Below are 288,358 nucleotides of genomic sequence, written 5' to 3'. Positions count from 1 at the left end.
CTCTCACTCTCTCTCTCTCTACCCCTACCCCACTTGTGTGTCGTCTCTTTCTCAAAAATAAATAAATAAACTTAAAAAAAATTTTCCTTCATCCTTGTTTATACACCTAACGCTATAGAATAACCTTAAATATTTTTTTTAAACAAGGCTTTAATCCATCTGGGGGTTACCTTAAGACAGGAACCCAATGTTATTTTCTTCCAGATGGGCTGACAGTTGTACCAGCACCACTTACTACACAATCTACCCATTACCCATTGAATTGTAATACTATCTTTATTACACTTGCACATATTTCTGGATCCCCTATTTTGTTCCACTAATCTACGTATGCCAATACCATAGTTACTTATTTTTTAATGTATCTCTGAATACTTTTAAGTTTATTTATTTTGAAAGCACAAGCGCACACCCACACACAGGCAAGTGGCAGGGGGCAGAGAAAAAGAGGGAGAGAGAGAGAATCCTAAGCAGTCTCTACACCACCAATGCTGAGCTCAATGTGGGGCTCAAACTCACGAGCTGCAAGATCATGACCTGAACCAAAGTCGGATTCGTAATCAACTGAGCCACCCAGGTGCCCCGCCAATACCATATTTAATTTGAATACAAAAAATGTAGAATATTTTGATAACTGTAAGACATTCCTCTTTCACTATTCCTTTTCAGTTTCCTTGGTTATTCTCTGAATATACTGGAAACATGATAGTTTTACCTAGTTTTCCAATATCAATACTAATTACTTAATTTTACTGTTGTAATGCATTTACTAGAATCTCTAAGACCATCTTGAATATAAAGTGGGGGCATCTGGGTGGCTCAGGTTAGCATCTGACTTTGGCTCATGTCATGATCTCACAGTCCATGGATTTGAGCCTCACATCTGGCTCTCTGCTGTCAGCACAAAGCCTGCTTCAGATTCTCCGTCTCCCCCCCCGCCTTCCCCCACTCATGCTTTCTCAAAAATAAACATTATATATATATATATATATATACACACACATATACATACACACACACATATACACACACACACACGTGACTGTGAGGGTCCCTAGGTGGCTCAGCCGGTTAAGGATCTGACTTTGGCTCAGGTTATGATCTCCCACTTCTTGGGTTCGAGCCCCACATCGGGCTCTGTGCTGACAGCTCAGAGCCTGGAGCCCGTTTCAGATCCTGTGTCTCCCTCTCTCTCTGCCCCTCCCCACTCATTCATTCTTTCTCTCTCTCTCAAAAATAAACAAACATTTGGGGTGCCTGGGTGGCTCAGTCGATTAAGCATCCGACTTCGGCTCAGGTCATGATCTCAAGACTCAAGGGGCACCTGGGTGGCTCGGTCGGTTAAGTGTCCGACTTCGGCTCAGGTCATGATCTCACGGTCCGTGAGTTCGAGCCCCACATCATGTTCGAGCCAGCACATCAGGCTCTGTGCTGACAGCTCAGAGCCTGGAGCCTGTTTCAGATTCTGTGTCTCCCTCTCTCTCTGCCCCTACCCTGTTCATGCTCTGTCTCTCTCTGTCTCAAAAATAAATAAACATTAAAAAAAATTAAAAAAAAAAAAAAAAAAAAAAGAAGAAGACTCATGAGTTCGAGCCCTGCAATGGGCTCTGTGCTAACAGCTGGAAGCCTGGAGCTTGTTTCAGATTCTGTCTCCCTCTCTCTGTGCCCCTCCCCCACTCACACTCTGTGTCTCTCTCTCTCTCTCTCTCCTTCAAAAATAAACACTAAAAAAAATTTTTTTAAGAAAAGAAATAAACATTAAAAAATTTAAAAAATAGGGGCACCTGGGGGGCTCAGTCAATTAAGGGTCCGACTTCAGCTCAGGTCATGATCTCACGGTTAGTGGGTTTAAGCCCCACATCAGGCTCTGTGCTGACAGCTTAAAGCTGGGAGCCTGGAGCCTGTTTCAGATTCTGTGTCTCTCTCTCTGGCCCTCCTCTGCTCGTGTTCTGTCTCTCTCAAAAATAAATAAATGTTAAAAAAGGTAAAATAAAATAAAATAAAAATAAAGAAATAAAAGTGATTGTGAGCATCCATGTCTGGGTCCTTATTGTGATGGTTTTGCTATTCAGGACATTTGCTATAATTTCCTCCTATTCTTAATTTACTTTTGATTTTTTTTAAGTAAACTATAGGTCCAACATGGGGCTTGAACTCACAACCCTGAGATCGAGTGACATGCTCTACTGACTAAGCCAGCAAGGCACACCTAATTAGAAATGGTCTTAATGAACTTTATTAAATGTCTTCTCAGCAGCTACTGGTGGTTTAATATATTCCTTACTTCATCCGATTACATAATCTATTAACAGATTTGATATGAATAACCCTTGCATTGGTGTAATATACCCTATGGGTCAAAATGTACTATTAGCCTGTTGCTTCATATCTAGATTCTACTGTGTATTTCTATTTAGAGATTTTGCAAGTGAAATTGACCTTTTTGGGTAACATTTTTATCAGGGATAAAAGTTATGCGTGCTTCACAGAATGCATTTAGTAGCTTTGCATCTTCTAGACCACAGAAAATGTTCCATTATTATCATTATTATATATTATTTATAACTTAAATGAAACTCAGTTGTGAAACTATCTGCTATGCTGCCTCTTTGAAGGACATATCTTTTTTTTTTTTTATTCCTTTTTAATGTTTCTTGAGAGAGACAGAGAGAATATGAGTGGGGAGGTGCAGAGAAAGAGACACACACAGAATCTGAAGCAGGCTCTAGGCTCTGAGCTGTCAGCACTGAGCCTGATGTGGGGCCCGAACTCATAAACCTCGATACTATGACCAGAGCTAAAGTCAGGCACTTAACCTACTGAGCCACCCAGGGACTCAGGACGTATCTTCAATCATCTTTCAATTCCTTAGTGAGAATGGGTCAATTCAAGTTTTTCACTTCTTGGGTCAATTTTACTAATTTATATTTTGCTATTAAATTATGCACACCCAGGGCGCCTGGGTGGCGCAGTCGGTTAAGCGTCTGACTTCAGCCAGGTCACGATCTCGCGGTTAGTGAGTTCGAGCCCCGCGTCAGGCTCTGGGCTGATGGCTCAGAGCCTGGAGCCTGTTTCCGATTCTGTGTCTCCCTCTCTCTCTGCCCCTCCCCCATTCATGCTCTGTCTCTCTCTGTCTCAAAAATAAATAAACGTTGGAAAAAAAAAAATTATGCACACCCTCTCAATTTTCAACTTTGGCATTATAGCATGGATGTGATATTCTCAAGAAAATTTGCATAACGTTTCATTAATCTCTCCTATATCCAGATATCTATGATGTTTCCTTTCTCATTCCTAATCTTGACTGTTTTTACTTGAATTCTTTTTTCCTTCTATAGCAGGTTTATCTAGTTCATTGGTCTTGGCAAAAAGACAGCTTTGCAATTTATCCTTTACACTATTTTTTGTTCTGCTGCTTCCAATTCCATTAAAGTTTTATCTTTAATTTCCACGTCCTACTTGGTTTTGGTTTTATTTTCTTAATCCCTAAATGTAAGTACTAAATTCTCTTATTTTTTTACTTAATAAAAGTATTTAATTTGATTACATTTTCCTCTAATGTTTACCAATTAAATGGAAATGTTCTCATGGCTTTCTAGACAGTCTTAATCTCACTTTGATTTTAAAATGTTTTAAGTCCACCATTAGAAGAATGGATATACAAATGGCACATTCACAACTAAATACAACACAATAGTTTAACTGCATGACATGGATGGATAATTTACCAACAGAGAAAGCTCTAAAGGACATAAGCTGGATTGGGAAAAAAGGAAGCTACAGAATGATACATACTGTATAAAACCACTGAGGTAAAAATTTTAAACCAGCATTACAGCACATTATATCTGGATACAGATACATCCTATAAAATTACAAGAGTTATTACAGGTCGTGCACTCTGAATGTTGCCTAAGAACAAAGAAATGGGGACCGGGGAATAAATTCTCTGCTTTAGTATCTGGTATTAATTTTCTGGTATATAAACAATTTAATGAGAATTAATAAATATAAACAAAAGCTAACAATTTGAACCAAGGCTATTTAGTATTCCTTAACAATTAAACACAACACTATCAAAATAGAAGGCCCTTAATATTCTAGTTACCTAGTTTTACTCAATTAATTCAGTATGGTGAAAAAAAAATCACTCTTTTATTCCTTCTTTTGATAAAGATTTACTGAGAGTAGGCTATTTAGATATAAGGGAGTAAGAAAACAGGGGTTCTAAGCTACTTCAATTTCTTCTCCAGCATATACGAAAAGAAAGAAGGCATGCATGCTTTCATTCTGGCCTGACAGTTTGTCCAGGGAAGACAGGTACTAGGCATTAGAAAAGACAGACAACATAAAGGCAGTAAAAATGAATGTATATGAAAATGCTATTTGTTCAGTATATAGATGTATATCCGACAGAAGTCTGAGACTCCTCTAGAAGCATGTGCTTCACAAGATGGGAATCACTATGGAGCACAAGAAAATTCAAGCTCTGCATGGAAATTAAGGCTTTCCATAATTTGACCTCAATTTGTCCTTATCCTTACAATCTTTTATCTGGCAGCCCTTTCCTCTGTCTAGCCTAGCTACAGTATTTGAAATTTTCTCAGCCTTATAATGATAGTAATAACCCCAACTAAAAAATGTTTCTGGTTGAATTCACACACTATGACGCACAGCTCAATTGCCTATCTATAGATTCAAAACTGCTTCTGAAGATGATACTTTTAAGTGGTGGGATGGGAGAAGGGAAATACCATGGCAGTAAAATCAAGTTTCATGCCCAAACTTCTGGCCTTGCCATCCAAATAAGACCAGATATTCAAATTTTAGGAAAAGCACAGGGACCTGTGTTATTAATATATGTTACACATCAAGACATAGTTGGTGACCCAATGAGAACCTTTTAATATTGGGAAACTGCCTGCATTCCACTGTCTAGTCTAACCTGAAAGGTAAATATAAAGAGTCATATTCAAGCAACCATGAGAAAAGAAATAGGAAAACTGGTAAATAACAGTAATAGAGAAGATCAATACGAATCCAGAAGGTCTCCACTAGCAGGTGGCAGAACTGTTCGTACTTTTAACAAAAATCTGGAGGAAGATACAGAAGGCAGGCTAGTGAAATATAGTTATATAATTATTTTTAAAAAGATTTTTTTTGGGGGGGGGATGCCCAGCTCAGTCAGTAGACTCTTGATCTCAGGGTAAGTTCGAACCCCATGCTGGGCACAGAGTTTACTCAAAAAATAAAAATAGGGACACCTAGGTGGCTCAGCTGGTTGAGCATCTGACTCTTGATTTTAGCTCAGGTCATGATCTCAAGGTTCATGAGTTTGAGGCCTGCAAAAGGCTCTGTGCTGACAGCAGGGAGCCTGCTTGGGATTCTTTCTCTCCCCCTCTCTCTGTCCCCCCACCCCACTCTCTCTCCCCCCTCTCTCTCAAAAATAAACATAATAAATAAATAAACAAATAAATAAATAAATAAATAAGTAGGGCACCTGAGTGGCTCAGTAGGTCGAGTGCCCAACTCTTAGTTTTGGCTCAGGTCATGATCTCAGGGTTGTGGGATCGAGCTCCCCATCAAGCTCCGTGTGAACATGGAGCCTGCTTGGGATTCTCTCTCTCCTCCTGCCCCTCTCCCTCACGTGCGCACACACTCTGTCTCTCTCTCTCTCTCTCTCTCTCTCTCTCTCTCTCTCTCCCTAAAATAAATGAAAGAAGTATTTTAAGTTTATTTGAGAGAGAGGGCACGTAAATGCCAAAGACAGTGGGGGAGGGGCAGAGGAAGAAACAATCCCAAGCAGGCTCCATGCTGTCAGCACAGAGCCCAACATGGGGCTCAATCAAACCCACAAACCATGAGACCATGACCTCAGCTGAAATCAAGAGGTAGACACTGAACTGAGTCACCCAGGTGCCCACAAAAAGATTTTTTAAAGACATAAATAAAATTAAAACATAAAACCTAAAAACCGAATAAAATCGTTATCTTTTTTACATGTTTTTTTATAGATGATGGAGATTAAAAAGTACACTTATGATGAGCACTGAGTAATGTACAGAATTGTTGAATCACTATACTGAACACCTGAAACTAATTACCATTTTATGTTAACTATACTGGAAATAAAATTTATTATGATGAGGGGAACCTGGGTGGCTCAGTTGGTTGAGCATCCAACTCCTGATATTGGCTCAGGCTGTTATCTCGTGATTGTGAGGTCAAGCCCCACATAGGACTCTGCACTGAGCATGGAGCCTGCTTGGGATATTCTCAATCTCTCTCTCTCTGCCTCTCCCCTGTTCACACTGTCTGTCTCACAGTAAACATTTAAAAAGATAAAGTATGTTATGACGAGCACTGGATGTTATACATAAGTTATGAATCACTGAATTCTACTCCTGAAACCAATATTACACTATACATTAACTAGAATTTAAATCAAAATCTGAAACAAAAACAATTTTTAACTTAAAAATAAACTGAAAAAATAGTTTTTAAATAAAAAATAAACTTCAGAAAAATGAGCTAAAATTAAAGATGTTAATACAATATTCTAAAGGAGGGTTCAAAGAATCTACTATCTAAAGTGATGGTAAATGTATATATATATGTATACATACACACATATATGCTAATACATATATATATATGTATACTTAACACAGGGTGAGATAATAAGCACTCAATAAGTAAATATTAACCACTATGCAAGCAATTCAAACCATGGACATTTAGAGAGAAAGCAAAGGTTGGAGGACTTTATATATGTGTTCCAATTATTTGGACATAATGATCAAAGTATGAGGGATCCTTTTTTTTTTTTTTTTATGTTTTTTATTTTTGAGACAGAGAGAGACAGAGCATGAACGGGTGAGGGTCAGAGAGAGAGGGAGACACAGAATCTGAAACAGGCTCCAGGCTCTGTGCTGGCAGCACAGAGCCCGATGCAGGGCTCGAACTCACGGACTGTGAGATCATGACCTGAGCCGAAGTCGGACTCCCAACCGACTGAGCCACCCAGGCGCCCCGGATCCTTTCTTTTTTATATAACCAGAGAAAAGTGAGAAACAGCAAACCCAATCAATGGTGAAGATTTTCAGTGATTAGAGCTACGCAAAAATGGAGGGTCCAATCTTGGGAAATAGGATGTTGCCCATCATTGTTACACAGAGGCTGGATGACCACCTGTCAGAGGTATTCCAAAGGACAGTACTTTGCACTAAAAAGTCAATTATAAGATACTCTAATTTAGAAAAATTAATTTGCCTGTCAGAAGTTTCAATTTAGACTACTGTTTCACCACAACTAATCTGACTAGTCCAAGTGGCACTATTTTAAATATTAGGCTTTAGAATTATTTAATAGCAAAAATGCAGTATTGTAATAAGCTTATGGCTAATTTTTCCATATTTACCATAGAAGAAAACTGCTATACAATAAAAGCAAGCAGAAAAAAACTGTTTTGATAAGTGGAAGTATTAATGAAAAGAGTGCAAAAACAAAAAGAAAAGTTTACTTCATTCTAAATCAATCTACAGCTAAGTGTTCATGGAGACTTTTTAACCTATGAAATCTGCTGATGACCACTTTAAAGAAATTTCTTGTTTCTTGTCCTTTAAAACAATATTCTAGCTGGGGCACCTGGGTGGCTCGGTCGGTTAAGCGTCCGACTTCAGCCCGGGTCATGATCTCACGGTCCGGTCCGTGAGTTCGAGCCCCGCATCGGGCTCTGTGCTGACAGCTCAGAGCCTGGAGCCTGTTTCAGATTCTGTGTCTCCCTCTCTCTCTGCCCCTCCCCTGTTCATGCTCTGTCTCTATCTGTCTCAAAAATAAATAAATGTTAAAAAAAATTTTAAAAAAAACAATATTCTAGCAAACACAAACTCCTTCAAATCTTCACACAGGTCTCACAGTTCTATAACTCCTTCCCTATTCATTAAGATTCAAACCATAACACAGAAAAAGAAATGTAACGCTAATTTTCTAGTTTCCATCTTTCTAAAAACATGTGCCTTTGACCCTTAACAGTCTAATCAATGGCAGAGCCTTATTAAATCTATTGAGAGAACTGTATAAGCTGCTGATTTCTCTACCTGCAATGTATCTGTTCTAGAATCTATTCTTAACATTGACACAATAAATCATCCAAAAGCATCACTCTGATCTGATAACTCTCACTCTAAATAAAGTGAAATTTGTAATTATTAGCATTTACTACAAAGAAAAAAAAAATCTGTCCAATAATGGCAAAGTACAGTCAACTGTCACTTTATCTAGTTGAAATACCTGTAACAAACACTAGGGAAAGAAGGGAAAGGAGGGGGAGAGAAGAGAGAGAGAGGAAGGAAGAGAGAGGGAAAACAAGAAAGAATGAATATGACAGAGTTCTGAGAGAGGTTCAAACCAGCTGAGGTAATTTTCACCCTAAGTCACTTCTGAGCAAGATGGAGAGGTGATTAAGTAACAGTATGTTGGCATTATGGGATAATCATTAAAATCACTTATGAAGACACCTTAGAAACATGAAAAAACAAATGCAACCACCATATTCAAATGAAAACCACTCTAAGAATTAATTTTGTCTTTTTTGTTTGTTTACCAGAATATTGGTAATTATAAAAAAGAATCAAGGGGCGCCTGGCTGGCTTAGTCGCTACAGCATGAAGCTCTTGATCTCAGGGTTGTAAGTTCGAGTCCCACATTGGGTGTATAGATTATTTAAAAAAATAATAAAATGTTTAAAAGTAAATAAATTTTAAAAGAATCACAATTTATTCATCAAAATTTATTCCTCTACTAAAAATATCAGAAATTCTTCAAGATTTTATAGTTAAAACTGTAGTGAATGGTCTTATTTTATATCACACTCAGTCCCATATTTTCATATTACCATATTTCAGGAATGTGCTAGGCCCTGGTAATACAGAGATCTAAGTAACAAAGACTTATGATCAAGATGGGCCAAACAATGTAAGTGTAGTCAGGGTGGCCGCACTGCTCAAATCCCCAAAGTACTTTCCCTTTTGAATGGTCATACACTCTCTATTAATGCTCTTCAACACCCTGAAATTTTTATTCTCCTAAAGTAACTAAATGTGAGTATCAGTGACCTTCCGGCAACCCTCCTCAATCACAAGTTAACTTTCTTTTTTTTTTTTTTTTAATTTTTTTTTTCAACGTTTTTTATTTATTTTTGGGACAGAGAGAGACAGAGCATGAACGGGGGAGGGGCAGAGAGAGAGGGAGACACAGAATCGGAAACAGGCTCCAGGCTCTGAGCCATCAGCCCAGAGCCCGACGCGGGGCTCGAACTCACAGACCGCGAGATCGTGACCTGGCTGAAGTCGGACGCTTAACCGACTGCGCCACCCAGGCGCCCCACAAGTTAACTTTCAAATGTCAGAGCCATCTTGGATTCCCTCCTGTACACATCCTGTATTCTATCAATTACTAGATTCTCTGTGCTTTTTCACCAATTTTCCTCAATTCACATTTCTTCTTCTAGGTTTCCACACAAATTGAGGCTTTTATTGCACAACTGAATTATTTAATGAAAACACATATTAACAGAGTTAAGATCTCGTCCCCTATCCCTTCAGCTCATCTCAATATTCACTTGCAGTCTGGTAAGGACATTATCCGAGCACACACTCACAACTTCCCACCTCCACCACTCCTCTGCTTCTAAATTCTCCAGCACCTCAGGAGCTTGCCTAACCTTAGCCAAGGCAACTAACTGTGCGCAAGGCATTTCAAAGACAATCTCAATCAGTGAGGTCCAGTAGGAGAAGAACTCTTCAACTCCCCTTCATTTGGCAAGACAATTCTGAGGCAGTTCTACAAAAATCTCCATAGGATTAACCTCCCCAGTTGCCCATTAGTTGGCTTTTTTTTCCCTTCCCTCTTTTTTTTTTTTTTTTTTTTTTTTTTTGGTGCAAAAAGGTGATTTTATTAAATCATGGGGGCAGGACCCATGGGCAGGAAGAGCTGCCCCCTTCCTTGACTCTTTGCCCACTCTCTCACTGCAACTTCTGGCGTCTCACCTGCATACGTGTCTTTTGTTTTTTTTCATTTAAGTAAGTTATACTGCTCAACATGGGGTTTGAACTCATGACCCCAAGATCAAGAGTCACATGCTCTACTGACTAAGCCAGCCAAGCACCCCTGAACCCATGTTCTTTTCTCAAGGCCTACTTTCAAGATAGCACATCAGAGAAACTTACGAGGGCCACAGAAATAATGCTCTGGACATCATAACCTAAAGCTGCCCAAGCAGTCTCCTGGTCTCAACCTACTCCCAATTACAGCTCATTCTGCATTCATGTGCTAACACATACCTCTTCTGATCAAACACCTTTAATGAAGTCTTTCATAATTTGTCTTTTTCACCTTCTATTACTAACTTATATAAAACATAATAATTTACTATCTGCCGAATTATTCTACTAATCCTTTCTTAAATATAACTTGTACCTTTCCAGGAACCCAATTATCTTTTTTTTTTTTTAATTTTTTAATGTTTACTTATTTTTGAGAGAGAGAAAGAGCACAAGTGGGGGAAGGGCAATGAGAGAGGGAGACACGGAATCGGAAGCTGACTCCAGACACTGAGCTGTCAGCACAGAGCCCGACACATGGTCCAACTTTCAAGGTGTGAGATCATGACCTGAGCCAAAGTCACCCAACTGAGCCACCCAGGCACAACTATCTTTTCATTTTAGAAATGTCCTATGGTATTCCCGTAACGAAAACCTTTCAAAGCTCACCCATCTCAAGTACCATCTCTACCAAGACTCAATCACAAGTAATATCTCCCTCACCTAAATTCCTGATTATAATACTCATATGGTACTTACAGCTGGGGGGGGGGGGGGGGGGGAGCACGGCTACTTGACAGCAGGCTTGACCGTAATTACGTTCTTTGAAGGCAGAAACCATGTTTCATTCTTTTTCTTTTCCAAAGGGCTTTCCCTTGTAAACTAAACAGATAACTTACTTAGCCTTCTAAGATAAATTTATTTCGATACATGAATAATTTTTAAAATATTAGTTCTTGGGGAGCCTGGCTGGCTCAGTGAGTAGAGCAAGCAACTCTTGATCTCAGAGTAATGAGTTCAACTCCCACGTAGGGTGTACAGCTTAAAGAAAGATAATAATAATAAAATATCAGTTTTATTTATATACTATACTGTACAAAATTCATGCTCCTTTTTATAGATGATTAAACCATTCTACTTATCTTGTACTCTTTGGAGCTATCTTACTTATTAAAACGCTCTTGTAATCACATGCAGACTTGAAAAAAAAGGTTTAAAAACTACACTAAATAAGGAAGTGTTACTGGGGCGCCTGGCTGAGGAAGGCTCAGTCGGAGGATTTTGCGGTTCTTTTTTAAATTTATTTTTTTAAGTTTATTTATTTTTGACAGAGACAGAGTGCGAGCATGAGCTGGGGAGGTGCAGAGAGAGAGGGAGACACAGAATCCGAAGCAGGCTCCAGGCTCCGAGCTGCCAGCACAGAGCCTGATGCAAGTCCCGAACTCACGAACTGTGAGATCATGACCTGGGCCGAAGTTGGATGCTTAACCAACTGAGCCACCCAGGGGTCCCAAGTGTATGTGACTCTTGATCTCAGGGTTCTGAGTTCAAGCCCCACACTAGATGTAGAGATTACTTAAGTAAATAAAACTTAAAACAAAAAAAAAGAGCTGTTACTTATTCTTTTCTTTTTAAAAAATGTCTACATTTCATGTCTCACCAAAAATCGTTCATTATTTATGTACTTCATTTTCTTGCAACGAGTCCACAATCTGTCATATATTATAATTCACAGTGCTCTAATATCCAACTGAATTCCAATTTTTATCAGTTATTTCAGCAAGATTTTTTCAGGCTTTAAGGAAATTCTGATCCTTACACAATTTCGAAATGCTTCTGTCATGGGAAAAGACTTTACTTCTTGGCATTCCTAACTTAGAAAACCGGCATGAGATTCAAATAAGATTGCACATGTGAAAAGGTCACTGAAAATTCTAGCAGCAATACATAAAAATTAAGAATTATCTCCTTAACTCAGAATTTCAAATATTTAAAATAAACTATTTACTACAATCTAACTGCCCTGTTATTTGGTTATTGGTAGTTTATAAAAAGCTCATTTAGACAAAAAAGTGAAAGTCGGCAATAAACCAGATCAAAAATAAGATGCAATCTTATGTAGACTACCCCTCTCGCATACAGCAGTTCAAATATTTTATTCTTGTAATATTTTTGTATAGTTTTTTTTAATCCTACCAAAGTAAGTGAAATAACATAAACCTACCAGCATAATGTAACTATTACTATTACCTTCTCTTAAAATTAGCTTTGTCTTCAGTAAGATTCCTACTCTTTCTCCTTACTTATATTAATAGCCTGAATTCATTATTTGTATTAGGTTCAAGTAATAGCTTATTATCTGCTTTGGTCAGACCTTCCCAAACGATAAAATCGTCTCATCTAGAAATGGAACGAAGAAGGCCTCATTATTTTTTAAACAGGTTTTTCTTAAAGGAAAAATAATCTAATTAAGCTAACAAATTATATAATTCTATACAACTATTAAGAAGTCTAGAGATCCTTGTAAAATTCATTCTCAGTTTAGAGCCTATGGATGCTCCTGCTAGGATTCTACCCTCTGATCCAATTTTCCAGGCCTAATACTAATTATATGAGAATGTAAATCCTAATAAAAATATTAAGTTGAGGGCAAAACACCTAGGAGATTTTCAAACAACAATTCAACTTGCACCCTGTAAACATTCAAATAAAGAACATTTTGTACTTGGTAAATATGTACGACTAAAAAGATCTGGGAAGCCACACACTATGGAAATTCGACACAAACAAAAGCTGTAGATGGACAGACTGTACGGGATAACCTCTGAAACAATATGGATCAAACACTGGTCGAAGAAACATTCCAGGGAGAATGACACCTAAGATTTTCCCGTTAATAACAACGAATAACGGGGCTTTGGGGCTGCACAAACAGGTCCGATCACCTCAACTGCGCTGCAAAACGAAACCGGGACCTAGGAGCCAGCGAGCGGCGGGGCTTTCAGTAGTCTGCACCCACCGGGAGGGCCTGGCAAGCAGGAATGGAGATACCAAGGAAAGGAGCGGGGCCCCTTTCAGGGACTCGCTACACCCCTCTTATCTCCCGCTTCCCAGGGGAGCGCCCCCTGGGGACCCTTCCTCAAATTTACGACTGACTCGCGTCCTCCGCCGACCCCTATCGGGGCGGCCACCAGATCATTCCTGAAACGCAGAACACTGAGAGAGACTGAGGCCTTCTTCTCGTCCATGCGACCACCACATCCCTAGACCAAGAAAAAGAGGCCACTGCAGCGGCCGCAGCCCCAGCGCGCGGGAGCGAGAACCAAGACCGGCCCCTGGCTGCAGGCGAGGCGCCCTTCGGCCCCGCGCCCCTCCCAGGAGCGCCGCGCTCACCTCCACGGCCTTCCCCGCGGGCCCCGCCAGCACGGCCAATGGTGGCCTGCGGCCGCACCTCCGCAAAATCCTCTCTCACTACCCGGGATTCAGGGAGGTGAGGCGTCGCGTCGGGAAGGTAGGAAAACGGCTCTGCAGCGCTGCCCGCAGGGTCCCCGCCTCCCGCACCAGCCACTTCCCGCAGCAGCCGCAGCTCCTTCCGGTGTCTCCGCGGACGCCGCAGGCGTCTGGGGCTCCGCGGTTGGGCGGGAAGGGGCGGAGCTGCAAAGATACCCCGCCCCGCCCCCAGGGCGTGGCCGCGGCGGTAGGGACCAGGTGCGGAGACCCAGGCCTGCCCTCAGGATCAGGGCTTACTTAGTAGTTTGGGTACTGGAACTGAGTACAAATCAGAGCAGTTTTAGGCTTTGGGCTCTTGTTTTTACACGTGTTCTCCCGCTCTTCTGCATTCACGCTATACGGCCTTTAGCAGGTCTTGTCTCAATGCATTAGAGAATTTGCATTAAGCCTGGCTGCTGAAGGGCCTCAGGTTTCCAACCTTAGGCAAAGAAACATTAGACAACTTTTTTTTTTTTTTTTTTTTTTTTTTTTGAGGGCGAGAGACAGAGCGTGAGCAGGGGAGGGGCAGAGAAAGAAGGAGACACACAGAATCTGAGACAGGCTCCAGGCTCTGAACTGTCAGCACAGAGCCAGAGGTGGGACTCGAATTGGTGAACTGTGAGATCTTGACCTGAGCCCAAATCAGACGCTTAACTGAGCCACCCAGGGGCCCCTTTACAACTTGATTCAACACTGTTTTCTCCTTCTTTCAACTTCTTAGGACTTAGATTCTCTGAAAGTAATTGTCTTTACTTTTCTACATCTGCAAAGGAGAAATTCATCTCTCCTGTTTTCCCCTAAGGCCAAAATCAAAATCATTTATTGAAACCTTAGTATCTGCTTAGTGCCTAGAGTACCGGAAGAGAACTGCTTTCTAATTTATTTAGCTTAAACGTGATCAATTGATTGCTACACAAACAATAAAAGCAGTTAAATTAATGGAAATTATTGTTAAAATTGCCAGTTTCATATACCCAATTACCTCTAACTTTGTGGTCTCCAAAATAGAAGCACATAGCCAAGTGCTATGCAAGATGCTCAATCTCCATCAGAATCAAGTAGAAGATATGGGAGCTTCTACTTCTGTTTTTATGATAAAAGTGGAAAAAATGAACCTTTGCTAGCTATGTAGAGATTGACACAAAGACCTCACTATGAATGGTCACCTACCCTGGATTCATGGAGAGAGAACGGAGTTTTCACAATTTGGAGGGTGCCCATGGCGCTACCACTCCTCCCTTTTTTTTCAGCATATTTCAAAATATTGCAGTTTACATGCTATAGGATATCAGCAATGTGGTTAATTTTTATTTTTAAAAATCAAATACCTAAATGTTTTAAATATGACTCCTTTGTTAAGAACTAAGAGTGATGGGACACCTGGGTGGCTCAGTCTGTTAAGCATATGAAAGAGGCTCTCATCAATATGCAATATTTTTTAATGTGTACATTTTACATTTAATCAAAGTAAAAATGGTGGGGGAGAAGAAGTGAAGGGGAAAAAGAAAAAAAGAAATAGAGTTAGGAAGAGGGAGAAGGAAGATAATTGAAATGGTCATATCAAAACATACACCTTCTCATATGACTAGGCATTTTTCCAAAGAAGACATCCAAATGGTGTACAGACACATGAAAAGATGCCGAACATCACTCATCATCAGGGAAATACAAATCAAAACCAAGATCAGAGGGGCGCCTGGGTGGCTCAGTGAGTTGAGTGTCCAACTTCAGCTCAGGTCATGATCTCACAGTTTGTGAGTTCAAGCCCCGCGTCGGGCTCTGTGCTGACTGCTTAGAGCCTGGAGCCTGTTTCAGATTCTGTGTCTCCCTCTCTCTCTGACCCTCCCCCGTTCATGCTCTGTCTCTCCCTATCTCAAAAATAAATAAACATTAAAAAAATTTTTTTTAATAAAAATAAATAAATAAATAAATAAATAAAACAGTAAAAATTAAAAAAAAAAAACCATGATGAGGTATCATCTCACACCTGTCAGAATGGCTAAAATTAATAGCACAAGAAACAACAGGTGTTGGTGAGGATACAGAGAAAGGGGAATGCTCTTGCAATGTTGGTGGGAATGTAAAGTGGTGCAACTACTCTGGAAAACAGCATGGAGGTTCCTCAAAAAGTTAAAAAAGGGACTGCCTAGATGGCTCAGTCAGTTAAGCATCCAACTCTTGACTTCCATGCAGGTCATGATCTCACAGTTTGTGAGACTGAGCCCTGCATCAGCATGGAGCTCCTGCTAGCAGCATGGAGCCTGCTTGGGATTCTCTCTCTCTGTCTGTCTCTCTTTTCTCTCTTCCTCTCTCTCTGCCCCTCTTCTCTCTCGCTCTCTGTCTCAGAACAAATAAACTTTAAAAAAAAGAAGAAGAAAAAAATCAATAGATGTTCAACTGACTCCATGGGGGAGAGAACCTAAGAAGGTTCCTCTGTACAGATCCTCTTCATTCTTACCTAGATTACTTTGATGGCTGCGTGTCTTTCTGACTCTAGTCTCTCCTCTAATTTAATGTTATTATTCTGAACATAACTCTTTCTAAAACATAAATCCCATCTTGTAACTCTTTAATGAGTCCTTGTTGCCCCAAAAGTGTTTTATTTTGTTTTGTTTTGTCTTGTTTTGTTTCTCATCAAGGGCCTAGGATGAGATAAGCAAGGTACCTAAAGAGCAATATCTAAGGACCTTGCACTTGCCTAAAACAGAGCACCTGTGTACCTTAGGCACTTTGCTTGCCTCATCCTAGCCCCTGGTGGCATTAGTTCCACCCAGATTTTCTCCTCTTATCTCATCTTTTGTTACACCCTATCAAACACATGCAATCCTCAAGCTCTTTGAATTTACATTTCATTCTCCTTTTTTTAAAAAAAAATTTTTTTTAACGTTTATTTTTGAGACAGGGAGAGACAGAGCATGAACAAGGGAGGGTCAGAGAGAGGAAGAAACAGAATCTGAAGCAGGCTCCAGGCTCTGAGCTGTCAGCACAGAGCCCGACGTGGGGCTAGAACTCACAGACCGCGAGATCATGACCTGAGCCGAAGTCGGCCGCCTAACCGACTGAGCCACTCAGGCGCCCCTACATTTCATTCTCCTAAAGGGCAAAACATTTGCTCTTCGCCTTTTTAAAAAATTTTTTTAACATTTATTCATTTTTGAGAGTGAGAGAGACAGAGCATGAGCAGGGGAGGGGCAGAGAGAGAGGGAGACAGAATCTGAAGCAGGCTCCAGGCTCTGAGCTGTCGGCACAGGGCCTGACGCAGGGCTCAGGCATCACAGACTATGAGATCATGACCTGAGCTGAGGTCACTTAACCGACTGAGCCACCCAGGTGCCCCTGCTCCTTGCCTTTTTTATTTAGTGCTGCTTTCCTTAACCCTAAGCATAGAATGACTTTTTGCCTTTTACTCTTTCTCTTAAAAGTGAACTTCACATCCTTCAAGGGTCACCTCCTGGGAGAAGCAAACTTCAACTTCTTAAGGCCATTTGGACCCTTTCTTTTATGGAATATTCTTTAGTGATATTAAACTTCTAGTTATAAATTATACACTGTGGTGTCATTATTATACACCACAGTGATTTATTCACTTTTCCATCTCCTGAACCAAACTGTGAGCAGGGATTTTTCTTATTTTTCCAGCATTCAGCACAGTGCATGCCACAATGTATAAGAATGGACAAATCAATAAACCTGCTATGGAAGAAGATGAGTGAATATGAAATTATGAAAGAAACATAAAATATATTTTCCAACTATATAAAATATATTTCTAAATTATACTTTACAAAATGTTTCTCATTTAAATATATAGAAAACAGATGCAACTCTTTTAATTTTATTAATTTTAAAAATAGTATGGTTTTTAGACTTTTGAAATGTTATAATTTCCAAATATACAAAATAGGAACTCTTGTTTCCATGTGTTTTAATTTTAATTCTATTGTTCTTGTTCTTTTTTTTTTTAATGTTTTATTTATTTTTGAGAGAGAGTGTGAGCAGGGGAGGGGCGGAGAGAGAAAGGGACAGAGGATCAGAAGCAGGCTCTGTGCTGACAATAGAGATCCTGATGCCAGGCTCAAACTGATGAACTGTGAGATTACGACCTGACCCTTAGTCAGATGCTCAACTGACTGAGCCACTCAGGTGCCTTTGTGTCAAATAACATTTATTTATTTATTTATTTATTTATTTATTTATTTATTTTAATTTCTATTTTAGAGATAGAATGCAAAAGTTGGGGAGAGGAGCAGACGAAGAGAGGGAGAGAATCTTAAGCAGGCTCCACACTCAACAGGGAGCCTGGTGCAGGGCTCAGTCCCACAACCATGGGACCATGACCTGAACGGAAATCAAGAATCAAATGCTCAACCAAGTGAGCCACCAATGCACCCCAAAGTAACTTCTTTTTAAGTTTATTTATTTATTTTGAGACAGAAAGAGTGAGTGCATATAAGTGGGGAAAGGGGAGAGAGAAAGAGGGAGAGAGAGAATCCCAAGCAGGCTCCAAACCATAAGATCATGAGCTGAAGTTGGACACTTGACAGACTGAGCCACTGGGGAACCCCTTGTGTACAAGTTTTTATGTGAATGTATCTTCTACTTTCTCTTGTGTATTATATAGGAATTCTGGGTCATATGGTATCACTACACTTATAATTTTGAGGAACTGAATCTGTAATATTTGGATGTATATGGACTAAATGTTCTAAATTAGCATCTAGAACCATAGTCTGAGTTCTAAATGCCTTGATCAGCTTAGTTGAGACTTGTGGAGGAGCCTGCCAAACACTCCTGGGTGGATAATGAGAACAAGGATATAATGGCCATTATATACCCTTTGGCATTTTATGGATTTAAAAGGAGGCCCTGAGTTATTTCTGGGAACTCTGCCAGATTTTAGCAGTTAATGAAAAAAGTAATTGGATATATGAATTACCTAAAAGAATTAATCTATTTAGGTGATGTGATTGTTTTTAACTAAAATGCTAGACTTTGGTCAGGCTTAATATTTTCACTTGATAAGTGCTGTTTCTACCAATAATTTATGAAGTTCATTGGCCATTTACTGTGTCAGTTAGAGTGAGCAGTGAGCCTAAATATCCTAAATGAAATACCAGATATATGCAGTCAGTGCGTTCAATCTGACTTGGGTGCCTTCTGCATGTGGCTCACTCCTAAATTCTGGCTTTTTTCTTATAGCCCTTTTGTGAGTTCCACAATGACTGCCTCCCTTGCTGGGAACCTCTCACTGTATTTTTCTTTTTTTTTTTTTTAAATTTTTTTTTTTCAACGTTTATTTATTTTTGGGACAGAGAGAGACAGAGCATGAACGGGGCAGGGGCAGAGAGAGAGGGAGACACAGAATCGGAAACAGGCTCCAGGCTCTGAGCCATCAACCCAGAGCCTGACGCGGGGCTCGAACTCACAAACCGCGAGATCGTGACCTGGCTGAAGTCGGACGCTTAACCGACTGCGCCACCCAGGCGCCCCTCACTGTATTTTTCTAATATGGAGGGGAAAAAAACCTGTGGCTAACCATTTGGATAGTCCACTTAGTTCCTGGTTCAAAGATAACAACTATTAAGGTAATTCAAGCCTGGCTACCTTCTGTGGCATTCATTTGGCCCATAGGATAATTTTTCTTGCAGAATTGCAAGTACAGGCCACTGCCACTGCAGCCCTCTGTATTTGCTCTGCCATCAAAGGCCTCTTGGGATAGTCTATTGTCTTTAGACTTTTCAGGTGACATATGCTACAGGACATGGAAGTCAAATTCTCTGAGTTTCTTAAAATTCCTTCACTTGTCTTGAGGTGGGAGTAGGATGGGTTATTTCCTCCCCACTCGGGAAGAGGGGGAGGAAATTGCACAGCACTCCAGAAAACTCTCTCGTAGGCATTTTCATTTTTCCGTCTTCTTTGATCAATTCTGCCATATCATTCCCTGGAGGTATGTGAGTACTGAGGATTGCTAAATCAGCCTCACATTCTCCTAACATGCCTTGTGGAGTTGGTCTAGCATCCTTTTTAAGAATACTTAGGGCACTAGGCATCTGTTTCTCTTAACTTTGGAGCTTATGCCAAAGAATGTAGAAAAGTCCCACGGAATATGCCATACATCTTAGAAATTTGTGCCAGGATTGTTCTAAGTTCTTAACTACTTTTTGTTATCTTTGATCCCTTTGACAGAGCCCCTCTTCTCAAAGTAATGTTTTTACGTGCATAAACAAAATATATAGGATAACAAAGGAAACCGATTATATGGAGATAAAGTTTTATCCTCAGAGCCCATGGAGTTACAAGTAACCCAAGTTAAAAACTTATATAAGAATCTTAGTGCTTTACAAATACTATTACATTTATCTCCCAACACCCCAATGAGGAAACTGAGGCATAATGAGGTTAAGTTTTTGGCCTAAGATCACATACCTAGTAAGTGGCAGACAAAGGATTCGAACTCAGGCAGTCTGAAACTACAGTATTGTTTTGATACTATGCATATAGGATCTCCCACATTCATTAATGGTTGATTAATGATTCCCCTCACTTTGGGTGAGGGACAGACCTTTAGAATTAACCAAGACCCATTTTTCCCCTGGGCTAAGATAGCTTGTGACATCATATGCAAATATGAGTCTCTGCCTGCCTGATGCTGCATCCATGTGAAATACTCTGTCCTATGGTTTTAAGCCATTATTAAACAAACTACTTGCGTTTTGTTTTTGTTTTTTGCTTCTAGCTAACAGCATCCTAACTGATATACCTACTAATGACTAACATTGCATGTTAACCTTAAAAATAAAAGTCAATTATTTTATCAGCAAACACGGTTTTATTTAGGAATAACAGAGAATTGCAATTTGGGACAAGCAAGCTATGGCAAACCATAGGCAAGTCTGACAAACACAGGAGAAAAACATTATTTTATGGAGAAGGAGAAAGTTGGGAGGGGTTGTTTTGAACAAAAGTCCTTTGGAGAAAAGCAAGGATTCGGGGTGATGATGGCTTCTCACTGGCTGAATTGTAGGGGTAGTAGTGGATTTCTTGTAGGAGATACAGTGTATTCTTTCCTTATTGGGGCTTGTGATTGATGATTCTTTCTCTAATTGACATCGAGTGGTACATTTTCCCCTTCCACTCTCCTTGTAGCACCTCATGTCCACTTTAGTGAGGTTTCCCTTCATGAATTTTAGCAAATAATCTGCCAACCCAGGAGAAGGGGGGCTTGGAGCAATTTACACTGATTTAGGAAAATAAAGAAAATATGCATTTCTTATTCCCTTGTTAAAGAGTAAAATCCATAACCAGTATGTACAAATATCTCTTTCATAATGTCTATTGTGGAATTCAAAGAGATAATGTCGTCAGTAAAGTTGCTTTAAGTGGTACTTATCATTACTACTGCTGTTCCCATTATGTTGAATGTAAGTTGTGGGATGTAGGGAGGAGGCAGCAGAAAGGAGACTGGGAGAATAAACAAAAAACCTTACACATTCCAGGTTCTTCAAATGTCAATACCTCCATTTACTTAAAAAGTGCAAAATATTTTCACCAAGAACTCTGTGCACTTTCGGTTATTATTCATCTAGTGATGTCACACATCAGTATTGTCATTTCCTAGTTTCCATTTGACTAAATAGGAATTTTGAAAACTAATAGAAATGATTATTCATTCCTGTTCCTTAGGTTGGAATAGTAACAACTGCTGTCATGTTTTAGCTATCCTTACAAAATTACTTGGGCATTTCACCACAAATATGATCAGTAATTGGAATTTTTAAATCTGCAGTTCTGATGGAATGTTTTGACTCAAGACTGCAAATAGAAACAGCATCTTTTTTTATTGTCATTCTCCACGCTCCCCACCTCCTTGTTTTCTCTGTATTAGAACCTAAGAGCAGTGAATACCCTGCCTGACAACTCATTGGTGGCCATATTTACATATTTTAAGTCAGTGGAAACGTGGAGAGTAATTGAAATCAGTAACTTCATCGATACAGGATTGGAATGCCTCTTAACATTCATTAGTTTAGGTGCTGCGGATCTAGAGTAGAAGTTCTTAATTCGGGATCCATGGATTGGTTTCGGGCATCTGAATTTGTATAGACTGTACATATGTTTTTCTTTTAATAATGTATGAGCGTCTGTAAGAGTCTATGTGCATTCTTCTGGGGTAAAATCCCCACAGGGCACCAGATTCACTGAATAGACCTAGATCCCTCAAAAGGTTACAAACTACGATACCAGTTGACAACATTGCAACAATGCAGTTCTTAGGCAGTCTTTAGAACTCATTTGCCAAGGCAGGAGCCTCTACCCTACACAAAAATGGCGAGAGCGGCTTCACACGTAGCCCCTCACGCTGAAAGGCTACAAGGCCCCCGCCACATTCTCTCCACCTTCCCACTTCTGACCCCGGAAGGACTCCGCCCCCGCGGCCAGGCGGCTCTTCAGTGCTGGGCTGCGGCTGGGAAGCAGGCGAGAGCCCGCAGCACCTGACCTGTAGCACCAGGTACAAGGGTGGAGGGGGAGGGCGTAGGGGCGGGTGGGGTCGTGTAGCCCGCGGGGGCCGAGGCAAGCAGGGTGGGGCGTGGTGGGGCGCGGGTAGGAGCCCCGGCCTTGGCCCTCGGGAATCTCAGGGCGGGTGAAGGAACAGAAAGCCAGAGAAGTCCGCACGCCGGAGGGAGGCCCGCAAGGGGAGCGCTGAATCAGGGTGGGCTCCCGACTACTGCTCAGAGCCCAACCGAGGGTCTGGGCGGGCGAGCCGAGCGAGAGTCCACTTTTCTGGTCCCTTGGTTAAAAAAAAAAAAAAAAAAAAAAAAAAAAGAAGACCGCTGAGGATAGTGCTTGTGGAGGTCGGGGGTGAGGGTCCTGGTGGAGGTAGGGCCGCTAGCGTGGTCCAAGTTTTTGCGTGAATGCCAGTGGTTTGAGCAGGGAGTGGTTTTTGAATGAGAAAGATTACTCTTTCTTTGCTGGTGCTTTCAGAGAATAATAGAGCATAGGGAGGATTGTGGCCTCAGGGCCCTTTTGTAAACAAAGTTGTTCCACATTTATATTGTGGAAGGAGGACTCCAAAAGATCTTGCTCTTGCACAGACCTTTATTATTATTGTTATTTTATCCTTATTGCAACTAAATATTTACTCAGTTCGGGTGCATGAGTTTACGTTTCACGTCAGTTTGGGGAGGGGTATTTGGACTTTCATTATTGCTGAAATTATAAAGCAAGCTGTAGAATAGAATTTTAGGGTGTTTAAGAAACAAACTATCACACATTTTTAGCTCTCCAACGGTTACATAATTACATAATATAGTGGTTTTGGTGATGTTTTAGAGGCTTCTACAAATTTGAATAATAATTAAACTGCCTTCGTGTTTATTTTAATTAGTATTTATGGAAGAAACTGAAATGATTAGTTTTTTAAAAGTTATTCAGTTATTAATTATTAAGTTTTCAATCACTCTGTACTGTCAGGGCAGAGCTCAACTCAAGAACTTGAACTCATGAACTCAAGATCATGACCTGAGCAGAAATCAAGAGCCAGAGGCTTAACCGACCGAGCAACCCAGGCACCCCTTTAGTGTAGTGTTTTTGAAAAGTAATACATATAGGTATTTAAAAAAAATCAAATATTAGAGAAGACTTATAATGAAAAGGAATGATTCCCTGCACAACCTTATACCCCTAATCTCATTCTCCAGAGGACCATTTTTCTCAGGTTTAATTTCCTTTGTATTTCTCAGCAATATGTTTCTATCACAGTTTGTTGCTTGGAATAAGTGTACTTCAATCAGAATTATACTGAGTCTAGGGGTGCCTGGGTGGCTCAGTGGGTTAAGCATCGACTTCGGCTCAGATCGTGATCAGATCATGATCTCTTGGTCTGTGAGTTCAGGCCCGGCGGTTGGGCTCTCTGCTGACAACTCAGAGCCTGGAGCCTGCCTCTGATTCAGAACATTAAAAAAATAATTAATTAATTAAAAAAAAATTAGAAAGAATTATACTGGGTCTAAACATTGTAATTAGAGTATGTGTGAAGGGGGATTAAGTTTACACTCTGTGAGTGTCGCTAGTAGGGAATAAATAAGGTGTCAGTAGCAGTAACCTACCTTTAGTATTACTGTTTTTCTTGAAAGGATACTACTACTTAATGGTTTTGATGCTTGTCTGAAAAAAAAAAGATATTAACAGTAAAGGGTAGTCTGCATATTAACAGAAAGTGGTCTGGAGTCTGCAAAAAGCACAGAGATATATGCAGAAATAAGGGACTGAAAGTATAGCCAATAAGCTTTTTTTTTCCCCTTCTTTTTTCTTTTTTGAACGGGGAGCGTGCTGGGAAGCAGGGGAGTGGCAGAGGGAGAGGGAGAGAAAGAATCTGAAGCAGGCTCCGTGCCCAGTGAGGAGTCCCATGCGGGGCTCGATATCACGACCATGAGATCATGACCTGAGCTGAAATTGAGTTGGACTGAGCCGCCCAGGAGCCCCTAGCCAATAAGCTTTTGTTGGAAGATTTTTGATTTTTATTTTCTCTTTAGTAATGTTTATATAGCCCTACTCAAGGAAAAGAAATATTAAATTTGGTAGACGTAAATTCTGGTTACTGGAAAAGCCTACCCTCTTGTGTACCAGAGACTGTTGTCAGGCTTTTAATTGGCCTAGATAAAATATTCCTTAGGTTCCATTAATTTTGTGTTTACCAGGCAAACTTTTTAACGTATGAATTTAGGTCCTACTTTTTTTTTTTCAACGTTTTTTATTTATTTTTGGGACAGAGCGAGACAGAGCATGAACGGGGGAGGGGCAGAGAGAGAGGGAGACACAGAATCGGAAACAGGCTCCGGGCTGAGCCATCAGCCCAGAGCCTGACGCGGGGCTCGAACTCACGGACCGCGAGATCGTGACCTGGCTGAAGTCGGACGCTTAACCGACTGCGCCACCCAGGCGGCCCAGTACATTTTTTTTTTAATGGTATTAAAATTTATTTTGAAAGAGAGAGCGTAAGCAGGGGAGGGACAGAGAGAGAGGGAGAGAGAAAATACGAAGCAACCTCCTCATGTCAGCACAGAGCAGAGCTCTGTGCAGGGCTTGTACTCACAAACTGTGAGCTCATGACCTGAGTTGACATCAAGAGTTGGGCACTTAACTGACTGAGCCACGCAGGAGCCCCTAGCTCCTACAGTGTTTTATCTCAGAGGGTATGTCTTGATGACATATATAAGTATTTTTTTGACTAGTGTATTTCCTTATTATAAATGAATAAACATGTAAGCTGATTTATATATCAGTACTATGTGAATTTGTTTATTGTGTTTCCAACTGGGTACGCAGATAAAATTGAGTTTCTGGCTTTGAAAAGCATAGACGCAGACCCTGAACCATCATGTCTGTGAAAGTTCTGCTACCCTTAAGGGCCTTTATGAGAGATAGCTGCTTTCTCTGTAGACCTCTGACTTCTCTTATCTGACTTCTCTTTGGTTTCAATAGAAATAGGCATTAAAACAATATTAAAATTTCATAGCATGCATGTAGCATTTCTTTGAACATCTTTAAAATGGAATAGTAGGAGAATAAGTGCCTGAGTTCTGAAGTTCAGTTCAGTGAACTGAGGTTACTTTCTAGCCCCAGGAGTCATGGTTCCAATCAGGTTCCTTTCAGTACCTGTACCTCCTGTTATTTGAAGGAAATAAGTGGGAAGAAATAGGTTTTAAATTTTATTTAAAAGCTGAAATATTGGGGTGCCTAGGTGGCTCAGTTGGTTTAGTATCTGATGTTGGCCTCAGAGGGCCGTGGACCTGGGATGGCGAAGGAACTGAGAAAAAGAGACAACAGTATAGCGAGGCACAGGGGACCCAGAGCCAACAACCCTAGGTACCGAGGTTTATTGTACATCTTCTTATATACGTTTTCAGGAAAAACAGATCAGCAATGATTAACAACAGAAAGCTTAGCAAAGCATGTCAATGGTGTACATCTGATTCAGCTATCGTACATGTATGTTGTGTACGAGAGCAGCCTTGCAGATACATATGTTCCGGTAAGAATCTTTACGATAGAGGCAAAGACAAAGGGAGTGAATGCACTGTGCTATATACAGCTGGCTTCCTTTAAGCAAAACATCCCTATCTGCATACTAAAGAACAGACCACATTTTCCAAGGGCAATTCACTCAAGTCCTTTCAGGTTATTTTTAACCTTACATCTCACGTTTTCTCAGAGATCTTGGAGCCTGAATGAATATGCGCCTATGGTAATTGTGGTGTTCCGTTTCCCACGATGAGGGTCATGATGAGGGTCATGATCTCACGGTTCCTGAGTGAGCCCCACATCGGTCTCTATGCTGACCGATGTGTAGCCTGCTTGGAATTCTCTCTCTCTCTCTCTCTCTCTCTCCCCCTCGCCCTCGCCCTCGCTCTCGCTCTCGCTCTTGTTCTGTCTCTTTTCCCTCTCCCCCTAGAAATAAATAAATAAACTGAAATTTTTTTAAAAAGCTGAAATATTTAAGCAGAAAAGAGAGAATCTAGGACCTGTAATTTTCTAAGGAAAATGCGCTACTTGAACTCATAGTTCAAATCTAACACATTTTCTTTTTTGGATGCTTTGAGGATTAGTAAACTTTTAGCTCGAGTAAATTTGGCTCATAATTTTCTTCAGGGAAGTATATCATGAATAATTAACTGCAAAAAGAAAACACTGATAGAGTTAAATTTTCAATTTGTATCTTTCATTTAATGGCTAATATGTTTTTATGTTTCATTTAATGAAGGTTGTAAGAGGAGTCATGTCAGAAGAAACAGTAAGCGAATCACAGTTTTCCTTGAAGACTGCAGTACTAAGAGTGTTTGATCTTCCTCTGTCTTGGTATTATTCTCTCTCCCAGGTAAACAAACAAAAAACATGAAGTCGAATAAGTTTATTGCTCAGACCATAGTATTTTGTTTATAGTATTTAAATTTCAATTGAAGTTTTAAATGGTTCAGTCAAAATGTTTATTAAGGTAGTTTAGGATGCCTGGGTGGCTCAGTCAGTTACGTGTCCTACTCTTGGTTTCTACTCAAGTCGTGATCTCATAGTTCATGAGTTTGAGCCCCACACCAGACTCTGTGCTGGCAGCAAAAAGCCTGGTTGGCATTCTCTCTTTCTCTCCATTTTCCTTTCTCTCTGCCCTTCCCCATTGGTATATGTGTACGCGCACGTGTTCTATTTCTCGAAATAAAAACAAAAAATAAAAACCAAAAACTTTAAAATGTTTATTAATGTGGTTTAAAACTTAACTTGGTTTTTATTTCATGGCTTTTTGTTACCATATTCATAACTTAAAAAAATTTTTTTTAATGTTTTTTTTTTTTGAGAGAGAGAGACAGAGCATGAGTGGGGGAGGAGCAGAGAGAGGGAGACACAGAACCTAAAGCAGGCTCCAGGCTCTGAGCTGTCAGCACAGAGCCTGATGTGGGGCTCGAACCCACGAACCACAAGACCATGACCTGAGCCAAAGTCGGCTGCTTAACCGACTGAGCTCCCCAGGCTCCTCTCATATTCATAACTTTTAAAAGGAGATTGTAGGGGCGCCTGGGTGGCTCAGGTCATGATCTCACAGTTCATGGGTTTGAGCCCCCCATCGGGCTCTGTGTTGATAGCTCAGAGCCTGGAGCCTGCTTCAGATTCTGTGTCTCCCTCTCTCTCTGTCCCTCCCCTGCTTGTGCTCTGTCTCTCTTGGTCTCTCAAAAGTAAATAAACATTAAAAAAAAATTTTAAAAAGATTTCATTGCTTGAAAAAAAAAAAATAGTACTGAGGTGCCTGGCCAGCTCACTTGGAAGAGCAAGTGACTCTTGATCTTGGGGTTGTGAGTTTCAAGTCCCATGCTGGGTGTAGAGATACATACATACATAAACAAACAAACTTAAAAATAAATAGTCCTCCTTAAGTGAATTTACGTAGTCCATTAAAGCTATTTTCAGTGATGGAGTGCCTGGGTTACTCAGTTGAGTGTCCCAACTCTTGATTTCAGGTCATGATCCCAGGGTTGTGGGATCGAGCCCCACGTTGGGCTGTGTTAAGTGTAGGGCCTGCTTGGGAGTCTCTCTTTCTCCCTCAGCCCCTCTACCCTCTCATACTCTCTCTCTGTGTGTCTCTCTCTCAAATCAAAATAAAGTAAAAAAAATATTTTCAGTGAATTATGTTATTGAAGTGGATCTGTTCTCATCACAGCCCTTTAATTTTGTTTTATAGGGGTAAAATATACATAACATAAAATTTACCTTTTTAACCATTATAAAATGTATAGTTCAGTAGCGTTAGGTATATTATTGTGCAACCAATCTTTGGAACTTCTTGCAAATCTGAAACTGTACAGCCACTAAATAGCAACTTTCCATTCCCCCTCTGTTTCTAATTTGACTACTCTAAGTACCTCATAAATGGAATTATATAATGTTTGTCTTTGGGGGAATGGTTTATTTTACTTAGCATGATGTCCTCAAGATTCATCCATTTTGTAGCACGTCAGAATTTCTTTCTTTTCCCAGGTTGAATAACACTTGATTTTATGTATACACTGCATTTTATTTATCTGTTCATCCATCACAGGTCATTTGGGTTACTTCTATCTTTTGGCTATTGTGAATAATGGTGTTATGAACATCACTGTATGAATATCTACTCAAGTCCCTGCCTTCAGTTCTTTTGGATATATACCTAGAAGTGAAATTTCTGGATCACATGGTAATTCTATTTTTAATTTGTTGAGGAACTGGCATATTGTTTTCCATAGTGGCTCTGCCAGTTTTCATTCTACCAGCAGTGCACAAGGGTTCCCATTTCTCTACATTCTCAAAATAACACTTGTTATTTTCTGTTTTTGTTTTTGTTTTTTTTTGTTTTTTTTGTTTTTTAAATATAATTTATTGTCAAATTGGCTAACATATAGTGTGTAAAGTGTGCTCTTGGTTTTTGGGGTAGATTCCTGTGGTTCATCGCTTACACACAACACCTAGTGCTCATCCCAACAAGTGCCCTCCTCAATGTCCATTACCCATTTTCTCCTCTCCCCCAACCTCATCCACCCTCAGTTTGTTCTCTGTATTTAAGAGTCTCTTATGGTTTGCCTCCCTGCCTCTCTGTTTGTAACTATTTTTACCCCTTCCCTTCCCCCATGGTCTTCTGATAAGTTTCTCAAGATCCACATAGGAGTAAAACATGATATCTGTCCTTCTCTGACTGACTTATTTCACTCAGCATATCTTCCAGTTCCATCCATGTTGCTGCAAATGGCATGATTTCATTCTTTCTCATTGCCAAGTAGTGTTCCATTGTATATGTAAACCACATCTTTATCTGTTCATCAGTTGATGGACATTTAGACTCTTTCCATAATTTGACTATTGTTGAAAGTGCTGCTATAAACATTGGGGTACATGTGCCCCTATATATCAGCACTCCTGTATCCCTTGGGTAAATTCCTAGTAGTGCTATTACTGGGTCATAGGGTAGTTCTATTTTTAATTTTTTGAGGAATATCCACACTGTTTTCCAGAGTGGCTGCACCAATTTGCATTCCCACCAACAGTGCAAGAGGGTTCCTGTTTCTCCACATCCTCGCCAGCATCTATAGTTTCCTGATTTGTTCATTTTAGCTACTCTGACCAGTGTGAGGCGGTATCTCAGTTTGGTTTTGATTTGTATTTCCCTGATGATGAGTGTCATTGAGCATCTTTTCATATGTCTGTTGGCCATCTGGATGTCTTCTTTGAAAAAGTGTCTATTCATGTCTTCTGCCTATTTCTTCACTGGATTATCTGTTTTTCAGGTGTTGAGTTTGGTAAGTTCTTTATAGATTTTGGATACTAACCCTTTATCTGATATGTCATTTGGAAACATCTTTCTCTGTTTTTTTTTTTTTTGTTTTTTTTTTTAATAGTAGCTACCTAAAGCTGTCTGAGTTGGTATATCATTGTGGTTTTGATTTGCATTTTCCTAATGATTAAGGAATCCCATTTCCATGGGAACAGTCCCTTTATTTTTAATATTTGATTCTAATGCAATATGTACTTCATTTAACTGAAGAAAAAGGTATGTGTGGAAAGTAGCATTTAGTTCACTAAAGCTATAATGTATTTCATTAAATCCAAGATGATCATTTTTTACATTTCAGTGTTTGCAAAACTTGCTTACATGTTAAAGTGAGTGGTATCTCAGATGGGAGGAGTATAGTGTAATTTTACATTTATATATAGGGAAGGATGTGGCACAGATGTATGAGAAGTAGCAATTATACCTAGTGTTCACTGTGTTTAAGATATTATTTGTGTCCTTTATACATAAAATGTCTGTAATCCTCAAAGTAACCCTGGAATTTAGATATCATCTCCATTTTACAGATCTGGAGGTTTTAAGGGCTTAATTAACTTGTCCAAAAGGAGTATATAATAATGTGAGATTTTAACTTGTATCTCCTTCATCCCCAAATCCATTTTCTCTCTTTTCCTTTCTCTCTCTCTCTCTCTCTCTCTCTTTTAGATTATTCATTTTTTTGAGAGAGAGAGAGAGCAGAGGAGGGGCAGAGAAAGAGGGGGACAGAGGATCCGAAGCAGGCTCTCTGCTGACAGCAGAGAGCCCCATGTGGGGCTCAAACTCACAAACCATGAGATCATGACCTGAGCTGAAGTTGGACACTTAACCAACTGAGCCACCCAGGTGCCCTATCTCTCTTTTCCTGTCTTTACTTTTTCAGGAGTATATGCTTAAAAGAAAATTTGACAAATATGGAAAAGAATTAAAGAGAAAATAAAAATTACCAACAGTTCCTCTGTAAAAGCTTATTTGCTATACTTTTTCTTTTTTGTTTCTTTTTAATGTTTATTTATTTTTGAGAGGGGGGGAGGGGAAGAGAGAGAGGGAGACACAGACTCCAAAGCAGGCTCCAGACTCTGAGCTGTCAGCACAGAGCCTGACTTGGGTCTTGAACCCACAAACCGCAAGATCATGATCGAGCTGAAGCAGGAGACTTAACTGACTGAGCCACCCAGGCACCCATCTCTCTTTTCTTTTCTTTCCTTTTTTAGGACTATGTGCTTGAAAGATAATTTGACAAATATGGAAAAGAATAAAAGAGAAAAAAAATTACCAACAGTTCCTCTGTAAAAGCTTATTTGCTATACTTTTTCTAGGTCTTTTATTTTTGCATATATATCTCTGCCCTCCATGCCCCACTTCCCACCCCCACTGCCCTGTTCCCCTCCACCATTTGAGATTATAAAGTTTCATATTTTGAGCATTTTCTGTCCTTAGAAATGCTTTATGAATATAGATGTACTATAGTTTATTGAATATTTCTTTTTTTATGTTTTTGGTTTGTTTCGACAGTTATGAAACTTTGTCCCATTTTTAGATTTCATTAAGGTGAATTCCTAGAGGTGAAAATATTGAGTCTAAATGTTTGGTATTTTTTATTTGTTTTTGTTATGCCATTTGGATAACATAAAAAGATTTCCAAAGGTGACTGTGTGATTCAGTTGGTTAAGTTCCAACTCTTGATTTTGGGTCAGGTCATGATCTCATAATCATGAGTACAAGCCCTGTGTTGGGCTCTGCACTGACAGCTCAGAGCCTGCTTGGGATTTTCTCTCTCTCTCTCTCTCTCTCTCTCTCTCACTCACTCACTCTCTCTCCCCCCCTCTCTCCCCCTCTCTCTGCCCCTAACCCCCCACCCAAAACTCATAAACATGCTTAAAAAAAATAAAATAAAAAGACTTCCAGATGGTCATAGCTGCATCCACTGTATGTAAAGCAATATGCTAGACATTTTATATTAGGTGCATTTACAAACTCATTTAATCCTTAAAGTGATATAAAATAATAATATTCTTTAAAAAGTATTATTTGAGTAGCTAATACATTTATATGGTTCACAAATCAAAACCACACACACACATATACATATACATATATGTGTATACACACACACACACACACACAGGTGTTTTACTCTATCTCAGTTCCCATCCACTCCCTATAGGTAACCATTTAGATTACTTGAATATCTTTCAGGGTTTCCTTATTCACATATCAGCAAAAAGCAGTTATATAACTCCCCTTCTTATAAAAGGGAGCATACTACCTATGTTCCCGTTTTTTTATACTTAAAAAATTTCCTGGAGATCTCCCCATATTAATATATGTAGATCTTCTTTTTCTTTTTCTTTGTTTTTTTATTCGTACAGCTACATAATATTTCTTTAAAATTTTTTTTAATGTTTATATTTGAGAGAGAGAGAAAGTGCATGAGTGGGGGTGGGGCAGAGGGAGACAGAGACAGAATCTGAAGCAGGCTTCAGGCTCTGGGCTGTCAGCACAGAGCCCAACAAAGGGCTCAAACTCACAAGCCTTGAGATCATGACCTGAGCTGAAGTTGGATGCTTAGCTGACTGAGTCACCCAAGTGCCCCTTTTCTTTTCTCTCTCTCTCTTTTTTTTATGTTTATTTATTTTTGAGAGAGAGAGCACGCACGTGTGCACTAGTTGGGGGTGGGGGGAAGACAGAGAGAGAGACAGAGAGAAGCACAGAATCCAAAGGAGGCTCCAGGCTCTGAGCTATCAGTGGAGAGCCCAATTCGGTACTCGAACCCATGAACTGTGAGATCATGACTTGATCTGAAGTTGGACGCTTAATCAGCTGAACCACCCAGGCACCCCTACATAATATTTCTATATGTGAACATTTGCGTTGTTTCTGATCTTGTACTGTTATAAACAATGCTATTATAGTGAGTTAGTTTGATATATCTCAATTCATACAACATAGCCATAGAATACAGGTATAGGCATAGGATGAATTTTTTAGACTTTGGATATCTGGGCCAAAGAGCAAGTTTATTTGAATTTTGGTAGATACTGCTAAATTGCCCTCTGTAGGAATAATATTATTTTTGTACTCCCCAAATTTTGGAGTTCTTGCCAATCTGAAAGTTGAGAATGGTATTTTATCATGGTTTTCATTTATTTTATTATTATTTGTTTTATTTTAGAGAGAGTATACGTGCAAGTGGGGGAGAAGGGCAGAGAGAGAGAGAGAGAGAGAGAGAGAGAGAGAGAGAGAATGAGAATCTTAAGCAGGCTCTACACTCAGCGCAGAGCCTGGCACAGGGCTTAATCCCACAACCCTGGGATTATGACCTGAGCCAAAATCAAGAGTTGGGTGCTCAATCGACTGAGCCACCCAGGCATCCCTCATCATGGTTTTAATTTTATCTCTCTCTTATATGTTAAGCTGGGAATATTTTCATAGATTTAAGAGTAATTTGTATTAAGTATGAACATTTTGAAGGCTTTCATTTGTCATTCTTAAATTGCTTTTCAGATTGGCTATAGCAATCCAGTCTTAATCAATCTTAATCTTAATCATTTGATAATATATGTTTTTTCACAGCCTAGAAATCAAAATATTAATTTTTAAAGAGTTCATTAGCATTTTGTATTTGTTTTTTAAGAATTACTTTTGGGGGCGCCTGGGTGGCTCAGTCGGTTAAGCGTCCGACTTCGGCTCAGGTCATGATCTCACAGTCCGTGAGTTTGAGCCCCGCATCGGGCTCTGTGCTGACAGCTCAGAGCCTGGAGCCTGTTTCAGATTCTGTGTCTCCCTCTCTCTGACCCTCCCCTGTTCATGCTCTGTCTGTCCCTGTCTCAAAAATAAATAAAAAGTTAAAAAAACATTTTTTTAAAAAAGAATTACTTTTGTATCCTTTGCATGTATTGATTTTGCTATACCACTACTTTCCAATCCTAAGAATAATTTTCTGAGGCCATGTGTATTGTTCAACTTGTCCCATGGAATATTTTAAAAAATAATATGAAGAGTCATTGCAGGTAAACTGAAGTATACGTTCTATACTCTTAGTCATGGTATTTAGTATTCAAAACGCATTCCATGCTATCAGTGCTCTAAGGCAGGTCAGTAAACTACAGCCTCTGAGTCAAATCAAGACTACCACCTGGTTTTGCAAGTAAAGTTTTATTGGGACACAGTCATACTCATTTGTTAGTGTATTATCTGTGGCTGCTTCTGACCTACACTTAACAGAGTTAAGTGGTTGCAGTAGAAACCATACGTTCCACAAGCCTAAAGTATTTACTACTTGGCCTATACGAAAAAAAGTTTGTTGACTCCTACACTAAGAGAAGTTACAGGTTGAACAGCATCAAAGGGCTAAGAAAGGGCCAAGGAAAAGCTCAGAGTTCTTTTTTTTTTTAATTTTTTTGTTTAATGTTTATTTATTATTGAGAGACAGAGAGACACAGAGCATGAGCAGGGGAGGGACCGAGAGATGGAGAGACCCAGAATCCAAAGCAGGCTCCAGGCTCCGAGCTGTCAGCACAGAGCCCGATGCAGGGCTCGAACTCACAAACTGCAAGATCATGACCTGAGCCGAAGTTGGACGCTCAATCAACTGAGCCACCCAGGCGACCCAAGCTCAGAGTTCTTTTTCTTTTTCTAAGTTTATTTATTTATTTTGAGAGGGAGAGAGAGAGAGGGAGAGAGAGAGAATCCCAAGCAGGCTCTGCACTGTCAGCCCAGAGCCTGACACGAGGTTTGATCCCACGAACCATGAGATCATGACCTGAGCTGAGATCAAGGGTTGGAGGCTTAACTGACTGAGCCACGCAGGCACCCCAAAGCTCAGAGTTCTTGTTTGGACAATTCTATAACTTTAGAATTATGTTGATTTTGGGGCGCCTGGGTGGCTCAGCCGGTTAAGCGTCCGACTTCAGCTCAGGTCACGATCTCGCGGTCCGTGGGTTCGAGCCCCGCATCGGGCTCTGGGCTGATGGCTCGGAGCCTGGGGCCTGCTTCCGATTCTGTGTCTCCCTCTCTCTCTGCCCCTCCCCCGTTCATGCTCTGTCTCTCTCTGTCTCAAAAATAAAAATAAAAGGTTAAAAAAAAATTAAAAAAAAATTATGTTGATTTTTTTAAAAATATTTTTTCAACGTTTTTTTATTTTTGAGAGGGAGAGAGAGTGCGTGAGCATGAGCAGGGGAGGGGCAGAGAGAGAGGGGGACAGAGGATCTGAAGTGAGCTCTGCGCTAACAGCAGAGAGCCCAATGTCAGCTTGAACTTGAATCCAAGCCATGAAATCATGACCTGAGTTAAAGGTGGAACTGCAACTGACTGAGCCACCCAGGTACCCCGGATTGATTTTTTTATGAAAAAAGACATGTAAGATTTTTTTGTTCATTAGTTCAGCCTCCAAAGATTGAGAAGCCATGTTGGATGCAGTTCAGTTATATAATTAATTGCATAGTGAGATACGTCATTGGTGTGACTGTAGTTTCTTTTTTTTAAAATTTTTTTAATGTTTTTTTTTACCCTTGAGAGACAGGGTGAGGGAGGGGGAGAGGCAGAGAAAGGAGACACAGAATCTGAAGCAGGCTCCAGGCTGTCAGCACAGAGCCTGACGTGGGGCTCGAACTCACAAACCGTGGCATCATGACCTGAGCTGAAGTTAGATGCTTAACCGACTGAGCCACCTAGGCACCCCTGTAGTATTTTTAATATATGATGTATAACATGAATGGATTTAAACACTTTCTACAATGCATCTTGATTCATGTTTCACCACTGTAGAGTTGTGTAACCTTTGGCAGGTTGCTTAACCTCTTTGAAGCCAATTTACCATGTCTGACATACAATAAAAATGAGTGAGCACCCCAATAAATGTTGACTCCTATTTCCCTGTGTCATTTATTTAAGGAATAATACATTTTCCAAGTATTTGTTTTTTAATTTAATGAATACATACTCTAGGGGCACCTGCCTGGCTCAGTTGATAGAGCATGCAACTCTTGATCTCGGGGTTGTGAGTTCGAGCCCCACGATATAGAGATTGCTTAGGGATAAAATCTTTAAAAAATAATGAATGCATACTTTAAACAAAATACTTAAGTCTCTTCTGCATCTGTGGTTTTCTTAAGGATTACTTTGGTATATCACTGTGTATCATGTTAAACAAGCAGATTGTGTTTTTCATCGGGAAACCACAACATGAAGTGGTAAGTAGTTTAGTTGGTTCTCCAACTTCAGAGTGTTAAGTGAGAAAGACAAAGTACTTAAAATAAAAATCTTTCTAAATGCAGTGTGACATCCTGAGTTAGTCCTGAAATAGAAAATTAGTGGAAAAACTGGTGAAATCAGAATAAAGTCTATATAATTTAGTTAGTAATATTGTAGTAGGGGTGCCTGGGTGACTCAGTTGGTTAAGCAGCCAACTCTTGGTTTCAGCTCAGGTCATGATCTCACAGTTTGTGGGTTCGAGCCCCATGTTGGGCTCTGCACTGACAGCATTGAGCCTGCTTGGGTTTCTCTCTCTTGTTCTCTCTCTCTTTGCCCTCTGTTCCCACTCGTGCTCTCTCTCTCTCTCAAAAATAATATGTAAGCATTAAAATATTAAAAAAATAATATTGTACTAATGTTAATTTTTTAGTTTTGACAAGAGTACTGTGTTAATATAAGCTGTTAATATCAGGAAAATCTTAAGTGATGTGTATATAGGAAATCTACAATCTTTGCAACTTTTTTGTCAATGTAAAATTATTTCAAACTAAGATGTTAAAAATTTTTAAATTAAATTAACATTAAATAATTTCTCACATTTTTGAATGCCTGCTATGTGTCAGATACTACTTTATGTAGGTTATCTCTATTCACAAAAACCCTATGAGGAGGATGTTATTCCTGTTTGTTCAGAGTTTACAGTTTGAATGCAGTGTGTTCTAGTTATCAGAGAGATTCATTCGAAGTATATTTGTTAAGCCTCTACTGTGTTTCAGTCCAGATATAAAGTGGTGAGCAAGATCTAGATACAGGCCCAGCCCTAATTGAGTTGAGAACCTCAGTAAAATTTGTAGAAATGACCCCCCCACCCAACCCAAAAGGTGTTGTAAGTACTGTGTTTGAAGAATAGATCAACTTAGTTCTGGGAAGAAGTTTATGCTGAGTAAAGGGAAATAAAGTTATTGGAGCCAGAGACTTGTGTATGACTAATTATTCCTTGTCTTCCAGAATACATTAGATGGCAGGGGAAACTTGACAAGAGCATTTAACAATGGCATCAGGTTATGGAATGGGGAGGATTGTGAAATCTGAGCATAAGGAGTAGTGTTCTTTTCCTTTGTATTCTCAGTGTCTAGGCCATAAGTGGATGTTCAATTCATGTTGAATGAATAGGATGTGTCTAGTTTTCATTTGTCTGGAGGTCACGAAATGGACTGTATCACCACAAAAGGTTCCTCTGAGCTTTAAGATTCTGGATGCTGTATTTCCAGTGTTCTAAGCAATGATATGAAAGTAATTGACCTTCCGCTGGGGAAAAAAAGTAACAAAACAAGAAATGATAGGCAGGAGTGATACTGGAGACTTTCAGACCTTGTGTAGGTTACTTAGGATAAACATCTTTCTCTGGGGAATTTGTTGCTTTTTTGTCATGGAAAAGGTTTCTTTTTTCATGAGATTAGGACTGTAAACTTCAGTGGTTTTTTAATATAAAAATAATATATAAACAGAACTTAGATCTTAACAGAAGTGAATTGATTTTTATTGTATTTGAATTTATATTAGTAAAACACATTATATGCCTGATGGAGTAGCTTTAATTTTGTGTGTGTGTGTTTGTTTGTTTGTTTGTTTATGTACTTCATGCCTAGTGAGGAACCCAATGTGGGGCTTGAACTCATGATGCTGAGATCAAGACACTTAACCGACTGAGCCACACAAGGACCCCTTAATTTTGTACTTTTATCTCTTAATAGAATAGTTCTCTAACTTCAGTGCCCTTGGATATACTAGAGCTGACAGTTTAAGCAGACATGATCACTTAGCTGTGACTGGACCTGTATTGATAGATTATTTTCTTTAATGGAGGTCTTAATTGTGTTATCTTACATTTATTCCTGCAGTAAATAATCTTTACATTTGATCTAAGGTTAATATTTTTTTGGTAATGAGGTCATGGCAATTTATACAATATATTGGAAATTAAGGTATTCTTAATAATAGAGTTCTTTTTATATTTAATATAAAATAAAAATATTAGAATTTTTCTTTAAGATTTAATTTTTGAGTAATCTCTACACCCAACATGGGGCTTGAACTCGCAACCCTGAGATCGAGAGTTGCCCGCTCCACCAACTGAGTCATCCAGGTATCCCAGTAATAGTGCTGTTTTTAGAATTTATTTTATCATTGGATCTTTAGTATCCTAATTCAAGGAATTGCTGCTTTTTTCCAAATCTCATTTAATTGCTATGAACACTGAAGATATGTTTCCAGAGCGAAAAACAGAAACAGAAAGAAATAAAAATTTGCTGATACCTGTAGTAGAGACATTGCTTAAGAGAATAATTCTTTTTTTAAAAATGTTTATTTATTTTTGAGAAAGAGAGAGGGCAAGTGAGGCTCTGTGCTGTCAGTGCAGAGCTTGACATATGGCTAGAACTCACAAAGTGTGAGATCATGACCTGAGCCAAAGTTGGATGCTTAACCAACTAACCCACCCAGGCACCCCAATTCTTTTTTTTTCTTAAATGTTTATTTATTTTTGAGAGAGAGGAGAGAGAGGGAGCACGCGCAAGTGAGTGCAAGCAGGAAGGGGCAGAGAGAGAGAGAGGGAGACAAAGAATCTGAAGCAGGCTCCAGGCTCTGAGCTGTCGGCACAGAGCCCAAACTCACAAACCATGAGATCATGACCTGAGCCGAAGTTGGATGCTTAACCAACTGAGCCACCCAGGTGCCCCAATTCTTAAAGATCATTAAGGGAAAATATTTGAGGCAATACTGGAATGTTCTACTTTTTCTGGATAGTGTTGAAGGAATTTAAATGGACTTGAAAGAAAAGTAGAGTAAGAATAGTTTTAAGAATAGTTTTAATTTCTTTGTTGGACCACAGTCTTTTTTTTTTTTTTTTAAATATGCCTTTATTATTTTTTTTTTAATTTTTTTTTTCAACGTTTATTTAATTTTGGGACAGAGAGAGGCAGAGCATGAACGGGGGAGGGGCAGAGAGAGGGAGACACAGAATCGGAAACTGGCTCCAGGCTCTGAGCCATCAGCCCAGAGCCTGACGCGGGGCTCCAACTCCCAGACCGCGAGATCGTGACCTGGCTGAAGTCGGACGCTTAACCGACTGCGCCACCCAGGCGCCCCTGGACCACAGTCTTTGAGGCCAAATGATAATGGTAAATGGAAGTAAATAATTTCTAGTATTCCAGAAAATACTGGAATACTCTCTCCGATGCTCTCTCTCACAAAAACGAAAAAAAGTTTACAATTTAAGTTTTGACGTACATTTGTATGTACTTGTGCAATTCTTGATTCTTGCCACAATCAGATCAATGAATATATCCATAAGCTCCAAAAATTTATTTCCTTTTGTAATCTCTCCCTTCGCATCTCCTTGTCCCACTCCCCTCCCTCCCTTCCCCCCAGGCAACCATTGATCTGCTTTTTGTCACTCGAGATTAATTTGAATTTTCTGTTTTATATAAAATGGAATTATATAATATGTACTTTCTTTTGTCTGTTTTTTTTCAAGTAGTCTGATTATATTGAAATATATATGTGTTGTATGTATCAGCACAGTTTGTTTACCTGTTCATCTTTTGGTGGACATGTAGGTTGTTTCCTGTTTTGTGTTTTAATTGTAAGTAAAGTTGCTAAGAACATCCCAGTACAAGTCTTTGTATGACATATGCTTTCATTTTTCTTGGGTAAGTACTTAGGAGTGGAATGACTGAATCACAAGATAGGGATGTATTTAATTTTTAAAGAAAATGCCAGACTTCTTCCAAAGTGGCTATATCATTGGTATGGCCAGTCTTTTAATTTTAGCCATTCTAATATAGGTATGTAGTAGAATCTTGTGGTTTTATTTTTTTTTAAATTTTTTTATGTTTATTTATTTTGAGAGTGAGAGAGACACAAAGCACAAGTGAGGGAGGCGCAGAGAGAGAGGAAGACACAGAATCTAAAGCAGGCTCCAGGCTCTGAGCTGTCAGCACAGAGCCCGATGTAAGGCTTGAACTTGTGAAACACGAGATCATGACCTGAGCCTAAGTTGGATGCTCAACTGACTAAGCCACCCAGGAACCTTTCTTGTGGTTTTAATTTGATTTTCCCTGGTGACCAGTAATGTTGAACATGCTTTCATATGCTAATTTACCATCCATAAGTCTTCTTTGTTGATGTGTCTGTTCAGAGCTTTTGCCCATTTTTTAATTGGGTTTTTTGTTTTCATATTCAGTTTTGAGAATTCTGTATATACCTTGGGTATAATTCCTTTTCAGATATATGATTTACAACTATTTTCTCCTAGTCTGTAGATTGCCTATTCTACTTCTAAACAGTGCCTTTTATTTAACTTTTATTCTTATCTATTTATTTCATTATTTTTTATTTTTAGAGAGAGTGTGAGTGAGGGGAGGGACAGAGAGAGAGAGAGAGTGAGAGGGAGAGAGACAGAGAAGGAGAGAGAGACAAAAATCCCAAGCAGGGTGCACATTCAGCGCAGAGCCCCATGTGGGTCTTGATTCCACGACCCTGGGATCATGATGTGAGCCAAAATCAAGAGTCTGATGCTTAACCAACTGAGCCACCCACCCAAGTGCCTTTATTTATTTATTTATTTATTTATTTATTTATTTATTTATAAGAGAGAGAGGGAGAGAGAGAATCTCAAGCAGGCTCCATGCTCAGTGTAGGGGGGCCCCATAAGGGGCTCAATCTCCAGACTGCAAGATCAAGACCTGAGCCAAAATCAAGAGTTGAATGCTTATCTGACTGAGCCACCCAGACATCCTCTTTTTAAATTATTATTTTATTTTTTTAAATAGTGTCTTAAAAATGTTTTTTTAATGTTTATTTTTGAAAGAGGGACAGAACACAAGCTGGGGAGGGGCAGAGAGAATGAGACACAGAATCTGAAGCAGGCTCCAGGCTGTGAGCTGTGAGCACAGAGCCCAACGTGGGGCTTGAACCCACGAACTGTGAGATCATGACCTGAACCAAAGTCCGATGCTTTAACTGACTGAGCCCCCCAAGTACCCCTTTAAACAGTGCCTTTTAAAGAGCAGAAGTTTTTGATTCTGAAATCCGTTTGTCAACTTTTTTTTTTTAAAAAATAAATCAGGCTCTTTGTGTCATCTCTAAGAAATATTTGCCCAGTGGAAGTTCACAAAGATATTCTCCTATGCTTTCTTCTAGAACTGCATAGTTTTAGAGTTTATGTTCTTATAGTTTTAAGTTTATGATCTGTGCATGAATTATTGTATATAGTGTGGAGTTATACAGCATATAATCTTTTGGAATTAGCTTTTTTCATTTTACATAATACATTTGCAATCCATTCACATTGTTGTGTATCTGAATATTATGTCCTTTTTTATTGCTGAGTATTCCATTATATGGATGTAACGTGTATCCATTTATCTGTTGAAGGACACCCAAGTGGTTTCTGGGTTTGGGTGATTTCAAGATTACATAGATTTTCTGTTTTCTTCTAAAAATTCTTCCTTGAATGTCCTTTTTACTTTCAACAAAAATAGATTAACTATTTCTGCAGGTTTATTTCTGAACTGTATTCTGTTGCACTGATCTATATGTTTATACCAATACCACACTCTCTTAATTATTGTAGCTTTACAGTTAAGTCTTGAAATTGGCTAGAGTATGTTCTCCAACTTTGTTCTTTTTCAGTTATTTTGGTTATCCTACTTCCTTTGCCTTTCTTTAATTTTTTAAAAAATAATAAGCTGCCAATATCTACAAAAATTTTTGCTGGGATTTTTATTATTTTCTGTAGATCAAATTGGAGAGAATGACATTTTACAGTCCATGAACATGATGTATCTCCTTTTATCTTTGTTGATTTCTTTGATTAGTGTTTTGTTGTTAATTAACTGAATTTTTTAAAATTTTCTCTATTTTTTCTTTTACTTGGTGCTGTTACAAGTAGTATTGCTTTTTTTTTTTTTTTTAATGTTTATTTTTGAGAGAGAGAAAGGGCATGCATGCGAGCTGAGGAAGGGCAGAGAGAGAGAGAGGGAGACAGAGGATCCAAAGCAGGCTCCACACTGTCGACAGAGAGCACAATGTGGGGCCTGAACTCACTAACGGTGAGATCATAGCTAGAGCCAAAGTCGGATGCTTAACTGACTAGGCCACCCAGGTTCCCCAGTAGTATTGCTTTTTAATGTCAAATTCCATTTGCTTATTGCTTTCATTGACTTTGTAGCCTATTTACCTACCAGTTCTAGGGGATTTGCGGGGAGATTCTTTGGGATTTTCCATGTGGACAATCAAGTTGTCTGCAAATAGAGACAGTTTTACTTTTTATTTTCCAATGTGTATTTCTTTTATTCTTTCTTGACTTTTGGCACTGGCTGTTACTTCTAATATGATGTTGGTTCTGTTGGCTTCAGGCATTCCTTGGCTGTGGCAGCATAACTGTAATCTCTGTCTTCTTCTTTGCATAGCCTTCGCCTTTTTGTCTCTGTGTGTCCTTTAATCCCTTATAAAGACACTCATTGGACATATGGTCCACCTTAATCCAATGCAATGTCATCTTGATTCTTACCTTAATTACATCGACAAAGATTTTTTTAAATAAGATCATATTCTTTTTTTCTTTTTCTGTCTGTCTTTTTTTTTTTTTTTAATGTAGGCTCCATGCCCAGTGTGGAGCCCAATACCAGGCTTGAACTCACAACCCTGAGATCAAGACCTGAGCTGAGATCAGGAATCAGATTCTTAACCAATTGAGCCACGTGGGTGCCCCATATATGATCATATTCTGATCTTCAAGGTGAACATGAATTTTGAGGGACGCTATTTAATGCACACACCTTCTAATCCTAATTTGCTGAGAGTTTTTATTTATTTATTTATTTTCTTTGAGAAGACAAAGAAAAACTTTATCTCAAGATTTCATCATATAGTTGGAGAGAAATAGGATATGGCTTATCATTAAGTAGTTTTAGATATACTATACCTAATCATATTTTTCAAATCTAGTAGAAGCTGAAATGTAAGTGTTACGTAGACAAAAATTCTTGCTACATTTGAAGATTATAATATAAGTAGGTCTGAGACAGAACCCCTAGCTAAAGTAGTTCCTGCCTGATTCTGGCCAAGTCCCCCCTCTTTCTCTTAAATTGCTTATTCTCCTTCCCAGTAATTGGTAAGGCAGACCAGCTTCTCCTCACTCCCTCCACCAGACTCCAGATGGCTTACAAAGGCCAATCAAACCTGCTCAAACACATAGCCTTTAAGATTTGGCTTCTTTGACTCTGTCTTTGGCACACACACATGCACACTCACACATACACCATCTTGCTTTCCCTGAAAGCTTTTCTTCAGATAAAATAATCCCAACTCCTTATTTCCCCAACCCTTTAATCATTGTGTTTCTGTTCTCTGAACTCCTTCCAATTTCCCTATATATTGTATAATGTGGAAACCAAAACCACACACCGTTTTCTAATAGGGTCTATGAGTTGCCAAATTTAGGGGGGCTCACTTACTTCTTCAATCAGAAATCAAAGCCAAGTCCAACAGGTTCTTAACAACTGGACATTGGAACAGGTGTGACACCCTCATTCAATAAAGCAACACCTTCTGAGTAGATAATTATTCAGTGTGGAAAGGAAATCTACTTGCTTTCATTGAAAGGGATTTTTAGAATATTCATGCATTTGTATAAAACTTGCTGAGAGTTTTTAAGAAATCATGAGTGGATAGTGAATATTTTCAAATGTTCTTTTTAAAAATTTTTTTTTAATTTTTAAGTTTGTTTATTTTGAGAGAGACAGAGTAAGCGGGGGAGGGGCAGAGGGAGAGGGAAAGAGAATCCCAAGCAGGTTCTGTGCTCCAATGTGCTCCTGAGATCATGACCTGAGCCAAAACCAAAAGTTAGGTGCTTAACTGACTGAGCCAGCAAGGGGGCCCTCAAATGTTCTTTTTGAATCTATTGAGATTATATTATGGCTTTTCTTCTTGGTTTGTTATTATGGTAAATTACATTGATTTTTGAATGTTGAACCAGATTTGCATTCCTAGGATTTACACTCCTTGGTCATATATAGTGTTCATTTTTTGTTTAAAGTTTGTTTATTTATTTTCAGAGGGGAAGGAGGGGCAGAGAAAGAGAATTCCAAGCAGTGCTGTCAGCATGGAGCCTGATGCGGGGCATGATCCCACAAACCTTGAGATCATGACCTGAGTGGAAACCAAGAGTCAGATGCTTAACTGACTGAGCCACCCAGACTCTCCTGTAGTATTTATTTCCTGTAGTATCTCCTGTATATGTTGCTGGATTCAATGTGTTACTATTTTGTGAAGGACTTTAAAAAAAAAATCTATCTACATTATAGATATTTGTCTATAATTTTTTGTAACGTCTTTGGTTTTGATATTAATAGTAATGCTAGCTTCACATATGATTGGGAAGTAGTCCCTCATTGAATGGAATTAATATTTCTTTTTTAAATATTTGGTAGAATTTGCCCTAATAGTTTTGTTAAAAGGTTTTATTTAACTACAAATTCAATTTCTTTAGTACATATGTAACTATTCATTCTATTTCTTCCAGAGTGAATTTATGGGCATAGAGTTGTTCATAGTAATACTTTTCATATCCGTGAGGTCTTTAGTGACAATGCCTCTCTCATTTCTGATTTTAGTAATATGTGTCTTTTCATCTTTTCTCTCTTTCTTACTCTTTCTTTTTTGTTTTGGTCAGACTGGCTTCAGGTTTGTCAGTTTTACTGAATCTTTATTATTATTATTTATTTTTTTTGCCAAAAGCCAGGAGTGAATCTATTGATTTCTTTTTAATAAGCTTTTGATTTTATTGATTTAGTTTTCTATTTCATTGATTTCTGTTTAGTCTTTATTACTTCCTGTCTTCTACTTGCTTTGGATTGGATTTGTTCATCTGTTTTCTAGTTTCTTAAAGTAAAAACTCAGATTATGGATTTTACACCTTCTTTAATATAAGTGTTTAATGGTATGTATTTCCTTTGAAAGTTAAAGCTGCATCCTACAGTTTATGTCTTTTGTTCTTTTGAGGGAATAGAGAAGGGCATTGATGCAGTTCATGGCCCTCCACAGAAACTCCTGTTTCCCTCCTTCGGTTCTGCACCATTGGGGAGACTTAGGAGTCTTGCAGTCTTTTCTGTGAGTAGTGCCTGGTGGGATTCGTGAAGATAAAACCTGCAAAAAGTATCGATTATTCCCATATTTACAACATCCCCCGTGCTCCTGGGGGTGCTTTACCCTTTCTCACCAATGCTACTGTCTCCACCAATTTACCAGCCAGCCATACTAGCTGAACTCTTCTTACTGATGTCCTGCTGTGTTTTATCTCTGCATGCCAGTGCTTATGCCCTATCTCTCCCTGCAGATACCTGTGTCTCCTTAATTTTGGGGCCAAGTGATTGCCCTCTGTCCTCAGCATTGTGATGGTTTCAAGAAAAATTGAGAACTTGCCATTTGTCTGGCTTGTTTTTGTTGTTCATTTGAAAGTGACACTCTTGGGGCGCCTGGATGGCTCAGTCGGTTAAGCAGCCGACTTCGGCTCAGGTCGTGATCTCGCAGTCCGTGAGTTTGAGCCCTGCGTCGGGCTCTGTGCTGACAGCTCAGAGCCTGGAGCCTGTTTCAGATTCTGTGTCTCCCTCTCTCTCTGACCCTCCCCCGTTCATGCTCTGTCTCTCTCTGTCTCAAAAATAAATAAACGTTAAAAAAATTAAAAAAAGAAAGTGACACTCTTTCCAGCCCTCTACACCCCAAGATTATGGCTTTATTTTATAGTTCTCCTGTATTTTAGGTGATTGTGTCTGTCCCCCAAGACAAAGTTAGTTACCTCTTATGTGAAGGTGATGTGAATACTTAGTGTATACTTATGTTACTGTATTTATCACACTATATTGTAATTACTTATGAATATATTTGTCTCTACTATAACATACTGCTTGAAGGAGGCAAGATCTGTGTCTTCTATGCCTAGTGCTTCCTGATCAATGAAAGGCATTTGATAGTTGCTTGTTGAATAGAATTACGATAAGATTTTAATTCTAATTTTCATAGCACAGTGTGGTACTTTGTAAAATGCTGAGTAAATATTTGTTGAATAATTCATGCATAAAAGGGCTTATTCAGATTCTATTTAGAAATTAAGTTAATTCATGTTTGCTCAAATTTCCAGATAGTTAAAAAAAATTGGTATGTTTTAAAACTCGGAACTGGGGTGCCTGGGTGGCTCAGTCGGTTAAGCAACCAGCTTCAGCTCAGGTCATGATCTCACAGTTCATGGTTTCAAGCCCTGCATAGGGCTCTGTGCTGACAGCTCAGAGCCTGGAGCCTGCTTTGGATTCTGTGTCTCCATTTCTCTCTCTCTCTCTCTCTGCCCCTCCTCTACTCATGCTCTATTTCTCTCTCTCTCAAAAATAAATAAATGTTAAAAGTAAATACATAAGTAAATCTCTGAATTAATCATTCCTGTAATTTAAAATCTTGCTATGATTCAGTTAGTTGCATGAATTAATCATTAGTTGTTCAACAGGTTTTAATGGGGTTGAATTATTTTGTGCTCCTTTTGATGTTTGTGGTAATACTGTTTATTTACCTAAGACTTTCAGAAATTAATATATTAGTACGTTTTGTTTGTTTTTAAACAAAATGTCATTCAAAGAGTGACAGCTTTCATTTGAGCTGTCATTCAAAGAGTGAAATAATATTCTTCTCATAGTAGTTAGAACTAGGTTATCTTAAGAATAAGTTTGCCTCTTACATCTTTATTTAAAGTGAACAAATATAAGAAGTTTTTTTTCAATCTAACTACATCTTTTCCAGATAAGATTTTCACCAGTAGCAAAAAAGCTGTTTGTGGTAACTGCAGTGAGTGCCGTATCTGTAATTTTTCTGGCCCGTCACTTTAAAAGAAGACGTGGAAAGAAGAAAGGAAAAATATTACCATGGGAACCAGAGCACCTCATACTTGAATACACTAAAAGAGCAGCATCAGACAAAGGTATGTGGAGATAGCTGAACTGAGTCTACAAAGAAAGTTTATATTTAAATCATAGAAAGATTTATATATTAATCATAACTGGAGTGCACTGATTTCTGTGCTGTAGCCTCCAAAATGTCTTTCCTTAATATTTAACTCCCAGATAATACAGATTAATTTTAGAAAAAATAGAACATACAGAGAAGCAAACAAAAAATTAAAATCACTTGATATTCTGCTACCCAGAAGTAATGACTTATAATACTTTGGCATATATCTATCCATTTCTATTTGCATTTAAGTCTATTGAGATACACAATTTTATATTATGTACAAGTAGATGATGTATGTATTTTAAATAAAATTATGATTACACCTTTTGTAGCCTGCTTTTAAAATATTTAACAATATATAAAATTGTTTTTCTAGGTCAATAAATATATTTCTATTGTTTTAATATGTACTTAGTGTTAAATTTGTAAACATATCCACTAATTTATTTAACCAATTCCCTGTTAGTCCCTTTGGAATGTTTTTCTTGCTTTGAATATACTTATCTGATTATTTTCTTTATTTTTTATTTTTTTTTTATTTTATTTTATTTTATTTTTTCAACGTTTATTTATTTTGGGGACCGAGAGAGACAGAGCATGAACGGGGGAGGGGCAGAGAGAGAGGGAGACACAGAATCGGAAATAGGCTCCAGGCTCTGAGCCATCAGCCCAGAGCCTGACGCGGGGCTCGAACTCACGGACCGCGAGATCATGACCTGGCTGAAGTCGGACGCTTAACCGACTGCGCCACCCAGGCGCCCCTCTGATTATTTTCTTAGTGTATAAATAGAAGTAAAATTGCTGGCTTTTAAAAGACCTGTAGTTTTTGTTAGAGATATGGTACATATTGCCATGTTGTATCAATGACGATAACTTCTTGGGGCACCTGGATGGCTCAGTTGGTTAAGCGTCTGACTTCGGCTCAGATCATGATATCACGGTTTGTGAGTTTGAGCCCCACATTGGACTCTGTGCTGACAGCTCACAGCCTGGAGCCTCCTTCGGATTCTGTATCCTCTCTCTCTGCCCCTCACCTGCTCAAATTCTGTCTCTCTCTCTCTCTCTTGAAAATAAAACATTAAAAAAATTTTAAAAAACCCAATAACTTCTTGAGCATGCTGAATTTCTTATTTTTAAAACTTATAATTATTTTTAATTTATTATTTAGAGTATCATATGCTTTTGTGATTAATTTGTCCAGCAAATGATTAATGAATGACTATTTTGTGCCGAGTACAGTGAACATTACAGTAATGATGGCTCTCACTTAATGAGATCTTATTAGATCCCAGGCCTAGTGTTAAATGCTGTATATTCACTACATTGTTTAACTTTTATAACAATTCTATGAATTAGGACTATATCCTGTGTTATTGTTTCCATTTTAGACAAAAAGAAAATCGAGATAAGGAAAACTTAAGTGACCTGCTTAGGGTCATACACATCCCAGGAATTGAATTGAGTAGTGTCTTAACTGCTGCATTAAGATAGACTGAGATACAATGTCAGCCATAGTTTGATAGATAGATGGTTAGGGGATACAGAAAAAGAAAAAACTTAATTACAATGTAATGCAATATGGACATGGTACAGATGTAATTCAGGAAAGGAAGTGCTTATATTTTGTTAATTCATAACTTGAAGATTCATAGTTGCCAGTATTTTAAACTGATTATAATAGGTCATTCAAATATCATATCAAATACACTAATTAGACGAATAGTTTATTCTTCATTTAGGAAGCATATTTTAGCAGTATTAAAAACAATTGTAAAGAGAGGTAGATTTTAATAATGCTGTACACTTAATAATTTACACAGTTGAGGGAAATGAGTTTTAAAATTAGAAGCTTTCTGAAGGAATATAATGTAAACTTGGAAATTTTATCGGAAATTTGTCATTGGAGTTACTGATACTTCTAATATTATTGATATATTTGTTTGATAGGTTCAAGTTGTTCCAGTAGTAGACAAAATTTGACATTATCTTTAAGTTCTGCCAAAGACAAAGGATCTCAGTCTTGTAACTATGCTAATGGAGGACTTTTCAGTAAATACTCAGGTTCTGCACAGAGTTTAGCCTCCGTAAGTAAAGAAAAAAATTTATTATTTTATAGGTTTGTTTTTGTGTCTATTGTTATATATTGGTTTAAATGTTATATAATAACAGGGGCGCTTGGGTGGCTCAGTTGGTTAAGCATCCATCTCTTGACCTCAGCTCAAATCATGATCTCACAGTTCATAGGTTCAAGTTCTGCATCGGGCTCTGCACTGATAGTGTGGAGCCTGCTTGGGATTCTGTCTCCCTCCCTTTCTGCCCCTCCCCCACTTGCTCTCTTTCTCTCAAAATAAATAAAAAGAAAACTTAAAAAAAGAAAAAGAAATTTTTTTAAATGTCATATAATTATAGATAGCTCTTAGTATGGAAAGAACCTTAAATCATCTTATTGAGTCTATTTTCTTTAGGCAAGTAAAACTTCCCTTTTGGTAAATAACCAGCCAGTTTGGTTCCAGCTTTCTTTAAGCAAGTGATATGGGTACATGGGGTCCTGTAAGAATAGTGCTGATCTGGAAGTATTGCTTCAAACTAGATGTTTCTGAGGCGCCTGTGTGGCTCAGTAGGTTGAGCGTCCAACTCAATTTCCACTCAGGTCATGATCCCAGGGTCGTGAGATGGAACCCTAGGTTGAGATCTGTGCTGAGTGTGAAGCCTGCTTAAGATTCTCTCTCTCTGTCTGTCTGTCTCTCTCTCTCCCCTCCCTCCCTCCCCCCTCCCTCTCCCCCCTCTCCACCTCTCTCCCCCTCTCTCCCTTCCTCCTTCTGTCTCCCTCCCTCCCCCCACCTCTTTCCCCCACTTGCACTCTCTCTCTCTGTCTAAAATAGTAATTTAAAAAACACACAAAAAATCTAAACAAAAAAACTAGATGTTCTGCAAAAAAGCTGGAAGATACAGCCAGACTTTGTACTAGGTCACAAGATGATGAGCTTGCGTAGGTAAAAGTATGTGGCTTGCTGAAGCCAAGTGTGGAGTTCCTCACCTTGTTGTTTGAAGCATTAATATAGTATTGATTGACAAGTGAGGAATAAAGTTAGTATTTTTTTTTTGACTTATTATGGTTGAAAAATTTTCTTAAATAGGTAGGATATATACTTGCTACTAAATAAAGAAGAGGCAAAAAAATGTACAGTGATAAATATGCTCCCAATCCTCTTGGTTCCCGTCCTTAGAGACAAACAACATCGGTAATTTCTTACATATATATCTCTGGGAGTGTATGTCTGTACCATCATGTATTGTCATTATTTTAAATAGTTTATTAAACACCATATTCTGTACTTGGCTTCTCTGTTTTGTTGGAATATCTAGCTGCCCCATTCTTAAATATGTCAAATTTTTAAAAGATGTTTATTTATTTTTATTTTTGAGAGAAAGTGTGTGTGTGCACATGCTCAAGCAAAGGAGGGGCAAAGAGACAGAGGGAGAATCTCAAGCATGAGATGGAGCATGAGATCACGACCTGAGGCAAATCAAGAGTCAGATGCTTAATGGACTGAGCCACCCAGGTGCCCCTATATATTTTTAAGTAGGCTCCATGTCCAACTTGAGGCTTGAACTCACGACCCTGAGATTGAGAGTCCCGTGCTCTACCAACTGAACCAGCCAGGCACCCCAGGCTTAGACTTCTTAAAAAAAAAAGTTAGCATTTATTTTTGGGAGACAGAGACAGAATGTGAAGCAGGCTCCAGGCTCTGAGCTGGCAGCACAGAGCCGGACGCAGGGCTCAAACTTGGAAACCACGAGATCATGACCTGAGCTGAAGTCACACTTAACCGACTGAGCCACTCAGGCACCCTTAAAATGGACAGAACTTGGGGGCACCTGGGTCACTCAGTTGGTTGAGCATCAGACTTCAACTCAGGTCATGAACTCACGGTTTGCAGGTTTGAGTCCCACGTCAAGCTTGTGCTGGCAGCGTGGAGTCTGCTTTGGATTCTCTGGTCTCTCTCTCTCTCTGCCCCTTCCCCACTCCCACTTTCTCTCTCTCTTTCTCAAAAATAAATAAACATAAAAAAAAAACGCAACAGGAATGGAGGGGTGGTGGCTCAGTCATTGAGCATACGACTTGAGATTCTTTGTCTCTTCCCTTCTACTCCTCTCCCTCGCTTTCTCTTGCATGCGCGCGCATTCTCTCTCTCTCTCTCTCTCTCTCTCTCTCTCTCTCTCTCTGAAAATAAAAATAAAAAAAAGAAAAAGGACAGAATTGGAGGCAGAGACTTGGGAGTCATCTACATAAAGATGACTGAAATGATTGGCTCAGTGCACCTTGCTAAGGAAGGGAAGATGATAGAGGCTTTTCAATTTTAGTTATTGTTTACCATAATCAGCACTGTTAATAATTTTTAAAGCGGAAATAAGCTAGTTACCTCAAACCAGAGTAGGTGTGGATAAAATTTATAAGCAAATATTTAATAAAACAGTAAACTGTAAAAGTAGCTGCTTGATTTCTAATGGAAATAACTGATTTTTGTTGGAAATATTCTTCTATTCGTGTATTTTTGAGCAAACAAAGGCTTAAAATACTTACGGTCGTATGACTCCTAACTTTGAATATAATCAGATTTATTTGTTCAGGTGGGGATTACATGGGTTGTTTTACCTGGAATAGGATTTATATAAATAGTTTATAAATATAAAAGATGGCAAAATACTGTCACAAAAGAGATTTTGAAGTCACTGCTGTCGATTTTAATTTTAGGTCCAGAGCGTCAATTCTTGTCATAGCTGTGCTTGCGGCAATTCTAACTCCTGGGACAAAGCAGATGAAGATGATGTTAAACTTGTTAATATTCCTGTGACCACTCCTGAGAACTTATACTTGATGGGTAGGAATAACATAATAATGTTTTAAGATGTTATGCTTACATTTAATGTGAAACTAAATAATGATGAATTGTTCTAAGGGAAGCAATGTAATTTTTAAATATTCTTGTATCTGTTGAATATGGTGTATATAATATAACCTATTTCTGGAGGATGCTCTAACGGATTTCCACAAACTTGGTGTTTTAAGCAGCAGAAATGCATTCTTTCAGAGTGCTGGAGGCCAAAAGTCTGAAATCATTATCACTGGGCTGAAATCAAGGTATCATTAGAGCTATGCTTCCAACAACAATTCCAGTTTAGGAGAGTATCTGTTCCTTGCCCTTCCCAGCTTCTGATGGCTTCTGGCTTGTGGCCGTGTGATTCCAGTCTCTACCTCCCATCATCACCTCCTCTGTGTATATCAAATCTCCCTCTGCCTCTTACAAGGACAGTTGTGATTGGTTTTAGGCCCCACCAAATCCAGGTTATCTCCCCATGTTAAATTTCTTAATTAATTAATTTTAAGATTCCTTGATTCAGTCACATCTGCGAAGACCCCTTTTCTTTGTAAGGTAACGTTCTAGAGACTAGGACCTGATACTTTTGGGTGGCTATTATTCAGTCTGTTTCACTCATCTAACCTGATCTCTTGGTTCTTATCTAATGAGTCTATCAGAGTCCACTTTATTTAATCTGTTTTTTATCTAGGTATCATTTGTATTAAAAAAAATTTTTTTTTAATGTTTATTTTTGAGAGACAGAGCATGAGCATGGGAAGGGCAGAGAGAGTGAGACACAGAATCTGAAACAGGCTCCAGGCCCTGAGCTGTCAGTACAGAGCCTGATGCAGGGCTCGAACTCAGGAACAGCAAGATCATGACCTAAGCCAAAGTCAGATGCTTGATCAACTGAGCCATTCAGGTGCCCTGTATTCTTATATCCAGGAATGATTTTATAACAAAAAAAGGACTGTGTTTCACATCTTAGTATTCCTCTTGGCTTGACCAAGGAGCATGTCTAGAGAGTATCACTGGAGCCCAGAAAAAGAAAAAAGAATTGAATTAGATTGAAATACTTTTTCAAATGCTTTTCTGTGTTTGCTACTTTATTTCAGGCTGTATTTCTTTTGATGGAAGTGCATACTAATTACAAAAACAAAACAAAAAAACTTTGATATAGCCCTGGCCAATGAACAGTAAAGGAGATAATGATTTGTAGAAGGACTGTGTACCTCTGAATATATTCCCACATTCTAGAAGAGTTAGACTGTATCATCTCCTGCAGTATCACCATAGTTATTCCTGCCTATGGGGAAAGATGTAAGAGTAGTTCTTTTGCCATCTTTTCCAAAGGTCTCTTGAGAATTAAGCTATGCTTTTGGATTACTTTAAGTCTAATAAACCTACACTAACAGCTTCCGTTGGATTATTGGGAGTTAGAGTTGTAAGGAAATGGAGCAAAACCAGAGAAGCTGCAGGGAGTCTCAGTATCTTAGAATTAAGATTGGTAGAAGCCCTCTGGGTCATCTAATCACCCACCTATTATTTGAATTCCCTTTACAAGATTGATGACATTAAAAGAATGTATCAGTGAAATATGTTTGAATTCCTGTTACAAAACTGAAGATATGTGGTGGTTTGGGCTCTGTGCCACAACGAGGTGAGACACAATTCTTCCTGGGAGGCAGCTTTTATCTTTGGACTATTCTGTGATTACATCACCCTTCCTTAATGTTTACCCAAAATAATCAGATGGCTGGAGAGTAGATGGAGTGAGAAAAGGTTGAAGGAACTAGAATTGTAAAGCTTGGAGAAAGGAGAGTAGATGGTGATGTAATTAATTGTCTTTTAAGTGTATAGGTTTTTTAGAAAGAAGATCTACACAACATTGGTTCTTTGCTATGGAAAATTACATTACATAAGAAGGAAAGGCGTGAGTTGTATTTAAATAACACTTTTTTTGTTTAGGGTTGTAGGTTCTTCAGAGAACTTGAATGATTTTAGAGGAGAGGTATTCCTTAACTACTATATATGGAAAACATCTTGAGAATGACTTGCCCAGATTAAGCAGCTTTGTTTTATTTGTTTGTTTGTTTATTTATTTTTGATTTTTATTTTAAGTAGGCTCCATCCCCAATGTGGGGCTTGAACTCACATCCCTGAGATCAAGAGTTGCATGCTCTACTGACTGAGTCATCTAGGTGCCCCCAGATTAAGCAGCTTTTAAAGATCTTTTTCTTTTATATGTCTAGAAAAATTGAAGTTTTGAAATATTTTGGTTTTGTTTGAAGTACATAATTATTTTGGTAAGACTTTTTTTACTTGGAGAAAAAGAAGCGCATACCTTTTTTCCCACAAAAGCTGTGTGTAGCTGAGGGGATATGAATTTCTACTTAGACTGTAACCCTTGTTTGGTTCTTGCAGTGGTCTTGTAGATTTTTAACTGACTCAGCAATTACTGTATTTATCCAAATCGACACAGCAAAACTTTATTCTAGACTTAGTATGCTATTTCTTCTTAGTTTTATTCTCTCTTTCTGACAACCTCTTATAAACCTGATAGCTTAACAACTACTGTCTTCTATTTACCTACTTTTTAATTTAGGTGGATTTTTTGAAGGATAGTTGTGTGAATGTAAAAATTAGTCATTGTTGGACTTTTGGTGAACGCATGATACTATTCTAGAAAAATCCCAAGCACTGTATATATTTGAGTTACTTTAAATAAAAGAAAACATATTGGTCATTTCTCTCTGAATTTTGGTTGGCTAGCACCATAGGCCTAGAATATATTGAGAAATTAAAATTCTGCTATGAAGGGGCTCCTGTGTGGCTCAGTCGATTAAGTGTCCAACTCTTGATCTCAGCTCAGGTCTTGATCTCAGAGTCATGAACTTGAGCCTTGCATTGGATTCCATGCTCAGCGTGAAGCCTACTTAAAAATAAAATAATTATATAAAATCAATTATATAAAATCAATTATATAAAATAAAATAGAATAAAATAAAATAAAATTCTGCTATGAAATCAGGTGAGCATAAGATTATTCTTTAGTGCCAAAATTACAGTCAGACTATGCCATTGTTGATAACCATATGAAAAAGATTTCAGCCCCAAATGATTTTATTTTGGCATTGATTTTTTTTGTTTACAATCATTCTGTTCTTAATTCATAGGTATGGAATTGTTTGAAGAGGCGCTACGTCGATGGGAGCAGGCTCTCACCTTTCGAAATAGACAGGCTGAAGATGAAGCCTGTAGTTCCATTAAATTGGGTGCAGGAGATGCCATTGCTGAAGAAAGTGTAGATGTAAGGGTGATTCTCCTGAGAGTGGCCTTTATAATATTGGAAGAATTGAACAATGTTTAATGTTGATTCATTTTACTTGCTTTTTGTGGCATTTGAATTTTTTTTTATGTTTTTTTATTTTTGAGACAGAGAAACTGAGCATGAGTGGGGGAGGGGCAGAGAGAGAGGGAGACACAGAATCTGAAACAGGCTCTAGGCTCTGAGCTGTCAGCACAGAGCCCAATGTGGGGCTCGAACCCATGAACCGCGAGTTCATGACCTGAGCTGAAGTTGGGCGCTTAACTAACTGAGCCACCCAGGTGCCTCTTTTTTTTTTTTAATTTTTTTTTTTCAACGTTTATTTATTTTTGGGACAGAGAGAGACAGAGCATGAACGGGGGAGGGGCAGAGAGAGAGGGAGACACAGAATCGGAAACAGGCTCCAGGCTCTGAGCCATCAGCCCAGAGCCTGACGCGGGGCTCGAACTCACGGACCGCGAGATCGTGACCTGAGCTGAAGTCAGACGCTCAACCGACTGCGCCACCCAGGCGCCCCTCAGGTGCCTCTTTTTTGTGGCGTTTAATACAATGGGTTTGTTTTCTCCCTTGGGACTAAGAGTGTATGTGTGGAGGGGTATGTCTTGTTCGGCTTTTTCTGTTCAGTTAGTTATTAAATCCCAAATTTGCAATTCATAATCAAGTTCCCTGATTTTCTAAGAATATATAGAATTACTGTGACTTCTAAAGGGATTTTTTAAAGCCTCGTTTTAATTAAGTGCCATTATATTCATAAAGGTTGCACAGAATTAGAGCTGGACTGATATTTACCAATCATGTCAGCTAGTGAGTCTCAAATTTCAGCATGCATTAGAGTCATCTGAAAGGCTTATTAAAACAGACTTGAGTTTCTAATTCAGTGGCTGGGGTGGGGCCTGAGAATTTGCATTTCTAACAACTTCCTACATGATACTGATACTGCTGGTCAGAGATCTTACTTTGAGAACCCCTGGTCAAATCCCATTCCTTAAGTTTATAGGTAGAGAAGCTGAATCCCTGAGAACTGGGGTGACTTGGCCAAAGGCACAGCCAGAATCCAGTGCTGTCACCACCCAATGGACCTTCCTCATATCCCACGCTTTCTCTGTCTTTCATTTAAGAGTGGAAGGTATTGAGAATCTTAACATTAGAATCTAATATTTGCTGTGTGTACTTTTCTTTTCCTTGTAGGATATTATTAGTACTGAATTTATCCATAAACTTGAAGCTCTCCTGCAAAGAGCATATCGTCTCCAAGAGGAGTTCGAAGCTACCCTGGGGGCATCTGATTCTAATTCCCTTGTTAATGATATCGGTAAGATGGACATTTTATATGGTTTTTTAGGAAACGTGTGAATTTCATTTTTAATATTCTTAGAATCATTGGGGCACCTCAGTGGCTCAGTCGGTTGAGCGTCCGACTTCGGCCTGGGTCATGATCTCGCGGTCCATGGGTTTGGGCCCCGTGTCGGGCTCTGTGCTGACAGCTCAGAGCCCGGAGCCTGTTTCAGATCCTGTGTCTCCCTCTCTCTCTGACCCTCCCCTGTTCATGCTCCGTCTCTCTCTGTCTCAAAAATAAATAAACATTAAAATAAAATTAAAAAAAAAATTCTTAGAATCATTTAAGTGTATTAATATGATATGGTTACATATTTTTTGGAAAATAGTCAACAGAAAATGTTCTATCATATTTCCTGGTTTTTCTTTCAGTTTTATTTTTCTAGTGAACTTAATGCCCATAAGATATAATTTCGAGTGTGTAGGTAGGATTGTGACTTTATTTTAAAATTACATTTTTTTTTTTAATGTTTATTTATTTTGAGAGAGAGAGCATGTGCTTGTGCATGCAAGCAGGGAAGGGGCAGTGAGGGACAGAGAGAATCCCAAGCAGGCTCCACGCTCAGCACAAAGCCCCACACGGAGCTCAATCCCACAAACCGTGATATCATGAGCAGAGCTGAAACCAAGAGTTGGATGCTAAACCAACACTCAGGCATCTGAGTGCCCCTAAAATTACATTCTAAGTGAAAGAATCCCAGTTCAAGTGTTGGAGAGAGGAAGAAAATAAACAGAAATATAAAAATGGGACAGAGACATGGCTCGAAAGCGTGCATGTAGCTCATGGCATACATTTAAAATATTTTAAGTAATTCTATTTATTGGACTCCATTTAAAAATCTTTTTTTAATGTTTATTTTTGAGGGGGGGGGGGGGACAGAGAGAGAGAGGGAGACACAGAATCCGAATGAAGCAGGCTGCAGACTCTGAGCTGTCAGCATAGAGCCTGACGCAGGACTCAAACTCAAGAACCGTGAAATCATGACCTGAGCTGAAGTCAGACGTTTAACTGACTGAGCCACCCACATGCCCCATCTTGGACCCCATTTTATTTATTTATTTATTTAAAAAAATTTTTTTTTCAACATTTATTTATTTTTGGGACAGAGAGAGACAGAGCATGAACGGGGGAGGGGCAGAGAGAGAGGGAGACACAGAATCGGAAACAGGCTCCAGGCTCCGAGCCATCAGCCCAGAGCCTGACGCGGGGCTCGAACTCACGGACCGCGAGATCGTGACCTGGCTGAAGTCGGCCGCTTAACCGACTGCGCCACCCAGGCGCCTTGGACCCCATTTTAATTGCAAGCGAGATTTTGATATCAGCAGTTGGGGCATGCATTAATATATGCAATTACCCTTGTTTCCTATTTTATTTTATTTATTATTTTTTAAAATTTATTTTTTAATGTGTATTTTTGAGAGAGAGAGAGAGAGCTTATTTTTGAGAGATTCTGTGTCTCCGAAGCAGGCTCCAGGCTCTGAGCTATCAGCCCGATCTGGAGCTTGAACTCATGAACTTTGAGATCATGACCTGAGCCAAAGTCGGACGCTCAACTGACTGAGCCACCCAGGCGCCCCTCCTTGTTTCCTATTTTAAAGAGAAAAAAACTTGGAAAGACTTTTTGAGTGAAATCTTCAAAGGAAAGAATAATTAAAATTTCTTCCTTAAATTCTGTAAATGCTCCAAAGAATGAAGTAAGACAAGATTATGTTGCGTCTCTTTTTGGCAAAAATAATTTTTTTTTTTTAATTTGAGGAGAATTGTTATATTCTTATAAGGAATAAAAATAGTTAAGGAGTGGGGTGCCTGGGTGGCTCAGTTGGTTAAGCGTCCAACTTCAGCTCAGGTCATGATCTCGCAGTTCATGAGTTTGAGTCCTGTGTCAGGTTTTGTGCTGACAGTTCAGAGGCTGCAGCCTGCTTCCAATTCTGTGTCTCCCTCTCTCTCTGCCCCTCCCCCACTTGCGCTCTGTCTCTTTTTCTCTCTCTCAAAAATAAGTAAACATTAAAAAAAAATTTTTTAATAAAAAAATAGTTAAGAAGTGTTAAGTTTTTCCACATTTTTTTCTGAACATAATATACTAAAAGTGGCTGCATTTTGAAATACTTAGGTATCTATGTATTTTGAATTTAGGTAAAAGATTTTATTTGTATTAGAATTAAGAATTACTGTTCAGGGGTACCTGGCTGGCTCAGTTGGAGGAGTGTGTGACTCTTGATCTTGAGGTCATGAGTTCGAGCTCCTTGTTAGGTGTAGAGATTACTAAAAAAAAAACAAAAAAACTTAAAAAGAATTGCTCTGTATATGTCAAAATGTTATATGAGGCCTCTTTGTATTAATTTTGTTCTTTGCTCTTTCATTCTATATTGTCACTAAAATTATTCATTAGACTTGAGTATTTTTTAACAGTTGCTCTGCTCTTATCATGGGCATAATGTTTTGACGTGTGGAAGTTACAGGCCAGGAAAAAGTAGACAGTATTCATGTCAACAAATAGAATTTGCCAAAGCCTTCTTTTTATATTTGTTTCTTTCTATACAGTTCCTTTTGTAACTTACTAAAATGACATTGTAGAAAAAACAGAGAGAAGGAATTTTAAAAGAATTCAAGTGTAACAGCGGGAGTGGAACAACTGGAAAAGATCGGAGGGTGGTTATGTGGCAAGGATGACCATAGAGAAAAAGGAGTAGGAAAAAATTATAAGGAGAGGAGAGGAAAAGAAAAGGGCCCCAAGGCTTAATGTCTTATTCTGGGAATGGAGGCTTTATCCTCACTGTTCTAATTATCTACCTGCATTTTCCTAGCTCATGGTAAGGATCATGTAGGTGTGTAGTTCTTGCACTTGTTACAATTTAATGTGCATCTCAGATTTGGCATGCCTAAAGTTTCTTTTTCTACTGACCATGGTGGTTGGCAAAGTCCATCTCTGATTTCCTAGTTTATCAGGTTATAAAGATTTCTTAGCACTGGCCCAGAAGGTCTGCTTTGGATACACATTACTTCTAGATAAGAAGTTCCCTAGGCAAATCGCTTAATTTCTGGGACCTAACTTTAAGTTGTTTCTGAGTAAATTGTTATTAATTTGGAACCCTAAATGAGTAGGATTTCTAGAGGAGACCCATAATTAAATCATACAATTTTTTTTTTAATTTTTTTAACATTTATTTATTTTTGAGACAGAGAGAGACAGAGCATGAACGGGGGAGGGTCAGAGAGAGAGGGAGACACAGAATCCGAAACAGGCTCCAGGCTCTGACCGGTCAGCACAGAACCGGATGCAGGGCTTGAACTCACGGACCGCGAGATCATGACCTGAGCTGAAGTTGGACGCTTAACCGACTGAGCCACCCAGGCGCCCCTAAATCATAAAATTTGATTAGCTTATGTTTGGAATAAGAAGTTCCCATCCTGGGCTGTCACAGGCTTCTAAGCTGACTGGCTTTGCCTGCAGCCATGCAGTGCTTTGGCCTGTTATTGCACTGGAGATTCCAGTTGACATGATGCTGTATTATTATCTTCCTTCTTGGCAGTTTTTTAGATATTGTTCTATTATTGCTAATTTCTGTTTTTGAACTTCTGGATGAAAGAGCTCAATCTTTGGTCAAGATTCTGGTAGGGGAGTAGCTCTGTTATATCTGTTCATTGATATTAATCAAAATTGCTTAGAAGTCAGTTAGCTCTCCTCATTTTCTAAATCCAAATTCATTTTGCACATTTAATTTATATTGGGAGGCAACTTACAGCTAGTAGTCATAAATAAAGAGGTTAATAGATGCCTTCAGAGGTTCAGTAGTGAATTTAAACCAAGTATTGATCTAGCGTCAGTGAATACTTCACTGTTCTGGAATTTGCTTTGTCTTATTTGATGAAATTAAAATTTTTTTCTCTTAAGAATTTGATAGATTTTCAAGGTTGGAAGATTTCTCAGTCGTCATCTAATTTATCTCCTTTCCCCTTTGTCCCCTGTACTTTATAACTAACACACACCATCGCTTGCAGGTTACCATGTGCCAAGCCCTTTGCTGAGCACTTACATAAGAGAAGCACTACACTGAGTGAAAGTTATCTTACTTAATCGTCACAAAAACTTTCATAAGATAAATATAGTTATCATCCTCATTTTTCAGATGGGGAAAGAGAGGGAAGGAGATACTGAGTAACTTCCCTAGAGTTGCATGGGAAAGCCAAGATTTGGAGCCAGGCAGGCTAACTTTAGAATTCATGTTCTGAACCACCATGCGAGATTGCCTCACCAATTTATAAGACAGATACCTTCCTTGAATAGGATGGTTGACTGTGAACTCTGTGAGCAGAGCGTGCCTACTGGCAAAGTTCACTCTGGGAAATGTAATCTTGGAGCAGGGAGCCTGGAACCCCACAGCTGCCAAAGTAAGGAAGCATTTCTTGTGATATTTTACTGTGGATCTTCCTTTCCTTAAAACATTTTTCCTTCTTCCAAATCTGTGTGGGGATCTGATGTTAACTCTTGTGTCTTTCTTTACTCCTCTCTCAGGCGCTTTTAGGCACTCTAGACAGATTCCACTCATTTTGTAGAAGGAAGTTATCAAGGTTTAATTCAAGAACAAAAGAAGAGAGCTACCCTTCTTACCTGATGGAAATAGTGCCAGATGAATTTAAAGTTTTATTTATTTATTTTTGTTAGTGATCTCTACACCTAACGTGAGTCTTGAACTCACAACTCTGCGCTGAAGAGTTGCCTGGTCTTCCAACTGAGCCAGCCAGGCACCCCAGTACCAGCGGGATTTAGTGTAGTGCTTTAATGATTACTGTAATGGATTACCCTTTGGCCTGTATCTGCATAATAAATGAAAGCAGACTCCAGATTCACACTAACTGGATTCAAGTTGTGGCTTCACCATTGATTAGCTGTGTGATTATATAACTTGTCTAAATGTCAGCTCCCTTATCTGAAAAATGGGCATATAATACCTATTTTCAAAATAATTATGAGCATTAAATGAAATAATACAATAAAAGTGCTAGGTACAGGGTAACAGTGTTTATTGGCTCGGAATTTGGACCCTCTCTGGGACACTCAGCAAGGCTGTGGGGTTTTTGTTGTTGTTCTTATTCCACCTGCCCAATCCTGTATTTGCTAATTTCAAGGTAGTCATTAAAATTTCTTGTCCACCGATACCCTTTTCATGTTTTCCAGTGATGCTACAATTTTCCTCATTAAAAAAAAGTTTTTTTTTTAAGTCACTTTCAATGGGCCTTTGGGAAAAAGGAGAAGTAAATGCCTATGCTCTACATCTTGAAGTAGAAATTCTGGACATTAGGGGCTCCTAGGTGCCTCAGTTGGTTGACTGTCCAACTTTGGCTCAGGTCATAATCTCATGGTTCGTGAGTTCAAGCCCTATATCTGGCTTGCTGCTGTCAGCACAGAGCCCAGTTGAGATCCTCTCTCCCCTCCTCGCTCTCTGCCCCTCCTCCACTCATGCTCTCTATCAAAAACAAATAAACATTAAAAAATTCTGGACATTATAATCACAGAGCCCAAGGACTACATTAGCTTTTCTAACACTGCTAGTGTTGAACTTACAGTTACTAAAACTTTTAAGTTTTTCTTTGTTATTGTTAGATTTATTATTGGTAAACCGTATCTTCCCTCATTTGTTCCTGTGCAGTTGTTTTTCTGGATACAAGTTTTAGATGTTGTATTTATTATTCTTACTAAATTGTCACTTCTGAATCATCATTCTGAATTGTTAACATAGTTTATTTTTTTAAATTTAATTTACTTTTTAATTTATATCCAAGTTAGTTAGCATATAGTACAACAATGATTTCAGGAGTAGATTCTTTAATGCCCCTTACTCATTTAGCTCATCACCGCTCCTACAACCCCTCCAGTAACCCTCTGTTCTCCATATTTAAGAGTTTCTTATGTTCCCCTCCCTGTTTTTATATTATTTTTGCTTCCCTTATGTTCATCTGTTTTGTATCTTAAAGTTCCCATATGAATGAAGTCATATGATCTTTGTCTTTCTCTGACTAATTTCACTTAGTATAATACTCTCAAGTTCCATTCAAGTAGTTACAAATGGCAGGATTTCATTCTTTTTGATTGCCAAGTAATACTCCCTTTGTGTGTGTGTGTGTGTGTGTGTGTGTGTGTGTCCATCAGTGGACATTTGGGCTCTTTCCATACTTTGGCTATTGTTGATAGTGCTACTATAAATACTGGGATGCATGTGCCCCTTTGAAATAGCATACCTGTATCCCTTGGATAAATACTTAGTAGTGCAATTGCTGGGTCGTAGGGTAGTTCTATCTTTAATTTTTTGAGGAAGCTCCATACTCTTTTCCAAAGTGGCTGCATCAGTTTGCATTCCCACCAGCAGTGCAAAAGAGATCCTCTTTCTCTGCATCCTCACCAACATCTGTTGTTGCCTGAGTTGTTAATGTTAGCCATTCTGACAGGTGTGAGCTGATATCTCATTGTGGTTTTGAGTTGCATTTCCCTGATGATGAGTGATGTGGAGCATTTTTTTCATGTGTCGGTTGGCCATCTGGATGCCTTCTTTGGAGAAGTGTCTATTCCTGTCTTTTGCCCATTTCTTCACTGGGTTATTTGTTTTTTGGGTGTTGAGTTTGAGAAGTCTTTATAGGTTTTGGATACAAACCCTTTATCTGATATGTCGTTTGTAAATATCTTCCCCCATTCTGTCAGTTGCCTTTTAGTTTTGCTGATTGTTTCCTCCGCTGTGCAGAAGCTTTTTATTTTGATGAAGTCCCAATAGTTCATTTTGCTTTTGTTCCCCTTGCCTCCGGAGACATGTTGAGTAAGAAGTTGCTGCGGCCAAGGTCAAAGAGGTTGTTGCCTGCTTTCTCCTCTAGGATTTTGATGGCTTCCTGTCTTATATTTAGGCCTTTCATCCATTTTGAGTTTATTTTTGTGTATGGTGTAAGAAAGTGGTCCAGGTTCATTCTTCTGCATGTCGCTGTCCAGTTTTCCCAGCACCACTTGCTGAAGAGACTGTCTTTATTCCATTGGATATTCTTTCCTGCTTTGTCAAGGATTAGTTGGCCATACGTTTGTGGGTCCATTCCTAGGTTCTCCATTCTGTTCCATTGATCTGAGTGTCTGTTTTCGTGCCTTCATAGTTTAGATTTTGATTTGGTATCCCTTTCAGCTGTCAGTCTCTAGTGTTGTCAGTTTGGTCTAGTTGGTCACTGGTGCTCTTGTTGAAAGCATTAACAAAAAATATTTCAAGGAAAGCTTAGAACACTCAAAACACTTCTGACACCAGATGCGTTGTTTTCAATATCAAGCAATTCTCCAATTCTCTGTAGATACCAACTAGATGTCCTAATTAGTGTCTAATTCAGTTCTGACACTAACTTCCCAGTTTACACAGACCCCACAGATGAAGGGCTCTGCCTCACAAGACTGCCTTCCGCTCACATGCCAGTCACAATTTCACGTTTCCCATATCTCTGGAATCAGGAGTTCCCACAATTCCCTCCTTAAGCTTGACAGTTTGTTAGAACAGCTCACAGAACTTAGGGAGACACTTTACTATCATCAGTTTATTATAAAGGGTATAACTCAGGAACAATCAAATGAAAGAGATACATAGGGCAAGATATGAGGAATAGGCATAGAGCTTTTTTGCCCTCTCCAGGTGCACAAGCCTCCACACCTCGATGTGTTCACTAACTTGGCAGCTCTCTGGACCCCAGTTTAGTCTCCATTTTGTAGGCACAGTTGATTAGATCATCAGCCATTGGTGACTAATGTGATCCTCACCTCTTCTCCCCTCAGGGATCTGGTTTGGAGCTGAAAGTTCCGATCTTTTACTTATATGGTTGGTTCCCTTGCAACCATCCCCCACCTCCAAGAGTCATTCATTAGCATAAATTCTGGTATGGTTGAAAGGAACTTATTATGGATAACAAAGACACTTCTCTCACCTCCATCACTTGGGAAATCCTAAGAGTTTTCGGAGCTCTATGCCTGGAATTTGGACTACATATATACTATTTTGTCAATATCATATCTTAAAGTGGACAAAGACAGAGTCAGAGATCTGGGACAGATACTTCCAAGTTGTCTTAGGTCACTTAAGACACTTGGTAGTTCAACCAGCTATAGGTTCAACTGATTCTTCATTCTCATTTTTTTCATGTTGATCACTAAAAGATTATAGAATACTTTGTTATATATCATGCCAAAATGAATGTGTACTTATATACTTAACCGGTAGTTTAGGAAAATGTAAAAAAAACTTTTTTAAAAGAGGCTGATATCAATTCATATTTTTTGAGAAATATTGCAGATACTGAGCTATTTTGTAGGTGAATATTTGCTATCAAGTATTTATGATTGTTTTTTTTTTAATTTTTTTTTTAACGTTTATTTATTTATTTTTAACGTTTATTTATTGTTTATGAACGGGGGAGGGTCAGAGAGAGGGAGACACAGAATCTGAAACAGGCTCCGGGCTCTGAGCTGTCAGCACAGGGGCCAGACGCGGGGCTCAAACTCACGGACCGCGAGATCGTGACCTGAGCCGAAGTCGGCCGCTCAACCGACTGAGCCACCCAGGCGCCCCGATTGGTTTTATACTCACCTGCAAATCATCTTCATTTTAGAAGTCACACATGTCAGGTTTTTATTAACTATAGTAGAACCTCAGCAAAACTTATTTCACTAATTTGGAGTTCAAAACATAAACAGGGACTCTGCTTAATTTTACATAGGTACTATCTATAGTAGTCTGCCAGGTTAATGTTGTGGACAAGATTATGAGGAGGACGGTTTAAATCCTCCTCAGCATGATTCTTTCAGTATGTTTAAAATAGTCTTAGCATTTTTCCTTTAGGTAATTTTGTGTTTATTGAAAGTAGATTAAATCTGTTCTCTTTTTTAAAAATAGCAGATCCAAAAACCTTTCGAGTTGTTGGTATTATGAGTTATTTGGTTACTTTACATAGGTGAGGTTGGTAACAGTTTAATAAATGTATAGTATGATTCTTTAAAAAAAATTTTTTTTTGACATTTATTTATTTTTGAGAGAGAGATGGAGACACAGCATAAGTTGGGGAGGGGCGGAGAGAAAGGGAGACAGAATCTGAAGCAGGCTCCAGGCTCTGAGCTGTCAGCATGGAACCTAATGCGGGGCTTGAACCCACAAACCGGGAGATCCTGACCTGAGTTGAAGTTGGACGCTTAACCACCTGAGCCTTCCAGGCACCCCATGTAGAGTATGATTCTAATACTGGATTATGGTAATGGCTGTACGAGTCTATAACTCATTTACTAAAACTCATTGAATTGTACATTTAAAAGGAGGAAATTTTATGGTATGTAAATTATACTTCAGTAAAGCTGTTAAGAATACAGTATGGTTCTTGTTAAGCTAATTTTAAGTAAGTTTTCATGAGTTGATTTAGCAAAATATCACTTTATATTAAAAATTTCAAATAATGCAAATCCCAAAAACTTAAAAAAAATTAATCATGAATCACTTAGTTACAAAGCTGTGGGCCTGGTGAATTTTAAACTGTTTGCTCTAGGTGGTGCCACCTCAGCTGGTAACTAGAAATATTGAGTGTCATTTGTACATGTTCTGTGAACCATCCCATGAACCACACTATGAAAACTTCTGCAAGTGGTTTTAGTAATTCTGATGTTATTTTTACTGCTATTGTTAAATTTAGTCGTTTTTATATTTTGTAATATTGTCACCCAAGTGTTTATTAAATTTTAGAAATACTGAAACTGATGGTATTCTTGCTGTTAATTTAGTACTGAGCATGCTGGAAATTTGGCACTAATGCTGAAAAAAAATAAAAGAGCAGAATTAATAGCAAAAGCACTTTTTAAAAAAAAATTAAAAACTTCTGACAACCTGGTCTGACATCACAACCACTAATGTACTTCTAAGCCAAGCTGTCATTTGTGTTATAATAGGAAATACTTTTGATATTTGGGAGGAAATAGTGATGCAAAAATTCTTCTTACAAATACTGCAAATGTTTTAAAAGCATTTTTTTTCTTTAAAGTTTATTTGAGAGAGAGAGAGAGAGCGCGAGCATGAGTGAGGAAGGGGCAGAAAGAGAGGGAAAGAGAAAATCCCAGGCAGGCTCCACACTCAGTACAGAAACTGATGCAGGGCTCAATCCCGTGAGTGAGAATCATGACCTAAACCGAAATCAGGAGTTGGTTGCCACTGACTGAGTCACCCAGGCACCCTAAAAGCACTCTTAAAAACTGTTTTAATTGTAATCATTTACTGTGCTTTAAACCTATGCTTGAAAAAAGAAATACAGCACAGTAGTTGTCTACTTCAACCCCTTTTATATTTGGATTAGGAAAATAACTTTGGATTAGGCAAGGTTTTAAGGCATGAATTCCTTGCATAAAATGTAATCACTCCTTATTCTCTAATTCATCTTTTCCTGTGTTCTGTACTGGTATTTCCTTAACCATTCTGAATTAGTAAATCATTATTGGATGTACAGTTGACCTTGAACAACACAGCTTCACTTATACACAGATATTTTTCAATAAGTACAGCACTGTACTATAAATGTATATTATTTTCCTTATGATTTTTTAAATAACATTTTCTTTTCTCTAGCTTTATTGTAAAAATGCAGTATATAATACATATGACATACAAAACGTGTGTTAATCAACTGTTCATATTATCTGTAAGGTTTCTGGTCCACAGTGTGTTATTAGTAGTTAAGTTTTGGGGGAGTCAAAAGTTATATGCAGATTTTTTTACTGTGTTGGGGGGTTAGCACCCCTAACCTTTACATTGTTTAAGGGTCAACTCTATTTCTATATGTGCTCTTACACATCAAAAGTGTATTTAGGGCTTAAGCAATAGTTATTTGTTCAGTTATTCCTACTATAAAATGAAGATTTGAGGGGAGCCTGGGTGGCTCAGTCAGTTAAGCGTCTGACTTTGGCTCAGGTCATGATCTCTCGGTTCATGAGTTCAAGCCCCACGTCAGGCTCTGTGCTGACAACTGGATCCTGGAGCCTGCTTCAGATTCTGTGTCTCCTCCTGTCTCTGCTCCTCTCATGCTCTGTCTCTGCCTCTTGATAATAAATAAACGTTAAAAAATAAAAAATAAAATGAAGATTTGAATTCTCTAATAATAAAAAAATGTAGGGGCGCCTGGGTGGCGCAGTCGGTTAAGCGTCCGACTTCAGCCAGGTCACGATCTCGCGGTCCGTGAGTTCGAGCCCCGCGTCGGGCTCTGGGCTGATGGCTCAGAGACTGGAGCCTGTTTCCGATTCTGTGTCTCCCTCTCTCTCTGCCCCTCCCCCGTTCATGCTCTGTCTCTCTCTGTCCCAAAAATAAATAAACGTTGAAAAAAAAAATTAAAAAAAAAATGTTTTCCTTCTTCCTTATTGAGGCTCTTCAGTCTCAATAAATGCAAGGTATTGAAATCACTAGAGGGCAGCATATTATATCTACATATTAAAAGCCAATGACTCATAAATGCCATTCTGTGCTGCTCCTCGCACTGGAAGTTAAATTTAGGTCACCACATTTTTTTCTGGCATGTTTTGTATACACCTGCTACTGTAACTCAGAGTAAGAGCATGAAGATGATGCACAGACCTGAAATAACATTAATGTAAATTTCCATTAGTATACAAGTTCTAGCCAACAGCATCTGTAAATGTTATGCTTATATACAATTTTTTTAGAGAATTGTGAAATTATAATTTAGTTATTGTAATTTTTGAAGGTTCAACCAAAAAACGCCAATATGATTTCAATTTTAGACAGTATAGTTTAATGGTTAAGAGCATAGTCTTCGGAGTTAAGCAGACGTGGGTTCAGATCCTGGCTCTAGCACTCTTACTAGCTAAGAAACGTAAGCAAGCCTTGACCTTTCTTAGACTCAGCTTCTTCATCTGTAAGATGAAGGTCTACATTAGGATCAACTTCATAGAATTGTGAAGATTAAGTGAGATCACATGTATCATTGTATTTATTTTTTCTTCCTTTTCAAGTCTTATTTAAATTCCAGCTAACATACAGTGTAATACTAGTTTCAGGTGTAGAATTTAGTGATTCATCACTTACATTGTAATACCCAGTGCTCATCACAACAAGTGCCCTCCTTAACCCATCACCCATTTAACGTCCCATTGTCCACCTCTCCTCCAGTAACCCTCAGTTTGTTCTCTATAGTTAAGAGTCTGTTTTCTGGTTTGCCTCTCTTAACATGTTAATGATAACATGTATTATCATTTTAGCATAGGCACATGGTAAATGCTTGTTATCTGTTCATGTTCTAGTTATAGTCTAGCATTTTTATGAGACCAAAGATTATATTAAAGTTGCATGGTTACAGGTAGATTGGTGTCACATGTTCCTAACTTGTTTTACAATGATATTGTTCAGTCATATTCTCCAGGCAACATTCATTGTTTTGGGGAATTAATTTGGTTTTTCTCATGTTATAGTGGTAACTTAAATTTGCATTTCCTGAAACAAGGTATTTATCATGTTTAAAATTATTTATTAAGAAAGTAAAGAAGATGATCTTTATAAATATACTTTGTCTCTGTGTTAGAAAAGAAAATGCCATCCTGAAGGACAAATACTTTGCAAAACTATTTATTCTAGATATAGCTAAGATTACTAGGTTTCTTTGATTCCTGATCTTGACGTATGGATAGGAGAAAAATAAAAAGTGGTAATGGATATTCTTTTTGCTAGCATATACAATTATTTAGCAAATTCTCTTGATTCTGACTCCATAACATAGCTCTCATTCATTCTCTTTTCTATGCACCCTCATTAAATTTTGCTTGGATTTGGGGGCACGTGGGTGGCTCAGTCAGTTAAACGTCCGACTTTGGCCCAGGTTATGATCTCACCATTCGTGGGTTAGAGCCCTGCATCGGGCTCTGTGCTGACTGCTCAGAGCCTGGAGCCTGCTTCAGGTTGAGTCTCCCTCTCTCTGCCCCTCCCTCACTCACATTCTCTCTCTCTCAAATAAATAAACATTAAAATAATTGTTTTGCTTGGATTTAAAAAAAAAATTTTTTTTTAACGTTTATTTATTTTTGAGACAGAGAGAGACAGAGCATGAACAGGGGAGGGGCAGAGAGAGAGGGAGACACAGAATCCGAAACAGGCTTCAGGCTCTGAGCTGTCATCACAGAGCCCAATACAGGGCTCAAACTCACGGACCACGAGACATGACCTGAGCCGAAGTCGGACGCTTAACCGACTGAGCCACCCAGGCGCCCCATGTTTTGCTTGGATTTAATATTCTCCTAATTGGGTTCCTTCCTCCAGTCTCTCTCCCCACTTTGGTACATATATACCTTGTTTCTAGTTATCTTCTTGGTGCAAAACTTCCATCTTGTCACTCGCAGGTTCTCAGCTTTCTGACCTGTTTATCTTACTTTCTCCCATATATTCTAGCCAAAGTGAACAAAGTCTCTTCCAGAACTGAAATTCTTCTCTAAGATTTTAGTTGTATAATCAACTCCAGGTTTTTAGTAAATTTTTGTTTTTCCTTTTGCATTCTTTTTCTGATACTGTTCCTTTGCATGGTTCAACATGCTCTGAAGCATTTTTTCTGCCTCTAGAACACAGCTTTGTTCAAAACTACTTCCTCTGCGTATTTTTCTCTGCTTTTCCAACCAGGGGAAACCCCTCATACCTTTCTCTGTTCCATGATAATAGCATATGTTGTTCTTAGTGGTACCATGTAAAGACTTATCAGTCTCTCTGATTTCTGAATAAATTGAGAACACAAAAAGAACCTGATGTTGATTATACAATAGTATTAACTTTATTTAGAACTTTTATTGCTAATGTCTGGATTGGATAATGTGGTGAGACTTCCTGCACTGTCCTCACTTCACCTCAGAAAATTGTCTGGAGGGTGCCTGGGTGGCTCAGTCGGTTGAGTGTCCAACTTCGGCTCAGGTCATGATCTCATGGTTCATGAGTTTGAGCTCTACATCAGTCTCTCTGCTGTCAGCATGGAGCCCGCTTTGGATCCTCTGTCCCCCTTTCACTTTGCCCCTCTCCGCTTGCACACTTTCTCTCAAAATTAAATAAAACCTTAAAAGAAACTCTCTGGAGAAGAGCTGTGAATGCAAAGAAAATGCCTAGCACACTTAGCCAGTTGCATAAGGATTTGCCTGCCTTATAATCCCTGCCAACTCTGTCCAGTTCAGGAGAGTGAGGTCCAGCACCAAAGTGATGGGTTTGCAGACCTACACCTTTCTCTAGAAGACTTGAGAAAGAACTAACATGACTGCACACCAAGAGCCATGCAGTGAACAAAGACTTTATCTCATTTTCTTCTGTTTAATAGCACTCAGGTTCTCAGCATTAGCTAGGTCACTCTTCCCATCAGAAAGAAATAAAGAGGTGAAAGGAGCAACGTAAAGTGTAAAACCAGTATAGCTTCTTCCTGGAGAATGGAGTGGGAGTCCCATATGAAATATGAAGTTGTGGGAGGTTTAATGGTTTTCTTTGTGGAATTGGTTACTTCTGACAGTAAATTATAATTATTTATGTATGTATCCAGTCTCTGATTTTAGACCATAACCTCCTTGTGGGCAGATGGAGTATTTAATTCTGTTCTTTTCAATGCTGATACTGTGGCTTCACTGTAGTATAGTCAGTGGTCTAAGGGTCTTAACAAAATATTCATCAGAATCCCTTCTGTAGCTTTTCAACAACATGGATTGGCCTAGGCCCAATAAATTGGCCTAAGCAAGGCCCATTCCTAGGCCTTCCTCCACATCTGCTGAATTTGAAACTTTGGGGTTAGGATTGTGAAATACATTCATATTTCATAGTTCAGTAGATGATTCTCATGTGCATTTCTGTTTAAGAGGTCTTCATTAATTAATTTTACCACATTTATCAATCTTTCCATTACAATTTGCACTTTTTGTGTATTGTTTAGAAGATACAAAGATAATTGTTTTGTATTTTCTTTGGCAAGTTTTAAAGTTTTGATTTAAAAAACATTTTAAATATACAGTGTTATATTAGTTTCAGGCATATAATATAGTGATTCAGCAATTCTGTACATGATTCATTGTTCATTATAAGTGTACTGTTAATCCCCTTCACCTATTTCACCTATTCTCCCTCCCCCCTTCCCTCTGGTAACCATTAGTTTGTTTTCTGTAGCTAAGAGTGTTTTTTGGTTTGTCTCTTTTCTTTGTATCTTTCTTAAATTCCACACATGAGTGAAATCGTATGTATTTGTCTGTCTGACTTATCTAGCATTATAGTCTCTAGATCCATCCATGTTGTTGCAAATAGCAAGATTTCATTTTTTATGGTTCACTAATATTCCATTGTATATAAACTACCTCTTTTTTTTTTTTTAATTTTTTTTTCAACGTTTATTTATTTTTTTTGGGACAGAGAGAGACAGAGCATGAACAGGGGAGGGGCAGAGAGAGAGGGAGACACAGAATCGGAAACAGGCTCCAGGCTCTGAGCCATCAGCCCAGAGCCCGACGCGGGGCTCGAACTCACAGACCGCGAGATCGTGACCTGGCTGAAGTCGGACGCTTAACCGACTGCGCCACCCAGGCGCCCCATAAACTACCCTTTATCGATTCCTCTATCAGTAGACAGTTGGGCTGCTTCCATAATTTGGCTATTGTAAATAATATTGCACTAAATATAGGGATGCATGTATCTTTTCGAATTAGTGTTTTCCTATTCTTTGGGTAAATACCTATTGGTGGAATTACTGGATCATATGGTAATTCTATTTTTAATTTTTTGAGGAACTCCCACACTGTTTTCCACAGTGGCCGCACCAGTTTGCATTTCCACCAACAGAGCACAAGGGATCCTTTTTCTCCACATCCTCGCCAACACGTGTCGCTTCTTCTGTTTTTTATTTTAGTCATTCTGACAGGTGAGAGGTGATATCTCAATTGTGGCTTTGATTTTCATTTCCCTGATGATGAATGATGTTGAGCATCTTTTCATGTGTCTGTTGTCCATCTGGCTGTCTTCTTTGGAGAAATGTTTGTTCACATCTTCTGCCCATCTTTAATTGGATTGTGTTTTTTGGTGTTGAGTTGTATAAGTTCCTTCTATATTATGGATACTAACCCTTTATCATATATGCTATTTGCAAATATCTTATACCACTCAATAGGTTGTTTCAGTTTTTTGGTTTTGTTCATTGTTTTTTTGTTTGTTTGTTTGTTTTGCTTTTTGCTGTGCACAAGTTTTTTATTTTGATGTAGTCCCAATAGTTTATTTTTGCTTTTGTTTCCCTTGCCTTATGAGGCATATCTAGAACAGTGTTGCTATGGCCAATGTCACAGAATTTATTGCCTGTGCTCTCTTCTAGGATTTTTATGGTTTCATGCTTCACATTTAAGTGCTCAATCCATTTGAGTTTATTTTTGTGAATGGTGTAAGAAGGTGGTCTGGTTTCATTCTTTTGCATATAGCTGTCCAGTTTTCTGAACACCATTTGTTAAAGAAACTGTCTTTTTCTCATTGGATATTTTTTCCTGCTTTGTCAAATATTAATTGGCCATATAATTGTGCATTTACTATTGGGTTTTCTCTTCTGTTTTTGTTGATCTATGTGTCTGTTTTTGTGCCAGCACCATACTCTTGATTAGGATAGCTTTGTAGCAAAGTTTGAAATTGGAGATTGTTACCTCCAGTTTTGTTCTTCTTTTTTCAAGATTGCTTTGGATATTTGGGGTCTTTTGTGGTTCCATACAAATTTTAGGATTGTTTGTTCTAGCCTGTGAAAAATGTTGGTATTTTGATAGGGATTGCATTAAATCTGTAGATTGCTTTGGGTAGTGTGGACATTGTTAACAATATTTGTTCTTCCAGTCTATGAGCATGGAATATCTGCATGTGTCTTTAGGTGTGAAATGAGTTTCTTGTAGGCAGCATCTAGATGGTCTTACTTTTTTATCTATTGTCATACTACATCTCTTGATTGGAGCATTTAGTCCATTTACATGCAAAGTAATTATTGATAGGTATGTACTTAACTGCCATTTTGTTACTTGTCTTATGGTTGTTTTTGCAGGTCTTCTCTGTTCCTTTCTCTCTTACTCTTTTCTCTCATGGTTTTCTGGTTTTATTTAGTGATACACTAGGATTCTTTTCTCTCTCTCTTTTTTTTTTTTACATGTATTTTACTGGCTTTTGATTTGTGGTTACTGTGTGCATGTGGTTACATGCATATAGCAGTCTGTATTAGGTTGATAATCACTTTTGTTTGAACACATTTTTTACTCCTGTCCCCCAACATTCTAGATATGTGGTGTCATACTTTACATCCTTTTATTTTGTGAATCTCTTGACTGATTTTTATAGATATACTTAATTTTACTGCTTTTGTGATTTCTACTTTTCTTACTCCTGCTCATGGTCTTTTCTTTCCACTCAAGAAGCCCCCTTTAACATTTCCTGTAGGTCTGGTTTAGTGGTCATGGATTCCCTTAATTTTTGTTTTTTCTGGGAAATTCTTTATCTCTCCTATTATGAATGATAGCCTTTCTGCATAGAGTATTCTTGGCTACAGATTTTTTCATTCATCATTTTGAATATAAAACATGGCAGTCCCTCCTGCAAAGTTTTTTTTTTTATTTTTTCTTTTTAATTTATATCCAAATTAGTTAGCATATAGTGAAACAATGATTTCAGGAGTAGATTCCTTAGTGCCCCTTACCCATTTAGCCCATCGGCCCACACATAACCCATCCAGTAACCCTCAGTTTGTTCTCCATATTTATGAGTCTCTTATGTTTTGTCCCCCTCCCTGTTTTTGTATTCTTTTTGCTTCCCTACCCTTATGTTCATCTGTTTTGTCTCTTAAAGTCCTCATATGAGTGAAGTCATGTTATTTGTCTTTCTCTGACTAATTTCACTTAGCATAATACCCTCCAGTTCCATCCACGTAGTTGCAAATGGCAAGATTTCATTCTTTTTGATTGCCGAGTAATACTCCATTGTGTATATATGTGTGTGTATATATATATACATATATATATATATATATATACCACATCTTCTTTATCCATTCATCCATCGATGGACATTTGGGCTCTTTCCATACTTTGGCTATTGTTTATAGTGCTGCTATAAACATTGGGGTGCATGTGTCCCTTCGAAATAGCACACTTGTATCCCTTGGATAAATACCTAGTAGTGCAATTGCTGGGTTGTAGAGTAGTTCTATTTTTAGTTTTTTTGAGAAACCTCTACACTGTTTTCAAGTGGCTGCACCAGTTTGCATTCCCACCAACGACGCAAAAGAGATCCTCTTCCCTTGCATCCTCGCCAACATCTGTTGTTGCCTGAGTTGTTAACGTTAGCCATTCTGACAGGTGTGGTTTTGATTTGTATTTCCCTGATGATGAGTGAGGTTGAGCATTTTTTTTCATGTGTCAGCCATCTGGATGTCTTCTTTGGAGTGTCTATTTCTGTCTTTTGCCCATTTCTTCACTGGGTTATTTGTTTTTTGGGTGTTGAGTTTGAGAAGTTCTTTATAGATTTTGGATACAAACCCTTTATCTGATATGTCGTTTGTAAATATCTTCTCCCATTCTGTCAGTTGCCTTTTAGTTTTGCTGATTGTTTCCTTTGCTGTGCAGAAGCTTTTTATTTTGATGAGGTCCCAATAGTTCATTTTTGCTTTTGTTTCCCTTGCCTCTGGAGACGTGTTGAGTAAGAAGTTGCTGCGGCCAGGGTCAAAGAGGTTGTTGCCTGCTTTCTCCTCAAGGATTTTGATGGCTTCCTGTCTTACATTTAGGTCTTTCATCCATTTTGAGCTTATTTTTGTATATGGTGTAAGAAAGTGGTCCAGGTTCATTCTTCTGCATGTCGCTGTCCAGTTTTCCCAGCACCACTTGCTGAAGAGACTGTCTTTATTCCATTGGATATTCTTTCCTGCTTTGTCAAAGATTGGTTGGCCATACATTTGTGGGTCCATTTCTGGGTTCTCTATTCTGTTCCATTGATCTGAGTGTCTGTTCTTGTGCCAGTACCATACTGTCTTGATGATTACAACTTTGTAGTATAGCTTGAAGTCCGGGATTGTGATGCCTCTTGCTTTCGTTTTCTTTTTCAAGATTGCTTTGGCTATTCGGGGTCTTTTCTGATTCCATACAAATTTTAGGATTATTTGTTCTAGCTCTGTGAAAAATGTTGGTGGTATTTTGATAGGGATTGCATTGAATATGTAGATTGCTTTGGATAGTATTGACTCCTCCTGCAAAGTTTTTGATGAATAATTAGCTGCTAGCTGTATGGAGTTGCTTTGTATAACTTTTATTTTCTCTTGCTACTTTATTTTTATTTATTTTAAATGTTTATTTATTTTTGAGAGAGAGAGAGAGAGAGAGAGAGAGAGAGAGAGAGAGAGAGCGAGCACGAGCAGGGGAGGAGCAGAGAAAGAGGGAGACACAGAATCCGAAACAGGCTCCAGGCTCCGAGCTGTCAGCACAGAGCCCGACGCGGGGCTCGAAGTCACAAACCGCGAGATCATGACCTGAGCTGAAGCCGGATGCTCAACCGACTGAGCCACCCAGGCGCCCCTATCTTGCTACTTTAAAAATTCTCTCTTTATCTCTACCTTTTGCCATTTTAATTACCATGTGTCTTGGTGTGGGCCTCTGCCTCTTGGATCTGGATGTCTGCTTCCTTCTCCAGATTCCAGAAGTTTTCAGCTATTATTTCTTCAGATAAATTTTCTCTCCCCTTTTTTGCTCTCTTCTCCTTCTGGGATCCCTATAATGCAGATATTATTACATTTGATGATGTCTCTTAGTTCCCTTAGTTTACTTTCATTTTTTATTGTTTTTTTTCTCTCTTTTGTTCAGTTTGATGGTTTTCCATTCTTCTATCTTCCAGGTTGCTGATCCATTCTTCTGCTTCCTGTAGTCTATTCTTTATTCCATGTAGTATATTTAAAAAAAATTTTTTTTATGTTTTTATTTTTGAGAGAGAAACAGAGTGCAAGTGGGGGAGGGGCAGAGAGACAGGGAGACAGAATCTGAAGCAGGCTCCAGGCTCTGAGCTGTCAGCGCAGAGCCTGATGCGGGGCTTGAACCCACGGACTGTGAGATCATGACCTGAGCCAAAGTTAGATGCGCAATCAACTGAGCTCCCCAGGGGCCCCCCATGTAGTATATTTTTAATTTCAGTTATTGAGTTCTTCATCTTTGGTTTTTTTTAATGTTTTCTTTTTCTTTGTTTAGGGTCTCAATGAGGTCCTCCACTCTTTCTCAAGTCCAATGAATATCTTTATGACCATTACTTTAAATTCTCTATCAAGTGTATTACTTATCTCTGTTTCATTTAACTCATTTGCTGTGACTTTGTCCTTTTCTTTCATTTGGGACATATTCCTCTGTCTCCTCATTTTGTCTAACTCTCTGTGTCTGTCTCTATGTGTTAAGAAAGTCAGCTTTGTTTTCTACTGTTAAAAGTAGTGGCCTCATGAAGATGCCCTGTAATGCCCTGCAGTGCAATGTCTCCTGTTCACCAGAGCCTGGTGCTTCAGTGGTGTCTCTTATGTGTGTTTCATGTACCCTGCTATTGTGCCTAGGCCACTTTTGCCTTCAGTCCAGTTGTCTGAAGTGACTCTCTTTACCTGTCATAGGCAGGGCTTGGTTCCTGTGTTGCTAGTGGGCCAGTCTGTGGCCACTTTGCGCTTGAGTTGGGTCAGACCAGGCTTTTGCCAGAGATGCAGTAGCACCAAATTGCAGGGTGCTTTCCCTGTGTTGTGTGCTGAAAAGCTTTTGTTGTTAGGTGGGACCTGCAGTCAGACCCTGTGTCTGTCCCCAGCTGGGATAGCAGTTAGACTGGTGTGTGTTGTTATCTTGTCCTCTTCCAAGGCAGGAGTGTGCTGGCCCCTTTCTGGGCTGCTTGCACACTGGCAGGCTTTTGGCACCACTTCGGATACACTCTGGCCAAGGGCCATTATAGGGGGTAGGTCCGCAGGAGAATGCAGGGGTGGGGATGGGGTGTTAGCAAGGTTTGTGCAGGTCTGCTTGGGAGGGAACCTGGAGGTGCAGAGAAAACTGTTTGGGCTAGCAGCACTGGAGGGGTGGATCTGCAGATGAGTGTTGGCCGGGTCACACTGTTAGCAAGCTAGGTAGAGCTTGTTCAGGCTGTTAGGCACAGCATCCTTGTATCTAGGCTGTGCGGCAGGGGAGGGAAATGATACCTGCCAACTCTTTATTCTTGGAGAAGTCTCCCAAAGATTCCTGCCTCTCCAGCACATGCCCTCAAATTAGTAAAAAACAAAACAAAACAAAACAAAACAAAACAAAAACCACCTGTACACCCCAGGTGTTTTTCACATTGCTGTGGCTTCCCCCCCCCCGCCCCCCCCCCCCCCCCACGTTGCTGCTTCTATGCTGTATCTCATCAGGACTATTTTTTGTGGACTCTGTAAGAGTGGAGACTCAGTTTCCTATGTTCCAGTTCCAGGTGTGGAGCCCCACTGATTGTAAGAACTCATGAAGTTAGGTCCCTCTGGTTTTCAAAGCCAAACGTGTTGGAGATTCATCTTTCCAGTGCCTGAGGTACCTGGGGTGGGGGTCTGCTCCTCTCCCCTATTTGCACCTGCTGTGTCCCTCCCACATACAATTTTTGGGTCCATTTGGCTCCTGACCATGTCTCTGCCCTACTCCTGTCTTTGGAGTGGCCTTTCTCTACATTTAGCTATGAAGAGTCTGTTCTGCTAGTGTGTGGTCATTTTCTGGGTTACTTACATTGATGTGGGTGTTATCTAGGTGTATTTGTGGGAGGAAGTGAGCCTAGGATCTATTCTACAGTCTTCTCCAGAAGTTCTCTGAAGCTTTGCTTTTTATATTTAGATGTTTAATCTGCTAGGAGCTGATTTTTTAAAAAAATATTTATTTTTGATAGAGGGAGAGAAAGAGAGAGCTAGAGCACATGACTGGGAGAGGGGCAGAGAGAGGGGAACAGAGGATCAGAAGAGGGCTCTGCTGGCAGCAGAGAGCCCAATGCAGGGCTTGAACTCACAAACCCTGAGATTATTACCAGAGCTGAAGTCAGAGGCTCAACTGACAGAGTCATCCAGGTACCCCAATTTAAATCTATGTTATTACTTTTTTTTTTTTTAACATTTGGATAACTAGTTGCCTCAGCACCATTTAATGAATAATATATCCTTTTCTCACTCTTCTTTTAAAATTTTATTTTTAATTTACATCCAAGTTAGTATATAGTGCAATAATGATTTCAGGAGTAGATTCCAGTGATTCATCCCCTATGTATAACACCCAGTGCTCATCCCAAGTGTCTTCCTTAATGCCCCTTACCTATTTAGCCCATCCCCCTACCCACAGCCCCTTCAGCAACCCTCAGTTTGTCTCTGTATTTGAGTCTCTTATGTTTTGTCCTCCTCCTTGTTTTTATATTCTTTTTGCTTCCTTTCCCTTATGTTCATCTCTTTTGTATCTTAAATTCCTCATATTAGTGAAGTCATATGATATTTGTCTTTCTCTGACTTATTTCGTTTAGCATAATACCTTCTAGTTCCATTCTCGTTGTTGCAAATGGCAAGATTTCATGCTTTTTGATTGCCGAGTAATTCTCCGTTTTATGTGTGTGTGTGTGTGTGTGTGTGTGTGTGTGTGTGTGTGTATACACACACACACATACACGTCATGTGTATATATATGTATATATATATACACATGTGTATATATATGTAGTGTGTATATATATATATATATATATATATATATGATGTGTATATATATATATATATACACACCACATCTTCTTTATCCATTCATCCGTTGGTGGACATTTGGGCTCTTTCCATACTTTGGCTGTTGTCAATAGAGCTGCTATAAACATTGGGGAGTGTGTGTCCCTTTGAAACAGCACACCTGTATCCCTTGGATAAATACTTAGTAGTGTAATTGCTGGGTAGGGTATTCTATTTTTAACTTTTTGAGGAACCTCCATACTGTTTTCCAGAGCTTTTTCTCACTGATTTGAAATGTCCCTCTCATGTGTGAGGTTGTCTTACATGTATGTCATTTGTGGACCCTGTTGCTAGTCTGTTTGTTCCTGCATTGGTTTCACGGTGTCTTCATTACTGTAGCTTTATATAGTTTTATTATGAGCCTTGACACCTGGCAGCATGAGTCCATTCACTGTGTTCTTTTTTAAGAATTGCCTTTGCTATTCTTAGCCCTTTGCTTTTCCATGTGAAGTTTAGGACACCTTGTAAGTTTCATGAAAACCTTAAGTTTCATGAAAACATCTCTTGGGATTTTGGTTATTGCCTTGCATTTATAGGTCAGCTTGTGGGAGAATTTAGTTTTCATAAGTTAATGTCTCCATCTAGAAACATGGTATGGTTTTTCATTTATTTAAGTCTTTTATGTCTTTCATAACTTTTTATATTTTCCTTCATAAAGGTCTTACATATTTTTATTCCTAGGGCCCTTACAGTTTAGTTGTCATTGTACATAGTACATTTTTAAAATTTACATTTTCTGATTTTTTATTGTCAATATCTAAAATGTTACCGAAAGGGGCACCTGGGTGGCTCAATCGGTTAAGCGTTCAACTTTGGCTCAGGTCATGATCTCACAGTTTGTGGGTTCAAGCCCCATGTCAGGTTCTGTGCTGACGGTTCAGAGCCTGGAGCCTCCTTCAGATTCTGTGTCTCCCTCTCTCTCTGCCCCTCTCCTGCTTGTGCTCTGTCTCTCTCAAAAATAATAATAAACATTAAAAAATAAATAAGATGTTACTGATAGCTTATATTTGAATATTCTCAGCAATTATTATTTCTGCCTCCAGTAACTTGTTATAGGTTCTTTTGGAATTTTTATCTAGAACATATACCTGTGGATGATAACATGTTTTTTATTTTTCTTTCTTTTCAACACTTATGCTTTCTTTTCTTTTCTTCTTCCTCTGCCCTCCTCCACCCGCCACCCCCCACATCTACTGCTTTAGGTAGATTCTTATGGTTCTTTTTACCTCTGAAGAGAGCTATGTAGAAAGGACTACAGGTTAGCTGTCCCACCACACAGAATCAAGGACTGTGTAGCAGTCTCTACCCTGTTGCTGTAGCCTTCTGATGAAGTACAGGAGTGTTGATGGCAGGGACTCATGAAGACCTGAAGGCAAATGATTGCTTAAAAATCAGCTTGGTACAGGGGCTGCCTGGGTGGCTCAGTTGGTTAAGCGTCCGACCTTTGGTTTCAGTTCAGGTTATGATCTCACAGTTTATGAGTTCAAGCCCCGTGTTGGGCTCTGCGCTGACAGCACGGAGCCTACTTGGGATTCTCTCTCCCTCTCTCTCTGCCCCTCTCCTGCTCTCTCTGTCTCAAAATAAATAAACTTAAATTAAAAAAAAAAAAAACTTGGTACTATTTATTTAACTTTACTTTTTGCCTTATATGTGATTAGATAGATAAGTAAGGGCTCAAGTCCCAGTCTTCAGGATGCCTGTGGTATGATTGTCCAGTTAAGACTTATTCTTATGAAGCAATTAGAAAGCAATATAGGTTAGTATATACCTCAAGACTGAGCTACTCTATAAGATTCAGAGTCTAAACTCCTTCCACAAAGCACGAGATCCTTCTTTTAACTTTCCTTCCCGCCTCCATTCTTTTCTGTACTTCCCAACTGAAGTGCCCTCAACCTGTTTAAGAGTCTAAGATAAGAAGTTGAAAGTAAACAGATCTGGTTTGGGACATGTGTTTATCTTTAGTTATCTGCTGTTGTTTTTTTTTGCTAAAATGTCTGAACATCTTTTAAATTCATTTGGAAACCCATATTTGTATCATGAATACAGGTAAGAAGATATATACAGTACTGCGTGACTGTATTATTTTTCCTTTTAAGGAAATAATTTTGTAAACTTTGAAGAGTGGCTATAAATGGATGATAGATTCACAAATATTTGTTGTATTTTTATTCAAAATACACATCTGTGCTACATACATAATCTTTGTACATATCAGATATTGTACAGTTAGAGTATATTTATCTTTCATATTAACAGAAATTTGTGTTATTATCTGAATTATTTTGGGAAAAATTAGACTTTGGTTGGTTCCAGCAACTAGTGAGAAGTTGGGAGAATATGGGATTAAAACCTAACACCTCGGAATGATTTATACTTTGGGAGATTTCTGTTATCATTTTATCATCATATCATGCAGGGTATGCATCATTACATGGTTTGGTAGTGTATTTCAGTAATGGTACATTCAAGATTAAGATTACTTTGGTTAGGCTATTGGGGCCGTACTAAATTGCTGAATTTAATACCAGTGTAAAAATAAATTGATTAACAACAAATGAAGCTTGCTTACAGTTTCTTGGGGACATGATTTAGTTGATGTGGTTTACAGAAATTAAGTTCAAGCTTGTTAATCTACACTTTATTTAGATTTCTCTTAAAATTAATTGGGCTTCATAGTTTGTTTGCTTACATTTTCTATAAAGAATAGTATGTATTTGCAATAGCTGTATTAGCAGGCAACTCTGAAGCCACAAGTTTGATAAATACTGTTTTTTTGGCTGAGCAGAGGACTTTGAGATTCTTTCATACTGATGTGTAGGAACAAATTTAGCCCTTAAAAACAAACCAAGAATTTTTATAGTTTTACAGTATTGCTTTGCATATTTCAGATACATGTTTAGTCCTCATTATAATCTATTTTTTGAACAGAATGAATTCATAAAATCTTAGGTCTCTAATATTTATTTAGCAAACATTTGATCGCCTAATATATGTCAGACATGTTATAAGGCATTGGAAAGACTAGGATGAAGGACATTTCATCCTTGTTTTTCGGCAACACAGAGACTAGTTTTGCAGCGAGGTAGGCATTAAAAATTACATAGCACAGGGGTGCCTGGGTGACCCACTCAGTTAAGCATCCAACTTCAGCTCAGGTAACGAATCTCTCGTTTCGTGGGTTCAAGCCCCGCATTGGACTCTTTGCTGGCGGCTCAGAGCCTGGAGCCTGCTTCAGATTCTGCACCCCTTCCCTGCCCCGCTCATGTTCTGTCTCTGTCTCTGTCTCTCAAAAATAAATAAACATTAAAAAAAATAATTAAAAAAATGAAAATTATATAGCACAGTGGAGTGAGTGGTATAATAATGTGTTTAGAAAGTGCTATAGAAACACCAAAGAAAAGCCTAAATTATTCCTCAAGGAAGGCTTCATATGCGTGACACTTGAAGAAAGGTGATCCATCAGGAAGATAATTGAGAAAGGGGCACTTCAGGCGGAGCAAACAACATGGATCAAGGTGTAGACTGGAGCCTGTTATGTCTCGGAAATACAACATGTAGGGGAGTGGTGAGAAGTGAATCAAGACAGGTGGGCAGGAGATAAATCGTGAAAGTTCTTGTTTTTGTACTTTTAGGCAAAAGGGAGCCACTGAGAATTATAAGAAGTCATAATCAAATTTATGTGTTTGGAGGAGATTGTGGAAGTGTTGAGTAGTAAAATTTAAATATTTTATCCGTCTTTCTGCTCTCTTATGCTGAGGATTTCATTGAGAGAGTGACATATCCTGTAAGGGAAAATTAGAGGTTTTTCCAGCTTAGTACTGTCTGCACAAATTCCCTGGCAGAGAATAAAGTGGGACCTCCTGACCACTAGAGAGATGTTATTCTTCTTTTTTGATAAGCAGCCAGATAGAACATTTAGCAATATTGAAAGAGCTTGGCAGCAAGAGGAAATACCTCAACCTATCATCTTGAGTCAAATGTCAGACAACACAGAATTGATGCTCTAAGACCTTGTCCTTTTCCTCTGCAGAATCACTGTGGTCAGAGGATAAACTCCCTGAGGGTTTATTTTTAGGGAGTGACATGAATTACACGCTTAATTTGTATAATCAGGCTTCTAAATATACAGAGTACAAATTGCAGAACATATAAGAAATTGGGCTTAGTAATTTCCTCCTATGTATTAAGGCTCACAATCTTAATTTCAAAGTGTTTAATAATACTACAAACTGGTATTATATATGTAAGTCAAAATCGGCTCAGAGATTAAAGCAGTGTAATGAAAATCTTTGGGTGCCAGAAACAAGAGAAATAACCTGCTACTTGCCTTTGCCTCTTTTGTATTCAAGTTACATCTTATCAGCTTGGATTTCTAAGTCTAACACTTCACTAACTGGAGACCTTTGTGTGATTTAGAAAAAGGCCCATGTAGCCCTTTGGAAAGGGCACTTTTGAGATAAGAAAAAGGTTCACCTTCCTCCTAGAAGATGCAGGCCCAGGATATGGGCTGACTTGTCCCACTGGTCAGTGGCCTTTGTGTGGTGTACAGAGTGACCAATTCTTGCTAGTGACCCTATTAAAGTCTCTCGAACTGCAGACCTAACCTTAATTACTTTTTGTTTCACTTTGGGTTATCCAGTCATTTCTTTCTTCTTAAAAAAAAAAAAAAAAAAGATAAAAAGTGCTGTTACTCCTTTCTCTTTCCTTCTATTACTTGTTTTGCATTGGCAGCTGTATTTCCCAGTTAGGAATCACTGTTGCTATATTGGGCAGACATGCCATATAAAACGTTTTGATAAATAGAGAAAGCCAGAGACAACTGTTACGGAAATATCTTTTGGGTAGATCAATGGTATCAGGCTGTTTTTGTACATGTATGTATTTCACATAGTTAAAACTGCGTAAATCATAACACATCAAGAACTGATCAGTTTTTTCTCTTGTTTCATTGTAACTCGTCACTATTAAGGTACATTGAGGGAAAAATCAAGAAAATATCTCTTAGTTCTTTTACTTTCTGAAATTATGATGGTTCAAATTTTTGTATTCGACTTTTTTCTGTCTCATACTATAGCATTTTAAAACAAACCAAAATAAAAAACTGTTTGCAGTATAGATGGGGCAGGTAGCTGCACCCTTCAGTAGCTCAGCTGGTAGAGCAGAGGACTGTAGACTCGATGGGGCAGGTAGTCATGTAAGATGGACAAAGAGCAGCAGGAGTCTTCTAGATTTCTTAATTATTGTAACAGATTATAGCAGACTGTTTGGAAAATAGCTTGTCAGCAGCAGGAACTTCTCCACTTTCCGTAAAACCACAGAAAAGACAAGGTTCCAAATCATATTTAGGTTGCTAAAAATCATCTGGAGAATAGCTGCTGACATAGAAGTCAGATGACATTAGACATTTGGCAGCCTTCCTCTTCTTACTGGTGTTACAAAATCCACAGTGGACTTTAAAAGAAGAGTGGCATCTTTGGAATCTCCACTAGGATCTGCTGAGGTTAAAATAGACGTGATGGCTTCTAAGCGACAGAAAATAGAATGTGTCTAAGGATGGCAAAAGTGAGACCTGTAGAAAACCCATTTGGATTGGTTTAGAGAAATAGATACAGGCCTGAAGTTCAAGTTCCAAGGTTGAAGTGTCTCTTTGTGTTTTCTCTTTGTTTTTGTTTTTTTAACTTTCAAGCAAACTCTGCTTTGAAAAAAAAATACGTGAATTATGAGATTGTGAAAGAAGGAGCAAGGCTTGAATCCAGTCAGATTTTTGGCCTAAAATGTATGACTGTTGTGTTAAAAGTAAACATCATACCTTTATTATCCTTCCAAAGAAGAACATAGTTTATGTCTATGCATGAATGTTTTAAAAAGTTCTGGGTGATTGAGATAGGTAAAGAGCAATGTCTTAAAAAGTTTTAGACTTGGGGCGCCAGGCTGGCTCAGTTAGTAGAGCATGCTATTCTTTTCTTTTTTTTAAGTTTATTTTTTGAGAGAGAGAGAGTGTGGGGTAGAGGCAGACAGAGAGGGAGAGAGAGAGAATCCCAAGCTGTTCTGCACTTGTCAACATGGAGCCTGAAGTGAGGCTCGAACTCATGAACCGTGAGATCATGATCTGATCCGAAATCAGGAGTCAAATGCTTAACTGAATGAGCCACCCAGACTCCCCTAGAGCATGCTACTCTTAATCTCAGGCTCATGAGTTCAAGTCCCACATTGGGCATAGAGCCTACTTTAAATTAAATTAAATTAAATTAAATTAAATTAAATTATAATAAAAGTTTTAGGTTTACTATTTAAAAAGGTTAAGAAAAGGGGCACCTGGCTGGCTCAGTAGGTAAAGCATGCAACTCTTTATTGCATTGTGAGTTTAAGCCCCATTTTGGGCATAGAGCCTATTAGAAAAATAAAAGAGAGGAAGAAAAAGAACTACTCTCTTGAGAGCCAGTGTGGTAACATTCAGCATTTTTTTTTTTTGGCATATATTTTTTATATTTAGTCCCCCAATTATATGGAAAGCGTTCTTTTTAAAAAAGTTTGTTTATTTGTTTGTTTAGAGAGTGCAGGAGAGGGGCAGAGAATGAGGGAGAGAGAATCCCAAGCAAGGTCAGCACTGTCAGCACATAGCCCTATGCGGGGCTCAAGCTCATGAACTGTGAAATCATGACTGAGTGCTGAAACCAAGAGCTGTACTCTTTTTTTTTTTTTTTTTTTTTTTTAGTGTGGTCATGGCATCTTTATTTTATTTTATTTTATTTTTTTTCTGAAATTTATTGACAAATTGGTTTCCATACAACACCCAGTGCTCATCCCAAAAGGTGCCCTCCTCAGTACCCATCACCCACCCTCTCCTCCCTCCCACCCCCAAAGAGCTGTACTCTTAATTGACTGAGCCACCCAGGTGCCCCTGGAAAGCATTCTTTTAGGCACATCTAAGGTTAAAGATTAGGCATTATGGGGCATAAGCTGCATATTTTAAGTTTATAAGAAAGTATCATAAATTTAATTAATTTAGAGCCACGTATTGGAAAAATAAGAATTTTAACAGGCCTCTGAAAACATGTAAAGGTAATGTAACAGGTAAAATGATCCAGATGAAATATATGAGAGGCCTTTTAAAAATAGGGATTTTCATGTCTTGGTTATGGTCACTTGGTGTAACAAGTTTTATTTAGTTTATATCAACAAATATTGAAGTGTTTACAGTGTGTTCAATGCTCTATTAAGAACTATAGGAACTACCAGGAAAAAAAATGAAAGGAAAAAAAAAGATGAGAAAGTCCATGAATGATTGTTACATTCAGGCAATAGTAATAGTTAAATAAAAATTCAGATAGTGTATCGAATTGTACATACTTTTTTTTTTTACATAATATTATGAATAGGTAACAATTGTTGAACACTTACTTTACATGTATTAACTCATTTAATCCTTACACAACTCTATGAGGTAGATTTTACTCCCATTTTTCAAGTGAGAACACTGAGGAATGGAGAAAATAAATCATTCAAGCAGTCTGGCTCCAGAGCCCACACTTTTGCTGTACTGCCTTATATAGAAGCAAAAAATTAGATAATTTTTGGAGGATACTTACAGGTGGTAGTACTTGAGTTGCATTGTAAAACCACATGTATTCTGGGTAGCATGGGGCAAGAGCACAGAAGGAAAAATTTGTGTGTTGGAGAAGATGCAGGAGGAACTAAAGGCTTGATAAAGAATATATGTGGCAATAGTAATAGCAGTGAAAAATTATTTAGCACTTACTATGTACAAAGAACTATGCCTCCATAAATCTCTCACTTAATCCTTACGACAATTCTGTGAAATCAATATTGTTATTCCTAGTTTACCTTAATAACAAGTAGCAAAGCTGGGATCAGAATTGGGATCCAGATGCTATGTTAACTGGCTGACTCGAAATCTCAAGCTTTTACCCATTGCATTACTATGGCAAGTGGGTGTATAGTGAATAGTACAGTATATAATATAGTGTAAGTATAATGGTTTAGTATAATATGTAGGAATGTATATATAGTATATGATAAAGTATACTATATGGCATAGACTATATGTTATATAATTCTAGTATGATAATATATAATATACAGTATAATATAACATGTAGTACAGCATAAAGTTGAGGAGTCTTTTATTAATTAATAGAAAAGAATATTAGATAGGTAGGGTGAACAGAGATTATGGAAGTCTTTGAAAACCAGACAAGGAGCTGTTGAAGATTTTGACTGGAGAATAGCTTTTTTGTTGTTGTTCTAGTTACAATAAAGCATTCTTATACATAATTAGGCTATACATACTTATACATACTTATACATAATTAGTCTAACAGTTACACATATTAAATGCAATAGTCTCTGAAAGCATTTAGCAGAATAGCTTGGGTACTACTTTTAGTCACTCAAAACATGTGAGTTGAGTCTGAATCCTGTAGAGCTTGTAAACTCTTTGCACTCTAGATAAGATATGAGAAAGGAATGCCCGAATAGTACTGTCCAATAGCAATATAATGTGACAAATGTAACTTTAAATTTTCTAGTAAATACATGAAAAAATAAAATGAAAGAGGTGAAATTAATTTTAGTAATATATTTTTCTTAAACCTAGTTTATATTAAAAAGATTTTATATATTTTGGTACCAAGTTTTCAAAATCCATTGTGTATTTTACACTTACAGCACATCTCAGTTCTGAGTAGCCACATTTCATGCGCTCAGTAGACACACATGGCTAATGGCTACTATGTTGGACACCACAGCTCCATAGTTTCATAGCGTGGAATCTGGTGTCAGATGACTTCTTTTGAATCCTGCCATTCCATTTCTTAACTGTGTGAGTATGGACCATTACTTAACATTTCTGTACCTCAGCTTCTTCATATGTATGATGAAAAAAAAGAAGAGTACCTACCTCAAAGGATTATTGTGAGAATTATGCGATAATGTATGTAAAGCATGTAACTTGGTTTCTGGCAAGTAGTAAGTGCGAATAAATGTATGTTGCTTTCATCATACTTTTATTGTCATTAAATAGTAAGCATCTCTTAGTTTCCATGTCTTCTTCCTGCAGATAGTTGATTATCCCCACCAAAACATTCCTACTTAAAATCCTAAACCAATGACTAAATAGCAAAGAAAGATGGGTAAACTAGGAGGAAAAAGGTCGTGAGTGGTATATGCATGGCATTAGAGTCTCCCACAACTACTGGTATTCCACTATGGGGTGCAGATAGATTGTTTTGATTTGCTAGTATACTTAACAGACTCATCAGATCTTTTGACTTTTTGAACTTAGCATCCCCTATCAGGGAATAAAATTCACGTTTAATAATTCACAGCTTAACTGCCAATGTTGAAATACTTCATTGTCTTTTCTGCTGTCAGCCATTTGGGGCCAACATACATAGATATATTGTTTCCTCTCCTTCTATGTAAACCCTTAGAGGAAAGTGTTCAAAACAAAACAGTGATTTATCTCACTCTCTTGTGTAACTATCATGTAGATCAAAAAATAAAACATTGCTGGGGTGTATGGTTGGCTCAGTTGGTGGAGCATATGACTCTTGATCTTGCTTGGGATTGTGAGTTTGAGCCTTATGTTGGGTATACAGATTACTTAAAAAAAAATAAAATCTTTGAAAAAATAAAAATAAAAAATAAAACATTGCCAACTCCCTAGAAGGTTCCTTGTACCTGGTCCTAATCAACACCCCTCTCCCCATTCCTAAAACTAACCATTGTCCTGATGCTCATGCTAATTACTTCCTGGCTTTTCTTATTTGCCCAACTAAGTGTAGTCCTGATCACTGTAGTTTAGTTTTGCTTGTTTTTGAATTTTATGTGAATGAAATCATACATATAATTCTTTACTCAACATGTGAGGTTTATCTTTATTCTTGCATATAACAGCAATTCATTCACTTTCATTGTTGTATACTTATTTCATTGTTTGAATATATCCCAGTTTGTGTATTCTATGGTAGGAGAACAACTGTGGTTTTTTTTTCCTAGTTTGGAGTTGTTGTAAGCAATGTTGTTATGAATATTCTTATGCATATAAGCATGCACTTCTGTAAAAAAACACCTAAGGGTAGAATTGCTTGTCACAGAAAATACAGTCTTGAACTTTCATTATACTATCAAATTCTCCAAAGTGGTTCTACTATTTGACATTTCTACCACGGGTATGTGAGTTTTCAATACTATACATCTTTAACAAAAAATTGCCATTTTTTCCAACTCATATCATTCTGGTAAGTGTGTAATGATTGTGTGTGTGTGTGTGTGTGTGTGTGTGTGTGTGTGTGTGTTTTCTGCTAAGAAAAATTTGGTAAGAAGTTTCTGAAAATACTGACTAAAATGAAACCTTTGGTTTTCAGTTTTCCATGCTGTCACAGTCTTTCAGTACTACAATCAAGAATTTATACTTTTTAGAAAGAGTATTTTATCTTTATTTTAAGTTTATTTTGAGAGAGGGAGAGAATGCAGAGAGAAAGGGAGAGAGAGAATCCCAAGCAGGCTCTGTACTAATAGCAGGGCTCAAACCCATGAACTGAACCGTGAGATCATGACCTGAGCTGAAATCAAGAGTCAGACACTCAGGTGAAAGAGTATTTTAAATTTTCATTTGATTCATGAAAGCAAGTAGTTTGAGATATTACTCAGTATTCTTTATTCATGCTTTTTATTGGCTTATCTAAAAAACAGATGTATTGTTTCTCTTCATAATTTAAGCTGCCATTCCAGGAAATATAACAATTACTGAATTGAGAGGTATGGTCTGTGATTTACGAAATTAGATTTAATGAATAAATCTTTCCAGTTCCTCTGAGCCATTTTTCTTTGTTAGATTTTTTTTTTTTTTTTTTTTTTTTTTTTTTTTTTGAGTAAAGTACTGGCTGGTTACTGTTGAGTGATGTAAAACAGACTTAACAGCCCATGGGTATGTCTGAAAGGTAAAGTGACATAAGATAAATGTCTGTTCGACTCTGAAAATAGCAAAAGTCATATGGAACCAAGATTTAACTTAATTGACTTATAATTTAACCCACTTTAAAAGTGGTTTGGCATAATGAAAACTGTACTGTGGTTTCTTTTTGCATAATTAATACTAACAATGGAAAAATAACAAGATAGATAAAGGTGTGAAAGTTGTAAATGCCAGTTCAGTTTTGTGTGTACAAATAAGTTTGTATTTGTGTGTGCAGTTTTTAAAATCACATATACACTAAAAAGAGAATAATGGGAATTTTTCTGGATAATTGAGTGTCCAAAAATACCAGTCTTATAGCTGTTTATAAGTGCAAAACCAATTATGTTGTTTTGTTCTCCAGTTCAATGAAAAAATTTAAATTTCCAAACGAATGTATTTGGAAAATAGAATAGTTTAACCTCTGATTGTGTTCCATTAGTCATTTAGTAGTGGAAGGATTTTAAGCTGTGAAGTTAGGCACTTTAAAATGATTGATGTAACCTTCATCTGAAAACAATTATAATTTAAACTTGGAATATAAATGGTTAAATTGTCAAATATGGGCCCACTAAATATAAAGGAGGGGAAAAATACGCTTTGTGTATGGTTATTCTTGATACCTAATAAGAATGAGCCTTGTACCAAGTATGGCTTGTTAGCTTTTCTGCGTGGTTTAGAGTTTGGAATATAAATTGGTTGCAATCCTTCTGAGTTGAAAATAAATTAATGGTTTCCCTTTAAAAAAAAACAAAACTACTCTTCCTGTATAGAATCACAAATGTTTGTGTTTTCTGGTACTTGAGGGTTTTAAACAGGACTTGGAAAATTTCTGGTAAAGGTAATGAATTTAGTTTGGGGAAAAAAGATGGAATAGAAATTTGGATGAATGAAAGCCAAAAAGAGATTCCTGCTTCCTTTTTTTTTTTTTTTTTTTTTTTAAGAGAGACAGAGAGAGTGCAGTTGGGGAAGGGGCAGAAGTAGAGGGAGAGGGGCACCTGGGTGGCTCAATTGGTTGGGTCTCCAACTCTTGATTTCAGCTCAGGTCATGGTCTGCCTGTTGGTGACCTTGAACCCCACATGGGGCTCCTCACTTACAGGGGGTGCAGAGCCTGCTTGGGATTCTCTCGCTCCCTCTCTCTGCCCCTCCCCCACTTGCACACACATGCACATGGCTGTACACTCTCTCTCACAAATAAACTTAAAAAAAAAAGGAGAGGGAGGGAAAGAATCCCAAGTAGTGTCTGGTGCCCTGCTCAGAGCCTGACACAAGGCTTCATCTTACTAACTATGAGATCATGACCTGAGCCGAAATCAAGAGTCAGATGCTTAACCACCTGAGCCACTCAGGCGCCCCTCTGGTTCTTTTTTAAAGAAGATAAAGTTTCTGACAAATTTAGCAGATAGAGACTCAATATGAAAAATCAGTGTATATTTTGTTCTTTGCTTTTTCATACTTGTGATAAATTTTAAAGCATATCAGTTGTTTGCTACAATATAGATACATCTGTAAGCAAGTACAGTATTTATTTGAAAATTACAGATTCCTGATGATAGTATGTGAAGGTATTGGTACCCACATTCAAATGCCCCATGTGTTAACAGGTAGACTGTCTTGGCATGGCCAGATTAACCATTCGCCAATGTATTTAAACTTTTTCAGCCCTTATAATCGAGACAGTTGTATTTGACCTTCAAGTAACCAGAGTAAACATCAGCCCTGATTGTTTTTGGCCTTTGACATAGGCCTTAAGGACTGAAGAATAAGTTCTTCATGAATTGTTTTAATTGATCAGTTTATCACAAGTAACTGAACAGACAACATTTCATGCTAATAATTCATTTAATTTGAATAAACTTACCAGTTCTCACAACTTGGTCAAGGCCATTTGCAACTAATTTGCTCTGTTTCAGCTATCTTTGGTATGTGCTGATTTTACAGCATGTCATAGATAATCCAGCTCTAGTTATTATTTACCAGTTTAAAATATTACATATTCAAAAGCTTTTTAAATCTGATAGTAAGTTTAATTAATTCCCTTTTAAAGTAAAAATGTCTGCTTTATAGCACTTTTTCCTCTGCTCAGCAGCATTTCAGAATCACTTAAACAGTGAATACACTTTGAGAATCTTATCAAATTATATACCATTGGTTTGTATTTATTTTCTTTTAGGTTTCAGCCTAAATAAAGATGGAAAGAAGGAAGGGAAGGAAGGGAGAGAGGAAGAAAGAGAAAGAAAAGACAGGCATAGTATAGAATGTCAATGAGAAGGAATATCAATTTCTTCACTTTTCTTCTTTTACTTTTAAGATAAAGATACAGATGTCACCATGAAGGGGAATGTGGATGAATTTGGCCTGCGAGACACCTTGAGCGTCGCATCAACTGATTCCTTTGCTTCAGTAGCAGAGGTAGGACTGAGAATTAATTCCTCATTTTTTGTCACCTAGAGAGTACAGTTTTGCCATGTGCTGAATATCAGTTGCCATTTATGTAGCATCTACTATGTGGTAGATACCAGCCTACAAAGATGAATCTAAAATGAACGTGAGTTTAGCAAGGGAGCTTATAGTCATTTTAGAGAGGTGAACATGTAAACACATATTTTAGAGGGGTGCTGTCGTATTCTGTGGATTATGGGTGAGTCATATAAGTATCTTCATAGAAAGTAATATAATCAGAATTTTTAAAAATGTTTAGATTCCTTAGCTTAGAAATCATACTTTTAGATAATTTTTTTCAAGAAGGTGATCAAAGATTTCTTTATAAAAATAATCACTATGTGATTTTAACAATAATGAAAAACTGGAACTATTCTAATGCCAAATTACAGTGCATACGTAATTTGAAATATTGTACTGCCAAAAACGTATTTCCATTTACTTTTTTTTATATATATAATTTATTGTCAAATTGGTTTCCATACAACACCCAGTCCTCATCCCAACAGGTGCCCTCCTCAATGCCCATCACCCCCTTTTCCCTCTCCCCCACCCCTCATCAACCCTCAGTTTGTTCTCAGTATTTAAGAGTCTCTTATGGTTTGCCTCCTTCCCTCTCTGTAACTTGTTTTTTCCCCCTTCCGCTCCCCTCCCTGGTCTTCTGTTAAGTTTCTCAGGATCCACATATGAGTGAAAATATATGGTATCTGTCTTTCTCTGCCTGACTTATTTCACTTAGCATAATACTCTCCAGTTCCATCCACGTTGCTACAAATGGCCAGATTTCATTCTTTCCTATTGCCAAATAGTATTCCATTGTATATATAAACCACATCTTCTTTAAAAAAAAATTTTTTTTTGATGTTTTATTTATTTTTGAGAGAGAGAGAGAGAGACAGAGCACGAGCGGGGAAGGAGCAGAGAGAGAGGGAGACACAGAATCTGAAACAGGCTTCAGGCTCTGAGCTGTCAGCACAGAGCCTGATGTGGGGCTCGAACTCACAAACCGTGAGATCATGACCTGAGCCGAAGCTGGACCCTCAACCGACTGAGCCACCCAGACACCCCATAAACCACATCTTCTTTATCCATTTGTCAGTTGATGGACATTTAGGCTCTTTCCATAATTTGGCTATTGTTGAAAGTGCTGCTATAAACATTGGGTTACAAACGCCCCCATGCATCAGCACTCCTGTATCCCTTGGGTAAATTCCTAGCAGTGCTATTGCTAGGTCACAGAATAGATCTATTTTTTAATTTTTTGAGGAAGCTCCACACTGTTTTCCAGAGAGGCTACACCAGTTTGCATTCCCACCAACAGTGCAAGAGTGTTCCCTGTTTCCATTTATTTTTAATGACATGGGAATGTATGTTAAATGAGAAGTGTGGTATATAAGGCTTTATATAGAGAGTATGATTGTAATTTAGTAATAAGAGAACAGAAAACATGTATGTAGTATATTGTATAAGTGTTTAGGCAGACAAAGAAGAGGTTAAATATAAATACACCAACGTGTAAACAATGGTGATCAGTGAATTATAAATTTATGGGCAGTTTGTTTTCTACTGAGATTTAAATTTTGTATCAAAAGAGAATGCTTGGGGCGCCTGGGTGGCGCAGTCGGTTAAGCGGCCGACTTCAGCCAGGTCACGATCTCGCGGTCCATGAGTTCAAGCCCCGCGTCAGGCTCTGGGCTGATGGCTCAGAGCCTGGAGCCTGTTTCCGATTCTGTGTCTCCCTCTCTCTCTGCCTCTCCCCCATTCATGCTCTGTCTCTCTCTGTCCCAAAAATAAATAAACGTTGAAAAAAAAATTAAAAAAAAAAAAAAAAAAAAAGAATGCTTGCAGGGGCGTCTGTGTGGCCCAGGTGGTTAAGCGACCAACACGTGGTTTCAGCTCAGGTCATGATCTCACGGTTCATGGGATCCAGCCCCACATCAGGCTCTAGGCTAGCAGCATGGAGCCTGCCTGAGATTCTCTCTCCTCTCTCTGCACCTGCCCCCTTCTCTCTCTCTCTCTCAAAATAAACATTAAAACAATTTCTTAAAAAAAAGAATACTTGCAGAGTGCACATCTTTTTATACTTTTTTTCTGCTTAAAGTAACTTTAAAAATCACATATGCCCAATTTTATCTTAGAATAATTTTATGTTTATGGTAGATTTTGGATATTAATGCTGTCTTTTTTCGTATAAATAGTATCACACATCTGTAATTCATGCTGTAGTGTGGAAAGCTGTAGATATTCTAATACTCTGTACCCTAAGCCTTGATTCTGCCTTTTTAATGTTTATTTGTTCTTGAGAGAGAGAGAGAGAGAGAGAGACAGAGCACGAGTGGGGGAGGGGCAGAGAGGGGGGGGGGACACAGAATCTGGAGCAGGCTGTTAGCACAGAGCCCGATGTGGGCCTGGACTGACGAACCACAAGATCATGACCTGAACTGAAGTGGGACGCTTAACGACTGAGCCATCCAGGTGCCCCTGATTCTGCCTTTTTTAAAGCTGTGGTGATCATGATCTTTATTCTTCTCAATATTTTTCTTTTATATATATTTTAGCTATTGCTTACAGTAGTATCTCCTGAATTATTTACATTTTAACTTATATTTTTATATTTATAAAATAAATATATTTATGTTTGCAATAAAAAGAATTTTGTAAAATTCTTTTCCAGCTTTATTGAAATATAATTGACATATAATGTATAAATTTAAGGTGTATAATGTGATGATTTGATACACATATATTGTGAAATAATTACCACAGTAAGATTAGTTAATATGTCCATCACCTCACAGGATTATGTGTGTGTGTGGGGGGGTGAGAATATTTAAGATTTACTCTCTTAGCAACTTTCCAGTATATAATATAGTATTGTTAACTGTAGTTGCCATGCTCTGCATTAGATTCTCGACTTTTTCATCTTCTCACTGGAAGTTTTTACCCTTTGACCAACATCTCCCCATTTCCCTCACCCCTCAGCCCCTGGCAACCACCAATATACTCTCTGTTTCTACGTGTTTAGCTTTTTCAGATTCCACATGTAAATGATAGAATGCAGTATTTGTCTTTCTCTGATTTATTTCACTTAACATAATGCCGTTAAGGTCCATCCATATTGTTGCAAATGGCAGGATTTCCTTCTCTACCATGGGTGAATAATATACTTTTGTGGCTCAAACCCATGAACCGTGAGATCATGAGCTGAAATTAAAAGTCGGACACCCAACTGGCTGAGCCACCCAGATGCCCTGGATCTTACATTTAACCATTCTGTCACTCTGTCTTTTGATTGGAGGGTTAAATCCATTTGCTTTCTTAGTAATTATTGATAGGTATGTACTTACTGTCATTTTGTTACTTGTTTTATGGTTGTTTTGTAGTTCTCTGTTCCTTTCTCTTTTCTCTCAAGGATTGCTGGTTTTATTTAGTGATATACTTGGATTCCATTCTCTTTATTTTTTGCATATGTATTACTGGTTTCTGATTTGTGGTTACCATTAGTTTTGTAATAACATGCATATAGCAGTCTATATTAAGTTGATGGTCATTAAAGTTTAACCCATTCTTTACTTCTCTCTCCCTCGCCCCCTGCAACATTTTAGGTAGATGGTGTCATGGTTTATATTCTTTTATTTTGTGAGTCCCTTGACTGATTTTTATAGATATATTTATTTGTACTGCTTTTGTGCTCCCTACTTTTCTTACTCCTGCATATGGTCTTTCCACTTAAAGAGCCCCCTTTAATATTTCTTGTAGGGCTGGTTTAGTAGTCATGAATTCCTTTTAACTTTTGTTTTTCTAGGAAACTCTTTATTTCTCCTTCTATTCTGAATGATAGCCTTGCTGGGTCGAGTATTCTTGGTTGCAGAGCTTTTTTTTTTTTTTTTTTCTTTCAGCGCTTTGAATATATCATGGTTCTCCCTCCAGCCTGCAAAGTTTCTGGCACAAAAAATCAGCCGATAGCCATTTGGGGTTTCCCTTGTATGTAACTATTTTATTTTCTCTTGCTGCTTTAAAAATTCTCTCTTTATCTCTACTTTTTGCCATTTTAATTACTATGTGTCTTGATGTGGGCCTCCTTAGGTTGATCTTGGGTTGGGGGCTCTCTGTGCCTCTTGGATCTGACTGCTTCCTTCCCCAGATTCCGGAATTTTCAGCTATTATTTCTTCAAATATATTTTCTGCCCTTTCCCCCCACCCCTTCTCCTTCTGGGATCCTTACAGTGTGAATGTTATTAAGCTTGATGGTGTTGGCTGAGTTCCTTTAGTCTGTTTTCATTTATTATTGTTATTTTTCCTCTCTCCTGTTCAGCTTGATGGCTTTCCATCATTCTGTCTTCCAGGTCACTGATTTGTTCTTCTGCTTCCTGTAATCCTGTATTTATTCCATCTAATGTTTTTTGGGGGAAGGGGAGAGAGAGAGAGACCATGTGCATGTGAGCGGAAGAGGGAGAGAGAATCTCAAACAGGCTCCTCACCCAGTGGGGAGCCCAGTGTGAGGCTTGATCTCATGACTGTGAGATCATGACCTGAGCTGAAATCAAGAATTGGACACCCAACTGACTGAGCCACTCAGGCCCCCCCATCTAGTATATTTTTAATTTCGATTATGGAGTTCTTCATCTCTGATTGATTCTTTTTTATGTTTTCTATTTGTTTTTTGAGGGTCTCAGTGAGGTCTTCCACTCTCTCTCAAGTCCAGTGAGTGTCTTTATGGCCATTACTTTAAATTCTTTATCAGGCATATTACTTATCTCTATTTTATTTAGCTCACTTACTGTGATTTTGTCCTGTTCTTTCATTTGGTACATATTCCTCTGTATCTTCATTTTGTCTAATTCTCTATGTCTAGTTTTATGTATAAGTCAGCTCTATCTCCTGAGTAGTGGGCCTATTTTGTATGGAACCACAAAAGACCCTGAATAGCCAAAGTAATATTGAAGAAGAAAACCAAAGAGGGAGGCATCACAATCCCAGACTCAGCCTCTACTACAAAGCAGACACGTATTGGCACAAAAACAGACACGTAGACCAATGGCATAGAATAGAGAATCCAGAATTGGACCCACAAATGTATGGCCAACTAATCTTTGACTAAGCAGGAAAGAACATCCAATGGAAAAAAGACAGTCTCTTTAGCAAATGGTGCTAGGAGAACTGGATAGCAACATGCTATGAATGAAACTAGGCCACCGTCTTACACCATACACAAAAATAAACTCAGAATGGATGAAAGACCTAAATGTGAGATAGGAAACTATCAAAACCCTAGAGGAGAAAGCAGGCAACAACCTCTTTGACCTCAGCCGCAGCAATTTCTTACTTGACACATCTCCAAAGACAAGGGAATTAAAAGCAAAAATGAACTATTAGTACCTCATCAAGATAAAAAGCTTCTGCACTGCAAAGGAAACAGTCAACAAAACTAAAAGGCAACGGATGGAATGGGAAAGTGACATTTGCAAATGACGTATCAGATAAAGGGCTAGTATCCAAAATCTATAAAGAATTTACCAAACTCCACACCTGAAAAACAAATAATCCAGTGAAGAAATGGGCAGAGGACATGAATAGACACTTTTCCAAAGAAGACATCCAGATGGCCAACAGACACATGAAACGATGCTCAACGTCACTCCTCATCAGGGAAATACAAATCAAAAGCACACTGATATACCACCTCACACTGGTCAGAGTGGCTAAAATGAACAAATCAGGAGACTATAGATGCTGACGAGGATGTGGAGAAATGGGAACCCTCTTGCACTGTTGGTGGGAATGCAGACTGGTGCAACCACTCGGAAAACAGTATGGAGGTGCTTCAAAAAATTAAAAATAGAACTACCCTGTGACCCAGCAATAGTACTACTAGGAATTTACCCAAGGGATACAGGAGTGCTGATTATAGGGGCACATGTACCCCAACATTTATAGCAGCGCTTTCAACAATAGCCAAATTATGGAAAAAACTTAAATGTCCATCAAATGATGAATGGATAAAGAAGACGTGGTTTATATATACAATGGAATACTACTTGGCAATGAGAAAGAATTAAATCATGCCATTTGCAGCAACTTGGGTGGAACTGGAAGATACTATGCTGAGTGAAATAAGTCAGTCAGAGAAGGACAGATACCATATTTTTCACTCATGTGGATCTTGAGAAACTTAACAGAAGACCATGTGGGAAGTGACAGGGGAAAAAAAATAGTTACAAACAGAGAGGGAAGGAGGCACACCACAAGAGACTCTTAAATACAGAGAACAAACTGAGGGTGGGTGGCAGGGGCAGGGGGAGAGGGGAAATGGGTGATGGGCATTGAGGAGGGCACTTGTCGGGATGAGCACTGGGTGTTGTATGTAAGCCAATTTGACAATAAATTATATTTAAAAAAAAAAGAAACTGAAAAACAACAACAACAACAACAACAACAAAGTAGTGGGCTTATGAAGAAGAGGTTCTGTAGTGCCCTGTAATGCAGTGTTCCCTGTTGACCAGAACCTGGTGCTTCAGGAGTGTCTCCTATGTGTATTGCTAGTGCTCTGCTGTTGCGGGTAAGCCTCTGTTGCCTTCAGTCCAGTTGTCTGATGTGGCTGTCTTTGCCTGTTATGGGCAGGGTTTGGTCCCTAAGTTGTTAGTGGGCCAGTCTGGGGCCTTGGGCTTGAGTTGGGTCAGACCAGGTGTTTGCCAGAGATACAGTAGCACTGAACTGCAGGGCACTTTCCCTGTGTTGTCCTCTGAGAAATTTTCACTATTGGGTAGGTCCTGTAGTCAGACCTGATGTCTGTCCCCATCCCATGCTGGAGCCACATTCAGACTGTTACATGTGCTTTTTTCCCCCCCTTCTCCTGGAGCTAGAGTCACTTTGGAGTGGTGCTGGCCCCTGTCAGGGCTGCTTGCAGACTGCCAGGCTCATGGCATCACTTTGGATGGACTCCATTCAAGTGCATATTGGAGGGGATAGGACCCAGGAGAACACAGGGTCAGAGTGGTGTGTTAGCAATGTTTGTGCAGGTCTGCTATGAGAAGAGACTTGGAGGAAGACCTTGTTGGAGAGGATGTGTCTGCAGGAGAATGCCAGGGCAGGGTACACTGTTAGCAAGTTGTTGTGGAATACTGGTGCTTCACTGGTTACTGCAGGTGTCCATGTGTCTAGGCTGGGTGGTGGGAAAGGGGAATTGTGCCTGCCAGCTCCTTTGTTTCTTGAGAATTCTCCCAAAGACTGCTGCCCCTCCAGCACATGCTCTGAGATTAGTAAACAAATCTCCCTCCCGGATACTCCAGGCATTTTTCAAAGTGCTGCTTCTATGCAGTATCTCAGTGGGCTGTTTATTGTGCTGTCTCTTTAAGGGTGAGGACTCAGTTTGCTGTTTCCTTCTGGCTCATATAGACCCAAGTTGCAGGTGTTAAGCTCTGCCAACAGTAAGAACTTGTGAAATGTGGACCAAAGCCACTGGTTGTTTTACTCTGAAGGTTTAGGTGGCTTGGGTGTTGGGTGTGAGGATCTTTTTCTCTCCCTTGTCCGTGTTGGTGGTATCCCTACATCTCATGAACAGTCCTGTGAGTCCATTTATCTCCTGACTGCTTCTCTACCCCTCCTACCCATTTTGATGTGGCCTTGTCTCTACATTTAGCTGCAGAGAGTTTGTTTTGCCAGTCTTCAGTCATTTTTTGGGTTATTTACACTGATGTGGGTATTATCTATTTGTATCCCTGGGATGAAGTAAACATAGGATCTTCTTACCCTGCCATGTTCCTCTTAATTTTTCTTTCTGATTGATTGCTGTGAGTGTACAGAAATGCAACTAATTTTTATATCTTGCCTTTGTATCCTGCAACTTTATCAAATTTGTTTATTAGTTCTGGGGCGCCTGGGTGGCTCAGTCCGTTGAGTGTCCAACTTTGGCTCAGGTCATGATCTCACAGCTCATGAGTTCGAGCCCCACGTCGGGCTCTGTGCTGACAGCTCGGAGCCTGGAGCCTGCTTCGGATTATGTGCCTCCCTCTCTCTCTGCCCCAACCCACTCGCATTCTGTCTTGGTCTCTCTCAAAAATAAATAAACATTAAAAAATTTTTTTCAATTAAAAAATTGTTTATTCTAACAGTTTTTGGTAATCTTTTAAGATTTTCTATTTTATTTAAGTTTTTTTTTAAACGTTTATTTTTTTTTAATTTTTTTTTAACATTTCATTTTTGAAAGGCAGAGAGACAGAGCACAAATGGGAGAGGGGCAGAGAGAGAGGGAGACACAGAAACAGAAGCAGGCTCCAGGCTCCGAGCTGTCAGCACAGAGCCCGACGCGGGGCTCGAACTCACGGACCACGAGATCATGACCTGAGTCAAAGTTGGCCGCCCAACCGACTGAGCCACCCAGGCGCCCCTTAAACATTTATTTTTGAGAGAGAGAGAGAGAGAGAGAGATTGAGAGCAAGCAGGGGAGGGGCAGAGAGAGGGGGGGACTCCATGCTGACAGCAGAGAGCCCAACGCAGGGCTCAAACTCACAAACCATGAGATCATGAGCTGAGCTGAAGTTGGACGCTTAACTGACTGGGGCACCCAGGTGCCCCTAAGATTTTCTATATATAGGATTATATCATGTGCATACAGAGACAGTTTTACTTTTTTCTTTCCAATTTGGATGCCTTTTCTTTCTTTTTCTTGCCTGATTGCTCTGGCTCAAACTTCAGTGCTATGTTAAATAGGAGTGGTGAGACTGGGCACCCTTGTCTTGGTCTTAGAGGAAAAGCTTTCAGTCTTTTACTGTTGTTTTTTTTTAAGACATTTTCTTTTTTCTTTTTAAGGTTATTTATTTTGAGAGAGAGAGAGAGAGAGAGAGAGACAGAGCAGAGCACATGAGGAGGGGAGGGGCACAGAAAGAGGAAGAGAGTGAGAAAGAGAGAATCCCAAGCAGGCTTCAGACTGCCAGCACAGAGCCCAACATGGGGCTCAAACCCACAAACTGTGAGATCATGACCTGAGCCGATGTCAAGAACTGGATGCTTAACTGACTGAGCCACCCAGGTGCCCCCAGTCTTTTACTATTGAGTATGATATTTACTATGGCTTGTCATATATGACTTTTATTGTGTTGAGGTATGTTTTTCCTGTACCAAATTTGTTGAGATTTTTTATCATAAAAGGATGTTCTTTTTTGTCAACTACTTTTTATCTTTCTGTTCTGTAGATGCTTATGTCCTAGATGATTTATAAGAATTGTTAGTCACTTTGCATTTTTCTGTTGTGAGGAATGATGTACCTAATTGCTCCAAAGTTTCTTCATAATATGCAACTTTAAAAAATATTATTTTGCCAAGTGTTCATTATACTTACTTAGTTGTTTAATTTACAAAGATTTGATAAAAAGAATCCTTATGGAGGGGCTTCTGGGTGACTCAGTCACTTAAGTGTCCAACTTTGGCTCAGGTCATGATCTCACGGTTCATGGGTTCGAGCCTTGTGTCAGGCTCTGTGCTGACAGCTCAGAGCCTAGAGCCTGCTTCAGATTCTGTGTCTCCTTCTCTCTCTGCCCCTCCCTGCTCATGCCCTGTCACTCACTCACTCACTCTCTCTCTCTCTCTCTCTCTCTCTCTGAAAAATAAATAAATATTTAAAAAAAAAAACCTTATGGAAAACAAAATACATGAATACCACAAGAAGGGCTCAACATTTGAGAAACATCCTAGGAATGTTTCTAGGGCATACATGTATGATCTTGGAATGTAAATGTTCCAAGATAAGTTCTTTTCTAAGAAATGCTTGTTAAATTATTTTTAATTGCATGTACTATATGCCAGATACTTAAATTAGGGAAAACCATTTTAATGAAGAAAGTTATTAAGAAAATCAGAACTCCTTGGGAAGTAGACAGTTTGTGAAGAATTGAAAGATTTATTCAGAATTACCAGGAAGATTTCTTGCCTATTTAGATTAAAGAAATCCTGGCATAGACTTTTCTCTAAGCTAGGTCAGTCATTTGTGAAAGTGATTAACAAGATTTTCCTATATAAGCTTTGCCAAACATTGGTTTGGAACTACAGCCTGTTTTCTCTGAAAAGTCCTTTTTTAATAATAGATTTACTGAGAATAACTCACATACTATAAAATTTTTTAAAGTGTACAGTTCAGTGGATTTTAGTATATTCACAGTTGTGCTACCAGTAACACTTTCTACTTCCAGAACATTTTTATCACCCCAAAAAGAAACCTCCACCTATTAGTAATCACTTCCTGTTCTCTCCTAACCCCCCACCCTTGGCAAGTACTAATCTACCTCTGTTCTGTGGATTTGCCTATTCTGGACATTTCATATAAATAAAATCATGCAATATGTGACCTTTTGTTTTTGATGTTCTTTCACTTGGCATAATGGTTTCAAGTTCTGAAAAGTTTTTTTAATGTTAGTATACCACTGCATTGAGTGCTCCTAGCTCTCCCATCTGTTAAAGAGATTGTCATTAATAGGTAGAAACTAATACTGCAAAGAGTAATTTTTAGCTGTGGATTCAGTTTTTCTTAGAATTAACACTCTGCAGCATGTGTTTGTATTTAATTTATAAATTATAGGGTGCTCTTTAAGGGGAAAATTTTATTTCTTATAATCCAGATACTTCTACTCATATGCTAAATGGAAGCTTGGAAAGTTTTTTAATACCCACCTCTCTGACTTGAGAGACTTATTGATAGCAGTCCAAAATAATGCACTAATTATACAAAATGATAAGGATAAATATTTAGAATAATCATAATCTGAAAAGGGAAAGCTGTATCTGCCATTTAAAATTTCTATTTTTTTTAAATAAAGTTTACTTATTTTGAGAGAGAGCTAGAGAGAGGAAAGAGCGGGGAAGGGGCAAAGAGCGGGAGAGAGAGAGAGAGAAAATCCCAAGCACGGAGCCCAACACGGGGCTCGAACCCACAAACCGTGAGAGAATGACCTGAGCTGAAACCAAGAGCCAGACTCGTAACGGACTGAGACACCTAAGCGCCCCTAAAATTTCTGTTTCTTGAATTATTTTCCTTTCTCTGGGGTCAATTTTGTCTGTCGTGGGCTTTCATTCTTGTGCTGATGATTTTCTTCTCAAATTTGAAAGCTTAATTGGTGACTGAATTGATGTTCTTAGATAGGTTGTGTAGGTTTACAGTGCTTTATAATGTTTGTCTCTCCTATGAACAGGAAGACTAACGAGACTTCTTTGAGGTGTGTTGATTGGCAAGCTTTTCTTTACCCAGACAGATCAGATCATTTTTAAAGGGAAATGTTATCTGGTTGAAAATTTGTTTTTCTATAAGCTGTCCTCCTATTCAGTGATGAAGGGGAGAGCAGGAATTACAATGATATGTGGGATTACTATACTTGTTAGTACACAGACTTTCATTTAACCTGCCGTTTTTAATCCCTTTTTAAATCCTGTCTCATACCTGCCTTGCTTCAAGCCTGGTGCTCTTTTGAGCCTCTGCTTAGCAAATGTCTCTCCCTTGATTATGTCTTCTCTTAAATGTATTCTGGACTATGGGTTCCTCGTCATTTTTCATCTGTCCACACACTTCCATTTGCTTTTCAGTTTTTGGAAATCTGTGTCTTTCTTTTTTGTTAGTATTGTTCCCACCATTATGTATATTAGTTATATGTTGCTGTGTAATAAATTACCTAAAACTTATTGTCTTAAAACAACAATAAGATTCAGGTGTGAAGTTGGGGCTGGGGCCAAAGCTGTGAAGACCCCCAGGCCTCAGGGGCAAGTCCTGGATAGCGGGACTCCACCCCAATTTGAGGTTTAATTCTGGGTATCCTTGATTTTTGGGGGATTAAGTTGGGCAGAGGGCATATGTCTTTGCCTTAGTCTAGTAATTAGAGCATTCTAAATCCTGGGGGCTCCATTCTTGGGCTCTAATGAAGGCTCAAGTATTTGGGAAATTATTTTTTCTTTCTTTCTTTCTTTCTTTCTTTCTTTCTTTCTTTCTTTCTAATTTTTTATATTAAAAAATTTTTAATGTTTATTTATTTTTGAGAGAAAGAGAGAGAGAATGCAAGCAGGGGAGGGACAGAGAGAGAGGGAGACACAGAAACAGAAGCAGGTTCCAGGCTTTGAGCTGTCAGCACAGAGCCAGATACAAGGCTCGAACTTATGAACCAGGAGATAATGATCTGAGCTGAAGTCAGACGTTTAACTGACTGAGCCACCCAGGTGCCCCCTTTTTTATATTAAAATTTTTTTTAATATTAAAAAATTTTTAATATTTAGAGAGAGAGAGAAACAGAGTGTAAACAGGGGAAGGGCAGAGAGAGAGGGAGACATAGCATCTGAAGCAGGCTCCAGGCTCCAAGCTGTCAGTACAGAGCCAGACATAGGATTCAAAGTCATGAACTGTGAGATCACAAACTGAGCTGAAGTTGGACGCTTAATCAACTGAGCCACCCAGGCACTCTGGGAGTTATTTTCTTTCTTTTTTGTTTTTTAATTTTTTTTTAATGTTTATTTTTGAGAGAGACAGAGACAGAAACAGACTGTGAACAGGGGAGGGACCCAGAGAGAGGGAGACACAGAATCTCTTGCAGGCTCCATACTCTGAGCTGTCAGCACAGAGCCCAATGCAGGGCTCAAACTCACAAACTGCGTGAGATCATGACCTGAGTCGAAGTCAGATGCTTAACCCACTGAGCCACCCAGGCGCCCTCTGGGAATTATTTTCTTAAAATTCAAGTTTTATGGGATGGTTTGTTAGAAGTCTTAGGCCTTAGGGTTAGTCCTGTGAGAATTGAGTCCTAAGGGCCAGTCCAGGGAACCCTTTGTTTTGGTATTTAATTCTGACCCTGCATATATTAGATAAGGAGTATCTTCTGGGCTTACCAGCCTACCAAAAGCAGCTGACCATCTCTCAAAATAAGAGAGTCCTGCTTGGAAAAATCAGCAAGGAGAAGAATACTACAAGAACATTGGTCTGGGCTTCAAGATGGCCAGGGAGGCCACTGAAGGCATCTACATTAACAAGAAATGCCCTTTATTGGTCAAAGGGAGAGATCCTATTTGGTATAGTGACCAAGATGAAGATGCAGGGGACTGTTGTCACCTGCCAAGACTACCTTCACTATGTCCAAAAGTACAACTGCATTGAGAAGTGCCTTAAGAATATGTCTGTGCCCCTGTCCTTCTGCTTTGGAGACATTGAGATCAGTGACACAGTCACAGTGGGCAAGTGTTGGCCCTTGAGCAAGACCATGTGCTGTGATGTGCTTGAAGTCAGCAAAGCCACAGACACCAAGAAGCAGTTCCAGAAGTTGTGAGACTAGACACCTGTCCACTCCCCCAAATGAAGTATTTTCCCATTCAAAAACAACAATAAACATTTACCATTTCATCAATTTGGAGGGCCAAAAATTTGGAAGTGGCTTATCTAGGTGGTCTGGCTTGAGGTCTTTTGTGAAGTTGTGATCAGGTATATTGGCTGGGGCTATAGTCATCTGAAGGTTTGACTGGAGCTAGAGAATCTGCTTCCAATATAGCTCACTTTCTGCATGTTGGTGCTACCTGTTGTTAGAAGTCCTAAGTTGCTTACTTAAGACTTCTCTACAGAACTGCTTAAGTGTCATCACATTTGGGACCTGACTTCCTCCAGAAGAAGTGACCCAAGAGAGAATGAGATGAAAGCAGTGATTGTTATGATCTAGCCTCAGAATTCACATTCACCATTTCTATAGTATGCTGTTAATTACACAGGTTGGCCCTATTCAGTGTGAAATGAGGTATGAGTACCAGAAAGAGAGAGTCATTGAGGGCTATTTTGGAGGGTGGTTATTGTGGGTGTATTTCCCTTTTAATTTCTCTTGTGAGATAAGGAGAAACAGCTTGCTTTTTTTAACTCTAAGTCCTATTTGTAATTTTAGGTCGTTGGTTTGAAAGGAAAATGTAAGCATATTAAAAAAATAGTCCATATTAAAATGGAACAGCCTATTTCATGACCCAGCTTATATAGTTTTAGGACTTTGGACATTTCTTTCATGGGTGTTCAGAGCCTTAAAAAATATTAAGGCTTTTAAAAATATTACTTCACATTCAGCAAAGTCATTGCTTGCTAAGGAAGACCCATCCAACACATGGAGAACAAAAGAGAAGTAATTTAGGATGTTGGAAATCTGCAGCTAATGAAGCATTGGTTGCTTCATTTGTGGGTTTTGTCTGTTTTGTCTGTTTTTATTGTTGCTGCTGTTATTGACTTATTTGATTTCTTATATGGTAATTTTTATAGTACTTGTGAACTATGGGAGATAACTAATGAGGCAGGATGGTACTTTGGTATAAATGAATATAATATTACTTTTCTTTTAAAAAATATTAAAATGAGTTTTTGAAATGTGCCCTTTGGGGGAAGAGTAATTTAGAAATAAAGGACATTTCAAATTTTGGCTAGCAGAAACAAAAACAAAAAAAAAACAAAAAACCCAAAACTCTTTTTCATGATAAATTGTACATTTCCACATGATAAATTGTACATTTCCATATGCTGGAATTAAACTGTGTTACTGACCTCTGCTTCAGAAATAACATTTCAGCTATAGTAAAATGTTAATCTTTTTCTGAAACTTAAAAAAAAAAAAAATTGAGGGAATTTTGTCAAATTCTCCCTATAAGATATATTGTAAAATGAGGATTTAGCCATCGTTTTAATCGTTTGCTTTTTGCTCTATGAAATTTAATATTGATACTGTAAATTAATGTCTCTGAGTTGTCATCATGTCTTAAGAAGGATTGATGATACCGTTAGTATCAAATCTTCACTATGATATATTTTCACAGCTGCAAGCTTATCTCAAGAGACTTCTTTAAACAATCACTTTAGCCAAAGCAACAAATAAGCAAGGTAGACCAATAAATCAAGACTTGACTCTGGAATCTGTCATTGTTGGATTTATTCATTTCTTATTAGTATAAATTATTTTATGTAAAAAGTTTAATTGGAATCCTATTTTCCTCCTTAGGATGTTTCTCTGTTGGTAGGTGAACATAGATCCTTATTTTGATAGTGGTACAAAACTTTATTTAATATCTAAAGAATTTCTAAGTTATTTTAAAACCTATTAGGTTTTTTTTTAACCTGAAGAACACATTGCCTTTAGCATAATATGTTTTCCTTAAAATATTACTTAAAGTAGAGAATATATAATATCAGATATTATTACTTCTGTTTATGTTTTTGTTTTGTTTTTTGCCTCTGGTCTAATAGACATATTTATACTATATTAAATATTGCTGATACTTATACTTCTTTCCCCTTGGCTTTTTGGATAAGGCTGATAAGAGTATAGTTTGATATTTAAGAGTATAAGCAAGCTTTGGAATTAATGCCTGGGTTTAAATTCTACCAGGGACTTGGGCAAGTTCCTGCTAACGTAAGTCTATCTCTGTTTCTTTATCTGTAAGATGTGGATAATAATAGTACCTAGCTTATGAGTTGTAAAGATTAAATGAGATTATCAACGCATTTAGCATAGCCCCAGGTGCATATGAAGTGCCAAAACTACAGTGTTGAGAAATACATCTAGAAAAATAGACTGAAAACCTCTGAAAATCTCCTCCACAAAAGCAATGAAAACACTGGCAAGAATTGTCAAAATCAAAATTTTAATAACTGAAAATTAATGAAAGACTTACAGAAATTCAAGGGGCATTTATTCAAGAAAAATGACTCCATAAGAACAGTGAACTTAAGGATTTTTAATTTGATCTATTCACATCCCCCTCTCCTCCATAGTCTTGAAAACTAGCAATCTCACAACTGTGGAAATTGCAGAAACCAGGGGCCTGGAAACCACTAAAAGAAACTTAATGGCTTTGGAGCTTCACCAAATTCTTACTGTTTGACCTGTGTGGCAGCTCTCTGCAAAGTTCCATTCTCAGGACTTTCTTTGATCTGACTTAGAGCTTGCTCTGTAGGAAAGTCCTATCCTATGGCCTTTGTCGAAAACATTCAGTGGCAATTGTTTAACATTAATATACCTGAGGTGGTGTGATACCAGTCAGGGCTAATAAGAGGCTGATCAAAAACTCAAAAGGAAAAATTGGGCAATGAGATTTTAACAGGGGGCTTTGAAAAGTTCCAACATATTCCTGGGAATCTAAAAGGCCACAGGCATGCACAGGACTATGCATATGTCCAGGAAAGACCTAGCAGTCCCTGACCCCTCACCTCTGGCTGACCTTCATGTTCTGTATAAGCAGGGAGTAAAATTTCAGGCAGAAAAAAGAGAAAAAAATGATTAATTGGAATTTATCAAAAGTAAAAACTCTTGTGCTTTAAAGGATACCAACAAGAAAGTGAAAAGAACAGCAGATTGGGAGAAATATTTATAAATCGTGTATCTTATAAAGACACATATCCAGAATATATAATGAATGGTTACAACTCAACCATAAACGGACAAAGGATTGAATAGACATTTCTCTAAAGAATATATACAGAAGCCAGTGAGGAGATGAAAGATGCTTGACACTGTTGGTCATTAGAGAAACTAATAACTACTTCACACCGACTAGAGTGGCTGTAAAAAATGGACAATAATAATTATTGGGGAGGGTGTGCAAAAGTCTAAATCATTGTGCATCGCTAGTGGGAGTGGAACATGATGTGGTCTCTTTGCAAAACAGTTTGGCAGTTCAAAAAAGTTAAATACAGAGTTACCATCTGACCCCTCCTCTCAGGTATATACTTAAGAGAATTGAAAACATTAAAAACTTTTACACATATGTTCAAATCAGCCTTATTCATGATAGCCAAAAGTGGAAACAACTTAAATGTCTATCATTTGAGGAATGGATTAAAAACAAAAGCAGCATACCTATACAATTCTGCCACAAAAAAGAATGACATACTGATACTGGCTACATCTTAGATGGACCATGAAAACATTATGCTAAGTGAAAGAAATCAAACTCAAAAGGCCAAATATTCTTTGACTTCACTTACATGAATTTTCCAAAGTAGGAAACTCCAGAGACGGCAAGTAGATTAGTTTCTAGGGGCTAGAGAGAAAGGGAAATGGGGAATGACTGATAATGGATACAAAGGTTCCTGTTGGGGTGGTAAAAATATTCTGGAACTAGAAAGTGGTGCTAATCGCATAACCCAGTGAATATACTAAAAAAACTACTGAATTGTACACTGAAAAGGATGAGTTTTTATAGTACGTGAACTATATCTCCATAAAGCTGTTATTAAAAAACAAAACGGAAAAAAAAAAGAGAGGGGGAGGGGCAGGGGCACCTGAGTGGCTCAGTCTGTTGATTGTCTGACTCTTGGTTTTGGCTCAGGTCATGATCTCACTTGTCTATGAGTTTGAGCCCCACATCGGGCTCTGCACTGACAGTTCGTAATCTGCTTGGGATTCAGTCTCTCCCTCTCTCTGCCCCTCCCTGGCTCTCTCTCACTCTCTCTCTCTCTCTCAGGGTAAATAAATAAACATTTAAAAACTACAAAACAACAGGGGCTCCTGGGTGGCTCAGTCAGTTAAGCATCCAACTTTGGCCTAGGTCATGAGTTCGAGCCCCAAATCGGGCTTTGTGCTGACAGCTCAGAGCCTGGAGCCTGCTTCAGATTCTGTGTGTCCCCCTCTCTCTGCCCTTCCCCTGCTTACACTCTGTCTCTGTCTTTCAAAAATAAATAAACGTTGAAAAAAAATTTTTTTTAACTCAAAACAACAAAATGGGCACCTGGCTGGCTCAGTTGGTAAAGCATGTGACTCTTAGGGGGTGCCTGGATGGCTCAGTTGGTTGAGCGTCTGACTTTGGCTCAGGTCATAATCTCACAGTTCGTGAGTTCAAGCTTCAAGTTGGGCTGTGTACTGACAGCTCAGAGCCTAGAGCCTGCTTTGGATTCTGTGTCTCCCTCTCTCTGTTCCTCCCCTGCTCACACTCTGTTTCTCTCTTTCTCAAAAATAAATAAACATTTAAAAAATTAAAAAAAAAAAGCATGTGACTCTTGATCTCGGAGTTGTTTGAACCCCACAATGGGTATAGAGATTACTTAAAAATTAAAAAAAAAAACACATTTTTTTTTTAAAGCAAACATCACCACCAAAACCCCTATAGCATGCCATTTAAATGGATCACTTAGTATTGAAAAATGAAAATCACTCCGAAGGCTTCTTGCTTAGCCGACTATTCTATAGTGTTTGCAGTTGTTATTTTTTAATGAATTGTTAGAAACCTGGAATTTCATTTGTAGAGCTGTTATGCGAGCCAGAGTTGCATGACTAATTTTCAGTTGTACAAAGGTTAGTCAGAGCTAGATATAAGAAAACATTCCTTAGAATTAGCCAAATTGAGATTTCAGTATTTTTGTAGAAAGTTTTACTTCAGTCACAATTGTGAGTTATAATACTTTAGAGCATTCTTTGGATGATAAAATCCTCCCCTCTTTTTTAATGCTTCATCTTCAGCTATTTGTATTGGTGAACTGTAAGATACTGCTTTTCTTTGTATCCTGTGGATTTAAGTTCTTCAGTTCAAAGCTTGTTACAAAATTGTACTCGTTTTTACAACTGAATTTTGAAATTCAGTTGTAAAATCTGTAAAATTCAGTTATAAATAAACATTTTTAAATTTTGTTAATGTTTATTTTTGAGAGAGAGAGAGAGAGAGAGAGACAGAGTGTGAGTGGGGGAGGGGCAGAGAGAGAGGGAGACACAGAATCTGAAGCAGGCTCCAGGCTCTGAGCTGTCAGCACAGAATGCGACGCGGGGCTCGAACCCACGAACTGTGAGATCATGACCTGAGCCGAAGTCGGATGCTTAACCAACTGAGCCACCCAGGCGCCCCCAGTTGTAAAACTTAGCTGTAAAATCTTATTGAATGATTTTTATGGTTTAATCAAGTTGAGTACATTTTGATGTTAGCAAGATCCTATTTCCTATCTTTTATAAAGTTTTTTTCCTTGTCTCAGGGTAATCGGTTGTAACCTGCTGTTTTCTTAGCTTGCAGAACACCGAGAAGCACGGCACACCTATAGTCTGGAGTCTCTTTGCCACTGCCCTTTTTATGAAGAAGCCATGCATTTAGTTGAAGAAGGGAAAATTTACTCGAGAGTGCTTAGGTACCATTTCAATTTTGCTTTTGTTTATGAAAAACATTAAGTTGCCGTTGCTATGTTTGTGTAATATTTATGAAAGATGTTTATAAGAATGGGAGGAAATGTTTTTTAGGCTCAAAAAAAATTTTTGCATGGCTTGTCAGTATTGAAAAGACATATGTTTCATATTAAAGTCTGGAGGTTAAGCCTTGAGTCCAAATTTGTAGTGGGCTTGATCTTGAATGCAGCTTAACAGTTGTCTTTCCTGTTTATTACATAGAACTGAAATGTTGGAGTGCCTAGGAGACAGTGATTTTCTTGCCAAACTTCACTGTATTCGACAGGCTTTTCAGGTATTTTTTTTTTTTTTTAAACATTAAGTGACTTCACCTAGCCAGTCATCCTCACCCTCATGCTATAGAGTCCAGCTGTATATAAACAGAACAGCTCTTTGCTCTTCGTTATCCTTATTTTTAATGGCAAATATAAAATCTAAATTTGTTTTTCCTGGCTGCTATTTCCTTTCATTTGTCTTCATTTATCTTTGTCCTCTGCCATGGTTCCCCAGGTCCACCACACTTTGTCAAACAGGGTATTTTGATACTGGAGATGTGTACAAATGGCTACGTAAAATAGAAATCCTTTCTTATTATCAATTAGTGTGTTTTCTAGATTGTTTTTTTATTTGAATCAGTTGTAAAATCATTGATTTCCTAAAATGAAATAAAATCATTTAAGAAAAAAAAGTATCTTTATTTTTCTATGTTTTGGGGACTATATAACATTTATTTTGGATTTTCTAATATCGAACAGAATTTAAATTCATATTTCCTTTTAATCTTTTTTGATTATAGGCTTCAAGAGCTCTTTTTATTTTAGTAAATTACAACATTCTCTGTGGTCTACCTGCAGAGATAGTGCCGCATCCAATGCATTGACTGTATCAGGGTTGTTTATGCATAGATGTGCTATAGAATCAAATGTCCATTCAGATTAATTATTGGTTCTTTTTTTCTTTGGGGTTGAATGTTTTTTCAGGTAATACTTTCGGAAACAGCCAACAGGATATTCCTTGCTGAGAGTGGAAGGAAAATTTTGTCAGCATTAATTGTGAAAGCACGAAAGGTAAACTTGTTTTGTTGGCAAGTTTTTTTATTGTTCTTGTTTCATTTGAACTGAAGATTACAGTACATTGAATTTTTAATCGAAGAAAAAGTTTTTGCAGATTGTTGCAAAGGTTCACATACTAAAAATAAAGTAATAAAAATAAATTACCAAAGAGCATGATTTCTTCTTGGGTTGATTTAGTTTCTGTGTATGAAGTCTACACTATTTTAATCAAGTTGTTGCTCATAAATTATTCCCAGTTTGCTGAAAGTCTATGAATGTCATGTTGAGAGTCATCATTAGATATACTACAACTACCACTATTATTATTTCTAATACTTTGTCTCTTCCCTCAAATCCTGGTCGGTAAAGTTCTAGGAAATAGAATAGGTCTCAGAAATCTGGGAATACAAATGGAGTTGCCTCTTATTCCTACTCATGGGACTAAATGAGGCAGAGCAATCACAAGAACTTCATGAAGACTGTAAGGAACCACTTCCCTTTATGCAAGCTGTGTCCACATGTTGAGAAAAAATCAAATAAAACAGGCCTTTCTTGAGCCACTTGGAACACTTGGTTTTCTGACCCAATTCTTTTTTTTTTAAATACTTTATTGTCAAGTTAGCTAACATGCAACATATACAGTGTGCTCTTGGCATCGGGAGTACATTCCCATGTTTCATCACTTACATACAACACCCAGTGCTCATCCCAACAAGTATCCTCCTCAATGCCCATCACCCATTTTCCCTGCCCCTCCTGCCTCCCCACCTCCCCACCCCCTTCCACTCTCAGTTTGTTCTCTGTATTTAAAAGTCTCTTATGGTAACTTTTTCTTTCTTTTCCTTCCCCCATGGTCTTCTGTTGAGTTTCTCAGCTTCCACATATGAGTGAAAACATATGATCTCTGTCTTTCTCTGACTGACATATTTCACTTAGCATAATACCCTCCAGTTCCATCCACATTGTTGCAAATGGCAAGATTTCATTCTTTTCTATTGCCAAGTAGTATTCCATTGTATCTATATACCACATCTTCTTTATCCATTCATCAGTTGATGGACATTTGGGTTCTTTCCATAATATGGCTATTGTTGATAGTGCTGCTATAAACATTGGGGCACATGTACCCCTATGAATCAGCACTCCTGTATCTTTTGGATAAATTAGTAGTAGTGCTATTGCTGGGTCATAGGTTAGTTCTATTTTTAATTTTTTGAGGAACCTCCACACTGTTTTCCAGAGTGGCTGCACCAGTTTGCATTCCCACCAATAATGCAAGAGTAACCCACTTCTTTTGAACCTCAATTACTTCATTTGTATAATAGAATTATATTTATGGTACACCATTCAGAGGGTTCTTATGATGATTAATTAAAAGATAAGTGGAGGGGCACCTGGGTGGCTCAGTCAGTTGAGTGTCCACCTTCAGCTCAGGTCATGATCTCACAATTCATGAGTTTGAGCTCCACATTGGGCTCTGTGCTGACAGCTCTGAGCCTGGGGCCTACTTCGGATTCTGTGTCTCCCTCTTTCTCTACCCCTCCTCCACTCACACTCGCGTACGCTCTCTCTCCCTCCCCAAAATAAATAAACATTAAAAAAAAATTTTTTTTTAAGTTAAGTGGAGGGGCGCCTGGGTGGCTCAGTCGCTTAAGCATCCTACTCTTGGTTTCGGCTCAGGTTATGATCTCACTGTTCATGAGTTCGAGCCCCGCGTTGGGCTCTGTGCTGACAGCTCAGAGCCTGGAGCCTGCTTTGGATTCTGTGTCTCCGTCTGTCTCTGCCCCTCCCCTGCTCATGCTCTCTCTCTGTCTGTCAAAAATAAAAAAAAAATTAAATAAATAAAAAGATAAGTGCAAAATAAATATAAGGTGATATTAACTACTTGCAATTCCCAATGTAAATCTTATGTTGCTTCCTTGGCGTTCCCATGACAGATTAAACCCAGTGATTTCAACTAGACTTTCCCCAAGAGGAGTAGAACCGCATCAAAAGCATCACATAGTATCTACTGTAACCAAGTTTTCGTTTCAAGAACTGACCTAAGTTGGCATACATATTTGATGAGTAAGCAGTTTGCTTATGACATGTTACTAATGTTCTTAGTCTTGGCTCCTGCCAAATGTTGGAACAAAAATATATTAAACCAAGTGAATATGTCATACCTTGAAAATATATTTTAATTCAGTTACTTAACAGAATAAAGATCTAACAAACATACTTGAAGAGTAACTCATTTACTTTGTAGGCTTGAGCCTTGTTATAAAATTAAGTTTAGGATTAAAATGTGTTTTCTTCTGCAGAATCCAAAGAAGTTTGAAGATGTTTTTGATGAGATGATCTATTTTTTAGAGCAGACTGATCACTGGGATAGTACTGAAATGGAACTTGCTGCTAGAGGAGTAAGTTTCAATTTTTTTATAATATTCATTCCCCTTAGTTATATACATATAATATTTACATTATCTGAGGCCACTGTTTCCTTGTCCTTGTTAAATGACAGTAAAACCAATTATGTGATAGCGGTTATGACAGTCATAAACAATAGCAACCACAGTCTTTATACTTTGGGGCAATAGTTGAAAATGATTGTTTTTTTAAGCTCATCATTCATTCGTTCCTTCCTTCTTCCTTCCTTCTTTCCTTCCTTTTTCTTTCCTTCCTTCCTTCCTTCCTTCCTTCCTTTTTTCCTTCCTTCCTTCATCAATGAGAAGGCCCTAGCAGAATGGTTATGGTGGCCTGTGCAAGGATGATTTTCAATGGGACAACAGACTGCTTAGAGAGGCCAGGATCAAACAAATAATTAAATATATTGAGAATAATGGGAGCCAGGTTTCTCACTGTCACAAAAGGAAAGTATAAAAAGCTCGGATTGGAGTTGGAGCTGTCCGTGTGGATTTTAGTTTACCAGATAGATAGACAGCCAGCCAGCCAGACAGACGGATGGGGAAATAAATACAAAGGTTTGCATATATATAAGCATACATATAGTTTCTAGTTCTGTTTACTGAGAGGATTTGGGAGCAGCAACACCTCAAAAGAAATTACTCCTAGCACATGGAGCTTGGCTTCTAAGTACTCTTCACTGAAAGGAAGGAGAACTCCTTAGAAAAATGTCTGATATCAGCACTGGGATAGATAGGTCAAGTACATGATGAACCTGGAACATTTTGTTGTAACAGAAGTTTAAAGAATGAGTTCGCAAGGGGCTGAAAGGCTTTCTAGGCAGAGAAACCCGTCGGTACACGGACAGAGAGACATAATCTTTCTTTTTGTGGTGTTTCCTCACTCGGTGAAGGAATTGGTATCCATGCAGTTGTGCGGGCCAGAACCTGGGACTCCTCCCTCACACCTCCCTGGTCCTTGTGTGCTCTGTCATATTTATGATTAAGTTTGGTCAGTTTTAACCCCTAAATATTTTTGCTTTCTTCAGCTTCTCTCTAATCTTGCCAGCGCCATTGTAGCCTGAGCAACTACTCTTTTCCCTGGACTACTTAAGAGTCTTTGCATTCCTGGATCCGCTTACTACCCCTCCCGCCCCCCATCACCTTTTCTCCTCTCCTCTCCATGTTGCTGCCAGTCTTTTAAAAATGCAGATCTGAGCGTCCATCTCCTCTCCACCACTGCCTCTCCAAAAGACTAAATAAACTTCGGATCATTCACATGGACCTAGCACTTCCTTCTTCTCTCCAGCCACTTGCCCCTGTGCTCTTTGCTATAGAGATTGCAGCACATTTTCGGTGATTTTTTTTGACTCCACACCACTGTGTTCCTTTTTACTTTAAATGCTTTGACGGTATTTCCTGTACCTGGGATGCCTTGCTCCCTAAAGAAAGCCCTCTCTGACATCTAGTCTAGATTAGCATCTCCATCATAAGCGCTCATAGTACCTTGTACTTTTTCCTTTACTGGGTTTATCACAGTTTATAATTGTGTATTTGTGGAATTATTAGTGGCTGTCTGTTTTCTCCACTAAATTCTAAGCATGTAATTCGGTTGCTGTAGAAGTTTGAGCACCTGGTACAGGTGTGTGGTACAACACAACATGCATGAGCAGATGAAGGAGCAAGAGGCTCACGATGTGCTGGGGAAGATGGGCAGACATCCCAGTAACTAAATAACAAAGTGAGCTGAGCATTGTGAATGCCATAATAAAAGCATGAACAAAGGACTCCTAGAATACAGTGAAGGAGAGGTTAATTTCACCTGATGGGATCTAGGAAGGAACAGCTGTTTTATGTGAATTATAATTTCTGGTGGTCAGTTGTTTTCATATTTGTGTCTCCTCTTCCTCTTTTTTGTCAGAGATATAATCTGATTCAACTAAAACCACCCTGCTGTTACAAAGCATGAAGCCCTGGCTCAGACTTTTTTTCAGTTCTGTGTAACAATAATTCGTGTTTTAACTCATAATTTAATGCAGGTGAAAAATCTAAATTTTTATGATGTTGTTCTGGATTTTATATTAATGGATTCCTTTGAAGATTTAGAAAACCCACCCACATCCATACAGAATGTAGTAAATAATCGCTGGCTAAACTCCTCCTTCAAAGAAACTGTAAGTGGTGGTTTTCCTTTTTCTCAACCATTTCAATTTGATGAAAAATGGTCAGAACCGGGAAGATTAATAGGATTTATTTATATATCTACCTATAGAATGACTAGTATGGAAACTGAGCTCATTCTTTGATATTGGGATCAGACGTGTATGATACACTGTATCTTCAGATGAAATTGCTCTTTGGCTCTTCTGTCAGTCCCTCTCTTGACCTGGAGGACCCAGTATTTCTTCAGATCTCGAAATAAACTCAGGCTTCAGACTCGTTCAGGCCTAACCAAAAATTGTAACTGAACTGTCTCTATGACCAAACTGAGATATAGCGGTTGTAAACAGACAGTATGTATTTCTTAGAGGAAAATCTGGAGATTCATGTTCTCAAATAATATCAAAAATTAGGGGAGAAAGGGGCGCCTGGCTGGCTCAGCCGGTAGAGCATGTGACTCTTGATATTGGGGTTGTGAGTTCAATCCCCACATTGGGTGTAGAAATAACTTAAAAATGAAAAATTTGTAAAAAGTTTTTAAAAATTAGGGGAGGAAAAGAAATAGGCATATGCAAAAATAAAACAAGTTTAAACTGTATTCTGTACTTTAAATGTTTTCAGTTTCTCTTGTTTTTTTGTATTCAAATCTCTATCTGACATTGTTTCTTTGTTGTGTTTTAAGTGTGTACCTGGAAGCAGGTGGAATAGATATTCAATGCAATGATGCAATTTGAATGCCTTTTAAGAAATGTCCCAGCTGCCTGTTTTACAATTATTTTGGAAATTCCTGCCACTATATTTTAAAGCATTTTTAATAAATCCACTTTTCCCTTAAAATGTGCTTTAACTATAAAAGGTACATGTTCTCCCATTTCTGTAACTGATTTGATAAGGTGACCTTGATCAAAGTTGGGCCATGCCAGATTTCTTTAAGATCCACTTGGGTGTTTTAGTCCCTATCATTAAGGTTGTTTTCTTATTTCTTTATTAGAATAAAACTTTTAGCTCCACCCACAGCTATTTCCAGCAGTACTATTCTTTTTTTTTTTTAATTTTTTTAAAATGTTTATTTCTTTTTGAGAGAGAGAGAGACAGAATGCTAGTGGGTTGGGGCAGAGAGAGAGGAAGGCACTGAATCTGAAGCAGGCTCCAGGCTCCGAGCTGTCAGCACAGAGCCTGATGCAGGGCTCGAACTTACAAGCTATGAGACCATGACCTGAGCCGAAGTCAGACGCTCAACCGACTGAGCCACCCAGGCGCCCCTCCAGCAGTACTATTCTTGAAGAAAAAAAAATTACTTTGTCTTCATTATTACACATAAAACAATTGTTGTATATGTGTATCTGTGTACACATATTTTCATTTTCATTCTTTTCCCATCGGAACAGAATTGAAGAACTCTGAGAGTCGAACTATGGTTACCAAGTTTCTGGTATCAGGGTTTAACCTTTTTCCTTCAGTGTCTTTGCATTTGATTTTAAAGTTTATAAAAACAAAATATCTTTTCATTATTATTTAGAAACAGTAGAAGGAACCTGGACTAGTTATCAAAACTAAAATGCTTTGAACATTTTAGACTTATAACCTATTAATTTCTAATAAAAATCACTCCTAATGCAAAGTTTATATAGTTATAAATTTAAGTCCTGCTTTTTCTCGTCTGCATTTATCTAGGCTGTGGCTTCAAGTTGTTGGTCAGTGCTGAAACAGAAAAGGCAACAGATGAAGGTAAATTTCATTGTGCCTTAGACCTCTTTGTTGAGTGATTTGGGGCTCCTGTCAGTCCTCAAGTGGGGCAGCAGCTCATAAGGACGGCCCCTCAAGCTGGGTGAATGGCTTGCTGGTACTGGGTCGGCCTCTCCTGTTTTGAAGTCCTTCTCCCTCTTGAGGCAGCCATGGGATTTCCACTATGTGGGAAAGAGTTTAGGGTTAGAAATGGCTCAGATAGAATTTTTTAAGTAGTTCTGGGGACCACGTATTTGAATAATTTTTGTTTAAAATGATTCCAGAGACCCTGTGTTTTGAACAAGCTTTCCAAATGATGATTATAAACTCAGATGTTTGAGAAACACTGGTTTGGGGCTAGGGAGCTGACTTGTAGACTTGGGCTTAATTCTCTCACCAGATATTATGACCTCGGGCAGTTCCTGACTATCTGCTGAGCTCCAGTTCTCCCTTTTGCAGGATGGAGTTGGTGCCTAGCCCATAGGGTTGCTGTAAAGGTGAAATGAGATAATATCAACCAGCTTCATTTAAACATAAAATAAAGAGCAAATACAAAAACGAATTTAATAAATGCTGGTTACCATAATAATCATGACAACAATAACATATCTAACTTTATTTCTTCTTAGCATAAATCTTGTGCCTTAGTCTAGTCTCCTGCCCATATCCGCAGATACCTATATATCTCACCTCCTGTGGAACTGTTTTCTGTTACTGGAATGCCATGCTCTATCCTCTGTGTTTAATACATCTTGCCTATTGTTGAGTTCAGCTCACATTATTACTTGTATTTCACCCCATGCTAATGTCCTACCTGTCTGAACTCCTAGTATAGTCTATGGGATTTAGAATTTTAATATATGCAGAACCTCTCAGACTGAATGATAACTTGAGTGCATCCCTCATAACTTTTTGGCCTTCACTGGTTAGCTCTGTGTGATTTAGGACAGGTTACTTAACTCCTCCAAAGTATCACTTTCTACATGATTAAAATGATGTTAGGGGCGCCTGGGTGGCTCAGTCGGTTGAGCGTCCAACTTCGGCTCAGGTCACGATCTCACGGTCCGTGAGTTCGAGCCCCGCATCAGGCTCTGGGCTGATGGCTCAGAGCCTGGAGCCTGCTTCCGATTCTGTGTCTCCCTCTCTCTCTGCCCCTCCCCCGTTCATGCTCTGTCTCTCTCTGTCCCAAAAATAAATAAACATTAAAAAAAAAATTAAAAAAAAAAATGATGTTAACACAACCTCCTTTTTCAGAAACTTTCTATTAGATTAAACAGAACCTCGCACATTATCTGGAATATAATGGGTACTCGTTAAATGGTGATTGCTGTTACAATATCTACATTCTTTAAATTGATGTTCAGAAGACATTTTGGAGCCTATAAAATAGAAAATAACCCCTCCAGGAAACAGAATCTTTTTTTTATTTTTTATTTTTAAAATTTTTTTTTTTCAACGTTTATTTATTTTTGGGACAGAGAGAGACAGAGCATGAGCGGGGGAGGGGCAGAGAGAGAGGGAGACACAGAATCGGAAACAGGCTCCAGGCTGTGAGCCGGCAGCCCAGAGCCCGATGCGGGGCTCGAACTCACGGACCGCGAGATCGTGACCTGGCTGAAGTCGGACGCTTAACCGACTGCGCCACCCAGGCGCCCCTCCAGGAAACAGAATCTTGAAGCACAGTTATCCCCAGTTGATGCTATGTGACAAATTCCCCAGGATTTCAGAAGGTTGTTAATAAACTTGGAGAGGTTCCTAAATTACAACTGTGTATGTTACTATCGCACAAGAAGAGGTCATTACACAATTAAATGCCTCGGTAATATCTGGTTCCTCAACCAAAAGTTAGGATTCTAATAAGCATATTTGTGTGCTTACTCATTTAAAAATCATTTTGGTCTTTTTCAGATAATCTAATTAAGTGGTTGAGTAGAACTGTTTAATAACTGAAACCCTGGTCATCTCATTCATCCTAAAAATTTCACTGCTGAGGAACACCGTGGCATTCTTGTTATTGCTTGGTTATAACACTCATATGATTGCTTTTTTATGAAGTATTTTTATGAGGTGAAAATGCCTTCAAGAAATAATGTTCCTCAGCACATTTGAAACCATTGGCTAGAATGGTTTCATAAAACATTTTGTGACTCTAAAAGTTACTTGTAAGCTTATTCACTTCCTTAGTAGACTTGGTCTGCCCTCAAAAAGAGCTGGTCATGTAATGGGTAGGAATTTAAGTTTCTCTACTAGAGATAGCTAATTCAAGAAGATGAAAATAATTTGATTCTCATTTACTTCCCAACAGATCCCAGATGGATTTTTTGCCCATTTTTATGCCATTTGCGAGCAAATCAGCCCTGTCCTAGCCTGGGGCTTTTTGGGTCCTAGAAATTCTCTGTATGATTTATGTTGCTTCTTTAAGGTATGTTCAGCCATTGAATCATTTTTTTCTAAATCAAAAAGCAGGTAAGTTTTGTTCTGTTTTGCTTTTGCTTTTGTAGAAAAAAAAGAATGTTAAAAAAAGGTAAAGTTATAAAAGTCACCTAAATTCAGTGTTTAAATGCCAGTGGAACATTATTATATAGATTTGGTGCTTTATCCTGGAGTAGATTCCGTAAGTCCATTCACCTTATCAATTCAATTCTGTCTATAATGGAGACGTGTGTGTATGGTGTTACCATGTTATAGTCAAGTTGCTGCAGACAGTTGTTCTTCATCTCTAGACCCTTTTGAAATTGATAAAAAGCAAATATCGGTCTTTATTGCACATGTAGGCAATTTAGAGGTAAGTTCTGTTCCAGGTTAACATGAATGATAGAACCCTAGTTGCGAGAAATAACACGAAAGTTTAAGGTTGTATCCCAATGCCAGCAGTTTGCCAGAACACAAGTTACAGTGTACTGCAGAATTCTATGCCTGGCACAGTGCCAAGAAAAGTCTTTTTTTTTTTTTTTTTTTTTTTTTTTTTACGTTTAGTTATTTATTTTGAGAGAGAATAAGAGAGAGAGAGAGAGAGAGAGAATGCAAGCAGGAGAGAGGCAGAGAGAGAATCCCAGGCAGGCTCTGCACTGTCAGCACAGAGCCCAGCATGGGGCTCGATCCCATGAACCATGAGGTCATGACCTGAGCCAAAATCAAGAGTCACACACTCAACTGACTGAGCCACTCAGGCACCCCAAGTCTCAACCATTTAATAGTCTTGAATCTAAGCTGAGTTTCAAGGAGCAAATAAAAGTAAACATAATCAAGTGAATTTGAAAGTTTTTGATGTTTGTAAGTTTGGGTGTTTCACTAGACTGATGATTTAAAGTTAAATTATTGGGACACCTGAGTGGCTCAGTCGGTTAAGCATCTGACTTTGGCTCAGGTCATGATTTCACGGTTCATGAGTTTGAGCCCTGTGTCAGGCTCTGTGTTGACAGCCCAGAGCCTGGAGCCTGCTTCGGATTCTGAGTCTCCCTCTCTCTCTGCCTCTCCCTAGCTTACACTCTGTCTCTCTCTCTCTCTCAAATATAAATAATAATAAAATGGTAAAAAAAAAAAAAAAAAAAAAAAAAAAAAACCACAAAACTGGGGCACCTGGGTGGCTCAGTTGGTTAAGCGTCCTACTTCAGCTCAGGTCATAATCTCGTGGTCCGTGAGTTCAAGCCCCGCATCGGGCTCTGTGCTGACCGCTCAGAGCCTGGAGCCTGTTTCGGATTCTGGGTCTCCCTCTCTCTCTGCCCCTCCCTGGCTTACACTCTGTCTCTCTCTCTCTCTCTCTCTCTCTCTCTCTCTCTCTCAAAAATAAATAATAAAACGGTAAAAAAAAAAAAAACTGTTACAGAAAAATAAAGAAAAATTTAAATTATTATGTTTTTGTGCTGTTAATGTAGCATTTATGTAAATGTTTAGGAAATACTTATTTTACTGTCATTCAAAACTGATCAATTTTTGACTAGTTTTCTTGAACTCCCAAATGTATGTGTTTCTTGGAAAAATTTGGACTGGGAATTAAGTTTGTCATTAATGAACAGTCTGACTGTGGGCAAATCATGCTCTGTCCTCCTTTTCTTCATCTCTAAGATTGCTAGAGATGATTGCTAACGATTTGTCCAGGTATAAAGTCAACCAAATTTATGAAACATGCCTTCTTAGTACTTCTTAACATTTGGTTTTTGTAGGATAGAAAGTAAGTATTTCTATTTTTTAGTTCTTTGGAACTACTTTAGTTCTTTGGAATTACTTTTTTTCTCCCATCATGGCATAACAGGCTGAGACTTAATACTTAGTAGTATACAACTTACCTAAATTGAGTTTCGGGAAAAAAAAGGATGAGATTTTACTATTTTCAACAGCATGGATGGACCTAGAGGGTATCATGCTAAGTGAAATATGTCAGCCAGAGAAAGACAGATGCCATATGGTTTCACTTATGTGTGGAAACCAAAAACAAAGCAAATGAACAAACAAAAAACCAAATAGAATCATAAATACAGAGTGGTACCTGGCTGGCTCAGTTGGTAGAGCATACAACTCTTGATCTTGGGATTGTGAGTTCCAGCCCTTCGTTGGGTGTAGATTACTTAAAAAAGAAAATCTTAAGTAAATAAATACAGGGAACCAACTGGGGGTTGCCAGAGGGGAAGGAATTGGGAGGCTGGGCGAAATAGGTGAAGGGGATTAAGAGGTAGAAACTTCCAGTTATAAAATAAATAAGTCACGGAGATGAAAAGTACAACATAGGGAATATAGTCAATAATATTGTAATAACATTGTATGGTGACAGGTGGTGACTACACTTACCTTGGTGAGCACTGAGTAATGTACAGACTTGTTGAATCATTGTGTTGTACACCTGAAATTAATATAACACTGTATGTCAACTATGCATCAATTTAAAAAAAAATGGGTTTCAGCGTAAGTATTAACTTACTGAAATGAAATATCTTTCGTGATCTTTCTATTTGAAATCTGAAATTTTTATTTTTCATCTATCTTAAGTTTTTTAGGTACAGAAAAATACATACTTGAAACTTAAAAGTGGGGCTCCTGGGTGGCTCAGTTGGCTAAGTGTCGACTCTTGGTTTCAGTTTAGGTCATGATCTCACGGTTTGTGAGTTCAAGCCCTGCATCAGGCTTCATGCTCTCAGTGTGGAGCCTGCTTGGGATTCTCTGTCTCCCCCCACTCCTCTCTCTCAAAAATAAATAATTTAATTAATTGAAAAAAGTAAGAGTTACAATTATGGGAAATAGTTTACTCTTCTATCTTAAAGTTCGTACCAGTGTTCAGAGGTAACAATGAAAACATCGGTTAATGGGAAAGAATTAACAATAGCCTCTTAAATTTATATAGTACTTTCAGGGTTTACAGGCATTTCCCATACATTATTTCTTTTTCATCATCATGTCGGCTCTGAGTGGTACAGAGAACAAGTAGTATTATCCCTTATTTTACAGAAAAAGAATGAGACCCAGGAAAGGTTTAAGCATTTGTACAAGGTCCCTTTTCCAGTGGATGTGGAACTAGCACTGGAGTCAGGTCTTCTGACTACTAATTCAACGCTTGTTACAATATTTGTAGCTATTTAGATTAATACACTTTTGGTCTGTTAAGTACCAACCTGTTTTGTGTTCATTTTCCAGAATCAAGTTCTTTTCTTTCTCAAAGACATTTTTGACTTCGAGAAGGTGCGCTATTCCAGTATAGAGACTTTGGCCGAAGACCTCATGCAGTTACTTATTCGCCGCACTGAACTCTTACTGGCCTATCTTGGGGCTGACGCACTGAGGCATACAAGTAGTTGTATAAGTAGTCATGGTCATGTTATGTCCAGTGGCCTGTTGGAAGCCAAAGTACAATAAGTACCATAAAAACCATACAACTTGAGTGTGCTATGAAATATTTAAGGTAACTATTGATTTTGTAACACACGTTATAAGGAATTGGGGGATATGGACTCAGGGAGAGAAAAGAAAATCTAGGAAAGAACGAGTGATCCTACTATATTTACACAGAAGTTCTGTCATTGAATCCCTGTGTACTGTACCCAAAATGATGTTTTCTAGTCTTTAGGTAATAATTTAAGTGTGGTGAAATGTTATATATTTTACAGAAAAACTGCTTGAATTGAAACCAGTACTTGGGAGTTAATTGATATGTCGTCTTGAAGCTGTCTGCAATGTCCAGTATCATTTTCAAAAGCTCTGTTTTTATGCTTTGCACCTTGAAAATATACACTTTAGCCAAGACCTTTGTGGCCCACATATGTAAGAATATATTACTCCTTGTGTCAACAAGTTTAACTTTGCCTGAAAATGTATTTTTCATTGTAAAGTTATTCATTGTTTAATCAAGTTTGGGCAGTAGTGGTGTTTAATATGTACTGCTTACATTATTGCTTGTGCATTCGCTTATGTTTGAATCAAAGAAATTGTCATGGCTATCTTATAAAACACTTAAATGAATTGACACTGAGAAGTTTACATTAGATTTACTGCAGTTTCCAAAATATATTATTGTTGGGCCTATAAGTTAGAATAGAGACTGAAGAAATTTCTTTTATCTTTTTATAGATTAGAGCATTTTCCTTTGAATGAATATTGATTAAAAAGATAACATTTATTAACTGTGAGAGGTAATTAAGATTTTTTGTGTCTGTAGTTTTGAGACTGTCTCCCAGTGAATATCTGAAGGTATTAATCTGGATACAGTAAAATAATTTCTCCTTTCTCCTTTCTCCTTCTACATAACGTAGCACACTGGGGGTTTGTCATATTATGCCCCTATTTTTAAAATATTCATACTTTGAATCTTAGTGAGGTCTTAAAGGTTTTTTTCCCCCTGAGTTGAACAAAATATTTTTTAATGGCATGGAAGTATATTTCATGTCCTTTATGATAAATAGATGAACAAATGGCTTGTTCATATGAGGGGTTCTTCAGGGTATATTAGATACATTCAGAGCTGTATTAATTTTGTGTCTAAATCATATACCACTTATTTAAAGTGGCTCACTCAGCAAATCAATGGATTGGGATTCATTGATTATGCTCCTGAGATGGGCTTTATTTATTTTAGGAGTGAGTTACCCAGAAAGATCTAAAGTATATTTTTTAAAAATGAATTTTTAGATTAAAGTGCCTAGTTTCTGATTAATAAGTAGAAAATGAAAAGTGAGGAGGAAAGCATAATCTTTTAAGGTTTTAAATTTACATATGTGCCATATTTATGTACTATTGGTTACGAAATATGAGTTTCAGAATCTTTATGCTGTTTTCATGTTACTGTGTTCCATAATATGTGGGTTAGAGCGTTAAACAGTATGAAATATTGCTCTGATATTCAGCTCCTGACCTTTCTTACATATATTCGTAATTTAACAACTGGCTATTCATAACTTTTATTATTGATGGAGGAATATCATTAGAAGTATCAAAACTAAAAATTCCATTATGTGTTGTTTTATTTTTTAATTCATCTCTTGTATTTTTAGTTTCTTGTTGAGGTACCCCTGGCCTCGAATGATTCACACGTGTATACACACACACACACACACACACACACACACACACACTCTCCCATCATTGTGTAGACAGGACAATTATTGCTTATATTAATCTTCCTGTTTGCGGGGGGAGAGGGAGGCTAAATGTTCTAAGCTGTGATTTTACAAACAAAGCTAGAAGTAAACTTAATTACTTTTTTAGTTGAGGAAGATATTATTTTAAACCTATTTTGAAGAATTGCACTATTTAATAATGCTGCTATTACATAAGATGACTCTGGGGAGTTTATTTCATCAGATAAGATGAATAGCTTTCCAGAAGGTGTTTTATCTTCTCTTTTACTTTTCACCTTAAAAAAAAAAAAGCCACCCATATTCAAGAGGTTGGTTTCTCAAAATCAGTGAGTTTGATTAGTTTCTTGTCAGTTGTGTAGCTACTATTTTAGCAAAATGCTTCTTTGTGGCCTTTGATGAAAGAGACAAGAGTGACCAAGTAGAACTTCAGGGTAGTAAGTATAGGAAAAACCTCTCTATTGTAAGGGAAGAAACTTGAACTTTTTAAAAGAAACATCTCTCAAAAACAGTTTCTGACCACAGAAGAGTGCTTAACACATATGTACCAGTTTCAGTTTGCCTTGATATTGGGGTAAACAGCTAAAACAATGTTGTAATAATAAAAAAGGATTAAACTAGTCTAGAGCCTCTTAGGAAGGAACCCTGTTTGACACTTAACATTGCCATCATGAGTCCTAGTAACATCCACTCCCCTGTGTATATGCTAAGGGCCTTGAAATCATCCGAGAAAATGGCTTTTTCTTCCTGTTTTCTGGAAGAAAAAAGATCAGTCAGTGTTCAGGTGATTTATATTTGCTAACTTTTTTTCTATTTTGGTTTCTCTATGTTTTTGTTCAACTAAAAGTCTAGTTAGTTCTTCTCGAAGGCTTATAATACATTTATTAAATATCAAACTGACATTACTTTTTTATTTAAAAGAAGCCAAGTTTTTCATCCTGTTACAGTCAGCTTCAAAAAACTTTCTCTCAGAAAAAAGTACTGTTTATTTGCATCCCTTTATTTTGATGCTATTGTTAAATTATCTGACTTTATAAAAAAATATTTACAAACTTTCTCTTGCCTTAAGATGTAACATGTTCACACCTGAAACTAATGCAACATTGTGTGTCAAGTATGTTTCAATTAAAAAAAAAAGAGGTCACGTTTTCTACTTAAATGATTACCTAAAGAGTGATTATTTGCATCACAAAAGAATTAGTTTATTATCCTTTTAAACATTGAAATAGGAATGCCAAAGTAACATTTAATATACTTCTCTGTGACCTTTCATAATCAGAAATTTTTAATTATGTTCATGACATAATTTGCTTTTATTTTAATATGAACACATATAGGAAATTATTTGGAGTATATCTTTCAAAGTAATTATAAGAATGAGGCTGAATTCAAATCTTTTGTTTTTTGCTTGGATTAATCATATTTAGAAATTTCTCTGGGACTCAAGAATTTATATAATCTATGATTAATGGAAATAGGGGCATTCTTTCTTTGTTCCTAATGATTGTATTGTGTTATTGTTTTGCTTAGTTTGAGAACAACCATGTATTATCTTTACTTGGCTGATATTAGTAAATGTGTCTATTTCCTAAATGTAACGACTGTACTTACTAATTTATGTAAAAGTGAAACACTACTGTAGCAGAAAAAAATTGTACCGGCTCTTTAGCCAAAATAAGCTCTGTAACATGGATGTATTTCTACTACTGCCAAATAAAAAAAACTGACGGTACATCTTACTGAGGTATCGACTATTTTATACAATGCTTATATACTTTGCAAGATCATACTTGTCTCATCAGACCCTGACATATAGGAACTTTCAGTCTCGGCAAGATCACGTTCACAGGCACAGGGAACACAGACACTGCAGAACTGTTGGAATCAAGTGCCAAAGTAGATGTTTTCTTTATGGACTGAGTGGGAGAAAAGACAGTTTTCTGATGAGTGAAGCCAAAGTACTTGAGTTGGGATTTGTTGTTGTTGTTGTTGTTGTTGTTGTTGTTGTTGTTTGAGAGAGCATGCATGCAATTGGGGGGAGGGGCAGAGAGAGAGAATCTTAACCAGGCTCAACGCCCAGCAAGAGTTCAATATGGGATCATGACTCAAGCAGAAATCAGGAGTTGGATGCTTAACTTACTGAGCCACCCAGGTGCCCCACAAGTACTTGTGTTTCAGTTAACAAAGTGTTTTGATTGGCAATCCTGTCAAACAATATAAATTTATCTGAATGATGTTTGTGCATCTGTCTCTATTCAGACATCCCATTTCCCACCACTTCCTCATCAGAGTTCAGATACAGTCAGTCAAGGAGGGGGTTGTTGCCTGGACACCGCTGGAAGCACCAGGCGGCAAAGAACGGTTTATCTGGACATAAACAGCACCTGCCATACAAGTGCGAGGTCACTCTCTTACCAGCGTGGAAATGGGGCTGGGATCTGGGGCAGCATCTCTGTCTCAGCTTCTGTTTTCTTTGTCATCCGGCACCCTCCTTGCCATCCTCAATCCCGCTGCCTGAATTTACGTTTTGTATTTTAAACATCACTGAATTTGGGGGCGTCTGGCTGGCTCAGTTTGAAGGGCACGCAATTCTTTTTTTTTTTTTTTTTTAAATTTTTTTTTTTCAACGTTTATTTATTTTTGGGACAGAGAGAGACAGAGCATGAACGGGGGAGGGGCAGAGAGAGAGGGAGACACAGAATCGGAAATAGTCTCCAGGCTCTGAGCCATCAGCCCAGAGCCTGACGCGGGGCTCGAACTCGTGGACCGCGAGATCGTGACCTGGCTGAAGTCGGACGCTTAACCGACTGCGCCACCCAGGCGCCCCGAAGGGCACGCAATTCTTGATCTCAGGGTCGTGAGTTCAAGCCCCACCCTGGGTGTAGAGATTACGTAAGTAAACAAAAATAAAAAATTTAAACATCTCTGAAATTTTAGGTTTGTTTAGAATACGTCTGTGCAAGCATGTCAGTGTCTTGTTACGTTATTTGTAGGGCTTTGCTGGAAGTCTTTATTAACTCATTTGGTTTACCCACTGTCTTCCCTACTGTTCTTATGCTACTTTTGACTTTTATTACAAAGTGTTTCTTTTTATACTCTGTATTCTGTAGTACTTTATCCTGCCACGTCTTCTCCTTTAATCTCTCCCTCTCCTCATGCTGCTATCTTTGATCAGGCTGCACAGCTTTCTTGTCTGCTGAGGTGGTGTTGTTTTTTACCCCTGCCTCTGAACAGTGAAAACCTTTAAGTAACCTTCATCATTTGGGCAGGGAAGGACTGAATTCCAATATAGAAGAAAAAAGCAAACCTTCTTTGACACCTTATTCTTTGCTTAAAAGCCATAGCAAAGTAACTGGTACATCAAATATCACCTCAACGTTTTGCTTTTAACTGTCTCTTATGTGTGTCACAAAAGCCTTTTCACAAAGTACATTTATATATAGGAGATTACAGAACTTTTATGATTTGCTATGTTTGAAGTAATACCATAATACTTGACTATAGAGGAGCACTTTGACATTTGCAAGCACTTGAAATATATGACTTCCAGAACTTTGTTGATTTTTTAAAAATTTATTTATTTAACAGCACTGTGAGAAAATAGGCCCACAGACTTTAAAAAGGACTGGATCCTTAATGTGGTTAGGAGATGGCTAATTTAAAAAAGTAGGGGAGTGCCTGGGTGACTCAGTTGAGCATCCAACTCTTGATTTCGGCTTAGGTCATGATCCCAAGGTCATGGGATCAAGCCCTGCGTTGAGCTCCACACTGAGTGTGGAGCCTGCTTAAAAGTCTTTCTTTCTCTCTCTCTCTCCCTATGTCTCTCTGTCTCTGTCTCTGTCTCTGTCTCTCTTTTAAAAAAAAGTAGGCTAGGGGCGCCTGGGTGGCGCAGTTGGTTAAGCGTCCGACTTCAGCCAGGTCACGATCTCGCGGTCCGTGAGTTCGAGCCCCGCATCAGGCTCTGGGCTGATGGCTCAGAGCCTGGAGCCTGTTTCCGATTCTGTGTCTCCCTCTCTCTCTGCCCCTCCCCCGTTCATGCTCTGTCTCTCTCTGTCCCAAAAATAAATAAACATTGAAAAAAAAATTTTTTTTAAAAAGTAGGCTAGAGGCACCTGGGTAGCTCGGTCGGTTAAGTGTATGACTTCGGCTCAGGTCATGATCTTGCAGTTTGTGGGTTCGAGCCCCGCATTGGGCTCTGTGCTGATAGCTCAGAGCCTGGAGCCTGCTTCTGATTCTGTGTCTCCCTCTCTCCCTGCCCCTCCCCAACTTGTGCTCTGTCTCTCTCCTTCAAAAATCCAAAAAAAAAAAAAAAGGTTAGGGGAGCCTGGGTGGCTCAGTTGGTGAAGCATCCGACTTTGGTTTCAGCTCAGGTCATGATCTCACAGTTTGTGAGTTCGAGCCCCACATGGGCCTCTGAGCTGACAGTGCAGAGCCTGTTTGGGAGTCTCTCTGCCCCTCCCCCACTCTGTCTCTCAAAATAAACTTAAAAAAAAAGGTAGTTTAAAGCAGGTGTGTTTGTTATCTACTGCTACGTAACAAATTATCTCAGAATTTAGCAACTTGAAACAATAAACATTATCTCACAGTTTCTGAGGGTTAGGAATCCAGGAATGGCTGTTTCTGGTGGTTCTGGCTTATCACGTCTCCTGAGATTGCAGCCATTTGAAGGTTTGAGCCGGACTGGAAGATTTGCCGTCAAGATTTGCTTTTTTACATGGCTGTTGTTAAGCGGTATTAGGTTCTTGCCATGTGGGCCTCTTGGCTGCATAAGTGTCTTTAAATTTTTTTTTTTTTTAACGTTTATTTATTTTTGAGACAGAGAGAGACGGAGCATGAACGGGGGAGGGGCAGAGAGAGAGGGAGACACAGAATCGGAAGCAGGCTCCAGGCTCTGAGCCATCAGCCCAGAGCCCGACTCGGGGCTCGAACTCACGAACCGCGAGATCGTGACCTGAGCTGAAGTCGGACGCTTAACCGACTGAGCCACCCAGGTGACCCTACATAAGTGTCTTTAAAACTATTGCTGGCATCTTCCAGAGTGAGCAATTCAAGCGGTATCAAGACAAAAGACACAGTATCTTTGATAATCTAGACTTGGAAGTGGCACATCATCACTTGTGCTGTGTTCTATTGATCACCCGGACCAACTGTGACAACCGTGACACAATACGGAAGGGCATTACACAAGGGTGTGAACATTAAAAGGCAGGATCATTTGGGGTCATCTTAGTGGCTGGATACCATCACAGGGAATCATAATACATTATATATAGTTAAGGCAGATACTTTAAATGAATGAATATATATTCTTTGGGCAATAATTTGATGTAGGGTCAAGGCCTTCACTACGAGTATGGATCTGTTTGGTATTCTGAGGTATCTTTGTTGTATAAACTATCCATGTAAATCATCATCTGGGATTTCCAGTTTCCCTTACTTTTGAAGGAGAAAAAATTTACATGGGAAGCAATGAATGCCAAATCCCCCTAGTTTTCTAATTTTGTAGCCACTTCTATACTTTGTCTTACCCCCACCTAGCTTGATGGTAATTTTTATAATCTATTTGCCTTTATCAAGTCTTCAAAGCTTTCATCCTAGCTTTTGTAAAAACATTACTTACTTTCACATTTATTGCTTTTTGTAATGTTTATGTCATTTCAATAACGTGCAACTGATATAATCAAGTTTGAGAATAAACCCAAGTGATTCATGATAGGTATATGAGGTATGTTTATTAAAAAATGGCAACTCCTAGATTTCAGTCTTTTTTTCTTTTTATTTATGTACTTATTTATTTTGCAAGAGAGAGAGAGAGAGAGAGAGACTGTGTGTGTGAGTGGGGAAGGGACAGAGAGAGAGAGAGAGAGAGAGAGAGAGAATCCCAAGCAGGCTCTGGGCCATTGGTGCAGAGCCCAATGAGGGGCTCGTCTCATGAACTGTGAGATCATGACCTGAGCCAGAATCCAGAGTTGGACACGTAACTGACTGAGCCACCCAGGAACCCCTCAAATAGTCTTAAGTTTAGCATGTCCAAAACTGAGCTCCTGACCACAGTGGCTTAAACCTCGTCTTGCCAGCACTTGACAACTGACAACTCCATTCTTCCAGTTCCTCAGGCCAAAAACTTTGTCCTCACACCTCATGTTGTATCTTGTGCCAAAATCTACTGGTTCTACATTTTTTAAAATGTACCGAGAAAAAAAAAAAGTGCCAAGCACTTCTGTCTTCACAGGTGTCACCATGGTCCCAACTCCTGTTACCTGTCATCTGGTTATTTTGGACACCTTGTAATTGGTCTCCCTGTCTCATCTAGTGTATTTGTAGCATATCAGCCAGAGTGAACATGTTAAAAATATGTCAGATCATGTCACTACTTTGTTCACAATCCACCATGGCCAGCCATCTTAAAGGCCAAAGTCCTTACAATGTTAGACAAAAGGCTCTGCTATGTCCTGTCCTCGTCTACTTCCTCTTTTCACCCTATGCCACTCAGCTTCATCCACACAAGCCTCCTTGCTCTTTCTAGAACATGTCAGGATCTTTCTTCTCTGGACCCCTTTTGTACAATGTTTGGGGCACCTGGATGGCTCAGTTGGTTGAACGACAAACTCTTGATTTTGGCTCAGGTCATGATCTCACGATTTGTGAGATCGAGCCCCGCAACGGGCTCTGTGCTGACAGAGCAGAGTTTTTTGGAGATTCTCTCTCTCTCCCCTGCCCCCCCCCCTTTCTCTGAAAATAAACAAATAAAATTAAAATTAAGAGGTGTAAGCTATTCATTCCTCAATTAGAGAAACATTCTAAATCGGTAATTGAAACAGCTATTTAAACTTAATCTAGACAGGTGGCCTAGATGGTCCAGCTCGCCCCCTTGCTCCCTTCAGTACCATTACCTCAACCTTCTTTAGTTCATGAAACTTTCCATGGTCATTCTGGCTGCAGGACCTTTGCACAAGCTGATCTCTCTGCATGACATCCTCTTTCCCCACTCCCCACTTACCTAACTTCAACATATGCGCCTGCTGTCCACTTAAATGCTGCTTTCTCAGAGAAGCCTTCCCTTCACTCCCAACCTGTGTCAGTGTTCCCTATTATGAACTCTCATTCCACCCCTTTCGTCCTGAAACTTTCCAACTTATAAGTATGCATTTATTTTTATGATTTAAAGAAGCGAGTACAAGCTCTCTTAACTGATAATCCACTTGCTGGGTTCACCTCATTAAACAAAGTGCTTCATTCTTCCTACAAAACTCTAATAGGGGGATGCCAGGGTGGCTCAGTTGGTTAAGCATCCAACTCTTGGTTTCAGCTTAGGTCATGATCTCATGGTTTGTGGGTTTGAGCCCTGAGTTGGGCTTTGTGCTAGCAGCACACAGCCTGCTTGGAATTCTCTGTCTCTCTCCTTCTTTGCCCCTTTCTCACTCGCTCTGTCTCGGTCTCTTTAAAAAAAAAAAAAGAAAACCCTCTAGTAGGTATCCAAGGCATGGGAGACCTTCTTCTCCCTTCACCAATTCATTATTCATTCTTTCATTCAACAAATATGCAGTTCTAGATACTGAGGATATAGCAGTTGACAAAATAAATAAACAGCCCTGCCATCATGATCAGACATTCTAGTGGAAGAGGGCAGACAATAAACATTGTACTTAGTGATATGCAATGTGTATAAAACCACAGCAGGAAAGGAGGGAATGCTGTGGATGGGGTGAGTGGATATTGTATTTTTATTTCATTTTTGTTGTTGTTGTTTTAGAGAGAGCACACACACGTGCGCGTGAGCAGGAGAGGGAAAGCCAGAGGGAGAGAGAATCTTAAGCAGGCTCTGTGCTGCATCAGCTTACGCCTTTTATTTTTTAACATTTATTGATTTTTTTGGGAGAGTGTGCACACATGCAAGCAGGAGAGGGGCAGAGATGGATGGGGAGGTGGGCGACCCAGGATTCAAAGCAGGCTCGAAGCTGACAGCAGAGAGCCAGATGTGAGGCTCGAACTCATGATCTAAGCCAAAGTCCACTGCATAACGGACTAAGCCACCCAGGCGCGCCCCCCCCCTCCCCCCAGCTTACACCTCTTAAAAGAATTTCCATCATGGTGCACCTGGGTGGCTCAGTCAGTTAAGTCACTTTCGGTTTTGGCTCAGGCATGATCTCACAGTTCATGAGTTTGAGCCTCACCTCCGGTTCTGCACTGACAGTGTGGAGCCTGCTTGGGATTCTCTCTCTCTCTCTGCCCCTTCCTTCCCCCACCCCCACACTGTAGCATGAACACTCTCTTTCTCAAAATAAATACATAAACTTAAAAAATAAATCTCCATCCTGAGTGTATGGTGATGGGGTGGAGAAGAAAAGCTACAGCTGGGAGTAGAAAGCCTTTTCAGTATCCCTGAAAATATAACCTGAGCACCACTGTCTGTCCAGAGCTGGAAGTTGGAAGTGTTTGTCCTTGCTGTATCTCTGTGGATGCTACTTCAATAAAGTTTTTATATTTTTCTTTTTTTTCGTTCTCTCTCTTTCTTCTTTTATTATTTATTTTGTGCATGCAGTGAAAAACTGAAGATCTCCCAAACCAGAAACCCCCCTTCGTGGGTTGTCTGATGGGTTTAACTGACAGGCTGGTTGAAAAGGCGTGTGGGTGCTAACATTCTCAGGTGCCTTTAGTTTAAAAAGACCAGAGATGATTTGCCTTTAACTAGGGAAAGGTGGTCGATTATATAAGTATTATTCGCTCTTAGTTGTGTGTGTGTGTTTTAAACCTCTTCTTCTCCCTCCCCCTTCTCCTTCCACTTTTCTCTATCACCACTCTCTTTGGAGTTCAAGACGAAAGCCAAGAAAAAGACAGCCACAGCCAGACGAAGTGGTCCCCGGACTGCTGCCCTATGGTCTCAGCAACAAAGGAAAAATTGGTCAAAAGTCATGCTTTCGTTGAAGACAAGGTGGTGGCTCGGCGTACGGGTTAGAAGCCAGGACTGCAAGAGCCATTGAGAGAAGCGAGCCCCAGGGCCAACAGGCTGTGGGTAGTGGGGAGCCGGCTCCAGCCTGTCTGTGAATCCCATTCCAACATCACTCCTTACCCACCGGGGAGGCCGCCTCCCGTGTCCGGTCCCTGCCGGGAGGTGGAGGCCAGAACCCCGGTGAGAGGCTCGGCGACCCAGACTCGGGCGACCGGCAGGTTCTGGCGGAAAGTTGGCAGCCGCCGCCCCTCTCCAGTCTCCCTCCTCGACACTCCACCCCCCTCCGGGCGCTACGGCGGAGGTGGGGGTTGGGGGAACTGGCCTGGTGTTCTGGAACAGCTGCAGCCGGCGCTGGGCCCGCCTGGAATGCGGGAACAGGCTGCGCACCAGGACTTTTATGGAAACTTGCTGCTGGAGGCGGCGGCGGCGGCCAGAGGGCTCCCAGCGGCCGGAGCGGCGGCGGCAGCGGCCGGAGCGCCCAGACCCCTGCCCGCACCCAGGCGCAGGACGCGCACAGCCCCTCCGCGCGCGAGGAGGACACTCGCTGCTCGTCGGCTCCGGGCTGGTGAGAGCAGTCGGGGAACGTGGGGCGGGGGCGGCGGACACGGAGGTGTCGGGTCCCCCGCGGGGGCGGGGGCTGCGGGAAGACGCGCCCCGCCGCCGGGCTGAGCCGCAGCCCCCTGAGCGCGCGGGGCTGCGGCCAGCTGTGGCTGCGCGCCCGGCCCGGCCCGAGGGAGCCGCGTCCTGCGGACTCGGCGGGGTGCCGGCCCGGGTCTGCGCCTCTGGCGGCGCGAGCCGGCCTTGGGCTCTGGCGGCGGTTTCCTCGGCCCGCTCCCCTGCTTTCAGCCCCGCCCGTGCCCTGTCGGCACGGAACTCGGGTGCTCGGGTGCCTTCCCTACTCCTGCAGGGAACGGCCCTCCGCGAGCGCAGTGGGTGCCAGTCCCCTCGCTCTCCCCTCGGGGTCCAAGCAGGCTCCAAGTTCAGTGGCGTCCCCCCCCCCCCCCCCCCACCACGTGCCCCCGGAGCGGTCTCCGTCGCCGCCAGCGATGCCTGCTGTTTTTAAGAGAAATCCTTTCTGGTGCGTCCCTGCGGAGGTTGGGGAGTAATATGTGATTTAACAGCCCATCAGCTACCCCCTCCCTCCAAAGTATTTTCTGGAGGCTATTTTGTCCGAGGTGGGATGTTGGGGTTGCGCAACTACAGTGGGAAGTTGGAGTGGAGTGCGTAATGTGGTCACCTCTGTAGACCTCCCTTGTCCTCTCTTTTTTGAAAACGCCACGCCGTTCCAACTGTTTGTAAACTGTGGAACGCTCTACAGTGCTAAGAATTTACTGGCATTTGTAAAGAAAATAACGAAGTTGAGAGGTTATGATTATCGCAGTGGCTTCGACACCTTCATTTTATATTTATTTGAGGACCATAACGCGAAACAAAGAGAGCTGGGGGGAGGGTGCGGTGGAGAGCGAGCGAGAACAAGGTAAAAATAGCATAAGGGTATGTCCTAACAAAATGTCTGTCCTTGGGAAAGAGGCAGGTAGAAAAAATGAAGTAAGCCATGAGAAATAGTTCCATGAGCAAAGCCATGGGAGCATCATTCATCAGCTAAATTTTGTTAATGAGTTTGTGTAACGGGCCCATTGGCCTGCGAGTCACAGCATAACTATGTGTTGGGTAGTACGATTAGTAAACCTGAGTATTTATGCCATCTTAGTCACACGTCATTAAGTGAACCACATTATTCCCACCGCCCCCCCCCCCCCCCCCCCGTACAGGTTGGATTACTGCCATAAGAAAACTCAAAATACACTAAGTCTTTGAAATTCTTCTGAGTTTTGAGGTGTGCCAAGGTGGAAAATGCATAATTAATCAAACTGAGGGACAGTTGTTTTTTTGAGATCTGTTTAGTATAAATGAACTTTGATTATTTAATACAACTAGTTATGATTCTTCCTCACAGCTGTTAGTCCTCTATTTTTGAAGATCTTTTATACTTTGGAATAATTTAAAGAAAAATGTGGGAAATTGTGTGTTTTATCTACAACAACTCCCTTAAGGAGCCCTAAGCAAAAACTGCAACAAAATTTTTTAAAATCCGGTTTCCCTCAAATTGGCAAAATTCGGTTTTAATGGAAGATTCACACTTCAAAATCCCTTTTCAGCTGGATGTAGTGAAGAGCCATTTTTCTTGTTCACCTTCAATGGAATCTGTGCTATTTTTGAAAATTTGATATGTAAGACTGATCATTGTCAAAATGTGTGTCATCTCGAGATGACTATATTTAGCATCAACAAAGGAATGCGTTATCTAGGCTTTTGAACAGTATTTTTCCCCTGAAATTACACTTGAAGTATTTAGGTTAGGGTTCCATTTGTGAACAGAATGAAAACTGAGTATGTATATTTGGAAGAGATTAATTGGGGATTTAGATTGCTTCCAACCCAAGTGACCTGAAATGACATACTTCTTCATTTAGGAAAAAAGGAAAAAACTTACCGTTATCTTCAAAACACCCTAAAGGCAAATAAAAGTATTGTTTAAATAAAAGCACATGCCTCTAAGAAGGAAAACAATGAAGTAAATGTAGAAAAGTATGTAGTAGGTGGGCAGAGGTCTAAACATTTTTATGGGAGAGAGGATGCAGTATATTTTAGTGTGTAAGGCATATACACACAAAATATCTTGGTAGCTGTTTTATAATTTAGAGGGAAAATGACCTACAGCATTCTTAACAATTTCACATAGTTTTGTTCTTAATCAATTTGTGGTCTGTATCACCTGTGTAGGTTTTTTCATGTTCTCTTCTGGTTTTATAATTGGAAAATTACATATTATTTATATACACTTGGAATTGTTATATTTTCTTTTTCTATTTAAGTATTCAGTGCATAGTTTGGCTGGACTTAACCATAGCGTAGACTTTCTACACTCTGTGATGAGTGGATTTTTACCCTGAAATCCAACTTATTTAACTTCTAGTAAAATTTGTGGGTTTTTTGTTCTAAACTTAATATAACCATATTTATGGTTAAAAATTATCAAGAATGGAGGGGCACCTGGGTGGCTCAGTATGTTAAGCTTCCGACTTCGGCTCAGGTCATGATCTCACCGTTGGTGGGTTCGAGCCCCACATCGGGCTTTGCTCTGACAGCACGGAGCCTGCTTTGGATTCTCTGTCTCCCCCTGTCTGTGCCCCTCTCCCACTCGTTCTCTGTCAAAAATAATGTAACGTTAAAAAATATCAGGAATGGAAAAGGGGACCTTCAAAATGTAACACATGTCTTGTTAGCATTTTGATGTATTTCCTTTTTCTATCAGTAGCGTTTTTTTTTTCTCCCTGCCCCTCCTTTTTTTTTTTTTTTTTTCTTCTTGTCATCTCCTCCCTTTTGCTGTCAGATTAGAAGACAGATTGGAGCTCCCTGGGCCGCGTTTTGAGGTTGGTGAAATTTGACTTCCACCTTCCTTTCTGTGCCTCTTTCTTGTCCTTTCCTCCCCTTTGACTGGGCCTCCGCCTTTCAGGCCAAACTAGGCCTCCCTTTGTCTCTCCATTTTCTTAGTGCTGCCTGTTCATTTAGATCAGGGGCCACAAATTGGCAGCCAGAAGCCACTTACAGCCACAAACAGGCTTAAAAAATAAAACCTGGATTTCCAGCCTCTCTTGAAAAATTGGAGGATGTTGGCAAAACTGGGTCCTTTCTGCACCAAAACAATACCCTGGGACAGGTAGTTGCTTCCCCCTCAGGGTACACAGGCTCCTTTTGACATTGTCTCCTCCATTCCCTGTTGTTTTACAACTAGTCCTCATTCACTTACATTAACTGTCAATTAACACTACGTAACATTGACTTCCACTACTTTTACATTGCCTGACCCTAGACGTCTGCTTGAGTATGCTTGAGTCTTCTGATCTAAGTATGAGGGCAAGTCTGAAGCTATGATATGATGGGAAGTCTGGACCTGGCATTAGGAATCCGGACTTTAAGTGTAGATATATTTTGGTTAGCAATCCTTCTCTTAAATAATGTGATCATAGGAATGAGAAGAACAGGTTAACATTCACTGACACTAATTGCTAGGATCAATTTGAGCTGGAAGGGGCAATGTATTGATAGCTAAAATGAGTAAAAAGATTTTAAGTGGTGGGATTTCAGAAAGCATAGGGTAGGTATTTCTGGGAACTCTTAAATAATCTTAATCCCTTCCCCTCCTGGAAATGTTTAGGAGAGTTTTTTGACCCCTAGAGATTGGCCATAAAGGGGAGTTAACTACTGTTCCTCTTCTGTCTTTCCATCCTCCCCTTCTTTGTAGGCAGGGCCTGGGGCTGCCCCTTCTCAGCGGTGTCCTTCATTTGAAAGGCCATTTCCACTTGCAGAGAAGGTGAGGAAGCCCATTCTCCTCCAGAGATTACCACATCCATGTGCTTTGGAAGCCAACTTCTGGTTTTTCAAGAGACCTAGTTTAATGTAAATACAGTCCATTTTACTTCGTTTTCTATTCATTCATGCATGCATTCTTACCAGCAGCCTTCTTTTGGGAGATGTTAATCATAAGTTTTATTTGGGTTGACTTTGGATTAGACAATTTTCCTGTTCTCTCTTTGTCATTCATTCACTCCTCCAAATATGAGTTGAGTTTGTACTGTGTGTCCTAGTTGTATGAGATGCTAAGGATAAAGAATAGAGTAGAGCAGGGGCACCAGGGTGGCTCAGTCGGTTGAATATCTGACTTTGGCTCAGGTCACGATCTCACGTTTGTGAGTTTAAGCCCTGTGTTGGGATCTGTGCTGACAGCTCAGAGACTGGAACCTGCTTCAGATTCTGTGTCTGTCTCTCTCTCTGCCCCTCCCCTGCTCATGCTCTGTCTGTCAAAAATAAATAAACATTAAAAAAAAAAAAAGAATAGAGCAGCATTCTTGCTTTTAAGGGTACTCCTAGCACAGTGATTGCCCTCTGAAAACTATCAAATACATTCATATGAGTGCAAAGTATTATACTTTATTAATACAGAAGAATGTCAAGGCAGGTTGAAAATAAGATTCTTTGTCACTAGTGAGGAATTGTTTATATTGGTAGGAAGAAAAAAATCTATTTCTAACAGATAAAATAGGATCTAATTTAACATTTTTGAATTGTGACAAGGCTTATCACAGGTTTTATAGTATTTTTAAAGTATAAAGTTATCATCTTTACTAAAGAAATGTAATAAAGTTGTATTTTGTAAATGTTTTTTGAGAGAGAGAGAGAGCACGTGAGGGTGCACAAGCGAGAGGAGAACAGAGAGAGGGAGACAGAGGATCCGAAGCAGACTCTATGGTCCCAACGAGGGGCTCAAACTCATGAACCATGAGATCATGACCTGAGCCTAAGTCAGATGCTTAACCGACTGAGCCACCCAGGTGCCCCAAGTTATATTGTATTTAAGTATATATTTCTGGTGAAGTGAAAAATGATAAAATTTAGGCTCACATTTTATGAAGCTCAAAACAATGTTGTTGTTTGTTCTAAAGACTGTAAAGGGATAGGTTTTAACATTAATTGTAGTATATAGTTAAGTGTTCTAAAACCTTCTTAAAATTTGAGACAAATAATTTACTTGAGTTTAATGAAATGCAGATTGAAAGCTGTCAGTCGTGACAATTCTGTTCCTTGAGAAAGAAGATAACACATTAACACAATGTAACCATTATTATAAATGATAGCTAAGATTTAAAATTCTTTTCTTTTCTTTTTTTTAAACTTTATTATTTTTTTTTAATTTTTTTTTTCAACGTTTTTATTTATTTCTGGGACAGAGAGAGACAGAGCATGAACAGGGGAGGGGCAGAGAGAGAGGGAGACACAGAATCGGAAACAGGTTCCAGGCTCCGAGCCATCAGCCCAGAGCCTGACGCGGGGCTCGAACTCACGGACCGTGAGATCGTGACCTGGCTGAAGTCGGACGCTTAGCCGACTGCGCCACCCAGGCGCCCCTTAAAATTCTTTTCTTAAGGAGTACCTGGGTGGCTCAGTTGGTTGAGCATCTGACTCTTGGTTTTGGCTCAGGTCATGATCTTGTGGTTCATGGGTTTGAGCCCTGGGTCAGCCTCCGCACTGACAGAGCAGAGCCTGCTTGGGATTCTCTCTCTCTTCCTCTCTCCCTGCCCCTCCCCTGCTTGTGCGCACGCGCTCTCTCTCTCTCTCTCTCTCTCTCTCTGAAAATAAATGAATAAACTTAAAATTATTTTCTTGATTCCTGCATTATTTGCTATGTTGAAATAATTGAATATCTAAAAAAGTCAAGGAAAATTAATTTAGAAAACATAGAGGTCAAGCATAGATCCAATGAAATTCTAGAATAGAAACATTAGCATGAATATTTTTAGATCTGATGTACTTAATATTATATTCTACTATGAGATTTACATATTGTCTCACAGCTTGAGCTTCATACCTTAATACTCAACCTGGAAATTATTTTATAACAGCTCCAAATTATACTCTATTCTTGAAACACATTTTATCAGGCTATTAAGTCATTTTCAAAAGTGTCTTAAAGCCTGTCTCACTAATTGCTGTACCTGTTGATACCAATATTAGTATTACCCATCCAGCATATTATGTATATAAATATATATGTGTATATATTTATATATATACACATATATTTCACATACTTTAAAATTAGATAAAAATGGAGAATGATAAAATAAGTAATGGAGTAACAGTCAAGAAACCTGCAGCTGAACATTTGCAACCTCAGATAAGTCACTGAGTCTCTGTGCCTCTTTTTCTGTATGATAAGTGAAGGGACTGGACTAAACGATCTTTCAATTAGCAATAATTGTGCTTCGGATAACCCTCATTGGCTACGATCCTGCCACTGCACAAAGCTGATCTTTAAAGTCTTTGTATAATGAGCTCTAAAAATCCTGATTCTTTTTTTTTTTTAATACTTATTTTTTTATTTTGAGAGAGAGAGCATGCACACAGGAGTGATTGCAGGGGGGAGAGGGGAGAGAGAGAGAGAGAGAAAGAGAGAAAGAGAGAATGAATATCCCAAGCAGGCTCCGTCCATGCTGTCAACAAGGGGCTCGATCACACTCACTGTGAGATCATGGCCTGAGCCAAAATCCAGATTCAGATGCTTAACCCACTGAGCCACCCAGGATTAAAATCCATGTCATTCTGACAGGTAGTAAAACCTATTTAAAACTGAGCTCATTTTCTGACTCCTTAAATGTATTTTCAGATTTAATCTCAATTAATGGTAACTCTGTCTACTCATTTGCTCAAACTAGAAACTTCAAGCTAATTCTTCACAGTATTCCTTGCCTCTCCTCTCCTCTCCCTCTCCAAATCTAAGTGGCCAAAGCTCTTGCAGTAGTGGCCCCACTACAAGGTAAGTTCCCTGGAAGCAGGGACTTTGTCTTTTGGTTCACTTTCATCTCTCACAGCCTAGGACAGTGCCTGGCATATAGTAGGAGCTTAATGAACACGTATTAAATAAGGGCATGAATGGGTCACTATGTCCTGTCAGTTCCACTGCTAAAATGTCTGTTCCAGTTTTTGATTTGTAATGCCACTGTCTTAATTCAGGTGTTCTCTTGCCGGGATCACTGTGTTTGTCCTCTTCCGTGTACCTCAATTTTCTGCATGGCTGTCAGAGTGCTTTTTCTTTCTAGACTATGTATCCAATTCACATTCTTGCTTTAAAACAATCCCTGTCTAGATCCTCATTGCCTATAGGATCAAGTCTAAACTTTCTTAATATGACATTTAGGAATGTTCCCAGTCTGTGCCCCGCCTGTTGTTCTAGTTTCACCATATATTTGCTGGGTAACTTATAGTTCCCCAAATTTGCAACAGGTCGTCAGGCAATTGGTGTTTTTGTTCTTGTTGCTTCTTTTGTCTGAATGTGTGAAATCCTATTTATCTTCTCCTATTTCTCTTTCAAGGTCTAAATCAAATGTCACTATCTCTGTGTAATGTTCCTTAGTCCCAAGCCCCTCCTTTATCCCACCATTGTCTTTTCCACAACTTTTCCATGTTTCTACAGCTCTGTGTATATACTGCTATTATAGCACTTAATATGTTGTGCATTAACTAGTTGCGGTCCCATCTATTTCTTCCAACAAAGCTATTTGATTTCAAAGGCTGTTTCATACAGCCTTTGCCAGGCATAGTGTCTAGTATCCCATTGCCAGGCATAATGTCTACTACAAAGTACGTTCTCCTTCTCACAAAAATACTGTATCATTAATACAGACCATATATGTCAAATTCGGAGAAAAATGCAACCTTTTTGATAAATCCTATCATAATATGCTATAGGCTATGGTAGTATTGTGATACTCTCTCTGAAACCTATGATGAATATTTAGCTGTCTTAATTTAACATGAATGATTAATATGCTAGACTGGCATCATTAAATCCCTTCATCATCCCAGCCTTCTTTATTATGACCAAGCTCTTGTTGATGAGCTACATGTTTAACCTTGTCCTTTAGTGTTTTCTCTCTACTCATTCTTGATAACAATTCATCTGGCTTGCCTGAGATCTTTAACACAACAGTGCAGCGAGGCTGAATCGTTGTGTTGCTGCTGCCCCCTTAAGGTGGCCAAAGACACTGCATTGCCTGAGCAAGCGGAAGAAAAGTCACTTAATAGATTAGATTAGGAAAAGACTGTGAGATTCCCCAAATCCTTTAGTATTCAGGTTACTGAGTATAGGAATTAAGTTATTAAAACAACTTCATTTAGCATTCTAAAACAGTGAGGGGGTACTCAGTCCAACTACTCCCTTTGTAGAAAGAACTAACGTGAGTTGATAGAACATTCTTTCCTGTAATTCAGCAAATCTCAGAATGTGGTTTTAGAATTCCTGGGAATATCCAATACCCTTTAGGGGCCCATAAAGTTCTTCCTTTTTCAATTATGCATCTGTATGAGGCCATATCTTTATTTTTATTTTTTGAGGCCATATCTTTAATACTTCAATCAAAACAACATGTCACAATAGTTCAAATGCAGAAGAAGGTATGAGAATGTACCTTTTATTAAGCCAGAATTAGAGGTGTGCAAAAAATGTAAAACAATGCCACTCTTACTATTTTTATTCTGAAAAATAGTTACTGTCATAAAATGTGTGTGTTGATATGTAATGGGTTTATTATTTGAAAGGACTCTCTTGGGAAGACTTTGAAGTAACCAGTCCAAAAAAATTGTAAGTTCTTATTTGATGACATTATTAATAAAATTAAGTTACATATATAAATAAAATGTAAGGATTTTTTTAATGTTTATTTTTGAGAGACAGAGCATGAGCAAGAGAGGGGCAGAACGAGAGGGAGACACAGAATCTGAAGCAGGCTCCCAGCTCTGAGCTGTCAGCACAGAGCCCAATATGGGGTTCTGACCTCAACACGAGATTGTGAACTGAGTGGACATCAGATGCTTACCCTCTTAACTGACTGAGCCACCCAGGTGCCCCAAATATAAGGATTTTTTTTTAAGCTACAGTACATCGCAGGAAAGACCTGGAGCCTCTACACTGAACAAAGGATGAGAGTAGAGGGTTTTAATTTTCAATATTTTAAATATCTATAGATAAAATCCATACAGAAGCTCTCTAAGGCTTCTCAATAATAGATCCAGACATTAGTCCTAAACTCAAAAAGTTCTAAAACCACTCCTCTAATTTATAGCCTGTCTTCTACTGGAGGCATTTTTCTTTAACATCAGAAAACTTATTTTTATATGCATTCCTACACTTTCAGATGTTATTTATTTATTTATTTATTTATTTATTTATTTATTTAACGTTTATTTATTTTTGAGACAGAGAGAGACAGAGCATGAATGGGGGAGGGTCAGAGAGAGAGAGAGAGGGAGACACAGAATCTGAAACAGGCTCCAGGCTCTGAGCTGTCAGCACAGAGCCGGAGGCGGGGCTCGAACTCACGGACCGCGAGATCGTGACCTGAGCCGAAGTCGACGCTTAACCGACTGAGCCACCCAGGCGCCCCTCAGATGTTATTTAAATGAATCATTTTCTAACTAAAATTGTTAGCCTTGTTATATCGGTAATTAGCTTTCATCCCATCTACACTGTGAGCTCCATAAAAAGATAGATTTTATTCATCTTTGTATATGTAGTGCCTTACACTGCATCTAGCACATTGCAGAAAGATGTTCAATAACTTTTTAAACAAAAAATATTTTAATGTTTATTTATTATTGAGAAAGAGACAGAGCATGAGCATAGGAGGGGCAGAGAGAGGGGGAGACACAGAATCCGAAGCAGGCTCCAGGGTCCAAGCTGTCAGCACAGAGCCCGGCACAGGGCTCGAACTCATAAACCATGAGATCATGACCTGAGCCGGGGCCAGAAGCTTAACCGACTGAGCCACGCAGGCACCCCAGAAAGATGTTCAATAATTCTTGAGCGAATGAATATTCATTTCAGCTAATTCCATCTTTTCCCATTTATTTGTAATTCTATCACACTCATAACCTCTAAATCTAGGAAATAACATGTGTAAACCACCTACTGTGTGGCCCCATAATAGGGATTCAGTTGTTAGTTTCGGCTCTTCTCCTTCATTCAGTGTAGAGACTCCAAGTCTTTCCTGCGATGTATTGTAGCTTTAAAAAAATCCTTACATTTTATTTGTATATGTAACTTAATTTTATTAATGATTTAATCAACTGAGAATGTACTGATTTTCTTTAAGTAGTTACTTTAAAGTCTTCCCGAGAGAGAATAAAAGGCAAGTGTTATTCTGGGCCTAATTCTGAGGGAACAGGAGGATGTACTCTGTGGTGCCTAGGATGTAGTGATTTCAGCTGAAGTAGGGTTTAAAACATCAGAAAAGTGTCATCACTTATGTGTCATGCTGCACTGGTGTAACAAATAAACAGATTTTGTATTGCTGAGGACAATGGAAAAAGCAGGTGATTTTTGAAGCTTTTTGATGGTTATATAAGAGTACATTAGTCTAATTTTGCAGATGTCTGCAATGTTTTATAATAAAAAGTTAAAGTAGATTAGACTGATATTTCTTAGATGTGTGTGTGTGTGGGGGGGGGGTGTTTAACAATATAAAAAATTTAAAAGTTTAAATGCCAGATACACCTAGAAACCTAAGCACATTTAGAGGTGTCAGAGACTGAAGGAGAGCAAACATTCATGCTTAGTTAGGGCTTAGCGGAGAAAATCACCATTTCTATTATGATTAGTTTGGGAAAGTACTTCATTGGTTAAAAAAAAAAAATGTGGCTTAAGAATTGTCTTGGAAGGGAGCGCCTGGGTGGCTCAGTCAGTTGAGTGTCAGACTCTTGATTTCTGCTTGGGTCATGATCCTGGGGTTGTGGGATTGAACCCTGTGTCGGGCTCCACGCTGAATGTGGAGCCTGCTTGGAATTCTCTCTCTCCCTCTGCCCCTCTCCCCTGCTCTCTTACTCTCAAAAAAAAAAAAAAATCTTGGAAGGGGGTGCCTGGCACCTGACTGTCGGGAGGAGCGTGTGACTCTTGATCTCAGGGTTGTGAGTTTGAGCCCCGCGTTGGGTATAGAAATTTTATCTTGGAGGTGGAAATAGGCTATTGACTAAATTTGTTAGGTGGGAGGTTGAAGGAATGGGAAAAGATAAGGGAAACCAGGTCTGAGGAAGCCTGAGGAAGCCTGCAGAAGACCTACAGACCCAGATGAGAATTTTAATTCTGATCTGTGATGCACTATGCAGGTAATGTTCTCAGAGCTGGAGTGACGGACCAGAGTTAAGGAGCACAGAGGGGCAGGGGATGCAGTAGTTGAGGAGGCAGCCTGGTGAGCCTGATGGAAACACAAAGAATGGCAAACTGTTACCCTATTATAAATCAAAGGAATCATGGCTAGAAGTTACTACAGAACATTTTAAACCTCATTTTACTAATAATGTATACTTAAAATCATTATTCTGATAATATGTATCAGTTAAGAACTTTAAAGAAACCACATTAAAAGAGCTTCCCTGTAGAAACTGAGGTAACTTTATGTACTCACCACACTTGAATTCTAGTACCTCTTGAAAAAATTTGATAATTCAAAAATGTTTATCAGGTTTCTGAGGAAGGGAAAACTGTTAAAGTGAGTACTTTGAATTTTGTAGGGTTTTTTTTATTTATCCATTTTGAAAGAGAGAGAGTAGGTGAGGGGCAGAGAGAGAGAGAATCCCAAGCAGGCCCTGTGTCACCAGCACAGAGCCCGACAGGGGGCTCAAACCCACCAACTGAGATCATGACCTGAGTTAAAGAGTTGAATGCCCAATTGATGGAACCACCCAGGCACCCCTCATTTTGTAGGCTTATTAAAATGACTGATACATGTGAATACTAAATATATGAATACTTTTAGCTACATAATTATATGTAGTTAAAGGAAGGCCTGGGGTCTCTGCTCTAAATAAAACTGCAAATTCCACATGAGTTTTTTAAAAATATTTTTTATTTTTGAAAGAGGGAGAGCGTGTATGCACACGAGAGGGGGAGGGGCAGACGGGGTAGGAGACAGAGGATTTGAAGTGGGCTTTGCGCTGTCAGCACAGAGCCCGATGCAGGGCTTGAACTCATGAATAGTGAGATCATGACTGGAGCTGAAGTCAAATGCTCAACTAACTGAGACACCCCAAATTCCACACAAGTTTATAGGCTAGTAGGGGAAATGTTGACTAATAGCATATAAAAAGCATGAAAGTGGGAGGCAGTAATCAATGAGTCTAAGATTGAGTGGATATTTGGAATATGACAGTATGTTCCCAAAAGATTAATTTGAAAATCTTCTGTAAATGTCCAAGAGCAGATTTTAAAATAAGTACAGACAGTTCATTAAGAAAATAAAAGTTGGGTCAAAGGGATGGGATGTTTTAGACTTCTCAGTTTTGATGATTACTACATGTATATTGAAAATCTTTCCATGATGCCTTTTGGAGTTTATTTTACATTATAATTTCTTATTTATAGGAATTGAGGTAGGCACTGGAAAGGAACCAATCCATGGTAATCTGGGAAAGGAGCATAAAGTCTATCAGATGTGCAGGTCAAAGTCTGGGTGGAATTAAGAGAAGTGCAAAAAGTAGTCTGAGAATAGAAGTCATTATCTTAGGCATCTGACTGGAAGGTTGGGGTATGGTGTATGCTTACTTTCAATTCTGTATCAGATGATTGATGTTAGAACCCCACCTGTGTTTGTAGATAGTAAAGCAGACTGGACCATTAAAAATCCTGTTCCAAGGCTTTTGTTGAGGGTTTTGGCCAAGAGACTATTAACAGCATGAAAATTGGGAGAACGTCTGTCTATTCAATGTTGTATTTCTCAATACTTAGCAGAGTGCCTGGCACGTAGCAGATGCTTAATAAGTATTTGTGTAATAAATAGTGTATTCTATTTATATTGTATTCCATTATTGTATAATGAAAATCATAATGATAGTGATGAGAACAGTAATCTTTAACTGTTTATAAAGTGCTTCACCTTGGACTTGGCAGGATTTACCTATCAGCAAACAATTATTATGTAGGTCTATGCTGGGCAAATGCCATGGGCTATGGATACAGTCGTGCATAAATTACAGTCTCTACTGTCAAAGAGCTCACATTCTAGTAGAAGAGGTATTCAAGAAAGTTCATTACCATACATTGTGGTAAATGATACAGTCAATGTAAGTATGGAGGTGATATGGAAACACACATAGGAGAAGCACGTAATCCAGTCTTGTGGAGTCGAGGAAAACTTCCTGGAGAAAAGTGACTAAGTACTAAAGGATGAGTAGGAGTTAGCTAAGAGGTAAGGGAATGGGCAGAACATTAAGCCAAGGGAGGTAGCTGTGCAAAGGCTTGAGGTGTGTCAATATTTCAGTGTGAGTGATAGGGTGGGAGGAAGGTGTGACAGAGATGAAGCTAATGAGGCAATTTAAAGGGCCAAAGTGTATCACTGAAGGAAAAGTTTAGAGTAAGAAGAAAAGGGCAAAGACTGAAACATGGGCAAACAACACCGAAGAGGTGGAGAGAGGCAGAGAAGTCCTCAGAGGAGACAGAAGGAATGGTTAGAGACACGAAAGAACAGGGAGAGAATGGTGTCATGGAGCTGAGTGAAAAGGATTTCAGAATGAAGGAGTGGCTGAGAATGTCAGGTGTAGTAGTGACATTCTGAAGGAGAGAACTGTACATTTTATGGGCAATATAATGAGAAATATAATGAGAAAATGAGAAAAGCATTATTCCTATTTTATATATATTATATATATCAACTTCAGTTTATATACAACTGTATATAATAATTATATAATATATAATAATTATATAATTAATAATTATATTTTATAGAATAATATATAACTTATATGTTATATATAACATCTATAATTATAACTTACATAAATATATAAAAACTTATAAATATAACTTATATAATTATATAATTTATATATAATATGTACATATTATATATATAGTTTTATATAAACTGAAATTGAGAGAAGTAAACTGGTTTGCCCAAGACCATACATCTAATAAACAACCCAAACAGAAACCCTAGTAGAAGTTTTCTGGTTCTAACTCCAGTCTTCCTCCATCATCACAGTCTTCTTAATGTGCTTAGAAAATCAACAATTAACTGAGAAGTTGTCATCAGAATATATTTATAATCCTGAATATTTTGCTACAAAATCCTTAAACAACAAAAGCTCTAGTAGAATATTTTGGAAGACTTCAAAATATATTTGTATTACCCTTTTATTAAATGTAAAAATACACAGGTTTGCAAATTTTTGTATGAGAGAGGGTTTATGAAAAATTATGACAAGATTGAATTTGTATATGTAACTTTAAAAACTGAAGTGTAGGGGCGCCTGGGTGGCGCAGTCGGTTAAGCGTCCGACTTCAGCCAGGTCACGATCTTGCGGTCCGTGAGTTCGAGCCCCGCGTCGGGCTCTGGGCTGATGGCTCAGAGCCTGGAGCCTGTTTCCGATTCTGTGTCTCCTTCTCTCTCTGCCCCTCCCCTGTTCATGCTCTGTCTCTCTCTGTCCCAAAAATAAATAAAAACGTTGAAAAAAAAAATTTTAAAAACTGAAGTGTAAATAACATACAGTGTTATTTTAGTTTCAGGTATACAACATACTGATTCAACAATTCTATTCATTACTCAGTGCTTGCCATGATAAGTGTAGTCACCATCTGTCACCATACAATGTTATACGGTATTATTTATTATATTCCCTATGCATTGCTTTTTGTCTCTGTGACTTAGTTATTTTATAACTGGGAGTTTGTACTTCTCAATTCCCTTTATGTATTTGGCCCATCCTTCCATCCGCCTTCCCTCTGGCAACCACTGGTTCTCTCCTTTTAAGAGTTTATTGGAGGGGCGCCTGGGTGTCTCGGTTGAGCATCCGACTTCGGCTCAGGTCATGACCTCACAGTTCCTGAGTTCGAGCCCCGCGTTGGGCTCTGTGCTGACAGCTCAGAGCCTGGAGCCTGCTTCGGATTCTGTGTCTTCCTCTTTCTCTGCCCCTAACCCACTCGCATTCTGTCTCTGTCTCTCTCAAAAATAAATAAACATTAAAAAAAAATAAAAGTTTATTGGATTTGTGTCCTTACTCTCTTGTTTTTTAGGTTCTACATATAAATGAAATCATAAGCTATTTGTCTTTCTCTGACTTATTTCACTTAGTATAATATCCTGTAAACTCATCCATGTTGTTGCGGATGGCAAGATGTCATTCTTTATGTTTGAGCAATATTGTGTGTGTGTGTGTGTGTGTGTGTGTGTGTGTGTATCTTCACATCTTGATCCATTCATCCATTGATGAATACTTAGGCTGCTTCCATATCTTGGCTATTGTAAATAATGATGCAATAAACATAGGGGTGCATATGTCATTTTGAATTAGTGTTTTTGTTTTCTTTGGATTAAATACCCAGTAGTGGAGTTACTAGTTCATATGGCAATTCTGTTTTTAACTTCTCTGAGGAACCTCCATACCATTTTTCCACAGTGGCTGCACCAATTTCCAATTCCACCAACAGTGTATTAGGGTTCTGTTTTCTCTACTTCCCTGTCAACACTTGTTTGTTTTTTTGTTTTTTTTTTGTCCTTTTAATACTTAGTCATTCTGACTGGTGTGAGGGTATATCTCACTGTGGTTTTGATTTGTATTTCCCTGATGATTAGTGATGTTGAACATCTTTTCATATGTCTGTTGACCCTCTGTACATCTTCTTTGAAAAAAAAGTCTATTTGGGTCTTCTGCCCATCTTTCAATTGGATTGTTTTTGTTTTGTTTGGTGTTGTAGAAATTCTTTATATATTTTGAATTTTTTTATTACGTTTCTTTATTTTTGAGAGGCAGAGAGAGACAGAGCATGACTGGGGGAGGGGCAGAGAGAGAGGGAGACACAGAATCCGAAGCAGGCTCCAGGCTCTGAACTGTCAGCACAGAGCCCAACGTGGGGCTCGAACTCACGGACTGTGAAATCAAGACCTGAGCCAAAGTCGGACACTTAACTGACTGAGCCACCCAGGTGCCCCGAGATAATTGGTTTTAATAAGACATTACAATCAATGACTGTGGAACAGAGTTCTTTCTTGTGAAGTCAATAAACCTAACATAGTCAAATTCATACCTTTAACTTTAGCACAGAAAGACAACTGAGTTAGCAATTGGAATGTAATATTGTTTCTACCAGGAATTAAAAAAATTCCTTTAAAAAATTATAAAGGAATCCAATAGATAATTTGCCTGCTTGATTTTGAATTTTTTCTCTGAATTTTTTTCATATCTCTATAAAACTAGAAATATGAGTCCTATTGGTTTGTAACCTACATCTTAAAAGACAATTCTATAAGACAAAAAGCTAACAAACTTAGTTTGCTACAACTTTTTTATCCTCAAAATGCAGAACAGAGCAAACTCAGCAAAAGATTGTCTGCTCATATTTTAATTTAAAAAGTTAAAGTTAGTACTATTCAAATTTTCACAGACTTTCAGAATGAGAGCTCAGAGTACTGAAATGACATTTAAAAAACGATTTTAACTGGTTTTACTCATATTAAATTTAAAAATTAAACTTATTTTATTCTGAATCTATAAATAAGTCAAGATATAATTTGAAGATTTAAAAAAAAAATTAGATGAAGAAGCTAGCTGAGTCATTTATTCTCCAGGACTACTCTTGACAGGGTAATTTTTCACTGTCACCAAACGACAGAATTTTCTTTCATTTTGCCACAAAAAAAGGCTCCTTCAAGTTCCCTCTGGCCAATTAATCCAGCTAAATTTATCAATTTATGTGAGATTGCTCAAAGTTTCCTCATACCCTTTGGTATTAATTACTCTTTTAGATTACACAAATAATATATTAATGTATGCTAATTGGCAGGGAAATGTACGTTTTTACTGAAGAGGATAAAAAGGATAGGGAGACCATGAGTGATGAAATCAATCAAAATTTTTGATACCTACTAATGTTAGGTATTGTTCTAGAGTTTTTTACATATGTTATCTAATCCTAACCAGGAAGCACAGAATTGAAATTTGGATTTAGATCTGATTATCAAATTGTTGTAATCAAAGTATGAGGTGATAAAGGCTTGTATTATGAGGACAATGGAAATAGTCAAGTAATATATAAGAACAAATTTGAAAGAAACAATCACAAATCTTGACAGTCTATCATAATTTAGGAGATCTAAAAGAAGAATGAACCAGAAATAACTCTAAGGTTTGAGAAGCTATGAGAATGAAGGATAAGTTCTCTTGGTTATACAAGAAGAAATATCTAATAGGTAACTCTAGATATGATAGAGTGACTTAGGTAAGAGATCAAGACTAGAACTACTGGTTAGTTTTATCTCAGGCACATAGAATTAGATTACTCACAAACCTTGGTAATGACAGATAGTCACGTACTGCCTGCTTTTATTAGGAAAGTACTGTTAATAATGTAATAAGCACCCACAGACCCACTGAACAACAAAAGTTAGGACCTTGTTAATAATTACATGGAATCACATCCCATCTACCTTCATCATATTGTCTTCTCCCAGAGACAAAACTTTAGTCCCCAAATGGCTTCACTGGAAAGTTCTTGCAAACATTTAAGGAAAAAATTATATAGGGGCACTTGGTGGCTTAGTTGGTTAAGTGTGTGACACTTAATTTCAGCTCAGGTCATGATCTCAGTTCATGAGATTGAGCCCCTCATTGGGCTCCGCACTGATAGCATGGAGCCTGCTTGGGATTCTCTCTCTCTCTCTTTCTCTCTCTCTCTCTCTCTTTCTCTTTCTTTCTCTGATACTCCCCCACTCACATTCTCTTTCTCTCAAACATAAATAAACATTAAAAAAAAAAGAAAAAATGATATCAGTTCTACATGAGATCTTACAGAAAATTAAGACAAAATAATTCCCAACTCATTCTATGAGAGCAGTATTATTATTAACAAAAGCAGATGTTACAAAAAAATAAAACTACACACCAATATTGTCCCATGAACATGGATGGAAAACTTCTTAACAAAATTTTACCAAATTGAATTTATCAGTATGTTAAAAGGATAATGCATCATGACCAAATGCAGTTTCTCCTAGGAATGTAAAGTTGATTTAACATTTGAAAATAAATTAACGTAGCTTACTATAACGAAAATGAAACATAAGATTATCTCAATAGATACAGAAAAGACATTTTATTAAATCCAACATCCATTCCTAAAATTACTCTAGCACAATAAGAATAGAAAGGAACTTAATCTCATACAGGGCATCTAAGAAAAATCTGTAGCTAAAATCATTTAATGGTGAAAGACTAAACATTTTTCCCCTAAGGTCAGGAACAAGGCAGATATGTCTGCTCTCCCTACTTCTATTTGACTTTGGTTCTATCCAGAACCTTCAGGCCAAAAAAAGAAATAAAAGACATACAGGTTATAAGGGAAAAAGTTGAAATGCGTTCATAGATGATATAGTCATCTATGTAGAAAATCAATTGGAATCTATAAAAACAACCCAATGGAACTAATAAGTTACTTTGGCCAGGTAGCAGGATAGAAGATGAGAATACAAAAATAAATTATATTTCTATATACCAGTAACAAATGATCATCAATTGAAATCTAAAAAATAACATCATTTACAATAGCATCAACAAATACAGAAGTATTTACAGATTTATATGTGAATACAAAGGACCTAGAATAGTCAAAACAAGTTTGAAAAGGAACAAAGTTGGGGTTACACTAATTTTTTCAAGGCTCATGATAAAGTACACTAATCAAGAATATGACACGGTGACTGGAGTTAAAAAAAATACTGTGGTATTGGCATCAGGAGAGAGAGACTGATGTAACAGAATGGAGGGTCCAGAAATAGACCCACCATAGTCAATTGATTTTTGACAAAAATGCAAAAGCATTTCATCAGAGAGATATGTCTTCTTTAATAAGTGGTCCTGGAAAAATTGTTTATCTGCAAAAAAGTGAACTTTTGCCATATACAAAAATCAACCCAAAATGGATAAAAGACCTAAATGCAAAACCTAAAACTATAAACCTCTTAGAAGTAAATATGGGATAAGTTCTTTGTGATTGTGGGTTAAGCCAGTACAACACCAAAAGCACACACTATAAAAGAAAAAGATGACAAAATAGATTTTATCAAAATGAAGTTTCTGCTCTTCAAAAGACATTGTTAGGAAAATGAAAAGACAAGCCAAAGACTGGGAGAATATCTTTTCAAATCATACATCTGATATAGGTCTTGTATCCAGAATATGTAAAGTACTTTCAAAAGTTAATGGAAAATAAATAACCCAGTAACAAAATGGGCAAAAGATTTGAACAGATACTTCTACCAAAGAATATTTGTAGGTAGAAAAGAAACATGAAAAGATGTTCAATAGCATTAATTATTAGGGAAATGTAAATTAAAACCATAACGTGATGTCACTACACACCTTTAGAATGTCTAAAAGTTAGAAGACCCATACCAAGTGCTGGTGAGGCTATAGAGAAAGTATAACTCTCATATACTGTTGGTGTGAAGACAAAATGGTACAATCACTTAGAAAACAGTTTGTCAGTTTCTTAAAAAGTTAAACATACATCTACCATAAGGTCTAGCCATTATACTTTATTTACTCAAAAAAGTATATGTTCATACAAAAGTTTACACATAAATATTCATAACAGCTTCATTGTAATAGTAACTGCAAACAGCCCAATGTCCAGCAACAAATGAATGGTGGTATATTCAACAAACTGTGGTATTCAACCAATTCAATAGATTGTGGTATATTCATACAATGGAATAATATTTAGTACTAAAAAGGAATGAACTATTGATGATCCAACTATTGATGGATGAATCTCAAAATACGCTGGATAAAGGGGCCTGATAAAATGGTACATACTGATTCCATTTATAGAAAATTGAATCTTTGGTGACCAAAAATATACCTGCCTGGGGATGTGGGTGGGAGAAGCAAGAAAAGGGGGGAGTTAAGGGATCTGAGAAAACTTTTGGGGGTAATGTTTATATTATCTTGGTTGTGGTGATGGTGTCACAGGTACATACATATGTGAACTTATCAAACTGTGCACTTTAAAAAAATTTTTCTTTTAAGTTTATTTTGAGAGAGACAGAGACAGCATGAGTGGGGGAAGGGCAGAGAGAGAGGGAGACAGAGAAGCCCAAGCTGGCTCTGTGCTGTCAGTGCAGAGTCTGATGTGGGGCTCAATCCCACAAACCATGAGATCATGGCCTGAGCCGAAACCAACTGACCCACCCAGGCACCCCCAAACTGTGCACTTTTTTTTTTTTTAACGCTTATTTATTTTTGAGACAGGGAGAGACAGCATGAACGGGGGAGGGTCAGAGAGAGAGGGAGACACAGAATCTGAAACAGGCTCCAGGCTCTGAGGTGTCAGCACAGAGCCGGACGCAGGGCTCGAACTCACAGACCGCAAGATCAGGACCTGAGCTGAAGTCAGCCGCTTAACCGACTGAGCCACCCAGGCGCCCCTGCTCTTTTTAAAAGCGTAGTTTTTTTGTATGTCAGTGATACCGTAGTAAAGCTATTAAAATTTTTTTAAAGCCAATAGATAAAATTCTAAAAGTTACTCAAATAGTTCATAAGTAGTCAGGGAAAGAGTAATAGAGGAAGAAAAAAAGGGGCGAACAAGAAACAAATAGTAAAATGGTAGTCTTGGGGCGCCTGGGTGGCTCAGTCGGTTGAGCGTCCGACTTCGCTCAGGTCACGATCTCACGGTCCGTGAGTTCGAGCCCCGCATCAGGCTATGTGCCGACAGCTCAGAGCCTGGAGCCTGCTTCGGATTCTGTGTCTCCCTCTCTCTGCCCCTCCCCTGCTCTCTCTCAAAAATAAACATTAAAAAAATTTTTTTTTAAATCAGAATTGATTTTTCAAAACAAGGTCCAATTATATGCTGTGTCCAAGAGATGCAGTGTACATATAAAATAATAAGTTGAAAGTAAATAGCTAGAAAATTATATACATCATACAGACTAAACTTAAGAAAGTTGGTGCAGCTATTTTAATATTAGATAAGTTCAAGACAATGAGATAAAAAGGAAATTTCGTACTGATGAGTCAATTCAAAAAGATGTTATAATCATAATGCATATGCACTTAAGAGGTTGAAATTACACGAAAAAAATGACATAATTAAAGGAAGAATCCTTTATTAGACAATCCCACATACCTGAAGACTGATAGAATAACTGGGCCACCAAAAGAAAAAGACACAGAAGATCTCAATAACACGATAAACCACCTTGACCTAGTTGATACTTACAGAGTAATACACCCAGTAACTGTCAAACACAAATTCTTTGCAAGTACACTTGATACATTCACCAAGCTATTCTGGGCCATAAATTTACAAGGATCTTTTAATACCATGCACCTTGTACCCTCTTTTACCCTGAATCTTGGGCAAAGGAGCTGAAGGTTACCACAATTTATTACTGGCCTGGATTGTGTCAGTATTTTTTGAGGAGCAATTAACATGCTGTTTCTGTTTACAAAAATACATAGAATATGAAAAATTAAGTCATTAAAAATTCTTATACAACACTAATGTATTTTTTCAGGTGCAAAAATATACAAAGCTCCATAATCACCCTGAGACCACATAGAGCAAACATGAATGATATTTCCCAAAAGGCTGAGGTAAGTCTCAAACCTTTAAAAAAAAAAAAAAAAAAAAAGGGTGGGGGAAAACAGGATTGACTGTAGAACTGCTTAAAGGGCAGTTGCTTTGTGGAAAGGTCATATCCAGACGTTCATAATGACATAGTGTCAAGATATAAAATGTAAGAGCTAAAATTCACAGGCCGGTCTTGGGCCCAGTATTTTCATTTGGATTCTAATCTTGGAAGCATAATTATTAAATCTGTAAATGATAGTGAAATGCAAGTGATGGCTAACATCTTGAATAGAATTTTAATACCTTGATAAATCTTAGAAGTTATTTTTTAGTATTAAAAAAAAAACACCCAGATTTGACATATACTCTTAGGAGAAAGCAATAAAATCACTCTCGGGTAAAGCTCTGTCCTAGCTACTTCTCCCAACAGCTGCAGTAAAATTTCTCTTAGTCTTTTTCTGGTTCTTGGCTGTAGTTTCTGAGAGTTGTAGTAAGAAGAGCTCAGTTGCTGACACCCCAACATTATGAAGTTTAAAAAACCTTAAATGGCCAATGGCACCATAAGAAAATAATAGAGGGGGTGGGTATGCCACAGATTAATAAGTAACTTGTCATTATTACTAGGATAATGGGTTTGGTGTTCTGAGGCACTGATGTTTTATTTACTGAAACGTCTTCCGGTGATCAGCTTAATTTTCAAAATGATGAAAATAATTTGCGCTCCTGGTTTTAGAGTGGAGGGAAATCTTTTCTCCAGTCTTTTACTAGACCCCTCCTTTTCCAGGGGAATCTCTTTTGCCATCCTAGAGCTCAGCCTACTTGGAGTGATACAGCCTTTTTACACATTTTTAATGTTGGTTTACAGAAGTTCTAGATGGACAGTACAGCAGTAGTAACAGCATACAAATCACTGCTTTGTACAAAGAACCTGGAGCACATGGGTACTAAAGGGCTGCCCTTCAGTTTTACTTCTATTTGATATGGAAACAAGCAAGAGCATTGACATATGAATGAGGCTATAAACTTTAAAGCCTGAACTTTTGCTTTATTTTCACCTTCACCTAATTTATTGAAACGAGTCCTGGTGTCTTTTAAGTAAGAGATGTAAAATCTGAATCTTTAATAATGGTGTGGGAAAATAAAGTACAGGTTGTTTTAAATTAGAATCCAGTATTCAGTTTTTATATTTTGCTAGCGTTCGCACCTACAAAGTGGAACTCCTTTATATTAATGAAGTTTTTACTCTGTTTTCTGTAATTTCATTTTTCATAATTAGACTTTAGAAAGTAATCAGATTCTGATTGTATAAATATTTCAAATTCATTTGTTTTCTGTTTCAGTATTTCTTATATTGCTTATGCTGATCTATCTTTACCTGATTTCTTCCTATCTTATTTTTTTTATAACTTTCTTCTCTTTATTTTCTTCTAACGAAGATTCTGCTTTCTTCATCTAAACCTGTCCCAAAAACCTATGTGCCAAAACTTGGCAAGGGTGATGTAAAGGATAAGTTTGAAGCCATGCAGAGAGCCAGGGAAGAAAGAAATCAAAGGAGATCTAGAGATGAAAAGCAAAGAAGAAAAGAACAATATATTAGAGAGAGAGAATGGAACAGGAGAAAGCAGGAGGTTATTTTATTTTATTTTATTCTTGTGCAAAATTCATTTTCATCTTTTTAATTTATGCTTTATTCACATTAACCATATTTTATATTAAATATAACTAAAACAATTTTCTGTATTTGTCAGTTAATTTCAAACTTTGCATATAATATAGTCTAAATTTTTGACATGCTCCTATTAATTTATTTAACCATTTAGATTAAAGAAATGCTTGCTTCTGATGATGAGGAAGAGGCATCTTCTAAAGTAGAAAAGGCTTATGTCCCAAAGCTAACAGGTAAGAAACTTGAGGGGTAAATTGCAAATGAAATTGCAAAAACAGAAATGTAGCAAATATCAAACATGTTTTGTATATTCTTAGGAACTGTTAAAGGTAGATTTGCTGAAATGGAGAAACAAAGACAAGAAGAACAAAGAAAGAGGACAGAGGAGGAACGAAGACGCAGAATTGAGCAGGATATGTTAGAGAAGAGGAAGATACAACGTGAATTAGCAAAAAGGGCTGAGCAGGTATACACTAAATATTAAATTGGTATTTCTTCAGAAACTAATGGTACAAAATAAAACAATCAGTACATTGCCTAATTAAAATATTTTAATATAACAAACTTATTAAATAGCAGCTAACTTGAAAACAAGATCTTAAACACAAATATTTAATATCAGATAAATATATCACATGCCTAGAAGGATTAAGGGCAGAATATACTTACCTTAAGGTTGAATGCTAGGATAACTTTTGTTATGCACCAACTTGTCATTTAGTCCATATTCCTTACACTATCCACATTTCTTGTTTTTCCTGACATGTTAGAGGACTTTACAAAGATATAAGGCAGTGTCACATAAACTATCTACAGTATGCTGGTCTTTCAGTAGCAATCAATAAATAGTTGTTGGTTACTATTACACACTAAGGCATAATTAGGATATCTTCCTACCCAAGAATTTGAAACAAATCACATTTTATTTAATAATGGTATTATTAGCTAGCTTATTAACTTTTTTTTTTTTTTTTTTTAAGTTGGGGATGGTAGTAGAAGAGGGGAGAAATGTGTGACAGCCATTTCTTTCATATAGCCATTACTGATGCCCATAGCCACAGGGGACAAATTAGAGGGGAGAAAAAAAAATTGTTACTATGATCTTATATAGTCTCTTAATGAATTTAGAATTCCCACATATTTTAGCTCAGAGCATGAGAACTTAGAGGCTAGTAAGTATTTTTAAAATACTCAAGAATATGATCTAATTTCCAGAAAAAGCTAATGTCTCGGGGCGCCTGGGTGGCGCAGTCGGTTAAGCGTCCAACTTCAGCCAGGTCATGATCTCGCGGTCCGTGGGTTCGAGCCCCGCGTCGGGCTCTGGGCTGATGGCTCAGAGCCTGGAGCCTGTTTCCGATTCTGTGTCTCCCTCTCTCTCTGCCCCTCCCCCGTTCATGCTCTGTCTCTCTCTGTCCCAAAAATAAATAAAACGTTGAAAAAAAAAAAAAAGAAAAAGAAAAAGCTAATGTCTCAAAGTGATTAATGATTATAATGACATAGAAACTTAATCAATAGTCATACTTTTATTAAGTAAAGAATTGATCAGCTCACAAAAATTAATGCACTGATACTTGTTTTACATTATAAATTATGCCTAGTCATAGACTTGATGACCGTTATATTGTTTATGAACTTAACCTAGTCTACATTATAAGATCAAAAGAGATGATCAGTGTATTGAGTTTAATGAGATGGCATTTATCTTAGAGTTGTTAATAATATTATATGAGTTAATAAATGCAAAGCACTTAGAACAGTGCCTGGTACACGTAAGTAGACTATAAATGTTTCACCTAAGTGTCATGAAACCATTTTAGCTCCTCTTTCTTCTCTCATCAATATGTTAACAAATATATTAACATAGTCTTCATAACTACAAAACTATTTTTATTGTGAAATTGGACTTGGCTCTTTTTTGTCTACTCTTTAAGTGCTTTAAATCTGTTTGCTATGCTCCTTCCAGTTTCCTACCTTTCTAAAAAGAAAAATGACAAAGAAGGCAAAGCATATGCCATGTTTGCATGTCAAAAAAATGTATTTACCCAGACTTTGCAAATAGACACTTCTGTGGCACAAATAACCACTTGTATAGTGGCAAATAATGACATAATGCCAGATGAATTATAGAAAAGAATTGGAATTTCCTATATTTTATTACTTTGTACATCTTTATCTAAAGAAAGGATGGTATGTACTTTACCTCCGACATCTCCAGTCATCAAAGATGAGAATTCATTTTGCAGTGTAAGTTCACCCAGGAATATAAATATAAGTGAGTATTATAGATTATGCATTGTCAAATATAAAATATGTCAGTATATGTAGTTATATTTACAATATAAATTATAAAATATGGTAATAAAATATGTAATTAAAATATATGGTGTTTGGCAGCAAGTACTGTACATGGGTTTAGTCTACTTATGTTAAGTCTTATCAACTTTTTCAAAAAAGCACTGATTACTCACTAGACTTTAAGACCCACTACAACCCCAAGAACTGAATATACAGTGGTTTCTCAAAGAAAAATGACGTGTATGTTGAAGGAGGTATGTTTGAATATGATGAAGACATGGGATACTCAGAGAGGGAGACAAAGTATCATGAAAAAGAACCACTTCTTTTAGTAACTCCAGAAACTACATGGCAGGGTGCCGTAGAATCCTGATTAATGAAAATTTTGATCCATTACATTATTTGAGAATACGTAGGTAGAGCAAAATAAACTATTAATAGTAATTTTATCTTTCAAATATGGAAAGTCCAATTTTAAAAATTAAGTACATTTTCTGCTCAAATCTAATAAAAGTGAATCTGTCTTTGAATATAAGAAGTATGACATAGGTAATCAAGAAAAAATTGTTTTTGTTTTTTAGTAGGCTCCACACTCAGTGTGGAGCCCAATACAGGGCTTGAACTAACAACTTTGAGATCAAAACCTGATCTGAGATCGAGTCAGATGCTTAACCAACTGAGCCTCCCAGGTGCCCCAAGAAAAGTCTTAATGTTGGGGCACCTGGCTGGCTCAGTTGGTGGAGCATGAGACTCTTGATCTTGAGGTTGTGAGTTCAAGGCCCACTTTGGGGGTAGAGTTTACTAAGGAAAAAAAGTCTTAATGTTAATTTGAAAAATCCACTTGTACAAGTCCATATTCAAGACTGCTTTAGAAGGGATTCTTGAGTCAGGAGAACTACCAGATTCTAGGATCTTATGATGAATTAAAAATGAGTATACTTTGTATACTGGATGTTAGAACCAAAGACCAGTAAAATTTGGGGGAGAATCTTAAATTTTTTTTTCTTTGTTTTGAGAGAGAGAGAGAGACGGAGAGCACATACACAGGGGAGGGGCAGATAAAGAGGGGCAGAGGATCTGAAGCAGGCCTTGTGCTGACAGCAGAGAGCCCTATGTGAGGCTTGAACTCATGACCTGAGCCGAAGTCAGATGCTTAACTGACTGAGCCACCCAGGTACCCCTTAATTTAGTATAATCTGGTTATCTTTGAGGATATCCTGATGGGCAAGGTTAACATCTATCAATTTAGAAAAAGAGAAATTGTTGATAGGGGACTGTGATGTTGAAAATAAAGGGAGTGGTGCCTGGGTGGCTCAGGCGGTTAAGTGTCTGACTCTTGGTTTTTGGCTCAGGTTATGATCTCACGGTTCATGAGTTTGAGCCCTGCATCCAGCTCTGTGCTGATGGTGCAGAGCCTACTTGGGATCCTCTCTCTCTGCCCCTCTTCTACTTGTGCTCTCTCGCGTGCACGCTCTCACTCTCAAAAAAATAAATAAAACTTAAAAAAAGGAAAAGAAGGGAGAAAAGGAAGTTGCTTTGGGAAGGAGCAAAAGGAGTTTCCTTTTCATAATCAAAAGAAATAGTTGGGAAGCAGCTCTTCAATGGTAGCTTCTGACAGCAAACACTATAACAAAACTGCATATCTCAGTTCTCTGTGAATGTACTGACACCATGGCCACTTAGACAAATTCATCTTTTCCTTTGCTGAAACCCAATGGAAAAAAAATCCTGTCTCCTGTTAAAGTTTTGGTAATGGCTTAAAATGAGCAAAGAAGAAAGCATACAAAAACAAAACAAAGAAAAGCCACTCCAAATATAATTTATTATTTTACCATAAGCTAATAAAAATCTGAGAACGTTCTAGTAAAAGAAATTTGGGGTTAAGGAATTTAGAATTTGGGGCACCTTGGGTGGCTCGGTTGGTTAAGGGTCTGACTATTGATTTCGGCTCAGGTCATGATCTAATGTTTTGTGGGTTCCAGCCCCGTGTTGGGCTCTGTGCTGATGGTGTGGAGCCTGCTTGGGATTCTCTCTCTCCCTCTCTCAAAATAAATAAGCTTAAAAAAAATTAGAATTTACCTTCCCTGTACTCTCAATGTCTGGTTTCTTACCATATCTCTTAGAACTTTTTATTGAGAGACAAATGTGATTTGTGAAGGAATTGTTAGCCTTCCTTTGAAGGGAAATAGTTTTTTAAGTTTGTTTATTTTTAAGTAATCTCTACACCCAGTGTGGGGCTCAAACTCATGACCCTGAGATCGAGTCACATGCTCTTCCAACAGAGCCAGCCAGGCACCCCTGAAGGGAAAGAAATTTGTAATTATTTTATGTATATATATATAAACATATTTATAAATATATATAAGTATATATATTATTATTATTATAAGTTTTTCTTTTTTTTTAAAAAATTTTTTTTTTTTTTTTTCAACGTTTATTTATTTTTGGGACAGAGAGAGACAGAGCATGAACGGGGGAGGGGCAGAGAGAGAGGGAGACACAGAATCGGAAACAGGCTCCAGGCTCTGAGCCATCAGCCCAGAGCCCGACGCGGGGCTCGAACTCCCAGACCGCGAGATCGTGACCTGGCTGAAGTCGGACGCTTAACCGACTGCGCCACCCAGGCGCCCCTATAAGTTTTTCTTAGACGGGTGCCTGGGTGACTCAGTCGGTTGAGCTTCCGACTGTGGCTCAGGTCATGATCTCATGGTTCGTGGGTTAGAGCTCCGCATTGGGCTCTGTGCTGACAGCTCAGAACCTGGAGTCTGCTTTGGATTCTGTGTCTCCCTCTCGCTCTGCCCCTCCCCTACTTGTGCTCTGTCTCTGTCTCTCTCAAAAATAAATAAACATTAAAAACAATTTTTTTAATAAAATAAATTTTTTTTCTTAGCTAATGTTTTTAAAAAGCAGGATTTTTTTCATCATTCAATAACTTTCACCATTTACACAGTAAGTCCCAAAGCATAGTAAGTCACAGTAAGTAAGTCTGCAAAACAAATTATTCCAAGCAAAACTTAATACCAATATTAAAATATAAAATAGATATGTTATTATATAAAATAGATATTTATATAAAATAATTTATATAAAATATAAAAATATAAAATATATTTATATAAAATATTTTATTTATATAAAATAATTTATATAAAATATTTATATGAAATAGATAAATTATTTCTTTGGAATTTATTTTTCAAAAAATTTGGTATCTTAATAAAATGTATTAATTCTCCTGTGACAGAGAATATAGAAAAGGGAAATGGAATGATGAATAGGGTCTTAGCCAGAATTCTCTTAGACTGTATAAGGAACAAACTACTTCCAGACTCTTTCACTGATGTTAAAAATAATAAATGTTAAATAATGTTAAATGTTAAAAAATGTTAAATAATGTTACAAATTAATTTAACATTAAAAAATGTTAAAATAATAAAACCTGAATGTTTACTTTCTAACTTCTCTCATTTTACCATTCCTTATGTTTCCTTTTCCTGACATCTCAAACATTGCATTATTTAAATCACCTGTCTTTTCATTTCTCAATGTTACATACATTAGCCTGCTCCTCAAGCTAACCTAATGGTGTTTCTTACGAGTAAAGCCAAATTGAGAACCCCTTCTATTGAATGAGGGCCTTTCCTTCCTAGATGTGGTCAAAATATAAACAATAATATCTACCAGAATTCTCCCTTCTAAACTAGCCATGTGAAAGCTGCTGTACTGCACTGTATTATTGTATCAGTTATATTCTGCCATGTATTTATATTGTAAAATATAGTCATAATTATTTGATTACCAATGATAGCTTTGGCTAGGGCAGAGACATAGAATGAAGAAATGTTTCTGTATCTCAGTTTAAGTTACTAATTTAATTAATAATTGCTGCTTGTAAGCTTACAGACAGGTCATAACAGTTTGGTCCATTCACATTATAGAATTACAAAGGTAGGCTTTATCTTAATTTTTCTTAATATACAATTCCCCATATATTGATTTTGATGTCAAAATATAAAAATGAATATAAGGTTTAATCTCCACATAAAAGGACTAATTTGCAGCAAAATAAAAATATTTTTAAAATTATGCATTTGAAAATTTACTATAAGTCACAACTAAATTACTTTTCTTTTTTTTTTTTTTTTTTAATTTTTTTTCAACGTTTTTTATTTATTTTTGGGACAGAGAGAGACAGAGCATGAACGGGGGAGGGGCAGAGAGAGAGGGAGACACAGAATCGGAAACAAGCTCCAGGCTCCGAGCCATCAGCCCAGAGCCTGACGCGGGGCTCGAACTCACGGACCGCGAGATCATGACCTGGCTGAAGTCGGACGCTTAACCGACTGCGCCACCCAGGCGCCCCCTAAATTACTTTTCAATTGTATGTTTAAAAACAAAAAGCAGAAATTCAATGTAATGTAATGATATGAAATTCTCATTCAATAGATTGAGGACATAAACAATACGGGAACTGAATCAGCATCAGAGGTAAATGGACATTTCCTTTAATGAAACATTCACCTAAAATTATCTGACTCACAAATAGTCTTTTAAAAAATTAAAAGCATTTCTATTCTTATTTCTATAGCAACAACAAAAGGACAAACATATTTTACAAAGCAAGATCATACTTTTTCACTTTCTCAAATATTATAGCTTAGTGTCTTTAAAAGTATGTTTTTGCTTTCATGGTTAGAGACACAACTCTCAGCTTGAAATACTCCGCCAAGACTTTGTATTTCTTGAACTGTTAATAATAGTTGAGACTGTTGAAAGGTAACATTTTCAAAAAGCAGGGTTTTTTTTCATCATTTGTCTTCTTTCCTCAGAGTTCCTGATAGTTTTTATTATCACATACTAGTAGAAAGTACAGTATATAGCACCATGAAGTAATGTTCCACAACCACAGAAATTTTAGTTAATCCCTTTTTATCTAACAGAGAAAGTTAAACATCAGTCAATTTGATGGTGTGCCAAAAACTACAGCCACATAAAGTCGAAGCAGTTCTGTTTTAGCAGCATGTGTTGCATATTATAATTCACTTTATTTTTGAAAAAAGTTCAGAGAGATGTAACAATAGATTATGTAATGGAACTAATTAAAATGAATTTGAAAAACAACAAATTTAAAAATATTTTACTAAGACCAAATGCCAGTGAGTTTTGTCTATAAGTATTTTATACTTATTTTGTCTATAAGTATTTTGTCTGTGTTTTATAAAAACAATATAATATTGTTTTCCCTCACAAAATATAAGTATTTTAAAACTTGCATGGGAAAAAATCATATGGAAAGACTTTCTGTGTGTGTTTAAACTGACTCTATCCACCATCAAATTGATGTAGAGTATACTCACATGCACATTACCTTTTGTGGAACTAGTGCATGGACAGTTAAATTCAGATAATGTCATGCAGTTTTATCCAAACAGCTGTATTAACATCACCTTCTAGGAAAGAAGATGCTCCTTGAACCTTCTCATCCATGGATTTCAAAGATTAACTCAATGTGCAGAGAAAGAGCTATTGAATAGAAATCTGTAAAAAAAAAAAAAAAGTATATATATATATATAGATATAGATATAGATACATATATAAATTTTTGTTCTTCATAACATTGATGGCCATGTAACAAAATTCACCAATAATGGAGGTAAATCCTGTGAAACCTAAATTTTGGTTAGGAAAAAACATGCTAATTATCTATTTTATAAATTAGGAAGGAGATGATTCACTACTTGTAACAGTGGTACCTGTCAGATCACACAAAACTTCTGGAAAGATAAGAAAGAATTTCGAGGATCTAGAAAAAGAACGAGAAGAAAAAGAAAGGGTCAAGTATGAAGAAGATAAAAGAATAAGATATGAAGAACAACGGCGATCTCTCAAGGAAGCAAAGTGTCTTTCCTTGGTCATGGTAATTTATTTATTTATTTATTTATTTATTTATTATTTATTTATTTATTTATTATTTATTTATTGGAACAAATCAAAGCAGCTAAGTTGGTTAGCACCATTTCCTTTTATAATTAACAGTTGTGTTTTCACAATGTTTCTTAGGATGATGAACTAGAAAGTGAGGCAAGAAAAGACTCCATTTCTCCTGGAAAATTGAAGCTAACTTTTGAAGAATTGGAAAGACAAAGACAAGAAAACCGAAGGAAGCAAGCTGAAGAGGAAGCACGACAACGTTTAGAAGAAGAGAAGCGTGCTTTTGAAGAAGCAAGGCGGCAAATGGTAAAACATATATGTAACACACACACACACACACACACACACACACACACACACACACATTTTTCAAGATTTTTTTTTCATATTTAAAACATTTTTTTTTCAATATATGAAGTGTATTGTCAAATTAGTTTCCATACAACACCCAGTGCTCATCCCAAAAGGTGCCCTCCTCCATACCCATCACCCACCCTCCCCTCCCTCCCACCCCCCATCAACCCTCAGTTTGTTCTCAGTTTTTAACAGTCTCTTATGCTTTGGCTCTCTCCCACTCTAACCTCTTTTTTTTTTTTTTCCTTCCCGTCCCCCATGGGTTCCTGTTAAGTTTCTCAGGATCCACATAAGAGTGAACACATATGGTATCTTTCTCCGTATGGCTTATTTCACTTAGCATCACACTCTCCAGTTCCATCCACGTTGCTACAAAAGGCCATATTTCATTCTTTCTAATTGCCACGTAGTACTCCATTGCGTATATAAACCACAATTTCTTTACCCATTCATCAGTTGATGGACATTTAGACTCTTTCCATAATTTGGCTATTGTTGAGAGTGCTGCTATAAACATTGGGGTACAAGTGCCCCTATGCATCAGTACTCCTGTATCCCTTGGGTAAATTCCTAGCAGTGCTATTGCTGGGTCATAGGGTAGGTCTATTTTTAATTTTTTGAGGAACCTCCACACTGAAGATTTTATTTTTAAGTAACCTCTACTTGAACCCACAACCCTGAGATCAAGAGTAGCATGCTCTACCAACTGAGCCAGCCAGGTACCCCTATAACATATTTTTTTACATATAATGACATTATATATATGTATAATGATTATAACATATAAATTATGTATAATAGTTATATAATAAATTTGAGGAAATTCCAGATAAAGATGTACCTTGAACCTCAGTAAGTACATACATATACACATTTTCTGTTTAACTCCTGGGAGAGTTAATATTTAACACAACTTTTAAATGACCCCTTAACTTTTTTCACACTCCACTTATCTATTTAAAAATTTGACTTTCTGGGGCGCCTGGGTGGCGCAGTCGGTTAAGCGTCCGACTTCAGCCAGGTCACGATCTCGCGGTCCGTGAGTTCGAGCCCTGCGTTGGGCTCTGGGCTGATGGCTCGGAGCCTGGAGCCTGTTTCCGATTCTGTGTCTCCCTCTCTCTCTGCCCCTCCCCCGTTCATGCTCTGTCTCTCTCTGTCCCAAAAAATAAATAAATGTTGAAAAAAAAAATTAAAAAAAAATTTGACTTTCTTGGGAACTTTTATTTAACTTGAGTACATCTTTGCCTGGAATTTCCTCAAATTTGAATATTTTATCATAAAAGACAATATAAAGGAAGGGAATTTTTGGTCAAATATATTAAGGGTAAGGAAATGTGTGTGAGGTGGCTGATTCTGTCCCTTTTGAGGTCATTCATTCCTGTCTTTGATGAATCTCAGTTCTTACTAGTGAGTTGTTTCTTGGTTAGGTAAATGAAGAGGAGGAAAACCAAGACACAGAAAAAATTTTAAAAGGGTACCGCCCTGGTAAACTCAAACTCAGCTTTGAAGAAATAGAAAGACAAAGGAGAGAAGATGAAAAAAAGAAAGCAGAAGAAGAAGCCAGAAGGAGAATAGAGGAAGAAAAGAAGGCATTTGCTGAAGCAAGGAGAAGCATGGTAAGACAGAATGTAATTGGGAGAATGCCATTAGGATTCAGCTTTTTAAGCGTATGTTAAGACAGGGTGCCTAGCTGCCTCTAGTAGCACATGCAACTCTTGATCTCAGGATTGTGAGTTCAAGCCCCATGTTGGGTGTAGAGATTACTTAGAAAAATTTTTAAAAATTAAAAAAAAAATTAAAGAGTATGTTAAGAGAAATAATTAAACTTTGGTGAATACTCTATTATTTCAGGAAAGTTTCAAAAGTAGGGATAGCAAATAAGTTTTTAAAGTCTCCTGTGGCATAAAACCAGTCAGTTAAAGGTGTTTGCTTCAATGTAATGTTGAGAAGGTTCTGATTAAATTGCTATGCCTGGCATAGATGATTGAATATTGTCTTCCTTCTCTGGGAAGGTATGTTTTCCAGAAGTAAGTATCTAAGCAGGGAGTTTCCTACCCTCACCCTTTCTTCTATTCTCTCCATTCTTCTTTCCTTTCCCACATTTCCTCTTTCCCTCCCTCCTTCCTTTCCTTCTTTTGTTTCACTTTCCATTCCATCCAGTATATATTAAATGGTCAAAGCCATTTAATCACAATTATTTAACTCTCCAAAATACTCACCCATCACTTCTGGATATTGCTACCAAACTTAATTCTCTCACAGAGTTACACTCCTTATACGATTTTAATGTTTGTAAAATGTACAGTTATCTGACAAACTTTATTTTCAAGCAAGCTGATGTGAATGCTGCATCCCCTTCTTGAAACATTTTCAAAAATTTTATTTTTAAGTAACCTCCACAACCAATATGGGGCTGACACTCACAACCCTAAGATCAAGAGTCATACAGCCCACCCATTGAGCCAGGCAGATGCGCCAAACCATTTTTTTAAGTAGGCTCTACACCCAGTATGGGGCTTGACTGAACTCATAACCCTGTGATCAAGAGTTATAGGCTCTACCGACTGAGCCAGCCAGGCACCCCTGACCCTTCTTGAAACATTTTAATTGGCTTCAATGATATGACCTGGTTTTCTTACTATGTCTAAGGGAGCTTCAGGCACATATATCCATCCACGTTTTTATTTGGCATCATCACCAATCCAGATGCTCAAATCAGAAAGTTGGGAGGCTTAAACACTTCCAACCTTCTCATTCATGCCTCACATCCAATCATTCATTAAGTTTTATTCATTCTATCTTCTAAATCACTCTAAAAATCTATCAATTTTCCCCTCATTTCTACTACTATAGTTATCCTTTTCTAGGGCCACCTATCTCCTCCCAGGTCAATTATCTCTAGCTTCAGACTAACTCCTGTTTAACTTGTTTTCTTGCCTATAATCCATTCTTCCTTGTAAAGCCAAGAGTGATCTTTCTCTCTCTTTTCAAGTAAATTTTATTGTGTTACTGTTTTGCTTAAAAATTTTCCCTTTCTGGGGCATCTGGGTGGCTCAGTTGGTAGAGTATCTGACTCTCGATCTCAGGGTTGTGAGTTCAAGCCCCACATTGGATGTAGTGCCTACTTAAAAAAAAAAGGAAAAGAAAAAGAAAGGAGTGCCTGGGTGGCTCAGTTGGTTAAGCATTCAGCCTCAGCTTAGGATATGATCCTGTGGTCTGTGAGTTTGAGCCCCACATCAGGCTCTGTGCTGACAGCTCAGAGCCTTGAGCCTCTTCAGATTCTGTGTCTCCCTCTCTCTCTGCCCCTCCCCAACTCAAGTTCTATCCCTCTCTCAAAAAATAAATAAACATTAAAAAAAGAAAAAAAATTTCTACTTCCCTTAAGCAAAAATCTAAATTTAAAAAAAATCTAAAAAATTTTAAAACCCCCTCCCCAACTCAAGTTCTATCCCTCTCTCAAAAAATAAATAAACATTAAAAAAAGAAAAAAAATTTCTACTTCCCTTAAGCAAAAATCTAAATTTAAAAAAAATCTAAAAAATTTTAAAACAAGTTTCTTTATAATATTGCCCTGGTGTATTTTTCCAGCTTCATTTCTTGATTCTTCATCTTTTTTCCAGACATACTAAATTTCTCCCAATTTCTTCAAAATACTGTGCTCTCATCCATCTCTGGACCTTCATTAATGCTAAATGAAACATGTCCCTCTTTCCTTTCCCTATGCTCTAATTCTTTTTCATATATTCTGTTTCCTTTGGGAAGCCTTTCCTGAGAATACAAGTTCCAAAGACATGTTCCTTCTATACATTCTTACAGCATTTAGTACTTCCCGGGCATAGCACTAAAGCTGTATTGTTGTTGCTTACAGCTGCCTTTCTCACTCATGAGGCTGAGACTGTTCATCTGGCATGTGGCACAATGCATTCTAGTGTAACAAATTGCCTATAAATGTTTGCGGAATATATTAAAACTTTTTTTAAAAATTAATTTTTTATTTGTTAAGTAAACTCTACCCCCAACATGGGGCTTGAACTGACAACCCCAAGACCAAGAGTTTCATGCTGTACTAACAGAGTCAGTCAGGTGCCCCTTAAAACTATCTTATATGTATTACAAGATAATCCTTGATTCACAAATGATTTCTACACAGAAACCCTATAAACCTTGTGAAGGCACTTAATTTTTTGGAGAATAAACAGGTTCAGAAGTGATAGACAAGAAGTAGTTGTAAAGATCAGGAGATCTAGTCCCAGGGTCAGATTTTTAGGCTGAAACTGCCAGGATTCACTAGTGGAAAAGTGCAGGGAAAGAAAACTGCATTAAACCCAAACTCTAGTTTCCTAGAGATATTTCTGTATCAGGAAAGGAAAAACTAATTCCTTTATTTATGTTGTTTTCTTATCCAGGGCCATATTTTAATTTTGTATTATAGCTCAGTTAACTAATATATTAGTAAAAATTTGGGGCAATCTTTGGATTGCAAAGTTTCTATTTGTAATTTAGGGATTGCCTTTATTACAGGGAATGCTAATGTAATAATAAAACTGCCATTGGGAGCTTACCGTTGGGTGTCAGGCATACTGCTAAGTGTTTCCAAATTTTATTTGATTCTCCTGACATCTGTATGAAAAGTCATCACAAATGGGGAAACTCACAGAGGCTAGGTAACTTGCCCAAGGTCACAAATAAATGGCAATTAGACATGTAATTCATGAAATTACAAAAAGTCTAAATCATTATTTATAATTTTATTAGACTTTTGAAGTTTTGAATACCACCTTTGCCACTTAATATTTGTGTTGACTTTGGACAAGTTACTTTTCAGTGCCTCAGTTTCCTCATCCATATAAAGTGCTTAGAATTTTACATGGCAGCTCTGAGTAAGTATTAACTATTATTGTTAGCATTAAATACAATAAAATTACAGCATTAAGAGTGATTTTTACCTGATTATGAAGGAATCCTAATGGGTTATTTAATTCATTCAGACAAAACCATGATTTAGCTGCGAAATGCTCATTTTAATCACCAAAATGGAAATTCATTTTACTTCACGTAGAAAGTGTTCTCAGTATTATAAAATCTTAATGTCTAATTCGAATTACTGATAATACAAAGTCAAAGGATTTGTGTTTGTTGGAATGGAGAACAGATGGTCACCGTTTCCTCTGTAGCCACAAAAACACCTTAAATTTTCTAGTATTTTTTACCTTGTTTATTGTTTCATACTTTTGAAGAGATTTAGGTTTTCAAATTTTTAGTTCAGGGTGAAACCTTTTTACTCAAGTAATCACAGTTTCTACAAAAAAAAATCCCCTTTTTAGTATGTGTAATTTTGGAAAGAGTAATAAGAGACTTATTTTAAACAGGTAGTAGATGATGACTTCCCGGAGATGTATAAAACAATTTCTCAAGAATCTCTTACACCGGGAAAACTGGAAATTAATTTTGAAGAATTATTAAAACAAAAAATGGAAGAAGAAAAACGACGAACGGAGGAAGAAAGGAAGCATAAGCTAGAGATGGAAAAACAGGAATTTGAACAACTGAGACAAGAAATGGGAGAGGTGAGATTTTAGGAAATATCCATTTTTTTTTTCTTCCAAATGTTTATAAATGTGGAAATATCCATTTTTTTTCTTCCAAATGTTTACATATAGTATCTTACAATAACTTTCTGAGTATTATTATTCACATAAAGGACACTCATCATACTATGAGGCGCTTGGTACAAGTTTCAGCACAGTTATGTGCGCTTTCTAGCCTGATAGAACTCTGTTTCTTCCTTACTAATTTAAATCACTTATGATGCAGGGCACCTGGGGGGCTCAGTCAGTTAAGCATCAAGCTTCAGCTCAGGTCATGATCTCATGGTTTGTGGGTTTGGTTCTTGGATTTGAGCCCCATGTTGGGATCCTCTGTCCCCCTCTCTCTCTGCCCCTCCCCTGCTTGTGCTCTCTCAAAAATGGATAAACATTAAAAAAATAATAAAACAAATGATTGCAAGTGATTACCTTAAGTAAATGTCTTCCTAAATACCTCACAATTGTGCAGTCACATTATGATTGAGAATTGTTTCCTAAAGTGTTTAATATACTCATTTATGCTTATTTTTCTTGAAACAAACAGAATTAAACTGATTAGTCAAAATAAAATTACAAGAGTACCATGGATACTAGAACATCAGTGTGGCAAGTTTTTGAATAATTTTATTTTACTAAATTAGAAGATAGGACTTTGATGTTAAATATTTTAGTATGATTTCTCTAGTACTGAAATGAATTAAAGATATATACAAATATATATGTATATAAATACAGGACTGTACAGGGCCAGCTTCATGGGCAGGCAACTTGTGCCGTCACAGGGCCCTATATGCTCAAATAGGCCATGCATAAGATTTAATGCTCTAAGGTTGCCAATCTTGATTTTTATTTATTAAAAAAATTTTTTTTTAAGTTTTATTTAAGCAATGTCTACACCCAACATGGGGCTTGAACTCACGACCCCAAGATCAAGAGTAACATGCTTTTCTGACTGAGCCAGCTAGGCACCTGGCCTATCTTGATTTTTAATTAAAAAATTTAATTAAAATAAAATTTAAAAATTAAAATTTTAATAATCTTGTCTTTGAATTTGTGTGTAAGTGAAAGCTGACTGGACAGTGGAGTATGTGCTAGAGTTTTAGAGCTTTGGCTCACTCAAACCTTCTTCTGTCCCTTGCCTCCCTATGGTGCATTCTCAGAAGCCCTTTTTCTACCTCCTGGTGCTCTAAGGCCCTGCCTAACCTTTTCCTTCCCACAGCTGCCACCCTGCATCTGGATGGCCAGTTGTGTAGGCAGAAGAGGGGAGGGAAAAAGAGGGGGCCAGCATTCCACTGTCACCCTCGGCTTCTGATGAGGAAGCTCCTGGCAGCAGCATGAGGAGAATTGGGGATGAACATGACTTGGGGTGAGATGAACAGTGACTGTCCCAGACTTAGACTGGTAATGACACGACATGTTTGGTGGGCAACTTGATGGGGACTTCTTGCCAGCTTGTGACCTATGCAGACATTGCAGTCTCTTAGAAGTTACCTTCTTTGTTATGGGTTAAGACAATGGGCCTGTGGGGTTATTTACTTCCTTGCCCTAGCCAATCAAGAGACTATAAATACTATATAAACATATAGGTAATAATAAAGTATCATGAATATGCTGTCAAAAAATATTCCAAGGTCTAGCCTTAAAATATTTTACTTTTCTTTATAATTTTTTTAATGTGTATTTATTTTTGAGAGACAGAGAGAGAGACAGAAACAGAGCATGAGCAGGGGAGGGGCAGAAAGAGAGGGAGACACAGAATCTGAAGCAGGCTCCAGGTTCTGAATGATCCTCACAGGGCCTGATGCAGGGCTGGAACTCCCAAACTGCAAGATCATGCATGACCTGAGCTGAAGTTGGACGCTGAACCGACTGAGCCACCCAGGCACCCCTTGCCTTAAAGTTTTTTAAATGTAATAGCATTTATTTTATAAAGGAAGCTAAAAATGAATCATTTAGAAAAACTTGTAAATTATATTTTAGTACACTGAGATGGATTCTAATTAACATAAGGCAGTATGTAACTGACATTTTGGTGCTACTGAGTGACTTACCCTACTACGTCTGAGTGTTTCCAAGCGAGTAGCACACCAGTTCCACGATCATCTGCACTGCAGCTAATTAGTTCATTTGACCAGAATGACTTGGGAACCACTGTAATATGAGGTATATCACAAATTTGTTAGGTTTCTGGTATTTTAGGAGTTGTCAGTTTGGACCCTCAGAGACCAAAACGTGGAGGGTAGTATAAAGGAATAAATTTTCTCTTTCATCCCTTTGGTTGAACCAAGAAATTAAGCCTCACGTCACATCATCCACTGTGATCCCATCCTTCCCCTCCTTCATTTTCCTTCCCTACTACCCCCGCTCCACACCTAGGACTTTGGGTCTTCTCCAGGAAAAGTATATCAGGAATAACTGCAATTTTTTAAACCACTTCATATAGTGAGATTAGGGTTTAGTGTAAGAAATATACAAAGAACTAGGAATAAATTGTGAAAAGCCAAGGGAAACTTGAGTAAAAAGTATTTAAGATAAAATGCTCTAAAGAGGGGTGCCTGGGTGGCTCAGTCAGTTGAGCATCCAACTTCAGCCCAGGTCATGATCTCGCGGTCCGTGGGTTCGAGCCCCACATCGGGCTCTGTGCTGACAGCTCGGAGCCCGGAGCCTGTTTCAGGTCTTTGTCTCCCTCTCTGACCCTCCCCTGTTCATGCTCTGTCTCTCTCTGTCTCAAAAATAAATAAACATGAAAAAAAAAATTTAAAAAAAATGCTGTAAAGAATTGGGAGCCCAATTTTGGTTTGACTCCTTTTCTTTCATGGCAGAATATAAAATACAGTAAAAGTGATATGTATCAAAATGTAGGGATTTGGCCAGACTGTATTTTAGAAAGGCTTTATTCACTTAAGTTGAGTATTAAGTGATATTTAACTTTATTAGACTATCATCAAAAAAAAGACAGGAGGAATTTTCGGATACTCTGGCTCTATACAGAGATGAAAAAATCATGTCTAGTGGGTTAAGTGACCAGGCAAAGGCCATACAGTATCAAAGTCAGAACTAGAACTTAGATCTTACCCCCAGTCATGTTCTTTTAATTACAGTTCTTCATCTTCTCCTAAGCAAAAATTTTCCTATAGTTCTAGTAAAAGTTAATCCTGATATGCATATTCTAGTTATAATAGAGTTATAATGGAATGTTAAATTATGTTTTGAGCTGTAATGAAATATTATCATTATTATGTTTTTGGAGAGGGAAGGCACAAATGAGCAAGGGGCAGAGAGAGAGAGAGAGCGAGACAGAGACAGAGACAGAGACAGAGAGAGAAGCAGGGCTCATTGAAGCAAATCTCCTGTTTTTATCTAAAGCGAGGCTCATGCTCACCTGAAGTGGGGCTTAAGGTCACCTGATGTGGGACTTGAACACATGAACCATGAGATCATGACCCAAGCTGAAGTCAGATGCTTAATAACTGAGCCATCCAGGCGCCCATAATGAAATATTTTAAATGTTATCTAAAGTCTTAAATTTGAAGCATTACATTTTTTTAAGTTTATTTTGAGAGAGAGAATCCCATGCATGCTCTGTGCTGTCAGTGCAGAGCCCGACATGGGGCTTGAACTCACAAACTGTGACCATGACCTGAGCTGAAATCAAGAGTCTGATGAGCTTAACCGACTGAGCCACCCAGATGCCCATATGCATTACTTTTAATCAGTAAATTTAGGCATTGTGTTTATGGAGGAGGTTATTTAAACTTTATTTTTGGCTTCAAGTAAGAAATTAACACTTTTTGGGAGTGCCTAGGTGCCTCAGTTGGTTGAGCATCCAACTCAACTTTGGCTCCAGTCATGATCTCATGGTTCCTGAGTTTGAGTCCTGTGTTGGGCTCTGCACTGACTGCACAGAACCTGCTTGGGATCCTCTCTCTCCCTCTCTTTCTGCCCCTCTGTTCGCACACATACTCTCTCAACATTATAAACACTAAAAAAACAAATAAACAAAAGAAAAGAAATGAACGCTTTTTGGATGTTTTATTGTACAAACTAATTCTCTGGTATTTAATATATAAAAATTTTTTTGAAGGAAGAGGAAGAACATGAAACCTTTGAACTGAGTAGGGAATATGAAGAGTTAATAAAATTGAAAAGAAGTGGCTCTATTCAAGCTAAAAATTTAAAAAGCAAGTTTGAAAAAATTGGACAACTGTCTGAAAAAGAAATCCAGAAAAAGATAGAAGAAGAACGAGCAAAAAGGAGAGCAATTGACCTTGAAATTAAAGAGCGAGAAGCAGAAAACTTTCATGAGGTATATACTATTTTGTATTTAACAGTCATGGTATAAATGTAACATGGACTTTGAATAAGTTTTGGTACTTACAATTAACCATAGATGTATACAATATTATCTGGGAACTAAGTAGCAAAAGCATATTAAGATCTCAAGAGACTTTGAAAGATTTCCTCACTCTAGCATTGTTCAAAATGGCTGTTATCAGAATTAAAGCCGCTTACTGTGAACATCAGGTAGGTCACTCCGGAAATAACAGTTTAAATGTATTTACTGGCGGAAGTTTTAGTTTGAATCAGTAGAACCAGTGTACATATAACTTAAAAGAAATTCTAGATATTTACTTTCGTATTTAAAGATGAGACAAATAAAGCCTAATGATCTCAAAGTCATGCCAATAATTCAGTGGCAGAGCCCAAATTAGAATTGAGATGACATGAATTAGAAGTACCTCCATATGTTAAAAAAGAGGCAATTACTAAATAACCTGTAATGTTCCTTCCAGCTTAAGATCTAGTTCTATGACTATGAGTACTGCTTTAAGTAGGATCTGGAAATTTTTTTCTGCCAGAATTGCCATTTTATAATACTTAACAGCATTTATGTTCTTCTAACAATGAATTTCCATTAAATATTCAATAAGGTAGGTGTGGGAAGTTGGGAGGGCCTTCAGGGGAGACTGTGAATTAAAAGAATGAAAAAATTATGTGCAAATTCTTTGCACTGTAAGCAATTCATTATTATTAAAGCAAACAGTATAGGAATATCAAAGATAAAGATGAAGATGCAAACGCAGGCAAGATGGTCATGGAAGGTCTTAGATGTTAAGGAACTTTGTTTTATTGTTCATTGAAGGAATCTTTAAAACATGGAGATATTATCAAATAGGCATCTTTATACCTAGATCGTAGTGAAGCTAAAGATGGTTTTAGATTCATGCATTAAAAAATTATCCAGGAACTGTTCTGGATACTGGGAGTACACTGAATAAACCTGCAGTCCTTGCTCAGTAGTGTTTAGAATCTAACAGGTAGGGAGGATGGAAAACAATTACTGAGTATTAAGTAAAGAGCTATGGAAATTAACAAAGTAGGATACTACTTTTTGTACAGGGTGGTCAGAGGCCTGATGAGGAACTTGAACTAGAAGTCAAATAGAGAAAATAGATAAATGTGTAGGATATGAAACTTGAGAAGACTCGGGGATGGTGGTAGAGATGAGGAGAGGGAAAGAATGAACTGAAGTGGGTATACACGAACAAAAGTAATATGGGAATAGAGTTTGGAAGGAAATCATAAGCTATTTTAGACAAATGGAGATGCTGTGGATCATCAGGTATTCATCAGTGAAGCTGATTTGCATTTGAACTCTGTGCGATGCACACTAAACCTTAAGGTTTACTGTCACTGCTAGAAGCAAATGCTATTGCTAACATCTATGCTGGGCCTGGTGTTCAGTCTTGGGTTCATGTAAGTGAATATAATATGCCCTCAAAAAGTTCAGCCTAATGAGATGTATGAAAATAATTATAACTTAAGTGCTAAAATAGGAGTTGTATATTTAATGTTGTAGGGTCAAATAGGATGGACTCAGTATTCCTAGAAGTTTCACAGGGCTGAGAAAATGGCATTTAAGCAAGTGTGAAGGTTAACTAGAACTTGCAGTTAAAGAGGGATAACATTCCAGATTGGAGATGGGAGTCCGTTTACAGCCTTTACATAAAGGTTGTGAAAATGTGTCTGGGGAATGGAAAATTTGTTCAAAGGCATGGTTCATAGAGTAATGGGTAATAGAATAAAGTTGTAAAAGTAGTGGCTAGTTTGGTAATGGGTCTTTTTAACCTTGCAGGGACTATGATTTGGGAACAATGTTAGTAATCATTTTAGGACAGAATAATAAAAAGCTTCTGTTTTTAAAGAAATCTGGTATCAGAGAGAATGAAGAAGAAGAAAGGAATAGGGCATTAAGTTGGGTCCATTTTTATACCTGGATCCCAACTTTTAACCAAACTGGGTAACAGGCTGTTTATGGGCAGGTGGTTACTGAGAAGCCCAGCCCAACATTAAGATTACCAGAGAAACTAACTAGATGATACTACAGAGAATTCAGTCTGGAGATGGTAGGATGAATAGTTTTGGACACATGAAGTTTGAACTATATTGGGATAAGATAAAAGAAGTCTGAAACATAGGTACTGAGTTCAGGCAAGAGACTGGAATTATATAGATTGTAACTATCATAAATAGTATTTAAACATATCAGAGTAAAGCTATATTTAAAGGGTTAATAGTTGGAAGGTGAATAGTAAAACTGGAGAACACCAACATTTAATAGTTGGCCACAAGAGCAGTTTTTACAGAAATGTATCATGGAAGCTAAAGTTCAGTCAGCATGCACTTGCTCACCTTATTGTTAAAGGTAGTGAAACCTCAGAGCAGTCATACCTAGTCCTACAAGATATTTTGGGAAGATTAAAAATGAGATAGATGACTTACTGTTTTATTGCTATTACTGGCTCTTCTGTATGAAAGGACAGATTAGGACTTGTCTGATTTCCTGGAATCCCTGAGGATATCCTCACTGATTGTGAAGGATGCTGACATCCTTCCTATCTTCTCTCTAGATTAAGGTCAGAGATACCCTTTAAAAACTTGTTGGCATAGTTTTGCCATGGAGTGCAATCAACTTCCAGCATAAGACTCCCCTTGCACTTATCTGGTAATATTATCTGGTTTCCTCCTTTAAAAATCTTTGTTCAGGGCACCTGGGTAGCTCAGTCGGTTGACTATCTGACTTTGGCTCGCTCAGGTTATGATCTTGCAGTCAGGGAGTTCAAGCCCTGGGACAGGTTGTGCTGACAGCTCAGAGCCTGGAGCCTGCTTTGAATACTTGTGTCTCCCTCTCTGCCCCTCCCCTGCTTGTGCTCTTTCTCTCAAAAAGGGGCGCCTGGGTGGCTCAGTGAAGTGTTTGCCTTTGGCTCAGGTCATGATCTATCTATTTGTGGGTTTAAGCCCTGCATCAGGCTCTGTGCTGACAGCTCAGAGCCTAGACCCTGCTTTGGATTCTGTGTCCACCTCCCCCACCCCCACTCTTTCTCTTGCTTTCAAAAATGAATAAACATTATAAAAATTTTTTTAATTAAAAAATAAAAATGTCTGTGTTCAACATGGCTTGTTTGTATTCCAGACATCTTTCAAGGTAACCTCATCCATATAACCTCCCCTAATCCAAGAATTCCACAGCTCCTTGTAGCCTTAATCCATATCACCCATTTCAATCACTTATAGTGTTTGACTTTCTAGTTTTCCAAGTAAGGCACACTCCAAAACCATTTCTCGTCTCTTTTATCTCAAGTTCACTACCCAATTGTGTTTCCTTTAATATTCATGTGGTAGGTATCAATACCCTAAGAATGCACCAAACCAATGTTTAACATGTCTTTTAGCCTTTTTAGTAATAAAACCACAGCAACATCATTCATATTAGCAATTAACTGTAGTCCTGCATTGTGTTTATTAATAGGCATTAGGTTTATCATTTCAAACTGAAACACTGGTATTAATGGCAGGAGTACTAGAATTTACCCATTAGGTATTTGGTTGTGTCTGATGTTCTAAGATTTTCCAACATTAAATAAAAATCTAATTCTAGGGGCGCCTGGGTGGCGCAGTCGGTTGAGCGTCCGACTTCAGCCAGGTCACGATCTCGCGGTCCGTGAGTTTGAGCCCCGCGTCGGGCTCTGGGCTGATGGCTCAGAGCCTGGAGCCTGTTTCCGATTCTGTGTCTCCCTCTCTCTCTGCCCCTCCCCCGTTCATGCTCTGTCTCTCTCTGTCCCAAAAATAAATAAACGTTGAAAAAAAAAAATTTAAAAAAAAAAAAAAATCTAATTCCAGAAAACAAGAAAAACTATCCAATTCCTTCTACATTCATTGGAATGGAGTACAATACCTCAAACTGATGCAAAACATCCACACACCAAGATTTTTTCTTACATAGGCAATTACTTCAAAGCTTGTTTCAAAATTTCCTAACTTTAGTTGGATGTGGTACACTGAGGCAATGTCTTCATAGTACTGTGAAATATAAATGGTGAGATTTCCAGGCATAAAAGTCTAGGTAGTTTAGAAACCAAGAGTCCACTACAGCTAAAGTACTTTAGAAACCCTGAATTAACTGTACCTACAACCCACTATACTAAAACTGCCCTCAAAGGCCACCAGTGACCCCATCATCACCAAATTGTTGTATACACTCACACTATTTAACAATTGAAACTCTGCTCTTAAATTACTCCTTAATTATTTCCATAGCTTCCAACTCTCACCCTATATAGAGGACTAACCATATACTTCAACAATTTCCCCCATGTTCCAGCCAATGCCTCTTTCAGTAGTTGTCTTCCATTTATTCTGTGAACACTCTTGTCTGTCATTTGACCATCAAATTTTGTTGGATGGAATTCATCTCAAAGACAGTTACTAGCTAAGAAGGGTGGGGAAGAAAATCACAAAGTGGGAAGTAATGGAAGTTGCACTTTCTATTATATAGCAGAGTGAAGAATGATGGACAATCTTGTGACAAGAAGTATTTTAAGTTAACAATGTATAACATCCCTACCCTTTTCTGTTATTCAGTATTATCAGCTAGCACAAAGAATTGGTTGAGCAAATAATACCCTGGGACTCCAATGACATTGTAGCTTTACACTGGGAGAAAAGGATTCTAATTGTCAAGACAATGTTTCATAAATGAAACTTTCATTTTTCTCAAATTAGGGGATAGTGAAAATCTACATGGCTGCAGTATAGCACAAATAAACCAAACATGGTATATTTTGTGTCCATAAATGACATCTTCAGAAGTACTGCTTTAGTTCTTGTTGGTTTCTAGAAAATATCCAATTACTATTCTTGGCCCACTTTCATAAAGGAAGAAGATGTTGATGTCAAGCCTGCAAAAAAAAGTGAGGCTCCATTTACTCATAAAGTGAATATGAAAGCTAGATTTGAACAAATGGCTAAGGCAAGAGAAGAAGAGGAACAAAGAAGAATTGAAGAACAAAAGTTACTACGCATGCAGTTTGAACAAAAGGAAATTGATGCAGCACTACAAAAGGTACCAGGCTTACATGTCCTTTATTTTTCAAAGATGCTCTTGAAATTTTATGGGGGATTAGGAAAAAAAATTTTGGGAGGACGCAAGTCAGCGAGGGGATGAGAAAGAGAATCCCACGAGGGGCCTGGCAAGGTGGGGGGAAGGGGAGAGAAGAGAAAGGGAGGAGTGGGGTTCAAACTCAATCAATGTGGGACTAAACTCAAGAACTGTGAGATCATGACCTGAGTCAAAGATGCTTAACGGCTGAGCCACCCAGGTGCCCTAAAGTAATTTTTAATAGCTTTCAAGTCAGTGGAATGTTTTATAAAGTACATAATTGTAGTAAGCATATTTACATGTTCTTTGGGAAGAAAAAACCCTTTTATCCATAAAATTCTATTACTAAAGCATTGTCCTAAAAATGCTACTATAAATGCCAACTTGAATGGACTTATTTTAATACAGAAAAGAGAAGAGGAGGAGGAAGAAGAAGGTGGTAGCATCATGAATGGTTCCACTATTGAAGATGAGGAGCAAACGAGATCAGGAGCTCCATGGTTCAAGAGGCCTCTAAAAAACACATCAGTTGTAGACAGTGAGCCAGTTAGATTTACTGTTAAAGTAACAGGAGAACCCAAACCAGAAATTACATGGTGGTTTGAAGGAGAAATACTGCAAGATGGAGAAGACTATCAATATATTGAAAGAGGAGAAACTTACTGCCTTTATTTACCAGAAACTTTCCCAGAAGATGAAGGAGAATATATGTGTAAAGCGGTCAACAACAAAGGCTCTGCAGCTAGTACCTGTATTCTTACAATTGAAAGTAAGAATTAATCATTTTTAATCTAGAACTTTTATTGTATTTAAATTTTTTTTTCCTTTAAAAAATCACTTTTCTTCTTCTCTTTTTTAGCTGACGACTACTAGCTCCCCTTCCCTCTCCCTGGAACTTTCTCTGCCCCCTCCCAACCCCCCCAAATTTCTTACTACATCCATGTTTTCTGTGGCGGGGCCAAAAATGGAAACCAGAAGTGCCACTATATTGACTTTTTATTCCTTTTCCTAACAGTCTTCAAAACACAAGCTCATCTAAAGAATACCTTCTTCCTATCCAAATCATCACCAGATTCGTCACCATATTGTGAAGTTAATGTGTATTTAATGGGGTAGAGTGGAAAAGTTACTCAATTATTCTAAGCTTATAGCAATTACGTTTTAAAGATCACAAATAAAACATTATTTTGCATGAAAAAATGATGTTTGAGCTATTTATATACCTAAAATTAATGGAGACTTCATAATTTGGAAACTACTGAGTTTTCCTTAATAGTCATTTTTCTTGTAGTTTTAAAGTCTTTCTGAAGCACAGAGGGAAAAGGGGGAACATGGAGAACAACAAAAGTTAAGACTAAATTTTAAGGAGAAAATTTAATGGAAACCACTGCCTATATAGAATTCTGAGTGTTGAGACTATTAACATGTACTATTCAAAGGTGTGTTATATTCAAGCTTCTAAAGCAAATTTACGCTGTGACCTTGCCTGAACAAATTATATTTTAGTAAAAAAACTTTGTATCAGTAGTTCATGCAGGAGAAAACACTTTCAACATAATTGAAGATTTTGAGGTCTAAGAGGGGGGGAGAAAAAAGGCACAATCTTCAATTTTAAAATCTGGTCTAAAATGAGTTTGTAAATAATTACCATGTTCTATTACCAAGTTGTTTTATATTTTAGTTTTCTGGAAGACAATTTTATTTTACAATGTAAACCCATAATAAAGTAACTTGTGTATTTAAAATAAAGTCTTTTCAATATTTTAGAAAAGAAACAAAACACTCCCTTATAATATTCATCAATGTACATTTATTATTTTTTTATTGAGGAAACCATAATCAATACAAAATTACAGCAATCATGTGCCCTTTTACATACATTGTCATTAAAGCAAACTCTAAACCACAGTTTGTAAAGTATTCAATTTACCTCAAGTCCAAGCTGCATCTCCCTAAGACACTGTTCCCATCACAGTAGCCATTTTAAGCCAATCTTCTTTTTACACACGGGTAGTTTCTGTAGAGAACACTTTTCTCAGGACGAAAATGCATCGAGCATGCATAAGAAAAAATATATATATATATGCGCAAATACATTTATGAGTTTCTATAGGGCTATCACTGAAGAAAATAAAACCTTGGGATTTATTTGCTTCTTTTTTAAAAGCACCAATTTAAATCCCTCAGAAGTTTATACTGTGGCAAGATAACTCAAGTGACTAAACAAAAAATAAAGGTTATTTTCAGAGTCAAAATTATCTTTAGGTACTGTTAAAATACATTTTAAAATGAGGCAGAATTTTCAGAAAATAAAAAGACATCCTCATTGATAATTTCTACATCCTTACTCTAGACAACAGATGTTCACAGGTACAACTGGTTCTCCTGGCAGAGCACTCAAACAAACGTAATCACTTCTGCATATATTCCTATTTCCCGCTTAAGTTTACTCTGCTACTCCTACCCAAACCCACCCTTTGAATTAACTACCAAGGTATTTGGCTAAGGAAATATTTTACAATGTTTATAAACAACTAGTATTAAATCACTAGTTTTAGTATTAAAACCATTTTTGTTAATTAAAAATAAAAGTATACTTTTCATTTCTAAAAGAAACATCAAACCCATTAGAATTCTAAGTATCACCACACTAAAATATCTTAAAACAAACACATTGTCAAGTTTTTAAGTGCTAAATAAAATAAATCAGTTCAATTTCAATCTAAACATTGTTTCTACCACTCCTAACATCCATTGCATTCAAGTCAACTGGCTCACCTTTTCTGCTTTCCATTTATTTCAAGGTTAAGATTAGCGCCATTTTAAAAATGCAGTTATCAGTGAAGGCTTATGGTAATGAGTTAAAAAAAACTCTTGAGATAGAAACAATGCCCCAATATCTATTAGCATTCATCTATTATTTTATAAAAATGCAAACTACAGCTAACCAAAAGTTGAAAGGCTCCTTAAGGTTCAAAGATCTCCTTTATATTATCAGTCTTAACATACCTATCATTGACTATTAAAACAATACACACACATAAATGTGGTGCAGTAACTACACAACTTACAAAATTTAACAGTTCATGGAACATTTAAGATCAAGCAAATAGCACTTTAAAATGAAAAGTGATCAAAAGCAGGTACATTACACCCTATACCAATGTATGGGAATACATTTCATATTTCTCAATTATGATTTGCCAATTTTACCTTCTACATTGAGCCCTTCTATGGTCCATGCTCATCGGCTCACCAATGGCATACACTCAAAGGATTCCTCTTTATGGGTAACTATCTCAGGACCTGATTTTATGAGCTATGATTTGGTGCTTGCAGCATCTTCAGCACTGTGTGTGAAAATGAAGGCAGTATTTTTGAATATTTTTCTTTGTTGTAGAGATAAGCAGGAGTTTTAAAAGGATCAGCACATTTTAGAAACTGAATAAACAAAACTGATAGGATGCTGCTTTAATACATTCATCTTAACTCAAAATATGTACCAGTTAAAATCTATAAGAACACAAACATTTTAAACTGGCAAAAAAAGTAAAATGCAGCGTCAATTATTAAAGTATTATAAATCAGAAAAATATTGGTTGCTATACAGATTATGAAAGGTTATTTGCTATACAGTTAACATTTCACTGATGCACATGCCTTATCAAAACATACTGCCAGTATTCCTTATATTTTCCTTTTTCAGTGTATGTTACGAAAACTGAATTGTCTTAAAAAAAAAATTCGTAATAAAATTCTGACCCATAATGTCCTTACTGAATTGTTATACTTAAAGAATAAGAAAAAAATAAACTCCATATAGCTTTGGAGGGCAAAGAAAGAAAATGTCCTGTCAACCTGTCAATCATAAAAAGCTTGTGAAGGCTGTTGAAGTTTCTAACCAAGTGATTTCCTAAATCTCGAAAACTATGTTAACTGCCCTTTCTTAACAATTCTTCTGTAGTTGGGAAAAGATTACAAAAAGTTTGGATGTAGTTCAATTATAGCAGCAATCTACTCATCATTTCTTTTTTCTTGTTTTAATAAAAAAATTAAAATAAAAAACATTACCCAGAAATGTAAACAGTTGTTTGAACAACTTACAGACTTTCCACTGAAATGGTAGCATAAATAACAAAATACATTTTGGGGAAGCAGTAGCAGATTGCTTTTGAATACACAACCACAAAAACCTCACAGGGACAACATTAATGTACTGAAATATTTATTTATATATGTCCTTAGGTTGTGCTTACCTGTTGCTTTTTGCAGCAGAACCTAAGGTGGAAGGTCTGGGAAGGCACTGTGAAGTATAAATAATTGCACTGTTTGCAATTAATAAAGATTTTAAACCTTAAATGAATCAAAATCAACAGCCTCCAATTTGTGAGTTATGATATTGAATCCAACTGAGCTATTTCTTCAGTTTAATCAATAAATGCACCACTTTCCTAAAAGGTCATCTATAAAACAGTATCATGCAAAATACTGAAATTGTTCATGTCAATAACCCTACTCTTAAAGGTAACACATAACTAACTCCTTAACTATTAAACTTCAAACTAGAACTATATATCCATATCTAAATAAGGGCAAGGGAAGTCACTCCAGGTTCTATAAAACAATCAAAAACATTTCAAATATCTATAATGAACTGAACTGCTATTTTCTACCCTATAAGTAATCTCAACATTTATGTCCTTGTACATCTTCCTTTATAGTATATTCAGAACTGGTGCTCCCCACCAATGAAAAGAATATATATATATATGTATATATATATTTATGAAATGGTGTTAAAACTGCTACATTGCTTAATATTTGCAAACTGAAAACCACTTCTGTCTGACACATTTCAAGTCTTTCATATTAATATAGAAGATATGCATACTGTACACTGAAAAGCAATATATTTTAGGAGCACCAATGAGTAATACTATTCAATTTTAATGATCAGTTTTCTTTAGCTATAGCTAAAGCATATCAAAAATACTTACCCATTAAGCTCACTTAAAAAAAAAAATACAGACCTATGTATTATTCTATGTTAAATTAAGAAGCAGTTATGGTTTTCCAAGATATCAGCACTGTATTCCAACATAATATTCACACAAAGTATGGCATTTACATTATGTGGAACATTGACAAAAAGATACTGTTGCAGTTCATCAATTTGTCATTCTGATGTACTTACAGTGCAATGCTCCTTGAAGGAACACAATCAAGGATGATACACAGCACAGTCCTCCTCACCCCTACAGAGCTAGTTCTATACTGGCTGGATCAAACCTGCACTTCAACAGACAATGGCAAGACAGACTGTATTTGCATGTAGTCTAATATATTAATATGCAAAGAGCCAACAAATATGCAAAGAGTAAAACAATGGATTTCAACAAAATATCAGAACTTTAGCATGAGTGTTATAGGGTAATAAAGTGATTTCAAGTACATAAAAAATTAAGTTGATTCAATGATTGGACTTGTGCATTTACAAAACAAGGCTTAACTATACTGCAAAAAGAAAAAAAAAAGAAAAAAGCTTGAACATTTCCATACCCCGATAATGTTTCAATGGCAGATGCACTGTAGCTATACTTTTTGCATACTATTTACTTTTCTACCCTAAATTTAAAAAGAAACACACTAATATTGTATACATTGAAAGTTTCTTTACATGAAAAAACTTCTTATTCAACTACTCATATTCACTATCCGAAAACTGTTTAAAATTAGTTATGCTGAAACAGTCTTGGAAATCGAAGTAATTATCAAATTAAGAACAGAAAGGTTAACTGTTATAGCAGCAGTACAGATCTGAAACAGTGGTCATGTATAAAAGGAAATTTCACTGTTAATGCAATGGAAGTATGCCAAAAGATCACTGTACACACATGCAGTTTTGAATCAAACAGAAGGAAAAAAAAATGAAGATATCAGGATTACTTGTGCTGAAACAGCCAAATACAATAAATGGAAAAGATCCTCCAATCTACTACTATACTGCAAGGGGGAAAAAACATGCCAGTGTTTAAAAACTCAATTAATATTTCATGGGGAAAGCTTATATTTTGTGTATATGTATCTTAATTTATCATTGCTAAGAAATTATGAATCCTTTAAATACCCACATATCCAACTTACCGACACAGGAGGTTTCATATCATTTATTGTAAAGCACAAAACAGGCATTTTAAAAGTGAAAGTATACATTGAAAAAGTACATTTATATCACAAAGCATTGACCACATAATAGTTGCAAATACATTTGCTGGAATGTGTACATCTACACTAAATACTAAAAACAAACCAATTTTCATTTCTACACAGAAATATTAACCTCCTATCAGTAGTGATAGATATTTTGTACATTTTCAAAAAAAAAAAAAACACTATTTTAAACCAAAAACAAAATTAAGATCTTCATCAAGTCGTCTGCATCCATATATTTAACAAAGGTTTTTTTCCCCCACACAATGAAGCAAATACTGTATTGTCCACTTCTTATTATTGGCCCTGTGCAGAAGAGATACATAAGAAATACACAAAAAGTTAAAGAAAATCCTTTAAATGGAGCTAACTCAGGAGTGAATCCTTTAAGAAAGAAAAACTGGTTAATATAAATGGTGGTGGCTTCTTTCATGATTTGCAAATCCCTGGGGGAAAAAAATTTATTTTTAAAATCAGAGGCACTGTAGAAATACTCAGCACTCAGATGCCAGAAAGCATTATAAAAAAAACAAACAAAAAAACCCAAACAATACATCACAGTACTTCATTTAGTTATGCTATGCCAGATAAAAATTTAAAAGGCAAACATAATCCCAAACAGACAAAACAGTAAACATGCAGAAAACATGACTGGAGTAGAAATCAACACATTAGCAAGTTTAGTATACCTGAGGTGCTGGAGGATGCTGTGGCATTCCCTGGGGACTTGTCTGGGCATAGTAGGCTGCTTGTTGTCTATAGTACTCAGCCCAGGCTGCACTATAATCTGGCTGACCACCTGGTGGAGCACCAGTAGGAGCAGGAACCGCTTGACCTTTGAGAAAACAGAACAACTTTGTTGCTGTAACCACAATTAAAAGCCCAAAAGAATCTCATTTCTAATAAAAACAATACCTTGCTTCTTGTAATATTCCTCCCAAGCTTTTGAATAATCTTGTGTCTGCCCTTGTTGACCTAAAAAAAACCCCCTAAATTTTAATACAAAATTATATCCACTGTAAGTACAGGTTACAAAGACAAGCACAGAGGGTCAGAATTGCTCCTGTTTTATCTTATTCATTAGTGTCAGAAAACTACTCTGTAATTAAAGAAATCAGAATGCTGTTTCTTTTTGCCTTACATTATAATCGTAACTTTTAGTTCTAAAGCATTACTATTAATAAAAAGTGAAATCAAAACCATCCACATAGTTTTAACAAGAAAGGCAATGATTTAGGCATAATCTGGATTCAATTACAGAATTTATAAATATTAATGTTCTAAACTGAGTTTGGCAAGTATTTCAAGTAAACAATATATGGTTCCCTGATGGTGATGCTGGGTGTGGGGAGGGGGGGAGACCACTATTTTTTCTTGTCTTATTCATTTGGATGTTACACTACAGGTTTTAAATAAAATGTAAATCTTTGATGGAGGAAAAGAACATTTTTGAAAAACAAAAAACCCATGTGAAATCTATTAAAGACTTCATTATTTTAAGATATGGTCAAGATCTTTGTTTCCTGATTTGTGACCTATAAATTATGTGTACGAAGACTAACCATCAAAATACTCTTTAGTAATAAGATGTTTAAAATTTTAATGTATGTTCAAACCACAATACAATTTTATTAAAAGTAACATGACAAAGAACATAAAGAACAATTACCAAAGACATTCGAAGGAACAAGATCAATCAAACACAAAACTCAACAGCTTTCATGAGCAGGTATTTTTTTAAGCGGGGTAATTAAGAGACTAAAGAGAATTAACCAAATCCAACGCACAAAATTTAAATGGGCTCTGGATTAAAATAAAGACAACATAGACACACACAGCCACAAGAGACATTTTTCTGACAACCAAAGAAAATATGGTCTATATGTTGATATTACTGAAATAATTTATTTACAACAGTGTGCAACCTACTTTGTAAAGGCTCAGGCACAAAAAATACATATATACACACACAAATTACATATGATAAACTTTTTAAAAATGTAGAATTTGAATAGAAAATATAAATATGGGTGTTCACTGTATGATTTTTCTGATTTTATCAAGGTATAAAAATTTATAAAATAAAAAGTTGGGGAGGAAGAACATGTGTTTTCCTATTGAGCTCCCTTTTTTGAGCAGAATTTTATATAGCTTATTACTTTGCCTGGTGAAATTATTATAGCTAGATAAAAAATACTAGAGAACAGACACAGGGAAAATTGTTTTTTATGTTTGTTGGATGTTGCCAACTTTGTATAGCTGAACTCTGTATAGTTGCTGAAAATAGGCTATCACCATCAATCACAAAATTGAAGAATTAAAAGCAACTCAGTGAATAGAATTTTAACTTTTATGAGTAACTTTAAAAATCCAAGAGGGGCGCCTGGGTGGCGCAGTCGGTTAAGCGTCCGACTTCAGCCAGGTCACGATCTTGCGGTCCGTGAGTTCGAGCCCCGCGTCAGGCTCTGGGCTGATGGCTCAGAGCCTGGAGCCTGTTTCCGAATCTGTGTCTCCCTCTCTCTCTGCCCCTCGCCCGTTCATGCTCTGTGTCTCTCTGTCCCAAAAATGAATAAACGTTGTAAAAAAAAAAATTTTTTTTAAAATAAAAAAAAAATAAAAATCCAAGAAAAATGGGGCGCCTGGGTGGCGCAGTCGGTTAAGCGTCCAACTTCAGCCAGGTCACGATCTCGTGGCCTGTGTGTTCGAGCCCTGCGTCAGGCTCTGGGCTGATGGCTCAGAGCCTGGAGCCTGTTTCCGATTCTGTGTCTCCCTCTCTCTCTGCCCCTCCCCCATTCATGCTCTGTCTCTCTCTGTCCCAAAAATAAATAAACGTTGAAAAAAAAAAAAAAAAATCCAAGAAAAAAACCCCCTTCTATAGGCAACAGAGAAATCCCATGTAATATAAACAAAATTTTTAGTTTTGTTTTCCAGAATTCTTTTCAAACAGGAAGTGAGTTTAACATACTGATCCAATGAGGAGACACAATTTAAACAAATCTGAAATAGGTTTCAGTATTTAGACAACTCCCAAATATCCCAGGGTTATCAAGAGTAATAAAACCACACAATGTCTCTTACAAGTTGTACACTTGAAAACCTGCTGACTTGAGGCCAAACTCGGTTAAGACAGCAACAATTTCTACTTCAGGTTTACAAAAAGGGACTGAACATCATTGTTAAGAGATATTCATTTTAGAGGCAAAATTACAATATAAGATGGTAGAAACAGAGACACATTAAGAAAATTCATCCAATTCAAATGTTACCTACTCTCCCATTTCAAATATTTCTGTGGAAAGTGAAGGGTAAACATGTCAGACTGTAAGAAAATCAAGCACTTGGTAAGTCGTAAACACCTCACATTCCAATCTTGAAGGTGTCCAAAGAAAAAGTCATCTCACTCCTCCAACATGAGGGGCAAGTTTTGCCCTGATGGAAAATAACTCTTCCTATCTGCTTAGGACTTCCTTGGCTCTCCCCTAGCCTCTTGTGCCTCTCTGCCCCCTTTAGGAATGTACTTTAGCTTGCTCCCTTTATCCTTCTTAGTTCAAGAACTATTGTGATGCCTGTTTAGTTCATATTTTAGAACATCACTTAACATTTACATGTAGATTCACCATTTGTAAGGTTTGACTTTCATTTCATTCAAGAGGTAAGACTTGCCCTAGAGTTCACACATAATAGCCCAATGGCCAAACCTGCTTGAATAGATGTCACTACTAGTTATCACTCTATATACTGCCTCTTTCCCACAACCATTTTCCTCACTACACACCCTTTCCCCTTAAGGTACCATATGCCAAAGGCTCAGAGTCCACCACATCAGTACTTAATATTGTAAGAGCCTTTCTCTAAGTCAAACTTTTCCAAAAAATGCCTTCACCTGCCCTCTCCCAAATGGGAACTGCCTGTCTACTTTGAAATCCAGTTTGATCTGTTTACTTATTACAAAAGTTTCCTCATTCTAGCTCCAAAAATACCCACTCTTCGAGCTTTACTGCCATTCCTTGTAACACTTAAAATCTCCTTTGTTAACCCTCTATAATCTCATCTTTGCGAATTTCTCTCCTAAATTCTCTTGATATTAATCCTACGAAATTCAGAACTGTTTGAGAAAACAAAACTAACTAAAAAACTTAACTTGAGGCTCCTGGGTGGCTCAGTTACGTGTCCGACCGGCTCAGGTCACAATCTCACAGCTCATGGGTTCCAGCCCCGTGTCAGGCTCTGCTATCAGCTCAGAGCTGCTTCAGATTCTGTGTCTCGCTCTTTCTCTCACTCAAAAACAAACATTAAAAACAAAAAACAAAACCCTCCTGTTTTAAGAGATTTACTTACTTATAAACAATGACACATTTATAACGTTAGTGGATATTTTCTGTCCTTAACAGGCAAAGCTGAGATTTGGCTTCAGAAGCTGGGACAGCCTGCCCAGTTTGGTAAAGAGGTTACTAGATTGGGAACTGGGATGTCCAGAGTCCTAGAAAATCCTAGCTCTGCCACTGTAAGAGTTCAACTTGGCCTCTCCAAATAAGATAGTTGGATTTGGAGATAAAAATTTTTATCTCCCTAATATCTTATTACTTTCTTCCCTTTTATTTACAAATCTTGAATACTGCCTTGGTAGAGCACATGACTCTTGATCTCAGGGTTGTGAGTTCAAGCCCCACAATGGGCATAGAGATTACTTAAACAAAATCTTGAAAACTGAATTATATTAGTCTTATGCTTCAATATCTGGCCAGTAATGCACCCAGAAGAAATTAAGGTAGTTAAGCAACAACTCATTTGCAAAAAGAACTTCTATAGGACAAAATAAATTGACCTGCTAGCCAGGATTAGAGACCTGGCAATTTATTATTATTTCCCTTAAGATTTATATGTGAAATAATCATTCAACTTATCTTTTGCTCAAAAAAATTAACAGCTGATCACTATAGTGCTACAGAAAAACACATAACTGAGAAAAAAAAAATCTGAATGGTATTAAGACCTCACAGATTACATTCAACACAACTGCTCACTCTGGGCAAATAAAAGGTAGAAAAACCAAACCATAAATTTGTCAACGTGCTGCAAATGAATGATAAAATATAATAAAACACAAGTTTCACCAGTTCCCCAATAATTATCTAAGTCCACAAACAGGCCTGTTTTTACTTTTATTTATTTATTTATTTATTTATTTATTTATTTATTTATTTATTTATTTGAAGTTTATTTATTTTTGAGACAGAGAGAGACAGAGCATGAACGGGGGAGGGGCAGAGAGAGAGGGAGACACAGAATCGGAAGCAGGCTCCAGGCTCTGAGCCATCAGCCCAGAGCCTGACGCGGGGCTTGAACTCACGGACCGTGAGATCGTGACCTGAGCTGAAGTCGGATGCTTAACCGACTGAGCCACCCAGGCGCCCCAACTTATTTTTAATATTAACATAGAGAACATCTCTGGCACATTAACCATGGTGAAAATATAAGACCCAGCGATTTTTAATTGCAACATGCTCAAATTTTTACAATGGTGACACTATTTCATACAAGTTAAAGTGACCATATGTCCTGACCACTATCATGGGATGATTATTAATAGCATTCTCAGTTATTCTCAAAAGTATATCCCAGTCAGGATAATAAATTATGTGATCACCCTAATTAGAGTATACTGCTTTGAGATTAAAGTTTTTTAAAAGTATTTTTTTGCAGAATTTTAGCTGTTGTAGACCTGCCTGAGATAAGATGGGTCACAAAAACATAATCTGTTTTAGCCTCAGGAATGTAGCATGGAAAGTCATACTAACAGGAAAAACAATTTTTCTTTCTTTAAATAGAAAATAAGCTGCATAAAACATCCTTATCATGAAGTAAACGTATCCTACACAAAAGAAAATTTAATATAATCACCATTCTGGAAAATTTTCTTTCTGTGAAGACGACAAAACACTCACAGGCAAAGAAACATTGAAGTTTATGTTGAAAATCTCAAACAGACTGTATACTATGATAAAATTCTACCATCTATACATTCATTCTATACCTGGGAAGAATGGACGAGTTTATCTGTTTGGCTTTCATTTGTGACAAGTGGCTGTAGTGTACATGGGTCAATTTCAAATGACACCATAACCTTCTAAAAACAAAAACTACTATCCGTTCAGCTGACCCTTGAACAGTTCAGGGGTTAATGGGTACAGACCTCTGTGGAGTTGAAAACCCACATACAACTTTTGACTTTGGACAAGCTTAACTACTAATAGTCTCCTTTGACCAGAAGCCTTACAGATAACATAAACAGTGGACTAACACACATTTTGAGTATTATATACTGTATTTTACAATAAAGTAAGCTAGAGAAACAAGAAGAAAATCATAAAGTTCATTTATATAATACTGTAAAAAAAAAAAACCCACTTATAAGTAAACCCATAATTTTCAAACCTATGTTAAGGGTCAAATGAATATCAAGTTCCAAATAGTCCCAGAAAAAAACAAATCTGGGAGATGGGCTTGGAGTTTAGGCCCTCTTGGGAGTTCAAATTCTGGTTCTACCACTTAGTGGCTGTACATTTCAACTGTTAGAAGTACAGTTTTCATTTGTAACAATTTGTAGTAATATATTTAGCAAAACACTTGATTAACAATTGTATCCTCCATGAGAATATAATAACCAGAAGGTCAGGGGCTCCTACCTGTTTACCCTCACAATCACATTCTCAGCATCTATCACTGTTTGGTATGTAGTATGTGTTCTACAGTTACTGAATCGAAATGACCTTTCTAGAGTACAACTTTTCCTTTCTCCTATATGCAAATGTTATTTAAGTAACTAACATCCTATGTCCCTGTAGGTTACTTATCTAGTTACTGTGCAGCAGAAAATACCACACAACCGATTTTTGCTTGGCTCTCTAGAATTTAACCTATGCCATTCAGGCTACTGATATATGTAACTGTCTTTGACAAAAGTACAAGTAATATTCAGGGTCATATGTGGCAACAGTGGAACTTTTGGTTTTAATTATTGTGGCTGACAAATGCATTTGGAAACAAAAGGATTTCCTTGTTATATAACCACAATTTTAAGAATTACGTATTTTTAGAATCAGTGATTTTAGAATGCATTCAGGGGTGCCTGGGTGGCTCAGTCGGTTAAGCGTCTGACGTCAGCTCAGGTCATGATCTCATGGCTCGTGAGTTCGAGCTCAGTGTCAGGCTGTGTGCTGACAGTTCAGAGCCTGGAGCCTGCTTCAGATTCTGTCTCTCTCTCTCTCTCTCTCTACCCCTCCCTCGCTTCCACACACTCTCTCTCTTAAATATAAACATTAAAAAAAAAAAAGAACACATTTGATATTCCCTTCAAGATATTAGAAGTTAAAAACAAAGTGCAAGTAACAAAAACATAATGCAAACATGGTTTTATAACAATCTTCATCCTTCTAGTGAGATTTATTAAATGTTTCAAATTTAACTAAATGTATAAAAAAGAAATGTAGAACATACCCATTTTCTTGTAATACTCTTCCCAGGCCTTAGTATAATCAACCTGTCCAGCTGGAGCTGGATTCTGCTGATCTCCTTGTTTAAGAAAAACATTAAAAAAAAAAAAAAAAGGATTAACAGTTTCAAAAGACAATCTTGGCCCTTTACTTCTATTCCTTGAATGGAGAAAGTAGGAGTGGCCTGCCATAGGGAGTGAGGGGCAGGAGGGAGGGTGCTATGTGGTAGTGGGATCCTTGCTGGTGCCAAAAACACAGGACACAGGAGGTACAGAGGCCCTCAACAGAGAAAGTTTGTTTATACACATGGAAGAGGAGTTACACTGAGCATGTAAGTAAATTCATTGGTCAAGTAAGGATATACACTGAGGATACCAAGTCATTCACTATTTATAGGCAATGAAAGGGAAAAAGCCAGAAAAAACTCTGATGTGTTACAATAGAATTCTGCAGGCAGTATAATGGTTTGAGAAATATATAAGTATATAGATACTAATGTTTCATATACGCACTCATAAGCATACATGTATATAAATTTCCTAGGTTCCATATCACCATGGTAGAAATGAACACACGGAGTTTTTGATTTCTCAAATACTATCATCTGCTAAAAGGAAATCAGGGCTACTTAGAAAAATAGCTGATTTTAGGGCTTGAGCCCAGAAAGCACAAAATAAGCATCTTTTGGGCAGGAAAGTAAAGACATGCTTAAAAAATGACAAACACGTCGGGGTGCCTCAGTTGGTTAAGCATCTGACTTTGACTCAGGTCATGATCTCATGGTTCATGAGTTCAAGCCCCACATTGGGCTTGCTGCTGTTGGCAGAGACTGCTTCAGATCTTCTCCCTCCCCGCCCCTCTCAAAAATAAACAAACACATTTAAAAAAAGTTAAAAAAGAATGACAGACATGTCAAAAGGATACAGGAACCATCTCAAAGGTACTCCTGAATGACCAAAGTTAGGGCAATCTGATAATCAAAATAGTAAAGATAGTTTAAAATACATGTTGAATAACACAGGAGTCCATACTGATATAAAGAAATAGAAGAAAACTTCTTCCTTATAATACCAACTAATACACGTAGAATGATGCAAACAGAAATTACCATCATGGCTGTAGCTGAATCAGGCACATGTTATCAAAGAAGGCTAAGGCCAATGGGCAGAAGTTCAGGAAGGAACAGAATAGTCTTATCAACTCAGTATAATTCCCCAAAAAGTATTTGTTAATTTCAAAGAGAAAAATGGTAATTTTATGGTATAGAAACCTGGCAGACACCAACATGACCAAGCGACTATGGTTACCATCACCAGGGATGAAGCAGGTCAACATTATATGACCCTTGATGTAATGCACTAAGAGGAACATAGCAATATTTCTGAGGTACTGCCACATAGCAAGTAGGACTTCACGATCATGACCTCATCTTTTTGAGAAAAGGCTCAGGTGACCTATGCTAATTTGATAGTCATCGCATAAGACAAAAGGTCTGTGCTTTTTTTTTTTTTTTTTTTACCAGATGGGATCCTAGATCAGAATAGGGAAACTGATAGGATAAATGGTGAAATCGGAGTAAGGGCTCTGCATCAGGACAGTAATGATGTATCAATGCTGACTTAATGTTTTAGAGGACTGTATGATGGTCATGTATTATTGGAGTTAATACAAAAGGGTATTTAAGGGTACTGGGACATCATGTGCACAGCTTGGTCTTAAATGGTTCTGAAAGATTACTGGTAATGGATATGGACACAAAGGACAGAATAATGGGACAAGTGGGAGATGGGAGATAAAATATTGACAGGTAGGTTATCTGGGTGTTCTATAATGTTATCTTACAACTTAAACTTTTACGTAAGATGCAATTATTTTAAACTATTTCAAACTTATTTTTAATAAGGGAAATCTGCTCACTGAAGCTATAATGAAATATGGAAAGTTTTTAGGTGTTATACACTGATGTACTTCATACAGAATTCCAAACGTAAGTTTCTATTTCTACATACAAAATAAATGTTTTAGTTACCATAGTTACCTTGTCCATTGGTTTGGGTTGTAGTTGGTGCACCGGCAGGAGCTGCAGGTGGTGGCTGTGCTTGCTGTTGATAATAGTGAGCATAGTAGGCAGCCCAAGCTGCTGAATTTGGATCCGTTCCTGCCTTAGCTAGAATAAACACAAATTCAAGACTTGCATCTAAAGTCCATAATCTCTCTCTCACACACACACTCTCTCTCACACCCTCTTTGGCAAAGAAAGAGACCCCAAAATTAACTGGAGATCAAAAACAGTAAATGAGAAGTTTTAAATTCTTATTTTGTCATTATTTCCTTTAATTTCAGTAAAGTGAGGTACAGAAATCAAGTGACCTAATTCTTAGAAAACTAGTTGAGTGGCAGAATCGTAATAGGAATAAAGATCTTTTGCTTTCAAATCCAATTTGCCTTACAACATTCTGTGCCCCCTTTTTTTTAACCTAGTTTTGCCTCAAGCACAGCAGTTCTACGTGGTAGATGACTAAAGGAAAGGATTTCTAGGAACTATCTGTACAAGAAACAATTATTTTAAAACTGAGTTTTGTCCTGTCTTAAAGAAAGTCCTGCATTAAAAATCTTAAACAGTCGTATTTTACCTCATCATATTTCACAGTAATTATCCTAAATCATACACTTGATGTCACTGCCCTACTTGAAATTGTTCATTCCAGAGACTTCAGGGCTGTCAAAAGCTTTTAAGTGCAACATTATCACCCAATATCTTTCATGATCTGACCCTCTGGCTTATCCTTTCCATTCCAGCCTCATCTTCCCCTCTTTTGTCAGTATTTTTCTAACACTCAAGTTCTGGTCACAGTAAACTGCTTGTACTTTTCAGAAGTTGCAATGCTCATATCTGGCTTCAGACCTTGTTATGCTTTCTCTGGACTTGCACTCCTCATTCATCCTCCATAAAAACCAACTCATGCAATCACAGTTTGAGACCTCTTAGAAACAGAAATCCTCTTCTTGATTCTGTCCTTTATACCAAGAATACATCCTGTGACACTACAGTATATCTTTATTAGTTTATATCACCAAGAAGAATGTAATTTCCTTAGGCAGAGCCTGTATCTATATGAAATCTGTTTATCCTTTATCCCATGTGGGCAGCGAGTCTCAGCTGCTTAATAAAGTTTAGTGAAGTTTGAGGAAAAAGGAGCAGGGATTTCTAGAGTGATACAATTTTTAAGGTAATACAATTGTAAGGCATTATCTACCCTCCACATCTTCCAAGTAAAAAATGTATTGCTTTTCTAAGTTGGATTACCTGTGTACTAATACAAATATTTCACTTGACACCATCTCTGGCTAGAGAAACTGAGATATAACAGACTTTGAAAGGCAATACTTGTACTCTTGAATGTGTAGACTGTATTAACAAAACCAGACTTACAGTTAGATATAATACATATGGAGAATTTACTAATTATTCACTCAACATGATATCGTTTCATTTATCATTTTATAGGTAAGAAAAAAATGTTAAACTGACTATAAGTTTCATCTAAATCAATTATGTGGTTTTTACATAATGCGAAGTCTAATATAAGCAATATCTAACCCTAGCTGCCACCTTAGCTAATGGGTTACTTCTTTTCCAAAGACAGTGCCGCAAACCATATTCATCAACCAATTCTTACAGCGGTGACTTCACTACTACTCCCAGAGGGAAAAATGAGACTGTGATACAGAGACTACTTATTCCCATCATTTCTCTCAATCACATTACTGATCCGAACAAGGCTCATATGGTGCAATATTGCAGATCCAAGTTCCCCAATAGAAATTCACCCCTTAACTTGCTCTAACTGTTGAATCTCTTAAATTACCGGATTTCTCTGCTTAATCACACCATCCCAGTTAGCTTATAAGAGGGAAGGAAAAATCTTTTCTTTCTTTAAAGACATTTAGGGACAACTAGGCTCAGTCGGTTGAGTATCTGATGCTTGACTTTGGCTCAGGTCATGATCCCAAGGTCATGGCATCAGGCCCTGCTATGGGCTCTGTGCAGGGTAAGAAGCTTGCTTGGGATTCTTTCTCTCCCTCTGCCCCTTCCCTATTTGTGTGCACTAAGATAAAAATCAAGAAAAAAATACCTAATAAAGATGTTTAAGCTATTATACACTAACTTATATTTGATCCTTCTGTAAGTCCACCTATAATAGCATTGCTAACACTTGGGAGTGTACTTTTCTGCTGTAGAATGTAAACTAATCTTTGCGTACCCACATCTTAGCACACTCAAGTTGTTTCTTGAATGAAAGTTGTGGTTATTTGGTTACTGTCATGTGTAACCATATTTCAAAGAGCACACTTCCTAGGAAATTAAAGTATGTTACAAATATAGGGCCACATTTAAATAACAATGTTTTAATAAAATTCACCAGAACAATTTCATTTAAATCAATTATTTAGGTTCTTTCAAGAAATAAATACACTAGTGTGGAAAGGAATCCATAATTCAGTACCTTCCTTGAAACTACTCCAGTGAAAGAGGCCTAAAAGATAGGTAGTAGGTGAGAAAGAAGGATCATCAATAAATGTTAATTGGTTTCAATGAATGCCCCTTTGACCATCATGGAAAGAAAACTAGACGGTGGAAGATGCAATAACAGAATACAATGTAATATATATAAAATCCAGATCGGAACAGAGAAAACATTTAACTAAACGTATTTTTAATTTCTAACATGCAGACATTAAACAGAGGCCTGATTTTTACTACTATATGAAATTACATAAGGAATATTAAAAGATTAAAACAGCTTACATATCTTATTTGAGAACTACCAAGTTCTCAAATTTAAGTATTAAATGCTCCATTAGATGCTCACATAATTATACAAATAAATGTACACTCTTCTTTCATGGACAATGTCACAATTAACACATCATACATTTGATGGCACTGGAATCTAAAACTAAGACACTGTACTTCTTCCTATAGCTTCTGGTTTTTAGCACTCTGTTCTTATCACTTTGAAAGGAGAGAAAGTCAACGTAGGTAAAAAAAGTTACATGAAAACATCATATTCACTCAGTCTCATACACTGTGGTAAAATCAGAAACTAAGACTCCTGTTGAAAGAGTGAAACAAGTGCGAAAAATGCACACAATGTAGAAATAACACTAGAAAATTTAAGAGTATATATAACAGGAGAGGCAAACAAAACTACAGATTACACATGAATGATAAATGTCTTTTACCTGGATCAGGAGGGGCCTGCTGCTGCCAGTGTGGATATGCATTTCCCCACCCCTGGGGGGCATAAGGAGCTGGAGGTCCACTGAAAAGATAGAAATCAATATAAAAACATAATTTACCAAAAGCTAGAATGTTTGGGGAAAACTCCAGAATCGAACTCAGTACTTACTGAGGAGCAGGGCCAGGTGGTCCTGGATTGTAAGGTGCAGGGTTGTATGGTCCCATTGGAGTTCCAGGCCCTGGAGGCCCAGGAGGCCCATGGGGGCCTGGGACACCATGGGGCCCATGGGGTACAGGTGGCCCTAAAGGATTTACTGGGCCCTGTAAAAAAAGCAAAGAGATGTACAAAAAAATCAGAAAAACAGCAATGGCTTAACAATTCAAAGGCCAAATAACACCAACAACATATTTTAGATTTTCCTTCATTTCCTCATTCATGTTGCAAAAAATTTTTAAATTTTTTTAATGTTTACTTATTTTAAGAGAGAGAGTGTGTGAGCAAGCAGGGGAGGGGCAGACACACACACACACACCACACACACCACACACACCACACACACACACACACCACACCACACACACACACACACACACACACACACACACACACACACACACACACACACACACACACAGAATCTGAAACAGGCTCCAAGTTCTGAGCTATCAGCACAGAGCCCAAATCGGAACTCAAACTCAGGGAACTGCAAGATCATGACCTGAGCCAAATTCAGACGCTTAACTGATTGAGCCACCCAGGCGCCCATGCTGAAAAAACTCAACTCTACCATATTAAATATTAAGACCTGAAAATTCATTAAAATCAACAGCATCAGCAAAGAACTGAAACATCTCCTTTATCTTCCATTCTCTTCCTTTCAGACGAATTCCCTTTTCCATTATTTCCCTTTCTTTTTTATAATTCTTACTTCTACTACACTTCTTTATTATCTTATCATGGAAGTGTATCAAATACCATGTTTTCTCTAACTTTTCTTTCTCTACATCTATTCAGCATCTACTTTCCTAACAATCAGACAACCACCTTGACAATATATTCCCCAAATTGCTAAGGCTTTATACTGTGAACTACTGGGTACTTTATCATGTAAAGTAACAACTAGTAACTTTAGTAACTCAAAAAACTAAACTCCTCTTCATAACCTTTGTGCCCCGGAACCCCATTTAAAATCAGTAATTTAAATTCATTTCCTCTCTTCCCCTTTATCATTAGTTTCTAAATACCCTATCTTCATATTCATATCATACCACTTAATAATGCTTAGTTGATTTTCCTTTTGATAATCCAAATTAGCTTTCATGAAGTTAATACTGATCATGTGACATTTTGAAGAAAAATGCTTAAATCACATTTAGTTGTCTATTCCCTCACTACAAAATAATGAAGCTAAACTTTGTAATTTTAAAAATTTTAACGTTTATTTTTGAGAGAGACAGAGCGTGAGCAGGGGAGGGGCAGAGAGAGAGGGAGACACAGAATCTGAAGCAGGCTTCAGAATCTGAGCTGTCAGCACAGAGCCTGACGCAGGGCTCGAACCCACGAACTGTGAGATTATGATGTGAGTTGAAATCAGACGCTTAACTGACTGAGCCAGCCAGGCGCCCTAAACTCCATGACTTTTCAAGTTCCTTCTATTACTTTACCTCTTTAAATCTGTTTTCATTATCCTTCACTTCTATTATCCATAACCAATCCCTTACAAAAAGTAAAAAAGCACTACTGAAAAAGTAGCAACATTTTCATAGGGTTATGTACGAGGCACTCTTTTAAGTGACACAAACCTCGTATCATTTGTACAACCTGTAAAATAGCTATTATTATCCTTATTTTCAGAGAAAGAAACAAGAGGCAAACAAGTATAAACAGCTTTCTCCAAGGTCACACAGTAAATGATTCAGAGTATTTTGAACCTAACAGCCTGATTCCAGAGTCCATGCTCTTAACTATCAAACTAAACTGCTTCTCTAGAACCTATCTTGTTTGCCCATCAATCCAGAAGAAACCTTGATCCATGCATGCTAAGGATAGTAAAATCCAAAATGTTAATTCATTTTTCTAGCATCAACCTCTGCCAATACTGGGTACATAATTATTTTCTTCATATTTTCAATTACACTTATATTTAAAAATTTTTTCAATGTTTATTTTTGAGAGAGACAGATCGTGAGTGGGGGAGGGGCAGAGAGAGAGGAAGACACAGGATCCGAAGCAGGCTCCAGGCTCTGAGCTATCAGCACAGAGCCCAACGTGGGGCTCAAATTTGTGAACCATGAAATTGTGACCTGAGCTGATGTAGGACACCTAACTGAGCCACTCAGGTGCTCCTATACTTATTAATTTTTTAAACGTATATTTGAGAGAATGAGAGAAAATAAAAGCCCATGTGAACATGCGGGGGGGCGGGGGGCAGGGCAGAGAGAGAATGAGAATCCCAAGTAGGCTCTGTGCTAACAGTGCGAGTTCAATCTCATGAACCTGGAGATCATGACCTGTGCTGAAATCAGAAGTCAGCCACTTAAGTGACTCAGCCACCCAGACACCTGTATTTTTAAGTAGGCCTCATGCCCAGCACTGAGCCAAATGCAGGGCTCAAACCCAGGACCCTCAGATCAAGACCCAAGTGGAGATTAAGTAGGATGCCCAACTGACTGAGCCACCCAGGTGCCCCAACAATTACACTTATTAATACCACAAAACTTACAATATTTGTATATGTTTTTATAAGATTTTCTTTTAATTTCTTAGTCATCTCTATATCCAACATGGGGCTCAAAACTCACAACCCTAAGATCAAGAGTAACATGTTCTACTGACTGAACCAGCCAGGTACCCCTGGTAAGATATTCTGTAAGTGTCTTTTATACATCTATTTTTGTCTTTCCCAGAAGACAGAAACAGTATCTAACTTCTTTTGTATCCCTTCCACAATATGGCAATCATCAGGGAGAACTTTCCTAAGAAATTCTAATTATTATTATTCAAAATGCTCCCTTACATCCTATAGTAAAAGAACACAGTTAAGACACTACATCCTCCTCTTATAAGAAAGCACAATCAAGACTCTTTATACTTTTTTTGTACTACCACCAGGAAACTTATCTAAAAGAAAAGTTTCCAAATTTGTGTATCAGAACTGTCTGTCATGTGTAAAGGTGGAAAGCATTCAAATAGTATACACTTTAAAACTCCCCAAATGACTGTCAATCTAAGATGGATTTGTAAATTTCTACTCTAAACTGGGGGATTCATCTAATACATATTTACCTGAGCAGGGTGGAGTACATTAAGCCCTTAATAAATACTGAATTCCCATTAACTATGTCCTACAAGTACATTCTACAACCCACCCACCAACTCTTACATTGTATCTACAAGTAATGCAGTCTATTATTTACTCACACAAAGTTCTAAATACTTATAAATGTGTATTTAATTGAATTGTCACTGCTGGACAATCTTTCCTGTTATATGTGTTCATTTTGTGGTGAAACCTACAATCTTAGACTAGAAATTGGCATTTTTTTATATAGCAATTATAGAAACATCTGAATTAATACCTTCTATTTAATAGGGTCTATGTAAATATCGTATTTATTTACTTTTTAAGTAAGCTTTATACCCAACATGAGGCCTGAACTCACAACCTGGGGATAAAGAGTTGCATGCTTTACTAAGCAACCAGGTGTCCCTCTAAATTGAAATTTAAAGCATACTCACACCAATCTTTTCTTCTATAAGTTGCCGTGCATAGTCTATTTGCTGTGGAGTGCCACGAATTGTAAATAATTTCATATTAGGATCTGCATTAGGTGGAGGATTTCTCTGAAGTTCTATTCTTGCACCAGACTGTTGGCTTATGCTTTTTATGGTTTCACCTCCTAAAATCAAAACACAGTAATTTTTCTAAAGAGTCAAAGAATACAAAAAGAACTTTTTAAAAGAAAATGACCACAACTAAAAGGGCCACTAAGAAAAAAGTTTAGAGCAGTATCCCATCTGCCAATATTCTATTAGAATTTTCCATTTATTCTACACTTAAAATCAAATTGTATAAAGCATCTCATGCTTCTAAAATACATTCAAGTTTCAAGACAACTTAGCATGTCTGTACCTAACCTTAATATCAACTGTAACAACAAAAAGTAACTCATCAAAATATTTGGTTCAAATAAATTGCTTTTACAAGTAATGTAACACTTATTAAAAGTCCTAAACTTTAAAAAGATGTAAGGAAAAAGCAAATGGCACAAAAACATCAAACCACTTTTTGGGTCAAAACAAGTTTCTTACACTAATACACTATTGGTCCACCCTCTAGAAGCCAATGTTTTTCAAATCCCATTCTTTTTATGTGCATATAAGGCCCTCATTTATGTTTTTGTTACAAACCAACATAAAATAGAGCCAAAGAAAAATCCTTGCTACTGATTTACAAGAGAAATAGCATCCAGAAAAATCAGGTCATGTGTTAACATTTTTACCCACACATTAAGACATTATTTAAAATACATTGCCTTTTCCTATTATTAATCCAGTTTTCCCTGTTGGTACAATGAAATTAAATTCCTGTAGTCCACCAGGTGGTCCCATGTTCCAGTTGCCTTGACCTCTACCTCTTCCTCGGCCACCAGGTCCAGGTCCACCAGGATTACCAGCCTAAAGAAGGGAAACACAAAGAAAAAAATAAAAGTCAGCACAGAATAATATTCTTCTTTCCATGGTGAAATCATTACATGTCTATTTTCCTAAACCAGAAATTTAAAGAAGCCGAGAGAGAGGACTTGGCCCAAATAATCAAATACTACCCACCGCTTGTTCTTTTTACACTAGGATGAATAAGACTGTACTTATGTAGCTGCCTCTCTGTTCCAAGATGTCTACCTCAAAGTTACCTTTCTAGCTATTAACAAAGCATTATCAGACAGATTCTGACATAAAACTAAAGGGGGAGGGGGGACACTTTCAGGCTTTCAAGAAAATAGATACTTTTGTGGAGCCTGATGCAGGGTTTTATCTTACGAACCATGAGATCATGACTTGAGCCGAAATCAAGAGTCAGATGCTTGACTGACTGACCCACTCATGCATCCTGGAAAGTATTTTTTAAATGAAAACAAAATAATGAAAATAGTAACATCTGTCAAACCTGAACACTTCGAAGGAGGTCTGTAATAATTTCTGCAGCGTGTTGACATCGGTCTGGAGGTCCTGTTATTTGTGCTATTCTATCAGGTGTTGTTCCATCATCTTCAAAATAAAAAACCAAAATGGATCTATTTAGCAACAAATGGACATCAAAACGAATTGCTACCAACACCTAGAAAATTAAATATGTATACTCACCTGGCTTAAACTGAATTCGAACACCAGCATCATTTTGTATTTTTTTAATCATCTCTCCATTTCTTCCTATTACAATGCCAACAGCAAATCTTGGAATGGGGACCTTATACAAAGAAGACTACATATTAAGAAAGCCATTTCCTGAAAATCAATCTACCTCAAATCATAAAAGTAAAAACAGCACTATGCTCTGATATGCCATCAAATAGGGTAATGAGATACAAGTTATACATTCTACACTCTAAGGCAGAAACAAGGTGAGGGGATACAATGTTAGAGATGGCTTTGTAACACACAACAGAAAAAACACATATTTATCAACCAGTATGCAACCATTTGTGAATGGGTATTTTTACTTACATCTATCCCTTCATTTCCACCTATTCTTGACCCATACTCATTTCGAACTTCTCTGAAACCACCTTGATCACGAATTAACTCTAACACCATTTCCTTGGCTTGCTGAAGTAGGGGGGAAAAAAAAAAAATCACCCAATTTAGAAAGTATGTCTCAAAACACTGTAATTATTCATACATGTTTTGCCCATTCCGCCCCCAAATCCTTCTTTGTAAAATATAAACTTAAGTTTACTTGAACTTTGTATGGGTCTCCTGTAATCCTAAGAGGTTTGTCAGCACCAGTGTTCTGAGGTCCATCTTGAATCATAACCATTTTAACTCCAGCCCGCTCCTGTTACAGAAATCACAAGTATTAACAAAAGGGGAGTGGAAGGAAACAGGCTTCAAAATAGATGAAAAGTAGTCATTTTACAAACATAATAATACCTGAAGTTGTTTAATAGTTTCTCCCCCCTTTCCAATAACTAATCCTGCTTTGCTAGCTGGAATCATTATTTCTTGAACTGCATTTCCTGGTCCATCACCATGGTGGAAGCCAGGGGCTGGTCTTCCCTTTTCTACAATCTGGTCCAGTAACCGTTTTGCTGATCTGTTAACAAATAAAGAGTCAAAGAGTAAGTTACAGCATAATCAAAACCTTATCGCAAACAGAGAAATACGAAATAGTATGATCAGGTACTTCTCCAATTCTAATTCAGGTTTAGGGGGCTTAACACTAATTTAACAAAATTTTTTTATTAAAAATTTTTTTTTCAACATTTATTCATTTTTGAGAGATAGACACAGCGTGAGCAGGGGAGGGACACAGAGGGAGACAGACACAGGATCTGGGCTGTCAGCACAGAGCCCAACGCGGGGCTCAAACCCTGCTTCGGATTCTGTGTCTCCCTCTCACTGCCCCTCCCCCGCTCACACCTCTGTCTTTTTCTCTCAAAAGTAAATAAACATTAAAAAAAATGAAATGAGAAAGGTGCCAAGTGAGTCAGGCCTTGATAAAAACACTTTTACTCTAAGTGGTGAAGCATTAGAGGATCTGAGCAAAGTAGGGATATGAACTGATTCACATTTTAAAAAGATCACTATGGCTATACTAGCATAAGGATATACTACTGCTGAACAAGGCTAAAAAGAATGGAAACGTATTGAAATATAGGCAAATGATGTCACAGACAAGGTGACAGTATAGAAGTGGCAAGAAGAGGCTAGATTCCAAATCAATTATGAAGAAAAATGACCCAAGAGTTCCTTATGGGTAAATTGAGGCATGAGAAAAAATTAAAAGTATTAAAACAGAGTTGCCATTCACTGAGATGAGTAAGAGGAGTAAAAGACAAAGCAGGCTGGGAATGGGATGGAAAACAATTTCCCCTTTATAACAATCTGATGTTTGAGATGTCTAGTAGACATTCAAGCAGAGATACTAAGTAAGCAGCTCGACAGGAATCTAGAATTTAGAAAAAGAGAGCAACACTGAAGTTAAAAATTTAAGAGTACATAAAATTTATGATATCTAAAATTATATATTAAATGAAATTTAATAGAGTAAATGAAGTACTCTAAGGAGCACATATAGATTTTAGGAGGACTGAATTTGGGGGCACTTTCACAACAAAAGGTCAGAAATATAAAGCAGGACAACCAAGAATGACTGAGAAAGGGCAGCCAGGGAGCTGGCGATTTCTAGGAAGATTGTTCACTGTGTCAAACAATGTTGATAGGTGGAATGATGAAGAATCCATTTGTGATCTCAGAAAGAACAATTTCAATGGAACCACGGGAATAAAACTGATTCATACATGTTCAAGAAAAAATGATAACAGAGGCAGATGATACTGCAAATAGAGCTACCACTTTTTAGTTTTGTTGTATAAGGAGGCAGAGAAATATAAATGTAGGGTTCAAGGACGGTTTTTGTCAAGATGAAGGAATTTTCAAGCATGTTTATATGTTGTTAGAAATTATCTAGAAAATGGGAAAATTAATAGTGCAGAACAGAGTTGGCTCAAATGTACGGGCAATATCCTCTGGTAGGAAGGATGCACTGGCCTCAGGCATAGGATTTCATACTTACTGGACAGATTCAGGTGTTCCAGTTAACATACAAGACCTTTCTGGAAGGCCACCACTGTCTACAATTAAAAACAACACCAAACAAATTTTAGGCCAAGAGAAGATGAACAGCATCATTCACTAGCTACTGACAAAAACATGCTAGTTTTCTAGTCATTTTGAAAACAGCAAGAGAGTAACATTACCAGGAGCTATCTGTATTTTGCATCCAGATTCTTGTTGTATGCGTGAGATCTGTTCACCTCCTCTGCCAATTACTAGTAAGAAAAAAGAACATTAGTTGCTAAAAGACTATAGAGTATGTTCTGATTGTTGTCAAAGCTTTAAAAATTAGGTTACTTACTAAATCCAACCATTCCATCTGGAACTTTGTATTCTTCTGTCATTACAGACCTGCTAAAAAATAACAAAAACTAACATTTTCCTTCAAAGAAAGAAGCTCTGTTTACACATAAAAGGTAACCCACGAACAAAAAATCGAAGTCTAAAGGCTTAAACTAGGTTTTCAGGCACATATTCATAGTCAAAATACAGCTTAAGTAGTTCAAGTCAGAATCGACACATCAAGTCAGAAGGTATGGTAGATGAACATTCTAAAGGCATGAACTACAAAGGAGTTAGGGTGGAGTTCAGGTAATGTTATCTTAGTGATTATTCACTTTAGTTCATCTAAAATATGGCTAATTCCACCCATCCTTCCAAATTATAAATGTATCTCACTCAAAAGGTAAAATTATCCTTCTGTATCACCTTCTTAAATGGGGGGAAATGAATTCTTATATGCAAAATAAAATGCAGACACATACTCGTTATACACTAACTTGGTTGTGTTTTCACCAACAGTTAAACTAAAATTTGCAAAGAAAAGCATTTCACTATACCTTTGCTGCTGATGCATCGGTGGTAACTGTGTTCCAAAAGCTACCAAAAAATCAAATAAAAATAAAATGAAAACTAAGTTTCCCACATATTTAATACAATTATATCCAACAATTCTAAAATCTTTCCTCAATACACACAGTATCTTTAAGAGAGTAAAATTTTATGCAGAATACTTAAATCAACATTGACAGTGGTCAAGAAAGTCACTGTAATGGCAGAGATCATCAGCAACGACATAGGAAAAAAAACGTCCTTTCTCAAGGGGTGCAAGCTTAAGTTAAAAATGGAATTATAAAATAAATTGAATACAAAAACAATTTAGCAACCCAAATCTTATTAATATATACCCGGCCATAATTGAAGTGGGAGATTATAAAGACATGAAATACATATTTACAAAGCTATTCACGGCCTTACACTAACTCCAAAGATACGCAACAAAAAACAGGAACAAAACCCTCGTATTAAATTCCAGTTACTTTAGCTTTTGACCCAATTTAAAATACTTACAGTCATTTTGAGGAGCAACTTTCTTAGCATCTGGTTGATCTGCAAAATTAAAAGCTTTTTAACTTTTTGCCAGTAAGTACAAATACAAGACTTAGCTAACCCGTGCCCAAGTAAGAATAAGTATCAATGTAAACACTTATTGAAATAGCTGAGGGTAATTATCATTTGAACCAAAAAGTGCCAATACTTATCCCAGACTCTTAATAATCAAAAGAAACATTACATTTCTTTAATTCTTTTCATGTTTAAAAGATGCACAGACATTAAAAAAAAATTCTTTTTGATTGTATCAAATCACTGACCTTAATGTATGTTAAGCACTTTAGAATGATACAAGACAAAGTACTTAGGTCCATTACTAGCAAAATATCACATGCTAAAGGCTAATGATGCTTCCCACTGTAGGAACTGAAGACTGGAAGAAAAACAGAACCTATCAGAACGTGAAAATTTGACATATCAAAAGTTGAGTGTATCTGACAGTGACCACAAGGCTATGCAAAATAAATAAAAAAAATCACATTACAAGGCAATCTCAATCTAAACTATTCTATTGTTCCTAACCAAACATTTCACGGCATAAACTTCAGCAGAAAAACTCAAAGCAACTACATGACTACCTTCATCTACATCCTTTACACAGATGAATACAATGCATACCTTAGAATAGACAACCTACATCTGAAAGTACTACATTTTCCTCCCCCCTTCAAACTTAAATGTTTAAACATCAGAATGTTGTGCAGCAAAAATTCAGACACATAATCCAAGAAATATTTGTGTCCATTTAAGAATCCACTGGTTTATTTCACGTTTACATACTAAACACAGGTAATAAATAAAAATTCCTGCCTTTAAAAGGAGAGGGCATTCCCTCCCAGTGTGTTGTACTGCTCGGACTTGTCCAAGAGCCATCTACACATAAAATAAAAAGAATACATTACATACAACATCTGAAGCATCATTAGCTCATTTTTTTGTATATCAAAACCTCACTATAAATGTGAAAGACACTTAAATAAAAGAAAACCAAGTACACCTGGTCAAAAGCTACAAATACATTCTATAGGCTCATTCAGAATCCTCCTTAAAAAAAAAAAAAAAGTTAAATAAATAAAATGGCAAAAAGAAAATGTATCAAAATTCATATATCAAATCTAAAACAAAAAAATACTTGCAGACTTCTAAGTTCAGAAGCTTCAACAATTATGTTTAAAAAAAAAAAAACAAAGCACTGTAAATCTACTGTTTTAAGCCACATTTTGAGTTAAACCTGAAACACAAAACAAGGTACTGAAACAAAAAAAGTAACATAAAAAAAAAGGTATAACCTGCAACACACTAGAGTAGCAAGCTATAGCAACATCAACCTTTAAAGTGAAATCTGAAATAGTAAAATAATGAAAACATAGCATATAAAGATTAATTCACGTATGAAGAAAAAAACCCAGTGAAATGTCTTCTAAACATTTTATATTTTTGTTCTTTTCAGTACGTTAACAAGTTGTCTGTGCAAACTGTCAATCTGGCACAATCCTAAAAAAAAGAAAATGTTGTTTTCTACTAAGACAAAACTTGCTGATTAGCTCAAAATTTTACCTACCTTGTCTAAGGTCTTTTCCCCCCTTTCCTTCTGAGGCCAATATAAACCTTACAATTTTAGGAACCTTATTATAAAAGTAATGTTTCAATAAAGAACATGCAAAAAATATTAAAAACCGCCTTCAACTAAACTGTGTGTAAAACAATTAAAATACTTATGACTACAACTTACCTCCGTCTTCCAAAGGTCTTTTTTGTCCCCCATAACCATAGTCATTTGAATTCAGTGATGTACCAGCATCACCTCCAATTTTTGCTGCAATCTTAAAAAACAAAAGCACACCATCATTAAGAATAACATTGTAACTACTATACACTACTCAGTGCCAAATTTCTTCATAAATTTCCTACTACACATATATGCTAAATATCTAACACATAAGTAAATTAACTTGAAAAAGAAATTAAAATTACAGATCAATGTATTAATACATTTAATAACCTCAATGAGTTAACAAATAATCATCATCTGGAATTAAGCTTCTGATAAATCTCTGTAAGAACAAAGAAGTAATCAATCAGCAATCTCCAGAATCCAATGACCAAATAAATAGCTTTGAGGAAAATCTAGGTCTTAATTCTTCTCCATGGCTCTCTCCCATGACTCTTCAAAAAGCATGCTGTGGGCACAGAGAATGTGAACACCTTATGGGACTTCAAAGCTGTGTTGCCCAGTAAGGTAAATGCTAGTAGCTACATATGGTTATTGAGTACTTAAAAAGTGGCTAGTCCAAATTGAAATGTATTTAAATGTTAAATACATAATGGATACTGAAAACTTGAAACAAACATAAAGAACCGAAAATATCTTAATTTTTTAAAAAATTATGGGTCGCCTGGGTGGCTCAGTCGGTTAAGCCGCCGGCTTCAGCTCAGGTCATGGTCTCACGGTCCGTGAGTTCAAGCCCCGCGTCGGGCTCTGTGCTGACAGCTCAGAGCCTGGAGCCTGTTTCAGATTCTGTGTCTCCCTCTTTCTGACCCTCCCCCGTTCATGCTCTGTCTCTCTCTGTCTCAAAAATAAATAAACGTTAAAAAAAATTTTTTTTTTAAAAATAAAAAATTAGACACACGCTAAAATGGTAATATTTTGGGTACGTTGCATTAAATAAAGTATGTGACTTGCATTGTATTTCTATCAGACAATCTTGTTCTGTAGAAACAGGGCGTGGGGAAAAGCCGGGAAAGCTGTACCTGTAAGAAAAGTCTCAGCTACAGAACCATAAATCATTTCAATCTTGAAGAATGGGGCAAATAATTGCTTGCACTTAAGTAAACAAACATCACATGAGACACACTAGCTTCAAGTCACAAGTAGGACACAACCAGTGGATATCGACTCCATTTTTCTATGAAAGGGGAAATGAAACTAATATTAGTTTCTGAGTGTCAGCAGTAAGTCAAATTCCACACTGAATCATCACAACACTATGAGGTAAGGATACTTAGGTAGAGATCCATTTTACAGTTGAAAAAATCTCGAGAACTTAGATTACATAGTCAATGGTGGAGATTCCCGATGATTTCTATACAGCTCCATGCTAATTAATTAATTACAATAAGGGGTGCCACTGAAAATGAGTGACAGGCTCATTGGAGTTCATTATATTCATCTGTTAATTTCAAGTATGTTTGAAACTTTCCATGATAAAAAAAAATTGCACAGAAAAACCAAACTTCTGGTGTCGAGAATTCCCCCAAAGAGACTGATATGAAATGAAAAACCCAACTGCTTCATTACACTTAGGAAACTATATTCAACGACTTGAGTCTTAAAATCCACTTACTTATCACTTGAGTCTAATATATGTTGTCAGTTACCATATGCCAACTGTACTTCCTAGGGTTTCTAGATTTCCCTTTTCCTCAGCTGTAAATGCAAACACTAACTCAAAGCATATCAGAACTAAATATTAAAATTCTTAATTTAAGAAAGGCTTTGTGGTTTGCCTGGCTGGCTCAGTCAGAAAAGCAATGGGGCTCTTGACCTCAGGGTCATGAGTTCGAGCCCCACATTGGGTAGAGAGTACTCAAAATAAATAAATAAATAAATAAATAAATAAATAAATAAATAAAAAAAAACTTTGAAATAAAATAAAAAAGGCTTTGGTCAATCTAACCTTCCTTAATCATCCTTTCACTTTCTCAAAAGCCTGTTCCTTGTCTTTGAGTATCTAATTAAAATCTTATTTCTTTTTCTGAAAAGCTTCTTCACCACATTTAAAAACAACTGCTTTTCTACCCTTAAGTTTTAAAAGCTTAACATCTGAATTGTTCCTTAGGAACTTAAAATACACTTCTGTGGCACTGATGAGCACTACAGTATTTCAGGCCGAGAGAAGACTGTAACTACTGTTAAGTACTACTGATGATAGGAAAATGGTTTAAGCTGTGATACTTTCTGATAAATCTCTGTAAGAACAGAGAAGTAATCAGCAATCTTCTGCAGTTAGCTTTTGTAAATGCTGCAGAAGTTTGCAGAGTAGTTCTTAAACTCCCTAAGAACTTCTACCTCCCTATTATTCACTGAATAGTTCTAAAACTATCCAAATGAAAATGGAAAAATGATACCTTGTTCACTCAAAATGTTACACCATCTCAAAAATTCAGAAACAATACAAAGACATTACAGAAAAGCTCTCAGTAAAAATACTACCATTTTTAATGACACAACATGGTCCTCTCCCTACAACACAAGAGTATTTTTAATCATCAAGCTTTGCTATCCTGTCACTTATAAAAAACAAAACACCCAATATGCAAGTACTGGTTTCGTTCCTTCCCTCCTTCTTAATGTTTATTTTATTTTTGAGACAGAGTGAGCAGGGGAGGCGCAGAGAGAGGGAGAGGGAGACAAAACCAAGCAGGCTCCATGCTGTCAGTGCAGAGCCCGATGCCGGGCTCGAACTCACCAGTCAAAACCAAGAGTTCAACGTTTAATGGACTGAGCCACCCAAATGCCCCTAAAGTGCTAGTTTTCAGTTGAGATTAATGGTAACTGAAAAGTCAACAATTCTGTTTTGTAGAATTTTCATTGTATTCAAACAACATAATGCAATCTGAATCACTTTTACAATCATCAAGAAAGAGATTTCAAGAATAACTGAGTACTTAAAGACTAACAGCTGTTTAGAAGTGAAGGCATCAGAGCTGATAACCTTAACTTGAGATCTACCACTCATTTAGTGCCAGTCTGATTCACTTCTATCTTCACATAACCTCAAAGGGGGGGAAAAAAAAGGTAGAGAGATCCATTTTGATTTCCCAATGTTTCAGAGACAGAACTGATTATTTAATGTGGTCACCAAAATCCTAACCAAAGAATCCCAACCTCACCCTCTGGAGTTATAGCTTAAAATACACAAATATAAATCTCTCAAGTATACAGGTTAGAAACCCTAAACTAGAAAAGCAATCTGGTGCTCCTCTGCTGACGTTAGCTAAGAGAGTATCTTAAAAATCTGCAAATTTCACATTAAAAAATAAGCCATCAGGATTCTCTGGAAAAACGATTGGGCAGCTTGGTCTAAACTACCAGATGGCAAAACGAGCTAGGTAGGGACCAAGGATCCTCTTCACTTGTCCTGCATTAACAAAGACCTGTCCGATTAAAAATGTCAACAACATCCCCACTAGTACACAGCTCTCTGATGGCAAGAAGCTATCCTTGTATCTCCTGGTCCTTCCAAGAACATGGCACGCTATGCCAGACAAAGAAATCTAAGGCTAGATGGGGATTTTGGGAATATAATCCAGGATGCTTTTCATATAAATAAAAAAGTAGTTCAGATGTTAACCTAAACTTGTTCCTTCAGTCCAAGTACTCCTCCCTGTATTCCATTTATATAATCAGACAAACAGCTACAATGGACATACAAAGGCATCTTCAAATATAATCAGAAGGGGAAATTCAACTCAAAAGCTAAATTTGGGAATCTCAGGTTTAAGGTCAGTTCTGTAAAGAAAAAAATCCAATTATTACAAGAAGACATCTGTAAAGAATCATATTACAGCAAGGACATTGAGGCAGCTGACCTGCTGGCATAAAAAGAGAGTATAAGAAATCCATAGTTTGAGGACAATTTCTGTATTTAAAAAAGCAGTCTAAATCACGAAATTACAGATTAGCCGATTTTTAATTAAAGCATGGCAACCCAAAGTCTTTCAGAAGTTGTATCCACCTGTACTCACCTGATTTCCACCCTCTTTCCCCCAACCAACATTATCCTCCAGTGACTTCCTTCATGGGTTCTTGTTATTCCAAAAACTCCCATACCTTTGCACACGCTGCTTCTTTTCTCCACTGATCAAACTCTCACACATTCTTTAACGTCTTGCTTAAAATATCAGTCCTTTACTTTGGCAGTTAGGCACCCCACTCTTTGGTGTTGTGTACAGTGCCTGACTCAGCAGGAACTCTATAAATGTTTACAGAACAAGTGGATAAATTAACGGTGCCCATTTTTGTCTACTCCTCTCTGAAAGCATTAACAAACACTACTATTCATTTGCATTTGGTTCCTTGACTGTATCAACACTTCCTAGAAGGCAGAACTCCCAATTCATACAGTAAAAAAACCCTCTAGTATCTAGGTAGTGTGTGGCACAAATTAATTCAATACACTGGTTGAATAAAATTAGGTGAATCTTCTAATCCAATCTAATAAAACTCCAATAAGTGTCATTTAAAAAATGTTTCAGTCGCTATTCTAAAAATGTTCAGAAGTAATAGAATTCAAGTAAAGAAACTACAGAATTAACATTAACGGTAACTTTTTGTTGACTGTCGAATATTTCTGATTATAAACCAGTATAGGTAAATTTTTATTTATAACGTGTTCACATTACTTAAAAAAGAGCTTATTATTACATTATTGCAGATTTTATGCAGTTTGACTCTAATGATCCTTTAGTGAAAGTGGAGGATGAAAAAGATTAACGAAGTGAACTCCTTAATGCAAACAAAACACAGCACAATATTAGTATCTGATTAGCGTTCGCTTTAAACTCTAATCTAAAAACGTCTAGCACCTAATACGCATGTCATAACGAGGGTAAGATTTTGCTTACATACAAACACATACCAACATCATAACATTTTAAGTTATAATTATGTTAAGGGACTACCTAATAAAGGGAAAGTTCAAACTAATAAGTCTTTACATTTCCTGGAGTAATTTTTTTTTTTTTTTTAACAGCTTTCATTTGGGAAAGAACTGCCTTGAGGGTCAATGTACGCACCTACGTAATACAAAGAAGTGTGGTCAGTTTACGACTCTGAACAGAGAGGCAGATTCAAACTGAAACTTCGGGTATAATGGGCCTGAAGCCATTTTGAGAAATAAGGGGGAAGGACTGGTAGAACACTGACACGTAAATCCTGCTCTGAGGAAGGATTCCAACCTGGGATATTAGTATTCTCTGAAGCCTCTTCCTTGTAGATGTGAAAGTGAATGAAAGCGAAAAATTAATTTCGATAAAGCTCGGATGAACTGGAAGCTGTGAAAACTGCTTTACTGACATAACCCTTCCTTACTATGGCTCTTGAGGACAAACCCTAGTCCTCTCTCAAACTCATTACCAGAACCTTCCATACTATTGTGTAAAACTACGCGCGCTTTATCCCATGGTGGAGGATGTTCATTCTGAGAGAAAGGAAATGCCAAGCTAACTCCTCGGAGAAGGAAGCGCGACTGCCGCAGAAGCGAAAGACCTAAAGCCATCTATGCCTAACGCGTTGGGATTCTAAATGGCTTAAACACTAAGAAACACAAAATCGAGTTCCAGCCTCTAAACTGTATTACCAACATGGGAACCCTGAGTCTCCTCACATTTCAGAGCCCGGAAGGGCACTTCTTTCCTCTTCCTCATGCGCGAAGAAGTAGCGGCCTACTCAGCCAGCGGCCAATTACCGTGAGCGTTCGGAATCCCGCCGCACGGTTCAGACTTACCTGCCGTGCTCTCTGCAGCGCATCTTTGAAAGCATCGTTAACTCCTCCACCACCACCGCCGCCGCCTCCACCACCAGCTGAGCCAGAGGAAGGTGGAGGCACTGTTGAGTAGTCTGCCATGTCTACGCTACAGAGGCCGCTGCCGCTTCTTCGCAGAGATGTTCCCTCAGCCAACTGCTAAGAAAGAAAGAAAATGGCGGCCGTCGAGGCTGTATCACATTCTTGTGCGACCATCGTGCCGTAAAGGGGCGGAGACTGAAAGGAGAAAATCTCGCGATGTTTTGGAGCGACGCGCTGCTGTGGGGGTGGGGTTGAAAAAAACAAGGTGAAGCAGAGAGATGTCGCGAGAAGTGTGTTCACGATATCGCGAGAGTGAAGCTTATTTTTGGCGCCTCCTCTACGCGCATTCGCGTGTTGAGACTGTGTGGTTGTACTTCCGGGGTGGTGGGTAAGAGTGGCGCGGCGACCCCGGTTGGCGGAGTTTCTGAAAACCTGAAGAAAAGGAGTAGTTGCTTTCTATTGGTTGCCGCCTCGGGGAGGGAGTGTGGGCGAATTTTCCTCCAAGGGTCCTTCCGTGTATCCATGGGAAAGTGGGTGACGTCGATGGGCGTTAGGACGACGCAACAGTATCTCGAGAGCGCCGCAACCAGGAGTGCGCCTGGGAGAAGCGTGCCCGGGACGCCACGCGGAGATGTTCCCGAAAACGTCCGCCCGGCCTAGCGGGATCTCGGCGTGATTTTCAGGGTAGTAAAGTGTCCCTGTATTTTACTTCTAGATTGCCAGATCTTTTAGCTTTATCACAAGTGGGGATTAATTTAGGCTGGAGGTCTTTTAGTTTTTGAGCTGATTTCGACATCTTGTGTAAATAATGTGGATGAAGCTTTGAAGTTATGACTGCCCTGTTCTTTACCTTTAAAAAATATGACTGCTCCTAAAATTCTGTTGTAAACACACTTAGTAATCTAGTATTGTATGTGTCCGGGATCAGTTTTATTGAGACCATCTTATAAGAACAACATCAAAATCTTCTAACAATAGTTTGCCCCATCCCCTACCGGTAAGAACCCACATGTAATGTTCTGAATTGTCATCCCTGGACTAGATAGCTTTGTGTGTATATTTTGTTATCTGTTCCCAATTATCAGGTAACTTCAGGCCTTCCCGACATATGATGGCATGTAATTTACTGCAATATTATTAGTAGTAGTTTCAGATTCATGGGGATGCTTCGGGAATCTTATTTAGGAGTCGACCGAAATGGTTTTTTTCCCCGAATTCTTTTATTTTTAGAGAACAAAGACCTAGGTAAAATGACCTTTATCAACTTCGCATTTTGTGTTTTGTGAATTAGGTCTAAAAGAGTACTTTCCCCATTGCTAGTCTTAAGAGTAACTGGGAGAAATGTGTGCTGCTGTCTTACTGATAACTAATGTGTGCACTTGCTCAAGGCCCCAAATAAGTCGGATCATTAGACAGTTATATGCATATAGCTACAATTGTGGCATCCTTTTCCTCCAGTGAAGCTTTTCTTACCATCTTAACGAGTTATACAGTTTTGATTATCTTTTTCAGTGTTCATAACTATCCTTTTAATTTGGGTTGGTGGGTGGGATTTCTATTTGGAAAAGCAGTGAATGTATTGGACTACAGATTTAAGTATAACGAAAAAAAAAGACTGTAAAAGCGTTGTTGGGTGGTATTGCTAAACAAAATTTTTACAGTTGTTTTGAAAAAGATCCAACAAATGGCATTTATTAATCAATTGATTTCTTCATATTAATTAGACCTATTCCATCCTGATCAATGTAATGTAACCACAGAGTGATATAATTTACCCTCAAATAAACTTTATTTCAGACAGTATTAGCTGTCTCTAAATATTGAAAATAAGGGCCTCCATTTCTAGTTTATTTGTAGACTCTCCTGGAAGAATGGGAATTCTAGGATGGGACCCAGTTGAAATCAGTTTAGATAGGGATATCTTAACTTCAATACCATTTAGACTGTTTGATCAGATAACTCTATATTTTGTAATACTACTATCTAGTGTAATATGTTTAGCAGCCTTAGCATCTACCCATAGATGCCAGTAACACCCCCCCACCCCCAGCCACAAACACACACACACTCAGTTGTGAAAGTCAAAAATGTCTCCAGATAGGCAAAATCATCTCACATTGAGAACCACTAGTCAGCCTTCATTCCTGTGCCTGCCTCTCCATTGGGAAGACCTATTTATCATACTTTTGAGGTATATTCCAAATTCTGTTAATTTCCATTTCCGCTCCCAAGTTACCATCACCTCCATCCTGGACTGTTACAATATTCTGGTTGGTTTTTCTGCTTCTACCCTTACATGTCTACAGTTTGCTCTTTAATATTACGAAATTTCATACAGAAAAGTATGTAATATATGTGTAAGTTCTCAAAAGTAACAAGCAGCCATTTCCAATATCTTTGAAGCTCAAGCCTCTTCTTGATGATTGTGTTGCAATTGTTTATATAGCAGCTTGAATAATGTCTTTAAATCTTTTTGAATTAAAAAACTTTTTATTTTAGAGAGAATGAGTGGGGGAGGGGGCAGAGAGAGAAGGAGACACAGAATCTGAAGCAGGCTCCAGGCTGTAAGCTGTCAGCACAGAGCCCGATGCAGGGCTTGAACCCACAAACTGAGATCATGACCTGAGCCAAAGTTAGACACTCAACCGATTGAGCCACCCAGGTGCTCCTTGAATGATTCCTTTATTTTTATTATTTTTTTAACGTTTATTTATTTTTGGGACAGAGAGAGACAGAGCATGAACGGGGGAGGGGCAGAGAGAGAGGGAGACACAGAATCGGAAACAGGCTCCAGGCTCCGAGCCATCAGCCCAGAGCCCGACGCGGGGCTCGAACTCACAGATCGCGAGATCGTGACCTGGCTGAAGTCGGACGCTTAACTGACTGCGCCACCCAGGCACCCCTTGAATGATTCCTTTATAACATAAATCAGGTCATCTCACCTTTGTGTTCCTATTGTACTTTATTATTATTTTTTTTTACCTTTTAAAGAGAGTGCATGTGTGCACATGAAGGGGAGGGGCAGAGAGAGATGGAGAGAGAATCCCAAGCAAGCCCCTCACTGTCAGCGCAGAGCCTGATGCGGGGTCTGAACCCATGAATCACGAAATCATGACCCAAGCTGAAATCCAGAGTTGGACGCCCAACTGACTGAGCCACTGAGGCACCCCTTCCTATTGCACTTTAAATCCTATACCCTGGAATAGTGTACAGGCTCCATATAATCAGGCCACTGTCTCTAAACATTCCTCCCTTTTATTCCACTTCATCCACCTTGCTGTCCAAGATCATTCCTGCCTTTAGGATTCCTTTTTTTTCTGCCTGGTGTAGATGCTCTCATAGACTTTCACATGGATAATCTGTCCTCCACATTCAAGGCTCAGTTCAGATGTCACTTCCTTAGGCCCTCTCTGACCTCTAGTTGTGCCATTCTGCAATCACTATCCTATTCTCTCTCTCTCTCTTCCCCCCCCCCCCAGCCCCTCTCCCTCACTTGCACTCTCTCTAAAAATTAGATATAAATAAGTGTATATATATATATATATATATATGTGTGTGTGTGTGTGTGTTTACTTGTTTATTGTCTCTTTTCCTTTAGAATGTAAACTGGAGAGGGAGGACTTTGTCTACCTCTACCATTGACCTGTCCCTAATGTCTAGTCTTAGTGTTCTAGATATTTGCTGAATGAATAGAATATTGAAAAAAATCTGTCTCTACATTTTAGTTGATTTTGTGACCTTAGGCAAGTAATTTAGTTGCTGTGTCTCAGATTTCTCCTCTACATTATGACAACTTGCTTTGCTATCTTCAAATGAGGTATCTGTGAGTTCTTCAGAAACCAGAAAGTGCTGTAAAGTGGAAATTAATATTATTAACATGTAATTCAGTTTCTGGCATCTTATCACGAAGGAAGGATAATCCATGTAAATTTTTTGGATTACAGCTATGTTCAAATCTTAGTTTTAGTAAAACCCAGAATCCTGCAAGAGCAACTGAGTTGTGGGAGAAATAACCAGTGACTTTTGATTAAGCTATATGTGAATTCTCAGTCTACACAATCGTTTTAAACCCATTTGTACTTTGCTGGTTATTCTAGGTAATCTCATTATAACTGATGAAATCAGGATTTTCTTTAAACTTTTTTTTTTAATGTTTATTCATATTTTTGAGAGACAGAGACAGAGCATGAGTGGGGGAGGGGCGCAGAGTGAGGGAGACACAGAATCCAAAGCAAGCTCTAGGCTCTGAACTGCCAGCACAGAGCCTGATGCAGGGCTCGAACTCTCAAATTGTGAGATCATGACCTGAGCCGAAGTTGGACGCTTAACTGACTGAGCCACCCAGGTGCCCCTGAAATCAGGATTTTCTTAACTAAATTCATTCCCTTTTGCAGTGTAACTTTTCTTAAAAGTGGGTATATCATCGCTAATCTAAAATTGGTTTATTGTGCTTTGAGAGATTAGCTAAATATTTGACTAGATTATATTTTATAGTCACACTTTTAACACAGAAATTGGTATTTCATATTTCATTCTTAGGATGAAGCAAAAGTTAGTGTCTTTGAATTTACAGAAGTCTAGCGGGGAGCATTTAGATTCACCAAATAACAGTGAAAAGATTAGCAAGCATAATAAAAGTTGGGCTATTAAATGTACTGGCAAGTTTCTTCATTTTACCTTCTGACTTATTGGTTACCAAATGACTGAGTGACCTTTTTCTTAGTACAACTTTTCACTTTTGGAGTTGGTAAATCTGAAATATTAACAGATTCTTATTTTTAGCTATTATAGAAAAGTAGTCCATTATTGCTTTCTTTTTTTCTTTTCTTTTCTTTTTTTTAGTTTTTTATTTATTTTGAGAGAGAGAGGGACGGAGAGAATCCCAAGCAGGCCCCATGCTGTCAGCATGAGCCGTAATGAACTCATGAACTACGAGATCATGACCTGAGCCAAAATTGAGAGTCGGATGCTTAACCAACTGAACCATCTGGGTGCCCCCCATTATGGCTTTTTAACAGGCATTTTAGAGTGACAAAATTGTACAGGCTTCCTGCCTCACCTTTATGCCCATCACCTACCTCCTAACAACTCTTAGGCAGAAGGATCTGGTAACTTCATGCTATACTCTGTGTCATTTAACCAGGCCAGTATTTCCTCGGTATCATAGTCACAAAAGATTCAGTTTAGATGTGAGGAGGGAAGTGGCCACTTCAAATTAAACATACCAGGATGTAGTTAGGGTGTTTGTTTATTAGGCTGGTCGTTGGTCTTAATGACTTTTATATCCCTTCTGACTGAGTTGCTAGAATTCTGTTTCAGACTAAGGTATGAATGGAAGCAGGATATATTTGCATCTTAGAGGACAAAGTTGTTAGCACAAATTGACTTTGGACGATTGTGGAGAACCAACAGCTTGACCAGTGTCTGAAACTGGAGGCAGCCCCAGATAGTGGAAAAGACTCTGGACTTGGTCCCAGAGGATCTGTGTTCAAAATATAACCCCTGTGCCCTTTGGTAAGTCATATAACTTTTGCCTTTTACCAGCATACCAAAAAGAGGGCAATTACTCTGTTTCTGAAAAGTAGCCAACAGTAAAGGATAATAAAAAGTCTTACATAAACTTCTGAAAGGGAAAATAGAAGTCACTATGTGAAAACATATCCCCTTCCCCTCAGTTATTAGAAATTTCTTCTCTGATTTGGTTGCCAAATTTGATAGTGTGGTCCTGATTAAAGTACTGTAAGAAGACTGAAGAATACTAGGATATTGCTCATAATCATTTGATTTGCCCTAAATCCAGCTTTTTATCATCCTTATCATTCTCACTTATCCATAACTGCAGAGCCCCCTTTTTGTCAGGTATCCTTCCTACCTCTTCCATTTTACTGTTGCTGATTGTTTCCATTTTTCCAGAAAATTCAAAGGGCCTCTTTGAATATATATAGTGTTTGGCTAGTCCAGAGCTCTCTAGGTATTCTTTTTTTTTTTCTTTTTAATGTTTATTTTTGAGGGAGAAAGTGTGAGTGGGTGAGGAGCAGAGAGAGGGGGAAAGAGAACCCAAAATGGGCTCTGTGCTCATAGCGAGAGCCCGATCCCAGGTGTGAACTCACAAAACTGTGAGATCATGCCTGAGCCGAAGTCGGACGCTTAACTGACTGAGCCACCCAGAAGCCTCTCAAATTTAGGGATTCTTATTTGTTATCATGTACTACATCATGGTAATAATAACATAATATCACTTATTTTTTATTTGGAATTCCCACTAGGTTGTAAGGTCCATGGCAGTAAGGGCTCTGTCTTTTCTGTGCCTTTACTGCATAGCATGCTCTAAAACATAGCAATAGGGGCACCTGGGTGGCTCAGTCGGTTAAGCGGCCGACTTCGGCTCAGGTCATGATCTCACGGTTCGTGGGTTCGAGCCCCGCGTCGGGCTCTGTGCTGCCAGCTCAGAGCCTGGTGCTGCTTCGGATTCTGTGTCTCCCTCTCTCTCTGCCCCTCCCCCGCTCGAGCTCTGTCTCTCTCTGTCTCTCAAAAATAAATAAACATTTAAAAAAAATAAAAAAATAAAAAAAATAAAACATAGCAATAGCTAATAGTGGCTAGTACTATATACTGGGTCCTGTTCTAAGTGCTTTACTTGTATTTAATTCATTCTCATACGGCTCTATGAGATGCTATTAAAATCTCCATTTTGTTGCAGTACAGGTAAGTTAACCACCTTGCTCACGGTCACATGTTAGTGTTAGTGATTTGAACCCAGGCAGTCTGAGTTGAAAGAATGGAAGAATCTATTCAAAGTCAAGTAATGGGATATATGTCTTCGTAATTTCTATGGTATGGTTCACAATTTAGTATTTCTCACTTGGATTTTAAAAATGTGTATTTGCATTTGTTTCTATTAAGACATATGCTGAAGTTCTTCATGGGAAGGCAGATCTTAATGTAAGGTAATAAAAATGTTACAAAATCAAAGAACCCATGTATGTATAACATGATACAAGCTTGCTTTTCTGTATTGTTAATTGCATTGGATGGATTAGTAATATCCCTTACTAAAGTATATATGGTGCTTTATGGGTGCCTGGGCTCAGTCGTTTAAGCATCTGACTTTAGCTTAGGTCATGATCTCATGGTTCGTGAGTTTGAGCAATCAGTCTCTCTGCTGTCAGCACAGAGCCTGCTTAGGATCCTCTGTCCCCTTCTCTCTCTGCCCTCTGCCCCTCCCCCCCCCCCCCCCCCCCCCCCCGCGCCGGTGTTTTCTTTCTCCCTCCCTCCCTCTCCTAAATAAACTATAGTGCTTTATGGTGTGTGTGTGTATGATGTATGTGTATACATACATATATATTTGGTATAATTAGTGTTATTTTTCAAAGAAATTTTACAGGAGGGCTTTGTTTTGTAATTCATACCACTAACTAGATTGTAAGCATCTTCAAGACAAGAATAGGATTGCTTAATTTTAATTTTTTCCCTGTATTACCACACAGCATCTATGATAGTGTTTTTACTCTTTGTCTGCATATTGGATTCCTCCACAAACTAGCCCCCCTCCCAAAAGAAGCATACCAAGAGTTTTAAAATCAGAGTCTTCTGAGAATTGAGGATAAAATTCTTCATAGTTCAATCTTTTAGAACAATTAGTGTTTGAGACAAAGGTTCTTTGTGAAAATAATATAAATTTTCTTTGCTCTTTAAGACCTCCTTCAGTGAAGGGGAAAGGCATATACTGTATGGGGGAAGAGGGAGGGGCTTGCTAAAGTACCATTCCCAACTTTACAGGGTTCTTCAAGTTTTATGAGAGAAGGACCATCCTTAACTGTATCATACAAAGGACTTCTTTGAATATAGATAATATTTGGCTAGTTGCTCACATCTTTTGGCAGCCAGTGTGTAAGCAGGATCTGTCCCTTGACCAGGATCATAGGAGATCTAGCACAGCATCATAAAATATATAAGAAATTGAGTATCCATATTTAGTGAAAAAAATGTAGAGCTGACTGCCCTTGCTGATGAGCCATAATACTCCCAGCTTCCCCTTACTTTAGGGATAATTCTAGATTGAAATTTGGTACTCCTGACAGCATCTGTCTCAAAAAACTGGCCTTTACCACCCAGTTCCTGAGTGATTTTAGTTAATTCTATAGCATGCATTCCAATAACTTATAACAAAGCTGGTATATAATACTGCAGAATATAATATATAATAAAACTGCATAATGTATAGTATATATGGTTTCTTTTTTTGACCTATGAAGCTTTTTTTAAATTTTATTTTAATTACAGTACAGTTAACATAGTGTGATATAAGTTTTCATAATTTACTTTGAATTGGTCCTCTACCTGTTCCCTAAATGTACTTCCAAATCTGTGTCTGCAGCAACCTCCAAGACTCATCTTGCATGTTGCTTCAAAACCAAAATGTGTAAAATAAATTCACATTTACTGTTCTTATTCTCCCTTTATCTTGTGGCCAAAACATGTTTTTTTCCTTCCCTACTTAGATCATATATTTATACATCAGTTCCTTTCACTTCTGTTACATTTATCTTTTTCCATTAAAACTTTAGCCAAATAAAAATGAAAATTAAAAATCATCTTTTTTCATGAACCTTAACCTGACTAACAAATTCCATTGATCTTTTACTTAATTAAGTGTATTGGTTACAGGGGAGCTTTTCTAAACATGTTTAAGCTGAGCCCCAACCCCTACTCCCAGAGACTGATTTAATTGGTCCATTATCTCTATATGTGACAACTTAAGTTGATCCTTAAAGCGCAGCCCACACTTGAGAACCACTGAAATGTAACTGAAGCCTACATGTTCCATTAGACTTGCTTATTTTTGATGCCTTACAGTTTGTCCTCTAGTTTGTTCTCTAGTTTTCTAGAGAACTCAAGGTCTAAAAGCATTTTCTATTTTTGAACCCTATTTTTTTGTTGATCGAGGCTAGGGCACTGTTTCTTAAAACAAAGGTATGTTTGAGAAACACCCTACATCATCTGGGGTGGTTTTTTTTTTTTTAATGTAGATAGTTGGGCCCCACCTGGACCTAGTGAAAAATGTTTCAGGAAATCTACATTTCTTTCTTTTTTTTAATAAACATCATAGTTGATTATTCTGCTTATCAGAATGAAAACTGCCCTATTATGCAAAAAGTACTTAATAAATGTGGAATTTAGCTTAAATTTTGTTTCCCCAGCTAGACTAGTAAATGTTCTAAACACCGAGATCTTGTTCTCTGCTTTTCTGTCTGTGTAAGAGAGGGCTGGTCAAGGACTAGATCTTACTCTTTGGTTTGCCCAGTATGGTTTGGTGCTTTTATGTTGATAAAATCTTAATATCAAGTTGAATTGTTTGTTACCATATTAACCATTTTCCTGCAAAACTAGAATTAAACAAATTGTTGAATATGTGGTTATGAATGTTGGGGGCCTTTGAGGCTATAGCATGGAAGTGTACCCTCACTCAACTTTTCTTAGACTTGCAGACTTGAAAAGACCTTGAAGATCATCTAGTCTGTTTCTTTCATTTTATGGTGGAGGAAATTGGGACCCAGATTGCTTGAGAGCCATACACAAAGTGACAAGATTAATGGCAGAGCCAAGACTAGATTCCTAATCCAGCGCTCTTTATTTCATCAACAAGCTCTGTGAAGCAGCAATGATTGGGTTAAGTTTCAGTTGAAGGTTTTCTGCTTCTTAAATACAAAGGGAAGAAGAATCTTTGCAGAACCAAAAACATCTTGATATTTGTAATGAGGACATCTACCTTTACTCACAATATTTACATTTTGAGATAGATTATTGAAAGAAAGAGGATCTTTGCCAAAGAAATCCTTAACTGAAAATGGGTGGGTTTGAGATGTAAAGCCCACTTGGCATACAGTTTTGTTGTTGTTTTTTAGTGGAACTTTGCTTCTCTCTCCTGACATTTCCATGTCTCTATTTATAGCCAGTGATCTCTTTGGAATTTGCCTTCTGATTCTGTTTGTTCTTTTATGTTGCTTCATATTAACTGATATTCTCACTTCGTTTTTGTTAAATATATTTGAAAGGACTTGATAATGAAAAGAAGGAATTAAAATTTTTAGAAGCATCTGAAATTATTTTTTGTGATTTACCATAATCATTACTTATAACAGGTCATCTAATTGTAGTGCCTAATGATACAAGTACTAACTTTTCAAGATAGGATAATAGTTTATTTTTTAAATTTAAAAACATACGAAAACTACAATACATTTCTTTTATCCAGGACAGGTAATAAATACTTGGATTCTTAACAACCTTGCTCTTTAATGATGATGTATTTGATATAAGTGAAGACCAAGAGATTTTTGCTTAGAGCCTTTAAAATGGTAAACTCCTTAAGTGTAGGAATTGTTTTATTTACCTTTGTGATTAAAATAATACCTGTCATCCATAGGTACTTACTTATTCAATTCAGGAAAAATGCTGGGCATTGTTCTTGGTGCTGGAGATACCTTAGTGAACAAAACAGACAAATATGCTTACCCTCAGGAAGCTTATTCTAGCAAGTGAATGTTGAAGGAAACCATGAATCACTACAAAGACTCCATCTTTGTTTTCAGATAGTTCTTTGCATCAGTCTAAAAAAGAATAATCTGGAGCCCCTGGCTGGCTCAGTCTGTGGAGAGTTTGGACTCTTGATCTCAAAGTTGTAAATTCATGCCCCACACTGGGTGTAGAGATTACTTAAAATCCTAAGAATAATCTGTAGTTTATTAAACAATGGGGTGAAGAGTTGGAATGGAAGAAGTTTAATGATCAGATCATTCATTCATTAAACATTTACTTCTGAGTGTGAGTATGTAAAATTACTTGAAATAATAACATAATTGCCAGTTATTGTCATCCTGATTCTCATTCGTGTTCTGTTTGCAACCCTGAGTAAAGGCTTCAGTTGCTAGCCAGGTCACATTCAGGGAACTTCATCTTAAATCAGATACTACTGAGTACTTCTGACTATGCTGGCCAGAAACTCCATATTCACCAAAGTTCTAGTCTTTTCATATTTCCCTTTTCTTTCAATCTCTATTACTTCCTGGCCTCAGTTTGCCAGTCACTTCAAGAATTCCCAACTCTCATTCCCCTTTTCTGTCAGTCGTGTCTACTCTTTAAATCCACGTTTGTTTGTTTTTTTTTAATTTTAGAGAGTGTGCACAAGTGGGGGTGAGGGGCAGAGAGAGAAAGAATCTCAAGCAGACTCCATCCTCAGCGCAGAGCCCAATGCAGGGCTTGATCCCATGACCCTGGGATCATGACCTGAGTCTAAATCAAGAGTCGAGCACTCAACTGACTGAGCCACCGGGCACCCCTAAATCTACAACTCTTTTTTTTTTTAAGTTTAAATATTTATTTTGAGAGAGCATGAGTAGGGGAGAGACAGGAGAGAGAGAATCCTAAGCAAGCTCTGCACTGTCTACATGGAGCCCAACAGGGGATTGAACCCACAAACCATGAGATCATGATCTGAGCCGAAATCAAGTTAGATGCTTAATCAAATGAGTCACCCAGGCACCCCTAAATCCATGACTCTTAATCATTTAAAATACATATTGGAGGGCGCCTGGGTGGCTCAGTCAGTTAAGTGGCCGACTTCAGCTCAGGTCATGATCTCGCGGTCTGTGAGTTCAAGGCCCGCGTCAGGCTCTGTGCAGACAGCTCAGAGCCTGGAGCCTGTTTCAGATTCTGTGTCTCCCTCTCTCTCTACCCCTCCCCCGTTCATGCTCTGTCTCAAAAATAAATAAACGTTAAAAAAAATTTTTTTTAATAAAATACATATTGGAGTTAGTTGAGCTTCAATTCACCATTTGTTACCTAGGTGTGAAGTTATTTAACCTTTCCAAGTTTAACCTTTTTTGAGTTTCTGCTTGTTTTTAAATCTGTTTTTATTTTTATTAAACTTTCTTTTTAATATTAGTAATTTTTTTTAGGTTTAATTATTTAGTTTGAGAATGAGAGTGCAAGAAGGGGAGAGAAAGAGAGAATCCTAAGCAGGCTCCACACCATCAGTACAGAACTCCATGTGGGGTTCAAACTCATGAACTGAGATCATGCCCTGAGCTGAAACCAAAGGTTGGATGCTTAACAGACTGAGCCACCCAGGCGCCCTAAATTTTTTCTTAAAAAAAATTTGTTTTTAATGTTCATTCATTTTTGAGAGAGAGTTGGGGAGTGGCAGAGAGAGGGAGACAGAATCTGAAGCAGGCACCAGGCTCCGAGTCGTCAGCACAAAGCCTGACATGGGGCTCAAAGCCACGAACCGTGAGATCATGACCTGAGCGAAAGTCAGATGCTTAACCAACTGTGCCACCCATGTGTCCCTAAACTTTCTTTTTTTTAAAAATTTTAAAAAATGTTTATTTTTGAGACAGAGCATGAGCGGGGGAGGGGCAGAGAGAGAGGGAGCAGGGGAGACGTAGAATCCGAAGCAGGCTCCAGGCTCCAAGCTGTCAGCACAGAGCCCGACACGTGGCTCAAACTTACAGACTGTGAGATCATGACTTGAGCTGAAGTCAGATGTTTGACTGAGCCACCCAGACACCCCTAAACTTTCTTTTTTAAGTTTATTTATTTTGAGAGCATGTATGTGTGCATGCACGTGCACACATGCTCCTTAGGGAGGGGCAGAGAGGGATTGAGAGAATCCCAAGCAGGCTCTGCACTGTCAACACAGAACCCTATGCAAGGCTCAAACTCATGCACCGTTATGTCATGACCTGAGCCAAAATCAACAGTCAGACGCTTAACCAACTGAGCCACCCAGGTGCCCCTTAAATGTTTTTATTTTTAAATTAAACTCTGTGCCCAATGTATGACTCAAACTCATGATCGCAAGATCAAGAGTCACATGCTGTACCCACTGAGCCAACCAGGTGCCCCCTGAGTTTCAGTTTGTTTTTGATACCCTAAGCATTGCTATGAAAATTAAAAATGAGGGGCGCCTGAGTGGCTCAGTCATTTAAGCATCTGACTTCAACTCAGGTCATGATCTCACAGGTCGTGAGTTCAAGCCTCATCAAGCACTGCATGGGATTCTCTCTCTTCCTCTTTCTCCGCCCTGTATGTGCTCTCTCTTTCCCTCTCTCTCAAAATAAATAAACAAAATCATTTCTCTAAAAAAAAATTAAAAATGAGATTGTAACCAGATACTATTTCCCATAAGTAATGAAAACCAATATTAAATAATAGCCAAAAAATCCAGGCATTAAGTGGCTCTAGGGCTAGTTGATTTAGCAGCTCAGCAATATATGATATACCCATTGTTTTTTCATCTTTGCCCTCTGCCATCCTCAGCATGTGTCTTAATGCTCCAGATGATTGCATAAATGTTACCATGGTTCCCAGTGTTATGCACTCATAACTATAAAGTGGAAGAAAGTTTTTTGTCTTTAAAAGCAAGGAAACTTTTCTACTACTCCCTTCCCACGGACACCAATCGGACTAACCTTGTGCTGACCAAAGCTGAATCACAGGCTTACTCTAGCAAGTAACATGCTCGGTTTTGAATAATTAAGATTCATCTCCTGGGGATAAGTGAGAGGCCCCACCTTCCTAGTAATAGTTATTACTACTGCATTTGTGAATCTTAGGACTCTGTCCTTGGGTCTTTTTTTCTGTCTGTATTCACTCTAGTATAATCTCTAGCATCGAGGTTTTAAGGTTACCTCTACTCCCAGTGATTTATCTTCCATCTGGACTGCTTCTTTGAATACTAGACTGCTATATCCAACTGCCAATTAGATACTACCATTTGTAAGTTTAATAGGCATCTTAAACTTAATATGTCCTATATTGACCTCCCCAATTCCCCAACCCTCCGCTCTCCTATCTTCCTATATTAGTCAATAGCAATTGTGTTCTTTCAGTTTGCTGAGGCTGAAAAACCTTGTTGTCATTATTGATTTCTCTCATATCCCACATCTGATTCATCACGAAGTCCTATTGACTCCATCTTTAAAATAAATAACACCTTCACTGCTACATTATAGTCCAAGCCATCTGAATTACTGCGATATAATCTTATTGGTCTTCCATCATTGCCCACCATCCTTTCTTACTCTTAAGACAGAGGCCAAAGCAATCATGTCATTCTGCATAAAACGCTCCAATGACTTATCTTCCTTCAATATGAGCCAAAGTGTTTAGTGGCCTACAAGTCTCTACACCATCTAGCTACTTATTATTTCTCTGACCACATCCCCACCCCATCATTCTGACACAGCTACATCTTGAAGATGCTTGGCATTCCCTCACCTCCAGACTCTTGTACTTGATTTTTCCCTCTACATGGTATGTTCAACCCCCACAAATATACATAGCTTTCACTCTGTCATAGTACAAATGTCATTTTCTCTGTGAGGCCATTTTTGGCCACCCAATATAAAATTTTAGTTCCCTTATTTTCCTTTTCCTCATTTTTCTTGATTCCTACCACCATAGGAATACTACTCCATATAGTAGTATTTTAAAAATATTTTCAATTAAAAAAATCTTTATATCTCCCCCATTAGAATGTGAAATACATGAGGCAGGGATTTTTGTTCATACTGTATCCCCAAGTACCTAGAAAGATACCTTGGCATATGGAAGGTCCTTAAAATGTTTGTAAAGATGGGTGCATGGGTGGCTCATTTGGTTGAGTGTCTGATTCTTCATTCTTTCCCTCTTTCTACCCCATCCCCACTCGTGCTCTCTCTCTCTTAAAATAAACTTAAAACTTTTTTTTAAATTTAAAATGTTTGTAAAGAAATAAATGTCCATTCATCATGATTTCTTGGTTTTGACTGGGTCCAATTTAGTAATATTTTACTTGTTCCTGATTATTTGCCTTTCTATTTCCCATAACTGCTATTTAAGACCACCACCATTCTTATCAAATGCCCAATTTTTTCCTCAACTCTTTAGTAGTGGATGTCCTTTTTAAAAAAATTTTTAGGGACGCCTCGGTGGCTCAGTCAGGTAAGCATCCAATTCTTGGTTTCAGCTCAGGTCATGATCTCATGGTTCGTTAGTTTGAACCCCGCCTTGGGCTCTGTGCTGAGAGCAAGGAACCTACTTAGGATTCTCTCTGTGTCTCTCTCTTCCTCTCACTGCCCCTCCCCAATGTGTGCATGCTCACGTGTGGTCTCTCTCAAAAATAAATAAACTTACATTCTTTTAAAAAGAACATCGATATCATGTATGAACTTCTTGGTCTTCCTAGTCAGTCTTCTTGCCTTCAAATTTATAAATTTGTCCTTATTTATTTTCTCTTCATCTCAGAGCCCATTTCTCATTTTGTTCAAATTTTATCTACTTGTACTCTTGGTACCAAAGCTTCCTATCTTCTCTGAACCTTACCTAAGCAATCATTTCTTATGTGTTGTATTTTTATATATTTCATTTTCCTCTCTATTGTTTTCTTCCTTTCTTGACCATCTTCAAACCTCCTTTATTCCTTCCCTTATATATAATTCTCTCTTTTCTTCAGATGATTTCCTAGAAGTGTTTAAATTTACTATTCCGTCTTGTTCAATCCACTGGATGCTGGCTTTTGCTTTTCACTGACTACAATTCCATCTGCCTCCCTCATAGGATTGTTGTAAGAGATTAAACGGGATTCTTTGTGTTAAGTTTTTAGAGTAGGGCTTGCACATAGTTAATGCTTTTTTGAATGCTTACCATGAATACCTATAACTCTTGAAACCAAAATCATTCTCTTGTGGGTATTTTATTACTTTTGACTTTCCTATATCCTTCATGAAACACTCCTCCTTGGGGCTCCTGGGTGGCTCAGTTGGTTAAGCATCTGACTTCGGCTCAGGTCATGAACTAGTCCCCAGTTCAGAATATTACAACTTTCTTCTGGACGTCTTCATCCACATTCAATTTGATTAAGTATTGTTGTTCTAGGTGTTTGGGAGTCAAAAATTAAATAAACCAGGGCACCTGGGTCGCTCAGTTGGTTAAGCGTCCGACTTCAGCTCAGGTCATGATCTCACAGTTCATGAGTTTGAGCCCCACATCGGGCTCTGTGCTGACAGCTCAGAGCCTGGAGCCTGCTTCGGATTCTGTGTCTCCCTCTCTCTCTCTTCCTCTTCCACTTGTACTCTCTCTCAAAAATAAAGATTAAGAAAATTAAAAAAAACAAACACTCCTCTTTTTGGTTTTGGGACACCAATGGTATCATGATGCTTTCAGCTCCAAGTAACAGAATCTCTCTAACAGTAAGTCCAATGATGGGTGGTTTCAGGATTGATTCAAAGATGTAACAACAGTGTCCAGAACCCAGGCTCTTGCTCTTTACCCTGTACCATTCTCACTGTGTCACAGATGTTTACTTTCAGGGTTGTAAGGCAACAAGCATGTTTTCATTATCCAGAAGCAGAAAGGCAGTACTAGGGTTTCTCCTGAGTAGGTATTTATAAGGAGGACAGTCTGCCTAAAGCTCCCCAGAGCATTTCCCTTCCATGTCATTGGCCACCCCTACACCAATCATTGGCAAAAGGAAATGTGATTACTATGATTGATTTAAGCTAACCATGAGTCATTCCCCAGGCCTGGGGAAGCTCCCACCTTCCTTGAGATCATTACTTTGGGAGAATTTGGATATCTGTTAAGCCAGAAAGAAGATAAGAATGGCTATTTGGTTCATAAGCAGTAGTATCTGCCATTCCATTCTTAACCTGGTTAGTCTCTGTTCCTTCTTAGTGGTTTTCATTGTCTCCCTTTGAATGATGTACCCCTTAAATGCTGGGCATCCTAAATCTCTTTGATTCTTCCAAAAATTATTCCTCTTGGGGTGCCTGGGTGACTCAGTTAAGTGATCAACTCTTGATTTTAGCTCACGTCATGATCTTATAGTTTGTGAGATCAAGCCCTGCATCAGGCTCTGCGCTGGGATTGGAGCCTGCTTAAGATTCTGTCTTTCCCTCCTACCCTCTCTCTGTCTCTTAAAAAAAAAAAAAAAAAAAAAAAAAAAAAAAAAAAAAAATTCCTCTTTTACATTTTAAAATACTACTTCTGTTATAATCTTTCCTAAAGCTTTATTTCCAGCTAAGACTTTTTTCCTTTTTGTTTTTAATATAATTTATTGTCAGATTGGCTTCCATACAACACCCAGTGCTCATCCCAACAAGTGCCCTCCTCAATGCCCATCACCCACTTTCCCCTCTCCTCCACCCTCCATTAACCCTCAGTTTGTTCTCTGTATTGAAGAGTCTCTTATGGTTTGCCTCCCTCCCTCTCTGTAATTTTTCCCCCCTTCCCTTCCCCCATGGTCTTCTGTTAAATTTCTCAAGATCTACATATGAGTGAAAACATATGGTATCTGTCTCTGACTGACTTATTTCACTTACCATATGGTAACCTCCAGTTCCATACATGTTGCTTCAAATGGCAGGATTTCATTCTTTCTCATTGCCAAGTGGTATTCCATCATATATATAAACCCCATCTTTATCCATTCATCAGTTGATGGACATTTAGGCTCCTTCCATAACTTGGCTATTGTTGAAACCACTGCTATAAACATTGGGGTACATGTGCCACTTTGCATCAGCACTCCTGTATCCCTTGGATAAATTCCTAGCATGCTATTGCTGGGTCATAGGGTAGTTCTATTTTTAATTTTTTAAGGAACCTCCACACTTTTCCAGAGCGGCTGCACCAGTTTGCATTCCCACCAACAGTGCAAGAAGGTTCCCATTTCTCCCCATCCACACCAGCATCTATAGTCTCCTGATTTGTTCATTTTAGCCACTCTGACCAGTGTGAGATGGTATATCAGTGTGGCTTTGATTTGTATTTCCCCGATAATGAGTGATGTTGAGCATCATTTCATGTGTCTGTTGGCCATCTGGATGTCTTCTTTGGAAAAGTATCTCTTCATGTTTTCTGCCCATTTCTTCACTGGATTATTTGTTTTTCAGGTGTGGAGTTTGGGGAGTTCTTTATAGATTTTTAAAAAAATTTTTTTCTTTTTCCTTTTTTTTATGTGCCTTTTTTCTTTTTTATTTTTTTCTTTTTATTTTTTTTAATTTTTTTTTTCAACGTTTATTTATTTTTGGGACAGAGAGAGACAGAGCATGAACGGGGGAGGGGCACAGAGAGAGGGAGACACAGAATCAGAAACAGGCTCCAGGCTCTGAGCCATCAGCCCAGAGCCTGACGCGGGGCTCGAACTCACAGACCGCGAGATTGTGACCTGGCTGAAGTCGGACGCTTAACCGACTGCGCCACCCAGGCGCCCCTTCTTTTTCTTTTTTAATGTTTATTATTGAGAGAGAGACACAGAGTGTGAGTAGGGGAGAGGTAGAGAGAGAGGGAGACATAGAATCCGAAGCAGGCTCCAGGCTCTAGGCTCTGAGCTGGCAGCACAGAGTCCGACACAGGGCTCAAACTCATGAACCATGAGATCATGACCTGAGCCAAGGTCAGATGCTTAACCAACTGAGCCACCCAGGCACCCCTCTCTCCTAGCATCATGTAGTGCAACAGGGATTTCAGGACTGGTTTCCTTAATGCCCCTTTACCCATTTAGCCCATTCCCCCTCCCATAACCCCTACAGTAACCCTCTGTTTGTTCTCCTTATTTAAGAGTGTCTTATGTTTTGTCCCCCTCCCTGTTTTCATATTATTTTTGTTTCCTTTCCCTTATGTCCTCATATGAGTGAAGTCATATGATATTTGTCTTTCTCTGACTAATTTCGCTTAGCATAATACCCTCTAGTTCCATCCACATAGTTGCAAATGGCAAGATTTCATTCTTTTTGATTGCTGAGTAATACTCCATTTTGTGTGTGTGTGTGTGTGTGTGTGTGTGTGTGTGTGTGTGTATTTCACATCTTTATCCATTCATCCATCGATGGACATTTGGCCTCTTTCCATATTTCAGCTATTGTTGATAGTGCTGCTATAAACTTTGGGGTGCATGTGTCCCTTTGAAACAGCATACCTGTATCCTTTGGATAAATACCTAGTAGTGTAATTGCTGGGTTGTAGGGTAGTTCTATTTTTAATTGTTTGAGGAACCTCCATACTGTTTTCCAGAGTGGCTGTACCAGTTGCATTCCCACCAGCAGTGCAAAAGAGATCCTCTTTCTTTGCATCCTCCCCAACATCTGTTGTTGCCAGAGTTGTTAATGTTAGCCATTCTGACAGGTGTGAGGTGGTATCTCATAAGACTTTTTTTTCCCTAGCTCCCAGTTCAGAATATCCAACTTTCTTCTGGACATCTTCATCCACATTAAATTCAATTAAATATTGTTGTACTAGGTTTTTAGTAGTCAAAAATTAAATAAACCAGGGCGCCTCAGTGGCTCAGTTGATTAAGCATCCGACTTCAGCTCTGATCATGATCTCACAGTTGGTGAGTTCGAGCCCCGCATCGGGATTCTGTGATGACAGCTCAGAGCCTGGAGCCTACTTCAGATTCTGTGTGTCCCTCTCTCTCTGCCCCTCCCCTGCTCGCAGTCTGTGGGTCTGTCTCAAAAATAAATAAACATTAAAAAAAAATTTTTTTAATTTAAATAAACCTTTCCTATATGATCTTACATCGTAGTTGGGGAGTTAGCTAGAGAAAGGAGTTGTTACAACATATAGTAGTTACAAATGCAGTCTTAGCAAGCAATAAAATTACCAAGTATGGAAGTAACCTAGATGAGTGGGTCATTAATAGGGTGGTAGGCATATTCTAGGTGGAACTCATTTTTCCCTTCAAATGTACTCTTCGTATATTCTATACTTTCATTAGTAGTCCAACTGAGCACACCTTTCTTCAGTCTAGAAACAGGGCAATCTAAAATCCTTCCAAACCCCCAAATACAGTTTGTTGGCAAATTGCACACATTTTACCTTTTTATTACTTAAATTTACCCACTTGTGATTGTATACTATAATCATTATACTTTGCATCCTTGTAATTTCTCATTTCATAATTATTTACTCAGGAAAAGTTAATTGAATAGCAATATATTATAAATATGGCTTTATACTAGAAAAAAAAGTTGTAGGGAAAAAAGTTACAACTGTGTGGGTAAGGCATAAGCAAAGAGGTGGTTATATCATTATGATAAGTGATAGAGTGGAGATACTGGGGAAAATATGGGAACTGGAGCTCAGGAGAACCTAATCAAGCTGGGGCTCAGATTTGCCCAACTAGAGGCTGAGTCTCAAAGCAGTAGTGAGCTCCGTGCAGAGGGGGAAGAATGGAATACACCCACATTGTTTTCCTTTATATTCCTTTATAATGAAATATTACTTCAGAGACATTACTTTGGGTGACTGGACTTAATGTTGCTTTTGCTCAAAAACAGTTTTTTAACTGATCATCATTAATTTAGAAGATTATCAGTAGTAGTGTATCATACAGTTGATCCTTCATTATTCACCAATTCTGTACTTTCATATTTGCCCTCTCTAAAATGTATTTGTAACTCTGAAATCAGCATTTGAGAGGCTTTCCTGGTCATTTGCAGACATATGCACAGGCAGACCAGGAAAGAAAAAGTGTATATATATTATATATATCTATATCGATATCTATATATCTATAGATATCTATCTATATCTATATATATTATACATATCTATATTGATATCTATATATAGATATATAGATATAGATACTGATATGGATACACATAAATCCTATGTTCCCAGTTGAGGTCTAGCAAGGCAGTGCTTACAACTTATTTTAGCTCTCATAAACAAGTTTTTGTGATCTAGTTAGTGCATTTTTGCATTTTATGCTTTTTGTTGGTGATTTTACTGTTTAAAGTAATGTTTCACCATACGGCTGAATTGCTGTCTAGTGTTCCTAGGCACAAGAAGGCTGTGAGGTGAGAGAGAATACATGTGTTAGAAAAACTTCATGCAGGCCCAAGTTATAGTACTATTGGCCATGAGTTCAATGGTACATTAAATGAGGTGTCTAAACAGAAACACATAAAACAAGGTTATGTATTGATGACCTGACTTAACCCTGCCATTTCGCTTGTATTCACTAATTAGTATTATTATTTGTTAATTAGCATTCACTAATTCAGCATCCATGACAACTTTATAGAACATAACTATGGCAAATAATGAGAATCGACTACTTTGTGGGTAAATTTGATTTTGGCAAACAGCCAAAGTCATTTATGGCCAGGAGGGATGGGTTAGTTGAACATGATTAAGCTGGACAGTATAGAGGTATGATTAAAGTCTTTGTCAACCTTTTAAAACATATTCCCCCTTTTTGCTAAACAAATAGCTTACTTACCACCCTAAATATTCAAATATATTCCCCTTAGCAGATATGCCCTGGTTGAGAATTAATACATACAAGTTTTATTTTACCATCAGCCAGGCTGATGTTTTATAGTGAGTGCTGTGTTTATAGTGAAAACTACAGTTTTTTATTTTATTTTTTTAAGTTTATTTATTTTGGAGAGAGGGAGCGTAAGGCAGGGAGGAACAGAGAGACAGAATCCAAGCAGGCTCTGCACTGTCAGCATGGAGCCCGATGTGGGGCTTGAACCCATAAACCATGAGATCATAACCTGAGCTGAATGCAAGAGTTGGACACTTAACTGACTGAGCCACCCAGGCACCCCAAAACTAGGTTTTTAAAAGTTTGCTAGATATAATAAAATTTTACTCTAGTGCATATTTAGACTTCTTTCTCCCTCTAGTCAAGAATAATTTGTATAAAGCAAGGGTTGGCAAATATTTTTGTTAAAGGTGAAACATTTACATTTTTAGGTTTTGTGGGCCATAGTCTTGCTGCAACCCCCCAACTCTGCCACCATATAGTGAAAGGTACTATTTTATATATTTGTATTGTAAACTCCCAAGGGCAGGGATCCTGCCTTCTACTGTTTTATACTTCATGGCATATAATACAGGAGAGCCTCAATAACTGTTGCCTTGACTTCCTGATTTAGTTTAGATAATGAAAAGACTTCATTTTAAAATATTAAATAGCCAAATGTTAAACCCTATCCATTTAAACTTCAGTTGTTCTTTTTAAGCAGTTACAGTAGTTTGGGCTCATTTTATTTGGAATTAGGCAGTCCATGGCCTAATTTTATAGTAGTGTTGAATACTATATAATATGTTGGCTTATTTTATACATTTCCTAATTAATATTTGGCAGGTTGCAAATAAAGTCTTTGAATCATAGTCGAATCATAGTAGCAGTGGTTTAATTATGACCTAATGGATGCAACATATTTTGAAGATATTTGATAGTTTGGATTAGGTACTGATTTAAATGAAATCATTTGAGTTTTAAACATTGGGAGAGCTAAACAAACAAACTTGCTAGATAATCAGTTTATTGCAGTCTTGGCTAAGATTCTGACAGTTCAGTGAAATAGCCTGTAATCTTTTCTGTCTCTCCTCTGTGCTACAGACATTTTTTTTTATTTGTGTTAGTTGTCTTATTCTGAGGAACTGTTGGTTTCACTGTAGCTACAGACTACTACCCTTTCTCTAGCCAATTAAGTTTTTCAAGGGATTCTGATGCCTTCTTTGACTTCTTATGAAAGGAGAAACTTTAGAAAAGAATAAAGTGAAAAATCACATAAATTCCTCATTTCCTAATGTGGCTTTTACTTTCAGCATTGTAAAAGTATACACTGAGTAAGCATGTGTAAATGGAGCCATTCCCACTATTTCATTCTAAATGTAAAGTATTAAAAAAAAATACAAGTATGTTTTATTTCAAGATAAAAAATGGGAGCCCCTGGGTGGCTCAGTTGGTGGAGCATCCAACTTCCGGTAAGGTCATGATCTCATGATTCGTGAGTTCAAGCCCTGCATTGGGCTTGCTGCTGTCAGTGCATAGTTCACTTCAGATCCTCTGTCCCCCTCTTTCTTCCCCTCCCCTGCTCTCTCTCTCTCTCTCTTTCTCTGTCAAAAATAAATAAACATTAAAAAAAATTTTTTTTAAGATAAAAAAATGGAATACTATTGGGGTGCCTGGGTTACTCAGTTGGCTAAGCGTCCAGCTTCAGCTCAGGCCATAATCTCGCAGTTTGTGAGTTCAAGCCTGATGTCCATTTAAAAAAAAATGGAACACTATTTTTCTACATTAAAATTAAATTGACAAAATTGTAACATATTTAGAGTGCACACTGTGATAATTTGATATATGTCTACAACATAAAAGGATTCCTTCCCCTTTAGTTAATCCACATGTCTATCACTTCACATATTTACCTCTTCTTAAGATAGTAAATCTTCACAGATTTGAACGTCATTCTTGCACAGAGGCCTTGCTAATCTTTCAGTGTTATTCCAATTACAGTATAGGTGTTGTTGAACTGAGCACTGGGATACTATTTTATAAGTTATAATGGACTTTTCTTTAGAGTGTATCTGTTAAGATTTTATTTCCCCTAAATGTGCATCTGTGAGGGATATGTGTATGTGATATACTTAAGTTAACAGGTTGAGGTTTCTACAACATTGGATCATAGCACTGGTCATTAGTAGGAACCTCTGAACCTACACTGGCTAATACAGTGGCCACTAGCCACATGAAGCTAAGGGCTTGAAATGTGGCTATGTGAATTGAGTAAGTGTAAAATTAACACTAAATTCTGAAGACGTAATACCAAAAAAAAGAATGTGAAAGATCTTATTATTTTTATATTGATTACATGTTGTAATGACAATATCTTGGATTTACTGGGTTAAATAAAATACATTATTAAAATTAATTGCACTTTTCACTTTTTTTAAAATGTGGATTCTAGAAATGCTTACATTATATATGTGGCTTGCATGTGTAGCTCACTTTATATTTCTGTTGGATAGTATTGCTATAGATGATATGATCTTTTTTTTTTTAATGTTTATTTATTTTTTGTGAGAGAGAGAGAGCGTGTGAGCATGTGGATTAGGAGGGGTAGAGAGAAGGGGAGAGAGAATTCCAAGCAGGCACTGCCTTGTCCGTGCAGAGCCCCACATGGGGCTCAATCCCACGACTGTGAGATCATGACCTGAGCCAAAATCAAGAGTTGGATGGGCAACCGACTAACCACCCAAACATGCTGATATGAGCTTTAAACATAGTCAAAGTGTTATAATCAAATATCAATTTACAAGATCCAATTAAAATGACCTAGAATTCTATAGTTTTTTGGTTCTCTGATTCAATATTGGCAAGTAATGTAGAGAACACTTCTAACTGATTCCAAACTGCTAGGAAAGTATGGGATTAGCTCACTTTATGTTCACTAGTCCTCTAGTAAAGCTTTTCAATGACTTCTTATCAAAGAGGGTAAGAAAGAAGGGCAAGTTGTTACTGGGCTATTTTATTAGGATACTTTTTTTTTTTTTAATAAGGAAAGCCTTGTGAGGAGAAAGTCCTTTTTTTTTTTTTTTTTTTTTGAGAAGGCCCCATGCACAACTTGGGGCTTGGACTCACAACCCCAATGATTGTTATTCCACCAACTGAGCCAGCCACGCACCCCTAGGATACACTTTAATACCATCACAGAATAAAATCAGTTCTATATTCCCCCCAAAAAGGAAAAAACCATTTATTTATTTATTTATTTGTTTATTTATTTATTTATTTATTTAAATAATCTCTACGCCAATGTGTGATTCGAACTCACAACCCTGAGATCGAGAGTTGCATGCTCTTCCAACTGAGCCAGCCAGGCCTTCCAGGAAATTATTATTATTTTTTTAGAGAGAGAGAGAGTGCGAGTTGGGGAGAGGGAAGAGAGAATCTTAAGCAAGCTCCATGCTCAGCACAGAGCCTGACATGGGGCTCAAACCCACAACCCTGGGATCATGACCTGAGCCGAAATCAGGAGTCAGAGTCAGACACTCAACCAACTGAGCCATCTAGGCGCCTCTATTTTTTTTTATTTAACAGTTTTAGTTTTTCATTTAATGTTGGTTATAGAGACAAAATGGTCACCATTCTTTGGGGAATTAAAGATAAGGATGGGTTATTAAATATATTGCAAATGCCCTCTATGGGTGGGATAGATTTATCTCAAGTATACATTAGGATGCCTTCAGCTTTTTTTTTTTTTTAATAATTTATTGTCAAATTGGTTTCCATACAACACCCAGTGCTCATCCCAACAGGTGCCCTCCTCAATGCCCATCATCCACTTTCCCCTCTCCCCCACCCCCCATCAACCCTCAGTTTGTTCTCAGTATTTAAGAGTCTTATGGTTTGCCTCCTTCCCTCTCTGTAACTTTTTCCTTCCCCTTCCCCTCCCCCCTGGTCTTCTGTTAAGTTTCTCAGGATCCACATATGAGTGAAAACATATGGTATCTGTCTTTCTCTGCCTGACTTATTTCACTTAGCATAATACCCTCCAGTTCCATCCACATTGCTACAAAAGGCCATATTTCATTCTTTCTCATTGCCAAGTAGTATTCCATTGTATATATCTTTTTTTTTTTTTTTTTTTTTTTTTTTTTTTTTTAAGTAGACCCCGTGCCTAGTGCAGAACTCAACATGGGGCTTGAACTCATGACTTCAAGAGTCAATGCTTAACCAACTGAACCACCCAGGCACCCAGAAATTATTATTTAAAAAACAAAATACTTCTGATTCAGATAACTCTAGTAATTTTTATAAACTTAAAAAAAAAGTTTATATATTTTGAGAGAGAGAGAGAGAGAACATGAGTGCGAACAGGGGAGTGGGATAGAGAGAGAGGGGAGAGAATAAGAGAATACCATGCAGGCTTTGTGCTGTTAGCACAGAGCCCCATGCTGGGCTCAGTCCCATGAACCATGAAATCATGACCTGAGCCAAAATCAAGAGTCAGACACTCAACCAACTGAGCCACCCAGGTGCCCCAATTTTTATAAACCTCTTAAAGCAGTTTCATGCCATCTTACTATTTTGAAGGCATGTATTTTAAATTTAATTTAAATTTTTTTTTAATTTTTTTTTTCAACGTTTATTTTTGGGACAGAGAGAGACAGAGCATGAACGGGGGAGGGGCAGAGAGAGAGGGAGACACAGAATCGGAAACAGGCTCCAGGCTCTGAGCTATCAGCCCAGAGCCTGACGCAGGGCTCGAACTCACAGACCACGAGATCATGACCTGGCTGAAGTCGGACGCTTAACCGACTGCACCACCCAGGCACCCTACTTAAATTTTTTTTAACGTTTATTTATTTTTGAGACAGAGAGAGACAGAGCATGAACAGGGGAGGGGTAGAGAGAGAGGGAGACACAGAATATGAAACAGGCTCCAGGCTCTGAGACGTCAGCACAGAGCCCGACTCGGGGCTCGAACTCACGGACTGCGAAATCATGACCTGAGCCGAAGTCGGACGCTTAACCGACTGAGCCACCCAGGCGCCCCTTAAGTTTTTTTTTTTAATGTTTATTTTTGAGAGAGAGAGAGAGAGAGAGAGAGTGCTGGAGAGGGGCAACAGAGAGAAAGGGGACAAAGGATCTGAAGCAGGCTCCGCATTGAAGGAGAGAGCCCAATGTGGGACTCAAACCCACGAACCATGAGATCATGACTTGAGCCAAAGTTGGATGCTTAACCAATGTGGCAACCAGGTGCCCTCCAATTTTTTTTTTAATTTATTTTTGAGAGAGAGAGAGAGGCAGAGCACGAGCAAGGGATAAGCAGAAAGGGGGAGATACAGATTCTGAAACAGCTTTCAGGCTCTGAGCTGTCAGCACAGAGCTCGACATGGGGCTCAAACTCACAAACCGTGAGATCATGACCTGAGCCAAAGTCAGATGCCCAACCAACTTAGCCACCCAGGTGCCCCCCAATGATTTTATTTTTGAGTAATCTCTATACCCAATGTGGTGCTTAAACTCACAACCCTGAGATCGAGAGTCATATGCTCTGTGGACTGAGCCAGCCAGCTACCACCGTATTTTGAAATTTTCAAAATTTTGTTGTAAATCATTTCTTTTGTAAAGACCATTAAATCAATAAAATGTAGAATAAAATAGAGTGTGTGTATTCTATTATAGTGCTTCCTGAAGGAAAAGTATTGTAAAATAAAGCAATGACACAGTATAAAACTTGAAATCATTGGGAATTCTAATATAACTATAGTGATAAAGTGCTGGGAAATTCTGGCGGTACAGATAGTAAGTAGTCCAGGAAGAATTATGATTGATAAAGCTCTTGTTACCTTTTTAGGTTTGTTTGACATCTTTTACTGGTGTTCTTGAAGCTTACAAATGTTAATGAAACTTTGTTAATAACACTGCATGCTAAGAGAACCAAGAAAGTAATTTCATTAGCTTCAAAGTAAATTGACACTTAAGAGATGTCAAATATCAAATTTTTTTTTTTTTAAGTTTGTTTTAGGGCAGTTGGATGGCTCATTTGGTAGGGTGCGATTCTTGATCTTGGGGTCATGAATTCAAGCCCCACATTGGTCATATTGTTTAAAAAAATAAACTTTGTTTCAAAGACTTAATAAATTAGCACTTTTTTTTTTTTAAGTTTATTTATTTATTTTGAGAGAGAGCACAAGCTGGGGAGGGCAGAGAGAGAGGGAGAGTGAGAATCCCAAGCAGGTTCCATGCTGTCAGCGCAAAGCCTGATTCGGGGCTTGCCCAGATCTCACAAACCATGAGATTATGACCTGAGCCCAAGAGGCAGATGCTTAACTGACTGAACCACCCAGGCGCCCTAGTCACTTTTTGAAGAACATGAAAGCAATCATTAAGTAAAAAAGAAAAATGACATTCAAAACTCTCAACAATCTGACCGTAACTTCGGTCATCTTCCTAAAGTGAGCCTTCCTAAATCCTATGCTTTAACCTGACCAGTCTTTTTGCTGTATCACATACATTTTATGCTCTTTTTGTCTGGGCTTTGTGTTCTTGATCCAAACAGAAAACCTTCCCTGTGCCCCTCTTTCTTTCTAAATTCTATCAATCTTTCAAGACGCTGCTCATAGTTTTCTTTTATAGACATTTTCCATACCCACCATTCCAGCTCAAGAGGAGTATATAATTAACATTTGCATAGTATTTTACTTTTGTAAAGCCCTTCCACATATTTTCTTACTCTTTATGTTAATCTAATGAGATAGATGATGTTTTCCATTTTATGGAATAAGGGAATTGAGTCTCGGAGAAATAGTCATTTTTCGAGAACTTCACATAGATACTAGGTAATGAAGCTAAGAATATTAGAACCACTGCTCTTATTCCAAGTTTCATGATCTTTCCTCATGGCTTAATGGTCCCTTAAGTACTATAACAGTTACATAACACACTTATTTGAAGCTACTAATTGTTTACTCTATTTGTATTAAACTATTAAACTTGATTGTTAGCTGTAGTTTTGAAGGGATATGTACAGATTATACATGGGGAAAGTGAATAAATGGAAAAGGTGAAGAGAGCTGAATACATCTCTTGATAATAGAATCAAAGAGGTCATTAAGAGCTCTTTACCATTCCATTTGCTTCTCTGAAAGCATTATACCTTTTTAAAAGTATACCTAGGGGTGCCTGGGTCATTCAGTCAGTTGAGGTCAGACTTTGGCTCAGGTCATGATCTCACAGTTTGTGAGTTCGAGCCCCATATAGGGCTCTGTGCTGTCAGTACAGAGCCCCCTTTGGATCCTCTGATCCCCTTTCTCTCTCTCTGCCCCTCCCTGACTTGTTCTCTCTCTCTCTCTCTCTCTCAAAAACAAACATTAAAAACAAAAGTATAATGACGAGACTTGATCCTTTTCCTGTACCTACCTTAGTGCCAAATTTTTGGTATAATTCTTAAAACGTAGCTGAACAGAAGTCTTTCCTGACCATCCTGGCTAAAGTAACGTTTCTCCATCAACCCCTGTCTTAGTAACATTGAAAAATTTTCTTTAAAGCACTTCAAACTATCTGAAATTAAAGCACTTCTTTATTAACTTGTTTCTTGGTTTTCTTCTCTCACTAGAATATGAATTGAATGGAAGCAAGGATGTTCTCTATCTAGTTTATAGCACATAGTAAGCACTCAGTAAATATTTGCGAATGAGATACTTTATTTATGGAGAATGTTCACTATAATAACATCCATCTTTTAAAACAAGTTTTAGAGTATTCATCAAATACTATAAAATGTGCACTCAAATGCTATTGACTGCCTAATTCCAAATACAAGTCCAAATTACTGTAATTACCTAAGGAAGGACATTTTATAGTCAAGAAAAAAGTAGGATTTCTAGAACAATTTAAATAGGGTGTAATGTCTTAAAGACATTTGCCTTAAGCTTATTATTCTGTCTTATAGCCTAGATGGAGCAAGAAATGAATGTCTTCAGTATTTTTCTATTTTTTTCCCTAAAGATAAATTTGCATTTGTAGCCATGATAAAATTTTTAGGGATTGTAACTTACGCTCAAAGTCTGAAATCTTTTCACAGAAATGAAAATTTAGCATCTGAGTTCCAAATTTACAATAAAGCAATTTGCTGTAAGAAATAAATGATAATTTCAACAAGAATTCTCAGGTTTAAAGGCATTTTAGGAAAATATAACATGTAAAGGTTAAATATGTATCCAATTACTACATGGTCAGTAGTTTGATTATATGAAATTATTTAGATAGATATCTAAAAGCAGACCAAGTAATAGAACAGACACAGTACTCTTTAAGTGTATGTTAATATTAGAACAATGTCTACTCTAATTTTAAGAATAAATATCATAACTATTTGATTGCTAGCTAGAGAAAAGCTCTTTGAAATCTTATCACTAGTTTTAATATCAGATGTGTATGCATATATGGAAAACAGATGAGAAAGCACATGGAAGTGTTTTGATAAACTATATTGTATACATGTTATTATAGGGAAGACATAGAACAGTTACTGTTTTTGACACTAAGAAACTAAAATTCAGAAAGAAAAGTCTGAAAAGGGAACATGGTAAAGGGCATGACCTTAGAGGATGCCTGAGTCCTGTGGAGGTGACTCTAGTTATTTTCATACTTTATAACAAGTAAAACTTCCTGAATAAAGGAAGATCTCCAAGTGGTAGCAAAATGGTTTGTATAGTTTAAACTAATGAAAACAGTTTATATGGATATGTCATCACATACATTTTAGTGCTTCCCAATGTGTATTATCTAATTCTCACAATAACCTTTGTGACTTAGGAATTCAGAGAAATTAAATGATTTGCCTAAATAACTCACTTATTAAGTGACAGAGCTGAGGTTAGAAAGCATTTAAATTCTTAAGTCTTTATTCTTTAGACATTTGTAGCCCCCCTTATGCTAGTCCACTAACAGAAATTGACGATTCAATTTGGCAACTTCCAAATTAGTATGATTGAGGTATATGAGGCATTGACAGAAACTAAAACTGGAAAGATCTTCTGGCCCTAAAATCAAAGATACATATTTTAAGGGGCACCTGCCTGGCTTAGTCAGTAGAGTATGCTTGACTCTTGATCTCTGGTTTGTGAGTTCAAGCACCATGCTGGGTGTAGAGATGACTTAAAAAAAAAACCAAACATTTTTAAGAATATAAACATTGCACTTTTTTCCATTTTTTAAAAAAATATTTAAGTAGATTTTATTTTTTTAGAGCAGTTTGAGGTTCACAGCAAAATTGAGTGGAAGGTACAGAGATTTCCCATAAACCTCCACATATGCACAATTCCCCCTCCCCCATTATCAACATCTCCCACTAGATGGAATATTTATTTACAACTGGTGAACTTCTAGTGATAAATCACTATTACCCAGAGTTCATAATTTACATTAGGGCTCACTTTTGGTGTTGTATATTCTATGATTTTGGACAAATGTAAAATGACATGTGCCCACCATTTCAGTATCATACAGAGTAGTTTCACTGCCCTAAAAATGCTCTGTACTCTACCTATTTATCCTTCCCTTTGCACTAACTCCTGCCAATCACTGATTTTTTTACTGTGTCCATAGTTTTGCCTTTTCCAGAATGTCATATATAGCCTTTTCAGGCTGGTTTCTTTCATTTAGTAATATGCACTTACGGTTCCTCCAGTGTCTTTTCATGGCTTGGTAGCTCATTTCTTTTTAGTGCTTAACAATATTCCATTGTCTGAATGACCAGTTTATCACATTCACCCACTGGAAGACATCTTGGCTGCTTCCAAGTTTGGGCAATTACAGATAAGGCTTCTATAGACATTCATGTGCAGGTTTTTGGGTAGATCTAGGTTTTGAGTTTCTTTGAGTAAATACCAAGGAGCATGATTGCAGGATTGAATAAGTGTATGTTTTGTTTTTTAAGAAACCGTCAAATTATCTTCTAGAGTGTACTATTATTTTGCAGTACTACCAACAATGAATGAGAATTCCTATTACTCTATTTCTTTGCCAACATTTGGTGTTGCCAGTGTTCTAAATTTTGGCCATTCTTCTAGGTGTGTTGTGATGTCTTTGTTTATTTTCACTTCACTGATGACTTTTGATATGGAGCATCTTTTCATATGCTTATTTGCCATCTGCTAGTCTCCTTTAGTGAGGTTTCTTTTAAGGTTTTTTGGCCCATTTTTCTTTTTTTAAATTTTTTTTATGGAAAATTTTTTTCAATGTTTATTTATTTTTGAGAGACAGAGCATGAGTGGGGAAGGGGCAGAGAGAGAGGGAGACACAGAATCTGAAACAGGCTCCAGGCTCTGAACTGTCAGCACAGAGCCTGACTTGGGGCTCAAAGCCATGAATGTGAGATCATGACCTAAACCGAAGTTGGACGTTTAACCAACTGAGCCACCCAGATGCCCCCTTTCAAAAAAATTTTTTTAATGTTTATTTATTTTGAGAGGGAAGGAGAGAGAGAGAGAGAGAGAGAGAGAGAGAACACAAGCCGCCGGGGAGGAGGAGAGAGAGAGAGGGAGAGAGAGAATCCTAAGTGCTAACAGTGCAGAGCTCCATAGGGGGCTCATATTTACTAACTCTGAGATCATGTCTTGAGCCAAGGTCAAGAGCCAGATGCTTAACTGACTGAGCCACCTAGGCACCCCTGGCCCATTAAAAAAAAAATGTTTATTTATGTATTTTGAGAGAGAAACAGAGAGAGGGAGGGAGGGGCAGAGAGCGCGAGAGAGAATCCCAAGCAGGCTCCATGCTGTCAGTGCAGAGCCCGAGACGGGGCTCAAACTCATGTACCATGAGAACATGACCTGAGCTGAAATCAAGAGTCAGATGCTCAACCGACTGAGCCATCTGGGCACCCCCTCTTTGGCCCATTTTTTTAATTGGGTTGTTTGTTTTCCTGTTGTTGAGATTTAAGAGTTCTTTATATATTTTGGATAATAGTCTTTTATCAGATATGTCTTTTGAAATATTTTCTCCTAGTCTGTGGCTTGTTTTCTCATTTGCTTGACAATGTCTTTCTCAGCAGAAAATTGTAATTTTAATGTAGTCTAGCTTAAAAATTTTCTCTTTCATGAACTGTGCCTTTGGTATTTTATTTAAATCATTGCCAAACCCAAGGTCATCTAGATTTTTTTCATATGTTCTAGTATAGTTTTGCATTTTTACACTTAGGTCTGTGATCCATTTTGAGTTAATTCTTGTAAAAGGTTTAAGGTCTGTGTCTAGATTCATTCCTTTGCAAGTGGATGTCCAGTTGTTCCAGCACTATTGGTTGAAAAGACCATTTTTTTTTCTCCATTGTATTGCCTTTGCTCTTTTGTCAAAGATCAGTTGACTATATTTACACATCTCTATTTCTGGACTCTCTATTCTGTTCTATTGGTCTATTTGCCTGTTCTTTCCCCATACCAGTCTGGATTACTATGTTTGAAATACAGTCAAGGTATTTGAAATTTGCATTTGAAATACAAGTGTATGTATTTGAAATACGATGAATGCTACCTATGTGAAGGTTTAATGATTGTAAATTTTAATGGAGTCAAGATGAATAAGTAACAAGTATTAACTGGAGCATTTGGAAAGAGCCATTTATTCTTAGTTGGACAGCTGTTGTGTGTGTGGATGCATACACTTGTAAATAAAGACATTTTATTATCCCTATGGTGTAGTAATTATTTTGTAGGAAAAAGTCCTTCTAGTTGATATGATGAGATCATTGTTATCACAATAGTACTCAATACTTCCATAGTCCTCATTATGTGCCAGTCACATTTAAGTGCATCACACATTTATCTCATTTAATCCTCACAACAGCCCTATGAAGTAGATATTAATGTTAATCCCATTTGACAGATAAGGAAACTGAGGCATAGTAAAGTTAAGTCCAAGGCTCCACAGCTGGAGTCATGTTGTCAGGACTCTAACCCTGGCAGTCTGTCTCTAAAATCTGTGCTTTTAACCACTACACAAACAATATTCCCTGGTGCCACCCTAGCAAATTTTATAACCACTATTCAACTCTCTTTTTTTAAAAAAAATGCTTATTTCGAGAGAGAGAAGAGAGAGAGTGAGCAGGGAAGGGGTAGAGAGAGAATCCCAAGCAGGCGCTGCACTGTCAGCACAGAGTCTGACACGGGGCTCTATCTCACGACCCTGAGATCACGACCTGAGCCAAAATCAGAAACCCACTGAGCCAACCAGGTGCCCCACCACTATTTAACTATCTAAAGTACTGTGAGGACAAGTGTAAAAGAGCCTCAGTCTGTTTATTCTTGAATAAGAAGTATTAGGGAATGGAAGTCACAACTTACTAAAATTAATCACTTGAGAAATTTCTGAACTAAATGTACCTACCCATTTATGAATGAAATATTGACAGAAAAAGTTTTCAACAGGAGCATTGGTAAAATATTAGAAGTCGTTTGCCTTCAAGTATTTAAGTGATGATCTGAATTTTAATAATAATTTCTTCTGAGACTCTAGAAGGCATGCTGTCTTTCTTTGTACTAATGTATTATAAACTGGGAAATGATTTGTGAATTGGAGAAAAAAAACTTTTTTATTGTATATTAATAAAGCCAAAGTAGAAGGTGAAGATGGCATCAGTTGAATGACTAGTTAGGTACTTTTAGGATTTTTAGTGTGTGATTCGAGTGCTGTCTTTAGCTCTGATATCTAAACATATTTAATATTTGAAACTGATTATACAATCAAAAATAATTTCTGTAAAAATAATTTATCTATAGTTACTATGAAAGCATAATATCCCAAATAAGGAATCTTTGTTAAAGTTATTGAAAAAATATGTATAATGTCATTAGAATTTTTACTGAATTCTGGACCATGTCTCCCTAAAATAGAGTGGCACACTTCCTCCAAATAAATTATTGGGCCCAAAACAATTAAACCATGTTTAAAAAAAAATGGGGCGCCTGGGTGGCGCAGTCGGTTAAGCGTCCGACTTCAGCCAGGTCACGATCTCGCGGTCCGTGAGTTCGAGCCCCGAGTCGGGCTCTGGGCTGATGGCTCAGAGCCTGGAGCCTGTTTCCGATTCTGTGTCTCCCTCTCTCTCTGACCTTCCCCCATTCATGCTCTGTCTCTCTCTGTCCCAAAAATAAATAAATGTTGAAAAAAAAAAAAGTTAAAAAAAAAAAAACTTTGATAAATAAAATAGTAAATACACTTAAGTTTTCTGACTTGGTTGAAAAAATTAAAATCTCTTAAAATACATTATAGCTTTACTTCAGTTAGAGATGAACCACCCCTATTCCAGCATGAGAACTTAATCTTGTAAACTATAAACATTAAGGAGAAGAATCTTTGTAATATTAATTAATTAATTAATTAATTAATTTACTTACTTGTTTATTTTTAAAGTAAGCTCTATACCCAATATGGGGCTTGAACTCATGATCCCAAGATCAAGAGTTACAAGTTTTATCAAATGAGCCAGCCAGGTGCCCCTGTAATTTTCTTTTAATAAACGGAAGAGAACTGTGTTTTCATGGAATAATCACATTAATGTTTGATTAGTAAAAATTTAAAAATACATATGCTAATTTTATATCTTTATTAAAAATATAGTAGCCTTAAAGAAATTTAAGGGAAAAAAGTGTATGTTTTATTAACTCTGGTTCTTGTTACCCAACTTTCTGCCATACACATATATATGTATAAAATCAAATAAGCAAGGATCTATGTAATTTTTAAACAGTATTTCAAATAGACTATTATGTAGTTTTTTGGCTGTGTTTTTATTTTTATTATTTTTTTTTTAATGTTTCTTTATTTTTGAGGGAGACAGAGACAGAATGCGAGTGGGTTAGGGACAGAGAGAGAGGGAGACACAGAATCCAAAGCAGGCTCTAGTCTCTGAGCTGTCAGCACAGAGCCCGATGCGGGGCTCAAACTCACGAGCTGTGAGATCATGACCTGAGCCGAAGTCGGATGCTCAACCTTCTGAGCCACCCAGGTGCCCCTGTTTTTATTTTTACTTTAAAAAATAGTGGGGCGCCTGGGTGGCGCAGTCGGTTGGGTGACCAACTTCGACTCAGGTCGTGATCTCGCGGTCCGTGAGTTCGAGCCCCGCATCAGGCTCTGTGCTGACAGCTCAGAGCCTGGAGCCTGTTTCAGATTCTGTGTCTCCCTCTCTCTCTGACCTTCCCCCATTCATGCTCTGTCTCTCTCTGTCTCTAAAATGAATAAACGTTAATAAATAAATAAATAAATAAATAAATAAATAAATATAAAAAATAGTAAAAGAACCTTGTTCACATCTCAGCTCCATTATCCCTAAAGGCTGCCCCTACTTTTTCCCTTACATACTCTATTTTTGTCATGATCATTATTTACAGGGATGACAATTGGTCACCCACCCTGATTAAAAAAATCATACAAACACCCTCATCTCATAGATGAAATAAAACTTAGATGAAAAAATTTTAATGTAAAGTGATTGTGTAATGGATTTTTAACTCCTAAGTGGTAGAGGAGATAGCTCAGTCTGAAAAAAGTAAATGTAACGAGTAAAATTTCTCTAAAATACTATGCAGTTTAATGACTATATTAATCTATTACCCTATTACATCTAGTGCAATGAGTTTATTGGTATGTTCATAGTTTTTTTTCTGTGAATTATTTTTAAGGACAAATTTCCAGGTTATGGTATTTATAGGGATTTAAAAATTTTTTTTATTTTTTTAATGTTTATTTATTTTTGAGAGGGAGGGAGAGAGAGAGAGAGAGAGAAAGAGAGAGAGAGAGAGAGCATGAAGGGGGGAGGGATGGCAGAGACAGAGGAGACACAGAAGCCGAAGCAGGCTCCAGGGTCTGAGCTGTCAGCACAGAGCCCGACGTGGGGCTCAAACTCTTGAACCATGAGATCATGACCTGAACCAAAGTCAGAAGCTTAACCGACTGAGCCACCCAGGTGCCCCTTAAAATTGTTAATACTTGTTCCCAAATGATTTTTAAAATTATATCTATTATTTATTTTTTTAATGGATAAATGGGTGTTTATTGTTACCAATTTTGAACTGTCCATTTACATCATACATACTTTTTTTGTATTTCTCGCTGTTTTAGTTTCCTAGGGCTGCTAAAACAAATTGTCACAAGGTAAACATCTTAAAACAACAAAAATGTATTCTTACACTTTTCGCAGCTAAACCAAGATGTGGGTAGGGCCACGCTCCTTCCAAGGGTTCTGAGACAGAATCCTAGGAGAGTAGTATAGAGTTATACATTTCAGGAATAACTTTCCTATTATGAGTGTTTCTCATTCTTTAAAAAAAAATGTAGTGGATTTTAGCTCTTAAAAAAAAGGGATGTTTTTCCTCAGTAGCCTGAGTGTGCTGTTTTTTTTCCCCCCTCTGGGCCTACCTAATTTCCTAGGCTCCATGGTGCTTTTTTCTGCTCACTTGACATTGAAGCAATGGAGAAATAGGCTCACCTGGCTATGGGTATGAGTTGGCCTTGACCCCTCAACTGCCCACTGATGCTGCCATATTTATCTTCTTTATTGCAGTATAGTTGAACACACAATATTACATTAGTTTCAAGTGTATAACACAGTGATTCAGCAACTCTTATCGGTTATGCTGTGCTCACCACAAGTGTAGCTACCATCTGTCACCATACAATGCTATCACAATACCATTGACTATATTCCCTATGCTATACCTTTCATCCCTGTGACTTATTCATTCCCGTATATAATATCTTTATCCATTCATCCATGAATGGACACTTAGGTTGCTTTCATGTCTCGGCTATTGTAAATAATGCTGTTGTGAATGTGTGGGTGCATATATCTTTTTGAATTAGTGTTTCTGTTTCCTTGGGGTAAAATACCCAGTAGTGGAATTACTGGATCCTGTGGTATTTCTATTTTTAAATTTTTGAGGAAGCTCCACAGTCTTTTCTACAGTGGTTGCTCCAATGTACATTTCCACTAACTGTGCATGAGGGTTCTCTTTTCTTCACATCCTCACCAACATTTGTTATTTTTTGTCTTTTTGATACTATCCATTCTGACTGGTGTGAGGTAATATCTCACTGTGGTTTTGATTTGCATTTCCCTGATGATCAGTGATGCCAAACATCTTTTCATGTGTCTGTTGGCATTGTTCCCAAATGTTTGAAAGAATTATTTACAGTACTCATTTTACCAAAACCTAGCTAGATTGTTTTATTATTTAAAATCTTCAAATTATAACTGCTTATTTAATAACTTGAAATTTCACAGTTGAGATGAATTCTTGCTTTTCAGGTTTATTGTTACCAATTTTGTTCTTTTTTGTGTGTATGATATTTGAAGAAATATAAAAATCCTTTATCATCCTTCTCTACATGTAGAAAGTCAGATTTGTTTCCATTTGTTAATAGGTAATGCATTTCTCCGAAATGTGAAAGATCTAGTCTCGGGTTCTAAAGTCATTTAATATGCCAAGTCCTGGTAATATTTCTAGCTATCTGAAAATGATTAAATCAGATAAGAATCTATTTTTTCTTTCCTCCCAGCATTACCTACCAGAACAATTCAGGCTTTTCACAGATAGTAATGTCAGTGTTCCTTTGGTAATGAGTATTTTAAAGGAATTCTTTTGGAAATTAATTCTAGAAAAGGTGATTTTTATTATATTTTTACTCCTACTGTAGATGCTGTACTTCTACAGGACTTCAGCTTGCAATTTTTTTTAAGTAGGAGTTTTAAGTTGACTTTGGATATTAGCATTTTCCCCTAAGGTTTTTGGATTTGAATGTTAACCTTTTGACATTGAGTATTCCTTGATGGAACTAAAAAATTTGCTTGAATGGCTGACAAATCTTTGTAATCTGTAAATAAGCTAGAAAGATGCTATTCATTTCTAATACCAAAGTATTTTTAAAGGAGAGAGTTTTGAAAAACAGGAAATCCTAGCTGTCAAAGTAAAAAGATGAATGTTCTGAAAGAATTGCTGAATCATTAATGTAAAACTGCTTGGCATATAGAGTAGGTGTTCCCATATCTTTAAAGGTTAACATGTGATTGTTACCTTTTCACTATACTTTAAACATATATGTACATTTACTTTTCCTTTAAATGTTCTTTGTTTTCTTCCAAGTTTACAGATTTAAGGTATCTATAGGGCTGTGTGCAATTCTTTTGACATTTTCTTATTAATCCATCTTTCCATTATATTAGAAATGGGAACATCTTTGAAAAGATGACAAAACAATAGGAGATAAAAGATGAGTAATATAGACTGAAAATATTTCTCACAAATATACAAAGTATATACAAAAAAGCAGATATCAAAAGGGTATGTAAATGATATTACATAAACTTTGTTAACAAAAAACAAATACAAAACTATAAGTATCATAAATATAAATATAATATAAATATTTATAGGAAAAAATGACTACAAGGAAATATACTTAGCAGGAATTACCTAAAGTGGTATGATAGGGAGGTTTTTATTTTATTCTTTTTTCTTTCTGTGTTTTCCAAAACCTTCAGCAATGAGTATTGATAATTATAATTAGGGAAATGTGTTTTTAAAAGCAAAAATGTTTCTCATATCGCTGCCCTGTAAATAGCATATCCAGATTTCAAGATGATCCAGTTAAGGTCTTATAAGAAACATGAGTATTTACTGTCTGTAACCTGATACTTTTCTTCTATCTTTCCTGCAGCACAAAAATTCTTTAAATAGTGACCCTAAGAGTTGGGCGGAGACAGAGGTGGGGGGAGTGGGATCTCATTCTGTTTTTGCTAAAGTAGCTAAAATCAGATAAGAAGCTTTCACAAATACTTAGTTTGCCAGAACTATTAACTCTTGTATATTACAGAAAACTAGTTAAAACCACTAAGATAATTTTAAGTCCTTGACTGCTTTTGATGTTTATGATATCCTTTTACAATGTGAAATTGGTATGTTGACCTCCTGGCATTTCTGATTGATAGACCCCAGGAATTCTGAAAATGACACAAATTATCTGAAAATGTTAATTTAAACAAACCATATTTTAGCATTGTGTATCTTATATTTGGATAACTTGAAATTGAAATTAAAATACCTAAAATCAGTTCAAGGGTACCTTTAAATTTGTATAATGCCTTTAATTTATTTTAACATAGGATGCCTATTGGCTATAATTATTTTGTTTTTTTTCTCCTACAATAGAGTAAATAAATACGTAGTTATGATATTCTGTGCTGAAATATTGGGTTCTTAATCCACTTAGCTTCTTAAAAAGGAAATAAAAATGGTAGAGCCAGAAGGAAAATGAATAGTTAATCGTGGAGGAGGAGAAAACCTAGCTCTGTACTTTGACTAGAGGCAGCTGGGGAAGTGACGTCCTGTAGCATTTGCTGTTCTAGAAAGTACAGAGACACGTAGTGAAAATGGGAGGATCTAGAAGGAGGCTGTCTCCTGTGTAGTGTATATTTATCTGTAAGTAAGCCTTTGGGGAAGGAATTAAATAGAGACGCTGCTTGCTTGCTGCCTTAAGACAGCGAAGCTGAATTGCTGATTTGCTTTAACTTTTAAAATACCCAGCTTGGTTTATTTTTCTTGGAATCGTTGTATTGCTAAGACTGGGGACGCTGTTTTCTTTCACAAAGGGAAATCTAAGTTCATTTCAAGGCATTCGAAATGGGGAAAGACTATTATTACATTTTGGGAATTGAAAAAGGAGCTTCAGATGAAGATATTAAAAAAGCTTACCGAAAACAAGCACTCAAATTTCATCCGGACAAGAACAAATCTCCTCAAGCAGAGGAAAAATTTAAAGAGGTCGCAGAAGCTTATGAAGTATTGAGTGATCCTAAAAAGAGAGAAATATATGATCAGTTTGGGGAGGAAGGTAAGTATTCTGTGTATATCTTTAAGTCTCTCCAGCTCTGTCTCTCTTTCTCCCCCGCTTTCAGCTTTCTGGTCATAATTAAATTATCAGGCATCAAAGTAGAAAGACAAATAGATAAAAGCAAGATTTCATCTTTGATCATATGAGTAAATATTATTACATAGCTGTGAATGAAATGTATTTGCTTGCCCTTTTTTTGGCATTTTGTAATATATATATTCTACCAGTAGATTTATGTTAACATTGTATATTTGAAAAGAAACCTTAAATTCCCTTGCCCATTAATGAATTGTGTCAAAGTCTTATGCAACCTGTTTTGTTTTCTAATGAATTTTCTGCCAGAACCAATAAAGATCCTTCAGTCATTTAAAATTTTAACATTGGCAGTTCACATTCTGGGTAGTTTATATTTTATTTGCAAAAACGAGAGAAGTTTTTTGCCTTTCTGATAGCAATTTAGTTTAGATGGAACAAGACAGAATCGTCTCCCTGAGAAGCAGAAGGCCCAGGCATTCAGCTGTAGTTGTTTTTGGCATTCCGCCTGGAGAGGAAAGAATTTTCCTGATGTCATAAAATACCAGAACAAGTTTTTAGCTTAATTGTAAACAGTAAGTGTGTGCCAAGAAACTGAGATCTCAGAAATACAATTTTTGACCTAAAATGGCCACCTAGTTAGAACAATTATTGATTTACTTTTAGGTAACATTATTTCTTTTGAAATTTTACTATCTAGGTATTGAGGAAAGCGTGACAACTTCCCTTTCCTCTCCCTGCCATACTTTTGTTTCTTGCACTGTGAGATCAGAAACTAGTTGAATACAGTAAACAGGGGTTATTTAAGATTATCCTTTTATCATTCTGGATTTTAAATTAAATTTGTCCATCATCTCCATATAAATGTAGCTATGAAGACTATTTTAAATTGCTAATTAACAGCAACAACAAAAACACTTTAATTCCTATAGGTTCTGGGATTTTTAACATTTTAAATCAGGACCAAGTTATTTCATTATTTTTTTTCCTCCCAAAATGTTCTCTTTTAAATCATTGTAGTTATGAAAACTTTTTTGTTATTTCTTCGTCTCCTTTATTGCATTTAACGTAAAATTTTCCTAATTAGAAATATACCCTAAAATACAGTGAAGCACTAACTCATTAAAAAAAAAAAATTTATATAAGCAGCGTGATTGTGTAGAAACTTTTTTCTTTTTGTTTTGTTTTGTTTTTCTTTTTGATCTGAGTTGCCTTAAATTGCAGTTTCTATTGTTGGTGATGAGGACCTGCAGTGTCAGGCTCTTACAAGATAAATATTGAAAAAGGCAAATAATGGCCAGTTCAATTCTGCTTATTCCTTATGGCCATATTAATCAAAATACGATTTGGTTCATCTCAAAAGCTAAGCAGGATTGTGAGATACTTATAATATACTCTTTCTGAAGAAGTTATTTGTGATTTTGTAAAGGGATTCACAAACATGAAGCAACACCATACATTCCCAAGAAAAAGCAGATATCCACTGCTTAACCCACATCTCCCTGATGGCTCAAGTTTGTTTATGACGAAGCCATAGAATTCAGTGTATACTAAGGATATTTATCTCCAGAATTTTCAAGTCATCCAATGAGACATTTTTCTTGGCTTAATATTACCTCTTAATAGTGTTTCTCTTCAGTAGTATTTCTCTAGTTTGATTTTTACTGCTCATCATCACAGTGAGTGAATTTTTAAAGAACAAAAGCAGTATCATCTCTGTACCCTGAATCTTTTTTTGTTCTTGATTCAGATAATTGCCATAAACAATAAAGGTAATAGAGAGGGGAGAATAAATTTTTTAAAGCATTGAAATATATTCAGAAATATCATTCTCTAGTTAGGAGTTATTTGAAAATACAGTTAAACGAAAGTTATTTGATTATTTTTTCAAAAGTATTCTTCCTTTACAGAAAAGCATTATATTTATTTGCTCTTTATTCAGAATAGCACATTTATTCTTTGAAAAAATCCCTTGTAGGTATACTGTTTAAATGTGGGAAAACATTTTTTATCTTTGCCTTTCATTGGTCAGTTTGTCGCTGCAGGCCTGGTTCCATAGCTCTATGTGTTTCTCCAGTAGTAACAAAACACTGAATGTTAGGACTCTGGAACTGTTAGTAATTTATATGATATACTTGTTTCCCCCAGTTATTACACTCGCTGTCAAGGCCTAGGACAGTGGGAACAAGAACCATGAACTGAGAAGTATATGAGTTGAACATGCTAAATTTATATATTTAGAGACTAAGAGAACCAGTGATCCAGTTTATTCATGTTTTGAAAATCTCTAATATCCACAGTTTTAAATGCTGGGTTTTAAAATTTTTGGACAAAACTAAAGATGTTTTAAATTTACCGTATGACCCAGCAGTTCTGCTCTTAGGAATCTGTAAAAGAGAAATGAAAACATAGGTCCACAAAAAAGATATGTACATGAATGTTCATAGCAGCATTAGTTGTAATGGCCCCAAACTGGGAACAATTTAAAAGTACTGTCATTAACTGGATGGATAAACAAAATGTGATATATATGTATGTGTGTACATACACACAGACACACTGGTATACTACTTAGCATTAAAAAGATTGATTTAATGAAACATGCTATAACATGGATGAACCTCAAAAACTATGCTAGATAAAAGAAGTCAGATGTCAGAGGCTACATATGCTATGATTCCATTTATTGAAATGCACGGAAGAGGCACATTTACAGAGAAAGTAAGTGTATCAATGGGTTGCCTAGTGCTAGAAGTGGGAGCAGGGATCAGCTACAAATAGAAAGTAGAGAACTGGTTAGGTTGATGGAAATAATCTATACCTGGATTGTGATGATGGCTGCACAACTCTACAACTTTACTAAAATCACTGATTTATATATTTGCAATGGGTTAATTTTATAGTATGTAATAAATAAAGCTATTTTTAAAAATAGAGAAATGTTCTCCATAGTTGAATCATTTTAAAAACGAAAAACACCCACAACTACAGAAATTTAAAATTGGATTTTGAATCTGTATCTCCTAGAAGGTTTTAGGTTTGTGGTTCAATGGATTTCAACAGAAGTTTGTATTAAAATGCTTTAAAAAAAAAAAAAAAAGACTTTCAGTAATGCCTCCTTACAGCATCCTAGATCTGTAACCCTAGATCCTAGATTTCTTTTCCTTTATGCCTTTTTTTGGTATGTAGTTTATTGAGTCACTTTCTTTAACTACTGAAAGGTAGTATTTATAATGATTAAACTTGTGTTTAGTATATTAATCTTTATACTCACTTGTTCCTTTATGTAATCAACTGAATCTCTTTATTTGCTATGTATTTTTAAAAATAAGTTGAATTTTTGAGTCAAGACTACTTAAAGGATCTCATTATTCTAGTAACTTTGTAAGTCTTGCTATGAATCTAGATTTTTACATATCAAATCTCCTTAAAGTAAGAGTTGTTAAAGTCCTGTAATTTTTTTCTTTGAAATCCTAATTCTTCTCCAGTGCTGCTTCTTTTGACAAACTTTCAACTAACTAGTGGAAATTATTGTTATGGAGAGTATACCAAACACATATTTGTTTTTGGATTGCAATTGGTTGGTTTGTTTTTAAATAATAGCAGTCTTGCTACACAGCATGGGCAAATGTTGAATCCAGAGTATATTCCTTATCATGAAAAGTGATGATGGTGTCTAGAAAATATTTTGGAGAACAGAGGGAATCCAGTTGAATATTAAAATTTTCCATGAGCACTCAAAATGTATGTAATAAAGAGTTGACTGTATAGTTGATAACATGCCTGTTATAATTCAGGTGCTAGGCAATCGAGTGATACTTACATAATAATTCATGTTATATTGTTATGAATATCGGTATGATTTTCTCAGTCATTGTAGTAGCCTTGTACTTAATCTGAGCGATGTATGTACTTGACTGTTTAGTGTCAAGGAAAACCTCAAAGCTCCATTGTCAGCTTTGATAAATGTCACTTCAGACTGTGTGAATCTTCTCAGGGCCTCTGTAATCCTGACTGAGTTACCATTTTTGGCAGAGAAGAGATGAGGTTTTAAGGAAAAGCCAAACCCATAGTGTAATAACTTAAAATGTTGTTCTTTCTTTTCATGAATTTATTATGAGTCCAAAGTATTTACATTTTGCCTTGTAGAGAGTAGATTGGGCAAGCTAATGTACTCAACTCGTTCTTAAACTATTACACTCTATTATATTTGTGGGATAAAAGATGAAATGATTGAAGTAATTTAAGCATTGGTTCAGTCACATTGGTCATGACCTTGAGCTATATACATAACTTGTCATTTATAAAACTCTGTCACTATCTTTTTTTAACATTTGGAGTTAAAACTGTACCACTAAAAATTATAAAAAGAAGTTTTGTGTGAGCTGCATGTTAAAACTCCTTGTCCTGCTTATACTTGTCATTCTCTTTCTGAAAGGAACATCCTAACTGCTATTTGGATGTATCATTCAATACATATTTTAACAGTTTTTCAGATTATTAAATTTTTCTTAGTCTCTCCAGATTTTTATTCATGGATGAAGGTAAAAATTTAAACATCAGTTGAGACTGTTGTATGAAAAAGAATATATATATATATATGTTTGTTTTGAAATTTAAATTTTTATTCCAGTTAACATACACTGTTATATTAGATTTGGGTGTGCAATACAGTGATTCAATACTTCCATACTATATGTAAACTTTTTAATGGAAGAAGCCAAATAGAATAAAACATGCAAAACTAAATCTCTTTGAAAGCATGCTTAGTGATTCCAGTATAATTTTTTATTATTAAATCTCTCATGTATGTGTATGTGTGATTATACTTTATATAGCTTTTGCCTCTTCTCTATCCCGACATTCAAGATCCCTTTCAAAGTTTAAACACACTTTAAGAATTAGTTTATTCTCTAGTCAATAAACATGAGCGCCATCATTTTCAGCCCTGTATATGTGAGCAATGCAAAAATGAATAGAATGTATTTCCTGCCCTCAAAATACTCACTGTTTGAAGATATTGGAATCTCTTAATCTCTTGAATTTATCACAGTTTAAAATTTTTAGATTCTATTCCTCCTTGTTTCCTTGGTCAGGAATGCCAGTAAGGCTCATTCAGAAACTTTGCTACTACTATAATGATATAAATCCTTGTCAGTATTGATCCTTTAAAAGACCACTATACTAATGTTTGATGGGTCTTTAACAGAAACTGTCTTTAGTATATAGCAGAAAATGCAGCCTCAAAAGCATAATTGTTTGTGAACTACATATTACTTAGTTGAATCTTAAAGAACAGGGTCAAAAGGTCACTATCTCAGAGTCTGAAGCAAGTTGTGCACAACAGACAGAAATAACCAATCCAAGACTCTTGATGTTAGTCTTCTTTCTACATAGTGTTGAAATTAATGCTATCACACAATATGCCTAAACAATTTTGTTAGCTAGAATAGGGTAACAGTTTAAAGAATCATTTTTCATAATGTGTCCTAATAAAATTTTTTCCCCTTTCTGCCACAGGAAGAGTTCTATTTTAATTCTTAAAGTAAAAGATGATCTAAAATGAAGCTAGTTAGTATGAATATGGTCTTTTATATTATTGATTATGCTCTATAATGATACTTAAAGATTTAAGTTATGCATTTTGCATCTATTACCAAAGACCTTTCAATTGTCGTCTTTTGAAAACTTACATACGTCAGGTTATCAAACCAGTGGTTTATGAAACAAGAGGTTCCTGACTTTATTTTCTTATTTATGTATAGAACAAAGATTCAGGAATAAATTATCACTAAAGATGGGGATGTGGAGGAAGAATTTGAAAGCTAAACATTTAACTTAGGATGGAATGATCAAAAGTTAGGTCACTGTTCTGTATTTAGTTACAATGGCATTTCTGGCCAATCTTAATAAATTATAACCTAAGGTGGCCAAAATCTTATTAGGGATACAACTTTGAAAGTTTAACTTTCGAGAGTTGCAAGCTTTTTTCTAATCACGTTTATTTGTTCATTTAGGGTTGAAAGGAGGAGCAGGAGGTACTGATGGACAAGGAGGTACCTTCCGGTACACCTTTCACGGTGACCCTCATGCCACATTTGCAGCATTCTTTGGAGGTTCCAATCCCTTTGAAATTTTCTTTGGAAGACGGATGCCTGGTGGTAGAGATTCTGATGAAATGGAAGTAGATGGAGATCCTTTTACTGCCTTTGGATTCAGCATGAATGGATATCCGAGAGACAGGAATTCTGTGGGACCATCCCGCATTAAACAAGATCCTCCAGTTATTCATGAACTTAGAGTATCACTTGAAGAAATATATAGTGGTTGTACCAAACGGATGAAGATTTCTCGAAAAAGGTTAAATCCTGATGGAAGGAGTTATAGATCTGAGGACAAAATTCTCACCATCGAGATTAAGAAAGGGTGGAAAGAAGGCACCAAAATTACTTTTCCAAGGGAAGGAGATGAAACGCCAACTAGTATTCCAGCAGACATTGTTTTTATCATTAAAGATAAAGATCACCCAAAATTCAAAAGGGATGGATCAAATATAATTTACACTGCTAAAATTACTTTACGAGAGGTAAGTTAGTAGCACCAGGGATTCTGAAACCAGACAGAATTATGCATCTGATCTTAGGGAATTTATCTAAACAATAGCTAATATTTATTAAATGTTTAGTATGTTATTTAAATTCTCATAAGAACCCCCAGAGGTAGTACTATAATACCTCTTTTTTTTTTTTTTAATGTTTGTTTATTTGAGAGAGGGAAAGAGAGAGAGAGAGCGCGCGCGCCCGCGCGAGCGCGTGTGAGTGGGGGAGGGGCAGAGAGAGAGGGGAACAGAAGATCTGAAGTGGGCTCTGTGCTGACAGCAGAGAGCCCAATGCAGGGCTCAAACCCACAAACCATGAGATCATGCCCTGAGCCAAAGTCAGATGCTCAACCGACAGCCACCCAGGCACGCCTATAATGCCTCTCTCATGGGTAGGATTATATTTTCTAAGTTTAGTTACCTGTACTAGCAATTTAAATGCCAACTTTAAGTGCTAACTGGGTTACATACTATGAAACCTAATATTGGGTTAACTCTACTCAGTTTTTATAGATATGGTTTATGAGATATACATTGGAATTTTATCACCTTAGTCCATGTATAAGGTTTTCCCCAAAATTGTTAATTTGGAGTAATACTTATATAACAAAAAGATACTAATTTAAAATAATTGTTAAAGATACTGCTTTATAAGTTCTTATTTGTTCTGTTTTTAGATACTGTTTTTCAAATTGCATTATAATCCTGCATATATGGCCATGTCACTTCCCTACTTAAAATTCTTAAATAATTCCACATAGCATCTACCATAAAGTCCAAACTTTTTAGCTTAAAATGAAAGGTCATTTTAGGGGTGCCTGGGTGTCTCAGTCTGTTAAGCGTCTGACATCATTTCAGCTTAGGTCATGATCTAATGGTTTGTGAGTTTAAGCTAACAGCATGGAGCCTGCTTGGGATTTTGTCTCCCTCTGTTTCTACCCATAAATGTATATACATTTCCCTAAATTTGCTCTATTATTATCTTATATACATCTATGTCATTGTCTGAGCTCTAGTCTATGGAACACTGTTGTTCCTCGCTCTGCTTCAATACTTGCTAACGGTCCAAAGCTTAGCTCATTCTGTACTGTCAGAAGATAAGGGGGTATGATGGGTGCCCTTTGTCTCACAAAAGACTTCTGCACCTCTGTGCCAATGTTATATATACTGTATTGTTATTACTGGTTTGCTTCTGAGTTCCTTGTGCATTCCCTGAGGTGGGGTCCCTGTTCATGGTCCCTTAGCTCAGCATCTAGCAGGAATGTGTGGCATATAGTACGCACTCAGTAAACATTTGTTGACTAAACCAATAAATGTATTTCTTATCCTAATATTTTTCCTTCCAGAGAAGTAGGTACTTACTCTTATTCTATTCTTTTCCTAAATTTCTCCCTCTTTTCTTGTCCATTTCCATCCCTGCATTTTGAATGTTGTAATGGCAGCCTCAAACATTCCATTTCGTTTCAGGGCATAGTAGAAGATATCCTTTACTTCTCTTTCCTTTTCCTTCCTTCCCCTTCTCCTTTCCTTCTTTTATAATATGTCTGATCATGCATGTTCTAAAGAGATTTGTTAACAGGGAAAAAGTCTTACAATTATTGATATTCTTTTAGAGGTTAATGTTTTACCTTAGTGGTTTCATTCTTCATACTTGGTTATATTTTTGTTGAGTTTTTTAAGTTTTGGAGTTTGTTCATTTTATTTGGTCTATTTTAGGCATTGTGTGGCTGCTCAATTAACGTGCCAACAATGGATGGAAGAACCATACCTATGTCAATAAATGATATTGTGAAACCTGGAATGAGGAGAAGAATTATTGGATATGGGCTGCCATTTCCAAAAAATCCTGACCAGCGTGGTGACCTTCTAATAGAATTTGAGGTGTCCTTCCCAGATACTATATCCTCATCATCCAAAGAAGTACTTAGGAAACATCTTCCTGCCTCATAGAATGAAAAACTTTGTTACCCATATTTTGATAAGGCACTGAAAATATAAAAGGACTGGCAGTTTACTGATGTAGATGTGAATTCTGTATAAAGATGTGTAAATTATTTTGAGGATTCATTAAATTGCATGAATAGAGACGGGTCAAATAAATAGGCAAAAGGGATTTTTACAGTTAGAGATGAAGAGAAAACCTATTCACTGTATTTTATTTCATTTCTCCCAAATCAGAAATTTTTAGTATTTTGCTTCATGTAAAATTTGTTTTTGTGGAGTTAGTGGATATATTTCTAATAAAGTACTAGCCTATCCTAAAGTACTTTATTTCTCTTATCTTTACATTATCAGTATGATAGGTTCTCATTTATAATGGAAATTTAAATTCTTAACTAAACTACACATGTGATATGTATTTCTAGAAAATTAAAGCCCAAGTCATTTGGAAATGTGGTTGACTAGATTTAAATCTCCATCTGAAATGCTGCTATAGGGCTGGTACCCGTAAAAGAATATACTAATGCATATGTTTCACCATTTTGATTTTTAAAGTATGCTGTAGCATTTCTTAATAACATAGTTGTAATGTTCTTAAGGCAGACATTTTCATCATAAAAAGGAAATTAATGGCAATATATCTCCTGTGGAAATCCCAATTGCCTGAATTACTGATATTTTAGAAATAGGCTGTTTTTAAAATGCCATATGTAATTTTATGCAAGTTGACTATATATCTTGGACTTAATAAATTATAGGCACATTTTATTGTCCACTAGTTTAAAATAATTTGTTTAATAATAAATGTGTTTTTAGAGGAAATATTGTTACTTGGAATTAATTTTCCAATTATACAGTCTTCTATAACTTACTGATAATATGCTATATGTACCTTATGCAATTTCCCTAAAAAGAATAAAGTACCACTATGGTGTTAAACCAAAATATGGGGAAAATAAACACTAACTGCTGCTTATGAATGATGTTGCTACTACTTGTTATGCATATAAATATTTTACTTTTTCATATACATAGATTGCATTTCTTAGGTGTTTTAATTTTTAAAATATATTTATATTTTAAAAATTGTTTTCTTTTTCTTTTAACTAGAGTAAGAGTGATGTCTTGAAACAAAGTTTTTGGTTCAAAAGTAGTTTTCAGGATGATTGATATATGTACAAGCTATACTGGATCCTATCACTCTTTAGCAGACTAAGAGTCTTTTAGAAAGCCAATAAATAGGTTGTAATTAACACATGCTTTTTACAGCCTTACTGCAATATAATTGACATGCCATAAGCTTACCTTTTTAAAAGTATATAGTTAAGTGGTTACATAACCACTGAGTCCAGAACTTTTCATCACCTGAAAAAGAAATTCCATATCCATTAGCACTCACTTCCTATTCTTCAGTGTCTGGCAAACACAAATCTACTTTCTGTCTCTATGGATTAGAGATGTGTATTCTGGACATCTAGTATAAATGGGATCAAAGAATATGTGGCTTTTTTTCACGTAGCTTCTTTCACTTAGCATGACGTATTCAAGGTACATCCATGTTACATCATGTATCAGTACTTCTGATGATTCCTTTTTTATGGCCAAATAATGTTCTGTTCTATGGAGATACCACATTTTATTTATCCATTTACTAGCTGATGGGCATTTAAGTTATTTCCATTTTTTGGCTGTTAATAATGCTGCTATGAACATTTTTATACAAGTTTTTGTGTACATAACTTTTCAATTTTCTTGGGTATATATCTAAGAATAGAATTGCTGGAAATCATCACATGCTTTAGTTGCAAATGGAACCTCACCAGCTCAGTCAATAGAGTATGTGACTTTTAATCTCCTGGTTGTGTGTTTGAGCCCCACATTGGGTGTAGAAGTTACTAAAAATAAAATCTTAAAAAAAAAATGTTGAAAATGCCAGAGAATTTACCTAATCACACTTACTATTCCACTAATTAATAAATAATTCCTTTATAACTTTGGTTCCCTGAACAACTAAAACTCCTTAGGGAAGGGGTGCCTGGGTGATTCAGTTGATTAAGTGCCCGACTCTTGATTTCAGCTCAGGTCATGATCCCAGGGTCATGGGATCGAGCCCCGAGTGAGCTCCCCACTGAGCATGAAGCCTGCTTAAGATTCTTTCTCTCTCTCTCTCTGCCCCCACCTGTGCACACACACAGTCTCTCTCTCTCCAGAACAAAAACAAAAGCAAAAAAAAAAAAAAACCCTAAACTTCTTAGGGAAGTATAAACATCATAGCAACTTTCTCACAGTCAGAGTGGTGGATATGATTTCTATATTAAACCTACTGTCATTTATTGCAATTTTCTTGATTAAGCCTTTTCTCCTAAATAAAGGATTTGTGGATTAGGTAGATGGATAATCTTTGGATTAAAAAGTATTTTTTCTTTAAAGTACAGAATTATTGGGCACCTGGGTAGCTCAGTCGGTTAAGTGTCTGACTAAATCTCGGCTCAGGTCATGATCCCAGAGTTGTGGGACTGAGCCCTGCATTGGGCTCCATGCTGAGTGTGAAGCCTTCTTGGGATTCTTTCACTCTCTCTTTCCTTCTGTCCCTCCCCACTTGCTCACTCTCTTAAAAAAAAAAAAAAAAAAAAATTAAAAGTACAGTATTCTTCTCTAATAAAAAAATTAATTTTCACTGCTATATACAAACAGTATACCAGTATCTTTCTTGTCTTAAAAGAATACTGATAATGCCTTAGCAAGTAATTGGTGCCCAATTTTTATTTGTTGAATGTCGAATTAATGTAAAAGTAGAGTTTTAAAGGATTCTTATTGATGTAAATTGTGAAGGTACTTTTTATTTTAAAGTGTTCTTTTTAAGTTCAGCCACATACTTGGATACTTGAAGTACTGTCCATGCCAGTAAGCTAATTGATAGAGATGTTTATCTTTCCTGCAAGAAAAACCAGATGCTCACGCATTCTAATCAGGGTGTGTATAAGCAAGGCGTTCACTGTTCTGTTGTCACTGACCTACCAATCTCAGTTGCGTTCTATAAAGCTACTTCACACATTTAATTCATTTGCTTTGCTGCCTCTGAAGGCATCTGTTTGTGACCCTTTATCTTTTAGTTCATCACTCCTGCCTATTAATAGCCTTTCTTTGGGGCAAGGAATTGAAAATACTTTTGCTTGTTTATTTTTAAGAAAACACCTATCATTTGACTAGTTACGTTGAATAAAATGAAATTAATACATGTGATTGGACTAGGCAAATGGCTTAGAAGTAACTACTCTATTCTTGTATTTCAAAGGTTAAACATTACCCGTAATCTAGTAACAATGTTTATCCAGCAATGTGTAATGTAGTGTCCTGCCTGTATACCTGGCTTTCATATCCCCCTTTATGGAGAATTATAGAAAGAAATGTGATTTATTACTTTTAAATTGTAGCTTACTATTTATTTGAATAGATAAGTTTTATGGATTGAATGTTTCAACTTTTTTATCATTTCTTTTTTTTCTGTGATAATTTTAGTTCATAAAATTTGTAAAATTTTGGAGCTGGACAGAATTTTAGAGATCACATTTTGTAGATGAGGAAGTAAGCCCAGAGAGGCTAAGGGACTTGCCTATGGCTAAAAAGCAAACTTGTAAGGGAATTCTGAGACTCCCTGTTCCTTATTCTCAGTAACATTTCCTACCAATATGCTATGATGTGCCATTGTTAAATTTCCCAGACTAGGTAAAATTCTGTTAAAGTGCATTTACCTACTTCTTTGTTGCAATCTGTGTAACTCAGCATATTTGAAATATTGTAAGTCATTTATGAGCATGTAGAATATAAACCTATAATTTGATGGTGTTAACTAGAAAACTTGAAAGATTAATTATGAAAACAGCCATTTTTTTAGGGAGAAAAGAGCTCAGAATTGAAATGTATCCATCATTAATTAATAAAAGATGTACTCCAATGTTATTTTCAAAATACTTCAAGGCCACATCTGAGCTTTTAGATAAATAATATAATTAAATTAACATTTTTCCAAGTAAAAAAGTTGCTATCCAACATATGTGAAATTATATCATTGGGGGGAGAGAGAGAGAGAGGAGGAGAGTTGAAGGGAGGAAGAGGGAAGGAAAAAACCTGCAGATTATATTGAGAAAATTTGTAATGAGTACAATACCATCTATAATCATTTGCAAATGTAGTAATCTCTCCCAAACTAAAAATTGGTAGGTACATCTTCTCTGTAGCTTTTAGAAATTTGGTTTGTATCAATGCAGTTCTTAGGCCATTCTTACAGAGATAATTATTTATTTTTTTCTTATGTTAAGTAAACTCTTTGCCACACATGGATCTCTAACTCATGATCCCAAGATCAAGTCACATCAAGTCACCAACTGAGCCAGCCAGGCACCCATCTTAAAGAGATTATTTTATGTATTTGTTTTTTTAAACATTTATTTTTTGAGAGAGAGAGTATGCATGAGCAAGCAGGGGAGAGGGACAGAGGGAGAGGGATAGAATCCCAAGCAGGATCCTTGCCCAGCATGGAGCCTGACTTGGGGCTCAATCTCATGACCCTGGGGACATGAGTTGGGCCAAAATCAAGAGTTGGATGCTTAACTGACTGAGCCACCCAGGTACCCTGAGATAATTAAAGAAAAAATTTTTTTTAATGTTTATTTTTTGACAGAGGGAGAGAGAGACAGAGCATGAGCTGGGGAGGGGCAGAGAGAGAGGGAGACACAGAATCCGAAGCAGGCTCCAGGCTCTGAGCTGTCAGCACAGAGCCCGACCAGGGCTCGATCTCATGAACTTCGAGATCATGACCTGAGCTGAAGTCAGATGCCCAACCTACTGAGCCACCCAGGCACTCCTGTGAGATAATTTTAAAAAGGGGAAACTGGAGATAAGGAACGGAAAAGACTAAAGTAAGTGGCAGAGGAAAATAAGTTTTGGATACAGCCTTAAACATGAGAAATATAACAAGAGACAACTCCATTCCTGTTTGTTAAAGGGGTGGCACTGAGATGAATATAAAAATTCTGGACAGAAAATAGTATTAAGCTATAATAGGAGGTTCTGTATTAGCGAAGAGCTTGAGAAATATTTAGTGACATTTTTTAATAGGTTAAAAGTTACACAATATTTCAAATCAACTATGTATTTTGCATCTCTAAGACTGGGTACTGAGGGGTTCAGGAGATGAGATTAACTGAGAATCATAAGATCTGAAAAGTATTGAACATTAAAAAAATGTTTTTTTTAACGTTTATTTTTGAGACAGAGAGAGACAGAGCATGAACGGGGGAGGGTCAGAGAGAGGGAGACACAGAATCCGAAACAGGGTCCAGGCTCTGAGCTGTCAGCACAGAGCCCAATGCAGGGCTCGAACCCACGGACCGCGAGATCATGACCTGAGCTGAAGTCTGCCGCTTAACCACCTGAACCACCCAGGAGCCCCTGAAAAGTACTGAACATTTAGAATGAGGTTAGGCTTCTTCTTAATTGTCTTCTTAATGTGCTTAGTGTGTCTAACATAGCAAAAACAATTTCAGGGTGCCTGGGTGGCTCAGTCAGTTAAACATCTGACTCTTGTTTTTGGCTCAGGTCTGTGAGATCAAGCCCCGTGTTGGGCTCTGTGCTGACAGTGTGAAGCCTGCTTGGGATTCCTTCTCTCCCTCTCTCTGCCCCTCCTCCACTCACATATGCGCACGCTCTCTCTCAAACATTAAAAAAAACCCAAATTTGAAACAGTGGGAGTGGGAGATCTTGAAAGGTTTCTAGCGAGCAAGGAATGATAAACCATATATTTATTACTCATTAAATATATAGACTATCATTCTCCTTATTTAATACAATCTTAATTTTAGTGAACCTAAAAACTGACTTCTTAGGGTTGTGCATAAAACTATTTTTTTTCAGAACAACTTAAATTCCTCAGCTAATCATTGCCGTACCACAATGGTTTCAGAAACAACCCTTTCAGTTGGGGAAAGTATGTTTTACTGTGTTATTTTTTTTATAAATTACACTCCCTTACTTATTAATCATGAAAGTGGGCACAGCCAACATCAGAGGATTAATCACACAATAGGAATGATTATGCATTTTATGTCCTTTTTCCAGAGTATTTGATGCATAAATTTTAAAGATTTTTCATAAGTTAAAATTGAAACTCTGAACTGATAATGGGGCCTTAGCATTGTTTAAAAATTACTTGCTGGGGGGCGCCTGGGTGGCTCAGTCGGTTAAGCGGCTGACTTTGGCTCAGGTCATGATCTCGCGGTCCGTGGGTTCGAGCCCCGCGTCGGGCTCTGTGCTGACAGCTCAGAGCCTGGAGCCTGTTTCGGATTCTGTGTCTCCCTCTCTCTGATCCTCCCCCGTTCATGCTCTGTCTCTCTCTGTCTCAAAAATAAATAAACGTTTAAAAAAAAAAATTTAAAAAAAAATAAAAAAAATAAAAATTACTTGCTGGGTTATATAGGTTTATTCTCATTAAGTTTGAAAGGGTAAAAATGATGACCAAGTGTGATTTATTCTAGGTGTACAAGTCTGGTTTATTATTTATAATTTCTCTAATACATCATTGTTCTCATTCCTTTGTGCTCTTCCTGTCAAATAGAGTATATTTCTATATGTTGCAGTCACAATACATTACACATACACTGCTTTATACAATTGTTTTTTAAGTAAGTTAAGAAGAAGAAATATGCATTTATACTGTTTTTGTAATTACATTAATTACCTTTGCTGGTGCTTTGTTTGTTCATGCGGATTTGAATTATTAACCTGGGTCATTGTGTTCAGCCTGAAGAACTTCTGATAGTATTTATGGGAAGGCAGGTCGGCTATCAACAAATTCATTTAGGTTTTGTTTATCTGGGAATATCTTTATTTTGCCTTCATTTTTGAAAGATAGCCTTGCTGGATACAGGATTCATGGTTGACAGAACTTTTCTTTCTTTGAGCACTCTGAGTATGTTGTCCCACTGTCTCTGGTCTCATTATTTCTGGTTGTTAAGTCAGCCAATCTTATTGTAATTATTTGTAATTGTAATTATTTCCTTTGTAAATAATGAGTCATTTATCTCTTGCTGCTTTCGGGATTCTTTGTCTTTGGCTTTCAGCAGTTTTATTCTGATGTCTGATGTTTGTGGATCTCTGTCCTTATCGAGTTTGTTGATATTTAGATTAATATACTCCCGTTTTGCACATATTGGTATGTTTAATGGTATTCCGCCATTCTCTGAGGCTCTGTTCATTTTTCTTCATTCTTTTTTTCTCTCAAATTCTTTGGATTGCATAATCTCATCAATCTATCTTCAAGTTTGCTAATTCTTTTTTCTGTCACTTCAAATCTGCTGTTGAACCCCTCTAATAAATGTATCATCTCATTTACTGTCCTTTCGGTTCTAGAATTTCCATTTGTTCTTTTTTTTTCACAATTTCTCCTTACTGATACTTTTTTTTTTTTTTTTTTTTACTGATACTCTTTATTTGATGAGACAGTATCACCATATCATCCCTTAGTAATCATGGTTTCCTTTTGTTCTTTGAACATATTTACAATGGCTTCTTCTGAGTTTTTGTCTGTTAAATCTAACATCTGGTTTCTTCAGAAGCAGTTTCTTTCTCTTCCTTTTCTGCCTGGTGTATGGGTCAGACTTTACATTTCTTTGCATGTCTTGTGATTTGTTGTTGTTGTTGTTGGCTATTAGGCATTTTAGATAATATAGCAACTCTGGGTACTAGTTCCCGCCCTCCGTTAGGACTTGTTACTTACTTGTTTGGTGACTGGTTGAATTATTTTAGTGAACTCTATTAACCCCTATAAAGTGAAGCCTCTGATAGTGTTTGGGTATGCTCACAGTCACCCTGGGATAACTGTTTTTGGCAAGGTTCTTTCTCTTTCCCTGACCACACCCAGATGTTAAACTTACACTAATTGCTCACTGATACTCTATTGTTTTCAACAAAGCCTGTGGGTCATAAATTGCTCCACAAACTGATTAAATCAAAGTAGGGCTCCTTTGAAGGCATAGTTCTGAAATTTTGTTTCAGATGTGTTCTGACCCCTGGAGGGCTCCTCCCATTTGTCTCTTTCCTCTGACCTTTCTGGCAAACTAGTGCTGGCAGGGTAGGGAAGGGGTAGGAACAATGATGCTTTTTTTTTTTTTTTTTTTTTTTTGAGTGACACCCCTGCTTCAGGAGCTGAATACTGGGATGGGGGCCAATTTGGGAGTAGCCCCAGGTCTCTCTAGCTTTTATCTCCCAGCAAGGAAATCCTGACCAATAAACCAGCTTTTTTTTTTTAAATTTTTTTTTTTTCAACGTTTATTTATTTTTGGGACAGAGAGAGACAGAGCATGAACGGGGGAGGGGCAGAGAGAGAGAGGGAGACACAGAATCGGAAACAGGCTCCAGGCTCCGAGCCATCAGCCCAGAGCCCGACGCGGGGCTCGAACTCCCGGACCGCGAGATCGTGACCTGGCTGAAGTCGGACGCTTAACCGACTGCGCCACCCAGGCGCCCCGACCCATAAACCAGTTTAAGGGCACCGAGGGCTCCAATATTTTTAGCAGTGCTGTCTCCAAGGTAGATCCTGTATCCCAAGAAGGGGGTGGGATAGTGGTAGAAGAGAGGATTCCCCCAACTCTCCCTCACATTCACCAGGATTTAGCCTTAGCAACAGGTAACTCTGGCAGGATGGGAAATGCTGAGGTCTTGCCCTTCCCAGGAAGACAGTCTTTTGAGTGGATTATAATTCTTCAGATCGGAGACACTGGGATATTCTAGGTTGTGGCAGTCTCTAGTGGAGTTTCCACCTCACTGAGCTTTAGAAAGGGGAAGGATAGAGTGGGTCTTGGTCAAACATCGCAAATTCTCACTATTCTTATCAAATTTTAATAGATTTTATTGAATAAATACTTCATTTGTTGTATGTCTTTAGAACCATTTCCAGAGACTTTAAATAGGTGTTTTTTCATTAGTTTCACTGGGGAGTAGGTCTGCATAGCTTCCCATGCTGTCTCATACCTGAACCTCTCACAGGTTAAACCCTGACAGATGAAAAAAATATATACTGTTTCTTGATAGGGTGATAGGTATGTTGCTTCTAATATGTTTTAGTTGTTCATGTTTGTGCAATTATTAAAATGCCTAGAGGCACCTGGCTGGCTCAGAGGAGCATGCAACCCTTGATCTTGATGTCGTGAGTTTGAGCCCCATCATGGGGTCAGAGATAACTTAAATAAACAAAAGAATAAGTAAAAATGAAATAAAATGAAGGGGGTGCCTGGGTGGCTCAGTCAGTTAAGCGTCTGACTTCAGCTCAGGTCATGATCTCACGGCTCCTGAGTTCGAGCCCCACATCAGGCTCTGTGCTGACAGCTCAGAGCTTGGAGCCTGCTTTGGATTCTGTGGTCTCCCTCTTTCTCTCTGCCCCCCACCCCAACTTGTGGTCTCTCTCTCTCAAAAATAAATAAAAACATTTAAAAATAAAATAAAATGCCTAAACTACTAACAATGTGTGTTTTTTTTAATTTTTAAAATGTTTTTATTTTTGAGAGCAGAGAGAGACAGAGTGTGAGAGGGAGAGGGGCAGAATGAGAGGAAGACATAGAATCTGAAGGCTCTAGGCTCTAAACTGTCAGCACAGAGCTCGATATGAGGCTTGAACTTGTGAACTATGAGATTATGACATGAACCAAAGTCAGACGCTTAACTGACTGAGCCACCCAGGCACCCCTAATTTTTTTTAATGTTTATTTTTGAGAGGGAGAGACAGAGATGGAGTGTGAGTGGGGGAGGGACAGAGAGAGAGGGAGACAGAATCTGAAGAGGCTCCAGGCTCTGAGCTGTCAGCACAGCTCAGAACTCAAGAACCGCCAGGTCATGACATGAGTTGCAGTCTGATGCTTAACTGACTGTGCCACGCAGGTGCCCCAGCAATGTGTTTTAACAAATGGCTTTGGAGAAAGAGGATAAATGTATCTCCATTCTTTTTTTTTAGGAGTAATGTTTTTGCTCACTTCTGAAGTATAACCTGAAATAATTAAAGCACATAATAATATAGTATTAGATGGTGGCCTATTTAAAATATGACCCACTTACGAAAGAAGGCAAAGTGATTGTGGAAAGAATACTACTAGGCATCAGGTTTTACCAATAACTACCCTGTAACCTTGGACAGGTTGTTTAACCTCCCTGGCTTAGCTTTTTCTTAATGGTAAAGTACAGAGTTTAATAAGATGATCTCAGTCAGTAGAGCATGTGACTCTTCAGCTCAGGGTTGTGAGTTCAAGCCCCATGTTGGGCATGGAGCCTGCTTAAAATTAAATAAATAAAATAATAAGATGATCTCTAAATCTTAGGTTAACTGAAAATATTGTATTCTTAACGAGGAATATTAAAGAATAATGACTTATTGGGGCGCCTGGGTGGCTCAGTCTGTTAAGCATCTGACTTTGCTCAGGTCATGATCTCACGGTTTGTGAGTTCATGCTCAGCGTCGGGCTCTGTGCTGACAGCTCAGAGCCTGGAGCCTGTTTCAGGAGCCTTTGTCTCCCTTGCTCTCTGCCCCTCCCCTGCTCATGCTCTGTCTCTCTCTGTCTCAAAAATAAATACTAAAAAAAAAAAATAAATAAAAAAAAAAATTAAAGAATGATGACTTCTAAATTTTGTTTTATTTTATCATTTATTTTATATAGACTGTCAAATCTTTGAAAAATATTTTTTTTGAGAGAGAGAGGGCGTGCATGTGCATGTATGCAGACAATTATGAGAGGGGCAGAGAGAGGAGAGAGAATCTCAAGCAGGCTCCACACTGCCAGCAGAGATCAACTCAGGGCTCAATCTCATGAACCGTGAGATCATGACCTGTGCCCAAATCAAGAATCAGATGCTTAACCGACTGAACCTCCCAGGTGCCCCAGGAGTCAAAATTTTTTTTAATTTGAGAGAGAGAGAGAGAGTGAGCATGACAGGGGAGAGGGGCGGAGGGAGAGAGAGGGGGAGAGAGACACACACATACAGAGAGAGAGAGAGAGAGAGAGAGAGAGAGAGAGAATTTTAAGCAGGATCCACTCTGAGCACAGAGCTTAATGGCAGGCTAAAACCCACGACCCTGGGATCATGACCCAAGCCCAAACCAGGAGTCGGACACTCAACTGACTGAGCCACCCAAGCACTTCCTCCAAGGGTCAAATTTTAAGGTTAGGTTTAATTAAAAAAAATTTTTTTTTTACATTATAATGTATCTATAGAAAATAGACTAGAAGAAAACAAACCAAAAAATTTAAGAGTGATGATCTGAAGATAGTAGGATTAAGGTATCCGTTGCTTTCATCTTCATTTTCAAATTTAAAAAATTTTCTTCAAGAAGCATATGCTGTATTTATAGCATAAAGTTGTTTTACAGTGTTATTTATTGTAATTTTGATGACTGCTGTTAGATGACAATGACAGTAGATGAGGTCTTTCCTCCTATACATGAAACTGCCTTTAACGATTGTGCCATAAATTTAATTAACTAGAACCTAGTATTTTTTTTAACATGTGGGCCAGAAGTTTATTTGTATCATTAACAACTTTAGAAGGTCCTGCAAGTTTCCTAAAAGAATAAAGTACTAGCACAACTAGTACTAGATAATAGTGTTAGGGTAGAAAAGAATAATATATGCCCTTCATAATTATAAATCACAGTAAATGATGCAGGAAATTTAAATTAGGTAATGTTAGAGTTTCATCATGCTTTGAAATTTAAATTATTTACAGGAATAATAAATATGGTTTTAAACAATTGATACAGGGAACAAAATTAGAAAATTAGCTTGCCCACCTCTTTTGATTATTCTTTAACCCCATTTTTTTCCTCAAGGTTGTTACTAAAAATAATAATAAATAGAAATTTAGAAATAATAATATAAATTTAAAATATCTATTAATAAGCTTGTTAGAATTCATTTTCAAATATCAACCCACATTATAACATAGTTTAAGACGTTGGTAAACCACAAAAGTTTCATAAGCAAGTAAAACTACTCTGTAATTCAAAAAAATAAATTCAAAGCAATAAAAATTCTTAAATATTAGGCTATTTTCTAGAACTATATAATGTATAGTAGCATTTTGTTTTTTTACTCTTTGTTAGCAAGAATATGTTGCTTACATTTGTACATGAATGTTTGTGTATATTTGTTTGAACCATAGGAAGTTATATTTAACTTCATAAATACATAAATATACATAACATAAAATACATACATATATAAAAAATATATATAAATATAATTATATATATAAATATATGTATATATCAGTGTAAATTTGTATTAAATTTACCATATTAAAGGCTAGTATCATCTTTGACACATTCAGATTTCCTTCAAATTGTGCTTATACATTATTTTTTTGTGTGTGATATATTTTTTATTATTATTTTTTAAAAATAATTTGTCAAATTGGCTTACATACAACACCCAGTGCTCATCCCAACAAGTGCTTATACATTATTTTAGCAATACATTTTATTAGTTGGTAACATTTTTAAAAATAAATTTACATACCAAAGACTTTATGAAAATCTTACATAGAAATAAATGTTTTAGTAAGAAACAGAAATATCTTAAGTTTCTCATTCAGTTTATTTAGAATATTAGTTTAGAACAGATTTGAGTGAACTTCATTCTGATGTTTTGCTTTACTCTGATTGAAGGGAAGATAATTTAAATGAAGCACACTTTAAAAACTTTTTTTAATTTGTTTTAAACTTTAAAAGTAAATTTAAAATTGGCTTTTAAAAACTTCCATTCTGTTTGCCATTTCTCTTAGGACTATATATGAGAAAATAAAATACTATTAGAAGAGTCTGATTGAATTCTGTTTTCACATTCTTTCTTTTTTTTATTTTTTATTTTTTAAGGTTTATTTATTCAGAGAGAGAAAGAGCATGTGGGGGGGGGGTAGAGAGATAGAGGAGAGAGAGTATCCCAAGCACCCTCCCCACTGTCAGTGCAGAGCCCAACTCGGGGGCTTCAACTCATGAAGCATGAGATCATGACCTGAGCAGAAATCAAGAATCCGATGCTTAACCAACTGAGCCACCCAAACGCCCTTAGTTTCATTCACATTTTTATTAATTTTATGGTCATCATCAGTGGCCACAAAAATAATGTAGGGAAATGTTTCCCAAATTGTTGTATTCAATGGTTTTCTTTTGCAAGTATTAAATGTAATCCTGATGTTTGAGGAGATTTATGTAGTATTTACCATGGGTAGGCTGTTGGAGTTCATAGACCTTTGGGTTAAGTGTCCTCTTTACTACTGCTATTTCAGCTTCAGGGATACAAATAAATGGGTCACATACATATATCTCTAAAGCAGCAGTGAAGAAATTGTCTAATGATTGTTCTTTCAAAATATTAGAAATTATTAGAAAATTAATTTGTATTAAGTGGTGTGGTGTGTGTGTGTGTGTGTGTGTGTGTGTGTATATATATATATATATATATATATATATAAAATTTCCAAAGTCATGAAATTATATTTTCAGAAAAACTAAAATTTTTTCTTCAGAAAATAAAATCAAGAGTATTAGTTAACTAAGTGTACTTGGAAGATATTAGCCCTGTTAGGTAAATCATTACAGTGTGTTAGCTGGGGTTCTCCAGAGAAACAGAACCAATTAATTAGATAAATTGATTGATTAAGCTGAAGAACCAGGAAAACCAGTGATATAATTCAGTCTAAGTCCAAAGGCCTGAGAACTTGGGGGCTACTGGTATAAGTCCTAGAGTCTGAAAGCTCTTGAACCAGGAGTTCTGATGTCCCAGGGCAGGAAAAGATGGACATGTCAGCTCAAGAAGAGAGGGAGCAATTTGCCCTTCCTTTGACTTTTGTTCCACTGTTGCCCTCATCACATTGGATTATACCCATCCACACTGGTGAGGGCAGATCTCTTTATTTAGCTGACTGAATCAAATGCTAATCTCTTCCAGAAACTCCTTCACAGACACACCCAGAAAAAATGTATTAGTAGCTATGCAGGCATCCCTTAGCGCAGTCAAGCTGACACAAAATTAACTATCAGATATAGTGAACACGTAAATTATATGTTAGTATTGTAAAGAAGAATACCTCTTTTTCTGATTTCCCACTCAGAGCACAAAAGGAAATCATCGTTGTTTCATTTATTACATGTATTACCTCATTTAAAGAAATAACCTGGTGTGCCTGGGTGGCTCAGTCAGTTGAGCACCTGACTCTTGATTTCAGCTCAGGTCATATCCAAGGTTGTGGGATTGAGCCCTGAGTCTGGCTCCATGCTGAGCATGGAGCCTACTTAAAGATTCTTTCTCTCTCTCCCTCTGCCTCTCCCCTCCCCAGTTAAATAAATAAATAAATAAATAAATAAATAAATAAATAAATAAATAAATAAAAGTAACCTATAATAGTATCTGGCTCAATAGTAAATATTAGCTTATTATTAGTCACAGCATCTTTTCATTTGAAAGTGGACTTAGAATACTGGTTTCAGACCTTAGTGTCAGAATTTATTCACTCAATATTAAACATTTAAGAGCAAACTAATGCCAAGCACTAAATAAATGAGAACTTGAGGGTTTCTCCTCCTGGCCGGGACAGGAAAGCAGCAAGAACTCTCTGATAATCAACCCTAGTAGCTTTCCATTTCTAGCTGGAGTCAGCATACTGTGCAGATCCACACCTGTGTGTCTTCCTCCTTAATAACTAGTCTTTACTTGGCCCCAGTCTTACCATGTCATTTGTATTTAATGGAACGCATTATTCTATTAGTTAATAATGGAGTACATGTTTCAACTTTATGACTTGGTTGACCAAGTAACATTCAATGCATGAGGAGTGGCTCAGGTTGTATAATTACTTGGTGTCTCACAATCAGGTAATGAATCTCTACCAACATCTGTCAGTAGGTCAGGAGCTGCTTTTCAAAGGCAAAATGGTTGTTGGCAGTAGAGGGAATGCCTTTAGCCCAGAATCCTAGGGCTTTGCACTATTATTTTCCTATTGGGATTTATCAGAAGTTCTACTGCTACAATATTCCATATACCCTTGAGCTGAATTTTGAAAAGTGAGCAGGGGCCATCAGGCTGCCGTGTTGGGAAAGCGCTTTCTAGGAGTACCATGAACAAAGAGCAGCAGTATTTAGGAAGCTGCCAGTGCTGTAACAGGGTTAAAATAGAGGTTTTAATTTGGGAAAGGTAGGGGAATAGGTGGGGCACTGGCACTAGATGTATGCTATCCCAAGGTAGTTGTATTTTATCCTGTAAGACAGTGATTCCCAGATTTAGGGTGCATTAGAGTCACATGGAGAGCTTGTTAAACCATGGATGGTGGCTTTGGGATGGGACCTGAGAATCTGCATTTATAAAAAGTTCATGGGTGATGTTGATAGTCCTGGTCTGGGGCCCACACTTTGAGAACTACTGTTATTAGCAATGGAAAACAAGTAAGTAGGGTTTTTGTTGTTGTTTGTTTGCTTTTTTGAGAGAGAGGGAGCATATGGGAGGGGCAGAGGAAGAGAGAGAGAATCTTAAGTAGGCTCCACACCCAGCACGTGGGGCTCAATCTCACAACTGTGAAATCATGACTTGAGCCAAAATCAAGAGTTGGAGGCTTAACCAACTGAGCCACAGAGGTGCCCCCCAAAACAAGCAGTTTTATTTATTTTTAATTTTTTTTTAACCTTTATTTTGAGACAGAGACAGAGCATGAATGGGGGAGGGTCAGAGAGAGGGAGACACAGAATCTGAAACAGGCTCCAAGCTCTGAGTTGTCAGCACAGAGCCCGATGCAGGGCTCGAACCCCAGACTGCGAGATCACGACTTGAGCTGAAGTCGGACGCTTAACCGACTGACCCACCCAGGCGCCCCAAAACAAGCAGTTTTAAATGGACAAGTAACACAATCAGATTTAAGTTTACTAAGATCATCTACAGGTAGAGGTATGGCAGATAGATAGGGAAGATTTAGCACAGGAGGAATGAGACTAGTTGGAAGACAACCAAAATGATTGTGTTAACAGATTATGAGGGCTTGAGTTAAAGTTAGCAAAAAAAAAAATGGGAAGGAGGAAATAATTTCAAAAAATATTTAGCACTTTTTAAATGCCAGATACTGTGCCTAAACATTTTGCTTTGAATTTTTATGGCACTCTGGAGTTTCTCAAAGCATTTGAGATCCTGGCAGAGAAGAAAGTGCTATAATGGCAGAAGATGGGGAAAATTTTCTTTGGGGGAATATATTTAATTCCCAGAAAATAAATGTCTGTTAAAAACTTGAAGCAGATATCAGCAAAACTGAATCATCTTTTAACAACCACAAGGATGGTAAATTTGTAAATTTTCTATTTAAGTAGGAATAATCCATTTTCACCTTTTAAATGATAGACTGATAAAAAGTTAAAGCAGTCCCATAATTTTATATTGAATCTAGAATTATATTACTTTTTTTAGAATTATATTATTTTATACTTAAAGGAATTTTAGGTGATTCTACCCAAATCTCAGTTTTGTTTTGTTTTAAAAAACAAGTGAGGAAACTGGTGTCCAGAGCTGTTAAATGACATGTCCACAAGCTAATTAATAGAACTTAGACTAAATTTCCTCACTGCTGGTCTGGTATTCTGCATTCACCACGTTATTAGTTATAATCAGTTGCTCACAAAATAAAATTCAGACATCCTTGTTTTCAAAACTATATACAATCTGCTATCAACCTGCTTTTTCAATTTTATATGTTGAAACTCTAACCCTAGGGACGAGTTTGTAAGATAAGCCATTCATATCTACTTATGTTTGGCTTCTGCAGGAAGAAAGGCCCCCAGTTTTTCTCCTCATGTGTTGCTTATATCATTCCAATCTCATCTTCTATCAAAATCAAGGTCTACCTCAGATGTGAGACATTCCTGATTTCTCTGGAGATCTCTCTGGAGAAACAATCTTTTCCTCATTCTGTTTCTTTCCTGGTAGAGCTTATTATACTCTCCCTTGTATAATGAACAGTTATGCTAATCTCCACACTAGAGTGGGTCTTCTTGAAAACTGACTTTTCTTCCCCAGCCTTTAGGTCAAGCCTTATACAAAACAATTTCTCAAAAAATGTTGGATTGAATTTATGCTGAATAATTTAAATAGTAGACATTTTGTAAAATTTATTTGTTAATATTTTTATTTAAGAAAGATGTCCAACGGGGCGCCTGGGTGGCGCAGTCGGTTAAGCGTCTGACTTCAGCCAGGTCACGATCTCGCGGTCCGTGAGTTCGAGCCCGGGGTCAGGCTCTGGGCTGATGGCTCAGAGCCTGGAGCCTGTTTCCGATTCTGTGTCTCCCTCTCTCTCTGCCCCTCCCCCGTTCGTACTCTGTCTCTCTCTGTCCCAAAAATAAATAAACGTTGAAAAAAAAAAAAAAGAAAGATGTCCAAGAAGACAGATAATCCAAATTTTTTTTTTTTTAAGGTTTATTTATTTTGAGAGAAATGCGGGGGTGGAGGAAGAGAGAGAGAATATCCCAAGCAGGCTCCACACTTTAGCACAGAGCTTGACTTGGGGCTCAAACCCATAATTGTGAGATCATGACCTGAGCAGACTTTAAGACTCAGATGCTTAACTGACTGAGCCATTTCAGGTGGCCCAATGCAAAATGCTTTTAAACAGAATAAATTAGGTTTATTTATTCCAGAAGTAATTTGGAAGAAGTAGACTATTTTGAACTAAGTATTAAATATAATGATCACAAAGACATATTGTTTGATTGCTTTTTGGAATAGTTTATATCCTGAAATACTCAGGTTATCTTAAATTACTGAGGTTATAATGATTAGTTTACAGATCAAATTAAACAAAAATTTCCAGGTAAATTCAGTGCTCTAATTTTAGTGAACACATGTGGCAAAAATATTTGGATAATATTTACTAGTATAATTTTTCCAATAAAATCAAGGAACAAAATGAAAAATGCTTGGCCATGTTTGAGAAACTATCACTTCCATGTATAAATTTAAAATGGACCAGTTGGAGACAATTATCTCATCACTTGACTCTCAGGTGCAGACAATCTTTCACATTTTCCACCAGCAAATGGATAGTAGAGTTCATGTTTTGGTATGTAACATAATTACTGTAGAATTTCTACTCTTATGTGAGCTATTTTTTTCTTAGAGAAATAGCTTTTTGTCTTTACTATCTCTTGACCTTAAAACTACTATAATTATCTTCAAAAGATTGTTTAGGTAATTACTCTTACTGAAAATATTTGTTTTACTCTATCTCCTATGTATGGTTCTGGAGAAAGGAAATTATTTGCCCAACTCTGAAAGAGTCATCAAAGGCTTGTCTGTCAACTAATTACTACTACTATTTTCAGTTTTGTATACAGGTCTTAAATGAGTAAAGTATATGACCTTGGAAAGTGGCTGCTCTCTAAGGTCAATGCAGCTCTAACATATGTACGTTATTATAGAACTTAGGTTAAATTAGATTACCGGTCACATCTGTTCTTGCTTTTTTACTGTTTTATTTACCATAACCTTGGTGATGCAGAGTAATTTGGACTCCATACCAGACTCCATCTCCTGGATGAGACAATATATATAAAATACTGAACTACTGAGTGCACAAACATGTCCGCTCATCACTTTATTTGTGTAGGGAAATCTTCCAGAAAAATAGTAAAATTCAATAAACAAAGACCTCCATTCAAACAAATAATTTTTTGGTAATGTATAGGAAACACAACCCTACTGAAAGAATTTGTAGTTGAGCACCCACACAGAATGGCCTTACCCTTCTCTACCCTCTTTTTCACTGCCCAACTCCTCCAAGGTGAATGTCTACTGTCACCTACTCATATAGTATGCTCTGCAGATTACCTGTATCAGAATTACCTGGGGGTGGTTATGAGAAAATGTGCACTGCTGGAGCGCATCCCAGATGGATCAGAATATCTTGGGACGGGACCTGGGGCCAGGGCATCTGCATTTCAGATAAATCTCTCCTTTGCTCATAATTCATATGCACACTAAGCACTAAGTACCCAGTGTGGTTAGTCCTACTGACATTCTTTAAACTATTTTTTATTAAAAATTTATTTTTAATGTTTATTTTTTATTTTTGAGAAAGAGAGAGAGCACAAGTGGGGTAGGGGTAAAGAGAGAGACACAGAATCAGAAGCAGGCTCCAGGCTCTGAGCTGTCGCACAGAGCACAACGTGGGGCTCAAACCCACAAACTGTGAGATCATGACCTGAGCCGAAGTTGGACGCTTAACTGACTGAGCCGCCCAGGTGCCCCTGTCGAACTATTTTTTTTTTAATGTTTTTTAATTTTGAGGTGGGAAGAGGGAGAAAGAGAGGGAATAGGGGAGGGGCAGGGGGGTGGGCAGAAGATCTGATGCAAGCTCTGTGCTGTCAGCAGAGAACCCAATGCGGGCTCGAACTTGGCCTTTGACCTGAGTCGAAGTCAGACGCTTAACTGTCATCCAGGTGTCCCAGTCCCACCAATATCCTTGAAGCCCGTTTAAGGGTATTAACTACCTCTGAATCTCTGAAGCATTTATCTTTCATAAATTCTCTTAGAGCACCACTTTCCTTCTTGCTGTTTTGCTGTGACTCTGACAGAAATATGTATATCTTTGAACTCTGAGACTTATCCTGTGGGTCTCAGGATATGGTGTTTACCTAAGGTTTTAATTCATTTTAACTTATTTAGCCAGTTTGTGAGTTCCAAGTTAACTTATGAGAAACAGCTAACAAACGATCGCTAGAAAAAAATATGACTTGGGTGCCTGAGCGGCTCAGTCGGTTGTGCGTCTGACTCTTGATTTTGGCCCAGGTCATGATCTCACGGTTCATGGTTTCAAACCCATGCTGTTAGCATGGAGCCTGCTTGGGATTCTCTCTCTGCCCCTCCCCACCCCCACACAAGCATGCTCTCTCAGAATAAATAAATAAGCTTAAAAAAAAAAAAGAAAAATATATATGACTGACCTTCAAAAAAAAAATACTGAGCAGTCAGACACATAGTAGGTGCTCAGTGAACACTTTATTGATTACTAACTTTATTCTTCCCACTATATCACTTAACTTCTTTTTCCTCTCCCCACTTTCTAGTTCTCTATTTCCAATTATTCCTAACAAAATTTACTTGAATTTCAGGTAAATGAGAGTCATTTCCTTATCCGATTGTCACCTTCAGCTGTTCATTGTTGCCATGCAACTATAAAACATGCTATCTTTAGTTCCAGGGAAAACTGCATATGGCTTAACAAATCCTATGTTTATTTTCTCTCAAGTATTTGCTTACATACATAACTAGAATGGTTGGGGGGGGCAGTTATTTCTTCAAAATGCCTGATATTACACATTGCAATTAGAGGCTATATTTGCTGGGAAAAACAAATTAGTAAATTTATCTTATGATTCACTTGATGACTACATGTTTCCTTATAAACCAGTTGATATTATTGCTTTTGGCAGACATACAAGGTTATATTAATATTATAATTTTTTATGACTCATTCATATTTGATTTTATAGTTGATACTTTTAAGCTGTTAGAAACACTAAATGCTACTGAGTGAAAATACTGTAGATCAATAACCTGGGTTGAACTGTAAGCCTAGATGTAAAGTGCAGACTTTATACTTTTGGTTAATTGAAGTGAATTCATTTATTTTAGGTATTAAGAGAGTTCAATTTTATCAATCATATTTACTGATATCTATTATATACATAATACCATATGAGAATCTGGAGAGGATATTAAAGAGGAATATGGAACATGGTTTCTACCATCAAGGCACTGTGTGGTTAGGTAGACAATTTACCATATATGCAAATTCAAAACTCTCTTGTAAAGCACTACTTATAGTACAATAGATTGTATTTTAGGAATTCAGGAAAAATAGGGATTAGGTGGGCTGGTGTGCCAGCCTCTCTAGATCAACCTTAATCTTTTTCAGTTTTTCCTGGTGGTATCGGTAGCCTGGGCCATATCAATAGAGACTTTCTTTCCTCTGGCATCTGG

General features: G+C 37.6%; 5 protein-coding genes, 1 non-coding gene and 2 pseudogenes across 41 annotated transcripts in view; 4 read left to right on the top strand and 4 right to left on the bottom strand.

Annotated features, from left to right (window-relative positions):
* The window catches only part of USP33 (ubiquitin specific peptidase 33), a 65,769-nt gene extending 52,039 nt beyond the window's left edge, over positions 1–13,730 (bottom strand). The window contains exon 1 of one of the 2 annotated variants that reach the window (XM_047871628.1): positions 13,497–13,730. The gene's annotated coding sequence lies outside the window, so the exon portion shown is untranslated. The remainder of the gene's footprint in view (positions 1–13,496) is intronic. The other variant, XM_047871629.1, reaches the window with a different exon arrangement.
* An 8,277-nt stretch (positions 13,731–22,007) lies between these two features.
* On the top strand, positions 22,008–128,161 carry MIGA1 (mitoguardin 1). Of its 4 annotated transcripts, XM_047871462.1 has the most exons (18): positions 22,008–22,101; positions 26,353–26,466; positions 35,550–35,627; positions 46,477–46,654; positions 48,634–48,770; positions 51,443–51,569; positions 54,725–54,858; positions 56,065–56,188; positions 92,288–92,388; positions 111,390–111,508; positions 111,765–111,837; positions 112,523–112,609; positions 114,898–114,996; positions 117,018–117,152; positions 118,813–118,866; positions 121,169–121,285; positions 124,489–124,753; positions 124,959–128,161. In XM_047871462.1, exons 2-17 carry the CDS (start codon positions 26,368–26,370, stop codon positions 124,705–124,707), a joined length of 1,881 nt encoding a protein of 626 aa, XP_047727418.1. In that variant the 5' UTR covers positions 22,008–22,101; positions 26,353–26,367; the 3' UTR covers positions 124,708–124,753; positions 124,959–128,161. The 4 variants fall into 4 exon arrangements, with proteins under 4 accessions (XP_047727418.1, XP_047727417.1, XP_047727419.1 ...); XM_047871461.1 differs by having other exon boundaries at positions 124,489–128,161; XM_047871463.1 differs by lacking the exon at positions 35,550–35,627 and having other exon boundaries at positions 124,489–128,161.
* On the top strand, positions 105,182–105,770 carry LOC125172868 (40S ribosomal protein S11-like; annotated as a pseudogene).
* A 7,651-nt stretch (positions 128,162–135,812) lies between the features above and the next one.
* On the top strand, positions 135,813–184,547 carry NEXN (nexilin F-actin binding protein). Of its 3 annotated transcripts, XM_047869731.1 has the most exons (13): positions 135,813–135,937; positions 157,491–157,569; positions 159,367–159,445; positions 159,530–159,678; positions 165,954–165,995; positions 167,228–167,425; positions 167,569–167,745; positions 169,221–169,409; positions 173,163–173,360; positions 177,463–177,684; positions 182,596–182,781; positions 183,226–183,586; positions 183,677–184,547. In XM_047869731.1, exons 2-13 carry the CDS (start codon positions 157,543–157,545, stop codon positions 183,688–183,690), a joined length of 1,842 nt encoding a protein of 613 aa, XP_047725687.1. In that variant the 5' UTR covers positions 135,813–135,937; positions 157,491–157,542; the 3' UTR covers positions 183,691–184,547. The 3 variants fall into 3 exon arrangements, with proteins under 3 accessions (XP_047725687.1, XP_047725689.1, XP_047725688.1); XM_047869733.1 differs by lacking the exon at positions 165,954–165,995; XM_047869732.1 differs by having other exon boundaries at positions 183,226–184,547.
* On the bottom strand, positions 142,075–142,240 carry LOC125174122 (uncharacterized; annotated as a pseudogene).
* On the bottom strand, positions 165,891–218,742 carry FUBP1 (far upstream element binding protein 1). 26 transcript variants are annotated; one of them, XR_007154612.1, is made up of 25 exons: positions 218,503–218,742; positions 212,727–212,817; positions 211,805–211,867; positions 210,953–210,991; positions 210,442–210,481; positions 209,904–209,956; positions 209,746–209,817; positions 209,562–209,619; positions 207,917–208,079; positions 207,723–207,821; positions 207,491–207,592; positions 207,131–207,233; positions 206,934–207,034; positions 206,302–206,443; positions 205,505–205,665; positions 201,935–202,086; positions 201,768–201,847; positions 198,550–198,687; positions 196,525–196,599; positions 189,943–190,002; positions 189,717–189,862; positions 187,074–187,120; positions 186,031–186,167; positions 184,748–184,834; positions 165,891–167,045 (listed from the first exon to the last, which is right to left on the bottom strand). XR_007154612.1 is itself a non-coding variant. In XM_047869711.1 (23 exons), the coding sequence occupies exons 1-23, from the start codon at positions 218,620–218,622 to the stop codon at positions 186,137–186,139; spliced, it is 2,136 nt and encodes a 711-aa protein (XP_047725667.1). In that variant the 5' UTR covers positions 218,623–218,742; the 3' UTR covers positions 184,608–186,136. The 26 variants fall into 26 exon arrangements, 19 of the variants coding, with proteins under 19 accessions (XP_047725675.1, XP_047725667.1, XP_047725666.1 ...); XR_007154610.1 differs by lacking the exon at positions 186,031–186,167 and having other exon boundaries at positions 165,892–167,045; XR_007154615.1 differs by lacking the exon at positions 165,891–167,045 and adding an exon at positions 188,012–188,111 and having other exon boundaries at positions 184,608–186,167.
* Positions 218,743–218,894: 152 nt separating this feature from the next.
* Positions 218,895–268,338, top strand: DNAJB4 (DnaJ heat shock protein family (Hsp40) member B4). Of its 5 annotated transcripts, none has more exons than XM_047869735.1 (4): positions 218,895–219,246; positions 258,495–258,736; positions 264,787–265,355; positions 267,084–268,338. In XM_047869735.1, exons 2-4 carry the CDS (start codon positions 258,526–258,528, stop codon positions 267,315–267,317), a joined length of 1,014 nt encoding a protein of 337 aa, XP_047725691.1. In that variant the 5' UTR covers positions 218,895–219,246; positions 258,495–258,525; the 3' UTR covers positions 267,318–268,338. The 5 variants fall into 5 exon arrangements, with proteins under 5 accessions (XP_047725691.1, XP_047725695.1, XP_047725694.1 ...); XM_047869738.1 differs by lacking the exon at positions 218,895–219,246 and adding an exon at positions 231,734–232,071; XM_047869736.1 differs by lacking the exon at positions 218,895–219,246 and adding an exon at positions 231,734–232,075.
* On the bottom strand, positions 241,783–241,888 carry LOC125174223 (U6 spliceosomal RNA). Its single transcript, XR_007155345.1, has one exon. It is a non-coding gene; the product is annotated as a U6 spliceosomal RNA (small nuclear RNA).
* Positions 268,339–288,358: the final 20,020 nt, after the last annotated feature.

Source organism: Prionailurus viverrinus, chromosome C1 (assembly GCF_022837055.1).
Source record: "Prionailurus viverrinus isolate Anna chromosome C1, UM_Priviv_1.0, whole genome shotgun sequence".
NCBI classification, from domain to species: Eukaryota; Metazoa; Chordata; class Mammalia; order Carnivora; family Felidae; genus Prionailurus; species Prionailurus viverrinus.
The sequence above is the reverse complement of the archived record's forward strand: the minus strand, read 5'-3'. Positions and strand labels throughout refer to the sequence as shown.

Coding starts and splice junctions, on each gene's coding strand:
- MIGA1 (XM_047871462.1), top strand. CDS start 26,368: ATGTCAGAAGAAACAGTAAGCGAATCACAGTTTTCCTTGAAGACTGCA. Junction 51,570..54,724: donor TGAGAACTTATACTTGATGG/GTAGGAATAACA, acceptor CTTAATTCATAG/GTATGGAATTGTTTGAAGAG. Junction 111,509..111,764: donor ATTTACTCGAGAGTGCTTAG/GTACCATTTCAA, acceptor TTTATTACATAG/AACTGAAATGTTGGAGTGCC.
- NEXN (XM_047869731.1), top strand. CDS start 157,543: ATGAATGATATTTCCCAAAAGGCTGAG. Junction 159,679..165,953: donor TAGCAAAAAGGGCTGAGCAG/GTATACACTAAA, acceptor CTCATTCAATAG/ATTGAGGACATAAACAATAC. Junction 169,410..173,162: donor CTGAAGCAAGGAGAAGCATG/GTAAGACAGAAT, acceptor TATTTTAAACAG/GTAGTAGATGATGACTTCCC.
- FUBP1 (XM_047869710.1), bottom strand. CDS start 218,622: ATGGCAGACTACTCAACAGTGCCTCCACCTTCCTCTGGCTCAGCTGGT. Junction 212,818..218,502: donor CGCTGCAGAGAGCACGGCAG/GTAAGTCTGAAC, acceptor TTGTTTTTTAAG/ATTGCAGCAAAAATTGGAGG. Junction 211,868..212,726: donor AAGACCTTTGGAAGACGGAG/GTAAGTTGTAGT, acceptor TTTTATGTGTAG/ATGGCTCTTGGACAAGTCCG.
- DNAJB4 (XM_047869735.1), top strand. CDS start 258,526: ATGGGGAAAGACTATTATTACATTTTGGGAATTGAAAAAGGAGCTTCA. Junction 258,737..264,786: donor TGATCAGTTTGGGGAGGAAG/GTAAGTATTCTG, acceptor TTGTTCATTTAG/GGTTGAAAGGAGGAGCAGGA. Junction 265,356..267,083: donor CTAAAATTACTTTACGAGAG/GTAAGTTAGTAG, acceptor GGTCTATTTTAG/GCATTGTGTGGCTGCTCAAT.